Raw genomic sequence first — 247500 nt, 5'->3', positions numbered from 1 at the left:
CTTGTTGATTGGGTAATCCTGCTGAGAGCTCAGTTCATGTCCAAAAACTGGAAAAAGATGTTGCCGAAGACATACAGCTGTCCCCATAATGGCTTTATATTCCATCTGTTTGATTTAACGGCATTCTCCTGCCAGGTTGACAGGGTTGTGGCTTTCAGTGTAAACGTTAACAGGTTATGGAGTTAGTGCACTTTGGGGAGCAGAATTGAATAATTTGACATAAAAATGTGAATTGGCTTGGCCACACAGTTTAGGCCACGATGTTCTCTGCACCAGCTGGTCGTTTCTAAGCCTTGGCAATGCTGCTGAGAAGTGGCTACTGACTTGTACTGGCATGTGGTGTGAAGCTGCACAATTTGATTTACTCAGTCAGAAAAATGTAATCAGCCCTGTCAGTAAGTACCATTATAGAAAATCAGATCAAATCAGAGTTAGAGAGTTTTTAAGGAAAGAGGAGATGAAGTTTGATATTTTAGTCTTTGAAATATGATCATTTTGGTGTCTCATAAATCATGTTACCCATTGTCTTTTGATACGTTTGATGAGTTTAAATTTAATTCTAAGTTTAGGCCTAGTCATTATTCATTTTAACATGAATTAAGTCTTTATATCATCTTATGGCATGCACAAAAACCCAAATAATAAAAACTTTTCTTTACTGATCCATCTAGCATTTTTTCTTCTTCTTTGCTTCCAACTGCTTTATCCCAATCATGTCAAAGTATACTTTGCACAAAGCAGTACATTCTGTCTGCAAATAAATAAGTGTTGTTTCCGACTGCCGTGCCCCGCGGTGCAAAGTTGGTCATTAGGATTACAGGTCACAGGAAACAAAAGCATTTTTGTCAGACCTATGAATGTAAGCCACCAGGAGTGCATGCTGGATGCTTTCCTAATGCATATTTAGTATTTAGTTTGAAATTTACTGCTAACAAATGACACTTATGTAAGTGAGGGCAGGTTTATGTAATCACTGTCACAGACAGCAGGAAGAACAAAGAACAGATTTCCGGGGATTGTGTGTTTTGGTCCTAATCTGGCTTCTGACAGTTACAAATAGGAGAGCAATGTCATAAAGCTGCTATGTATAGGACTAATGACAAAGAATACATAGCCACTCAGTCTTAGAATAAAAAGAAATCATGCAAAATGACTGTAGACTTTCTAGTAATAGGATGATTCGGATGATCAGGATGAAGTTCATATGATTCCATGTTACAATCGGTGCTAAATACACTCCTGTATGTTTCATTATACACTGAGCACACACATATAAGGCATGGGCATGGCAGTGGCTGAATCGAATATTTACTACATCATTCTAATTTGAATTTGTTAATTTCCCACTACACCATTTGTGTTTACTGTCAGCATCATCATCAACATGTATCTTCTTTATGTGGTCATACACCAATGACCTTTAGGGGATTGGAAGGTGGCGAGACCCCTCCTCCGAGCTGCGCACCAATGAATAATCAATTCCCAGACCTGTCCTCTTCGTGACCCCGGCATGTACGCATTTTAAAGCACACAACTGGGAACGCCTGCTGTTTTTGAGAACTAAGCTTTTCAGCCTGAATAGTTAGGTTGGCAGAAGTTATTGGTATGGAATGCAATAATCTGACTCTTGGCCTTATTTTGAATTAGACGGCTGATTTATAAAACTATACCATTCAAATGTATAACACAGTGCAGAGCTTGGTTAACAAGTAATGACACCCCCCATCACAGTGCATTACACTTTACCTTCAGTGGGGATGCCACAGTGAGCATATTTTCCCACCGGTTAATAAACTCGTGACACGGCTGTTAGCGATAATTGGACATTTTACAAGAAAAGATTTTCATCTATGACGCTGACAGAGCTCTTACTTTGATCTCTGGCCTGTCCCGGAGCGGAGCCGGGTGCAGCTGCACTGCGTTCCGGCTGCGAGGTGGCCCCTGGAGTTTACAATTTACAGATTGCCTCATTAACGTTATCAGGTTCCCCATAAAATATTTGCCAAACTGTCGCTTTTGCTTTTCGCTTTGACACCAAATCCGCCGCCATGGTCTTGTGGGTAAACTCTCCTTACGTTGTGAATCCTGCTACTCTGTGCTGTTGCTGCTGCTGTACGGAGCAGACATTTTCTTATCTTATTTATTATAAAAGCTTAACGACGGTGGGGGTGGTGGGCGAGTTATGTAATTGGTGTATGCCACTGTGTAACACCGGAAACGCATATTACCACGGTAAACCTAACCTCCAGTATTGTTGTTGCTTCTGTACTTTATCCTTGTTCTGGGAAACAAGTATTTTTTATTTTTTTTAAATATGTATTAGAGTAGATTGAGGTGGTAGAGTTTGTGTAAAGATGGTTCCCCTGGAAACCACACTCCACTTGGACACATGGAAACAGTAAATTAGTTTGTACTGAAAAGTCTGTGAATGACAAAAACGTGAGCAAGTGTGTGTGTGGCATGCTTTATCAAGCTGTAGGATTTTGATATGTCTTAAACTAAACGAGCAGTTGGACATTTTGGGGAATTTGCTTATTTGCTTAATTGCTGAGAGTTAGTTGAGAAGATCAATGCCACACCTGTGTCTGTATGGTAAATATAAAGCTAATGCTTAGCTTAGCACAAAGACTGGAAGCAGGGGGGGGATGCTAGCCTGGCTCTGTCTAAAGCACCAGCACAAATTAACATGTTACAGTATATCCCATTTGCTTATTCATTGTCTCACACACAAACACACACACACACACACTAACTCACAGCTTCCATTAAAGAGATTTAAGTAATCTAGGGAGTGACGTGTCGACGTAAAGTGAGGGGTTTCTGTGAGATTTTACAGTCCCATTGGGCTGAATGTTTTACACAAATGCACACAATAAACCTCTTGCTTTAATTACCCAGAGCCTTTAACACAAACACACATACACTTGCAATCACACATTCAGTGTATTCCCCTCCCTGTTGTGCACTTAACTGTATGTAATCTATTTACACGTCAACACACACCATTAGGTACACTTCGTTCATCATTGACAGCTGAGTGACCACATCTTTCCAGCTCTACTGTAACCAGAGGCCTGAGGGTTCAATGACAGGTCGCCTAGAAACCCTAACCACATCACCCACCTCTGGTTCTTTGGTGTGTGTGTGTGTTTGCAGTCATGCCAGTAGGTGTCTAGAGAGAGCGGGAGGAGGAAGAGAGTGAGTGATTCATATTATTTGACACTGTGTAAGAGACATAAATAAATAAGAAGACTGCAGGCGGGGAGGCCTGTCAGCGAGAGCAGGGATAGCTGTCAGAACTCTGGTGACTTCCCCGCTGCGCTTAAAATCCCTTAAATCCTGACTCACAATGCACAACTTTTAAGCTTCAATTTACTGCAGAGTCTCTCGGTGGTGTCATGGTGCTGATTTAATGAAAAGTCCATGATGGATGCACCCATTTTGGAACATACCAGCACCAACGCTTGTTTTTTAAAGGACCCATATTGTAAAAATGTTTATTTCAATGTCTTTTTTTAAATTTTAAGGCAGGTCCAGGTGCTACACAAATACTGTAAAAGTATCAAAACGCTCAATTTACAGAGAAATGCACACAGCCTGTATTCAGAAACTGTGCCTTTTAAACAAGCCGTTAGAACTTCCATACGGTTGTGATGTCACAACTACTATATATATATATATATATAGATAGATAGATAGATAGATAGATAGATAGATAGATAGATAGATAGGAATTGCTGCTACAGTGCCGTTAGTCATTCTCCCAGGTAAAATGGCGGTGCAGAGACTCTGAGAGCATGGATGCGGAAAACCCGGAAACTCTGACCTTTCAGAGCAGACTGGGCTTTTTTGGGATGGGGGCTTAAAGAGACAGTCACTAAAACGGAGCAATTCAGACATATACAGGTATACATTCAGACAGACAGTATGACAATACAATGTGGTTTTTGAACATCGAAGCATGTAAACATGTTCTAGTAGAAACCCAAAATACAAGTATGAATCTGGAAATGAGCATAGTATGGTACCTTTAATATCCAAACCAGGTTTCTGTGGGTGTAATGGCACAATGTATTGTTAGATCAGATTTGGTGTATGGAATTTTTTGTGTTTGCATTAAAAATGTTCAAGTAACCATGACTGACCAACTGCCACTTTGCTGGTTTGAAAGCCATGATGTCTTTCTCTCATGGGCGGGCCAACTTCTCTGGGCGGGCAAAGCAGAGAAAGGGGAGGTAACCTTGCTCCTTATGACCTCATAAGGAGAAGATTCCAGATCGGCCCATCTGAGCTTTCATTTTCTCAAAGGCAGAGCAGGATACCCAGGGCTCGGTTTACACCTATCACCATTTCTAGCCACTGGGGGACCATAGGCAGGCTGGGGGAACGCATATTAATGTTAAAAAACCTCATAAAGTGAAATTTTCATGCCATTGGACCTTATACTAAGAAAGATAAATGAGAAAGACAGCTTCTGTGTTGCTTTTGAACCTGTTGAGTTTACGAGAACACAATAAACTGGTCTGGTCTGTTTCATAACCCTGTCAGTTGTAACTGGAGAGATACTGTGGTTGAATGGTCCATTTCAAAGTGATATTTTATTTATATAACATTATTGGAGTCTTTCCCAAACTAGGGAAGTGGGCCCCTTTAATGGTCCGTAGAGCTGTTGCAGGGGGAGCATCCATTTGCAGGGAAAAACATGGAGCAGAGCAAAAGCTTAATGAATCTGATTAATTAGGGAGATCTAAACAAACAAGTGTGCTCTGATGCTGGCAAGGCTATCAAGATTCAGATCAGCAAGATTTGTCAGCGAACAATATAACATGCAGAAGAAAATCAAGAAAACTGATAGTTATTGATCAAACACAACAGTCCGTCCTTAGAGTGGCACGTAGGTTGAAGACGTGCCACCTTATCACAACATCCTCCAGTTTAAATCCAGTTGCCGATGCAGCTGTGACTCTATATAGTTAAAATCAAAAATGCCCCTCACAAAATATTTAGCGTTAAAATCTCGCATTTCTTCAAATTAGGATGAGATATATGCAGTACTTTATTGTCCCCAAGGGTAAATTTAGCTTGGGCTACACAGTTAATGTAATCAACCTGAAACAATAAGTAGCCACAGAACAGAACAGTGGTAAAAGGCACAGTAAATAAGTTACATACAACAAGGATATGTAAGATATTGCACATGATATGTAAAATAGTGTGCATGCCCTGTGAGATAAAAGACATAAATGCATTATAAAATGAGAAAGAGAAATCCCAAATGTCAATGTAGCAGGAGAGTCTTTTGTGTGTCAAATCCACGCATTTGGACAGCAGAAACTCATGAGGCTGTTTGTGAACAGTTTATGTTTTTGATAATATTTCAATAAAATCAACTTCCCTCCTTTTGATACTAGTTCCCCCAATGTCATTACCAGTTGATAAGAATCAATGAAGTTCTGCATCAGAAAGCAGCATTGTTAATGTCATAGCTGGACAGGGTGGAAATAATTGTAACTACTTTAATGTAAATACTGATGGGTGGAATAATCTTTTAGCAATTAATCATATTTTATAAGCAGATCAAAGTACAAAATCTCCCTCTCAGATGCAGTAGATTAAGGTTAAAAAGTAGCATACAATTAAATACTGAAAATTCAAGTACCTGAAATTATATTATAGAATATTTTCTTAAGTGTCTTTCTATCACTGGAGACGCATTAGGTTAGAATGTCAGAACAAAATTGAGATTTTGCGGGATGATAAAAGAAAGGACGTTGTGTAAATCCGGTCCCCTTATATCAAAGATTCCTAGATGTGTGATGATGCAAGTCCAAAATCGATCAGGTGTAACAGTGACGTGCTAAAATCAGCCCAGATGTTCAATCTGTTCAATGTTTTCTACATCTCCAGACACAGTGTTACAGTGGAGTCCACAGTAGCTCCACAGTACAAGCAGCAGCCACGCATCACTTTTCTGAATTCTGCTCAACAGAGCCTATCACGTCAAAAGGGCCGATAGTGTCACAGGAGTGGTACATTTGAATGGCAGAGATTTGTTTTCCATTGTGGCCCTGTGCCACCAATCTGTCTCCTCCATTGTGACAGGATGGGCACTCACTCAGTAAATACGTTTTGAACGTACAATAACTCACAAACGCACTGAGGATAAAAGGAAAACACTCAGGGGATTTACGTGATTATTTGTGTGGACATGTGTTGTGTTTACACAAGTGTGCATTTATTATGTGTGTGTGTGCGCGCGTGCGTGTGTGCATGCGTGCATGTGTGATTCAAGGAGCATTGTGTCAGGGGAGAATGAAGGCTACTCTATGCTGAGAAAGATGCACTTTGATGATACTTAAGCTGCTGTTAATACTGCCACTCTTTGTCTGGCACAGCTTGGAGCTTGACTCACCTTCTCACTCACTTTTGTTATTATTAATAATAATGTATACTTTATTAATCCCACAAGGGGAAATTACAAGGTTTTCACTCTGTTGTTATTAAACACAGGACTGAATTACACACTGGCAAGGCACATAATCAGTACCTATACATGCACTAATGGAGAGATGTCAGAGTGAGGGAGCTGCCCATGGAAAGGCGCCCCGAGCAGTTAGGGGTTCGGTGCCTTGGCAGTGCCCAGGAGGTGAACTGGCACCTCTCCAGGTACCAGTCTGCCACCATACTTTGGTGCATATGGGGACTTGAACCAACAACCCTCCGGTTCCCATCCCAACTCCCTACTGACTGAGCTACTGCCACAGGTGCTTTTATAGGCTTGCTGTAGCTTGACAAGCCAGACTCACATCAAATTCCCTATGCACGCAATAGGATAGTGCTACAACCAGGCAGAGCAACGCTAGTTGACAGATTAAACTTTTGGCATATCTGTTCGGCAAAACTCCAAACACGTTGTTCTTTGTTCTTTTTTCAAAGATATGCTTAACTCCCAAGTCTTCCAGAGTCGCAGATGCCGATTCGAAAGACCGCTGTTCGCTAGCAGCAGCAGCCATAATTCACGCGGAACGGTTGCAACTCTGCCGTCATTATCTTAAGCCCGCCCACCGACTCTATACACGATGCGATTGACCCGGCTAGAGTTTGGCTTTTCCAGCTCGCAAGCCAACGGAGAGTTGCTAGACGACCCTGGCTGCAATTTACATTTGCTGCCGCTAGGGTGCGTCTAGATTTCTAGGCTAGGCTTTCCGTAGAATAACTTGTTATTTTGCTTGATTTTATTTGCCTTATTTGCGTGTCATTGAGCTCTTGATTTGAATATATAGCTATGAAGGCTCATGGAGCAGTCAGGAAACAAGATTCAACACCCAGCAGCAGTGCCTCAGGCTTGGATGGAGATCCACCGAACTCAGCTGGCAGTATGCAGTAGATGGTGTGAAGGAGGCACGCAATCATTTCCCTGTTGCTGCAACAGTGACTTGAACTGGTTGGTCAGCATGTCTATCCACTAATGGGGTAGGGTGGGATAGAGAGCCTCAGGGAGATAGTGTCAACTTCCTGTCCTGGTGAGCATCCTTGTTGTCCTAAGAAAATATATAATAGAGTTATTATATCTACGCTTATAATATAAATGTCTGCACACCAGAATCTCATCAGGGCTGTAAGTACTGTAGAGGACACTTATGTCTTTGTCAACCAACCTCATTTTTCAAGTGTCGACATAATTCATTTAGGAGGGAAATTAATTGAATTCATTAAATATGGGACCGTTATTGTAGCAAAACTATTTTCAAATGTGTGTGGAGAGTTGTGCGACTGTATCTCAATCAGTGTGTGCAGAATCAGATTTGTAAATGTGTAGAAAAATCTCCAAATCTGTATTCAGCATAATTAAACATATACACTTTTTGCAACCTAATTGAAAAAAAAAAAATACAGTAGTCTTTTGGGGAAATACATCTATTTGCTTTCTTGTTGTGAGTCAAATGAGACGATTGATACCACTCTCTCAGACATGAGTGGTATAGCATCTTCCCATGTAAGTCACTTGACAAGAAAAATGTCAGACTACGCTTTAAAATACCAAACTAATGGTAAAAATAATCCTAAAAACCTCACAGCTCCACCCACTATAAGTTCCTGGTTTTCAAGAAGCTTGAGACATTTGACAATTTGACAAAGCAGCTGGTTTTCTTCATACCGCTTTGTTGATGCCACAGCAAGGAACATAATAATATATAAAATACACAAATTATAAATATGTATGTACACAAGCCTGTTTGGCTGTACAAATTGCAATTATAAAACAATTATTCATTTAGTAAAGGTGCCAAGCCTTGCGATTAACCAAACAATACTAGCAATGAGTCAAATTATGTTCATAGTAAATGGTTTTGCAGAGCAAAATACTCTTTTTGGGAAAACACACCACCACCCAGATTACATTTTAACGTTGAGCACTACATGTACAAGGCAATGAGATACTCGATATTTCACCTGAGCAAAAAGCGAACAAATATAAAGACTAGGTTAGATCCTTTTGTTTTCAGCGGCGCTATGTTCCTCTCTCTGTTGAAGAAATACAATCCTGCACTGTGCTCTGAATCACAATCACTTGATTTAACAGAGAACATTTATATTTTGGAGGAAATTGTGCTTAGAGTTTGGTGCCAGACAGAAAGAACATGAGCAATACATTTAGAATTGCAAAGATAAGAAACCACAGTTTCTGCTCTCTTGATGGCCACACACACACACACACACACACACACACACACACACACACACACACACACACACACACACACACACACACAGTCTCACACACACGGTCTCCTCTCCACACACACACACACACACACACACACACACACACACACACACACACACACACACACACACACACACACACACACACACACACAGTCTCAACACACCGGTCTCTCTCTCACACACACACACACACACACACACACACACACACACACACACACACACACACACACACACACAGTCTCACACACACGGTCTCTCTCTCACACACACACACCCACACACACACACACACACACACACACACACACACACACACACACACACACACACACACACACACACACACCTGTCGAAGAGCAGTGTTTACCCACAGCGTGATCTCCCTGAAGGAGTGTTTTTTTCCTGGTAATTGGACCTGACCGTCAGCTGTCTGTGTAGCAGCTCATTTTTTTTTCTGCGTTCCGTTTGGTTGCTGTCTTGCACATTATATGACTCACGCTCATTTGATGAGTTCATCTTATTCGTTCATCTAAATTCATCCTGTTTGCTAAGTGGTGTCTTTGATAGCTTGTTTTTACTACTGCCACACTTCTGTTTTCTTATTGAGGTAATTCAAACATGTTTCATTATTGAAAGTCTGAAGGACCATGACCCATTTAAATTCACATCCCTTATTCATTTTTCCTGAAACCAGACATGGGTCAATGGCATTTGTTGTAATCTTCTTAAAATGCCAAGTGGGGGGAATTAAATGCAAAGAATATCAGACCGTCAGGCAATCAAAGTGAAATATTTTAGAAGGAACAGTCCCAAACTTTACACACTTCATACTTTGAGATCATTAGCCTAAACTGCATAATCTGATACAGTAAACCCCACCCCTTTCTCTCCAAGTCATTAAACGTGAGTGCCAATAACTACTTCCTGTCAGCGTCTAACTCTGGCTTCTCTGGAAACTCTTCCATAACACCCCCTACTCTTCACTCCCCTCCTCCTATGACTCATCCTCTATTCGCTGACCACAAGTTACGCCACAGCACCACTTCTGTCTCGACAGTTGTGCTGACGCTTGGCACCCTCCTGTCCCTCCTTTGTCTCCATCGTTTCCTCCCCCTTTTCTTCTCTATCCCTCTTTCCTGGATCATCACTCAAGTGCTGCACTGGCATATTTGTTTTTTTTCAAGATTCTTTTGGGGGCTTTTCCCTTTATTTCAAAGTGAATAGATATGAAAGGGGAGAGAGAGGGGGGATGACACACAGCAAAGGGCAGCAGGTCGGACTCAAACCCTGCGCCGCTGCAGGACGGCAGGACGGCAGGACTGCCGCTCTTACTGGGTGAGCCAGAGGCCACCCCAGCAGTGGCATATTCTTATCTGCTCAAATGTATGTTGCTCGGTCTAGCCTATCTTGTTTTCCACAAACTGGCAAATATTAGGCTTTTGATTAAAATTAATAATTTAAAAAATTAACTCAGGAATCGGGGAATTGAGGACAGTGGAACTCAGGGACTGGGGAACTGAGGAAAAAGGACTAGGGAACCTTAGGGCTGCGGGCAGTGGCAAAGACGTAACCCCTCTGGAGGCCGAGGAGAACGGCCAAGGTGGAGCCTCTCTGGAAGCCAGGCAGGACGTCGAGGACTCTCAGGAGGCCAGTGACGAAGGCGAAACCTCTCTGTAAGCCGAGCACCATGGCGAAGCCCCTCTGGAGGCCAGGCAGGACGGCGAAGACTCTCTGGAGGCCAGCCAGGACGGCGAAGACTCTCTGGAGGCCAGTGCCGAAGGCGAAACCCCTCTGGCGGCAAAGATGGAATCCCTCTGGAGGCCGAGCAGGCGAAGGGGCAGCTGAGCTGGAACCAGGCGACGGGTCAGCTGGGCCCGGATCCGCCAACAAGGCAACTGGAACAGAGTCTCTGGTACGCCGGGCACCGGCAAAGTCTCTGGGACACCGGGGAACGGCACAGTCTCTGAGGCGCCGGACAGTCTCTGGGAAACTGGTCAGCTGAGGCTCTGCAAGACTGGTTATCAGCTGAGGCTCAGGGCCGCTGCACAGCACGGGCTTGGGGCCGCTGGACAGCACGGGCTCGGGGTCGCTGCACAGCACGGGCTCGGGGTCGCTGCACAGCACGGGCTCTGGCTCGCTGCACAGCACAGGCTCGGGGTCGCTGTACAGCACGGGCTCGGGGTCGCTGCACAGCACGGGCTCGGGGACGTTGGACAGCACGGGGTCTGGCTTGCTGCACAGCACAGGCTCGGGGTCACTGCACAGCACAGGCTCGGGGTCGCTGCACAGCACGAGGTCGGTGCCGGTGCACAGCATGGGCTCAGGGACGCTGGACAGCACGGGCTTGGGACCGCTGAACAGCAAGGACTCTGGGCTGAAGAGAGGTTGAAGCGGGGCATGGCGACAGGAGGCATGCCGTCCTTTTCCCCGTCTACGGCCTCCACGGGTCCCAGGGAATATGGCCAGGCGGGTACCCTCAAAATGACTGCTTGTAGTCGGGGGTGCCCGCTGAACAGGTAGCAGTAGAGCCGACAGACAGTGGTTCAGGGGAGCTGCTAGTAAATGTACTGGACTTTCTTTTCCAGCTTGAAGGCTGGCTGCTTTGGCCTCCTCAGTCTGTCTAGCACACAGCAAACTATTGGAATAATGTCATAAAAGTCTCTGGTTCTCCTCCAGGTTGAAAAACGCCATGACTTGGAGAAGCATGCAAAGGGGCAGGCCGGGTCAAGAACAAAGAACCTGTAGCCAAGATGCTAGCAGGCCGAACAACAGGCAGGCTGGCGGGTGATTCATTATGGCTAGTTTTAAGGAAACAATCAAGTCTCTCCTTGATAACATCGAGGTTGGGAACAAAGTGTCTCACCCAAGGTCTCTCCTCAAACCACTGCTGCTGCGTTGAAATCCTTTTAAGGATAGGGGCATACTGATTAGGTTTGGAGTTTAAGAGTCTCCACAGTCTGGTCGAACAGTGACACCCTCTCCTTGAAGAGATGCCTCTCTGCTGGGTCTATGATTGGTCAGGTCATTGTGTTACGGAACGGCACTGGAGGTTGGACCCAAAAGCAGACGTGACACAGGAAATAAGTTTAAGTGATTTAATAAAGATAAATATATACAGTGAATAGTGTAAGGGGCAAGGGGGTGTCGTGTCCAGGGGATCCAGTGGTGAGTGGTGGGTGCAGTGCGCTCTCCAGAGCGTGCCCAGCGAATCAGTGTCTCTTGTTTGTGGCATCGACCATGTGGTAATGGCGTCCTCCAGAGTCCAACAAACAATTCCAACACGTGGCAAAACTTCCTTGAATCCAGAGAGAAACAGGCAGGCAAGCAAGCAAGCAGGATTTCAAAACAGGAATTACAGGGAACAGGAATACCAAGGCACACACGGGTAGACTAACACACATAATGTCCAAAAACAGAAACAATGACCTGACAACAGAGAAAGGGAACACAGAGGGTGTTTCTCAATCTCAAGAACGCAAAGTACGGACTTGTGTTCTTGGGGAGAACGCTCTTGCTGGTTGTTCTTGGAAGAATGAACTCGCAAGTTGAGAAGCACAGAACAGTTTGAGTTGATGCGTTCTTCCTGTTATTGCTCAACACTCCCAGCACAGAGGCTACCTGCAAGGCTCCAAAATACCACCTAGAAATAAAAACCACAACAATATAACCACTTTGTATTAAAACAATCTCCGGACAAGAAAACCTCATAATGCTACAAATATTGCAATGATATTGAAAACTAAAACTAATTGAGCTTTAATTTTATTGTTTATGGTTTAGCTCAAACACCCCTTACTTATTCAAAAGAGTGGAACGCGATCCCTACTATTATAAGTGTATAAGTTTAAGTCAGTTTAAATTAAAAAATAAATAGGCATATGCACTGGTGTGTCCTATGTGTTCATATTAGTGTTATGTGGAATTATCATTTCTATATTATTGTAGTGCAATGTATATGCCCAGGGAGATGGAAATTAGAAATTCAAATTATAAAGGTTGGTGTCTCCCCTTTAGTCTACATAACATGTCATAGCATGTTACCACTTTATGTACAACTGTTCATTTATCATACAGACTGAAACTCAACTTCTAATAAATCAGAAAACAAATTCACCAAAAATATGAACTAAATACAAAATATAATGTAGGCTATAGCCTATGGCATAATTCAAACAAGTCTCCCGAAAAGAAACGTATGTGTGTGTGTGTGTGTGTGTGTGTGTGTGTGTGTGGGTGTGGGTGTGGGTGTGTGGGTAGTTTAACTCCAAAAAGACAGTTAACCAGGTTCCCATTAAGCTTATGATGGATATGTGTTGTGATATTTAAACAAACGATCCGTCAACCACGAAATAAAAGCCTCTTATTTACGAGACTGGTCTAAAAGACCTTCGTCTTACAGCGGGGTCTCCGAGTGTAACTGTCCGAGCGCTGAGCTAGCGGCCCCGGCAGGCGCAAGCTGGCGGCCGGGTCACTTTATGGAGCTCCGCAAACTTTGGAGAAAATTGTCAATTCGGCAAAGATTTACGCAAGACTGATCAATATTCGAAATCTAAACCGTTCATTTCTCGCCTAAAATGTTCTCAGAAGTGAATTTAGTGATGAATAAGATGGCGAAAATCGTTTTTGGGCTGTCTATGTACTGGAAATCCGACCATCATTGAATGCCGAAATGAATGTTGGGATACAGGTGCTGCGAAGTTCATACAAGTTACCAACCAATGCATCCTCGGTAAAATGGGCATGTCAAGAACATTTCCGTGAATCTTAACTGTTCTTGGTGAAATGCAAACTTGTGTATTGGGACAGTACTTTGGCAACACGAGATGACATCTCACAGGGACACAAGAACACAAGTCACACAGATTGAGAAACGCCCAGAGACTAAATACAGAAGTAAACGAGGGTTAACAAGGGGCAGGTGACACAAGGGCTGGGAAACAGGTGAAAGACATCAGACAATCACTTCTCAGGCCTGGGGGGTTGCTGCTTGGTTAGCCTTGAACTCCTTAACCTACCTTAAAATATGAATTGCTACTGTAAAAGGTAAAGGTACTTTATTGTCACATACACATACATGTAGCAAGAGTCATTCTCTGCATTTAACCCATCCCTCAAGGGAGCAGTGGGCAGCCAATCACAGCGCCCGGGGACCAACTCCAGATCTGAGCCAGTGCCTTGATCAAGGGCACTGACTGGAGAACCTAGTACATGGTTTTTGATGGTGGGGGAAACCCGAGCACCCAGAGGAAACCCACGCAAACATGGGGAGAGCATACAAACTCCACACAGAAAGGCCCGGAATGACCTGGATTCGAACCCAGAACCTTCTTGCTGTGAGGCCACAGTGCTAACCATGGTGGCCCAACCATGCTGCATTAAGACAAGTAAATTCTATTAACTGACTGTAGAAATGGAGTGCTTTGGAGCAGCTTTATTTTTTAGTAGGAGTCATACTGTTGTATCTCATAAGCAATGGATACACAGTGACATGAATCTTCAGCTGGGTTCGATCGCTGGAGTAGTTTTTCAGTTTTTTGGCCAAAAACAGTTTATGCAGCAGTTCACTGATTGATGTTTGCTGAGGCCACTATTTGGTGTGTGTGTGTGTGTGACAGCTCAAACAGACTGATTCCCAAAATTCTCCTTTTCTTCCAGACTGCCTCCTATTTTAACCACTCAAGTCGAAACCGTTTCATCTCAAAGTCATGTTTCTTCATTTCCATTCACAACACATTGGGCAAATCTGCTTCAGTTTGACTGTTTGTATCGACCATTGCCTTTAACGGCATTTATGCCACATCTATACTTTGCATTTTAAAATGCAACTGAACTGCAGCTTTCGCCACATTTACTCTGAAAACTGGTATTTGTGGTCAACTATGTTGTTTAAACACCTTAAGTTCATAACATTTGTTCTTTATATATTAATAATGACATTCTTATCATTTTATATTCTTCAGTTTTCATGGAGATAAGGATGTGCTTGTAAACCAACTGTTGATTGTTTTTTTAAGATATTATTGGCATTTTGCTCCAAAAGCTTAGAAAAACATTTTTTGTATGGAGTATTTGTATATTTTAGGGAAACATGAATACAAATTTTCTTTGGTATTTTATTCTTTGTGTGTTTAATACGGAAGAGGATTAGGGCATGTGAAAAAATGTATTTCAGTTTTGCGATTAAAGACAGGAATTCTGAGAATTCTTATTTTTTAATCTAAAATTATTTTTTTTTGTTTTTGAAAAAAAAAAAGTCAGATTTCTGAGATTATTTAAAGTCAGAATTCTGACTTTAAACTTTAAACTCAGAACTCAATAAATGTTTTCACATGTGGCCGTAATCCTCTTTCGTAGTTAAAGTATCATGCGTGGATCTAAGTGAATTCTGAGCTGATTGTATTGTTACACCTTTAAAGGCTTGTTAATGGTTTTAAGTAAATTCTAATCCATAACTATTAGCATGACTGTGAAATAAAGCACATTTTGATGCTCAGACTCAAGACACTGTTTTCTTTAGAATTACCAAAAGTGGTTTGGTTGTTTTGTATGTTCCTGTCAAAGAAAATGTAGCAGTCTAGAGAAATAATTTCTATTCTAGTAAATGTCCTATCTGAAATTATTTACTGTGTATGGGTCAACATGGGTTCTGGGGTGATTTTTGACTGCCATCTGGATTCACGTCTGCTGTTTAGCAGAATTAGCAACTGACGCACCAATTGGATTACAAGGGGTACATAACCAGCAGCAGCGTAGAGCAGCATCATTATGTGGATTAGATTAGATGATTAACGATTATCATGAAAATATGGGCTGCTGCAGCAAATATAATACAAAGAAGAAAAATAACAATTGAATATACATAGACACACATATTGAATATACGGTCAATTGTAGGTTTATTAGGTAGATTTGGCAAATAGGAATACAGTCCACTAGAACAACACTATTGTTAACTCAATGTCATGTAGAATTTCTTTGAAAAAGAGTTCTGCTACATTGTGTGCATAACAATTGTAAAAAATATCAACTTTGTCTGACAATACCGACGCAGTCCAGAAGTGGTTGCTGGCCACAGTGCCATTTACTAAACCATAGTCAACTGTGTTGCTGCTTTCAAACCAGCTGACATCAGTGCAGCGAGCTTCACTAAATTCTTCTCACTGCATCAACCTCTCCCCTCCTTCTCCATCCAACATGTCCCCGCCCCCCCTCCATCCAGCCTGTCTAGGAATCCCCTTTGATCTGTGGTATGACAGCAGCTGCACTGTGCAGCTTCCCAGAAGCCCATATATCAACTGACAAGTGTTCTTTCTCTCTCACCACACACACACACACACACACACACACACACACACACACACACACACACACACACACACACACACACACACTGGTTACAGATCTCAAAGGAATGCTCCAAGTTTCAGGGAGACCAGACTGTTGGTCAGTTTACAGCATAAACGATGAGAACATAAATAACGGTGTAAGTGCATACAAAGTCAGTGGAAATCTTTGGACGGACGTGGATTGACATAAAGTTGAAGAACAGTGATGTCAGGGAGATTTATTACCGGTTTATCTTTGTCCATGTCTAGCTTACATTTGGCTCAGGTGGTAGGTTTGTCAATTACTCGTTGCGTTGGTGGTTTAAAGTGTCCTTGAGTAAAATGCTGAACCCCAGAAGTGCCACCCCAGCCCCCCCCCCTCTCCATTCTCCCTAAAATTGCCTACTGAGGAGACATCCTGGTTTTGAACTGCCCGTAGTCTGTCCATTGTTGATGAAAAGCTCTGTTTTTAGAACATGGCATGTGTGTGTGTGTGTGTGTGTCTGCACAGAATGCTCGGATTCGATTGGCTGAGTAGCATCACGTGAGATGATTTAAAATGCATGCAATTGGTCTGTGAGTTGCCTGGGCTACTAAACCAGTGCCATGAAGGCTAAAATAGAAAAGTTCTGTCAAAATTTAATAATTCGCAATAAATATCGGTTATAGGTCCGGACCGCCGTCCGCCTATTAGTGACCTCAGAGGGGATGGAGAGAGAAGGCAGGTTAACAAGGGATGATCATTTGGGTCATTTTGCCAACAAAGGGGATGGCGTCCCCCCTCATATCGCCTACTCGATATAGGGCTAACTAGTTCTACTCTGTAGTGCAAAATACAATGCTACTCCTTTATCTTCATGTCTTCCACATGGATTTTCATCTTGTGAGACAATTGACTTTTTTGCCTGGGACTTTAGCTTTGGCCTCAGTTTTTTAGCAAGTTGATAATTTCAACCAATTCGTAAAGCTAACGATACCAACTGCAGTAAAATGCTTGCAACGGTTGTTATTTCAGCCAACAAGATTGATGGCTGGCGGCTAGAAATGAGAACCCTGCTTTTGTGTACTCCCGTGTGAAAACAAGGACCCATGGATTCAAAACTCATGAAGAATATCAAATGATAAATGTGTCCGGCATGTGAGAATGGAAAGCTTCACAGGCGTAGCAACACTAAGTAAGGGAGGCAGGACTTCCGCGTACGTCACCGAAGTCAGTTGACTCAAGGAGTCAAGTTTACTGTGTTAGATTGTCCACGTTCAGCAAGTATTCACTAGTTGTTGTTTTTTTTATAGTGTTTAAAAATGAATGGCAGTAAATTCCTAAAGACAGCATCCAGAGTCCTGACATGTCCATGCATCAGCTACATTTTCTGCAAACACCACACAACAACGTAGATGATTGCCACGGATATTCTTCAAGAAAGGCAACATATCAAAGCCCAAGATAAAATCATATCCCCAGATTACAGAGTCCATGCCATCTGCCCATCAGCGTTCTGATTGGTTAGCTGTATGGGAAGGTGATTATCATTGGGTGATGCGTAGGTCCAGTGACCCAGGACAGCCAACCTCACAACCTCTGTAGGTCAAGACTGTGTGTGTGTGTGTGTGCGATCAGTATCAGAATGTCATGCTCCTGCAAGGGCTGTATTTAGATTAGAAAACCACTGGACAGTAATCCTTCTTTGATGAACATATGTTTCAGTCCCACAGACACCCATGCGCTGTATGCTGTGTCTGCCAAGACATACTACTTGGACAAAAAAAGAACAATGGCAAAGTGAAAAAGAATCAAATGATCAAGGCTTTCTCTCTAAGAGACGGAGAAAGAGGGAAGTATTAAGAGCGAGAAAGAGAGAAATGGATAACGAGTGTGAGGTGCCACAGGGAGAGCGAGAGATGGGGGGGAGGGGATTAACTATGAGAAGCTGACAGGACAAGGACCTTTTGGCCTCACACACACACACACACACACACACACACACGCAGTCTTATAGTCCAGAAAATGGTTTAGTGAGTGGGGTTGTTTGGAGGCAGATCAGATGAAATGGTGATTCACCGTGTCTGTTCAGAGCCACTCTTGTGTGTGTGGTGTGTGTGGTGTGTGTGTGCCCGTATGCGCGCCCATGTGCGCGTGTCACTGTCTCATTAGTGAGAGCAGTCAAGCCGGCGTCATGGAGGCGATGCCACAGACCTCGTTGTGAATCCTCTCCTCTAACCTCACGATCCTCGGAGTACACAAACTCGCGCACAAACACACGCACATGTACTCCCTCGCATACACACAACAACACACACAAATGCTGTACGTTGTAACAGAGGGTTATATTTGACACTCCAATCTAATAAGCCATATTTACTGGATTTAAGGTCCTCCACACGTGTGTTTGTGCCTTTGGCGGATGATGAAACTAAGCTGAAAGTCCAGTGAAGACGGAACAACCGAAGCAGAAAGATGATAGCAAATGAGAGGGAGCATTTCCTGTTTCCACAGTGGCTTCCAACTTGTAGCTCGGTATTGACTTTTTAATTGTGATCCATTATGTGGTTGATAATATACTTACTCTACTGTCACATTTCTACATGCATACTAACTCACTTAAAAAGGAAGTGGTATTGCATGCATTGCATTTCAGCTTTGTTTGTCATTTGTTATTATTGACCCTTTGCACGTGACATCACACTCTACTCCCGCGAATTATGAACGCCATGACGGACGGCGGAAGAGCTGTTCTGTAGACGGACGGCAAGTCAAACGAGTACGTGTTCGCTGTTCATGTTCTCACATACACAATATGCAGAGTAATCCTCACCAACACAAGCATGTGTATGTATTGCCTTTCTGTTTTAAATAACTGATAAATAATAATAATAAAACTTCCTCAGCCAGCTAGCTGCTGTGCTAACCAGCTCTTCCTGCTAACAGGTCCCACATAACTATCATCGGTTATTCACTGACCTACATATCCCAAAAAGAAAGCCGTTCCCTTGATCATTTAACTTAACACACATACAAAAAATATTGGTTAAATTAAAGATGACATGGCACGGAAACTAGCTTCAAAAAGGCCAAACAACCGAATTAAATGCGGGTCTGCGTAGCTCCTACCCCGGTTAGCCGACCAGCTAGCTGCAGCCAGAGCCATATCACACCGCTTTGGACTGCTCGCTAGCTGCTGCCCATCGCGTCGAAATATCCACTGGTCAACAGCGAATATAATCACAGATAAGAAGATGGCTAGATGTTACATTATGTGTGGTTACTACTGATTATATACACTCTGGGCTAGATTTATCAAGCCGTTTGCGCCTGTTTCCAGGCGCTAATTGGTCGCAAAGACGGACGTAACCGATGCGGCATATTTACAAACAGGGCGCACTTGGGTAGAATCGCAGATTGTCTGCCACATGAGCGAGAAGAGACAAGTTGCGCTTTCAATATGCGTTCGTGGGAGTCGGTGAGGAAAGTGGGAGTTCCACCCAAAAGGTGGGAGGATAAGCGAAAGTGCGCCCTAATTATATATTCCGTGGTATTTACAAAGACTGTCAGTAAGAGCGCCTCTATTCTGCGGGGAAATTCTCCACCTCTTACTCTTAAAGCCAGGTCTAAACCAGCCGCAATCGAGGTTTCCTCGTAGAGTTTTATGCCGCTGGTGAAATGGCAACAGTAATTTGAGCAAGACGAAGACAGGCGAGGCTGAAAATAATTTTAACACAAAAATCACACTTTGTCAGTTTTAAAAAGAAAACAATATCAAATTTCGTTACAGATCAAGCAGCCATGCAATATTAGAGTTACTGGAAGAAATCAAAGATGAAATTGAATCTCCCACACAGCGTTCACATCCCATTCCAGCAGTTGTTAAACTCCTCGCTACATTACAAATATTGGCATCAGGATCATTTCAAACAGTCATAGCATCAGCTGTGGGAATATCGCAGTCTGCACTCAGCCATATCATAGCACAAGTACCGCTTTGCTACAGCGCAATTTACGGTGTAGTGGGCGGAGAAAGACACTGATTGCCTGATGGGTGTCAGGGTTGATAAATACTACGCAAAATGTGTAAGCATAGCGTGCGCTATTACCGAACTCGCATAAACAGACGCAGCGCAAACTGCGCTAGTGTTAGTAAATCAGGCCCTTTGTGATTTACTGCATGGTTTAACATGTGATGAATGTGAATGACTGCACTTCCCAGAGCTGGGATGCGTTCAGGCATCCATTAGAAAGTTGCATTGGCTCAAACAGTGAACAACGGTACTACGTGGGTAGCCACGACCGACCATGTCCTCTAAAAACATAGACTGTGACGTGTTATATAAATCTTTACTTAAGTAAAGAATAGATGTTAATACAAAATAAACCCTAGATTGATGTCTTATCTTTCCCATTATGAGGTACCTCCCCCCCGTCGTTAGCGTAGCATCGCGTCCCTGTAACCCAGCCAGCTACAAAGAACTGGTAAGCATCCAGACTTTTGAAAGGTTTGAGATCAGCAACAGTGTCTGGGGATACCCCGTTTACCACATAGTGGTACAGATCGTGTGGACTGAAGTCGGCCAGACTCGGCGATTTAATGAGGTCCGTGAAAACGGAGGGAGGAAGAAGGTAAGGGTCGGTAAGGGTACTTCTCCAAATACCGCTATTTGTGAGCACCTATATGCCCTACCTCGACCGATAACGACACGACAACTTGTTCAATAGAAGAAGCCATAAAGAAGAAGATGGTATTATTATTATTACACTTTATTTAGTGTTATTTATTTGAAACTAATGAAACTTTCTGCTCGTCTACTACACTGTTTAGCTTGTGCTTCCGGTGATTCTGCCGTCCATCATGGCGTCGTCACGTGGTCGTGGTCACGTGTTTGCAAAGGGTCAATAACTGTATATGTATGCAGGTCAGAATTGATGGATGTGAGGACTTCAAACCGACGATTCAATTCGATCGATTTAGGCCTGCTTAGGGCCAAAAGTTTAATTTTGCCTTTAGTTGTCATCGTTAAGCCTTCAGCAAGTGCTTTTTATCACGGTGTGGTGCAGAGAATCATAACTCTTCGAAAAGGTAGTAATTAAACTATTCACCTGCTATTATCATCTATGTCTGCAGTCTTACTAGAAAAGGTTAATGCTGCTTTATGCTTATTTTGCTACACACTCCTGCACTGTGCAAGATAACCATGTATAGCACACTTATGGACACATAACATTACATGTCATTTAGCTGACTATTTTGTAGCGGAGGAGCGGTGTAGTGTGAGAGAACTTGGGACACTTAACGTCTTAATCTGGTGCTATAAATGTTTGTCAATGCATTTTGACATTCTGCTTGTTTTGAATGCTGTTGTCCAAACTTATATTTGTCCATCTCAGTAAAATGTAGTTAAAAAACGTTTTGTTTTTAAGTGAATCATCAGGTCAAGCGGTAAATCGTTTTCAATCCAAAATATGAATATTTAGATTTGAATATATAAGGAACTGAATGATATAAAAACCTAAAAATTTAAATAAAAACATGGACTCGCCCTACATTTTGACTCTTCTACCAATTATATTGTGAATCGGTGTGTCAGTCTGAAGCTCAGAACCTGTTTAAGTTTAAGGTGTGAAAGGTGGCCAAAACAGACACGAAAGTAGCTTATGTCGGCTAAATGATAGCTACGGCTGCCAGGAGTAGATCTAGCCAGTAAACATTGTTAGTGGATGCTTAGTGCTTGGTGAGAAAAACCTGTAAACTGACATCTGTAAATCATAAAAAAACAATGTTCACTGCTTTCTCATAAAGTGCTATCCTCTTTATTAATTATCAGCTGCGGGTGTGCCGTCTGTTCTGAAACACGTTATGGTAGCCGTCGGTCGTGTGAACCAGCTGAGCATTTAAGTACGTTGATTTTAATTTTTTTTTTAAAGCCTGTTGTGTTCTCTGCTATTCAGGTTTATGTTAGGATATCATGGGGTGACATATAGCAGATAATTCTTCTTTCTGGGAATCTGAGACATGAGGCTGGAGACAGACAAATACTACACAGTATATATGCTGACTGGTCCAGATGGTAGGGAAGCAGAGGGTCTTAGTGGATAATGTGAGGGAGCTGGTGGGGGGGTGGGGCCGTCAACGAGGGCATGTGGGTTATATCTCTCTGATTGGAATGCACAGCTGCACCAGCGCACACACAAATGCACACGCATACCGTTACACAGCTGAGTATGCGAGGACTGAACAGAAGTTTCTGGAAATGTAGGGAGACTTCACAGATATATGTGACTCAGCAGCGGAAGTTTGCTTCCTCCTCTGTCTTTTGCTCATCTTTTTATTTATCGCGGTGTCATTTCCATCTCATTTTCTCCTGCCCTCTCCTTCTCCCGTTTCACCGTCTCACCTTTATTAGAGCGTCTCTGTTCAGCTCTCAATACACAGACTTATTTACTGTCTTTGTCTCACTTTATGTCTATCTCTCTGCAGGGAGCTCATAATGTGACAGACTGTGCAGACTCCTCTCGCAACAGTTTCAGACACAACTCAATGGAATGTAAAGTCGAGCAGAAACGCACAGTGATGGGTTTAAAAGACAGATGGTAGTAAGTAAGTAAGTTCAAGGAAAACCCACCTACCTGCACATCTTTACCTTGTTGTTTGATCACCACTTTTACCTGACGTGTACATTTATGGTAGCCTCGTGAGACCGTCCTGATCTCTTGATCTTGAGATAGAGAAAATTTGGAGCCGTTCGCCAAACGACCGACCAATCAGCGCTTTTGAGGCGGGTTTAGGTGTGACGTAACGAGAAGCGACTGTTCAGTCTAAACAACATGGCAGCTTCCACGGATGAGATGAGCGTAGCTATCGCACAAGTTTTATCCGAATTAGAAAGTATTCCTTCATTGAAAGAAGAGCAGAAAACGGCACTGGAGGCTTTTCTCGGAGGAAAAGATGTTTTTGCTCTTCTCCCGACTGGTTTCGGCAAGATCCGATTGGTTGATTTGGCCCGTCTATCACCAACATAGGTGGTGATAGACAGATGGTTTATCCAATCAGCTAACCAGTATTTTCGCCCCTTCTCAAAAGTTCTCCAACGGAAGGTTGCCAGATGGATATGCCGAGCAAATGCGAAGCAATCCATCCGGCGGAGTCAGGTTACATTTATGGTGTCAAATTAAGAAAAAGGTCCTGCTACTATTTTGTTTGCCTCATAAAAAATCACCGACAGGAGTACATACTTTGCCCTCATCAATGTTTACGACTACGTCACTGGTTGGAGACATACAGTACATGCACAAGAGGTAAACACAATAACTAAACAAACTTGTATTTACTAATCTAATCAAATACACTAGCCCTGCAATAGTATACTACCCTGTGAAGCATGTTATGTTGAATCTTTGTTGATATAAGAAATATGGAATTAGTCCTGTGTTAATGTATGAGCACGTACTGTGCTTTGCGGTGTTGTGGACGGCATTACATTGCTGTTTGTCACTGATCTGAATGTTACCCTGGCACTAGTCTCGCATTGCCTGACCTATCGCCTCGACGCTGTGGAGTAAGGTCTGGCTACACCACAGAAACGTAATGGGATAGGAGAAAAAAATGCTCTGCGTTGTTTGCATTTCAACAACCGAGAGGATTTCTCATAAAATATTGAATCAACTTAACTGTTCACACAATACAATAACATGAGCTATTTAAATTAGCTGGATACATGGTTAAACATAATTTGCTCTCACCATTGTATCGCCGTGTGTATTTTGTCCAAAGCAATCCCCACCAATCGGTCCCAAAACGTCCCAGTTAGGATGTAAATGCCGTAAGCATATTCTTTGTAAATCTTTACATCATTCCCCGAAAGAACCAAGCAGGCCTGCTTTGTTGCACCAACCAAATGTTCTTAAAAACTTGCCATTTTCAGCCTGTAGCTTCCTAGCTCAAAGTTTGTTATTGTTTGAGGACGCGAAGGGATTTCAAGAGCAACAACACGCGCCAGATGTTAGGCAGTTATCCTGACCTTATAACCTGAAGTCTGAAGATTACTTGCAACAAGTAATTATCTGGATCTCCTCACACAGTAGTTATATTTCAGGCAATGCAATGAAAACTTTTACGTAACCATCCCATTATATATTCTTCTCAGTTGTTTGTGCCCCCTCATTTAACTTTATTAAAGAATTGATTTAAAAAAATACTTATAATATATACTTATAAATCACTAAACGGTTTAGGGCCAAAATACATTTCTGATCTGCTACTGCACTATGAACCCCCCAGACCTCTCAGGTCGTCTGGGACAGGTCTACTTGTTGTCCCCAGAGTCAGAACTAAACAGGGGGAAGCAGCGTTTAGTTTTTATGCTCCACATATCTGGAACAAACTCCCAGAAATCTGCTGCAACTCTCAGTTATTTTAAATCAAGGCTGAAGACCTATCTTTTTGATGTTGCCTTTTTTTAAATAATTGTTCATGTCTTCTACTGAAGTTGCATTGTTGAAACTGTATGACAATCTATATAAGCTCATGAAGAGAATGAAAAACTAAGACCGGTGGGAACGGCAAGGATTGTGCTTGGATTACGTGTATAGAGCAACGGCTTATACTGTACATTGTCCCATACTCTCAGCCTAAAATCTCAGATTTTATCTGCTTTTATATGTTTAACTGTTTCTTTAATGTTTAATTTCTTATACTGCACTGTAACCTTTATTCTCCTATTCTATCTGTCTTTAATGTTTTTAATCATTTTTGTATTTATTTATGTAAAGCACTTTGAATTGCCCTGTTGCTGAAATGTGCTATACAAATAAAGCTGCCTTGTTTTTATATGGTGAAAATGACACACCTTTTTGTTGTTGTTCTTTTGTAATTTCCCATTTATATAATCCCAATATTAAAGTTAGACAGGGAGTTCAAATTTTGTAATTGAAGTTGCGACCGAATTTTAATGAATGCGGATGATCTGATTTGCTCGCTGTTCTCCTATGACATTTTACACACTGTAGCTACAAGTGTCACACTTTTGGTTTTTCCCCTCACAGATGAGAGGGGGTTTTCAATCTGGAACCCGACTTTATGGATCATTGGTTCAAAATGGGTCATAATAAGGCAGGGAACCTACATGTGATTTTGTTTAATAATACACATTGCGTTGTCATGAAAAGTTCATCACTGACATGATATAGCTGCTATGAAACTGACACTATTGTAAGCTCGGCTATGACGCTATTAGCACTGCCAGACAAAACAATGGGAAGGAAGCAAAGGTCCTCACAGGTCAACTGGGTTCCTAGAAACCAAGACTCAACTTGGGACACCAGTCAAGCTCAAAGTCAAAATTATTTATTGCACCTATTGCAGAGGGCCTTGGGTCTGTGGGCCCTATCTTGCACCCGGCGCTAGTTTAAGACTGACGAAGTTGTCAGTTTCCTGTCCAGCGCCCACGTCGTTTAAATAGCAAATGCACCTGCGCCCATCTTTGCGCCCATGGGCGTGCTAGTCTTAAGGGAGGTGTGTTCAAGTGAATTATTGGTCTATTGCTATCTTGAGGCAGTGGGAAGTGATCGTGCCATTGACCAACAAAAACCTGGTCTAAAGTCAATACAGTGAATTAGTAAAATGTGCCTAGACTCGTGCACAGCGCGCACACACAATGCTTGTTACACACACACACACACACACACACACACACATACACACACACACACACACACACACACAGGGAAGCGCAGCAGCACACAAACATGCAAAAGATTACAAATAAAAACATTACGGTGCGCCATCATCCGCCATCATAATAGCAATGTGCCAAGGTCCAAACGTGCCTGGTTTTTAAAAGGAATGGGAGATGACCCTCTGATTGGTTTATTGCATGTTACGCCCAAAACACACCTATGAATTAATGAAGACACTAAGTACAACCCTTTTGAACCATGCGCCCGGCGCACGGACCCTTTTTTTCTGCCGTGAAACTACCAAAAGTGGATTTGGACACGCCCTAAACGCACCTGTGCCAGGCGCTTCACGTTAAAATAGGGCCCCGTGTGTGTGAGTGGATCCGTGCGCGCTGTCTTGTCAGCTCCAATCATGTGGTGCATCATATAGCGTCAAGCCTCTTTCAGAAGGGGTCTAATTAAGGTTTGGATTTGGGTGGGTTTTCCACAGGTCTTTTATAGAGCAGGTCCAAATGTCTGGGCACATGTCACACAGTCCAATAAAAATAGTTCACTTGACCGAGATTTCGGGATACTCTTCAGTTGAGCCACAAATTGTCAGTTATTTTGTTAAAACAAGTACCATAATTGAAGTATGTTGGGTTATGTTATGTTGTGATTGTAGGATGCACATGCATGTCAGTTTGATAACACTGTTATGAATAGCTGCATGCATCTGTTTTCCTTCTAAATGAGATTTCACTGTGTTTTGTTGACATTGTTTTCTATGCAGGTATTAGGAGTGTTGTTGCTTTGGATGTGATTGTCCATGTGTGTGTGTGAATATGATGTCACGCATATGATGTTGCATTACTATGACACATCATCAGCTCGCTCTCCCTGTGTCTGTGCGTTCTCTCTCCCTCGACCTCCATCCCACTTTCTCTTTGTATACCTCTCTATTCACTCTCTCCCCTTTTTTGGTCTCAGCCTCTCAGTCTCTCTCATAACCGGTTTGAAGTCTACCAGTAGGGGTGTGTGTGTGGGAGAGGACGCCCTGCATCCTGCAGCTCTTTGTATTGAAAATGAGTATTATATTTTTCAAAAGGCCAGCAGGCAGTCAGCGCCTACGTGTGTATATTCTTTTATTTTTATTTTTCAACAGAGGAAAGCAGACAGGGTGCAGACACAACAGAATAACACCACAGATGATAAAGCAGCCAGGAATCGGATCCACATGTACATAAAGACAGTGAGGCATGAGATTCCTCAGATTCTTAGCTGTTCAAATGCCCAGACAATTTGGAAAGAAAAAAAAACCTGCATTATTTATTTATGAGAAAGTTACTCCCAAGCTGGCAGGATTGCATAAGAGAGATTGTTTTATTTATTTACTTATGTATTCATTTGATAAGGACAATACAGAAGACTTTAACATATTTTGTTGTTGTTTACGCCATTGTTTCAGTTGTGTATTATGACTGATAATACCTAATGATAACATGTATAATGGTCCCAAGATAAATCTGAGATCATCTTGATATTGCTCATGGGGTAGAAAAGAAGAAAACAAAAACCAAGTTCTGTTACACAAATTAGTATTTTTCTTTTTGGGATGTTTCACCCCAAGCACACATTTTATCATTCTGGGCAGAAATCTGTGAGATCACAGAAATACCTTTGAAGATGCAACTCTATGCCCTGTAAAACATAATGTTTGGATTTTTTTCCTTTGAGGTTATTGGAGGCTGCGCAGACCTCTTTATATTGAGTTGCCTCTGCTGCTAGTCTAAATTTCATTTCAAATATCAAATGCTTCTATAAACCTACAAAATAAAACAGACCCTGTATGTCTTCACCAGCATTAAAAAGAGCAAAGATTTTAGAGTGAAATAAATCAATTTCAATGGAATGGACCTGGTTACCAGGGCAGAGTAAACTGGGTTAAATAGCCAAATAGAGGAAGTTATCGTATTAGCTGTGTTGAACTTGTATCATCGTCTTGTCTAGTTAGCAACCAAAGGAGCTTAAAGCTATGTTGGAGCGGTGTTATGGCTGGCATGGTACCGTTTAGCTGCGCAGCTACAGTAGGTCACAACAGAAGTATCCCTTCAGGTAGTCATTACATCACCAAGCGTCCAGCACCACGTATAAGCAGTTAGAACAAAGTGTCCACAATCATCCAGAGAAATAAAGATAACACATTAACATGCAAGTGGATGTATATGAGCCAACAGATGATGCGTGTACACAGGCTGTATGCAGATGGAGGCGGATCTAATGCTCTTTTATGCCTCACAAAAACATAAACACACACACGCAGGTGTATCTCACATGACAACATGTATGACTGAGCCGCATGGTTGAGCGCACTGTATGGTTCCTGGACCTATATACTAAGTCTAGTATGGATGTGTTATTATTTGATTTACTATAGATAGACGGAAATGAAGAAGATAGGTGGAAAAGAAAGAAGAAGAAAAAAAAGTGTAAATGTGTGTGTATGCATGTGTGTATGCATCTGTGCCTGTGTATGCATGGGTATATGTGAGCTGTAGGTCGGTAGATATACGGTGTATGTCTATGTAAGGAAGAATTGTGTTGAATTGTTTTGTATTTAACTAAAGGATAAAAATAGAGAAAGGGGGTAGGACTAGAAAAGTTTGTTTATGAACTTCTTCCTATGGGAATTTCTTATTTGAATTACTTACAATTTTGGTAGATTGTGCTCAGAAGTTCATGTCCTTATTTATCTGTCATTTTAATTTATGTTTAATATATGTATGTATGTGTATATATATATATATATATATTTTTTTTTTACATGTTCAAAATAAACTAGTACTACTACTACTACCACTCTAGCATTAAATCAAATACAAATAGCAAATGTAGCATTTCCTCCTAAAGCCGTTGGTGTGCTGGTGTTTGTGTGATTACGTAACTGCTGCCTCTGTCCCTGTTGTGTTTATGAATGCATGGATATTTTTCCCTCTATTACCCTAATTAGAGTGGTTACTTTGGCATGCAGCTCGAAGGGGGGATGAAAAAACACACACACACCTTGAAGTCTCTCTCGTCCTTTTCTCTTTCCTTTTAACCACGCCACTCACTCTTTCACTGTTTATCAGTGTACTTTTCTTAGCTTGATTTCAATAATACATCAAGGTTATGCATATTTCAGTGGCTTCGTGTAATACACTCGTGACACGCACTCCTCACTACACGTGTACAGTATACAAGTTCCCGTGCTGCTGCAGGGGGAAGCCCTCCGAAGAAAGACTTGCAGGGTCTCCCCCTCCTCATATACGTCAGCAGCGGGGCCTCATGATAAGACTCCAGTCCTTAGAGACAGTGGGGAGGGAGAAATACGCGGGGATGGATGGATAGATACATCAAGGTATCTTAGATCAGAGGACAAGGTGCGATAGAGCCGGAGAAAAACAGAGGTATTGCGTAAATCTTTGCGAATCGTTTCTCGACTTTGTTGTTTTTTTCTTCTTCATTACTTTTGAAGACGTCTTCGATGTCTGTTGTGTTTCTGCCCTGCACTTCTCGAGAGATCACTTGTCCATCGAAGAGTGCGGGCAGGACGTAGACATGATTTTCCTTTCAGTTTCTTTCAGTTATTTTTGTTGTTGTAGGTGCTGTAGTTGTTCTTTGTGTGTTCAGCCATTTTTGCTCTTGCTGCTCACACTACCTTTTACCATAATGTACATTCACCGATATTAATGAAACTGAAACCAAACATGACACACCTAAATGATTGTTAACATGAGGATATACTTCTCTAAACTACATAAAGTGTGCTATATTTAAAAATAAGGATTAAGAAAAGGCTAATTCAAGTTACTTCTTCTCCTGTAAAATTTAATGTGTCTAATTGGATGTCTGGTTTTCCAAAAAATATTTAGTATTTCAAATGAAAACCCATCCCTTTTGTGTGTTCCCAACGAATATCCTCTTTCCTCTTCTGTTCTTCAAAAATCCCATCTAGTAGGATCTTGTAATAATCGCTGATGAGACAAGCAGGAAGAAAAGGCTGGATGATGAAAGCGTAGGAGTTAGTGTGGAGGGGGGTAGGGGGATGATGGGATTGGGGGATGGGGAAGTGGCTGGGACAGCCACGGAATGTAAGGCATGGAGTTTAGGATGACATATGACTATTGATTATCTGTGGGAAGCACACACATTCCTGTTGATTTAGACTGGTGGCAATACGTATTGTATAAATTAATTAAATACAGTGCCAAGAGAGATGCTTTCTTCCCTAGATATAACACCGTCTAAAGTTGCAAGCTCGGAAGTGACTTGTGTTGTGTAATAAAACCAGAGCGAGCACACACAGTCAAATACTTTGCTTCTCTGAGCCCAAATGGGCTTCTGAGGGTTGGTATAGAGGAAATTGAGCAACCAGGCTTTCAGGCTTTTGTCCAAGCAGCTGAGAGTGGTCTGAAACCGGAGCCAATATAGCAAAAGCCTCATGGGAGCCATTTTGGGGCCAAGGCTAGGGTAAAGAGGATATGAGCTCCAACTCTGTACATGACGGAAAGGCATGAGGGGGAGAGACAGACAGGTGGGAGAGACAGACGGGGTTCGGAGGCCTGTGTGCTGCGGAGCTTGATCTGTCTGCTCGCTTTTGCTCACAGCTGAGAATGAATGGACGCACACACACACACACACACACACACACACACGCACACACACAGAAAGCATTTAACTCCTGTAATGAGTTCAGCGGGTCCTCAGGATGGACATTACTTTCGATAATGTAATGTCCTATTCCACAGACAGATAACGGGAAAGTGTGATTTAGCGCGGCTGGGGCCTCATGTAAACCCTGTCTGTATTAATCGCCCCTTTAGGAAGCCCTCGCTTTAGTATTGCTACATGACAATCAAGATGCAAACTATCCTCTGAATAAACTTAGTTCACCACTTTTGAACGGAGCCCACGACTGTCTCCATTGTCCCTTCTGTTTCAAGACTTCAATGACTCCTTAATTGGCTTTCGGGGACACGGCTCGGCTGCCAAGGGTCTTGAAGGAGAACATCAACCTTTTGGCAAATTATTATTTTGATCGGCTTAGCCTTGTGTGACGAGAAAGTTGGCAGCAGCCTCACATTTGTGTGCCCAGCATTTATTCGGCTTGTTCCAGCGTAGCTGATGCTTTGGAGTGATCTGTGAACTGCACACGATAGCTCTAGGGCAATGCTGTTCAATAAAAGGCTGCATTGCTGGCAGTGTGTTTACAACAAATTGTATTGTATCTTGTGACATTAATCAAAGAGAACAGTTGCCAAAAGATTGGTTGACTGAACTTTAAACATTTTCTAACCCAGCTGAGAGTCTGTCATCCTTAAGATCATTGTGAAAACGATTGCAGCTTTTGTTATTTTAGTAGATTGAGCCATGTGGTGTCTTGACAAAGTGCTTAAGAAACAGAGTACTGGCAATTCAAGTTAGGGAAGATGGATTTGTGTCTGGGGGAGGCCTGATGTTTCATATCTGATCTGATTTTGCTAACATTGCTACTTTGCCCTTGTTTTTAGTTGTGACAGCAGTAATATTGGGTTTATGGATTGCTCGTGCGATGGCAGCAACAACAACTATAACACCTGCATGGGCCTGACTGCTGCATCAATCTGTGTTTCCTTTAGCTGGTAAAGCAGAGGTCTCTGATCTCCAGGTAAATGAGTTTAGTTGGAAACTTGTTGAATTGAATCATCATTTACTGCATGTAAACATGCATTAACTTTTTTTAAAGGTGCAATATGTAATGCTGACAGCTAGTGTTTAAAATCGTTACTGCAGTACAAATTCAAAATAGTGGAGAGAGTCGTCTCCCCCAGCCCCCTCCTCCCCAGACTCAAAGTTCACGGAGGTTGCCAGGCTGAGACCGCAGCATGCATAGTCTCGCTTTGCCAGACCCTCCTCCAAAGCACGCTGAAGGAGCGGTCCACAGCAGTGTTGCTAGACGCTTGTCTCACATAGCCAGACATTACTTCACAGCACAGCGGAGTAGATCTAACGTTAGATGCTGGCTATATTGACAGCCATAGAAGCCTGTCCTCCGGTAACATTAGCAGGGTTAGCATGGCGGCGTTAGCCAGGACCAGTCGGGATCACTTTATTGGCTGTGTCTCAATTTTTGTATTTTTTTTTGCGAGTAACCAACTTGGATACTCTAGCTATACTGTATAATTCAATGTTAGTACACGAATGTTGAAATTACATAAAATGCCCGTCCCTTGTAGCCGTGATAAATTAGCCTGAAGCTAATGCTTACATGCTAAGGAGGAAATTAGCCAACTCTGCGTCCTTTTGGGCTCTGAGCTGTCTCCATCTTTCAAATACATCTCCAATATTTACCCGGGGTTTGTTAAGTCTCTGGTTAGAAACATGCCGTTTTTTTTTTTTTTTTTAGGTCTGGTAGAATCTATCTCCGTTGATCCTGTTTGTTTGTTTGCTGCTTTCATGGCTGTCCTAACGTTACAGCTGTAGCACGCTGGGTTTATGCTTTTACAGGTGTATCTGGCAACCCGGCCTGGCTGTCAAACTGGGCCGTTGATAACAACACACAGGCCAACACACAAACAGAAATTCCGTCACGGAAGGGAAATTTCAAATGGAGAAAATACTGGCATTAGCATTGTTGTCAGAAAAGATAATATTTCAACTTAGCATGTTGCCTTAATATCTGATGACGCGTTGGGGTCATTTTTGGATTCATTACAGTCAATATATTACATATTGGCCCTTTTAATTTCGTACATTAAAATGAATCATAATTATTGACCCAGTTACCGGGTAATACAAACAACCAAACTAGAGAATACAGTAAGTGGGCCACAGTTAGGACAACTGGATCAGGAAGAGTGTTTAGATTATAACTTTCATATGTATGCACACAAAGATGAAGGGATTAGGTCAGATTGTTGGGAGATTGGGTTGCCTAACCCTCCCGAAGCATCGTTTATGCTAACTACGTCACATAATGTACACAGGGATGGGTGAGTAGCATTATCCAAAGTGGAAGCATTAACCTTGTAATTAAATATGTAAGCTGTTTTTAACATACATTACGTCATAAAAACTTTGTTTTTTTTCATTTTTTATTATTTATTAATAAACCTTTTAAATATAAAACAACCTGACTAACCAGTGTATTTTAGTTTTACCACTGGCTTACATTTGTTCTGTGCAGTGACTTCTGCTCCCTCTCCTTAGTTTCCAGTAGTAATAAAAGCAGCACTGGTCGTTCAAAAGCGTTTTATTGGTTTCCCTGTGGCCGTATGGAGGGCAGGAGTGAGCGATCCACCAGGAACACATGGATATCTTTCCTGACTGTGTTGCCCTGCCCAAACTCGGTGTGTCTGAATGTCATGCCACGTTTTCTGTGACCACGTTTAACTGATGACATTCTCGTCCCATCAGCTGTCTCATCTAAATGAAACCCGGGGGACTTGACTCGAGATGGGAGCTTTTGAATCTCTTTTTTTTTTTTTTTTTCTCTCCATCCAGATATCAATTACTGTCAAGTTTCTGGCAGGTTCCTCTGATGGTGTAAATGTCAGCAGGGTCTACCGGCATGGACCGACAGCGAAGCTGCTCAGGATCCAAATGCACAGCACCAAACTCTACCCCAGCATTAACCTCCGTCCTTTACTTCTTCTCTCTGTGATTTTCTACCTCTTTCTCCGTCCAGCTCTCTGTTTCCCCTTCTCTCACTAAAACACTCTTCATTAAATATAGTGTATGTATTTATGATCAATCATCCAGGCAGCACGGGAGTTTAAATTGATTGTCAATTTAAATTGCCTATAAAGACGTTGACGTGGCACAGAAGCAGCAGCAGTTGAACCGTGACAAATACGATGAACAAAATATGAAGGATAATGTTGATTATGAGTAAATGCATAAACAAACAATTTTAAAAAAAGACAACTTTTCAGTTTTCCTTCACTTAAGCTTTATTATTATGTTATAACATGAAGGAAAAAGAATCCATCGTCTTGGCAAATATTGGGTGCATTTTGCCAGTGTTGGATGTTGTGTGTATGTGTATACAGGAAGATGGTGTGATGTATGTGTGGTGTAGCCAAACCTTACTCCGCAAAGCTGTGGAGATAGGTCTGGCAATGCACTGGCACAGCAGGCTGGCTCCTGAACAGACAAAGATTACAGCTCCAGACCAGAGTCTACTATCCCCAAATCTTGTAAAATCTAATAAAATGATCTGGATCTGATTTCAAAATGGCTCATCTGGTCCCAATAAGAAATTGCATGGCCTAAATCCGGTCTGTCACAAAAACACAACTAATCTAAACTTTTGTTTTTATTGAATTGATAATTTAAGGAGCCATTTTGAGTGTATTCATTATATCTATTCAGCCCAACAGATATCATATTAAAAAAAAGAAAAGAAAAAAAAATAGGGCTATATATATATTTTTATATTTTTTTACTGAAAACAAAAGCATGTTAGTATACTACATAGTGTATTAGAGGAATTTCATGGAATAACTAATACATAAACCAAAATAATACATACTACTGATGATCGATCCTTGTGTTTCTGTCGCTTACACTCACGGAAGGTATGGGCTAATACATTTTTCATTCTATTTTCATTATCTACTGCTGCTGACTGCATGGTGATGCATGAAACATCGCGGTGCGTGCGCGCCCGGCTTGGATCTTCATGGCTTTTTCGCGCGCATGTGTGCGTCTCCTACTGTGCGCTACATCCCTATAGCCGGCATCAAGTCACGTGTCAGGACTCCCGGGTCCTGGGCCAAGTTTGTCGGTTTCAGATCAGCCACGGAGCATCAGCACACAGAGAGCCACACGGCCCGACCCTCCCGCGCGCATCTCCGCTCCACGCTGCGTAACCAACACCTCAGCGAGGATGGACGGATGGATGCAATGGATTGTGGATAGATGTTAACCGAACGCGCCAATGAAGACCACTTCAAGTGATTCTTTGATTACTTCCAGTGATTTATGCTCTCGGATTACCTTTTGATCTGTTAAAAAAAAAAAAAAAGAAAAAAAGAAGAAAGAAGATTTGAAGAGAGGAAAGACAGGAAGGAAAGCTCCGGGCTGCTGGGAAAGGCTGGGTGCGCTGGAAACACGGAAAGTCACGGATCATGCTTATGGGAACTTCCGATTCCGTCTCGATAAGGTAGGCTATTTGAAAAGTATAAAGTTGTTCTGTCTGCCTGTACTGTTTAAATAAACATCGAGGATCCACTTTTTAATGGCGAAAAAAAACCCAAAACACAGGTGATGGGCGCTCCATTCCATCAGGCGTGTTTTATTTCACCGTTTGAAATGCGTAAGTACTTTTTTTTTTTTTTTTTAGCAGCTATCCTAATCAGAGCATGTTTAAAATGTTTCCTTCTTTGTCGTACAGCCCCTTCAGGAGAGCATGCAACTGCCTCAGATGCGCTTTTTTCACACGTAACGGCAAACGATGGACAACAAAGCCCATTAAAAAGCCCTTAAAAGAGAAAAGTCTGTTAGCTGGATTATATTGACTAATGTTTGCTATTATGCTATAATACTTATAATAATCAGGATTAGTGTGGCATTTCATGTGTGTGTGTGCGTTTTTTTCTTCCTTTTTGCGCATTCCCTGCCCACCATTGCGTGGTGTGTGCTAAAAACCTCCAGTAGACCGGAGACAGAGCAGTCCATCTGTTCAATCACATAGCAACAGGAAGAGGAGGGAGACAGAGTAAAAAAAAAACACACACTATTTTCACAATATCACAATATGATTCTATGGCAGGGATGTATAACTTATTTGTAATTGGATCCATATGTTTGTGTTTCTAATTCAATTGTGTCATTGAAACAGCAGATCAATCTGTGGTGCTCAATCATCAGTATCCATGGTTGCTGTATGTTAACACACATTGGTCATTCGTGTCTGGCTTGATTGGAAGCAAGTACTTTTGATGTTGACGGATTGGAGGAGGAAACAGTCAGAGTCAGAGTGTTTATTTGGCTCATTATGTGATCCGTCTCCAAAATGCTCTCTGCTAAGTTGATCCCTCTCTCTCTCTCTCTCTCTCTCTCTTCCACCCTCTTCTTTTTCTGTCACTGTTTCTCTGCTAGGGCTGCACGATACGAGGAACCTATGCGATAACGTTGTTGAATATCGAGATAACGATATCACTTGCAATAAACAAACAGATATTAAAGTGAACTCAGTTCTGCCTTTCTGCTGCTTTCAGTTGTTCGAACAAACTGCTTTTTTAATTTAAAACAAATGAAAGGAAATCATTTCCAACATTTCGTTTTTTTTGAACAAATTGAACATTGAATCATAAAAGGCACCACTAAAAAAAGAAGTGGACTACTCATCTTTTCTTTCGACTAACAAAAAACAGCTCTGTGTGTCTTTCGCGATATGTCGCAGCCTTTGGCGATGTCTATATTGCGACAGTTGATATTGCGACTATGATAAAAAAAACGATACATTGTGCAGCCCTTTTCTCTGCAGTCTTTGCAAGTGTTCTTTCCTCTTCTACGTCTCTGCCTCTTACACCACAAGGTTGTCCATTTTGTCCCCATCCCCCACTCTCCACCCCTCTCTAACCCCTGTTCCTCTGACCTTCCTTCAGAGTGGCTCTGCCTGATGCTCTATCATGACTGATGGCGAGGGGAGAGCGCGCTTTCAGTACGCAGAGTGCCCGGAGGCCCAGGTGCGGGAGGAGGTGCGGGAGGAGGTGAGGCTTGCTATACCGACGCCCTACAGGAATGACGCCCCGGGTCAGGATGTTGACCCTGGAGGAGGCCATGATGAGGAGGAAGAGGAGGAGGTGGAGAAGAGGAGCGGGGGGAGGAGGAGGAGGAGAAGCGCTACTGGTCGGGGCGATGGAGCAGAATGGAGTCCCGAGGTTCAGGAGCATGAAGACCAGGAACCGGAAGTGGAAGTTGGACCAACATTGGGAGTTCGCATCAGGGCTCCTATTCGGGATCCAGACTGCGTTTCGGAGGAGGATCAGCAGCAGCAGCAGCCGTACCCGGTCCTGGCCCCCATGGCCTTCTTCTGCTTAAAGCAAACAACAAGGCCTCGCAACTGGTGTCTTCGCGTCGTCTGTAACCCATATCCTTTCATATGCTGGAAACCTAACTCTAAGTCTGACACCTGGTAAGACCCAATATGTCCTCACTCCTGTATGTGTGAGCGTTGCGAAGCTTGCACACATCCCTTGAATAGAAAGGTATGTGATTTATATGCTTTTAAGTCTAAAACATAGTGCTGTAGTCAGCTGTTGTGAATCAGTGCAGCTTTGCTCGTAAAGCTTTGTTCTAACCATGTAAATGTAACAACTTGCCTGGTCCTATGAGACTAAACAAGCACCAGTAGCAGGCTCCACACTTGTGAAATTTGACAGGCCATTTGTCCAAACCACTAAGGGTTGATTCTCCTTAGGATGCCGTTGTTTGGGCATATGAGATGAGTGTGGCTGTACATGTAGGAATGACCGGTCTTGCTGCAGCTGTCTTGAGCTCATCTTCATTGGGGAATAAAGTTGATGTTAATTTGACTTTTGGCAGTTTCTGTCCTGCGCTGGCTTGAGATTTGGTTGGTTTATATTTGAATCTTGTGTACTGATGTGTGGTATAAGGCAGTGGTTCTCGACCTTTTTTCAATAATGCACCCCCATGAAATATTTTTTCATCCAAGTACCCCCTGATCGGGGCGCCCAGATAGCTCAGTTGCTAAAGCCGGTGCCCATATATAGAGGTTTACTCCTCGACGCAGTAGCCCGGGTTCAACTCCGACCTGCGGCCCTTTGCTGCATATCATTCCCCGTCTCCCTACCCTTTAATGTCTTCAGCTGTCCTGTCAATTAAAGGCCTAAAATAGCCAAAACATAATCTTAAAAAAAAAATAAAAATAAAATGTTTAGAATCACTAAAACTTTTCATTATTAAAGTGTATAATTATTTTAGGAATTATGCATCACTAATATTTTTTAAATAAACATTTAAAAAAAAAAATCTCCCGTACCCCCTGCAGTACTCCACTGGTATAAGGCACCCAATCCACAGTGAGTTGATCATCCCATTGACCAAACCACATTGATGTTGCAGGGTTAAAGAGGCAGGGTGGCCTTAATAGGACCACTAACAGAGCTTTTAGGCTGTCAAAAGTACATTCACATTCACATTAAAGTAAATTTGGCTTTATTTGTGCAAATTTGACCAGTGTTAATCAGTGTGTTTAGACTGTTTTGGACACCTTTCTCAGGTGTCCATTATATTCTGTAGGAAATCCCAACACAGGAAATCATGCTCTTTTCTGGCCACATTTAGTAACATCTTTCCAATGGTCATGTATGTATATATTTTTACTAAGCATTGCTTGTTTTTGGTATACTTTACCTGGGTTCACTTCAGTGTAGACAGAAGTGCTGGGTTATATCACTCGAGTTGTTTTGCGATCAAATTCAAGTATAACTCTTACGTTTTAAGTTACCCATTATTAAGCACGCTGTACAGATTAAATACTATCTTTGAGGTGACAGTATCTGTTTCCTGGCAACCATTTTGAGCTAAAAATCATTCATTTTAGCATGGGGATGCCAAATAGTCCACGTGAAATCAGCTTCTAGCTACTCAATGTTTTTTAGTATCTATTATTTACCCCTGAGCCTAACATCCCACCTGGATCATTTTCATCTGTGGGATGTTTTAGCACACTGGAGCCAAAAAAGGACAGAATGTGCATCCAAATTCAAGCACTTTATAAAAATAATTTGTAGATGAACCACTGCAATATTTTTGCATGCCTGATGCGGGGAAGTGGGTGGTGTAAAAACAACATCAGGCCCTGGGTTACATTTATCGGCTAAGTACAATCCTGTGTACCTGGAATCTATTGTACAGGCTACTGAGTGTCTAAAAATACAAAATTATAAAATGCAAATTGGACTTATTTTTATTCTCTTCATATCTTCCCTTTGTCTTCTGGTGTTGTGGGTAGATTATAGCGGCAGTAGACTTTGACTTGCTGCATCCAGATGATTTTGTAACAGTACTGCATGATGCTTTGGTATGTGTGTGTGTGTGTGTGTGTGTGTGTGTGTGTGTGTGTGTGTGTGTGTGTGTGTACACAAGTCTATGGCAGGGGCAGCTCAGAGATGGAAGTGAACAGTTTCTTTTGGAGGGGAATCGTGTGAAGTTGTCGATAAATGCTGTAGACAGGTAGATACACAGTTATGCAGTCATGTAACTATTTCTTTACTACTGCTGTAGGAGGGGGAATTGAGGATTCATACCCCCATCCTCAGACCTCAGCCCGATCAGTGGATCAAAGCCACATGGATGCTCTGTCTAAATGGGTCAATGCGTTGCCAACTTTCCTTCACGACCCTTGAATATGAATATGGATCTGATGCTAGCTGGCTTTGGTTAACTGCTGTTTGTTTTTGTTTTTACCAGGGATGGAAATTGATTTAATGATATGTGCATCTCCAATAAGAAAAGAGTATCTGAGTGATCAGGCTGTGCTTAATCCCCTCTGTGATCCCCGATCGAGTTATAATAATAGAATATAGAGAATGAGTGATAGTGTGTCTTTCATTAGACCTTTCCTGTCTGTCAATTGCCCTGGTCTTTCAAACTCCATGACCTACAGTTAATAACTAAATTTTTTTGACAAACATTTCAAGCTAACGGACTTAATTAACTGAAAGTAACCCCGATGGCATAATCAGAAAAAGAGCCAGAGAAGACATTAAGCATCCGTTCTCTCCAGGATGAGTAAACTGATCTTAATGTGTAAAATGGTTTTGGGCTTTTTAAGGTTTAATTGGTGTCCTTGAGGAAAGGCCTAGTAGTTACACAGACCTTCTTAAAACTGGTGGACCTGGATCTACTCCATCAAATGTCCCAGAGCAAAACAAAGCATCTCTACCAGCTCACTTTGGGGATTAATACCACAGTGTTATATCCGTACTGTAGATACTAAAGAACCCAGGCATGGAAATAAAAAAGTCTTCTCTTGCAGAACAGAGGTACTCGCTGAAATTAAAACATTACACAATTCACGGAGGCTGCCCCTGCAGTATGAGCAGTATGGCCTAATCCACACATACACAGGTATTTTTTTAAACGTAGATTTATTCTATACATTTTGGCCTTTGTCCACACAAACTGCGGTTTAGGTCACTGAATGTAGATCTTTTGAAAAGTTCCTGCCACTTTGTTGTCGTGTAGACAGGGAAAACAGAGGTTTTGGCTTGTAACTAAAGGGTGTGCACTGTTATCTCTTTTGTCAGGTGTCATAAATGAAACGAAATTTCATACAATGGTGGACAACTTGTAGATGTTTACACATGAATTTAGAGTTACTCTTCCACTATATTGAGGCACAGAGGCATCCACATAATGCATTGCAGCCAGGTAGCTTTCCTGTAATAGCTTTTTGTCAGGCTTCTGATTGACCAGCAGCTTCTTCTTCTTATTTGCGTGATTGGCCTACATTGCTTTTTAAAACTGTACTTTGGACAGGATTTCTTTTTTGAGAATGAAGGCAGACCTGCACAGGCATTTTGTAAATGAAACAAATGAACATATTGTTGGCTGTTTTTTTAATGAATACAGCATAAAGTGGAAGGGATTCTGGCCAAGTCTGTTTCCTCTTATGTAGGTGCTTACATGCAAAAACTGATATTTCAAGGCTAGGACGAAGAATACTGGCATTGCTGTTTTTGAACTTGTTTTCATATGTTTTATTTCCAGGACAGAGAAGATGAAAATGAAGGTACAGGTTGTTTGACAGATGTTAGTGTTGCATTACATTAAGTCTTTTTTGTTCACAGCGCTGTAGCAGGGATAATACTGCAGTGACTGCTGAGGTACAGTAGATTATTACCATGAAGCAGATGCTCCTATAGGTCTGCACGTGTGCTTTTTTTCCTGCTTGTTTTTCATCAGATTTCAGATTTCCAGCTGATGGTATAAGGTCAGTCATTGTTTGGCGACAGCGTGGACTGTTTGTACCAAGATAGTGTGGCTAATTAATGAGACACACCGTCACATGCTTGGCATTGCATTACAACTGCTTGTTTAAATCTGGAACCAGGTTAGGTCATAAAAGAGCTGATCTCACTGGACAGCTCTCTGTGTTTTATTCCTCAGTGACTGTGTGTGTGTGTGGGGGGGGGGTTGCAGGACCCACTGTGTAAGCATTGCAGAGTTGGTGGTCCTCAGTGGGCTATATAAATATTATCCGCAGCATAAATGCTCTGCCACTCAACTACACAAAGGCATGCACACTTTGGGGAGAGAAGAGACAAAAAAAAATAAAGGACGTCTTTTTTTTTAATAAAGCCTTACCTAACCTAAAATGCTGGAGATTTGACAAACCAGTGATCAAACTGTTTTGAACACAATTTTATTATATAAATTCCACATTCCTGACAGGAATCTAATCTGTATTTGGGAAGCTTCTAATCACATGTGACAATAAAAACAGATCAACAGTTGCTCACAATTACCGGAATGGCATTTCAGCCAACAGCATTTCTCATTAATCATTAATCATGTTTATGAGGCTCATCATCATCAATCAACTGACCTGCTTTATTGTCTGTACATTAACATCTTAGGATGTCCAGAAAAATGCATATTTGCTCAAGCTGCAGTTACAGCAGCGAGCTAATTGATTTATATTATTTACTACTTTGCTCTTTACTCGTTCGCCATACAATACAAAAGATTAAAAAAAAAGGCTTTGATTTTTTTTTGTGGCTTTCATTTTAATCAAGACACAAAAAACACTTTAAGATGAAAGCCTCCTGAAAATATGTGTTAATAAATAAGTTTTATAATTGTGGAATTAATCGTTTTGTTAAATTCTGGTTCCATTCTCTTGGGGTTTTGAACTGTTTAGACGAAACAAGCAAAATGAAGACAACACCAAAGGCTCTGTGATCGTGTGATGGGGATCTTTCATTATTTCCAAATATTTTATAAGCAAAACAATCAATTCATGAATAGACAGTAACGCAGCAGATTAATCAATACTGAAATATTTAATAATAATACCATTGTTGGTTAGTTGACTTCTGAAGTCTACTGGAATAACCAATGTAAATGGACTGTTTTCATATAGCACTTTTCTAGTCTTAACGACTACTCAAAGTGCTTTAACATAGTACAGGAACCATTCACCATTCACACACATTCATACACTGTGGCCGAGGCTGCCGTACAAGGTGCCACCTGCTCATCAGATAAACACTCACACACATTTACACTCCGATGGCGCAGCATCGGGGGCAACTCGGGGTTCAGTGCCCAAGGACACTTCGGCATGGAACTGCAAGGCCAAGGATCGAAACACCAACCTTCCGATTGGCAGGCGACCTCTCTACCACTTAGCCACAGCCGCCCTGCTGCTTGTTTGGCAGTAATGTAAAGCAACTTGTAGCTCACAGGCTGAATCTAGCCGTGTGTGGTCCCAACAAGGAACCTATCCAGTAGATAATGAGGTGCAGTCAATTACACCTGACTCAACTCTTTCAGTGCTAACACGTCCTGTGACACACTGTCACTGGACTGAATGTTTAGGCATGGTTAGATGGTGAGAAAGGATAACAAGCTAACTCAGGCTGATTAGATCAGATTCTGGGGGCCAGACAAGGTTAATCCATTACAGATGAGTGGATTCATCATGCTTTCTGTCTCCATTAGTCATCCTATACTCTAAACATGTGGAGAGGGCCTCTTGCACTTCCTTCATAAATGAATACAGAGGAGGGCATACGTGAAGACGCACGCACACACACACGCACGCACGCACACACACACACACACACACACACAGAGAGAGATCAACCTGTTTTATTTAACCCTTATTTAAGCAGGAAAACATTGTGAGGACCATTGGTTAAAAATAAATAAAACACAGGTGATTTCTGTCTGAGTTTAAATCTCAAGCATGAAGGGTCTCGTCAAACTGCAGCCTGGAGAATAAATGTTTAGGATGATAAGAGGCCTCACTGTTTGCTTACAGGGAAGTCTCACAACCTACAGCACAGCAGTGATAAAATTAACCCTAATAAGCGCCGTTTTCAGGGCAAGAAGTTTCAATTGTCCACTTCCTCTAACTACCACATTAATGTCATTTTAAAATTAGTAGTTTGCGTTTATGTCTTAAACACCGCTACAGTGTGAGGGATAAAAAGAGCTCCCAGGTTGTCCTCCCACAGACAGGCTTCGGTGCATCACTCTCTCCGCCAGTCTCGCTGTATTTATATTGAGCAGTGTGTCTCTGTTTGTGTGTGTGTGTGTGTGTGTGTGTGTGTGTCTGGTGACTCATTATATTTGGCCTGTGCTCATGGTACAAGCAGATTGGGGGTCATAGGGCGTGTATTACAGCAGAGACAGAGGGATCCTGTCTCTCTGACGTATAAAGTCCTGGCACACCTTGTACAGTCCTCACAATGTGTGTGTATCTGTGTACACGTATGTGTGCAGTATATGTGTAGTGAGTCTAAGGCCACGTCCACACATACCAAAACAATCTTTTTTTTTCCCTCGTCTTCCCTGGCATCGTTCCAAGAAAATTAGCGTCCAAACGGATCCATTTGTAAATGGCTTAACACGCTACTTCATGTTCCAGGCCTATAGGTGGCGCTGTTTCTGCTACAGAAATTCACCAAAAATGGAGAAGAAGAGACGGAGCATGCTTGCGCACTGTATACAAACAGACAGCAGAAGAAGAAACCAAACACAAGCTAGCTAGCTATATGCTACCTTCGATGCTACAGTGCCGTGTGGTTGTGGGCATTAGGAGCCGTTCTCTTAATACATCCATGATTGGGACGGATGCGTGTTTATGTAGGTGTTGTTGTTGTTAAGAGACGTCATCGCGGGGTAAGAGGTCGAAGGCTAGAGGTAGAGGGGTGTGGCGATGACATCATCGATACGCAAGTGTGCGGCTTCGCTGTCCAAACGAAGCCGCGAGGGCGGCGTTTTCCATTTTTGTTCACCCTGGGACCAGGTTTCAACAAAGTAACGTCCAACCAAGTGGACGATCGGCCAAAACGATGCAAAACATGTGCGTTTGCACCAAAAAGCGTTTACTACACTACACTTTTTTAAAGATTATTTTTTGGGGGCTTTTCCCTTTATTTGAAAGTGGATAGATATGAAAGGGGGAGAGAGATGGGGGTTGACACGCAGCACAGGGCAGCAGGTCGGATTCGAACCCGCGCCGCTGCAGGACTCAGCCAACATGGGGCAAAAGCTCTTACTGGGTGAGCTAGAAGCTGACCTCTCTTAGGTGCTTTTTGGAACCAAAATGCTGCCAGCTTCTTCTTTTTTCACTACAAAAACGCCCTAGTCAACCTTTTCTTGTCAAAAAAGACGGCAAGTGTGAACATAGCCTTAAGTGTTATGTGTACCTTTCAAAAGAAAATCTGCAAATTAATCCACACTTTGAAGGACTTTATAATGGCCTCTTTATCATTTTGTGCAACCGTAGCACAGATGAATGAAAACTGTCAAGTAGTGAAAGCTGGCATTGAATGATTTTTCACATTCATACTTTTTATTTAATTACTACGCAATACTTACTATATGTTTTTGAATTAAAATGATTGATTTGCCAATTTTAGACTTTCATGTCGGAAAAATGATTGTACAGATGTTTGTGTGTGTTAAATGAAACTAAGGGTTTGTAAAAAAAAAAAAGCAATCAAATTTGAAGATACACAGCCCTTCGTGGATCATTATTGTTGTTGTTCAGAAATGCATTATGTAGCCAAACATAATAAGTGTTTGCCAGCCCTCCAGGTGTTTATTAATGTTTAAATCTGTGTGTGTGTGTGCTAGCCAGTGTGTGTGTGTGTGTGTGTGTGTGTGGCCCTGTAGGTGTGTGCACAGGATATTATGGTGTGTGTGTGTGTGTGTGTGTGTGTGGTGTGTGTGTGTGTGTGTCTGTCGTGGGATTACTTCCAGTACAGTAGGATCTTTGTTTATCCCCAGGCTCATTGTTTACAGACTGCTTCGCAAAATGATCTGGAACTAATGGCGCTGACTTTCATGAGTGTAAATGCAGGGGTTACACGTGGAGTCTGTATACACTCAACGGCAGTGACCCTCTCCTGCCTCAGGCTCTGAGTGTCTGACTCCACAAAGCACTCCAGAGTGCGTGTGTGTGTGTGTCTCAATTTTAGTGTGCTCGTGCTGTCGACCAGGCGATGGCTGTCTGTGAAGCTATCGTCAACATACGCTATAGTTCGACATTTTGGGAAATATGCTTATTCGCTTTCTTGCTGAGAGTTAGATGAGAAAATTGATACCACTCTCACATCTGCACATATTAAAGGTCCCATGACATGGTGCTTTTTGGATGCTTTTATATAGGCCTTAGTGGTCCCCTAATACTGTATCTGAAGTCTCTTTCCCGAAATTCAGCCTTGGTGCAGAATTACAGCCACTAGAGCCAGTCCCACAATGAGCTTTCCTTAGGATGTGCCATTTCTGTGTCTGTAGCTATTGAGGAGGAGAGAGGGGGGGGGTGGGGCAAGGTGGAGGGGGGGGGTGTGGCCTTGACCAACTGCCATGCTTCGCTCATTTGCAAGCCATGATGTCTCTCTCTTTCTCATGGGTGGGCCAAATTTTCTGGGCGGGCAAAGCAGAGAAAGGGGAGGTAACCTTTCCCATTATGACGTCATACAGGGAAGATTCCAGATCGGCCCATCTGAGCTTTCATTTTCTCACAGAGCAGCAGCCTACCTAGGGCTCGGGTTTACAATTCTATCTTTTTACTATTTCTAAGACAAAATAAAAAATTAAAACAGTGAAACAGGCTGCCTGTCTCTGTCTGTGGGTAACACACTCTGCCTACCAGCACCTGTAAACATCACTCATTAACACATCATACCTTGTTTGTTTAACCATACAAAAACTGAAGTGTAAAAACAACAACAGCTCTTTTTCTTTACACCAAACTAACCAGCTGCTGTGCTGTATTGACCATACAGATGTAAGACTGCTATTTGTTCTCTTAAGGGTAAAAATGTGGTGTCTGCCCATAACTACAGTGGGATGCACAAGAAGACATTGTGTAGACATGAATGTGTTTTTATAGCGTTATCTGCCAGCAGCCAACCTGGTTGCGGTTCATCAGAGAATACTGATGAGTCTGTTGTGTCAAAGGTCAATCTGAGTGAAGCTGGTGTTCAGGGTCAGAGGGTTAATCCGTTAAGGAATCGACTACTGAGTTCTTGAACATCCCTCTGCTGTCTAACAACAGTAAAACAGGTCATTGGGTTTTTATTAGTGTTTAAATATGTATACATATTTGACAATTAGGGCTGCACAATTAATCACAATTTGATCGGAATCGCAATATGGACTAGTGCAATATCCAAATGGCAGGAGGGCGCAATATTTGTTAATGGCAAAATATGTGTCAAACCATTCTGAATTAAGTATTGTGGTGCTGCAGAGACGTCCCGGCCTACAAACCATATCCTACAGACTAAAGAAAAAAATCTTTGTTTGGTACAGATCTTCGCAAAAATCACACTATAATCATTTGAATTTCTTTCAATGTTAATAATTTTCAATGCAAATCGAAAAAACGATCATTCCCTCCAATATCGTGAATCATGTCGCAATCGCAATGTCAGTCAAAATAATCGCAATTAGATATTTTCCTCATATGCAGCCCTAATGACAATACTAAATACTACTAAATACTAAATATTAACCTATAAATCTACTCTAGTTTTGTCTCAGTTTAATTCCCTACTCGCTTTAGTCCTTTAGTCAGTGCTAACTGCACAGTTGTCCCGGTGAGAGCTGCAGACAGACATGTACCACCTCTGTGACACATGGTGCTGCCAGACACTTCTTTTCACCTGCCAGTGTCCTAATACTATCAGACAACCCAAGAATAGCCGCTTAGCCTTTCCATGGTTTATTACTGCTTTTGTCTAGCATTTATAACATTTGACTGTGTGTAATATTAGATTGCAAAAAGAAAAAAATGTATGCAGGAAAGCAGTAAAAAAAAAACAAGTGAAGCCAGGTGGGAACTGATTTTTTTAGTCTTTAGTTTGTCTTTTCACTCCGAGAGCTGTCCGTCATCCTCCCTGTAGTGGCAGTGCCGCACTGATTGGCGCTCCTTTACTGTGGGAGGGCTCTTCGGGAGCTGTTGCCATGGCTACGCATCGTGTTGATAATGGTCTAGAAGTGTAGTCTGTGTTTCCTCAGATCAACCCACCATCCAAAACCTGCTCTGTCACTCACAAGGAAATCCGTACAAGTAATACAATGCTGTTTCTCTTATAGTAGTCTACATAAAGGAAATGAGTGTGTGTGTGTGTGCGTGTGTGTGTGTGTGTGTGTGTGTGTGTGTGTGTGTGTGTGTGTGTGTGTGTGTGACACTAAAGAAAGAACAAATGGAGGAAAAGAGGAAGCAAATTAAGTCTGGGGATGGAAAACAGACAGGTGAGGTCAAAGAGAGAGGAAAGGAAGTAGAAGTAGGATGATGTTGGGAAAAAGGTGGGAGTTAAAAGTCACGACAAGAGCAAGGAGAGAAGGAAAGGATGAAAGGGATCAAGAGGAGATTTAGGTCAGAGAGAAAGGGGATGATGAAAGAGCAGAGCTGCACAAGACGGACAAGAACACGGCGAGAAGTGAAAATGGGCAGAAATTGGTCATTTAAATCCAATCTATTCATCACGCCGGGTGTATTTCACGACAGCGCTCTTCTCTGAAAATTGGACACAGCGTTCAGCCAATCACAGGTGTGAGGGATGAGCCTGTACCTCTCTGCTCTCTATTGTGCTTTTTATGATCTTTCTCTGCTAGTTGATGGTTGCTGCAGTGAAGATGCAGCGGCTTTCTTGTCCTCAAGACACAACTACTCTCTCAACCGACCCCTCCCTCACCCTGTCTCTCTCCGAAAAAGCTGCTGCTTGAATAATGTGTGCTCTTTCTTTGTTTCTCTTTTCTTTTTCTCTTTCTTTCTCATCCCTTTGTCTTTTCCTGCTGCAAAAATGTGTGTGAGTCATAAGTACAAATGCACCAAAGCACTTGTTGATTCTCCTACCCCCCCCCCTCTATTTGAGTGTTTTTTTTGTATGTTGCTATATTAGAGCCAGGGATCAGTTATGCAAGTTTTCTTTTCCAGTGTACTGCAGTATGAAATATGCATTTGCATGCACACACACACACACACACTCATGTGAGGCAAAGGCTTCTCTTTTGAAATCACTGACTGAAATAAATTGTCAGGGTGTTTCTTTCTCTCTCATCATTCCCCTCAGTGTCTCAGCATTTAACATCGACTGACTCCCAGGCTGTATTGATGTGTGTGTGTGTGTGTGTGTGTGTGTGTGTGTGTGTGTGTGTGTGTGTGTGTGTGTGTGTGTGTGTGTGTGTATGTGTGTGTTTGTGTTGGTGCGTGGTGTTCTGGCCAAAGGGGTTTATCTGAAGGGGGAATAAAGTTCAGTAAAAGTGGATTTATCCAGGCTGACAGTTATAAAAAAGGGTGGAAAGACTGAGAGTCAGCAGGTACAGTTGAAATACTGAGCTGCCACAGATTCAGAGGGACCACTGTACCTCATAGTGCATCTCCCAACAACACACTGGCACACACACACACACACACACACACACACACAACACACACACAATATCGAGAAACAACCTGAAAAGGCGATAATGTATTTCTTCTTCTGGAGGAGGAGCTGGGAGGGGGAGGTCAGCAAAGGGCTCCCCAGGGACCCTGCATCGTGCCGGGGTTGGGTTCGTCAGTGGACCCTCGCGGTCGGCTGGAGCTCCTTCTCTTCATCCATCTTCAACGTGGTGCTTAGTATTCAGTTATGTTTTTAGGTCATATTGCCTTGTTGCGTTTGCTGTTTAGTAGCTGCACTGCTGTGTCTAATGAGCTTTTTTGTTGTTGTTGGCGTGCATGCGTGTGTATGTGTATGTGTGTGTGTGTGTGTGTGTGTTTGTACTGTATGTGTGTCTGTGTTCCCGCTGTTCTGAGCCGTTTCCCCACAGTCAAGCTCCACATGAATAACACAGCAGCCCTCGTCTTGCTGCTGATCAAATTACTGTTTGAAATATGGTTAGAATGACAGAAAGTCTCACACACACACACACACACACAGAAAGGAGAGAGAGAGAGAGAGACACACACCATTTGTAATGGCCTACTTTGTATGGACAGCTTTTCATTTCACACGTTTTAAAGCCAACAAAAATTGCTCACCCCAATTCGCATAAGCACAGGCACACATTCTTTTCTGCAGACGGACACTTACAGATACAGATTTCTTCTGTGATAGAAACTCTGATGATCAAACCAGCTCGTAAATGAGGGCGTATGTTAGGAAGCGGGTGGGAGTGCATGCATTAATGCACTCATGTATAAGGTTGCACATCTGTGTGTGTGTGTGTGTGTGTGTGTGTCATAGTATGAAAGAGTAATGCAGAGATGGATGAATAAATAATAGATCTGGGAAACCCATCAGCATCTAGCACTAAGTTGTCATGGCAATGCGGACAGCACTATGTGTGTGTGAGCGAGAAAGAGAGATAGAGATCATATCACTGCAATGTTTTAGCATGTATAACTTTGTTTCTGCCCAGGCCTCCTTTATACTAACAAAGAACAGCTATATTTCACTCAGTTTCCGTCTCTGCTGCACATGTCGTCCAAATACGCTGCAAAGCAAAGAAAGAGTGCAAAAAAATGCACTGTGTGGAGTGATTTGGTCGCCATTAACATTTGCATATTTAAGGCCCATTTTATACACTTTTCATTTACGAAGTATAGCTTTTGTTTTGCAATTACTGTTAATGTAAAGAGTAAAAGTCACCTTGTCTGTTTTAAGGCTGCCTCTTGTGGCAAATGTGTGGCTCCATGCTTTTTGGGTGCCCATCTTTGTGTGATGTGTTTGTGTGTGTAAGATAAAATATAAGAAATGCTTTTACAGCAGTAGTGTATAATGCATATAGCCTGATTCTTAAGTGTATCTCCCTAGAGACCTGAAAACTGCAGCCTCTTCTCTCTGGTTCTCTTCCACTCTCTCTCTCTCTCTCTCTCTCTCTCTCTCTCTCTCTTCTCTCTCTCTCTCTCTCTCTCATGTCTCTGCTTTGTCTACAAAATGGGCCACTATGCAGCAGTAAGTGTGTGTATATGTGTGTGTGTGTGTGTGTGTGTGAGAGAGAGAGAGAGAGAGAGAGAGAGAGAATAGAAAGCTAGACAATGTGCATAGGTGTGTAGATTAGTGTAGTGTGAAGAATAGGAGTCACAGCAACCTAGTTTACAGCAGAGTGGTGATTGAAGGTTGATGGTGAAGAAAAAAGCTGAGTAAATTCAAAGTGCATGTGCAGAGTTTAATGAAAGCACCTTCAAAAACCACAAATGTATGTTGCAATTTGTGTGTGTGTGTGTGTGTGAGAGAGAGAGGGAGAGAGAGCACGAGGGTGGGCGAGAGAGGTAGAGGGAGAAGTCTAGGACAGTGGGATTCTCTCTGCGAAGAGGCTCTCACTAGAAACTACCTGGTTACTAGGCAACAGAATGGCACTGCTGCCCTTTAAAGCATTGGGGAGGGGTGTGTCGATCTAAAATGTGTGAGTTAGTGTCCCTGTTTGAGTGCTGAGTCAATAGTGAGTATATTATTTATGAGTATTTTATAGAAAGGGTGTGTGTGTGTGTGTGGTGTGAGATAGAAAAGGGGGGAGGCGGAATAAAGGGTAAATTAAGGCTCCACATGTATTACAGTGTGTGTCTCCATTAGGGACTGTATGTGCGAGTGTGTTTTACCATAATACAGTGACGGTACCATTTAAAAGTCTATTAGCTTAAAAAGGCAATACCATGATTATTAAATGACTGAGGGGCTCCTTTCTAAACATCGACATAGTCGCTGTTGTGGACAGGAGTAATACATCACCCACATAAAACAAAGAAAAGACGAGAGGGCTAAGCTTACCTAGCAGTTATGCTCAATGCTGAATTGCTGCTCATATCTAAATTTTTTTGGGTGACTTCATTTCCGTTGGAGGATGTAATCCACACCAAATTGAACTGACAGTGAACTCCCAAAGAGACGGGCAGAGTCAGAGGAGATGTCACATTGTTTGTTGAATTCGGGCATCTGAGCAAAGACATGTCAAGTCTTTGTGACTTGTGCTTTTCTTATTCTAGTCCTCATACTCTTATGTTGAATTATCCAAGAATGATGTAAGTCACGTCTTAAAATCCAAGGTGCACGTGCGTAGAATTTCGCGCAATAGATGTCCTGACTTAAGAAACATTCTACACTGCACATTAGTGCACATTAGTCACACAAGAAGAACGTTTGTGAGAGTATGATATTAAAATTTGTCAATTTTATAATATTTCCTTCAATCACAGCTTCAGTTAGGTAATTACAGCTCACTACCTTCAGTGTCCAAGTACTACACACTGGCTCGAATATTAATCAGACTGTCAAAATGGGGAATCATAGTGCTGTTGTCAGTGCAGGCCTAAAGATTGTATTGTTTTCAGCAGGGAACACAAGTCAGACATGAGTTCTTTTTTAATTGTCATTGCTGGATATTTGAAAAACGCAGGTCATAATTATCAGTTTTAACAGTCACGTACAAACAAGTATTAACATAGATAAATATATAGATATGGATATTCATATTTAAGTGTCTGATGTCACAAATGGTCATGTTTAGTGGTCCTCATCTCAAACTTTGTTTAAATGATGTATGCACTTGATTTTAGTGTCAATGCAGTTGGTTGTCAGTTCCAGTTTTTAATGTGTATTGAAAAAAGGGTTGCATGTACACATCCGCTCGAAGGCTAATCCATGCAGCCAGTCTGTCACTGACGCATTGAGTCAGTCAGTATGATTAAAAAAAAACAATGAACTGTCCTCCCTGTAAATGATCTATTGTTCTCTGGATCGAACTTGGCATTGTTTGTCTCACCTCATAAAGGTTACACACACACGCACGCACACACACACACACACACACACACACACACACACACACACACACACAGGCAGTGGATCATTGCAGATGGATTAATCTTTGTTAAACAGCTCAGATGATCATTAATTGTCTCTTGGAGGAAAGGCCGCCTTATCAAAAGTCTTTCTTATTTGCTGCCGTGTGTGTGTGTGTGTGTGTGCGTGTGTGTCTTTGTGTGCGTGTGTGTGAGACTGCTGCTTAATGTCCATTAGGCTGTAATAAAGGAACGCTGCTCTCACTGGCTCCCTTTCTGCTTTCTAATGGACCTCTATTATCACAGTTCAAAACACCCATGAAAACTGCACAACACACACTGCATTTTCCTCGACATGCACGCACGCACGCATGCACGCGCGTGTGCGCACACACACACACACACACACACACACACACACACACACACACACTGCCTCTGTATGAGATGAAAGGGCATCATGAAGCAGCTGACCCAGCTGAAGTGCAGGAGGTCTGGTGTGTGTTAAACAGCCTGATTTGAGCTGAAGTGTCTATATAATGGTGCAGTTATATACTTGTCTGGAGAGAAAAGAGCCATACGTCACAGAACAAAACACTGCTAGACTGAATATAGAGCCAACAATTAACCGAGACCTCATAATGCTGCAATTATGATGACAAGTGTTGAAGTCTAATTAACAGTTTAATGCAAAAGTACTGACATTCTTACCAAACATATGTATGTATGTTTAATGATGCATTGTGGCAAATATAAATGTGGTTAAACTAAGACATTTAACTTTTCATGAAGCAAGCAGAAACGCTGACTGTGGTGGCCTTGCCGTCTTCTTCATCTCTGTGCAGGAACTTACACTAACAACATAACGATTCGCGATTACGCAGTTTGACTGCAGAATACCTATGAATATAGTTGTCACACTTGGGGACACTTAAAGTAAAAGTGGTTTCTAAACCCAATTCTATGCAAAAATATCAAAGGTAGGCAAGAGAGTCAGGGAGGATTCTTGGCAACACATCACTGAAAACACAATGCTCAAAATCTGCTCAGATTTAGTTTAACAATGATGAAAAAATACCTGTGTGGATGAGAATTTGTCTGTCTGCACTCTGTACGTCTATAGATTATGAATTTCTGTAGCAGTGTAATCACTTTTGTATTCAATGTGGAGCCTCCTCTCTGTTCTGTGATAAATGTGCAGGTTACAGGTCGCTGACATTTACAACTAGGGAACAGCATCAGCTATAATAACACAGCTGGAAGCCTGTGGGAAATTAAGAACACAGAACCTGACATGCTCTGTAATATGTTTTGCTACCCTTTTCTCTTTGTTTACACATACTGCTCGTTCTATGCTGCTGTAATGACCTAATTTCTGGCTAGGGATCAATAAGGTTAGGGTTGCAGTAATCATAATATAACTTTAAAATCAATCTCTGGTTAATATCTAGATTTTACTGTGAAACCTTTTTATGTTTGGTGCTCTCTGGTGTGCGGTAAAAGTGAGAGAAATCCCCCGCTGATTGGATTCAGAGCTGGAGACAAGGATAAAAACAGGCAGACAAAGTCACTCTGACATTGTAGTTGCACAACACCCCTTGTATCGAGAAAGTGCCTCACTCAACACTGTAGAGCTGTGGGTGCTAAGGGAATGAGTCAATAATGTGGCGCGAGTTGCTTCCCGAAGTTCTTTGCATTTTCCAAGTAAAAACTCTGTGTGAAGCGAAACGTAGGAACGCTAGACCTCCAGTGGTAAATGTCTACAGCTTGAAGACTGCTAATTGGGGAACAGCATCATCTGTTTCCCACCAGCCATTTAGAGGCACGTTGGACAGACTGAAATGCCAAACTTTCTGGAAAAACATCGTTCAGACAGTTTAACCTGCAATTAACCCAGCAAAGAGAGTGAGCCGGTGTCTCACCTTAAAAAAACAAACAAATAAAGATGCAATTAAGAGGCATCAGGTGTGCTTGCGTGTGTGCATGCACGCGTGCGTACATAATACAGCAGGAGGACAGTTGTCATGAGCCTGTGCGGTAGTTGGCATGTGTGACCGTGTGTCTGTGGATGTCAATGTGTTTGTCTAATATAGCACTCTGCTAGGAGTTCCAATGGGGTGTGTGTGTGTGTGTGTGTGTGTGTGTGTGTGTGTGTGTGTGTGTGTGTGTGTGTGTGTGTGTGTGTGTGTGTGCCATAGCGCACTGCAGGCAGAAGACTGCTAACATGAGTGTGTGTGACAGACCTCCCACGCATCGAGCTCTGATCTGGTTTGTTCCGGTTGGCGGCCTTGTGTCGGCATGGCGATGGACGCTGGACAGGCCCTTCTTTTGGCTAGCTGAACGCCAGAGACTTAACGAGATGCTGTGCTAACGAACAGATCAGAGAGCAGCCGACTTAGCGGCAGGGTGTGTGTGTGTGTGTGGGCATGTGTGAGAGAGAGGGAGGATGTGTGCCATGATAGGAGCGTCATCTGTCAGCCCGGCTCAGGACAGCGAAACTGAAGTCCATATTTGCCTGTTATCCTCCACTCCAGCAGCCATCGATGCAGAGAAAAATTAAATTGAAAAATAAACATTATGTAAACCCGACATAATAATTTCATCCTCCTTTGTCCTGAAAAACACACCCATCTCTATGAAACAAACTTGATGGCACACCCTTCAGTAACGTTAGGGACAGTGAAATCGATTGGAGAAAATCAGTGTTGCTGCCTAGGAGATGATTAGAGGGAACACCGTGTCAAAAATATAAAAAGTCACAATTTTTCATGCTGTATTGATTTCTCAGAGAGTTTTGTCTTTTTGCAATCAGCTACAAATCAGCACCCTTGCAGCTGATGGAGATCAAAGTCTCTAGTTGTATGGTGTAAACCGGCCAGTAACAGCCCAGAGCAGTGTTTTCACTCATGGGTAATGCAATCTCCTGTTAGTGCCGTACTTTATTGTCAATTGTCAATACAGGGAATACAAATATGGATGTGAAAGGCTTGGGATTTGATACTTTATTTTTATTTGATAAAATGCTATTGAACCATCTCTTCAGTACTTAACGCTGAACACCTGCTGTAAATACCACAATGAAACTTGGGACAGCATCTAATGTAAATAAAAATCATTTCTTCACTTTTCCTAGATTTAATCTCAGTTACACTTGGGGACCCCTAGTATTAGTAGTTTAAGCTGTTAAGTTTGGAAACCGTTCTGTCTGAGCCTATAATTGATGCATTAGGTTTAGTGCTACCCTTCCTACGCTGTAGAGAGATGTTCTATAAAACTAGAATGCAGACTGCAGTTGACAGATGAAACAGTTAACTAAATATGTGTGGTATTCTGGAAGCAGCAACCACCTGTGTGTGTGTGTGTGTATCTGTGTGTGTTTCCCGACAGAGCAGAACATGATGTCCGTGCGACCTTGCATATTATTTCCTAATTTGGTAACTGACATGGTGAACTATGCTGTGTGTGTGTGTGTGTGTGTGTGTGTGTGTGTGTGTGTGTGTGTGTGTGTGTGTGTGTGTGTGTGTGTGTGTGTGTGTGTGTGTGTGTGTGTGTGTGTGTGTGTGTGTGTGTGTGTGTGAGAGAGAGAGAGCGAGAGAGAGAGAGAGAGAAAGTGTGTACGTGTGTTTATATGCTTACAAGCATCTACTGGTTTCCTCAGTGTTAACTATCAGAGTAGATCCTGCGAATGTGTGTGTGTGCGCTAACACAATTGAGAGTGTTATTGTTTGGAAGCAACACTGCTTCCTGTGTGATAGCAGAGAGAAAGAGAGGTGAAGCAACAAAAAAAAGCATAAAGCCATTTGAGAGTGGGAGAAAAATCCGGCCATAAAGATATCACCAGGGAGGAGAGAAAAAAAACCAGTCGCACGATATGAATTTGACTTTTTTAAACAACTGTACAGTGGTTAGTGATGGAACTTTGTGCTGGGATTTTGTGCTAGTAGAAAATGACCTCCAACTGCAAATGTGTCTGCCTTTGTTCAAGCGTTTGATACTAACCCATTGAGATGGATAAAACAATGTTATCCGTGGGAGGAGGGATGTGGCATTAACAGCCCAGCGTGGATAGCTGCTAATTTTACACTCATCCTAGCCCACCTAGCTTCGTGTCTGTACTTATTTGAAGTGCACACTTATCTAAAGAGGACACTGTCATCCAAGGCTTGGACAGGAAGAAGAGATGGTTGGACAGACAGATGAATGCAGGGACAGATAGTACTTCAATCATCTAGCAAATGTGCTAAGTGACTATGGAAACATGCTTTTTTTTGTAGCACTTGATATCACGTCCACTGATGCATTGCTCATACAGGAAACAGCATATCGTTCCAATTTCTCCAATGCTTTGCTTTATTTACCAAATACCTGCAGAACTAATGACATTCAAATCAGCCTCCGCTGCACTTTGTTCTATTCAGCAAATGTTAGCATGCTAACCTCGCTAAACTTAGATGGTGAAAATGGTATACATTATAACTGCTTAATATCAGCATGTTAGCATTCTTACATTAACATTTAGGTCAAGCACAGCCTCACAGAGCTGCTAGTGTGGTAGAATCTCGTTCTGAGAGAGACCCATCAAATGGAGACCTATTTGAAATTTTAATTAGAATACCTTTGACAAGTCTCCACTAGGAGGACTTTTGAAAAGACCACAAGTGGCAAAGTGTGCTTTTAAGTGATGCAACAGCAGAAAAGAGTTATATGCCCTCCCAAGGAAGCCTCTTTGACTTACTAAAGTGACCAACCATGTTCAGAAAGATGTTCTGAAAACAGGGAGCGGGATGACGAGTTACGATTCAAAATGTCAAATTGAAATAACTCAATCTCCCAATGGACATTTGTTCTAATCTAGACACATTTCTTCGTATATTTGGGCTGTAATTCTGATCGTTAATGAAACTCCAGGCTCCATGTAAACACACCTAAAAAGAGTACAAGAGAAGGTGATGCACAGTAGAGGGGAGACCGAGATGTGTTGAGAAAACAAGAAAGGGAAAGTGAGAAGAGGAAATAACTTCAAACGTTGCAGGACTTCAGAGTAAACAGCCCATACACGGAGGGAGACAAAGGACAGAGAAGAAAGAGAATAAAGGAATAAGGAAGTGACTTAGAGAAGATGGAAGAAAAGAAGTGTTAAGGAAGCAGTAACAACAGAGAGGAGAAGACAGGCAGAATATGGAGGCAGAGAAAGAGAAAAGCAATGAAAGTCAAGTGGATGAAAAGAAGAGTCCAAACAGAAACAATGAGACGAGTAAAGAGGAGGAGGAGGAGGAGGAGGAGAGGAATGGAGGATGGATAAGAGTTTCCTGCAATAGACAAAGCCAAGAGATCTTTCTCTCTGTGGATTTAACTGCATACAGCTGTAGATATACTAGATTTTGAAAAATAATGTACGTGTCTCTGCTGTGACGCACCGACCGACATTGAAACTCCTACTTTTTTGCATCAGGTGTGTGAACACCAGGGGGGATTCTGCCTGTGTTTTTTTTGTTTCTGTCAGTGTATTACAGTGACTATGGTTTCTTGTTTGTGTGTGTGTGTGTGTGTGTGTGTGTGTGTGTGTGTGTGTGTGTGTGTGTGTGTGTGTGCATGTGTTCGGTCGCTTAGGTGATTTACAAAGCCTCTAGAAGTGAACAGCTTCTTCCGCTTGGTTTGATCAGCTGTTAATTGAATCTGAGAGAATAATGAGAGGGTCGGAGTGATTGTTCATTGTTTTAAGGCCATCTGGAGCCTTGCCTTGGAGGGACACACACACACACACACACACACACACACACACACACACACACACACACACACACACACATACATAACACACTCACATTTCTGTGTGCTCACAGATATACAGAAGCACCCAGGCATGCTGAAACATAAAAAATGCCAGCAGCTAATGCAACACAGGCACAGAAAACACACACACACACGCACACACACACACACACACACACACACACACACACACACACACACACACACACACACACACACACACACACATACACACACAAGCAAATGCGAAATCAGGGGACAGATAGAGATAGCGAGGGATAGAAAGGGCAGGGCCAGGCCAGGAATGAAAGCATGGATAACTCCAGAGAAATGGCTAATAGCTCCTTGAAGCTCTTCTAGATAAATAATTAGATTGCAAAGCAGAATATAAAAACAGTTCGGGCCCTGGAGCGGGTCACACAGGAGAAGACGACGTACAATAAAAGTCAAAATAGGTCCTCGATTTTTATCCCTGTGTTGCCAGAGCACAACCCCGCAGGACTGAAGCCATCTGTTTTTATGTTTAGTTATGTTTATATTTTATTCAGAAAAGGTGCAGCTTGTGTAGCAGCAGATGCCCAGCAGGTTGACACATTTGCATCCTTTAACATCTACTCCTGTGAGAGCTTTGAGTTAGGGATGGCTAATTAAGGACACGGGCTGTTGTCGAATTCATCTAGTGGCTGGTTTAGGGTTCGGATCCAGTTAAGAACTTGTTGCATTCATCTGTGGGTTATACATAAAAGTGGAGGAAGAGTGAGTAATGCATGTCACTCTAAACATGACACGCCATGTGGCTGCATTGCATTCTGGTCTCTTTAGGCGGCTGCCAGTTCTTATCTGCTTCTTTTGCAGCGGATTTCTGTATGTTGAGTCATCAAGTGTCATCCAAGCTGGGAGTCAAGAAAGAGACATTTTTGGCTATTTTTGAAGAGGGTCTTAACCCCTGATTATCCGCAGGTGGATCAGTCATTGCAGACTCATGTTGTGCAGCCAAAGAGTGTTCAAACCCACATACAGTTTTTTTTAAATTCTAGATAAGAGCCCAACGTTTCCAAAGACACCAATATGTCACACAGACTCTTTTGGAAAATGTGTATAAAATGGTGCATGAGGCATTTATTTAGTGTGTGTGTGTGTGTGTGTGTGTGTGTGTGTGAGTGAGTGTGTCTGTGTTTTACAGAGAGGGAACACTGCTAATGAGGTTAATGGAATGACAGGCCTCTTGGAGCTACTCTTATTAGGAGTAATGGAGGGCCTCTGTAAGGGACTCCTGACACACACAGACACACACACACACGCCACACACACACACACACACACACACACACACACACACACACACACATGCACACACAACAACAGAGAGGAAGTAGGCAGAGTTGGATTTGATGACATTTGATTCGAGGGAGAGAGTATAAGCACAAAAAATAGACAGATATCAGAGTGAGATATACTGCTGGAAAGAAGATGTACTAAGCCAATATTTGTAGACTCATTTAAGAGTCCTCCAGCTGGCCTTTAAATCTGTCAGTTTGAACTGAAATAGTTTCAGTATAGCTTGTAAATCTGGCTCTCTGTGCCGCTATCTCTTTACACCTACTGGTATATTATCTTAGCTGATTATTGGCCTTTTAATAAAAAATGAATTCTTCCCAGTCATTGTCTACGATATATATGTCGTATGATTGCATCTTCACTGTAACGCTGATCAATTTATGTGTTTGTTTATGGAGAGTCCTTAATCAGAAATGCACTTCTTTAATTGGACTCGATAGGAATGCATTAGTGTGTTTGTCTTCACCCTCTTAGGTTCAGTCTGCAGTATCAGGTCCTTTTATGGTGTAATGGCTTTTCACAGACTTTTACAAGGGGGAATTCTAACAAATCCAAGCTAGCATGTATTGGAAGCTGAAATCTTTTTTTGTCTTTAGGAGGTTGAGTGTTCAGAAGCGTCCCTGAACAGGTCAATGACTCGCAACCAGCTACCTGGAGAGAGTGCAGAGAAAATTGTTTCCCTCCTGGGGTCACAAAACTTAAATGAATCCAACAGAAGTATAAAGGGACTGTTTCAGTGTTGCATGTTTCATCCCATGTAGAAAGTGTACTTTGTATCACCATTTCCAAAGCATGTTTCAGTATTTAAGATGTTTAAGTGTAGTTCTAAATGCAGATTACATACAGGATTCTGCATTGTGTTGCCATAGAAAATTAACAATGACTGCAGAGATGATGTTCACTGGTACAGAAGTATCATGCTGTAAGTGGATTTTTCGATGCCGTACAGAAATGAATGGAAACCAGTGGCAGCTTTGGTGGTAGGAGTATGTATACTTGTTATATTTAAGATGTTTTCAATTGATGCACTTCCAGTTTGTTGCTGTAATTCCAATTGATTGCCAGAGTAATGTAGAGCATCTTAAAATCATTGCATAGCAAGCTGATTCTATCTCTTTTTCCCCTATATTTAGTGCCAAATTACATACTCCTTTCTAAGAAGTGTCCAAGGACATTTTTAAGAAATGAATGAACCCGTAAAATGAAGTATTAACACTGAAAACATCAGCTTTGGAAAATTGTTCTGGGTAGCGATTAATAGCAGTTAGGGTATATCGTTAAAAGGCAGTTGCCCTTTTGGTAATAACTTTTCATTTGAATCTACTTTAGTGTAATTATTATTTGTCACATTAAGAGAGCAAATGAAGGACAAAGTAAGGTGGAAATACAGGATAAGAGAGCAGCAAGGAGGAGAATAAAAAGAGAGAGAAGGGGGGGAGATGGGAAGTAATGAAGAGGGAGAGTCCAGATTTGAAGGAGGAAACTGAAGCTATAAAAGAGGACAGAATGGTAGGAAAAGAAAGAGGAGGAGAGATAAGCAGTGTAGTCAGGGTAAACACAGAAGAGGGAGTGAAGTCAGATAAATTACATTCAAAACCAGTTGAGGTTAGGTGAGGAGGGTGAGGGAGAGACACTGAAGAGAGAAATGGAGAGAAGCAGACCTTCCTCCACAGCGCTGCTGAGGAAGGTCTGGCTAGTCCATATAACATTCTGGGATAGGAGAACAACGTGCTCTGGTTTATTGGCATTTCTCTAAACCAATCACGGTCGTCTTGGGCGTCACTAAGCGCCAGACGCAGGTACGCCGCCTCTGCAAAATAGCCTCGGGAAGGAAATTGTTTTGGTGGAACTAGCGCACGTAGGGAGGCAAGCTCTGGAATTAAAATGGCTGTCGAGCGTGTGATGAGAATTTTAGTCAAAAAAAAGAGTAGAGAACTGATGTGTTTTGAAGGTTGAAGGAGCACCGTCAGGAGAGAGCATTAATCTGTGCTTCATCTTTTTCTGACCATAAACTATATGCATTAACACATATGTTAATGTAGTGTGGAAACAGCAGGCCATATCTGGTTCTAAACTGCTCAGTGACTCAGATAGGAGAATATGCTGCCTTGCATTATTCTGTCAAAACCACATTAAACCTCTCCATGCTCACATTTCTCTCTGTTTGTCTTCTTCCCCTTCATCTCCTTAACCCTTTTTTAGCGTATTCACTCTTTACAGGTGAGGGTTTATTCTGCCCTGCAAAGGCAAAACGCCGTAACATCATGTTTGGGCAAAAATGAGTTAATGTCAGTTTTGGGGTATTTGAGACCTCCTTTATCATGTGAATAAATATCGTGAGTCAATTTGATTGTTTTAACGAGAAAATAAAGGGCTATGACAACCGTAACATCCAAAACCATACGAGAAACCACAGCAGAACGCCGTAACAGCTGTTACGGCTCTTTGCCTTTGTTCCGGGCACGCTGAAGTTGAGTTCAGGTGTTCTGACTTTGTTTAGCCAGGCATCAAGAGAGATGTTACTGTACTCTGGCCTTGTCATACTGTCAAAGTTTGCCGCTTTTAATTGTCACCAAACCAAACATACACACGACATATCTTTCAAATAAAGTGGTGATGATTCCTATTCTGTCAGTGTCAGTGACAGCCCGGAGCTAGCTAAATTTAATCTGTGTCACGTAGCGCTAACGGTGATGCTGACACACCTCCTCACTTTGCGGAGCCTCACATCAGACGCCGAAAACGAATCATTAAATACACAAGCATCCTACCTTTCCATGCAATCCGATATAATCCATGGAAGATATAATCCATAGCAAAGCACGTCATCTGCTGTATCCACAACAATCCATACGTGTTTGAGCCATATTTCCTTCTTGCAGGTGTTCATGTCAAATCTTACACAAATCCATAAAAGCACTAAGCTAGTTATTGCTAACGTCCGTACAAAGTATGCTAACCTAAATGTTATCTCAGAATTAAAAAGTAGTAATCCAAGTTGAGTTTCTTGAGCAGTTTGGTGGCCCTTAACCCTTAACCAGGGGCTGTTCTAGGATCAGACCTTTAGGGGGGCTCAGCCCCTAATGAGAATATGACACAGATACAGTGCCTTGCAAAAATGTTAAACATTATATATTTATTGTTAAACAATAAATATACCTTTGTATTCAATTATAATTAAATTATCTTTATTGAGAAAATATTTCTTGTATTTATTCATACTGTATACTGTACTGCAAAGTTACTTATCTGTCATACTGTTAAACTGTGTTAGTGTTGCAACATTATCCTGATCATTATAGCAGTAAATAGGAACAACCAAATGTCTTCTATATAATTTAAAACAAATACCATGATGACTAGACCTTGGTTAGGTGTTCTTATAATGGATGTAAGTATGGTGAACAGCAAGCAAATATTGATTATATGTCAGTTACTGCCTTTTGCCTTTGCATGACTCCTTGTTTTTGGCACATGATACAAAGGCAGAGTACAGTAACTGCCAAACAAGGGTCAAAGGTCAATTTTGAACTCAAGATGTTTTGCATACAAACATTTCTTCATTGTAACAACTAGTTGTCAAATTTTGGGAGTTCTACCAATAATACTTTTGTCTGGACAAAACAAAAACTTTAAAGTCATTTTTCTCAGTTTCACACTCTAGCGAGTTAAGGTCTTTTGCCTTTGCAGGGCAGTATTGCCGTGACACTTCCGGCCCAGTCAGTGCCAAGTGTGTTACGTTCAAACCATTCCCCAGCACTAATTGCAACACTCATTCTAACTTTTAAACTAATGGGTACAGCGATAATCTTTGGCACCATTAAACGCTGTGTGTCCTTTATTCACTCTGCAGGGAGAGAGTAATCAGAGAGAGAGAGAGAGAGAGAGAGATCCAGTTTATTCAGCAATAAGTGCCTGGGACAGAGAAGATAAATGTGACATTAAAACTCCTGTACTGTTACAGCTTTAAACAACCAGTTATGTTCTGTGTGTGTGTTTGTTTGTGTGTGTGTGTGTTTGTGTGTGTGTGTGTGTGTGTGTGTGTGAGAGCCAGGAGGGTTATAGCGAATGCCTCCCTTAATCATGTTCAGTGAAATGTTTCTTGTTTTTATACAACTCTACAGTGAATGCCACTCCGGTCAGGGGGGCTCAGTGTGTGTGTGTGTGTGTGTGTGTGTGTGTGTGTGTGTGTGTGTGTGTGTGTGTGTGTGTGTGTGTGTGTGTGTGTGTGTGTGTGTGTGTGTGTGTGTGTGTGTGTGTGTGTGTGTGTGTGTGTGTGTGTGTGTGTGTGTGTGTTTGTTCTGGTTTAGCAAAAAAGATGTACAGTGATGTGATGGGAGCTGATTTATCTCCAAGGCAGAGACAAGTCTGACCTTTAACTGCACTGGGAGGAGAGAATGAGGGGAGGAAATCGTGGTGAAAGAAAAGGAGGGAGGAGACCAGGAAGGACGGAGGAGAGAAGGAGCTGATAGTGGGAGGAAAAAAGAGGCACTGATTTTGTTCTCTTCATGACATCTCCTCTGTTCTCTGTCTTTTTTACATTCAAACTAGGTATTGTTGCTGTAAAACACATCCCTTACTGTGAAAGAATGAGAAAGCTACTGAAGAACAGCTTACATGAGCTTGATGTATGACGATATATTGATAATAGAAAGTAGAAAAATAGAGATTTATTCACATGAAAATGCACGTTCATATCACCCCGAAGGAAATGTGGTTTGCAGACAAGTCACAGAAATACACCGGTGACAAAGAAAAGCAATAATAAATACTCAAGGACATAAAAGCGATATGAATATATGGATAACGAACACTTATTTGGTGAATGAAGTCACAGGCAAGTGTTTTTACACAGTGCAACAGCCTTGTTCTGGTGGAGCACGATGTAGGCAGGTAACCATAGTGGATGTGGCTCGATTCATCGCACTTTGACAATGCATGCCACTCAACTTGGAGACTACGGATGGAGCACGATACCTGCCTCCTTCACACGACTGTAAATTGAGTTGATCAGCTGAAAGAGAAGGCCTTAATACACGCAAGCTGTTGTAGATGACAGAAGGTGGCAAGAATCAGACACTAATCTCTGCAACCTGCCTTCCTGGCATCACAGCCATAATCTGAATAAAACTTTGTTTGAAAAATACATGATGAAAGTGGAATGTACAATGCAAACATAAATATGATTTCTTTCTTAACGGAAATTGCATTTTGAGAAGTAGGGGGTGGATTTTTATTCGAAGACTAGATAATTATGTATTCACAACTGCAGGCAACGTTTTTGGCAGACAGTGTTGCATTGTGGGTTTGTATTGTTGATGTTGCTAGGCTAGCGAGTCCATTTATATTGTGTCTTTATTAACCTACTGGTGTTTATGAGGGCTTGTGTAATGTGTTCTGCCACTAATCAAAACAAATCCCTGAACACGAATTGAAAGCGTCTCCAGACATCTTTTGTATGGAAAATCAGCTACACGATTGACTTTTTATTGGAAGTTTTTCATGTTTTACCAGACCAAAAATCTTCAAGGATGAGGATGATCTCATCCTTGGTCTAACAGTATCTCGTGGCTAAAACAGGAGTAGTCTTAAAGTGATTTGTATCATCTTATAATCAGGGTCTTTTTTATATTTGGGCCAGTAGAGTAAAAGGGGTTTGGAGAGGTCTAATAGGTTGCTCTTCAGGAGAAATGCTACTCTGCATAAAAACCCAGAGAACTCACTGTTCACTGATCTGACTCCTTCAGCATAGGTTAAATAAAAGAGAGTAATTATGTGGATGATGAGCGTTTCAGTTTTTCGGCTATGTGCGTGAGCGAGAGCCAGCGCGAACGAGTGAAAGTGTGAGTAACAGAGTGAGCGTCTGTGTGTATAAAGGCTTTAGGCTAATCCTGTTGTATTCAACTGGATCAAAGTTGCTTTTTAAGCTCTAAAAAGTGTGATCCAGTTAATGGACTAATGTCTCCATACACTCTGCAACTTAGGCACGCACACGCACACACACACACACACACACACACACACACACACAGAGTACCAGTCTAAATGTTTGTGTTTACATCTGAACACATTGTATTTATGTGTGTATTTGTATATGTGTGTTTTTTGTCTGTTTATGTATTTCCATATGACCAAAAATTACATTCAGGAATCATCCAGCCTGTGGTTGGAGGGGGGGTAGTTGTATTCTGACATGCTCCACTGCACACACTGCCAATAATCTCTCTCTATATACACACACAGCACACACGTATGCGCATATACGCATGTATAGCAGGAAGCTGTCAAGTAGGGCCGTAGCGTTGTGTTCGGTTTCCTCAAGCATGTGACATGTCCTTGACAGGAGGAGGGAGATAAGGAGGGATGGAAGAAGGGAGACAGCGGAGAGCTAGTGGATGACGAGGAAGGCTGCCTGGGAGCAGAATAAAAGAGAGGAGAATACCAAAAAAGGCAGAAAAGTAGTTAAAGAAATGGGAGAAGAGGAGGAAAAAAGAGTGAGAGGATGGCAGAAGTGCAGAGATACAGTTTGTGTTGTGTTGGCTCCGGCACAATGGACTGGTAATGAAATCTTAACTGTGAGGTTTAAGTGCTGACTTTCAGCCATAAGGGAGAGAGTGTTCACATCCCTATTGGATGAACAGAGCAGGATTCCTCTTACAGTCCCTCAATTGTAGGGCTTTGCAGCATTGGAATGATTCTAAACATACAGAGAAAGCAAATAATATTCTTTTTAGATTTGACACCTCAGTCCAACTGAGCATGGATTTTAGTCACTGAAGACCAGAGTGAAAGCAGAAAGACCCATGAAAGAAGCAGAAAGTGATGATGGCCTGGCAGAGCATCATCAGGGTAAATACAGTGTCAGCGGGTCAGCTCATGTTTGTTGGTATAGGCTGGGTATAAAACCTCAATATTTACCACAAAATGTGTCCATTGCATTGAAATTGAAAATTGATTTTGCAAAGTAGGATAATACAAAAGTATTGTTGTGATGTACTGATTGATTTGCAATGAAATATTAAATACAATGATTTAATTTAAATCTGCTAGTTTGTCTAAAAGCGTTGGTTCCCTAAAATTGGGGGACTATAAAGAAAAAGCAGCTCCAATTCCTACATACAGTGGTGGTTCTGATATGGATGTGAACACTAAAATTAAAGCTGAAAGTTGTTACTTTAACCTTATAGTCATGGTAAAACTAAGAAAATGTAAACCAAAGATATGTGAGAGAGGAGAGAAAGTTTGTGTGTGTGTGTGTGTGTGTGTGTGTGTGTGTGTGTGTGTGTGTGTGTGTGTGTGTGTGTGTGTGTGTGTGTGTGTGTGTGTGTGTGTGTGTGTGTGTGTGTGTCTGTGTGTGTGGAAGCTTACCATATTCATACCTTTGCTTGCGAGACAACCAAGAGGAACATTTGAGTGAGGAAAGTGAAGCAAAGCAGGGTCATTTGCATTGACATTCATTTTCTAGTTGGATTTGAGTTTAAGGATGAGATCTGAGACTATATCAGGATAGGCTTAATGTTAATAGGGTTAATGGTAAAGACCGGTTTTAAATGTTGAAATTAAACATGAGGAGGATCAATGTCTGGGAAGAGTTTTGGGGTCAGGGTTGAGGACTGATGGGCTGCAGGTAAAGAGTCATCACAAGTACGATAAGATAAACAGAGGGTGTGTGTTTGACTGTAAACATCAGGATGACAAGACAGTGAATCAGTGGTTGAAAAATCAGGTCGGCCCACACGTTCCCTGCTGAGCAGCACATCGCAGCGCACAGGTCAAAGACTAATTCAAGTCCTCCGGTCAACGCAACCTTAGTCGAGGAAAGCTTTTATGGTCAATTAGCTTCCCCGAGGGCTGAAATATCCTGCAGTACATAACTCTCTATGTTGACACCAATGTAATAGCACTGTATAGAAGAGCAGGAAGGTTTGAATCTGTGCTGTATGGTGTCTGGAAGGATTCAGTGTGTTTTCTTTGGCCAAAGCTGGAGCAGAAAAGTTTACTTTATTGCATTTTGCTCCTGGTTTATTTAGGTTCAAGCTGCCAAGCTACAAGCAAACCAGGTCTCTTAAACAGAAGTTGCATGGAATCACAAGTATTCTGGAAAACTTGTCATCACAACCTGAGAGAGCATGGATTGGGTTTGGGGATTTGAATTCAGATAGATTTATAGATAAACATGATGCTACCAATCAAGAATACATGAAGAAATGAATAACTTTATCAGCTTCACAGCGGTTTTCCCTCGGGTTTTTTTTTTGGTGTGATTCCAAACTTGAGAGTAATTGCTGGCTGTCTGCAGAGTTTCTTGGGATCAAGACTTGATTTAGGGATTAAAATGTTGGCGTTCTATCTGTTCTGCGCCACCATTGTCTATTGAAGTGACTCTTTCTGTTAAAAGAGTCAGTGGAGATGCACATTAACTTTCTACAGGCAGCAAGAGGTGTGCCTTTCACTTGAGTGCATTTATACATTTGTTCCATTTGTACAGTAAGTGAATCTCTTCATGTTTGTAAATAATAAATAACCACTTAAAGAAGCATTTTAAGCCAAGGGACATATTTAACATAGTTAATGTTATTTAAGCATTGCGGATTGATTTTCAGTGATTGATTACACTTCTTTATCTCACTAACAAATGTCTCTGGAATCCTAGTCTCGCATTGCCAGACCTTCCTCCACAGCGCTGCAGAGGAGGGTCTGGCTAGTCCACACATCATTCCGGGATTAGAGAAAAACGTGCTCTGGTTTATTGGCATTTCTTTAAATAAATCACAATAGTCTTGGGTGGCGCTAAGGGAAGGACACTAAGACAGTGCCTCTGCAAAATAGCCTCCGGGAGGAACTTGTTTAGGTGGAACGTGCTGTCTGGATTTACCCTGCAGAGATCTGAGGAGCAGTTAACCATAGTCCTTATAAATCCACCGAAGTTTAGAATGCCAACACAAAGAAAGCGGACGGTACCGGACATCCGGCTGAAATGAGGGACATTCGGCGGAATTTCCGGCAGCACCGGAACGTCGTCGATATAGACTACTGTAATCATGCATTCTTGGCTTACCACCCAATACAGGTACTCCAGGTGACGTCTTTTTGTTGCTGTTTAACACCTTCATGAGAACATAGTACAGTAACAATAACACCTTCAGTTAATGGCTGCATTGGATCCTTCTGTGGAAAGTTAGAGTGTTGTATTGATAGTCAAAACTACGTTTCAGTATCTTCTCCCCCATGGAAAAGTACAATTTTGTCAGAAAAAAATTATTCTATTTCTAATCGTGAAATAGAAAAGCATACTGAGGGTAGACAGTAAAGCTTGAGTACAATGATGTTTCTTTGGGAAGAAGCTGTTCCTGTCGTCTGAAAGCAGCAATATGCAGACAGATCTCTGTGCTACACTGTGAAAAGACTCCTGTAGTGGGTGCCTGTCCACCCACACCAGTTTAGAGTATTATGCTATGGCTCATTCACACAGATAGAGAGGCTACTGTACATACTTTATCTGTTTCTATGGAAACCGCAACTTGAGACGTAGTCAGCTACGAAACCAATGACATTTACCTGCGTCTTAGTCAATCCTTCTCTGTCAACCAAACAGCATGTAAGTGTGTGTGCATGTACCCCCAACACAGATAGAACAGACACATGTATGCATGCAGTAAGACTCTTACTGAGTACTAGACAGATTTGGTGCAGCAGTGCAGTCTGGTGTTTTCTCATCTCAGAGACAGAGCAGTCAACAATATTTAACAGGGTTCCTGTAGGGCCTTAAAAAGTCTTAAAATGTCTTAAATTTAATTTACGTGAAATTAAGGTCATAAAATAAATTTAATATAAATTTGCTGTTGGTATTCAATTTGCTGACAGTGTTTCTAAGATGATTGGGTAACTTGTTGCCTATGGTCTACCGTAAATCACCTAATGTGTCTTTGGTAACCTCACCTTCGTAGCCATTTGTAGTCTATTAGAGATGAGGTCATCTCACTTTGCCAGACCCTCCCCCAAAGTGCGTGGAAGGAGGGTCTGGCTACTCCACATAGCATTCGGGGATGGGAGGACAACGTGCTATGTTTTAATGGCATTTTTTTTAAACCAATCAGAATCGTCAATGGGGGTGCTAAGCTCCGCAAAGAGCTGCTGCAAAATAGTTCTGCGAGAGAAAACTCCAATTGGACAGATAGTCTAGCTAGCTGTCTCAATTTACCCTGAAGAGATCTGAGGAGCAGTTAACCATTATCCTAGCCTGGATGCCAGCCAAACTTAGCCCCACCCACAACATTTGAGGTCTGGACTTGAGCCGTTGTGGAGCAACTATGCTCGAACCAGAGCTGTTCGGACCAATCAAATTGTCAGGGCGGGCTTTATACGATGATGGACAGATGATCAACAGTAACCACGTCACCAAAGAGCGAATGGGTTGAATTTGTTTACAAAAAGATGGGTGCCGCTGGAGAATTGAGATCAAGCCTCCAGGAACAGGGCCATGTCTTAAAGCAACATTAGCGGCCAACGATGGAATTGCACCCCTCTAACCCAGAAAGACTTTTCCCATAGACTTTGCATGGCAAAATAAACTTCTATATTTCAGCGGATAATTTCTTTTTGTGGGTACATCAACTTACCAATCCGAACACTTAAAGGGTTCTTGTTAAAACCGTCATGTTTTTAACATTTTTAACATTCACTAGTAACCGAATCCAGAGTTATTAAACTAGGCATAGACCCGGGGGACTGCGCGGGACTGCGCCCGCCCACGTCGCCCTGCACTGCGCATGCTCATATGACTGTTCTCCCGAGGTCCTGTAACTGTAATAATGGCTATATTTAATGGTTGTAATTCACAATGTGTTCTGTTAATACATTCATGGTATTATCTTATGATACATCCGAGGGATCTATGGATCTATGGATGTATGCTGTAAAGCCTGTAACGTGGATGTAACGTCATTAGCGTTTTCCAAACTGCAGAGGCTATTGGCTAGTAGCTAACATCAACGGTAGCTAGCAGTTGAGTTCTGTTGACAATTATGCGTCGCTAATATGTCACATACTCCGTAGCTCCGATTGGTTGTAGGTCTATCCAATTGAGTGCAGAGGAATTTTATTCTTTCTTTCTTTTCTTCTTTCCTGGTTCGGTTGAAACACACCCCATAATCTAAGCCCAGTGGAGCAGTATCAGACTCAGATTCTGACTAGAATCTGAGTATGACAACGTCAGGCTACCATAGTCCTCATTAATCTACCAAATTTAAAATTCCAACACAAAGAAAGCGGAAGGAAACGGAAAGTACATGCATGTCAGAATTTCCCATCAAGGATATAGACTAGAGATTAGGCCTTGCAGCATTTTCAGGAGTTTTATGTTACGTTAGTTAGCTAGTGACGGTGATGCATGTTTCACTTTATTTTATATAGTCGTATTTTATATATCGTAGTGTGTGCTACGATTAGGATGGGACGGTGCAAGTTTAATGAAAAATGGTTTGACGAGAATAGGTTTCGGGGGTGGTTGAAGTCAGCAGAAAACAACAAGGTGCAATTTAGGCCGTAAAATGTAGGGACCATGGGATTGAAAACACTTGAATGAAATTAGCTTGCTAAAACAAGCGGTACACAGTGGTGGCTAGTGGGGCTATTATGCTAAAATTTCAGACTCCCTCTCTGCTTCTCAACTGGTGGCTTTGAGTGGTTTTGTGTGTGCCAGAAACTCAAAAGGCAGAGGGGTTGTGGGTTCTTCACACGGTAAGCCGACACAATTATACAACATTTAACGTTATACCAACAAAATAAAAGTAAGCTTTGTAGAGATCGTGGAACCGAACCAAATACATTGCGCACATATTTACACAAAACTGCTTTGCTAACCTGTATGGTATAACTAAGATATCTGCTGATCTTTTATTTTTCATTGATGGATTTAACTCTGTACGTCTTCGAAATTCACATGTAGAAGCTATTTTTAACATAGCGCCCTGTCAGCGGCCCAGCTGATGTGATTCAACGATTTCCAGTAACTTCAGAGCGTGAGTCATTTAAAATGAATCACTTTATATAAATATGTTGAAGAGTTTCGGTGTGTTCCACTGTGGTTCCTGATTTATTTTCATGAATACAAATGTTTCAAAAATAGTTTTTGATTCAATTATGTGATTTTGACATGGAAATGGCGGAGTAATATTTTAAGTGATGAGCCTGGTGTGCTGTCATCACGGATGTATGTGCTGTCATGCTGTTTTGAGCAAGTTGTACATGTCTAGTTGACCAATCAGATTGCCTTTTCGAATCTACTTATATACTTTTTGTTTTTGAGGATGCACAAGGACTATAAGAACATTGTTAAGCTATTAAGTTAATTAACAATCTCATTAATTACATTTTTACGTCTTAAACTATATTTGTGGTGGTCCTAAAAAGGTCTTAAAAAGCATTACATTTGACTTCCAAAATTAAAATGAGACTCTCTATGATTATATCGTAGAACAAAACAAGCATAGTGAAAAAAAAGAAAATGTATTTCTTTAATTTGGTCACCATTTCGTTTACAACTGGCAGCTGTACTGAGAAGAAAAGCCATTTCTTCTGCTTTTAAATTTTAAAATGTTATGCAAATAGCTCCGTCACTTCAGCAGTGCAAGAATCCATGGTTGCATAACACAGGACTCGATAAAGAGTCCTTTTAAGACTGCAAAGGAAACACTCATCTGGGCAGTTAAGTATAAATTAAAGTCAGGCGTATATTGGGCTGGTTTAAGGTCCACTTGGGTCTTTTTAGGTTAAAAAGTGACATCAAGAAAAAAGATTTATGAATATGTAAATTGTATGACATGTTTGCTAATGTCCATTTTTTACGACATAGTAGGTGTCAAGACAGTACCACGTGGGAAAATACAGGCAGACAAAGGTTTAGCTCTGCAGTCACAGTAACCAGTGCAACAAAACACACTTTGGTGAAATTCACCAATCTGTGCCTTTGTTGGATTGTCCAGTTGTTGCAATGTAGAAGGCTGTCTGTTTTTCTGTGTTTGTGATTGTAATGCAGGCACTTGTATTTGGTCTAGGATTGGTCTTAAGTGATTTGAAAACCTGGTTAAATGGTCCACATTTCTCTGTTGCCGTTGATAAGAGAGGTAGTTTCTACAAGAGGTGTGTATGTGTAGGAGCCGTACTGAGAGGAAGGAAGAGTGTGGGCATAAGTAATGAATGTATTGTCACTTTCTATTTGCTATACTAAAGCTTCACTGCACTCCTCTCCCGCGGGAGGAACCACAACCTACCTTGTTTAGCTCTGTTGTTGGAGTGGAAGAACGAGGGAGCGAAGGGTGAAGTGGAAAATGAAAGGAAGGAGGCACAGGGTTGAGAGATGAACAGAGAAATGGGAGGAGAGAAAGAAAAAACAATTATGTGTTGTCATTGCCGTTAATATCTTTGTATTTATTCAATTTAGGTTTTAACAATCACCAATGCTGTTTTTAGAGCTTTTTTTTAACAATCAAATGCTGTTATTGTAGCAATGTGTGTGTGTGTGTGTGTGTGTGTTTGTGTGTGTGTGTGTGTGTGTCCACCAGTTAGGCCGATGATCAGTTTTACTATACTGTAGACAAATCATGTTTACACTGCTAATCCTTCAGCTGTGGGGCTATTAAACACACACACACACACACACACACACACACACACACACACACACACACACACACACACACACACACACACACACACACACACACACACACACACACACACACACACACACACACACACACAGGTTTATGGCACTATCTTGGGACCTGTCATTGACATAATGCATTCCCTAGCCCCTTACCCTAACCTTAACCATCACAACTAAATGCCTAACCTTAACCCGTACCCTCACCCTAACCATAACCTAATTCTATCCCTAATCCTAAAACCAAGTCTTAACCCTCAAACAGCCCTTTAAAGTTGTGGGGTCCAACATTTTGGCCTCACAAAGCTGTCGGGACGCCACAAGTATACTGGACTCCCTGTTTTTGGACCCCACAAATATATTTAAACAAGAAAACACACACACACACACACATTCGTGCAATTTATGGTTTTTCTTATACACACGTATAACTGGGAAACAAAACAAATAGACATTTACAACTAAATGTTTGTAAAGTTTGAATTAAAAAGGACATACATGACATGACATAAAAAAATTCTGCTCAGGGGATGAAAGGAAAAAGTAGATATTTATTCAATAAACCATATTAGAACAATAAGGTTGTTGGCTGAATAGTAATTGCAGTAACTAATTCTGTAAATATCAGGATTCACATACACAATATTTACATACACAGCTGTACTATGGCTTTGTCTGAGATACTCAGTTTTAGTTACTGAGTTACTGACTATAAACAGCAGCATATGTCCCGTTTCTATATGAAATTATATTCATGTATCTCAATTTGGAATAAGCAAAAGAAGAACAAATTTTAGGTTCTGATACAGAAATAAATTTTCCTCCTTTCTGTTTATTCTTACAGTCGATGCAAGCTCTGTTTCCATGGTAATTGTCAGTAGGCTTATAGTCGGTTGTTAACATATTGGGATGTTTGTAATGTGGATGTGAAATGCATTTAATCTGCTCACTCTGAATATGAACTCAAACCGCGCACGAGGCAACTCACTGAATGTTGCCTGTGTAGCTTATTTACACTAAGTTAATATTAACCCATATACTTCCTGCGAGAACATGTGCATCCATTGTTGCCACGGCTACAGTAAATACAGTTTTACTATTGTTTACTGAATCACTGTGGGCCAGTGAGCAACAAGAGATGGCGAGATATGTAATGATTTATATCCCTGACCCTGGAAAATGTCGATTCACAGCTCAGAGTAAACTCTTTCTAAAGCTGAGGTAGTAGGGGTCAGTGTGTGTGATACATTTATATTTTGGAGTAGCAGATTCAGAGGCAGATTAAGATGTTCTTTCCCTTCTTTGATTGTATTTACGGTTGTTTTCATGCTGCAAGGAGAGTTTGGATGTGCGTATAAAGACTCTGACACACCAACCCGATGGCCGACCGTCGGGACGGACGATAATCGGGTTGGTGTGTCAGCGCCTTAAAGCTCCCCCTTTTTCCCCCCCCACCAAAGCCAGTCTCCAGTGTCTCACACTGTGTCAGCTAATAATAAAACCCAGTGACATATCCTGCCCACTCTCCTGTGGCTGTGCTGTAAAAAGGTTGAGGACCTCCAGCCGACTGTGTAGTCAGCCATGCATGGTTCTGCATCTCCTTCTCTGTTAAACTGGGCTGAATGTTAGAGGTTACCCAGACAGGTTAGAGAGGAGGGCACACACAGGTTCACTATCAATAATAAATGAAATATATATCAGAATATTCCCAACTTTTCTTTTCCGTCTTGAGCTACTTTGTCTTCAAAGTCCAGGGAGTATATGAATAGATAAAATATCTACTCAGAGTGCTAATTTGTATTAGAATTGGGTATTAAATCAGAATATTATATATGATATATATCAGAATATAATATACTCTCACACTATGAAAAGTAGAAACCCTAATAATCTACTGGTTGGCTATTTTTAAGTGGAAAAATTTGCATTTTGTTCTTGCAATGACAGTGACTTATGCACAATTGAACGTGGAGCAACGCTGCTCTCATTTGCAGTGCTGCTCTTTCTTTTGCTAAAAAGATAACATTTGAATTTGATGAAGGCGAATACATGGTAAAGTAAGTAAAGCAAAGTTTATTACTAGAGCACATTTAAACACAGCTTAAGCTGACCAAAGTGCCGTACAAAGAAGAACAAGGTGCTGTATAAAAACAATGAAATGTAAAAATAAAAAGTAGAGAAACAATAGATATATCTTTCTTCCTGCTCAAGAAAAAAAGAAAGTATGGTATAAGCTTTATAATAAAGTTTATGTTTTGTACAGTGAATAAATGAAGGCACAGGAACCATACAGCGCTACATGTTGCACTTTAGCTTGTAGACCAGTGTTCTCAGAGGACAGGTCATTGTAAATCAGCGAGTAGTGGAGCCCAGGGGGAAACTGAAGCACACTTTAATTTTTAATTGCATTAATTGCACCTAATAAATTACAATTACAGGAGGAGCTGTGTGCTCCAGTTTCCTCCTCCACCATCCTCTGAATGTGATCAACATGTTTTTCTGTAATCTAACACCCCCTGGATTAGGGGAGCAAAACCTTGGACTCTGCAGAAAAAAAAGTGTGTGCGTGTGAGGATGTGCTACGAGGAAATGTGGTTTCTATGGTAATGCGAACTGAAAATATGGAAACAAATTATATTACTCCTCTCGATTTTTTGCCCTTCGCCGTTTCTGATCTCCATTTTGTGCGTGTCTCTCTCTCTGTCTCTCTGTCTCTCCATCGCAGTCTGCCGCTCTTCCTCCCGCTCTCTGTCTGGCACTCAGTAATAGAGGTGATTTGGAGCAGACTCTTAGGTAGGAAGTTGCGTCTAAGTGCTGCAGATTTGGGCTTTAAATGAAAGAAAGCGCGGTAACAACACATTCACCAATCTGTCAGAAGTCAGATTTTGGCAGTCTATAGTGTGTGTGTAGGTGTGTGTGTTTGTTTGTTTATGTTTGGGTATGGTTGGCCGTGCTAGAGATGAGTGCAGTGAAGAGGAGTTATTTTACAGCTCTGAGGCAAAGTGTGTGAGACGAGGCATTAAAGTGTTAGCATTGGAAATCAGAGTGTGTGTGTGTGTGTGTGTGTGTGTGTGTGTGTGTGTGTGTGTGTGTGTGTGTGTGTGTGTGTTAGATGATGCATTACATTGTTAGCATTGGAAATGTTGAAAGCCTTACGCTGGGTTTCCATAGGCAGCGTTTTTCAACTGCAACTTCCAAGCGGAGTTGTGTCACCACAACATGATGCCGACGGTGGACCAGTTTTGCAGACAATTAGTTGCTGGTGTTGATATACTTTTAATTTCAGTTTAAATCTGGCCTAACACAACTGTTTGGTACGTTTTTGACTCTAGTCGCACACTTTGCTGTTAAGTTTGATTAACGTTATATTACTAGCAACACAGCAGTTGCTACAATGCTAACGTTACTACAATGCCACTACTACTAAAACTCATAAATAAATACAAAACTCACCAGGTATACCAACTGCCTCGACAACCCTCCAAGCTAGCTGTTAGCATCCCTGTAGTCACACAAAGACGCATCATTAGGCTATAGAGAAATCCCGATCTTTTACTTTGCACGTATAGCAGAATATATTGGAGGCACGTTCGCGACTCTGCCCTCTCGTTGGCTACCGCTCTGCAAAAGTTGACTCAGAGTCAACTTTGGGAGAGCAGGGAGAGCGGGGAACATCCGGGCACTTTCGCCGCCGTCAGCACACTCATACCGCTGTTCTCATGTGGGTTGAATCGCTCCACTCTGTTATTTCAGCTGCCTGTGGAAATCCAGCGTTACACACAGTCTTGGGTGGCACAGTTCCTTTTACATTATTATCTTTCTCAGTCTCTCCTGTTTTACTGTCAGTCTTTCTATTAATCCACCTTTTATTCTCTGTCTCTCTGTCTTTCTCCCAATTTGGGTCATCCAGCTCAACTGCGGGAGCAATCCTCTCTGCTGCCAAATGAAAAAAACAAGGAGCCTGACAGAAAAGTTTTATGGGGGAAAGACAAATGTCATCTTTTAATGGCTGAAATAAGCCTTTCCATGTGCTTGTGATGAAACGGACCTCATTAAGCCTGAGAAGGATCTCCAGTTGTTAAAGGAGAGGTGAAGGTGAAGGTGCACACATATGGGGCGTAAACACACACACACACACACACATACACGCACACACACACACACACACACACACACACACACACACACACACACACACACACACACAAACACACACACACACACACACACACACACACACACACACACACACAGACACTGATCTGGCACACAGTCGCGTCCAATTGAGCACCCAGAACAAAATGAGAATGACTATCTGAACTAAATAAACTGTTTGTGACTGGCATTGTGCTTTTAATGGCCAGAGCAGAGTCCTGTTCTTTGTTTATTGTCCTACTCAGTGTCTTCGTCCTAATGTCTATGAAGCGATTGCCAGAACTCGATACTGCACTCAGACTCTGGCACTTTTTAATAGCTTCTTGTTATTTGGTATTTACTTTCTTTGACTAAATTTGCGTTGCTAATCGATTTCAGCCAAATGTCTGCTCAGAATTGGATTTGTGTTTTTTTTTTAACACCATCAGCTTATTGAAAATCGATCAGTTTGTTAATGATTGTGCAGTAGTCAGTAGGGGATGCTTTATTTCAGTGATATACCTTTTTTTTTAATGCATAAGTGAGTTTAAATTACAGGTGTTGCAGAAGCCCTACGTTATATCTGCTAAACTACTGTGCAAATATACACTGTTTTTATTCATTGAGAACTGGTAACTTGCTTTTCGAGAGGCATTACAACCAGCGCTTTAACTGGAATAAAGAAGATGCTTAAACTTGAATCCAGCATCATTTGGGTGCACACATGGCCCACAATAAGTAATAATACTTTGAGGATACAAATAGATAGATAGATCCTTTATTATTATATAATACAATAAATAAATACTACTACCATAAGTGCATAGTTATTTCTGTGCATTATAAAACCTTAAGTAAGAAGGACTTCCTGTATCTCTCAGACATGCACATTGGTGCAATCAGTCTCTGACTGAAGGTGCTGCTGTTAATCACCTTCAGGTCGTGGAGTGGGTGTGCATGGATGGATTATTGTTCCCAGTTTGTTAAATGTTCTGACCTTTTCCACCTGCTGGACCGTCTGTAGTTCAGCCCCGACCTACCGAGCCGGTCCTCCTGCCGTGCGTAATAATATAAAACACTAATAGTTCATGTGAAGAAATTAATCAACCACTACATGTCAGGGTCTGAACAGGCCGTTGTATGCAGCAGCTTTTTGACTGGAGTCGACCACATATTGTATTGTATGTATATTGCTCACACAGCTGCCTTTTTGCCTCCTTGGTTGAGAAGTACTTGGCGTTATCATCGTCATGCGTACATGTATCTACATTCATTAGAAAGTGGCAGTACGCAGTAATGTAGCACTCATTTCAGACAACTGAAAACTTTACTAACAGACAGCTGTATACTTTATTACTAGCATTAGGTACCAGGGTGTCCTGGTCCAAGAAGAAGTCCTCGTGGAATTTCTTTTTTTTTAAAGATTTTTTTTTGGCCATTTTAGGCCTTTATTTGTATAGGACAGCTGAAGACATGAAGGGGGAGAGAGATAGAGATAGAGGGGGAATGACATGAAGCAAAGGGCCGCAGGTCGGAGTCAAACCCGCGGCCGCTGCGTCGAGGAGTAAACCTCTATACACGGGGGTGCCCTCTACAAGGTGAGCTATCCAGGCGCCCGTCCTGGTGGAATTCTGTCCAGAAGTATGCATGGTTGATTCCCACACTGGCTGAAAGGAAAAGTGAGTCTCTTGCCGTTAATGCCGTTAGTTCAGGCAGTCAACTCGAGCTGCACTGCTGTATACACACACGTGACGTGCCTCACTCTTTTATTATTATAATTAATCTGCAGATAACGATTTTCAAATATAAGATAATTGTTTACTCTATGAAACGATGATATATGCCAAAGAAAGGCACGACATCCGCTTGAATCAGAGAATACTGGAATTGTTTCACTATTTCTGCTTGAAAAATGACTAAAAGATTAATTGATTATCTAAATAGTTGCCATTATTTTTCTGATGATCGAAACTTGATTCATTGACTTATTATTTCCAGCTCTATTTCACCGTACAATATTTCCCTTGATTTTCTATCAGACTTCTGTTAACTTCTTTTCACTTAATTAGCTGAAAATAGACACAAAATATTATCAAACCTTCTTTCTTTCTTCCTTCTATCTTGAAGGCTGTAGCGCAGTCATTGTCAGTCATTGTCCGTATGCTTAAATACTAATGCTTTTATTGCTTTTAATTTCCATTAAACCACTAGGGTTTAAGTATATTCGCGGCTCTGCAGTCAAACAAGTGAGCAGATTTTGTGATACATGATTATTGTGTGAAAAAGAAAAGAGAAATGGCTGGAGACAAAGTAAGGCTCGGCATTAGCTTGAGCAACACACTGGACTTTCTGCCCCCTTTTTTTGAAAAGTAATTTTACATAAAAGCATTGGCTGCTAGCCAAACATGTAGCTAATACTAATTTGCTGTATAATGTCCCACAGTGATTATCTCCAGCAGTAACACAGCACAGAAGGGAGCTAGAAATAAACCTGGAAGGGGGGGCTTATATAATAGTTAGCCGTGAAGGTAATGTGCCCGGCCATTAGAGGCTGTAGGCTGCTAGTGGATCAGGTGAGCTCATACAGAAAGCTGCCAAGACTCACCGCTCACACATGGCTACACACTCACATGCATGGTCACCCACACACACTGGTAGACGCAGACGTAGGCTCATATGGAGAGCTTGCATAGATAAAGACAAGACGTGCACACACAGAGGTGTACACACATTCTCAACAACATACAGATTTTTCACGCAGAATGTCCGACTAATTTGGATGTTGTAGAGGTGTGTGTTTTGTGTGGCTTCGATACCTGGAATGTTTGTTTGTTTTTACTCATGGGTCCATATGTTGTGCATTTTAAGATGTTTAGGTATGAATGTTAAAATGTTTGGCTTTACATGCATGTTAATTTGCATATACATGTGTAAGCATATGTAAGTGTGTGTGTGGGCATGTGTTTGCGCGCAGCTCATGCCTTGGTTTGGGTCCAGATGTCCATATGCTGCCAGGCAGGGCAGGGCATATGGCCATCTGGTGGAAGATAGAAATACAACCAATAGGCTTTGACCTTTCTGTTATGGGAACTGTATTTTTTTGTTACCTGCATGTTGTCCCATTGCTCTATCTTGAGAAATAAACTAAAGAAATTTAGATAAATAGCAACGACTGAATTTAAAAGTAGTCATCCAGGACAGATGCATCATGGGAGACGTGTAATACAGTGAAGTATAGCACTGTAATCTTTGAGACAGAGCAACGTAATACAAGTCATGAGGCACTTCTGACATTACTGTCATGCCAGTCTCTTAAAGCCAGTTTGGCGTCCTGGTGTTTGTCATAGCGTTTTCACTGAATGCAGAATGTCCTGCAGAACTATAGAAAACCCTGCCGCCATGCACTTGCAATGACCTTTGCATTCGCTGCCATTGATTCCTTTTATGTACAGTAGGTACTGTATGACTACAGTAGTTCACTGTTCCATTTTTTTGCAGTTAATTCAAAAATAAACATTGTGCTGCCCCTGCATACATTTCCTAGAAAAGACCACATATTTCAAATATTCTGCTTTACACATATTTCTTCGTTCACGATTTGATATTTCTCTTTTCTGTCCGTCACAAAATTAATTCAATTCAGTCTCTTTCTTGCATTAATCCCTCAAGTGTTGATATTTATAAAAAAAATAAAATAATCATACTTCCCCAAGTAATAGTAATATAATTGAATTGTGTAGTAACAGTTTCTCCATGCTAATTAACATTTCTTATGTTCCCAATGCAGTAACTCCTTTGGCCACCCAGTGCTTAAATGTGTGGTCACACATGGCCGATTTAAAATGTGTATCTTTCCATTTTGCTGCTACAGTATATCGTTTAGATATGCAGTTGATTGGGCTACATAAAGTTATGTCTTTAGTTTTGGATAGCTTTATCTTCACTGTCATTGGGTTGTCTTAGAGTTTAATATCTAATCCTAAATTCTTCCTAAATCTGCTAATACAGTCAAACTCTTTGTCTAGTCCTCTCCTTCCCTCCCAGCCACCGGCTCTGTCTCTACTACATATTTGCCCGTGCAAACCGGCAAGCAGTGAAGCAGTCAGCACGACTGATCTATAAAACACACTGAAGCCCTAAAAATGATACTGTGGGGTCAGCACTCCGGTCCTCTGAGGAGACATGAACATCCGAAACAAACACTTGACCAGAGCTCTGAAACAGTGCCGCACATTAACTGGACAAATGAAGGAGCTCGTTTTTCAGTATATTAAGAATTGGCCGGCCTTTGTGCAATTTGTTAGGAGGATAACTGATCCTCAGGAAGTTGAACATAACAGTTTAACAGGATTAATAGATTAATACATTTGGAGAGGGGCTTACAGTGTTTGTATGTATTTGAGGAGATAACTCATATGTAATGGATTATACTTGAATTATATGGCATGTATTGGTGATGTGTATTTGGCATGCAGAGGCGGAAAAGCGGAGAGAAAATAAGGGTAAAAAGCTGGGAAACGAGAGGGAGGTGATCTTTTTTATCCCGCTCTCCCTTGACAATATGGAGCGTGAGACTAGCTGAGGGAGAGGAGGAGGAGGAGGAGGAGAGAGACGGTGGGAAGGGAGGGAGGGATAGACTGTGAAAATAAAGAGGAAACAATTAAAGAAAAATGTAAACACGGTCGCCAAAATGCAGACAAAAGACACTAAAACACTCTACCTTCCTGTCCTCAACTCTCCTCTCTTTCTCTCGGTGGACACTTCTCTGGAATCCTTGGACTGCGGGCGGTTACTAAGCAACCAGAATCCTGTCGAAACTGTGTCAGAGAGACCGTTAGAGAATACCATGCATGATAAAAGTGGCCCTCCTAATCGCTGTAATCAGGACGTTCATGTCTGACAGTCTTCTACGGTACGCATGTTGTCAGAATTAAGATACATCAACAATATAATGTACACAGGTCGACAACAATCCATTTACACACATCGTTTGTGCAACAATTTTCTTGCTGTCAAATAGTTCCATCAAAAGACTTTTTCTCACCCCAAACCCATTAGTTCCTACTGAAGACGTAAATCTTAACTCTGATTATTTCATACAGTAGTGTATCGCTTTAAGTACTACAGTGCCCATGTTTATTGCAATTGCAGCCACTCATTAATGTGTTTTTAATAGTTTTGGGGCAAAAGTTGAGCTCTATGGCACAGATCAGTCAGGCCTTGGCTACACAGACAGATTTACTTAGTCAAATGTAGTTAGTTTTGGTCTTTTTTTTATGATAAGAAAAATATAGAATATCACCAGCGTTATCTTTAAGCGAGAGGTGATATAAACTTGCCAATGTTTGTGTGAGTGTCTGTGCGGTACGGCTCTAATGTTTGTGTGTCATTGTCTGTGTGGTAGGGCTCTAATGTTTGTGTGTGAGTGTCTGAGTGGTACTGCGCTAATGTTTGTGTGTGAGTGTCTGAGTGGTACGGCTCTAATGTTTGTGTGTGAGTGTCTGAGTGGTACGGCTCTAATGTTTGTGTGTGAGTGTCTGAGTGGTACGGCTCTAATGTTTGTGTGTGAGTGTCTGTGTGGTACTGCGCTAATGTTTGTGTGTGAGTGTCTGTGTGGTACGGCGCTAATGTTTGTGTGTGAGTGTCTGTGTGGTACGGCGCTAATGTTTGTGTGTGAGTGTCTGTGTGGTACGGCGCTAATGTTTGTGTGTGAGTGTCTGTGTGGTACGGTGCTAATGTTTGTGTGTGAGTGTCTGTGTGGTACTGCGCTAATGTTTGTGTGTGAGTGTCTGTGTGGTACGGCGCTAATGTTTGTGTGTGAGTGTCTGTGTGGTACGGCTCTAATGTTTGTGTGTGAGTGTCTGTGTGGTACTGCGCTAATGTTTGTGTGTGAGTTTCTGTGTGGTACGGCTCTAATGTTTGTGTGTGAGTGTCTGTGCGGTACTGCGCTAATGTTTGTGTCTGAGTGTCTGTGTGGTACAACTCTAATGTTTGTGTGTGAGTGTCTGTGCGGTACGGCTCTAATGTTTGTGTGTGAGTGTCTGTGGTACGACGCTAACAAAGGTAGAGAAGCCAATACCTCAAGGTCGTGCTGAATGGTTAAAACATGTCAGGCATGTAAGTTAACCCGCGTGTGTGTGTGTGTGTGTGTGTGTGTAAACAGATTTAAGGCCAGGCTCCACCAGATGCAGCTGCTCTATTTAGGTCTCTCTGTATCTTTCTCCCTCCTCCCCGCTGCACATGATGGGACAGATGCCAGAGGAAAGAGAATCTCACCTTGGGGATGCCTTGTGTTCAGGTGTGTTGTATGTCAGGAATATTTCAGTCCAGTACATCATCTGCACGTTGCAACGCTGCAGAAATAGCTGAAATAGACCTCAGAGAGGAATAGAATAGCATTTAATATGATCGACTACTGGTAGTTGATGTAAAGTTGCTCAGAAAAAACATTTTACCGTGGCAAAATGTGGCATCGACGTAGAAGATTAAAAAGGCAGTGGAATTAAGTGGGAGATGAAAGAGCATGCAGCAGAGAGACTATAACGAAAAGACGAAAGAGGGAATCCTGGTGTAACTGCGTCACTGCTGCCTCAGCCTCCTCTCCAGGGTGTTGGAGGAGGGATGGAGAGATGCAGGGATGGAGAGATGAAAGAGGGAATGAGGAGGAGCGAGTTTAGGGACAGGCTGATTTATGAGTTTCTGTTTCTGAATCGTGCCGTCTTCAGGGACCTCATTGAGATGAGCCGATCTGGAGTTTACACACGCGCACACACACACACACACGCAGTGTGACATACGCCAACTAGTCATTCTGTTGGCAAAGTCCTTAAAGTAGTGATCACAGCAGGGGGGAGTTGTTTTTGAGTTTGAGGTAATGGTAGAGAGAGCGTGTGTGCGCATCAGTTTTCTGTGGCAGATGGTGAAATAAATGAACAATCATCCCAATCAAACATGGCTTGGAATCTGGATTGGAAGGACTTCACTGCCACATCGACAGATCACTAGCATGCGAAGAGGAGGAGAAACAGAGATGGAGAAAACGGATGAGTTAGGAGAGAGATGAGAGAGAGAGAGAAAAAGGGAGCAGGAGACAAACTTGACGGGGAAGAAGAGCAGATTTTGCTCGGAGCAGAGATTCACGACAAAGTTTTGAGATGAGCGGCAGAGGGTAAAAAAGGACAGCAGAGGGGGAACAGAGCTCATTAACAGTGAACAGAGTGATGAAGGAAGGAGGACAAACGGCCTCGGGTGGTCTGTAGGGCGATGCCAGCAGTTGGAGAAGCTCTAAACCCAGCAGTGCTCTTGATGGCTGCTACATGGTTGAAACACAAATGAGTACCTCTGAGATTTGCTCACCAGCAAATCATTCAAAGGTGTTTGAACAGTGCCTACAAGTGAGACATGATACTACAAATACAGACATTTTATTTACTGGCAAATACGGATATGTTATATATGAAATCAAGATATTACAAATTGTTTGAAGATTCTTCTGAAATTAAATATTAATAAAGACACTAAGCCAAAATTTTAGCAACATATCTACAAAGTTATGTAAGACTGGGAAAATTCTAATGTAGTCATTTGACGTATCATAATATGACAGAGTGATCCACTCCATGTATGTTTACGTTTTATCTATGTACCTAATATTGTCATTTTATGTCTCATATTATCTAAGGAGGGTCTAAGGATATATAGTTGTGTAATAAAATTGACTTGAATACTGCTTTACAAGTAGTATGGTGCATTCTCCAAAATGTGATTATATACATTGATAGTGTAATAAGTCGTTTATCCAGGTGGTTCCGGGTTTGCAATAGCCATTTCAAATTGCCTAATGTGCTTTAGCAATTATGTTTTTCAGGACACATAATCCCTAAATAGTTTTGATTAACATATTGAGAAAACATTTATATTGAACGCATTTGCACACTGTTCACTGCAAGCACAAAATGCTATTACTGAACTTATCCGCGTAGACAAGTGTATTTTCCCTTGTAACAAAAAATAAATAAATAAAAACGTAAAGTATGATTCATGTTTGCATGGTTTAGGCAGCTAAAAGCACTCGGTTAAGGTTAGGGAAAGAGTGTGGATCGTTGATGAATATTAAAGAGGTCAGTGCTGATTTGTAGCAGGAGACAGGGTTATTTTAGCCCAAACCTAACAAGCAGGCTAAGAAACTCTGTTTCTGTTGGGTCTTTGTGCTTCTTTCACCAACCCCCACCCCCCCCATGAGTTGTCAGGCAGGTTTTATAATGCCACCTGGCACATCATAATAATATAGAAAGCATATATAGAAAGGACAAAGGACACTGCAACTGAAATGGGTTTGCAAATCATAACAGGCAGCACAAATGTATACACGTGCGCGCGCACACACACACACACACACACAGGTTTTCATATTGACTCTATGCCACACACACACACACACACACACACACACACAGACACACACACACCCAGTGCTGCCCTGCTGATGAGTAGTGAGTGTGATTAGGTTATTACATCTGATGGAATTGAGTTTGCTCTCCTCTAATGAAAGAGGGATGGACTGGAGCATGAAAACCAAGGAGGGGGGGGGGCGGTTCAGAGAAATGGATTGCAAAAGAGGATGGAAGAATATTTACCTAGAGGTGGATGCTAAGATAAAGAGAGGGAGGTGAAAGGCTAAGAAATGAAGGTGGCAGTGCAGGGAAAAGAGAGTGAAAAGGGGTGAAGGTGAGGGTCAAGGAACTGAGGAAGGAGGGAGGAATGAGAAAAAAGGATGTTGAGGAGGGGGATAGAGGGAGGAAAAAAGGAAGAGTTAACCTTGTTTTCAGTGGGGTTGAGGTTAATATTCCTGCACTGCACATTACCTCTCCTTTAGCTTCAAATTCAGTGGGATGAGGCAAACAAAGCTAAACAGACAGGTTGAAATTCATCCGCTTGACTGAGGAATTTCACCTGACACAGGAGAGTGACAACCAATAGGCTTCATGCAGCCACATGGATCTGTTAATTGTGACTACTAACTGTGACCATTGACATCTGCACAGAACATGTTCAAGCTTGATTCCCCCAGAGAAATTGTACTCGCTGCCTGGCTTACTGTCGTACAAAATAATGAAATGAAGGACGTGCCAACAGTTTCTTTGAGCGCTTACTCTTCGAAATCAAACTTGTATTGTTGCGTAAAAATGTAGTCAGACAATAAACTTTTCCTAATGCTGAAGCAAAAGATAGTTTAAGGGCTGCTAACCAGATGGGCACAGGCTAAATTTGTAGTTTTATCACAGAACAAAGAGCACTAAGCCATGGAGCAGATAGAGATAAGTTCTGCTTGTGTGCTGAGACTTAACACTGTAGCTCCTCTGTAACGCATATAGACAGATAGAGAACACTGTGAGGAGGGAAGGAGCGAGAAACAGGGTAGGGGAGGTGAATACAAAGGAGGGAGGAAGTTGTAACAGGGGAAGAAAGAGATGGAAACAGGTAAAGAAACACTGATAATGTGCTCTAAATGTAATGAAACCAACGTGTGTTTTTTATCATTTTGTGCACTGACTGCTGAGACAACAGGGCAATTCTTTGCCTATACAGTAGTGCTTGAGTGCTCCTTTGTTGTTTACTGCGCCCTTCTTCCCCACCTGCGCTCTCTCTCTCTCTCTGTGCAACGCCACCGACCTGACAGCTCAACTGGAGTGGGCTTGACACTGTGTATGCAGTGTGTGGAGTGGGCTTGACTTTGGTGTGTGCTGTGAGACCTCTCCAGTGGATTCATGCTTGTTCGTGTATGCCTAAGAGGTCATGTTGAGTTGTTGTTGTCTTGCATCAGCAGCCGCTTGTGTCCAAATATGCGTGTGTGCGCATGCCTGTGCACGCACAATGCTAAACTGTGATTTTCACATCCAATTGGAGAAAAAAGGGAAAACACAACCTGCAAACCATGCTTCACCCTGAGTGTACTCATGTATACAAGCACTATGCATTTGTGTGTGTGTGTGTGTGTGTGTGTGTGTGTGTGTGTGTGTGTGTGTGTGTGTGTGTGTGTGTGTGTGTGTGTGTGTGTGTATGCACGCGTGTGCGTGTGTGTGTGTGTGTGTTTTCACTTGGTGAACGTGTGTACGTGTTATCACAGTCCCTGTAGGTGTGAGACTTTGCTATGACAGAGTGTGGTACAAATTTAACAGCCTCTTACAAATCCCTAATATTGCATTGTGATATTTGTGTCTTGTTTACCTCTGGAGGCTTGTATTGTTACATATTTGCACAGCAGATGCTGAAGATAAACACTGAGTCATTCAGTGCCCAATATACAGTCACGAATGAATGTAATTAATGCTCCATATATGTCTTTTTGCAAGCGTTCCATCATCCTCTACACAGATTGTGTGCCCATAGATAGAACATTATAATGGAGGATGAGATATTGATAGAACCATAAAATAAGTCAGTACAACGTTGTTTTGGCACTCACTAAAATCTGTGACAAATAAAGGAGGCTGAACTTCTTGTATCTTCTTCACAAATAAAAGTCACATTCCTTTAGATGAATACATAAGTAAGTACCACAAGTTACTCTGGTTCATTAACATCTTGTTTCCAAGAAGACAATGCAAAGGTTTATTTTTATTTGTGTTAACAAAGACAATGGGTTGTTTTGATCCTGTATAGTGTTTTTTTATATTACTGTTGGATTATTTAGCCATACTTAAAGATGTCACTGTTACTGATTTGTCCTTATGCACATTGTTTTGTACAACTAACAAAACACTGTTTACACTGGGTCAAAATAACCATAGTAAAGAAAATAGCACTAACACTGCTAATATTGCATCTGAGCTATATTAGACTCGTATGGCCTGATCTTTCTCCACAGCACTGCGGAGGAGGGTCTGGCTAGTCCACACAGCATTCTGGGATATATGAAAATGTGCTCTGGTTTATTGGCATTTCTTTAAACCAATCACAATTGTCTTGGGAGGTGCTAAGCACCAGACGCAGGTACAGTGCCTCTGCAAAATACAGTAGCCTCGGGAAGGAACTTGTTTTGGTGGAACATGTGCACGTAGGGAGGCAAGCTCTGGAATTAAAATGGCTGTCGAGTGTGTGATGAGAATTTTACTCAACAAAAAAGATAAATACAATTTGATTGTGGGTTCTAGCTTGGAAGATGTTTGCTGAATCGACTGGAGTTTAGAATGTCAACACAAAGAAATCGGAAGGTGTGGGACATCCGGCCGAAAATGAGGGACATCGGGTGGAACCTCCGGCCGCGCCGCAACAATTCCGTAAACCAAACGTCGTCGATATAGACTAGAGCTAGTATATTGACCCAAACTGGGTCAGAAGTGATTTTTAGTGCGGATGGGGCTGTGTTATATGGACAGGTGATAGACGGTAACATTAAACTCGCCCAGTGCTATACTTATACCCTGAAAACCCACAATCCCTCACCTTTAGTGTGATACAACACAGACCTCATTTGATTTGCGCAGGGTGCTTAGGCATAAATCGACCTCAACGAGACCAGCAGCGTTGTGTGCCAGGCCTGGCTGTCTCACTGCCAGAGGAGGAAATCCAACAAATGTACAGTATATTTGATCTAGCTCACAGCAACATAGGAAAAACATAACTATTCTTCTGAATTTGAGCTTGTGTTTGAAAGGCAGAAGCCAAACAAAATTTGAAAAACACCAGGATCTCTGTTGTTTTCCGTTAACTGACAATCAGTGTGTGTTCTAAGCTCGCTTTGCAGCGAAAGCCTGGTAGACTTTGAGGACTTACACATTAATGCTTGTGTGTTTCTGTGCACGCATTCATGTGCGTGCGTGTGTGTGTTTGTGTGTGTGTGTGTGTGTGTGTGTGTGTGGGAGAGCTGAAGACAGAAGGGGGCTCAGGAGGTGTTGACTGTGGAGATTAAAGAGGACTTAGAGAAAGCAGAGCACAGGGGGGGCACAGAGCAACACGAGGGAGAAAGAGAGAGATTCTCTGAATATTCAAAGCTCTCATTTTAATTCTGCCACAGATTACTGAATCTTTCATCTCTGAAGGAGGGATCGACCTTACGTCGCTTGACTTAGTGCATGTGTGTGTTTGTATAGTGAGAGACTGGCCCATGGCCTTGTCAATGTGATTTTTTTCCTCTTTATATTAATACTTACAACAACACAATTGCAACTCAACTCAATGTTATCGACATTGTAATATTGCCACTCCCCCCAGGGCACAACAACACATGTTTTACATGCTGTGATGGCTACATACACGTCAACCTCATTTGTAGACTGGGTAAATACATGTATACTGTCCAACACTAGCAACAGTTGTAATCAAAAAACCTGAGAGCTGTTGTTGCCTCCGCTGAATTACTGAATAAAATGCAACGCTCCCTGTGTGACTGAACACGGCCACTGAACTGGACTGCCTTTAACTTACCACTCATATCTGCCTGCCACAAATCAGTTCAGTTTTTCATACTGTACCATCTATAGCGTTAACTACTCAGATGCCCCCTTGTTTATTTCTCCCTCTCATTCCTTTTTTGAATGTGTCTCCAGAGGATAAGCTGCATTCTTTCTGCCTCCCACAGTAGCACTGCTTCTGTTAACTTGAATATTCAGCTGCCGCATATCATAGCAGTGGGAGCTTTGCACATTGGCAAAGACAGTTCGTTCCAGAAATATAGCAGACCCGGCTTCCCTCAGTATCACAATATTAGAAACTGGAGATATGCATATACTGTAAGTATAGTGTGAGTACATTTCATTACATTACATGTCATTTAGCTGACGTTTTTATCCAAAGCGACTTACAATTGCTATATACAGTATCAGAGGTTGCACGCCTCTGGAGCAACTAGGGGTTAAGTGTCTTGCTTAGGGACACATTGGTTGATATATTGCAGTGGGAATCGAATCCAGGTCTCCCACACCAAAGGCATGTGTTATATCCACTGCGCCATCACCACCACCAGTGAGTATGTGGGACTATGAGAGTTTCATACTCAGATGGGCATTGCAGCCCTGGTTAGACAAGGTTCAGTTAGGTTTTAATTGATCTACATGTCTGATATTTAAGGATATCCATATCTTCAACTGCCCTGACAGTGGGCAGAGGGAAGCCTTTGTCAGCAGGGAGAATAAAGACATGGCATTTTGGCAGAGCACATTGCACACTTGTCAGGTTTGGTTAATTAAGCGGTGTGACACAGGTGAGTGGTGGCAGCCAGGGCTCAGGAAATCCTCTGTCAGACTTGCAAATGGGCCATCATACAAATGGTTTGTTGTAGGGAGCAGAGCAAAGAGAATAGGCTATTTTAAAATGTTTTATAAAATGTAAAATGCATACTTAGGAAATTGCTTGTGGGCTGCCACTTCAGACTGATTCAACTATTTAACCAATTGCTATTTAAAGGGCTCTTTTCTGTTATTATTCCCTGTCCAGAGATTATGTTAAAATGAACAAGGACATAAACATTTGATTTCAGTCTCTACAGTTGATATAATCCATACGCTCAAACCCACTCCAGCATATCCCGATGGTTGTATCAACATCTTCTCTTAAACCCATAGGGTGTAGAAAGCCTTATGTATGTGTTCAGATGAGAGTCCTCTTTGACACAGTCTTTGTTCTATATTCCCCCTTAGAATTGCACATAAACCCCAATTACCCTGAAAGTGGTGTGTACAAAACTTTCTTCCCTTATACAGTATTTTATATGTATTTAGTCTTCTTGATTATTTATTTATTTATTTGTATACATTTTTAATTTTTCTTAGGATGAGCTAACGCTAAATTTACTGACAAAGAGGATTATTTTCTTCTACTTTATACAGTATGTATGAAATACATGTATGTAAGTGTCAAATTGAAAAATTGTAAACAAGACATTGTTTGTGTAACATGTTAAATTGCATTTTCAATGTGTGGTTGCATGACATTGTACAGTACATGACATAATATACTCTCTTTTTTTATGTCCATTACTGATCACAAAGTCTCATGGATTTCTTGTGGTTTCCTTGGTATAGACTAGCCTCGTGAGACCGTCCTGATGTCGCGAGCTCCAGTTTTCCACTCGCAGATCAGTCTGGCATCTTGAGATAGAGAAAATTTGGAGCCGTTAGCCAAACGACCGGGCCAATCAGCGTTGGTTTTGAGGTGGGTTAGGTGGTGATAGACAGATGGTTTATCCAATCAGCTAACCAGTATTTTCAGACAGCGGTAGCCCCAATTCTGTTAGCCACTCGCTAATGCTTTTTTTCTCTTGGATCCTTCTTTTGGAATATGGTCCAGGAACCTGAAAGGGTGCCTTTTATTCCTAAATTCTCGTTACACAAACGGCAAATATCCTTTACCGACATGTTGCTTGCTTGCAGGAGCTAACGATCTATGCTTTGCCTGCAGCAGCAGGGGCGGGCTTGTGGTTGTATTTTCATACGCTTCGTGGATCTGATTGGTTGATTTGGCCCGTCTATCACCAACAAAGGTGATAGACAGATGGTTCATCCAATCAGCTAACAAGTATTTTCGCCCCTTCCCAAAAGTTCTCCAACGGAAAGTTCCCAGATGGATATGCCGAGCAAATGCGAAGCAATCCATCTGGCGGAGTCAGGTTAGGTATAGACATGTTTAGTCTCAAAAGTTCAATATTAAGATTGTGTGCTGTGCACTTTCATCGCCTTGTGACATCTACAGTAAGCTTAGTATTCTGTACATGAGACTGGAAAAGCATAAATTAAAGGGTACAGCCGTGACTATAGGAGACCACAATTACCTCTTCCTCTTAACAGTCACTGGAAGAAAAAAAAAGTTTTTTGCTGATACAAACTTCTGTCTTGGCCCCTGAACACAGCAGTGAGACCCGATAGTCCTTGTGTGTTAATTTGCCTACAATGTATACTGTGTGTGCGTGTGTGTGTGTGAATAATGTAGAAGACAGTGGTCACCATTTGTTTTCTGCTTCAACTCCCTTTCTAATTAGAACAGTACTGTACTTCACCCTGGGAATGCTTCTATACTGCAACTCGGAGCACACACCAGATCACTGTGTGTATGTGTCTGTGTGTGTGTGTGTATGTGTGTGTGTGTGTGTATGTGTGTGTGTTTTTCTGGGACATACGCCAAACTTAAGTAGAAAAACAGCAGCATCAGTGCCTTTTCTTTTAGTTGAGGAGACATGATTTAAAGCTATTTCCTGCTATTGTTCCCATCGTTTTTACCTTCTCCGATCTCTCTGCCTCTCACTCGTGCTCTCTTCGTACTCCTTGATTACTTGGTGTGTATTTTTTATTATCATTATGATAAAGGGACATCTGCTGATTGTATTGTAGCTGGAGATGCACAGTGATATTCTGCCCATATATTTTATTGGTTAACTTTTATAGACTGGTTTGATTTATGGTATTGCATTATGCTACAATGGATTTATGAATTTGTTGACAGTGTGAGTGTAACTACACTGATCCATTCTATGTGTTTGTCTGGCTGTACAGGGCATCTGTACTAGATTTATTTTGGTTGGTTTTGAAGAGAAGAAAAAAAAATAGGTTAAGATGAAAGTTAGGATTTTGGAGCTAAAAAGGTTTTTTTCAGATTTGTCATCTTTCATTTAGTCGATAGAAACAAGGGTGCAATTTTTGTTGCCAATCGATGTTGTGGCACTCAAAGCACAGACCCAAGACAAACCCAGACATATCAAAGCTCTCTCCATCAAATTTCTATGCTGTGAGACACCAATATGGCCAAACTGTTTAGACTCCATTCCTTATAGATGGATATTACTCAAAGCTCTTATAATGTGGACAGAAAATAAATTGAAATATTAGAAAGAAAACCCACTGTCGCCTGTGGCCTGTGTAACTTACTACTCTGTCCTACATAAATAATCTCATAGAGAGTCCAGAAAGGATAACACAAGCAAAAGGAAATCAACAAAAGATTACTCACAAGTGCTGTTTTAGTGAGGTCAGGACATTTTCATACCCCTTGAAATTGGGCCTCGTCCTTCTGGCAAGAAAGTAGCATGCATGCATACTTACTCTCATACTTTTCAGATCTTGCAATGGATTGCCGCACATGTGTAGGCTCATAGAATCCCCCATCCCTATATGTGATAGACATCTTTTCTCAGGGATTTACTTCCTGTCATTGATCAATACGATACAACAGGATGTACAGTAGACATGGAGCCATTAAAGTGTTTATTTGTGAAATTGTGAAAAAGCCTGTAAACAGATTAACAGCCAGTCCCACTGGGTCATTATTAGACCCATTATGTGCATTAGACTCGCCCAAAACTTCTTATTGGCATCCGGCTCCAGTGTGTTGGCGGGGTGTTTGTTTACTCACATGCTCTTATGCTGGATCATGGTTGATCTTTTTCTTCTGGGATTTTAGCACTTCCTACAGTATGTATGCTTATACTGTATCTCTTATACTGTATATCTCATTTTGTCATTGCTTTTTTTAAGGTCTATAGCTCTCAGCATCATTGCTTGTCTCACTCTGCAACAGGTCAACAGGCCTGTTTGGACCGTGTTGCTTGTGTTTGTGTGTGTGGCTTGCACCTGCCTGCCCTGAATGCACCTGTGCTGAGCATTGGAGGCGGTGTTACAGCAGAAAAAGCCGTCCCCAGCCATGATGATGCATTACTAACATCATTTAAACGCAGACTGAGAACATTTTGCGCATTTTCAACTCCATCTGATTGTTTAAGTTGTTGCTTTTCTGTGAAGTCCATTGCATCTCCCCTGGAATGAACAGTGCTATATATAGAACAAGTCTCATCCTATGTGTTTTTTTGCCTTAACCCTCTTCCTGCACGTGGTTCGAGCATGTATCCATGCTGGTGATCCTGCTCAACTGCGTGACTCTGGGGATGTTCCAGCCCTGCGAAGACGTCACCTGTCAGTCAGAGTGGTGCCGCATCCTACAGGTCAGTGGAACACCTTCGCCCTTATAACTGGGCCCATGAGCACGTTATCTTACACTTTCTGTGCGCTTTCTCTTGATGACACGACATTTACCTCAGTGCTACCTATAACGGCAGATTTTATAGAAGGCTGTGCAATGTGGACACTCCAAGTGTATCCATACGGCAATAATGGCGTGGGACAAGGTGCTGCTACCTTGGTGACATGTTTGAGGTTCTTTTACATAAAAGCTTCACACTGTAAAGTCATATGCCATGTTTTGGTATTTACTTAACCAGCTTTAAAAGTCAGCATTAGTCAGTAATGTGGAAAATCCAAAGGTAACATCACTCATGGGGGAAAATGCAAAGCACGTATAAGACTAATGTATTGCAAATAAGCCTGATTCTTTTTCACCAGAGATTGCATTTTTTTTGCTTTAAGTTGCTGTTATGTGACAGGAAGTGCAATAACAAAAAAAAGGGAAACAAATAGTAATGAAAAATTCTTTCATTCTTTTTCTTGTCTCATTTGGTTCAACATGCTCATACTGTGGTGCAATGTTGATTCCTGGCACACTGAGATGGGCTCATTATATTCAAATGCAGACGTTCTTTTTTTGCTGTAGTAGATGTCTACTATAATTAATTGAGACACAGCCATAACCATGCTAAGCCAGAGCTATTCCCTGCTGGAATGAATCTAATTAATGGAGACAAGAATTTATTTTCAGACCACCTCCACTGGCTCTTCCAACACTTCTTTGGAAATGCGACTTCAAATTGATGAGGAAACTTAAAAAGGACCTGACCTTTTTCTGTTGGCAAGAACGTAATTTCCTCTTGTTATTATTGTCGTAATTCTATTTGTGTTTGTTTTCCTCGCCATCTTTCTTCAGGTATTGGACGACTGTATCTTTGCTTTCTTTGCTGTGGAAATGGTCATCAAGATGGTGGCCCTGGGAATCTTTGGCTCCAACTGTTACCTGGGTGACAAGTGGAACCAGCTTGACTTCGTCATCGTCATGGCAGGGTTAGTATCCCGTAATGTATTTTGCCCATCGCCACAAATTGCCCGATTTTCTCTGTCATCTGCAGCTAGGCAACAGCAGTCTGCTTTGAATGAAATAACATTTTGCAGAACACAAAGTAAACAATCAGACAAATGTGATTTCACAGAGAAAGAAGCATGCACAGATACGCACAGTTTTTGTGACAGAGGAGTAAATATGGCTACCCGTAGCTCACACACATGATACAGATGCAAGTGTTAATGCCTGTGGGTGTGTTTATATATCTGGTTGTCCTCACAATATCCTGTCATTGGCAAAATGACTTACATACAGTAGTTGTGCTGTGTCTTCTTTCTCTGTTTCATCCCATCTAGCGGAATAAGAGTGCAATGATGTGGATGTATGACGTATATCCACATCAGGCGTCACCACACTAGAACGCTGCATTCGTCCCATATATTGTAAATTGCGTCTTTAATGGCTCCATGCCATCAGTGTGAAAACAGTCAGCCAGTTAAGATCTACTTCCTCAGAGATAAGAGATATTCAGTACAATATTTACCAATATGAGCAGCCTTAACAAGCACCTATCAGTAACCTAGACTAATAATTTGGAGTCTGGAGGAGTACTGTATGCTGTTCTTAGGGTCAGCTGCACACTCCGGGGCCACTATATAGGTTGAGGAGAGGGGAGGACCCAATCGGCAGCAGACATTCCTTTAGATACTCCCACGCTCTGAGGGCTGAGCCAGTATGACCACACATACTCCTCACGCAGCCAGCACAATCACAGGGCAAGGACCAGAACACAATTGAGACCATAACTGTCTCTCTCTGCCTACATGTCACATTTACCATGTTTGGGTGCTGCAATATAGACTATACAGAGGCAAAAGCGCATTTGATTCTATGTAATTAAATACCATATGCACAGTAGTTATGTGGGTAGCTATCATTATCCATAAGCATTCTTATATTTTTGGTGTTTTTAGTTTTCTTGTTTTTAGATATATCTGCATGTATGTGAGTATAGAACATAAAGTAAAAACTCCTGCTTTTCTTTGAATGTGTCCAGGGTGCTGGAGTACTCTCTGGATGGCCATAATGCCAGTCTGTCAGCCATTCGTACCGTCCGAGTGCTCAGGCCACTGCGGGCCATCAACAGAGTACCAAGTAAGTCCATGTTTGAACCTTTGCAGGGATGCTTTTTTCATCCGGTCTGCACCTGATGGTTTATCTTATCTCGATTAGCGATGAACACATTTGCTCTTTTGTTCAATGCTAACAGTTTAGCGCACCACAGTGATCCACTTAACTAGCTAGCCAAAAGCCCTGACTGTTTTCTTTTCTAACCATCTGAGTATAATAATACATTTAGCTGGTAGGACAGAAAACATTCATTACAAGGTTTCAAAAGGAAGATAAAAGCATTTGCATACTTTGTCTATACTATGTAGCATACATACTTAAATGTGAAAATGCTTTTGAGATTTTTTTTTTTTTAAATATTATTTGTCATGATCAACTTTGCATAATTATCCGCTGCAAAATGCTTCCTTCCCCAATACTGACAACAATATCTTATTGTAATATACAAACAGCACAGGTAGTTTAACTTCTGTGAATTTTACATCATATTACATTTATATTTTTCGACTATCCTACACAAAACGCCCTGAGGTATGAGGATTTAACCTACGCTCACTGTGCTGTGTAATGTTAGCCACCTGTTATCATTCAATTAGTTTGCACTAAGTGCTACTGAAGCAAAACCACATAGAATATATATATTCATATATATACATATATAAAAATATTGGTGTGTGTATTCTCACTACTTAACGGTGAGTTGACCAATGATCCAGGACTTGGATGTTTGCTTTAATCTCACTTCCAGAGCTTGTACCGTGCCAGTGCTGAGTGAGAACTTGCACATAGTTTGTCATTTTCCTAAAAGCTCTGTGACAGAAGGGGCCATGAATCTACAGCTAAAGCAGATCACTAGACAATGGTGTCATAACAATGTACAAGATTATTAACCAGCATACATTAGGCAGGCAGCCAAGCTGGTTTTTTTTTCAGGTTCAGGCTGCCAGTACCGGTAGCCATTTTGTTAAATACACTTTTCCTAAACGGGTGTTTACACTGTTTTTCTTTCTTATTTTCTTGTTGTACACAGCTGTTTCAGTCTGTCAACTAGTTTAGTCTTGTTACTTTAACTGATTTTATTGTTAATAAAACACAATTCATAAAAAAAAAAAAATTGAATACAACATTGGATAACCCATGAGAATATTGTGTGTGTGTCTTTGTGTGAGTGTGTCTGTGTCTGCATTAATAATGAGCCCGCTTCCCCAGAATAAGCCAGTTGTTAGCATGCGACAAAATGAACCGAGATTCTTTCACATAAAAAAATGACGTTATATGTTTGTACAGGTGTGTGTGTTTGAGTGTGTGTGGGGGTGCTTTGGGCACTGCAGATTACCCAAACACAATCATAGAGCATGGCAGGTTGTCTGTTCCTCTCAAGCTATCATCACAAACAGTCTCACACACACACACACACACACACACACACACACACACACAAACACCACAAACACACACACACACACACACACACACACACACACACACACACACACACACACACACACAGTATTGTTCTACCTCTGTGAGGACTGACAAATTAACATTAACATTTGCCTTATTAATAAGCTAACAGCAGCCCCGAGAAACAACCTTTACAGCCATGGACAAGGTCAAGTGAAACTTACATTATTGTAACAAGTTTTCAGTTGCTCCCTGAAGGGTCTGACACCGGGCGGTAGATGGAGAGAAAAAAGAGATAGAGAATTACAATGAGAGGTATTACTTGGGGCTGGAAACTCAAGGTTAGTGTAAATACAAACAGACACAAACAAAGCCCTCAGACTCATATAGTCACAGGTACACTCAAAGACACCCTGAGGATGTTTAACAGCAGCTTACTTCCTTCATTTGTCCTCTCTCTTTTCGGCTCCATCTCATCTTTTGTTTTCTTTTTCATCTGAAATGTGATCAGAGATGGAGTGTTTGCGGATGCGAGCCAGCCAGGCTAACAGCCAGGCTAAAGTCTTTCTTTCCCTACTTACCGTCTCTGTCTCTAACCATTCTGCGATCACTCTGTCTTTGTTTGTCTTTCTGCCTAAGTGGATTGGAAGTATCCATTGTCAGACAGATGTTAAATTTGTTTTTGTGCTGTAGCCTAGAAACATTGAGCAGCACTCTCCAGGCCCCGAAAACAATTACTCTGTAAACCACGGAAAAAACTACAGCTCCCATTAAAGAAAAAAAAAAAAAACTACAAGAGCGGTAGCACAGGGACTTTGGTAATTTTAAATTAGTTTGATCCAAGATTCTACAGCATTCATCCCTCTTTGTTCTGCTGTCATTGCAGACATGTCTGAGCTAGCCGTGACCATTTTAGCCTGCAAACATCTAGGGCTTATGGGAAATGTTTTTTTGTTAAAGGCAGTCAGTGCTGTGCCATGTGGGTAAGCCAGCAAACAGTTAAAGTACTGGATCTATTTGTGTTATAAATATTAAATAATTGTTGTTCATATTTAAAGGGGTGATAGAATGATTATGTAGGGTATTTCACGCTGTTCCTTAAGGTCTCCTAATAGGGCATGTAACATTGGTTGGGCTGAAAATGGCCCAGGTGCTGTTCTATGCTCCTTAATACAACCCTCTGGAATTGCACTAGAAAGAAACAAGAGGTTTTCTCCCTTATATGGTATGCTCATGAATATTTAGATGAGCTGTGCGCTGATTGGTTGGTTTACAGCGACGCATTCTGCTGCAACATGTGAAGAGAGGGGAGGGGCTGCTCCTCTCAGCATACGGCGCTGCCGGCTCCTCTGCACCTCACAGAACAGAAGAGACCGTGACTGTTTTGGCAGCCACAGCAAAGAATTACCTCGCGTGCTCGACAATACTGGCGTCTTTTCTACAGAAAGTCGCCAGATTTGTCGCTAGTCGCTTTTGTGAAAAAAGTCGACCAACTAATGTTACTAGACAAAGCACAAGAGACACAGTTTAGTTACAGTTTAGTCATCCTCCAGTGTGTCACACACACACACACACACACACACCAATGCAAAGTTTCAACACTTTCATTACAACTAGTGTTGTAACGTTATCCTTGGGACATAAAAAAGCTCCACTTGTTCAGTGTATCAGCGCGGGGACATTTAGCGGAGAGTGAAGCCCACAGGCACACAGACCGAGAACAGCACAACAGCAGCAGCAGCAGCTCCAGGAGCGCACCGCCCATCGCAAGTCCTCTGCGCAGCCGCGTTAGATCCACAACTCCCGCTCCATTGCCCGCGTTGTAAATTAATTTATTAATATCAAGGAACATGCCTGCCACACTCGCAGTTACCCGGTAACTAGACCACCAACGAACAACTGACCTGACGGAGCTTCACGACCGGCAGCATGGTGCTCTGTACCCAGCGCACAGTCATCTTTTCTGGGGTAACTTAACCACTAACTACCGCTTACCTGGAGCACCACGACCGGCGGCAGCTCGCGATGAAATGTGAAAAGTGTCAGCATTCCCTGTACAGCCTGGAACACTGTATTTACGGCCGTGGTTCATTTTCAATATCCTTGAAAAACTTATAAACTTTCTTCTTTGTAATTCCCCTGGAAGTGCAAAGCTCGCAGCTAAACTAGTGTCTGACATCTACTTGACCTACATTCAGAAGACCAGCTGGTTTCAGACCAGTGGTCTGTAGCTATGTCAATTTTGGGGCGTGACAAAGGTACAGACCAGAGCCAATTAAGGTACAGCCAATGAGTTGACGTCAACTATTAGCTTCGTTGGGATTTGCCCGTTTTCAGAGGCAGTTTCAAATTGTGAGATTTGCATAGGAAAGAAGTGTCAATGGGACTTTGAGGTTCTATCTATGTCCTATTTACCCACCGAACTGTCGTTATTCAACTATGACAAGGTAAACTCGGTTTTGCATTCTATCACCCCTTTAAGTTATTATTTATTGAAGAATGTTGTTTCCGTTTGCACAGAATTCTAATTATCATTTTAGTTACCACTTCACTTGGAAAAGATTTTGTTCATCATAGTCATTTTCCTGACTATTATGAATTCACATTAACATATTTAATTACTTCCAGATCTAATCTAAGAAGCAATTTCATAACTTTATTACAATATCTTCTCATAGATTAAGGCCAAAATCCACAGTCTTGCTTCTCTCCACAACACATCAAAGAAAAAAGAAAAGAAAAACATTTTGACTTAATTGAGGATTTTCTAAATATTCCAATATTTTTCTCTTTGTCTCTTCTTGACAACATTACCCCCCATCACATCTTACTGGCTAAAATAATTTTTTATTGCATAGCAATATGAATGTAGTTTTTTTTTTTTTTTTTTATTCATACCTTAGGAAACTTAACTTATCCCTGTAACATGACCTTCTGGATAGGTTTTCCCTTCTCTGTTTCAAATGCTCTCATTGACTCTGCCTCTTGTGCGTCATTAGATTGCATTAGTTTAATTAAACCTACCAGAGTGCATTGTAACTCTGGGAGCGAACATAATGTCACTCGTTTTAAATCTCTTTGCATTTTCTAATCCTGTCTGTGTCGTTCTAAGCAATGAAATTCAATGTACTGCTAAATAACAACTCTCTACCTAAAATAGTGTGTATGGAGAAACCATTCATATTCAATGTTAAGATGTTTGTGTTTGAGCAGACTTCACTGCACAGATGCCTCTATATGAGGCATCTTGTGTACTGTTTACTCAGTGTGTGCATGTGTACATTTCTATGTGCTGTATTCACACAAGTAGACAGCAAAACTCTAGTGTCTCTGAGTATTGCTGTCTACCTTAAACATACACACAGACATATTCTTTTTTTTTTTTTTCAGTTTTTAAGGGTTTTTCATTTTGCCCATCTGTATAACCTCTATTTTGTGAGAATTGGGAAACAGCAAAAGAGGAAAGCCTGTTGACAGATATAAAAAGGCACATATGTTAAAAGTGGTAGATCTCAGTCAGAACACAGGATAATATCAGACAGATTGGGGATGAGACAATGATTTAAACTCGGCATTTCATTGATTTTTCTTGTTTTTTGTTCCACCCCAAAGCCATGACCATATCTCATTAGAGCTCTGGTGTGATGGATTGACCCTAACCTGCCTGGCTGTCACATATCTCACAAAAACACATTATCTCACATGCAACTCTAAGATCTGTAGCTGGTCTGTGATCAGTAAATCTTTAAGGCCTTAATCCCACATATATTGTGACATTTGTGAAAAATCCATTTTAGGAGATTTCACGCTTTGCCACTATGTAGAAAATATGTTCTGGACAGTAACTTTGTGGCTAATGATTGTACACAGATGCACTCATACGGATAAACACAAATAAGACGATGCGCCCTTACGCTGATGAGCCATTCCCTCTTACCGGGGACAGTTAGTACTTCACAAAGTAACACAAAAAATCCACTGTCAGGATACTTTCTAAACTTGTAAACAAGAGGGGATGAAATAATATCCACATTTTGCTCCTTGCTGCATTCAGACATGCATAAATAATGAATGATAATCTTATCCATTAGTGTCTGAGTTTGATTTCCCTCTGACTTAGTGGAAGTGCATTTATTAAGGATAATAGCTTAGATAATATTTAGCTGCTGTCACAACATGCATAATGAACCTTTGTTGAGTTTAGTGCAGTTAAGGCCCATCCTGATAACTGTAAAACTCCCAAACCAACCAGAGCATTCTTTTTTTTTTTTTCATCCTGTCACTAAATGATAATAGGTTCAGGGAAACCTTTCTCCTGCAGTGGCACAGCACAAACAGTCTGGAGATGAGATTTTGGAGACTCAAAAAGATTTCAGTTTGAATATCATTGCCACGGTCAAAATTAGCAGTGACACTACGGAATTGCCGTACTATAAGTGTGGTCATTGTGACAAGGCTGAGTCATATGTGAAAGGGGACAGCTCACGTTGTGAGGGACCTCAGGGACTAGATCCCTGACTCTCGTGACGCTAAACACATCTGACAAGTAGAGATGGATGCTGAACGCGTGTGGTTAGATAATACTAGCCACAAGGAAGAGTAGAGTTCAAACCCCAGAGGATGAAATACTGTCAAACTGTCACTTTCAGTATTTTCATCACTTGTAATTATATTGGCTGTAGGGATGAAGCTTACAAGATCAATAGAGGTTGTCAGGGTGTGTAGTAACCAGTGGGTTAGTAGCTTGATTTAAAGCTCAACTATCTATCATGTATGTGAACACATAGTTACACATAGTGAATATTTCTGATGGTATCTTTTCCCTTTTTTGTCCCACCTTGTAGGTATGAGGATCTTGGTGACACTGCTGTTGGACACCCTACCCATGCTGGGAAATGTCCTTCTCCTCTGCTTCTTTGTCTTTTTCATCTTCGGTATTGTGGGAGTCCAGCTGTGGGCGGGGCTACTGCGCAACCGCTGCTTCCTGGGAGAGAACCATAGGATCATAACGTAAGGATTTTGGCCTTGTGAAACAGTATTTGCATTTCCTCATTTCATTCTGGACCAGAAGTAGCACAAATGGCCCCTAGGAAAACGTCTCTCTTGGTCCATATTCCACTCTAGGTTAGATTTGACGGAAGAAACACTTTGATGAGAATAGGATTTCGGTTCTTTTCCTTGAGTATACACATATGAATCCCATAAAAATAAAACCTCCCTCAGAAGTTGCAATACATTTTTAATTTCCCCCAAACAGAAAAAAAAGTCCATCTGCCCAGCTTTGCAAGTGCTGTTCTCCACACCCATATGGTGACCAGCACTGCCTCCAGCATGCACACATGGGATCTTCAAACATGCTCAGATCACTTAACTCAAACATGTTTCTTTCTTTCTTTCTGCCCTTTTCCCTCTTTCCTTCTGTTTACATCCTTCTTCCTTTTCCTCCCTCTGCTTCCCTCTTTTGCTCCCTCTTGTTAAGAGTTTTTTTTGAGTTGTCATATGGTGTATCAGTCAGATGTTGCCTGCAGCCAAATGAACAGACATTGTAACTTACAAGGATGTAAACCACTGTATGGCCACACACACTCACATGCAGAGAGAGCAAGGAGAGAAAGAAAAAGACCATAAAGAGAAATGTAGATGTGGAGTGAGATAAGGCTGTAGTCTTAGCCCCATGTTATTCAATATATGTGCAACAACCTTGTCTATTATTTAAAACAGTCCAAAGCACTAGTTCTAAAACTCCTACAAAAATAAATAAAACTCCTCTTTGCAGATGATGTGGTTCTCACGTTTTAAGAATGTTTAAAGTAAAGCCTGAATATATTACAAAAAACTCAGATGTGGGTTTGAAAATGATAATATTCCAAAACAAAATAAATAAATAAAAATGTACAAAGAGGAAAACCAGGCCAAGACCAAACAATATAACTGCCTTGGACGTAAAATCAGCATACTGTAACAGGACATTATTAAACAGAAAGAAACATTTCAAACTCCTGGAATTCACCATCTATCTGGGTTTAACCAGATTGACGAAATAGAAGTGAATGACCCATTTCCTTCTACACTGTGCACATTATGAAACTATTTGATAAACCTGAGCTTCCAGATTCATCTTATCTTGTAATACATAAGATGCATCTTATAAAAGAAGAGCAACAGACAAACAAGCACTCCCAAACAAGAGAAACAGGCATTCATGCACTTTCACAGACAGAAAGAAAGAGCCGAGTCACCAATTTAGCTGTGGGGATTGAAATTATGCAGAAGAGAAGAAGAAAAACTGCTTCAGTGTCCACAACCGCAGGAAGCCACAAATGTCACTTAGACATCCTTGAACTAATTCTGTTTTGATGTAATGGTACAAATTGTACCAGAGTTAATGTTGCTGAATCCTTCCTGTGTGTTAGAGAGAAAGACAGAACAAAGAGAGAACAGCGGCTTAATATTTCATAGCCAAGGCTGCTGTGTTTTCTCTCACTGAACAAATGTCTGTCTGACCTCCAGTACAATACGAATCTTGACTATCAGTGGTGAAGTACATTTACTAAAGTACTGTATTTGAGTACAATTCTGAGGTACTTGTACTTTAGAAGTATTTCGATTTCATGCTACTTTATACTTCTGCTCCATCACATTTCAGAAAGACATATTGTACTTTTTACTTCCCTACATTTATTATACTTAACTTAAGTTACTAGTTCTGTACAGATTAGGTTTAATAATAGGAGATATATTCAACAAATAAATTATGATGTATCATTATAGGTTTGTAACAACGCATTATGTAATGTAATATGTAATGAAACGTCAAAATGTAATAAATGTATACTGAATGCAGTATGTAATAAATTTAGTGATGAAAGGTAATACTAATCTACTGAACAAATAGTATATTTTTAAAACTTATTTTGAGTCACCATGATTCACGCTAGAATTCATAAAATGAACATGACAATGTTATAAAAAAATGAATGAAGACATCCATTTTGGTTGGTTATTACATAATGTACCATATTACATTTTTGTGAAAAAGAAATTGCGGAGAAATGTATTATATATATATTGGGCTCAGGCTTTTATTACAGAATGCGGCAGATTATTACATAATGCGGTTGTTATTAAATAATGACGTGAATAGTTATTACATTTTGACATTTTATTACATAATGCGTTGTTATTACATAATAGGTTGTTACAAGGTTAAGATAAGATCTGATCCCCGGGGGGAATTCACAATCATACCACAACATTAAATTGATGTACACAATAATGCATCCAGTAATTATAATACAATGGAGGGGTTTCAGGAAAACATAAATAGTAGGCTACAGCAACAAGCAAACGGTTTACAGGGGGGAAAGGACAGGAATGGCTGGAACAAAATTGGAGTTGATGAATAGACAGTCTGGTAAAGAGTAAGATCCTTTCTCCAACTGGTTCCTCCCTACTAGCACTTCAAGAGGGGATATTACTCTGCACAAAGGCACACTCACTGTTTTGGAGGGCTCTCCATTTTGAAGGGGAAGGTAAAAATAAGCAGGTAAACTGTGGGATGCAAACCACTTTTTACTATGAGTAAGAAACAGATAGATGCCTTGCTCACTGCAGCTTTTGAGTTTTTACGTGCTCTTTCACTTTTAAATATATAAAATAACCTCAACATTTTTTTGCCTGTTTTATTAAATACAGTGCCTTGCGAAAGTATTCGGCCCCCTTGAACGTTTCGACCTTTTGCCACATTTCAGGCCTCAAACATAAAGATATAAAACTGTAATTTTTTGTGAAGAATCAACAACAAGTGGGTCCCAATTATGAAGTGGAACGAAATTCATTGGCTATTTCAAACTTTTTTAACAAATAAAAACTGGAAAAAGTGGGCGTGCAAAATTATTCGCCCCTGCCTTTCAGTGCAGCAAACTCTCTCCAGAAGTTCAGTGAGGATCTCTGAATGATCCAATGTTGACCTAAATGACTAATGATGATAAATAGAATCCAGCTGTGTGTAATCAAGTCTCCGTATAAATGCACCTGCTCTGTGATAGTCTCAGAGGTCCGTGTAAAGCGCAGAGAGCATCATGAAGAACAAGGAACACACCAGGCAGGTCCGAGATACTGTTGTGGAGAAGTTTAAAGCCGGATTTGGATACAAAAAGATTTCCCAAGCTTTAAACATCCCAAGGAGCACTGTGCAAGCGATAATATTGAAATGGAAGGAGTATCAGACCACTGCAAATCTACGAAGACCCGTCGTCCCTCTAAACTTTCAGCTCATACAAGGAAAAGACTCATCAGAGATGCAGCCAAGAGGCCCATGATCACTCTGGATGAACTGCAGAGATCTACAGCTGAGGTGGGAGACTCTGTCCATAGGACAACAATCAGTCGTATACTGCACAAATCTGGCCTTTATGGAAGAGTGGCAAGAAGAAAGCCATTTCTTAAAGATATCCATAAAAAGTGTCGTTTAAAGTTTGCCAAAAGCCACCTGGGAGACACACCAAACATGTGGAAGAAGGTGCTGTGGTCAGATGAAACCAAAATCGAACTTTTTGGCAACAATGCAAAACGTTATGTTTGGCGTAAAAGCAACACAGCTCATCACCCTGAACACACCATCCCCACTGTCAAACATGGTGGTGGCAGCATCATGGTTTGGGCCTGCTTTTCTTCAGCAGGGACAGGGAAGATGGTTAAAATTGATGGGAAGATGGATGGAGCCAAATACAGGACCATTCTGGAAGAAAACCTGATGGAGTCTGCCAAAGACCTGAGACTGGGACGGAGATTTGTCTTCCAACAAGACAATGATCCAAAACATAAAGCAAAATCTACAATGGAATGGTTCACAAATAAACATATCCAGGTGTTAGAATGGCCAAGTCAAAGTCCAGACCTGAATCCAATCGAGAATCTGTGGAAAGAATGGAAAACTGCTGTTCACAAACGCTCTCCATCCAACCTCACTGAGCTCGAGCTGTTTTGCAAGGAGGAATGGGCAAAAATGTCAGTCTCTCGATGTGCAAAACTGATAGACATACCCCAAGCGAATTTTACAGCTGTAATCGCAGCAAAAGGTGGCGCTACAAAGTATTAACTTAAGGGGGCTGAATAATTTTGCACGCCCAATATTTCAGTTTTTTATTTGTTTAAAAGGTTTGAAATATCCAATAAATTTCGTTCCACTTCATGATTGTGTCCCACTTGTTGTTGATTCTTCACAAAAAATTACAGTTTTATATCTTTATGTTTGAGGCCTGAAATGTGGCAAAAGGTCAAAAAGTTCAAGGGGGCCGAATACTTTCGCAAGGCACTGTAGTTCGTATTTTCTCTTTCTAAATTGAAGGATGCAGACTGTGGGCCCTGTCTTGCACCCGGCGCAGCGCAAAGCCCGACGCAAGTGTCTTTGCTAGTTTAAGACCGACGCAGTTATCAATTTCCCATCCAGCGCCCGCGTCATTTAAATAGCAAATTCACCTGCACCCATCTTTGCGCCCATGCGTGCTGGTCTTACAGGGAGGTGTGTTCAGGTGAATTCTTGGCGTATTGCTATCTTGAGCGGGACGTGATCGTGCCAATTGACCAACAAAAACCTGATCTAAAGTCAATAGAGCAGCATTCCATTGTTATTTTAACAGCAAATTAGTAAAATGTGCCTAAAATATTACGCCGCAAATCTGCCATCATAATAGCAATGCGCCGAGTCCAAACGCGCCTGTCTTTTAAAGGGAATGGGAGATGACACTCTGATTGGTTTATTGCATGTTACGCCAAAAAACATACCTATGAATTAATGAAGACACTAAGTACAACCCTTTTGAACCATGTCCCTGGCACACGGACCCTTTTTTCCACCGTTAAACTAGCAGAAGTGGATTTGGACACGCCCTTGCGCTTCACGACGTGCGCTTAGATTGTTAAAATGGGGCCCTGTATGTACAACTCAAATGAATTTAGGGACAAAGTAATGGTTTTCCTTTTGTTTTTATTATTGGAAATCCTACAAATTCAATGACATATTGTTCTAACCCAACAAGAGAGAATTTGAACAAAATTATATTTGACAAAGTAGCAAGAAAGATTGACTTTTCCTCCATTTTTGGCTCAAGCAATAAACATCAGTGTCAGTCATTGAATGAGAGCCTGGTAGTCCACTTCCGCTCCCCACTTTGGGATGGCTTTGATTTGGCAAACCCTACATGTGAATGCGCAAACAGAGGTGGAGTAAATCGGACAAGGATGTAGTGGAGTAACACTGGACTCCCATCTATACAGTAAAACTGATGAAGAGATTCAACTGGGTGGGGACAGTTTATAACAAATACTATAAATAAGACACAAGGTTCATCTACCCCATTACTTTTAGATCATTTATGATAAGAGTGTAAATCACTGATAGAGATTCTGTGGAAGAAGAGAACAAACAGTCTTAATATAGACTCAGTATGAAAATAGTGTGGGAGTAGTAGTTGGTCTCTGTTGTTTGCTAAAAGTGGTTTGTGGAAAATTCAAAGTTATCTGTGATTGGATTGGATGTGTGCATATTTAACAAGCTCAATGATGTATCCACTCTCATTAATTACACTTTTTGCTAACATCTACTTCAGGTTTCTATGCAGGAGCTTACCTTAAATAGCACCATGGATAATCTGATCCTGTTTATTGGTTAAATTAAAGAGCAGTTAAAAACAATAAAACATATAAAAACAGATAATACAAGATTTTATGACGCTAGTGTGGGAAAATGTATAAACCATTGCCATATACACGTAATCCACCCGCAATCCTTGCCGTTCCCAAAACGGCCGGTCTCACTGGACTTACTTTTTAATTGTCATTATATATGCTTACATAGATTGTCATACAGTTCTAATTTTCAACAATGTAACTTCAGTAACAGTTAAAAATATAAAAACAGCTAATATACGAGAATAAAAGTTACAGTGCAGTATAAGAAGGGAACAATTATACCTTGACTGCACTGCAATTATACCTTGGAAGGCACAATAGGAACGATAAAGAAAATTTGTCTCGATGCAAGAAGTGCAAGCAATATTTTGTAATTTTCTGAGAAAGCAAAAGGATTATAATCTGTCGCAGTCAAGGTCCTGGGGAGGATTTGTATATTTCACTTTTGAACCTTAAAACAATGACTTAACCATTCCTGAATGATGACAAATCAGTATTAGACTAGTATTAGACTATTTGATTGGAATAAATCAATGTCCTGCTTCTAATCACAAATCAAATATTCGGTATATTCTATTTTCCTGCAATAGGAAACTGATTAGTTCCTGACAGTGGACATAAATCAGTTCTCAGTGTATCTACAGTGTATTAATAATTTAACCTACTATAGAACTTGCAACAAAAACCAAACACAATATGCTAATACATTATTGTAATGCTATAATAATATGTATCCTTAATTAAGGTATTGTAACAACATGGCCATTTGTTTTTGTCTTTCCATCCAGAATGTACAACTTGTCCATAAGTGAGTACTACATGTCCGAGGAAGGTGAAGACAGCCCATTTATCTGCTCGGCTCCCCGCGAGAACGGGATGCTGCGCTGCAGCAGTGTGCCGCCCTACACGGAGGGCGGGGTTGAGTGCACATTGCCCGCTCCCCACCTAAGTTCAGCTCTGATCGGAATGGGTGGGGCCAGTGTTAACGGCTGTGTTAACTGGAACCAGTACTATAATGTGTGTAAGCGCGGGAACTACAACCCTCACAAGGGAGCGGTCAACTTTGACAATATCGGCTACGCCTGGATAGCCATATTCCAGGTAAGAAGGGGTAAATGTGCAGATTTGGATGTAGAAGCAAAAATGTGGAGATAAGGGTGTTTATTATTGTTTACGAAATTTTGTTGGATAATTTATTTTGAAGAGTGACAACAGTGACACCAGGCTGAAAAGCAGTGTTTTGGTTTCCTCTCTGGTTGAAAGTTTCAAGCCGATTTCACACAAACACACAACACTGATGTCATGGGGTCCTGGAGTACAGTACATCTGTACATCACTTCAATATGAAGTGTATAGTACAAATAATGACGTACTATAGAGCTCTGGGTGCTCACAGCTACAATATAATTCCTCCACGTTTGGAAACAGGAAAATCTAAACACTGATCGGCTTTTGCGACACAGCGTCACGCAAATATGTCACTCAAGTTTAAATATTTCATGACTTTTCCTTCCCACAGTCTTTGTGGTTGTACTGTCGGTGATATGAATTCCCTTCTAATGGATCTGCGCAGCACCCACTGATAGACCTGCCTCTGTGTCTAATAGACTTTGACTTGCACTGCATGACTTTCTCAAAGACACACAAGCATGCAGGCTCCCACGCACACACACACACACACACACACACGCCTGCATGCTTGTGTGTCTTTGAGAAAGTCATGCAGTGCCGTGTTCTTAGCTTGCAGTTAGAAAAGAAATAATTTGTGATGGTTGTGCAAGCATTATTTTGAGCCTCAGGTGAGATTAGTTTTTTTAGCCACGTGTTTGATGTGTATTTTACGATCTGTAGTATATGTTAAAGTTGTAGATGCAAATCATGATTGGAAAAAAGTACACATTAGCTGTGGGTTTGGTCAGGAGGTGCTGCTACCTGCACACTCGGATGTAGCGGTGTAACATGACCATCCATTTCTTATAGTCTGTGTGTCTAAAATTTGTAAAATTTCTATATTGCATGTAAATTATAATGCATGCAACATTAAGTTGGAAATTCCTCTACAATTTAAGAAACATCTGCAAAAAGTATTTGTGGTAGCCTAGATGTTATTGTTTGTTTATAAAAGAACCATTTAAATTATGAATACATAATACACTATATATAAACTTTATAAATTATAGAGTGTGGTCTAGACCTACTCTACTTGTAAAGTGTCTCGAGATAACTCTTGTTATGATTTGATACTATAAATAAAAATGTATAATTGAAGTTGATAAGTGAATGGAAACAAGAACAGAAACAGTAAAAGATTTGATGATTAAATTAAATTAAAGTGTCTGAGATACAGACACAGAGGGAGAAAGATAGAAAGTTAGTTTAAATAAAGAGAAGGCTCTCCTGAATGTAAAATGAGTTGCTTGGCTTGTTATCCCAGTCTACAGACGTGTATTCCCTCAGTATCTGCAAATATAAAAAAAAAAAACATAAATTAAACATTGCAGCGCAGGGTTTTGAAAACAGCCAGTGGTTCCAAATTGAGTTAATTCAGGGTTACCCTTGGACTCCTGTAGCTAACAACTAGCTGTTAACAAGTCAAGTTGAGAACCCACCACAACCGCGGCTGCGGCTGGATTGGGTCCTCACCTGGTGTATGATAACACTTGATTTTATGGGAGATTGCCAATTAAACCTAGTTCTAACCCACGGTTTAAATGGAGTGACCTCTGTCAACGCTAAGAAGAGAGCACACGAGAAAGGAGCAGAAGTGACAGTGAAGGAATAATAAAAATAAGAGTGGGGAAAGGGAGAAAGAAAATATGACATATGAAGAGGTGGAGGAGGGTTGGGTGGAGAGATAAAGGATCACTAGGGGAGCATCTCATGGCTATCAGGCCAATGCTTCTGTCAACCTACAGGTTAATGACTATCGACCACACACACACACACACACACACACACACACACACACACACACACACACACACACACACACACACACACACACACACACATTCTGCCAGACTGTCCATTAGGGCTCAAGAACAGTGTTTTTTTTTAAGTCATTCACCAGTGACAGCTAAGAACGTACTCTCTGATCCGCTTGTATGTCATTAGTTTGTAACAGGACTCAGTGTTTTGCGCGCTACATCTGATCTTAAAGCTGCACAAAGTAAGATTGTGAAGATCCAGGACTTTGCCAACAAATTTGAACATCGACAACTTCTCAGTCCCTCCCCCCTTTCTGCTGAAGTCCAAACCGTCTCCTAAGCCCCTCCCACACAATGGAGTTTGACAAAACTGCATGTCAGACAACATTTTCAATAACTAAAACACCAACACAATGTTAACTTTACTCACCAACATAACTCACCAACAGTAAAACGATGCTAACTAGCAGGCTACTGTTAGCCATTTCAGCATCATATAAGACCGACCACTGTGCTAACGTTACTATTATCCTCACCAACGTAGCTTTGTGGACTTTTGACTGCTAATAACCAAGTGGAAGATAAACCATTTATGGTAATTATGTTACCTGTCGAGAAGAAATGTGGCTACATCTGCATCGTTCTTCAGACCTTTAAAATCCCGGAGCTCACGCCACCTCTGAAAAGCCACTTCACCACCGGAGTTTTGGGAAACATTTCTGCAGCTCGTGCGCAGGGAGGGGGGAGGGGAGAACGCTCTTATATGCGTGTGCCTGAGCAGTGATTGACAGGCAGATAGACCCCCCCTGTGGCCCTGATTGGAGAAAATCAACCGGGAGCGGTGGAATTTTGCCAATCGCACTACAGGCTGTAGGTGGTGCCAGAGGAGCTGGATTTTTTTTATATTACATAATTCATGTAGTACTACTGGATCATAGGGTCAGTTTCAGCAAATATGACAGAAAGTTACTTTTATAAGACTTACCTACTGCATCTTTAAAGGAGCAGAAGATAGGGATGGCCTGGGGGTCACTGAGTGATTTGTTCAGGTTATCGTGTTTGTCTCCTCTCTTAAATTAAACCAACGTCAGCTGAGAATGTTCTCTTTCCTGCAAAGCATATCGTTGACTTTTACAACATGCCTTGACACAAGATGAAGATTTGTAGTACGTGCTGCTCAAGAGATGATGGTCCTTTATGAATTGTCCTTCCATTTTGAGAAAGAAGATATGGGCTTTTAATGCCACCAAAATTCGAATTCTTGATACATTGTATGTGTAAGGGTCAAATGGTCTTACAGTACATGGCTTGGCTAAACCCGCAATGGTTGTTTGGTTTTCTTGTTTTTCAGTTGATATGTTAACTACCAGACTATTAGTTTCGTTGACTAAATATATGTATGTCAGGTCGGATTGCTGTTTGTGTAATCTGTTTGTTTGCACAATGATTACATTTTATAGCTTATTTTTGCTCACTCTTTTGTTAATCTGGTGCAAGATGAGCACTCCAGCAGAGAGCGGATTAGTCACCTCGGTCTTTTTTTTGTGTCTGTGTGTATGTGTGTACACAATATGCATTTGTGGTGTATGTTTATAATAGCTTTGTGTATGATTCTTACAAAAGTATGCATGCATGCACACGCCTGTTGGCACGTGTGTTGTTGTGAACATGTGTTTAGTGTATGTTTGCTCTTACCGTTGTTGCTCTGGCAGTTCATGTTTTAATGTGCTGTGCTAGCTGAGGTGTAAACGTTGAGGTGTGAGTGTATTGTCGGATTGGTTGAGCTGAGCCACTGCTTTTATGTCTCAGCATTTTGACTGCTCATTAGCATAGTGGCTACATGAAAGAGCTGCGTCAGTCCCCTGGTACAAACATGCATGCATGCATGCATGCACACACACACACACACACACACACACACACACACACACACACACACACACACACACACACACACACACAAGGTTGGAGAGACACCACAGGCTTTCTTCAGAGGAATAGCCATTAAAAACTGAATTGAAAATGTGCAGCATCTGACTGCTGTGTACTTTGAATGTCTGTCATGTTTGTCATATGTTTTCAAAGAAAAAGCAAAAAGCGATGGGCAGAGCCACTAAAGAATGTTTTTTTTTTTTTTACTTTCCCGTTCACTATAATACAATGTCTGTCTCTCTGTCTTTTTGTCCCCAACACCAGGTCATCACTCTGGAAGGATGGGTAGATATCATGTACTATGTCATGGATGCTCACTCCTTCTACAATTTTATATATTTTATACTGCTCATTATTGTAAGTACCCCCTTGTATTTATTTGTTGTTGTTTTTTTCAGTTTTTTTTAAATTATTTTTTTATATTTGAATTAAAATAGCAAGTTCAAAATGTGCAGCACAATTAATTAAAAGCTAAACTTTTGATTGGGTCCCAAATTTCTGGCCCAGATCTACATAGACCAACATGGGTCTTGTTTGAAACTGAACCAAGAAATAAAAACACTCCAGCATTTAATGAGTCCAAACCAAGTACATTTTTCATTGTAATCCTGACTTGCTATAGTTTTCTAAAATAAGCAGCAGCCCCTTAGTGACTGGTTCCTTAAGATGGCTGCCAGAGACGGCAACAATGAAGCCTTTAATAAGCTCAAACTCTTTGCTCAAGTGTGCCGTTATGATCTAGGTAACATCTTTACTCATTCAGCTTAAAAACCCCAAATGAGGAAGCTCAGATGGTTTGTAAAAATGATAGCTGATTTTCTTTTTACCTTGTCACCTCTTTTAGCGCAGTCAGAGTTTTTTTGTGATTGTTGCGGGCAAAAATCCTTGATTATGCGGCACGTTTTCTTAAAAAATGCGATGAAATTGCGGGAACTTGTTTGATGAAAAAGAAAAAAAAAAGTGATTCCCCCAACACCCTGCTTTTCGATGATGTTCACGTCACGTAATTACGTCACTTCATAACGTTCCCATGGCAACAGGGGAAAATGGCTGCTCTTGTGTGAAGTAAACGCAACTTTCTGCTAAGATATATGTGACTTTTTTATCGCAATGAAAATGCGGGGATTATGAAATCATGCAAGCCCCGCATATTTTGCGCGAAAATCGGCAATTTATGCGGCGAAAGTGTGGCGTATTTGAAAAAATGCGGCCCCCGCATAAATAGGCGGACTTTGGCTAATTATGCATTGAATTATGCGATCGCATAATCGCGTTTTTCTTCGAGTATCAGCCATCTGTAGATTCTGGTTTTGCACATGAATTACAAGTGGGTTCATAATATGAAGTTATGTATGCCATTATGTTTACATCTACTATTGAACTTAGCACTGAAATATACTTTTCTTTAATCCTGCTCCTCTTTACACAGCTCTACACAATCTGCAGCTCAACAAAGATGCATATGTAACATGTTGCTCCTGAAAGATATTTTTGTGTACTTGCATTCCAGTGCTGCTTTGAAATACCCAGAATAACCTTTCGAAAGCAAGCCACTAGACTCTGCTTGGAGCAAAACTCCCCTCTGTAGAACCTCGCAGAATTCTGTATAATTTCACTCTTATCACGCTGTTGTTGGCGTTTTCAAAGATCCCAGCTTAAGCTATATTTCACAAGGCTGTATGAGCTCCCTACCTGCCTGTTGTTAAATATAAAAGTGCTTAATATGCGTTCAGAGGGGGAGAAGGGAGGAAAAAGTGTTTGGGAGAGAGAAGAAGGGAGTGGAGGAAGAGCTGGAAGAAAAACAAAGTGATTAATATAGAAAGTGGGTGAGACAGAAAGATAAATGGAAAAGAAATAAAAAAAAGATGAAGAAAGTGCTCCTTTAATTTCCTAGCGCTCTTTCAGTAACATCCAGTTATGGCCTGTTAAATAGACAGAGATGTCCAACTTCCTGTCAAGGCCGTCTCATCAGAGCATGATTAAATTTCAAGATTTCTAAGCAATGATAAAAACAAAGTCAGTTTTATCATCCCAGAGCTGGCCAAATTTCTGGATCTTATCTGGCTTCTTGTTGACACAGTGTTTTATTTCACTTTTAATAACACCTTGAGGAGGGTTGACGTGATGCAGTGAGTTATTCCTGAAATAAAATATTGACGCAGTAGTTTAACAGCTAGGGGAAAGGTTTCACTCATACTGTATGTAACAGCACTTAAAGGTGCCCTGCCACATGTATTTCATTACTTTGTGGTAATGTCTGAAGTTCTACCATGGACTCTGTAAAATTTTTTACTTTGTTTCAAGCCATTCTAGCGTGGTATAGAAAGCCTGCAGGAAGACTCAGCTCGATTTGTGCCAGTTCTCATTAATATTCAACGAGCTAAGCTGCTTGACTCTGATTGTCTAACAGCTAGCCAATGAGAGCCTGGCTATCAGCATTCTTTACCCAGCACAACTGGGCGAGCTCATTAATAGTAATGAGCTCAGGCAACACAAACACTTTTGTAATTGGCCTGATTTCTCCGCTTATTTCTTTTCAGTGGCTAGAGCTGACAGAGGAGGCAGCAGTTCATTTCCACATTCACGACATAACACAAACACATATGGACCTAACACATTTCAAAAACTACAAGTAAAAACGGTTTTGTGTGGCAGGGCACCTTTAATAGAGTGTGTTTGTGGGATGACAGTTTACACAACTGCTCCTATATCATTTTCATCTCTATTCTTTACCACCCCCCGACCAGGTGGGCTCTTTCTTCATGATCAACTTGTGCCTCGTGGTCATCGCCACCCAGTTCTCCGAGACAAAGCAAAGGGAGAATGCTCTGATGAGGGAGCAGCGTGCTCGCTACATGTCCAACGACTCCACGCTCGCCAGCTACAGCGAACCAGGCTCATGCTACGAGGAGATGCTACGCTACATTAGCCACCTTTATCGCAAGTTCACCCGCAGACTGCAGAGGATATACTCTGGATGGCACAGGTTAGTTATGGGCTGCTTTTGTGTGAGTAATGTGTCGTGACAGGGTTTCCACGGGGTCTTAAAAAAGTCTTACATTTGCTGAAGTATTGTGTTCTTGAATAATTTTAAACAGGTCTTAATTTTCCTACGTCCATGCAACGCTACCTCTAATGCTAATTGTTTTTTTATTCCATTGTGTTGTAGTTCTTTCTTTCGCTAGTTCAAATATAATTTCGCTGTATTACGACAGCAAATGAGACCAACACGCAACTTATATTGCAGCCAATCAGGTTTTGTGTTATCGGCACGAGTCTGTTTTGTGATTTGCACCACAGACATGAAAATGATTTTATTCTTCGGCTATGGGGAAGTACTTGGCTTGAAAAAACTGAAATTAGGGCTTAATTGATGTTGAGATAAAGGTCTTGAATTTCATTCATAATGGTCTTAAAAAGTCTTAAATTTGACTCTGTGAAACCTGCAGAAACTCTGCATAAAAGGAGCAGTAATTAAACAGGAAAAACACCCAAACTGGTCGGTGGTCAAAGTTTGGGACCAGTGCTGGACTCATTTCACGCATGCATGTACTGTAGATTTTCATGTGATATTACAATATACAATTATAATCACACTTCCCACAGGTTAAATGAATCACGCCTTGCTGGTCCTCCTGTGTCTATTTGCAGCATTGTACGAGTCATGAGGGGAAACTTAAATGTATTTTTTTTTTTTGTTATGAGCCTTTAACAGTGTATTTGGCAATTTTGTAAGCTCACAGTATGACATTATGCATAGTGCCCAAAATTGTTGAGAGCGACACACACACACACACACACACACACACACACACACACACACACACACACACACACACACACACACACACACACACACACACACACACACACACACAGTGCTTAAAGTGGAAAAAAAGGTGCCGGTACTCTCTTGCATTGAAAAATCATTATGACATTTGAGATTTCTACGTTGAAAAACTAAACTTGGAGTTATTGCTGGTACAGCAACAATCCTCCATTCTCTTGACAGCTTCAGTCCCCTCTCTGTCTGGCCAGCAAGTGACGGGATGCCGCTACATGTTTTGCAGCCCAGTTTTTTATCTTTAAAAACGAGCCAACGTTGGTTTGAAGCTCATTAATCACACCTGATGTTTCTGGTTGGACTTGGACCTCTGTCGACGTGTCTGGCTCCGGCACACGCATTCTTTTAGTACCTTTCTGAAGCCAGGCTAACATAACGACTTACAAACTCGACACACTTCTTTTTAGTTTCTAGGATTTCAGCAGTGAAAAATCGGTTACGGTCAGGCTTTAGGCAACAGACAGCTTTTTCGAACTAGTGCCCGTGGAGAAGCGAACTTCTGATAGGGTGGGCCGACTGCTTGCCTTTACGTGATTCGTCAAGATCTGAGGTAAGTCACGTAGTGCCCTCTGGGTAGTGTAGTTTATGTAACGTTAGGGTCATTACCAGTCTCTCTTACACTGACGCTTTCTCTGTCAGTGGTAGACTACCGGCTACATGCGAGAAATAGCGGTACGCAAGAAAAAGTGCAGGTACACTTAAGAGTAAAATGTAGAAGTGTGAGGTGAGTACCAGCCCACTTCGAGCACTGCACACACACACACACACACACACACACATTTTCTATAAACCTGGTTATAATACTTTCTCCATCCATGTTCTGTTATTTTTTTATTATCAATGTCTCCTGTTCACCTTTGACCAGTAAAAGGCGTAAAAAGGTGAATCCTAATGGCGGAGGCAGTAACGGCGGGGGTAACGGGCACGGCCACGGCTCCAGCAGAGGCTGCGGAGGCTTAGGCCCCGGTAGCGCATTGTGGTTGAGACCGATCCATAACCTTCTGCAGCACCATCAGCACCAGCACTGCCGCCTCAGCAACGGGGGCCAGCACACCATCAGCGTAACACCCGCCGAACACACTGACGGTGAAGGAGGGGAGGAGCTGGAGATGAAGTCCCTTCCTGTCCGGAGAGAAAGTACAAATGGAAATGGCGGCAGCGGCGGCCCGTCCACTGTTACCCAGGGCATGGGGGCATTGCTCGGGCGTCTGAATGGCGGGATGAACTACCCAACGATTCTGCCGTCGTTTGTGTGCAGCTACAGCAGTAAGACGCCGCCCCCCCACTCTCAGCAGCGTGGGCACAGTCCAGAGCAGCACCCACCAAACCACCCAGCATCTGAACACACAGAGACACTGAACAAGCTCTACCAGCTCATGGGACAGCACAGTAAGAGGGCACACACAAAAATACAATACTGTACACACTCCGTAGACTGTAGAAAAAACATGAATGTAGAATCTGTTCCATCCCCTGTAGGTTTATTGAGGGACCTTTTCTAAGTTTGGAGTTTTTGAGTTTAGTGGTTTGCATCATCTATTTCCTAGATCGAAAATTGCAACTAGGTTAGGGAGTGGAGCCTGAGTAAGCTTCTGGCAGCAGCAGCCATTTTGACTGAGTGTAACAACCTGAGTCACATCACAACGTCACACCAATCAGACAAATATGCCATCAAACATACCCCCTTTTTAAAGCTTTATAAGCCTGTTATTTATTTCATAATGGAACAATACTTTCATATTTCTTTTATTTTTCCTGTTTTTTTTTGTTCTTCTTAAAGGTATTTCATTACTTTGTGGTAATGTCTGAAGTTCTACCATGGACTCTGTAACATTTTCTGTGGAAAAAATGCCTTGGTTACCTTGTTTCAAGCCATTCTAGCGTGGTATAGAAAGCCTACAGGAAGACTCAGCTCGATTTCTGCCAGTTCTCATTAATATTCAACAAGCTAAGCTGCTTGAATCTGATTGGCTAATTAGCAATTAGCAACAATTAGCCAATGAGACCCTGGCTGTCAGAATCCTTTACCCACCCCAACTGGCGAGCTAATGAATAGTAATGAGCTCAGGCAATATGACGTCAGACTGACCAGCTTTTGTAATTGGCCTGATTTCTCTGCTTATTTCTTTTCAGTGGCTAGAGCTGACAGAGGGGGTAGCAGTTCATTTTCACATTCACAACACAACACAAACACATATGGACCTAACACATTTCAAAAAATGCAAGTAAAAATGGTTTTATATGGCAGGGCACCTTTAAACTTCTATTTTTAATGATTCACTGTCCTTCAACTCCCCTTCTCAATCTGTAGTTGATGCAAATACCCAGGTTTGACCTGAGGTAGCCTCTGGCTACATCTACGGTGTGTGTGCATGTGTCTCAAGCAGCACTTAGAGAGTCCTGACAGGTAATCCATGTCTCAAGTGCTGCAGTCATCAGTGCAGAGAGGTGGATAAAGGGGAGGATTGAGGGAATCAGCATGGTATTTGGAGAGCGGGGGAACGTAAGCAGTGCGTATTAACACAGACAAAAACACAGGTATACAATGTTATTTGAAAAATGTGGCAGTTGAAAGAAGTAGAGGCATACAGTATGACATATTCACATTTAGAAGGAAAGGCAAGGAGGGGAAGACAGAGGAAAATAAATTAGATCAGTTGAGATAAAAGAGGGGAGGGAGAAGGAGAGAAAACGGAGGGTTAGCTGGGGAGCGGCATGGGGCGGATAGAGAACAGGACAGAGCAGAGTGGAGACAGCATCAAACTGTGTTGGTTGCACAGGAAACTGAAAAAGCAGCAGAAGTATGATAGATTGTCTGTTCTGTCCTAATGAAGTGAGACTGCTAACAAGCTCACATTTACACACTGCTGGCTGCCGACACTCCAGACATAATTAAGCGCACATGAATTAGTTCCTTACTGTAGCGAAGAGTTACTGTGTGACACATGATTAAAAAAAACACACACCACGAGTGTGTTCAAAGTGTTAAATGTTGAATACACCTCGGATCTGCACACAGTCAATAGGATTCCATTGGAGAGTGAAAGTATCACTACTAATGTGGGATTTAATGGTTTGCAGTTGACTGAAAGCTAAAATCTAAATAAGTCAATATTTTCCAGTGACTGCTTTCAGCGTTGTCACATGTCTCAATCTTTGCTAAACCTTGCATTTTAATGGGATAAGAGTTTAAATGCTTTTTGTGGGGGGGGGTGAATAGTCCCTTTTTACTGTTCTCAGGAATATTATTTTTTAAGCCTGGGGCTCTCAAATGTAATTATAGATTTAACGTAATCTAATCCAACCTAATGTAATATAAGGTAATGTGAGGTTGGGGGGGTGAATTTAAACAAGCTTTTTGCCAGACAAATATGTAGTCCCTTGAAGGCATTTGCTAAAAGAATTTGTAAGAATACAAACAATATGTCAAGAGTTGGAGTCAAAACATGTCGCTTAATAGACATGGCAAAAAAAAATTGTAGCAGGGGTACTCAAGAGACTATAAAATACAATGAAACATGATGACAACTCTCACAGCCTTTTTTTTTTTTTATAGCTTGAGGTATTAGATAGTGTTGTAAACAATAAAGTGTCCTGCTGTTGAAGCCGTATTTGAAGAGCTGATGTTTCCAGAAGTCATGTTTAGCTGCGTTGCAGTTCCTTCAAACTGGCTTTAACAGGATGTAGTCAGAGAACAGAGGCCGAGGAGAGTCAGCCAGGGTCTCGTACAGTACTGTGGGCGAGCTTGCAGGACTCGCTGGAAACCAGCTTGTTTTTGCTCCGGACTAAAATAGGACATCCCTTCAGCACTGCATGCAAAATGGCATGTATATTATATTCTTATGGTTTTATCATTAATCCATAAGTTTTACTGTCTTTGTCTCTCTCTTGTCCTAATGTTCTCTTTTTTAAAAGCATACAGTTCTGTCTCTCTTTGATACAAAACACAAGCCTTTTTAACGAAGGGAGAAATTTGTTAAAGAGCCCCTATCATGCTCTTTTTCAGCATCATATTTGTACTCTTTGGGTCTCCTAGAATAGGTTTACATGCTTTGATGTTCAAAAAACATATTATGTTTCTCATACTGCCCATTGCTGCAGCGCCTCCGTCTGAAATGCTCTGTCTGAGCTCTTGGCCCGCCTTCCTGAAAAGCCAGTCAGAGTCTTCTGTGATTGGTCAGTTGGCCAACTCTGTTGTGATTGGTCTACTTAATTCAAACAATCCACTGGCGGGCTGTGTTTGCTCAGGCAACACCTATGGGCAGCATATATGAGAAACTGGGCCTGCTTTCTCAATCAATGACATCAGGAATTTCAAACAAGAATGTGGGTGCGCCGTTTTCAGGCAGTGAACAATTTGGAGTGAAATGTGTTTTTTTGTACTTACATAATACATCTATTGCATACACAAAAAGCTATGTAACACGCTTAAAGAAAAAAAGCATAATAGGGGCTCTTTAATTGATTTAAATCTAAACTAAATACACACACCTAAGGGTATCATTTTGTTAAGTTTCTCTTAATATTGTGTTCTGACTGTCAAGCCACCATTATTGAAAGGAGAGAAGGGAGAAGTTGATAAGAATGTTGATAGACTCATCTGAGTCACCTTCAGTTACCCAGCAGTCACAGCAATGAGCTTAATGAGCAGCAGCGAATGCTTTGCAAAAAATGTTTTCCCTGCGTTTCACCTCTCAGGCTACTTTCTTACTGCAGCTTGTCGGATGAGGTTGTTGACTTCAGGCTTAGCTCTTTTTCTGTAAAGCTTAAGCGACCACAGCAGCACACAAGGACAGCCAGGGAAAACCCCCTTTGCAGCGTCTGACCGTCTCCACCCGTTCTCCCCCCCCCCCCACAGGTCGCCAGAGGCTGCTGTACCAGCTGGCAGGCGTGGTGCCCAGCCCTCTGCTCTTGGAGCTGCTAAGCTGCCCTATGTGTGCCCGCAGCCTGGAGACCCTAGAGCTGGAACTGGGAGACCTGGAGGGAGGCAGGGGAGAGGCTGATGGACTGCAGAACTTCCCCCAGGTCAGGCCGTGCGTGGGTGCACTAATGAACAGTGAGGATGAAGGTTGTGAAAGTGATTATTTGGCATTAATGACGGTGGTGATGACGGCCAAATAAAAGTTCCCAATGGGTGAAAGTGTTAAAAGAAATCAGGCAATATATTATTTTTGAATTTTTAATTGCATTTCAAAAAATAAAACAACAATAATTACTATATAAAAGAGTTATTGTATCCAAAACCCTCCAGTGAGCATTTTTAAATGACTCCCCTATCTTCGCTCTAGGGGGGAGATCTGAGAGGCGGGCGAGGTCGGAGCAGACGGCGAGGGGTCGTGGAGTACAAAAATGGAGTGGTTCGGGCCTGGGTAGGCTTCAGGGAAAAACTGAAGAGGATTGTGGAAAGTAAATACTTCAACCGAGGGATCATGATCGCTATCCTCGTCAATACTCTCAGCATGGGGATAGAGTACCACGAGCAGGTAAGAATTCATGCGATGTAGGGAGAATGAAAGCCGTGGACAGTTCACATCATTGACTATGTTTACATGCACGTAATATTCCGTTTTTTGCCCTTAATCCAAAAAAGACGATATTCCGACTAAGCTGTTTACATGGCTAATGAAAGTGAATATTCCACTACTGCTCCCGTTTTCATGTAGCCATGCTAAATACGATTTTTTCAAAGTTTACCAGCGGTGGCGGACTTGTTGGACCGTGCGAACACACCGTCCCTCTTTCATTCCTTCAACCAGCTTCTTGGAAAGGTCGGCGTAGCGATGTGCACGCATGTCCTAAAACCTTGATATCCAAGTCTTTGATAGTGTTCAAAAGTAGCTGTGTTTCTCCTTCTTATCGGGTATATATTGTCATATTCGGAATAATAGTGGAATATTGGTGTGCATGTAAACATACTCATTAGTTCAAAACTACTGACCTTTATAGAGAAACAAGTAGTTTGGTGAGAACTGTTGGCTGTCAGACACAGCATTTGTGTGTGTGAAACTGGCATTTGGCTGTCTGAGAGTATAACGAGAGGAAATGAGAGTATGGTGGGGGAGGAGACGGGGGGCGACAGGGGTGGACAGGGGTGATGGAATGAAGGAAGAAGGGAGGAGTGGAGGAGCAGTACCCACTCTCTCTCTTTCTCACACGCAAATACACACTCTTTCACACACACTCCAGGATTATGTCTCTAGTTTACCCTGTGTGGCCAACATCTGGGAAGTATCGGCTTAGTGGTACAGCTCCCCCTTCCCTCGCTCCACTGTCGCACACTCGGACACTCTCATTCATCTACAGAGTTTTTACACCGTCTATTATATATGCACACATACATACACAGCTTTTAAGTTTCCCAGAAGTACAGCAAATGGATAAAAAACCCAAAGAGAAGATTGTGGTGCATGCACACGGTCTATTCCATCCTTTCCCCTCTCTGTCTCTCCTTTTCTCCCTCTCCTCTAATTCCCTCTCCGGGGGATGTGTGTGTGTTTCTATCTTTGTGGTATAAACATAAGAAGCGACTGGGAGAGTCATGGCCTTATTGGGCCAATAACATACACACACACACACACACACACACACACACACACACACACACACACACACAGAGACTGAAGTGTTATGTAAGAGTTCCTACTCCCCTCAGTACTCCTCATCCCCCTGATGTGACACCTAGCCAGACTTTATAAACTATTAGTGTATGTGTGTGTGGATGTGTGTGTGTGTGTGTGTGTGTGTGTGTGTGTGTGTGTGTGTGTGTGTGTGTGTGTGTGCGCTGATTTGTGAAAATGGATTTCAAATACATTGTCTGGCATCTCAAATCAGACAAATTCGGGTGCATATCTCTGTTGTGCTTTTGTTCCTCCTATTCTTAAGAGCAAGGTCATATGCAGAGTTGTATGCAAACACAAAATTGACACAGTATTTCATTCATTGATCACTGGTCTGTCAAACATAATGATGGTAGTGAAGAGCAATGTCTAAAGCAAATAGTTCAGAATGCTCATTTTGGATGATAGTAACATACTGTAATATGGTTAAGCACTTCTAATTATTTATCGAAACCACTCAGTTACAAAGGATCATGACAATCTAGAACTGCTACTATAAACCAAAGTGCATTATGGTGTAACGCTGACAACTCAAGGGCACTTTGATTAGATTTACTAATGGAGGGAGAAGAGTGTTTCTTTTCATTTTCCCCACCCACATTTTTCTCGCTGGCCGCAGAACTTGGAAAAAACCTGCTTCTCTAACCCTTAAAGGAACACGCCGACTTATTGGGACTTTAGCTTATTCACCGTAACCCCCAGAGTTAGACAAGTCGATACATACCCTTCTCATCTCCGTGCTATTGTAACTCTGTCTGACGCCCCCAGCGCTAGCTAAGCCTAGCACAGATCCTGGAGGTAACTGGTTCCAACTACCCTACTGCTCCGAATAAGTGACAAAATAACGCCAACATGTTCCTGTTTACATGTTGTGATTTGTATAGTCACAGCGTGTACAAATAACAAGGTCACTATGCTTTTACTATCAAGTAATTGTTGACTCTATTACTCCAACTCTGAGCGAACTCCAGGCGAACTCTCTGCTCCTCACCACGTGGCTTCTCAGGTGCTGCGAGCAAATCACTCCGCCCAAGTAGCAGAAGTAGCAGTGCTTCGCCTTTCTGAGAATATAGTTCCTAGTTTGTATACGGTCAGTGTAACGCTTATCAGTTCAATTTTCTAAGCACAAACGGACGTTTTGAAAAACAGAAAAATGGGTTAAAATATCCAATTTTTAATTTTTTTCCACCTTGACAAATAAAAAAATTTGATCTTTAACCTGTTTTTCCAATTTTCTGTTTTTTATTCAGAGGATCAGAAATTGAGAAAATTACAAAATTTAATCTGAGCTCCAATTATTCAATACTGCAATGGTATTCTCTTTCTCTACTTTGCGGAATATGCAGGTCATTAACTGCATGTGGACCAAAATGAAAAACTGATAGACTTTGGGGTCAGAGGTGCTTGCAACTGATGATTTCGAGTGTGTGTGGGGGGGACGTAGCTAGGCGGAACGAGGGAGAGAATACCATTGCAGTATTGAATAATTGGAGCCCAGACACAATTTTTTAATTTTCTAAATTCCTGATCCTCTGAATAAAAACAGAAAATGAAAAACAGGTTAAAGATCCAATTTATAATTTTTTTTTTTATTTTTTACTTATCAGTAGTTTTCTCGGTTTCTGATCTGTAATAAGCTAAGAATCAATAATCGGTGTGAATAAGACATTAATGGCGCTCCTGAAAGTTCCCTTCCTTCCACATGGCTGTCCATAATGTTGCCATCAGAGAGAACAGGAACCAGAATTCAGTGTGCTGAGTAAATAACATCAAAGCACAAAACGAGAGAAGACATCGATGTATGATTATTGAACTGAGTCCGTGCAAGCCTTCAGCTCTCAGTGTTGAGCCCTTCAGCTATTGCTGTATTTTATTTTGTATTGTTTTAATCTACAATGTCAGCCATAATGTACTCTCCACTCTCGACACACTGTTAACAAGTAAAGATACATTTGTACTCTTAGCAGGCATAAAAACTGCTGTGTAGCATATGCCAATTATTGTCCTGCGAGGCAGCAGTATGCTCTTTAATTTCTCTGGTGTGACGGCCACAAAGGTAATGAAAATGCCTCTTTTCCACTGTTAAGTAATAATGCAAAGTATAGGAATCTAGTATTTTGACTGCTTGACAAAGCTCTTTTAAAGCTTTGTTTGAATTGCTAATAAAGTTTGTATGTGCTGGCTGGTCAGTGAAAGTCAAACAGCAAACAGCTTGTCTCTCTGTCGTCTGCATAGCTCTGTTGAAAAACTAAATATGGCATTGTTTTCCTCACCATGCAGGACACTATTGACATTATTTGGTGCCCTTTTTGTTTTTTTGCACAGGCTTTTCTGCTTTGGTTTTCAGTTATTCATTACTTCATTACTGTCCCAATTAACTCAATAGCTCATCAGCCCAAAACAGTAACGATATAAAAAGAAATGCTGTGTGCTTTAAATTACATAACCCTGTACTGCACCCAAACTTCCCTGGCCCAGGCTACACCCTTCCACTAAGTTTTAATCAAAATTGGGCCAGTAGTTTTTCCGTAATTCTGCTGACAGACAGACAGACAGAGACGCAGGCATCAGGCAGACAGACAGACAGACAGACAGACAGACAGACAGACAGACAGACAAACCTCACAGGAGGTTTGTATGTGTGTGTTTAAGTTGGAGTGAGGTCATGGGAGATGCGCTGTGTAGTATGGCGCCCTCTGTCTGTGATCATGATCTTCAGTTGTACTTCAGCAGAAACAGTGGTTTGAATTGGTTGTAAAAAACATTTTTTTATCAGAATGTACATATATATATATATATATATATATATATATATATTAGTATTTAGTATTGTATATTTAGTATTGGAAGTTTTTCATTATGCTACCTGAAGGAATCATTATACATATCATATTAAAGGTATACTGTGCAGTGCTTTCCTCAAAAACAATGTATAGAATAATACAAAAGTAATCCCTCTCAGTCAACACTAATGACCAACTGGAAGTGTCTGGTGGTGTCAGTAACTGCAGAGCCCCCGACCTCTGTTGCATTTTCTCTCTTCTTTTTTATTTTGGTGAGTGCGGGACGTTTGCGGGCGTCAGTAAATAGCCTTTGGGGCCCACGTGGGTGTGTAACCCCCAGCCAGTCTCATTTCCAACCGCTGCTTTGCGCCTCACATTACTCACTACATATTCTACCTTTAAATAATAAATATGGATAATCTTATTCTTATCTTCATTTTATTTTAGAATATAGTAATTGAATGATCAGAATTTTCACATAATTGACTTGTATGTTTGTGAAAGGGAAATCGTCATTTAACTCCTTGACTCCAGCTTATTTATATAAGCTGGAATCAACGTATTCATATGCATAATGTGTTTTATAATTTCCATAATAACAATAGACACAAAGCCAACACTGGATGTTTCTGCAGGGCACTGATAGCGCAGAATAACCCAGGCTGAAGGTTAACCCCTATCTGCCGTATTAGCAGGACTTCTGGGGTTTTATATATTCATCTTGTAACTGTGTTTATTAGTCCAGAATATGGTATGCCTGATTTTATACACCCTGGGTCGGGACTCAAAATGGGCTTGTTGTTCCCTGCATAAAAAGAATCACAATTAGTTTTAATGAGCCTGCCGTGCGTGACATGAAAATAAAATATATGGATCACAAGCTAGGGGCTTCAGAAACTGTGAGGTATGGTTTAGAGTGATTTAATTGTCTGGGGATCATAATTAGTAATTGTTTGTCAATGTCAGGACTGCACAAAGCTTGTCAGCATTAAATCCTAAAACAAGCTCAGGAATGTTAAAGTGTTTATCACACGAGATCATCACAATGGTAACTTATTGTAACTTTAGTTTTGGATTTCTGTTCAACCAAACTGAATTTGTTACCATTTAAAGGTCCAATGTGTGGGAATTTCTTCCATCTAGCGTTGAGATCATATATCGCAATCAACTCTTTCGCGCCACGCAGTTGAAAATACGTATTCCAGCTACGGTAGCCTTCACGCTTCAAAAAGCCGGTCTCTTGCTCTTTTCAATATCCTTTTTTCTTTTTCTGGACGAAGAAGAAGAAGACTCCTGTTCCTGAAATTTGGATTTTGAATACGTGTGGTCCTCCATGTTTCCTTCTTCAAACTTGCCGGGGCCAAGAAGCTACAATACCCATTAGCTGCATTAGCAGCACCTGTGAGTTTATCATGTGACAGCGAAAAACGCGAAAGGTGGAGCAGTATGTCTTGTACGTCCCTTACCGGCTAACGTATTTCAAGATGGCGCATGAATATGGAGCGTCTATCCCAGTTCGTGTGAATGCAAATATAAAAATTTCAAGCCAAAAGGAATACTTGGAATTGATGGTGGTGGTAAATATTCATGAAAAAGGACAAGTTGGTGAACGGGCAACACCGATTTTGAGAATGAACACCTGAACTCGTTACACACTGGACCTTTAAGGCTTCGATTTATTTGGCCAGGTGAGAAACACACTATAGGAACTTAGGTGTGCCACGGTGAAATGTCTAAAATAAAAATACTCAGTATAGGAAGGAAGGATGTTTAAATGTGAAAGAAATACAGCCCAAGTCACAACTTTTAATCCAAACAGGCTCATTCAGGACACTGATGCAGCTCGAGTAAAACGTTTCCATAAAGAAAAGTTGAGCGTGTGGCCCCATGATGCGTTTACCAGAGCACAACATTGCTGTTTTCCATAAAAGACGTGACTACATGGTTTATGAGAGGGCCTCAGTTATATCTTGCTGGATCACTGACCGTACTGTGAGGTAAGTGGAGTACGGCAGTGATGGATTGGTGCTGTTGGTCCCATTGGATTGATTGGGTTTGACTGCAGCACTGAACTTGATTTATAATGTCTCAGCTCAGGGCACTAAGACCAAACGGGTTTTACAGCCCAGGGATAGTAGAGTGAAGATATGACCTAACTCTTTCTTGCTTGCTTTCTCGTTCTTTCTTTTTTTTTCTTTTTCTTTCTTGCTTTCTTTCTTTCCCCCATCTCTCTTGTCCCCATCCCACTTTTCTTTTCTCTTGCTTTGTCTCCCTCTTCTCTCCCTGCAGCCGGAGGAATTGACTGACGTGTTAGAGATCAGTAACATCGTTTTCACCAGCATGTTCGTTCTGGAGATGGGCTTCATGCTGCTGGCTTTTGGCTTGTTAGGATACATCAGGAACCCATACAACATATTCGACAGCATCATTGTGATCATCAGGTAATAATTTATCTTAATCAGAATAATTTATAATACATGCCATCATCAAAATTCAATGCGAAACCAAAATGCAAAGACACTAAAACCAATCAGTGTAGATTTCACAAACTAGACAACTGAGCTCAGATTTAGAGCCACCCCCTATTCTCCAGCTTGTCAGTCATTGGGTTTCAAGTGTCAGGTTTACTGCCGCGGCATCCATCTTTACAATAGCTACGATTGACACACTCGTGATGGATCACACAGGAGCAGCTTTGTTTACTGCTACAGCGGATTCTTGATCCTGTCTGTGTCTAACATTTAGTTTGATAGAGTTCATTTTGGATCAGGGGACCTTTTGATATATGTTGTTAGCAGGGTTGGGAGGGTTACTTTAATGCATTCTGATACGATTACTAATTACCTGTTAAAAAATGTAGTCAGTAACCTAATCCAAGTATCACAATATTAAAGTAACTTGTTTACTTTCCGTTACTTTTGGATTACCTCAATACCAAATATGCAAATATAGACAAGAGAAAAGAAAACTTAATAAGATGACTCTTATTTAATCTTAATCCACACCAGTGTATTCTGTAAAACAACACAACAATGTTACCTTAGAAAGGTAAATGGGTAAACCAAGATTCTTAGCATCAAAAACGTGTCCTCTTATCAGTATATTTTGAAAGAAAAAAATACTTTGCATTAGGCCTGCATGATTCTGGAAAAAATATGAATCACGATTTTTTAGCTTAGAATTGATATCACGATTCTCTGCCACGATTTTTTTCTCACAAACTGTAATGTTTTATGTTTTTTTTTTTTTTGGCAACTATAGCACATTGCGCATCACCACAAGCCTGTAAACATAGAGGCTTCAATGAATAAAGAAAATAAAGTACATACTGGCCATTTAAGTACAGTAGGCTACCAAAACTATTGACATATAACACATTGAACTAAATATGGCCCTGATACAGGCTCTATCTGAACTCTTTGAACATGTCTTAACATAATTAAAACATGTCAATGTCAAATGCTTTCAATAAATTAATTGAAGAAAAAAAAAAAAAATCAAAGTCATTTAAAAATTTAATCGGGAACAGGGGTGAATCGAGATCACGATTTTATAACGATTTATCGTGCAGGCCTACTTTGCATTAAGCAAATTCAGACAGTGGCCTTTAGACCTACAACGACTCAAGACCAGAGTGGTGTTGTGTGAGACTTGTGACGTGTTGTGATGTGTGCGCATGGCAGTGAAGCTACTCTGTTGAGTTGCCTCTGAGCGAAGGGCTTTTATTGTGAAAGGTAAGAACGGAAGGGCTGAAGCTGTAATATGCTGCTGTAGCCTCTGTATTATTATTTTATCAACTTCATAAGTATAGGCACAACTTGTAATCCTCGACTACAGTAGTATGTTGTTCTTCATTTTGAAATGTATTTTTAAAAAAATCTGCTAATAATGTATTGGTAATGTGATTACGTCTTTTCTTTCTGTTTCTTCAACGGAATACAGTAACCTTGTTTTTATTATATTTACGTTACATTTAGTCCGTTGGGTTGGGTTGCTTCCGCTAAAGAAGGGGAATTACCTTCATAATTAGGATATTGTAACATTGTAATTTTCCTAGATTTATGCTTACATACATGGTTCATTTAGACAGCAGTGACCAAATAGGATCTCCAACTTTAAAGTTTTCCATTTGTGTTTTAATACAAATTTGGTTTGTGGTTCTCAGTGTGTGGGAGATAATTGGTCAAGCAGACGGTGGGCTGTCAGTCCTGCGAACATTTCGTCTGCTGCGGGTTCTGAAGTTGGTTCGCTTCCTTCCTGCCCTGAGGAGACAACTGGTAGTGCTGATGAAGACCATGGACAACGTCGCCACGTTCTGCATGTTGCTGATGCTTTTCATCTTCACTTTTAGGTAGGCACACATGCAACACACGCACACAATCCCATCTTCCGAATCTGTTATACACACAAAATGATCATCGCATTTTTTTAAATCTTCTACAGTATTCTGGGTATGCATCTGTTTGGCTGTAAATTCAGTCTTGAGACGGAGAACGGAGACACCATCCCCGACCGAAAGAACTTTGACTCTCTGCTCTGGGCTATTGTCACTGTATTCCAGGTTAGTTTTCAATTTACACTTGGCTTCTGTTCTTTAATGTTATAGCTGGCTCTAATCCACAGATTGACTCTTGCTTGCTCAGTTTTTTTTCTAAGTCCTATTTGATTTGCCAAAACTGCACTGATACTAAGTGTAAGATTTACTCAGCTATTCGCATCTATTATTATTACAAATTGCTTGATTCACTTCTGGTCTGCAGTTCAACTACTTTATGTCTTCATAATTATTACTATTACACATAAAATGGGCCATTACAGCTAAATTAGGCTGCCAGTCATGTAGGCATCGTCTGTATCATCATCGTTTTTTGTTTTTTTTTAAGATTATTTTTTGGGGGTTTTCTGACTTTAATCGATAGGACAACTAGGTGAGAAAGGGGAGAGAGAGGGGGAAGACATGCAGGAAATCGTCACAGGTCGGACTCGAAGCCTGGACCTCTGCGTCGAGGCATAAGCCTCTCCTCTCAGTATATGTGCGCCTGCTCTACCCACTGAGCCGACCCGGCCACGTCGCCTGTAAAATGTCTCTGCAACTAGACAGATATGTAACTGGTTTCCCTTCAGAAAGAGAGCTCAGATGTGTTCCTTACTGGCTCAGAGTGAACCCACTGATGTAAGTGGAAATGTATGACAGTAGATAAAAATGTCAGCTGTAGCACCACATCCTTCGTACAGTGTAGTTGTAAGAGATAAACTGGGCAGTGTTTTTGTGTTTGTATATATTTTTATCCCAACACAGGTCATGTGTACTCCTTGGCCATCCCAAATCAAAATGTCATACTAAGCCTAGAGTGTTTTTTGTGTGTGTGTGTGTGTGTGTGTGTGTGTGCCTGCCAAATTCAACTGCCAAGATCTGCTCATTAGTCAAATGCTGTGAAATGAAAAAATTCTGCTTATGCACACCCTCTTTCACTCTCATTTCTTGCTCTCCCTGTGTGGAGATATTGTTCAATTGCTCCAGATAGATGTTGTCCTCTTTTCTATACTGGATGCGTCAGCAGAAAGGTGGAACACAAAATGCAGTGGACTGTCTTACTTTGGTCTGTGTGTGTTTGTGTGTGTGTGTGTGTGTGGTTGTGTGTGTGTGTGTGTGTGTGTTGTGTGTGTGTGTGTGTGTGTGTGTGTGTGTGTGAGAGAGTACAATGCTGAAAAAGCATTTTATCCAACTGGCATATGAAGGCGTTCCCTATATACTTACTATAGTTTTCTTGGAAAGTAGCTACAGTACGCAAACACATACACAAACAAACACACACACACATACGTGCATATGTACATGCACACATTTGCACAGACAGTGCAGTGAATTGCTTTCCTGCCATAGCGTTTAAGGAGTGGGCAGAAACGGAGCGAGCTTTCATGCTGCATCATGAACAGCGCCCTAGTTTTAAATGCTTTCATCACTCACATTGATTTAAACACGGGCTCGAGCAAACACGCCCACGTACACTCTGTGGCAATCCCATGTGCATGACGTTGAAGCATTGTGGCATGATGGTAATAAAAGTAGCTCAGTACTGAATTTTATAAAGCATATAAAACCCACGAGGGCTGTATAGGCTAATATTGCTCTATATATGTCCCTTTCTATCGCTTTCTTTTCCATGTCCTTTGTTTGTGTTTACTGTTTTTCTCATATTTTTATTTGAAAATCTCTAAACCTGACTTCATTCGTTCTATAGATTCTTACCCAGGAGGACTGGAATGTGGTGTTATATAACGGCATGGCCTCCACCTCTCCATGGGCGGCTCTCTACTTTGTTGCTCTCATGACATTCGGCAACTATGTGCTCTTCAACTTACTTGTGGCCATCTTGGTTGAGGGCTTCCAGGCTGAGGTGAGAATAGTACAATATTTAATTCTGTGTCATTTAACCCTTGTGTTGTCCTCGGGTCAAATTTGACCCGTTTTTAAAGTTTTTTATATCAGTAATATGAGTTTCTTACAACCAAATTGCTCCCAAAATAACTTGGATGCATGGATGTATGTTGTATGGGTTCCATACAACGATCTCCACAGGTAAAATTAATCATTACTTCCATTGAATTTTGGTTGTTTAATTAAATTTTATAGCATTTGAAAAAAAAATGTTTAAATGGTTTAAACCAGTCTGTGAAATAAAGAGTATAAAATTATTATTAAAATGATTTAAAATGATTCAGTCAACATTCTCTGGTCTTAACTATTAGTCAAAACAATTGATATCTGCTTTTATCAAACAAAAAAATTGGTAAAAAGTCATTTAAATTAGGTTAATTGACCATGATTAAAATTACGTCCGAAAAGCGCCCAAAAAAGTAAATTTTTCAATTTTGTCCCCAGAAGGAAAACACGTTTCAAGGGTTAATTTAATGAAACACTTTTTTTTTTCAATGTGCAAACATAAAGTTCTGAATGCAAAGAACATCAAGAAGACTTCTTACAATTATGGCGCTAATGTCAGGGGAACAGAGTAAAGATGAATGTCTGATTCTTAACAAGCATCTCTCGTCCACAACTGTGTGACTGCTGTATGAGGGCCTTCTCTTTGCTGTTAATTAACTCCCGATGGAGCTATCTGAGGGCCGCAGGTCCGGACTCTCAATTACCACACTGTGGGTTAACCCTAACCCTAACACACTCGCTGATCGTTTCAGCTAATTTAGTCTTCCTCATCCAACGCTGTCATCATGTTGTGCCCCAGGGGCACAGTAAACATTCTGCTATGTGCTTATTTGCATGGATGTGTGTGCGTGTGTGTGTGTGTGTATGTGCGTGTGTGTGTGCGTGTGCGTGTGTTGTAGGGCGATGCTAATCGGTCGGAGTCAGATGATGAGAAGAAATCTGACAACTTTGAAGAGGACGAGAAGGTAGAACAGCTCAGAGACACTGGTAGGTTTAAGTGACGGAGAATGACGGAAAAGGCTCAAATTGGGCTATTTTTTCTTGTTTCATGACTGACTGATTACTAACTGATGAATAAGTGATGGTGATTATAAGGACTTTATTTCTCCACAGAGCTAAAAATGTACTCTCTGATGATGACAGCCAACGGCCATGTTGACCCTCGCGGCTCGATGGCTCCTCCGATAATCATGCGCACGGCAGCCACACCCATGCCCACTCCTAAAAGCTCTCTGGGACCTGAGTCGGTCCTTGGAGAGGAGCTCATGTTCAGAGAGGGGGTGCCTCAGTATGGCGAGGTTGGACTGGGGTTTTCCGAGGCAGGAAGTGGTCACGCAGAGTCTCGCCGTGGAAGCTCCACCTCCATGGACCCTTTAGCCTATGACCAGCATTCTCTGGTGAGTTATATCAAACACTCAGCATTCGGTCATTTATAAATGGAGGTGCCATAAGCAATACATATGTTAGGGGAATGTTAAAATAATTAGAGTATGATAAGTGCAACATCCCAAAATTAACTTGTATTCCCTAGAGGAGAGGATCAAGGCACATTACATATTAGATACCACGCTCCTGCATAGCCTGACTGAAAAAAAGGTTCAAAGAAATGGCAACAAGAACGATGCAAGTACAAAGCCTGGATATAACCCACTTACTTTGCAGAAGCCAAGGCAAGGAGCAGACAGGCATATGAGACAAAGATAATTCAATCAGACCCAATGGTCCTAAATGGAGGACCACAAAGGGCCTTAAGGACCAATTACTCAAGTCCCATGAGGTAACACTGGAGTTAAACACAAGCTCTTAATGTTTCAATCTACGGGTAACCCAGGATTCAATCACATCCACTACCATGGGGGACATCTTAATTACCTAAATTCGCCTCAGGGGACTGAAAAGGAGCACATCTCACATAGTCCTCTTTTTATACGAAGAATGTATTACATTTTATTCATTGATATTATATTATCTGACATAATTTTAAATCTTGACATTGCTGCACAGAGAAGGCGGACTGTGCAGGTACCACATATGCTGCCAATGGCTCCAAAGGTTGCAGGTTCACCAAACTGCATTTTTCATACCTCCAGTCTGTATAAATGCCCATAGCAGGGCACTCTAACACAGGTAGAGAGTTATTTATTCCGCAAGGATATCATGGACGCCTTAAATTAAATCTGGAAATATAGGGAGCCAATAATCACTCGTTGTTAGCTCATGGGGATAGAAAAATCCTAATAAACATATTCAATAACGCTTAGCACATGGGCATACAATTTGATCAAACTAAATGGTAAGAGACAAAATAAAGAAAAATGCAGCAATCCATCACAGAAATTCTTGCCTGTACCTTGTCTACTTTTAATTTCTCACTGGACGGCATGGAACCCCTTTGTCTCGGATTCTAAGAGACTGACAAAACATTTGACTGCAGAATAGACTGAGAATCTTCACACAAATTCAAACTGAAGCTGCACTTGAAATATCTTTACATAACTTTCTTTACTACATTTCAGTTTGTTAATGCTAAGTTTGGCGTGTATCTCCTTTTTTGTTGTGGTCTGCAAGCCGGTCATTTCCCCCTAATGGCCAGGTAGCACTTTTGAAACTACTGTAGCTCTTGCTCAGACAGACACACTTTCATAGCCACACACACTACGCTTACCCCTATTTCCTGTCTCTCCAGAGCCTCTCAAGTCCCGGCCGGCGCTCCCCTCTTCCTCCTCGCTCATGGGGAAGCCGTCGCTCCAGCTGGAACAGTCTGGGAAGAGCGCCGAGCCTCAAAAGGCGAGACACCAGCGGAGAGAGGGAGAGCCTGTTGTCTGGAGAGGGAGGAGAGGAGGAAGATGGTGGACAGGACAAGGGGGAGGCCGGGGGAAACACCAGACTACGGCCAGAATCCTTGGAGCTGCTGCCGGCGTCCACTCTTTGCCCTTCCATAATAGCGGAGTACAGCGACTGTAACGGGAGGACCGTGACCTATGACCCCAGTGTGCACTCCGAACCCAAGGATGACTCCTCGCCTGAAGATGACACGGATGATGACGTAAGTTATCATGAATCATGGCTTTCAAAATAACATTTCGATCTACAGCGAGGTCTTGGAGCAGATTTTAAAGGTCTCCAGCACGATATTGTCCTGGTGGATTGTTTTACAATCACACACACAGGCCTGAGCAATCATTTTTAAATTGTTATAGGCCTTCTGACAAGTTTGCTCAGCATTCGCATCTCTGTGGTTTTGCTCTCTTATGTAAATTGTTAATCTCTTAATCTGCCCTCTCCGATTCCGTTTACATATTTTATTTCTGTCTTTCCCCACTCAGTTCTTCTTTGTCTTCTTTGCCCTTTGTCTCTCTCTTACTTTGAGATGCTATAATGTGTGTTTTTGTGTTAACACTGCAAGCCCTGGAGGAATGCTAATTGTCATGCTGTAATTGATTTGCTTGGCCAGTAATTGTTTTCTCAGTGGGTATAAAATAACAGTGTCAGTGTGTTTGTACGTGTGTGTGTGTGTGTGTGTGTGTGTGTGTGTGTGTGTGTGTGTGTGTGTGTGTGTCTGTCGTTTTTTTTGTGTTTTTGTGTGTGTGTTGTCGGTGTGTGTGTGTTGTGTGTGTGTGTGTGTGTGTGTGTGTGTGTGTGTGTGTGTGTGTGTGTGTGTGTGTGTGTGTGTGAGAAGGGTGTACTGCCCAATGGTGTTGGATGACCTCTGTCGCGACATTGTTGATGGTTTTGTTGGCTCCAAATTGAGTTTATAAAGCCATGAAATCCACTGAAACAAAAGGCCTCTCTCTGGGCACACTGAAAATGGGATGCTAAAAACAGATCCTCCACCATGTGTGTTTGCATGTGTGTCAGTGTGTGCACGTGACGTGCCAGCTGACGTGTGTATGCATGTGGAGCTCTCCGTGTGTCTATGTCAGGGATTATGGATTTCAGCTCCAAGGATATCAGAGCAGCAGGTTCTTTTCATCCAGTTTAACATACACACACACACACACACACACACACACACACACACACACACACACAGACGGACACACCCAGATGCACACACGAGCAGCAGTCTGCCAAATAAGCTGAGAGGTTTGACTCTGGGCTGTTTTTAATTAGAATCCTAAAGTACAGAAGCTGTGCACTCAAGCTTTCCTCTATTTGTTTTATTAGAAAGTTTAATGAGTTTCTATTGTGCTTGTGGACTAGCTAAGTTGTGAGTTATGGTCCAGTTATCTACATATCTACTTATGCAAGAAAACACTTGTTTATTGTGCACCCATAAATTTAAACGTGGAAGGGCCAACATCAGCAACTCTGTGGAAACTCAAATTAACCTATGCAGTTTTGAATGCTTTTTTTATGGTGCAGTTGTTTATTGGGCAAGTAACTAATTCCTTTAGTGCAGCTATCGATGCTGTCAAACAAACTCTGTTCTTTAAGTTATGCAACATGCATTTAAATCATATTCAAGAACTTGTATTTTTCTTTTGTTTTGTTCATCATATCTATGGGATCAGTAGAGGTTCTTCTATAGGTAAACACACTTACCTCACAGCCAAGTGTTTTCACACTGTGTGCGTAATATCCTAGCAGTACTTCACCAAGTTTTTAGGGGTACATACAAAATACTATAATTTTTCTCATTTGGAACACTGTTGAGGCTGGAGGTGCATGAAAAGAGAATACTGGAAATTTGAATACTGAAATTAAATTATAACTTCTAATTCAGCTCAGGCAGCCATCCATCTGTGGAGAGGATTAAAGGTGCATTTCCCCTTTAGCAATGCTGCTACCACTCCCATAGCATCTCACCATTCTACATTATCGATATAAATGGGCATTAAGTACAATTGCCTGAAAACTGAAAACATTTTGTAAACAATTTTGAGTATTGTACATTTTTTTGAATCAGAATTCCCGTCCTGTGTTTGGCCATGACTGGTCAGCATGAATATGATGATAATGATTGTGGCTTTGGTATTGATGGTGTAATAGAAGTAATCATTTCACAATTGTCAATGTCATGAATTGCAAAGAAAGTGTTAATTGTTGCTATTGGTGATAATGTTGACTTCTGACCTCATACCTCTGCAGAGTTCTTTCTGGCACTGGCTGAAAAAAGAGCTCCGTAACATGAAGCCGCGCTGGTGCATAGAGCATGAAGACTGGACGTTGTATTTGTTCTCTCCAGAGAGCATGTGAGTCTCTCTCTCACACACACACACACACACACACACACACACACACACACACACACACACACACACACACACACACACACACACACACACACACACACACACAATGCAAATCATCAATCTGTATGCTTCTAGTTTCTCTTGTACTGCTTTCTCACTGCTAATTGTTTGGTCAATAGCTTTAACCGACCGTAGACTTTGTGTAGATGAATCTGTGCATGTGTCTGTGTGTTTAGATTACGTGGGTGGTGCCAAAGTGTGATCTCTCACAAATTGTTCGACCATGTAGTTCTGGTTTTCATCTTCCTCAACTGCATCACCATTGCTCTGGAAAGACCTGAGATACAGCTTCATAGCAAGGTAGGACATACACACACGCGCACACACACACACACACACACACACACACACACACACACACACACACACACACACACAATATACACATTTCCTGTAGCGTCTAAGTGCTTTTCAGTTATCCAACTGTGAGAGTTATGTACAGGTAAATATGATTCAGCAAACATATGTTCTGTCTATTTTGCAGAGATATGTATAGAAACTCTTCACTGATTTCTGCTGGTTACTGTACAACGTGCTGAAATGTGCAACATGATCCAATAGAAACTTCCTGTGCATTAACCTGACTGGAGGCTTTTGGGGCTGATTAACTACAGGAGACAAACAGTAGACACGCGCAACATCAAGGGCTAAAAACTACCCACAATACATTACTCTCTTAAAGAAACAGGCTTGATAAAAAACAGCTGTTGTGAAAACAAAATGTTGAGACGTCAACATTGTCTTTATTCTCGTTACGTCTTCATATTAATGTCGCTCTCTTCTTTAGGAGCGAGTGTTTCTGAGTGTGTCGAACTACGTTTTCACTGTGATTTTCCTGGCAGAGATGGCCATTAAGGTAAGATTTCTTTCCGTTATTTGTGGTATGTGCACTAAGTACACGTTTTAACATTTTGACAATTCTGCATCAATGACTTTCTAATTTAAATCTTAAAGAGATAATAATTCCAAAATGGTTTCTCCAGGTTGTAGCTCTTGGTTTCTGCTTTGGGAAGCAGACTTACCTCCAGTCCAGCTGGAACGTTCTGGATGGTTTTTTGGTGTTTGTGTCTCTGGTCGACATTCTGGTCTCTCTGGCCTACACTAGCGGAAACAGGATCCTGGGCATCCTCAGAGTCCTACGTCTCCTACGAACACTACGCCCACTGAGGTACCCAGTGTATTTGTGTGTGTGTGCGCTTGAGTGTGTATATGAAGGTGTTGGTATGTGTGGAAATGTCTGTATGTAAGCCCCATGCAAACAGGAAACATCCCACCCTATTTCATATCTCTATCACTTAGATTTATGTCTGTAGGTTCTGGACTATATGTGCTGGTACTAACGAACATCTTTATGTCCCTCTTCTTGTGTTCCAGGGTGATCAGCCGAGCCCCGGGATTGAAGCTGGTTGTGGAGACGCTCATCACCTCTCTCAGACCCATCGGGAACATTGTCCTTATCTGTTGCGCCTTCTTCATTGTCTTTGGCATCTTGGGCGTGCAGGTAGTATGCAGTCACACACACAAACTGGTGCTTGCCTCAAACAAGTCACAATTTCCCAAAGCTAGGGAGAGGTCCAATGCAGAGGCTGCACTTATGATACTGCTTTGTCATTTGCTTTTTCTAAGCTCGAGGAAAAAACCTTTTACCGCTTGTATCGTAAATGTCAGTCTCGTTGAGCAGCTGCAAATGTGAGTGTGGCTTGAGGGGGGGTAGTAAGTGTCTTTGAATATCCAATGGATAATTTTTTCCCTTAAGAGTGTGAGTTTTTGAAAGAATGACAATTAGATTAAGTGTGAAAAGGGACAACATGACCCCCCCAGGCCAGCTTTTAGCCAAGTCCTCTGATAAGAATTTGCTCTATAAAACGTCCTTTTATTGCTGGCATTAATAGTTGGATGTTTAAAAAGCTGTGAACTCCAGTGCAATTGAGATAATGTGGAAATGGCAGCCAAATAGCCCTGTAGACCTCTCTCTCTCTCTCTCTCTCTCTCTATCTCACTCGCTAGCTGTTCAAAGGGAAGTTCTACCACTGTGAAGGTCCGGACACGAAAAACATCACCAACAAGTCTGACTGTCTGCAGGCCAACTACCGCTGGATACGAAGGAAGTACAACTTTGACAACCTGGTTCAGGTACGGATTAATGGACTGAGGGTGAGAAAGGGAGAGGGATGGGGAAGGGAGGGAGGTTGGGAAGAAGAAAATGTTTAGTGTTCAGGCCAATGTAATCTACAAAAACCAATGAACTAACTAAAAACTACTAATAAAATATTGCATTTATTATTGCAAACTGCAGTGCAACAGGACACATAGTAGTGACTGTGGTAAATACATTAGTAGCTTAGGTTTTCCTTAGGGATCAGAGTACGGTGATACATTTTCAATTAAATTTGACGGAGTTGGGTTGTCTTACATTCTAGCACTTGCAGATGGAGGTTGAAATAACTCACTTTGAGAATGTAAATATTTTAATTGATTTATTTCACATAAACTCAGTCATCAAGACTGAATATGCATCTTCTGCTGACAGCCACTAATTATCATTGGGAGGAAAAATCACATGCTGACATTGCACAAGATGCAGTGTTCATACTGTAACAAGTGTGTGATGATATTAGAACCAGAAAAAAAAATCCCTGTGTTTTAACTTATTTCTCTGTGTTTCCTTTCCAGGCTCTGATGTCTTTGTTTGTGCTGTCCTGTAAGGATGGCTGGGTCAACATCATGTATGACGGGCTGGATGCAGTGGGAGTGGACCAACAGGTAAAGTGGGAGGAATGTACCGAAAAAAAAAAACTGGTATCAAACATGTTGATGCCTCGATTTCAGCTACATGACACCAGATCCGTTTCCAATCCTGTGTGTATAGAAACCCGTTTCACACCTCATCGAGGAACCACGCTGACACTCCTCTCTCCTCAGACATTATACAACACATTATATGTCACTTTACAAAATAATATAGGGAAGCATTTTAAAATATCTGTGATTCATGCTGCTTATATTATTGTAAGCCTACTCTCGGTGAAGTGCACACTGTGCAGTTGCATATAAAATATCATAAAATTAAATATCACCATCTGATCCAACATCATCAGTAGTAATAAAACTGCGCTGTAAATAGGCTTGATATAATTGAACTGTAATGCATGTTAGAGAACAGTGGCACTATAATCTCCATTGGAAGCTTTGACAGCAAGATGTGCAAATACCTGCCCTGAAGACAGCCTAAATACACTTGGAGTATGAAGTTAAAAAATCGTGGGATTAATTTGAAACATTAAGCAAATTTAAACGCCGGTGGTGTTGTTGTAACAGATTCTAAGCAAAAGCCAGGCTCAGGTGACTTTATAGCAGGCACTTCAAAGCATCATTTGATGAGGCTGTCCTCAGATCTAAGACCGCCTGTGGTGTAATGTGCTGAAATAGTGGAGTCATATTAATACTCATACTTGCAACAACATAAGAAATCGAGTGACTGGAAACCAAAGGATCAAAGCCTTTATTTGTGATATCATTAGGATAAATCTTGAAACTGCTACACTGACAGTGAAATTATCCTAGAATACTGGAAAGTTTACCCAAGGATTTTCAAATAATTTACATTGTTCTACTTGCTGTATGTGATAAGATACTGTGAGGCTTTGCTCTGGCTTTGTGGCATTTGGGAATTCTGTTGCTTGCCCGCTCAAAAGCACAAGAAGTAAAACTAGTTCTGTGTCTCTACTAAGTGATACACACAAACTATTGAAAAAAAAGAAGCTCAATCCTCTTTGCTCTGCTCTCCATTTCTCTTCTCAGCCTATAAGGAACCACAACCCCTGGATGCTGCTCTACTTCATCTCTTTCCTGCTCATCGTCAGCTTCTTCGTCCTCAACATGTTTGTCGGTGTCGTGGTGGAGAACTTCCACAAGTGCCGGCAGGACCAGGAAGAGGAGGAGGCCCGCTTACGGGAAGAGAAGAGGCTCAAAATGATTGAGAAAAAGCGCAGGAGTAAGGAGAATGGAGGGGCTGGTCGGTAGTCTATTTTTCTGAGCACTGCCTGCTTTCAGAGCCTGAAAAAAAAAAAAAGAAAGAGAATGACAGAGAGAGAAAACAGGGGAATTTATTCAGACTTGAATATAAAAAAATGAGGGAGAGTTTGAAAGACTGGCTAGCTCACGCAAACAGTGATTGATCACTGACAGAAGTTGTAGGCTATGCCAGTCTGATGCATGTAACTGCATGACTGCAGCCCTCCCCTAACACTGCATGCAAAACCGGGCCAATCTAACCGACCTCTCAACTGTACATTTATATTAATCTATCTAAACATTTGTATGCTCACTCTTCAAACAATCAAACTGCCACAACTGTAGTGTAATTACAATAGCAATACTTCAGGATTTACTAGTCCCTTATTTAATTTCTAAAATGCTTACATTAAATCCTCTAGCACCAAAACCTGCTTTAATACCATTCTTAATGCATAATGAGACTGATTAATACTTGTAATAAGTAGACATTTTTTTATAGACTGGTGAAGAAAACCTTTGCAGCGCCTTTTGCATGTGAAGCCGATCGAGGTTCCTCCATGTGTCTCAGGAAATTTTGCTAGCAAAATTTTGATCAGTGAAACCCCAACGCCCCTTCCTCCGGGTGCATGTACAACCCCGACCCTGCGGCGTCTCTCTCGACACGGGTAGAGGTAAAGCAGGACATTTCCGGTCAACCTGCTTTGACTGGCAGACTCAGAAACATAGCAGACGTTTTTGGCTGCTATACTTGCAAACACCTTGGGCAATAGAGCTGTTGGAAGATGTTAAGTTTGTTAGATACAGATGGTTGTTAGTTACAGCTTTTGGAAAATACAAGCAAATGTTCGCAGAAACATCAGAAACACACCACCTATTGCAAAGAAATGTGTTGAAATGCTCACACCACAAAGCAGTATGTTGTGAGGACTTGTTCTTTTATTGTGGTAATATGTTGAGCTGAAGAAAAGAGGAAAAGAAATTGGGTAGAAGCACATGTTTTTTATTGGCTGAAACATCAAAGAACACAACAATTTGGTTACAACACTAAATTATAACCAACACATCAATCACAGAATTACACTAGGAGGCAGTATATGGTGTGAGCAGAGCGCCGCTCTTTTCATCTTGTATTGTCTCACTGGTCTAAAACTGCTAAAGGTCCAGACAAATGTAATCTAATCAGCTGTCCCAGAGGAAAAACTCCTAACTCCAGTGTTTGGCCATGCGATTAGTGTACTCATCAATCAAAAGAAGAAGAAAAAAAAGATTTAAAAATAGAAGTTTTAGACTATTGAGATTTTCCTAAGGGCTTTCAAATGACTGTAGTGATGTCATTAAGGAGAAGAGTGGCTCCAGTGTAGTGTAGTGTATGTTCAACATCACAGTCATGTTCTACAAGCTTTCAAAAAGAGTTAGGAACTCCAACAGTGAAACAATATGGAGAGACTGATTTTAACACAATAAACAGATTGGTATTTATTCAAAGAGTACTTACTGATTGTGTTGTTGAACGTACCCTGCGCAGTCCCTCTCAACCATAGACATTACCCTGTACATCAAAGGAATGTAAGCATGCAGTAGGGAGTCTAGGGACAGGGTATGGTGTACTTGGGAGGGTGACATAAACATGCACGTACCACAAATACAATCATCAATCGTCATAAATGGACATGCGAGTTTACAGTCAGTTACATACTGTATCTTTCATAACGATTTTGGGTGCTAAGCTTAATAAACGTCACATATTGCTCAGTTTTGTCCACCTCTGAGCTTTCTTTAGGATTACAGTAACAACTAAAGTCTATTTATTATTCAAAGGCTGTAATGCAGCGGCCTTCTAAGAAGGAGCAACACGCCCATTAGAAAGTATAGTCTGTAGTTTGGGTTTTAATGGAGGCTTTTCATTTAGGTCAGAATACATAACGAGACCTCTCTGCCCTGACAAGAATATAATTATTCAAGAGGCAATTCATCTTGCAATAATGTTCTCTAAAGGAGCTCTCTGAATTTCGTCAGGGATAGAGTGCTGCAAGGATGATGTATTTTCGTAGGCCAACCCGAAAGTTAGCATCACCTTTTTACTGACATATTTTATGTCGTAGAACCGTAGATTAACAGTTTAAAATGAAAATCTCTTAAGCTTTTGTAAACCACGGACCTTATTTCAGGCATCTAGCCAAAAACCCATTCAAAAACTCATTGACTTTGAGACAAAGGAACAGGAAGTGCAAAAATGCTAACTTATTTCTGGGTTTTAGGACACATTTTTGCAGCACTCTATACTCCTGTTTCCTACTTCCTTTAGTTCAATACAGGGTAGGTCAGGGATTTGTTTACTAAAGACTGGTAGAAGGGAGAATCACTTAAATGCCTTGCAACAGGTGAGGAGAAGTTTTAATACTGTATGTAACCAAGAGAACGATTTACGTTTGAACATTTGAGCCATTCCAATCCTGGTTGCAAATTATGAAATTAATAATATAGCCTATCTGTGACTCTCATGTCCTCTCTTATTTCAACATACCATACAGGCAGTGGTGTGCACAGACTGTGTGAGGGCGAGGGCGATAATGGAAACCACAGTGAGAAGGGGAACAGTGAGGACACAGAAGGGAAGTACTTGAGATGCCAGTCGGACACCCAGGCTGCTCAAGGGCTCCTCTGATGTGGTGTGAGAGAGAAAAAAATTAATATTATTAAGGAAAGAGCTATCTTGGTTAAAAAAACAAAGTAGAAAAAAGGGAACTTTTGCAGCCTGAGCAAAAAGAGCAGTGGTGGTTCCCCTTCCTTGGCCCCTGCACCTTCCTGTGCACACTACTGGTCACATTGTAATATTTGAATTTCATAGCATGGTTAATCACAGTTTCACTCTTTCTGTCTGTCTGCTCTTTGATATGTGTCTCTCCTTGTGTCGTCTTTGCATATATTTGTTTGTATGTGTGTTTGTGTGCTCCAGAGGCCAAGCAGAGGCCTTACTATGCGGACTATTCTCCCATGCGTCTGTCCATCCACACACTGTGTACCAGCCACTACCTGGACCTGTTTATCACCTTCATCATCTGCATCAACGTCTTCACCATGAGCATCGAGCACTACAATCAGCCGCAGGTAATGTTTCGGCACATAGACACACAAATATTGTAAGTTACCTGGATGGATAGGTACCAACAAATTGAATTAAAATGAAATGAAATTGGTTTTCTGGCTAGAACGACAATACCCAGATGTCCCTGTGCATCCTTTCCCTTTAGTTAATTTTAACACAGCGAGAGGGCATTTTTACTTTGCCCACTGTAAAATAAATGTCAAGCTGTCCTCTTAATGATGACTGAAGTGTTGGCTAGCTTTAGCTAAGTAACAATGTGCTATAAAACTGCAGTGTTTGGGATTTTCTGTGCAGACGGCCAGTGCAAGTATATTGACAAGTGACTCTGATTCCAAAAATAAAAATGACCATACTTTGTTGATCAGATTAAACTGAGGTTCACCGCCAGCACTGATATTCATTTCTTAATAAAAGAAAAAGCCAGGGTGTTCATTTTCTTAAACAAAAGTTGTTGATGTATTTTTGGAGAGATGCCACAATCTTCCAGCACTGATACATTTTAGGGCTTCCGAGAAGCTGCTGTTCCTCTTCAGTCTCATTTACAATTTACTTTGTTCTGCAAATTAACTCGGAACTTGAATTTTAGTTGCCGTCAAGCAGCAATAAAACTTCCAAACATTTATTTGTATTATTTCCACTAAAAGTAAAAACTGCTTTCAGAACATGTTCAAATATACATTATAAAGAATTATTAAGTATTGGCACAGAAACTGAATAAGCATCTAGTCTGTGAGAGATGTTTTGAAGTAATTTCCTGCCTGTGTACATGTATGTTTTTGTGTTCAGTATTTAGAGGAGGTTCTGAAGTACTGTAACTACGTGTTTACCTGCATCTTCGTCGTCGAGGCCCTGCTCAAACTCGCAGCATTCGGCATCCAAAGGTTCTTCAAAGACAGGTAACACAGTGGGATGTGATTATGCACACCCAATGCTGTAAAATGAATATGTGGCATTATTTCCAAATTACAACATGTTTCAAGTTTTATTGTCATATGCACAGTAAGGAAACATGTTTCCCCTGTACAATGACATTCTTCCTTTGCTGTCCACAGAATGCCAAACGATGTAAAATCTACAATATATACTACACTTATACAAAATAAAACTATTTTAAAAGGCAGCATGTGAAAAATAAAGCAACAATAATAATAATAAACAAATGTAAATGTGCAAATGTAAATAGTGCAAGTTATGAATGTGCAAACTGGAGAAATGTAAACAGTCGAGTACAGTTATAAGGTAGACCATGAGAATAAACTCCTATCCGCTGTTTAGGAGTCTGATGGCAGTAGGAAAGAAAGAGTTCTTTAGTTTGGTGGTCCCACATTTAACACTTCTGTACCTCTGGGCCTGAGGGTAGAAATGTTAACCCTGCGGTGATAGATGCTCCGCAGAGAGGGCAGTGGAGTCCTGGTCCTGTGGTGTGAAATAATAACTCCTGCTCCATGTAGTACATTGATATTTTATACTTAGGTGGCCCCTTGTTCTTAGTATGAAGGGATTGGGTGGTGAGTGTATTCATCTGTCTGTGGAGACTTATCAGGCATAAACTCAGTGTTCCCCCGACCATAGAGATTAGTAGGTGGGGCTACCCATTAGAGCTGGGCAATATATCGTTAACATATCGATATAGTGATATGAGACTAGATATCGTCTTAGATTTTGGATGTCGTTATATCGTAATATGACATAAGTGTTGTCTTTTCCTGGTTTTAAAGGCTGCATTACAGTAAAGTGATGTCATTTTCTCAACTTACCAGACTGTTGTAACCGTTCAATTATTTTCCTTTACCCACTTAATTATTAGATCCACATTACTGATGATTATTTATCAAAAATCTCATTGTGTAAACATTTTGTGAAGGCACCAATAGTCAACACAACAATATCGTTGCGGTATCGATATCGAGGTATTTGGTCCAAAATATCGTGAGGTTTGATTTTCTCCATAGCACTACTACCCATTCAACTAAACTAACTAATCACCATCAACAGCAGCAGCATTATTTCTTCCCCTTATTATTTCTTCCTGTTCCAACATTTCAGCTACAGTAACTCACAGTAGCACTTATTGTGCAGAATAAAAAACATACATACATACTAGATCATCAACTAATACTATCCAGTAGTATAACAAATGATAGGGGAAACTTTGAGTTACCCAACAGGGAAGTCGGTCAGAGTGAGACACATGTTCTTTGTAATACTGAACTGGAGTAACAACAGGTTATGACTCTTTTTCTTTCTTCTACGAGCCTAAAATGTTGAAGGATGCTTATATGTGTGTGTTTAGGTGGAATCAGCTGGATATAGCTATAGTGGCGCTGTCCATCATGGGCATCACCCTGGAGGAGCTGAAGATGAACGCAGCACTGCCCATAAATCCTACCATCATCAGAATCATGAGAGTACTCAGAATAGCACGAGGTAGAAACACACACACACACACACACACACACACACACAAGTCATCCCTACAGACAGACACTCATCATAAACATTTTTGATGTTGTGAAGCCCTTTTATCAACACATGTTTTTATTGTATGTTCTTGTAAATTCAGCATTAAATGTAGTATGTCACAGATGCCTCCTGGCTTCTACAGATGAATGCAGTTCAAATCTGAGTGCCTTCCTGCTGTACTAGTATCGTGCCATGACATTTAAAATTCTGCAGCAAATGCTCCAGCAGCAACAACCAGCTGTTAAAGTATGCTGTGTCTCTCTGCAGTGCTAAAACTTCTGAAGATGGCCACAGGGATGCGATCTCTGCTGGATACGGTCATGCAAGCGCTGCCACAGGTAAACACTGACTCTGTGGGGGTTTCTAACACAAAAAAGTGCTTTGGTTGTTTTTTTTTTATGAGTATAGGGTAAATATGAAGGTGTCGTTTGGAATAGAGAGCTCTCTGAAAGATTTATGCTTGCCGATGAATATTTAACTAACTCAGTCATATCTGTCCACCTTAGAAAATGTCTATTCTGACCCTAACATGTGCATTCCCTCTCCTACCTCACTACAGCTGAACTGTGCACTCCATTAGGTTTTATTATTAAATATACATGATAATGAATGCCAAACACATCGCATGGATCACATAGCTTTTCTTTCCATGATACAAACTCGGAATGAAGTACCATTGAGCAGTGTCTGATTGGCTCCAATTTGTTAAGTCACTATAAAAGTAGATGGTTCAGCAGACTACATGAGGGGTTCAGAGAAACCAGTTTAATGAATGATTCAAAGAGATGGTCACTTCATACAGCATTTTTGCATGCATTAGACCTTGATCGTTGAGCTGTGCTGTCATTTTTGGAAAAAAAAACAACTTTTGGAGTCCAACTGTACAGCCAACTTCCTCCCTGATGTAACTCGGTGTGCTTTTTTCTGTCAACACACTCTTTTTTAAGGATGTCCCCAGATGTCGTGGGAGTATCTCAGGTCTTTCTCTTCTGCTGCTTGGCACAGTTCTTAGAGGCAAAGAGAGCTGCACCACAGATTATGATGTGTATGCAGTGACGGGCTCCATTGTTTGGCTATTTTCTTAATGTCAAGTGTGCAGATATGACCATCAGGGCACAGAGTGCACAAGAACAGATTTTTAAGCTAGTGGATAAAAGACAACAAGCTGGAAACTTTGTGAAACTATGATGCAGATATAGTCAAATGAAGTGCGTAAAGTTCTGATCAATGATGACTTGTTTTTTATAGCACTCCAAGTTCACCACCAGATTTCTTAGTGTATTGAATAGAAGGCTGCTGTCAATAACTCAGCTCAGAGATTTGATAGAAAAAGCTTTCCATGATTTCTTACTGGCAAAAACACAGAACACATGTCTGTATGTTAATTTTAAGATTTTTAGAGTATGTTTACGATGTTGTACTTGTACGGGCAGTTTATCAGTGTAGTCATCCTGTGTGGACAATATAACTGAATTCAGGTAGCATATAAATGCAGGTTTTCAGTAAAAAATAAATAAATAAAAGGAAAAGGGTTGGTAGCCCTGTTTTCTCCACCTTACTGTTGTGAAGCACAAAGGCTTTGAATGCACCTGCCAGCCAGCACATAATTGCCTCACAGCCCTCAGTGTGAGAAATGTACCATCACAAGTTTGAATAGGAGCAATGTCAATGAGTCGGTGAAATGTCAGTGTGCAATCTAACGTGTGCCAGCCTGGTATTTATAGTATATCTCAAACAGCAAGAAGTGGACTTTGGTCCAAGACATTATCTGCAACTGTTATTTCCATTCATAATGCATGGTTAGATTACAGTCAAATGGAATACAATGAAATAAATCCTAACGTCTTATATTATTTGCAGCTTTGAACAAGCAGTATTACACTAGCGTTTGGTGTGTAGAGGGGGATCTAACATGCATATTGCTTCCAGGTGGGAAATCTCGGTCTCCTCTTCATGCTGCTCTTCTTCATCTACGCTGCGCTGGGAGTGGAGCTCTTTGGCAGACTGGGTCAGTCACACTACTGGCAAATAACACATACACACATACACCACAGTCTCCAAGCTTCAGCAGAAAAGATTTTTGAATCCACTCATTACTACCACAGTCACGACTTAGAGCAAATTTCCCCGCCTGAAGTGTCTCTGTTGAATCCTCCCTCTCTACCCCCATCTGTCTCTCCGTCTCTCTTTCTCTCCCCCACTCTCACATGAAAGACCCGTTCCTAACAAATGAAGTTCACATTTGCATGATCATGTTTATTTGCATATTGCTTCCTCAATAGGCCAGCTCCATCCAGTTCATTTTCTCTGAGAGCACAACAATGTGTAAGGGAAGTGGAATAGCAGAAAAGGCCTTTTGGGAGGACAAAATAAAAAACAACCACTTGGTAATGAGAGGTTGCTCTCTGTGAAATTGTATTTTGCTTCCGCTCGACACTGGCAAAACGAAAAGTATGTCTGTTTTTTGTAAAGTAAAAACCCCTCTCCATTTTTTGCTATGATTTTCACTTTTGTCAAGCTGCTGACAAAAGCTTTTGGATGTGCCGAATGCCTTTTCTGTCTGTGCCTCACTTTAAATCCTGTTTAAGGGCTTACAAAGCTGAGGGAGTGAATTATATTTTGGTACTGTACAGGATTGTACAGCAGTTTGGTGGAGAATATTCAAGCTTGGTCAGGATCGGGAAACTATTACTTTACATCGTACCTACAACACCATGTTGTGTTTTTGCCAACTCACCACATATTGAGCATTTCTTCTCTGGCTCCTCAGAGGATTCTGGGAATTCACACCGATGAATTCTTGAATTTTACAATAAAAAACATTGAAAACACAGTTCTTTTCTCCTTTAATGCAGTACGTCCGTCCTTCCGTCCGTCCTATTCTCGCAAATGCGATATCTCAGGAACACCTTAAGGGAATCTCTTCAAATTTTGCACAAATGTCCAAATAGAGTCAAGAATTAACTGATTAGAATTTGGTACATTTTTGTCCATAACTCAAGAGGTCCTATGCTAATTATGACACCATTTCTCGCGAATTTAGTATGATGAAGTGACGATATTTTATATCCAAAAGGTCAACGCTTAACTTCAATGTGACATCATAGTGCTCTCCAAAAACATCTTTTCTGGTATTTATTCAATGTCATCAATAAAAAGAAATTGGTGCGAATAATCTTGGGTGCCTTGAAACTGTGTGGATTGTATAGATCTTCTGTGCTGCCAGGTTGAAGATGTGTGTGAACCATTCACTTTTCGCCAAAAAAGACCCAGCTTAATACCCTTTAAAGTCTTCACTACATATATTTTATGAGTCTGGACAGACATGGGTATAAATTGCAACCTGACTGGTTGGCGGAGGCATACAACCGAAAGGTGGTCATTTTAGTTATATTTTCCAGCGTTTCTCAATAACACTTTTTTCATCAGAGGGCTGTGATTACATGTAAGCTGACAGTGAATACAAAGCAAGAAAATATAAAGTAGTAAAGCCCTCCACCCAAGGGTTAGTATGCATACACGCGTCAGTATTATGGTAACATTTTATCCTGCTTCTGCTCCACACAGTGTTGTGAATTAACTGGCCACCAATAACTGGCATAATTGGCTCATGAAATCTTTCTCCCCTCAGACAGGAGCAAAGACATTGTAAGATCTACAATTTCTTTGGGAGTCCTAAGACATGGGTGATACTGTATGTCGGCACTGAGGGAGTGTAAACTCTGTGACTGTGGTGTCTGCAGAAGGCTGGACAGATAAGAGAAGGTCATAGGCAAGGGAAATATGAAAGGGGATGGAATGAGGGTTTGAATGTTAATGCTCACAGCTTTGGATTGAAGCTTCGGTGCCGATAGTTATTTTGAGCATAGCTGGTATTGAATAGATTTGAATCAGAATCTAAATCAAATTACTGATCTCTTGAAAGAGAATGTCCTCTTGCCACTGGGCCGTGACTCAGACTTAGGGAGAATAATATAATAATAATAACTTTTATTTGTATAGCACCTTTAAAAATAACAGCTGTCAATGTGCTTTAAAGGTCCCATGGCATTAAAATTTCACTTTATCAGGTTTTTTAACATTAATATGAGTTCCCCCAGCCTGCCTATGGTCCCCCAGTGGCTAGAAATGGTGATAGGTGTAAACCGAGCCCTGGGTATCCTGCTCTGCCTTTGAGAAAATGAAAGCTCAGATGGGCCAATCTGGAATCTTCTCCTTATGAGGTCATAAGGTCATAAGGAGCAAGATTACCTCCCCTTTCTCTGCTTTGCCCGCCCAGAAAATTTGGCCCACCCATGAGAGAGAGAGAGACATCATGGCTTGCAAACAAGCAAAGTGGCAGTTGGTCAAGGCCACACACCGACCCTCGACCTTGCCCCCCCTCTCTCCTCCTCAATAGCATTTAAAGCTACAGACACAGAAATGGCCCATACTAAGGAAAGCTCATTGTGGGACTGGCTCTAGTGGCTGTAATTCTGCACCAAGGCTGAATTTCGGGAAAGAGACTTCAGATACAGTATTAGGGGACCACTAAGGTCTATATAAAAGAGACTTCAGATACAGTATTAGGGGAACACTGAGGCCTATATAAAAGCATCCAAAAAGCAGCATGCCATAGGACCTTTAACAGAAAGAACAAAACACTAATATACACAGCACATCAGTACACATAGCTATACATACACAACAAAAAGAAGTTATTACTGCCTACTGGGGGGGACAGTTGATAACACAGAGCTAAGTTTTCAGCTTTACATTCAAATACTTATTGATACTTGTTTTATTTTGTGTCATCTAGTTTATCAAAAATCTGTCCCCTGTGGCCTTTTTAAATGATAGTATTATTGTTTTGTCTCTTTGTGTATTTCAGTGTTGCATGAAAAGAGCCTCATAAGTAAAGTTTTATTCCATTTATTACAATGAAAAGTTGTCGTATTTAGTTCCTCTGAGCTACAAACCTCTCACTTTTCTCATGGTGGTTGATCCTTAGAATAAGACACAAGGTACACAATACTCTAAGGACTGTCTCGTGTCTCTCCAACCTCCTGCTAATGTGACCTGGCGATGGAAGATATCTTCCAGTGGCTGTTTTGATTCCGTAAACAGGCTCCTGAGGGCCTTTCTGGCAAATTGACCCTGAGACTGACGGAGACTGTTCTCCTCTCGTTTGTCATGTCCACAGGGACACACTGCTTAGCAGCTGTTTGTGTGTTCAGTGTACACTGCTGACTTACAGTACACTGGTACACTGGCACTTATGTGATCATTTATGCTCACTTTTATTCCAGTTAGTTTTGCTTTTTTTTAACCACCATGTCAAAGGTGTGGCGTAATTACAGTCTGTCGATGTTTGTGTGTTGAATAGTGTGCAATGACAACAACCCATGTGAGGGTCTGAGTCGTCATGCAACGTTCGAGAACTTTGGGATGGCCTTCCTCACACTGTTTCGAGTGTCCACTGGAGACAACTGGAATGGGATAATGAAAGTATGAACACACATACACACACACACACACACAAATAATGACTAGATTATCCCATAACCACAGAGAGAGCAATGACCTCCAAAACCAATTATGAATAATAAAGTGGCTTAGAGCCGAGCAAAGTCAACACTTTCACATCTTGAGTTAAATATCTCAAAAAATATCTTTCATATGCAGCCCACTGATATCAGCAAAATTAATATTGAGAAAAAGCTTTTTCTTGTATAGCCATTTGTGTGAAATATCAAAAATCTAAATCTAATCTAAAATAATTTTGTATGACCTAATGTTGACTTTCTGTACATGTATATCTTTGAGGGATTGAATGTTTTTCAGAGTAGGTGTCAAACCGTAATGTAAAGTGGAAATTGATACAATACAATTGCAAATTGAGATTGTTCAAGTTTAAATTACAAATTTCTACATTCATATTTAATTCATAATTAAATTTTTAGATACAAGCACCTCATGGAACTGCTTTGTCATCACTCACTTTCATTTAGCAAGCTGCAGATTCCCCGAAAGGGAGAGCTGTTCAGGTTTCCACCTGCAGATGTAGATACTGTATGTGGGTAAAGAAAGCAACAGCAGCTAGAATTTCATCACCAATCTGCTGACGTACATTCTTTACCAATGTCCTTGTTTCTCCTTAAAGTCTTCAATATTTCTAATTTTCTGAAGTTCTAAATGAGGCTCCATATATAATCCACAGTTAGGATTTCAAAGCTTTGTGATATAGCCTCTGGTGTATTGGACAGACAGTTGTTCAATTGTGTGTATTCAAATCTCTTTCACTTTTCACTTTCCCTCTTTCTTTCGGGAATCTTTCTCTGTCTTTTAAGGACACATTAAGGGAGTGTCATCCAGAGGACCGCCACTGTCTCTCCTACCTGCCTTTGGTCTCTCCAATTTACTTTGTCACCTTTGTGCTAATGGCCCAGTTTGTGCTGGTCAATGTGGTGGTGGCTGTTTTGATGAAACATCTCGAGGAAAGCAATAAGGTACAGTAACTAGACAGGCTAAGGTCAAGAAATTCAGACATATATAGACCCGGCTAGTATACTGTATGTGTGAACAGAGACGAGAGACGAGTACATTTGATGACAGTCATGTTGATGGATATCAACATTTAACCCTTGTGTTGTCTTCCCGTTTCCACATTTTTTTCAACGTTTTTGATGCCTTTTTTTCAAAGTTTGTTTTTGCTTTTTCCAACGTTTTAAATTGTTACATTTTTCTTCTACACATTTTCAGCGCTTATTTCTACGTCCCATATTTTCTGATATAAAACTAAAATTGAAAACGGGTCAATGTGACCCGAAGTCAACACAAAGGTTAAAATGTAGTGATCAAGTAAAACACCACCTACTTTTGCAGGAAGCTAAAGAGGACGCAGAGATGGATGCAGAGATTGCCTTGGAAATGGCTATGGAGAACCAACGCAAATTAAGCACAACCTCCGACAGCAGTTCAGTGGGAGGAACCTATGTCGGGCCATGTCCACATTCACCTGGACAGGTGGTAAGGACTTTACTTTTCTCTTTAGTCAAACAGGGAAACTTAACTAACCCTGAAACAGCAAGGTTAATTACGGGCATAACGGAAGACAGAAGCATTGGCCGCATGTAATGCTTGTTTCTGGATATGACCTTTCATTCATTTCCTTCACTGTAAAGCAGAATGTGTTGCAATAGGCAGTATTACTGCGCAAAGACACAGTCAGTGCTAGACTCTGTGATCTCTGTCTCCCCCCGTAGGAGGAAGAGGTGCAGTGCGGTGACCAGGATCTGCTGTCGTCAAGGAAGATGTCTGTTTCCAGGATGCACTCTCTGCCTAACGACAGCTACATGTTCCGACCTGTGCGGCCCGCGAGCGCCCCCAACCCTCTGGAGGAGGTAGAGCTTAGTCCCCAGCACCAGCTTTCAGGTAACTTATCCGTTCAGGATTTCAAAATTAGACATGAAATCAGCATGGAGGTTTGGTGCTCTATTTTTTCTTTGTATTAGACAGCCACTGGTATTGTTCTAACAGACACAGATGCTAATCCCATTCACTAAACGTGGACTAAGATTGTTCCATGATGCATGCATGTTTCGTGCACCAAACGGAAATCAGTGCTTACAAATATGTTATTTTAAATAATACAGAAGTACTTTATAATGTGGTAATATTTCTTCTTTTTTCTTGCTCTTTTTTTTTTGCTCTCTTTTTTTCCATAAGTGTTTCCAGAAGATGTATGTTTTGCAAAATAGTGGTGTGTTGTTTGGCATGACACGCAAATGAAAGAAACTACAGCCCCAACTGTCTAATGCTATGATTTAATTTGAATGAAGGACTGAAGTTTCAAGTTAGTATGGTTTGTATAGAGTCCTCAAGTCATGTGAGACAAATGTGTAGCGGTTTCCAGTGCTTTTAAAGCCCCACTCCAGAATGTTTTGAGCAATTTTTGAGCACTGCCAAAACAGATTTCCCAGGGGATATGGAAAACAGCTGGCAGTTAACACACAATAACCAAGACATGATGCACAGATTGACAGATATGAAAATGGTTTTGCAAGTTGTCGGTCCACCGCAGCAAACCACAACTAATCATTCCCATGCAAGTCCACAAATTCCTCTTTAGGCTGCTAATTAGGATGCTAATTATTTGAATCAAGGGTTCAAAGCACACTTAGGTACAGTATACCATGCATAGTTTGACAATGACTACTTAGGGTCAAGCATCATGTAGTTGTTGAATGCTAACAACCTATATATTGTTCACCTTTGTTAAATATGACAAGGTTGTCAAATTTGTCTATCCAGTACAACAGATAAATGTACCCTTGTAGCTCAGATTTGGACAGAAACCTGAAAAGCTACAATGGGGTAGTTTGTCAACAAGAAAGTATGAGATTGGAATCTTTCTTGTATCCTTTAACACAATGGTAAATAACCTTGTCGCCGATTTAATTTGTTTAGATGTAGTTTTCACCTAAAATTACTTGGCTGCAACAGTGATGAGGAGTGGATACTTACACAATCAATCATGTTATGTCTGTAAACACAAGGCAAAACAAGGCACAAGACAAATTAGAAGTAGTATAACCTTGCTGAGGACACTACTTTAAGCACTGACAGGCACTGTTTTATCTACAGTCCGATTCTAATGGCATGTTGTGGCCAGGCTGTGGACAGGCCCAGCTCTGTCCCAAGGTACTGACTGTAGTGGATGAGCTGATACAATGTGAATCCCTGCAACCTTCACACAGGCTCATCTGCTCAGCTGTGGAATGGCTGAATACTCAACGAGAATGACGGTTAACTTGATGGCCAAGCTGCAAAGTCACAAAACTATATACATTAAAAAAAAAAAATAAATAAACGTAAAAATGTAATCATCACAACTATTGTTTGCTTTTTAAGATGATCTATTAGTATCTGGTAGATTTGTAATGAAGTGGATTTACAGCTTGGCCTGAAAGAACCAAGTGAAGATCTAACTCTGACATTGCTGTAATGTTTGTAACCTGTTTTACTGTGATTACATCTGAACTCACAGGTGTACTGGACCTGTGTGTTCAGAATGCCTAAGACCCTGGTTACACTGTCTCACAGCAGTTGGTGATCACAGATTGAATTTATGATCTCTTTGCAATCACACTTGTATTTAGAGACTACCATAACTACTAGTCACATGGAGCTGTTAATGTAACCAGGTTCTAATGCAGAACATCACATCCGACTTATAAGACTCTATCCCTAACGATCAGCTCAGCGCTGCTACTTCAGCCTACTGTATGCGCTGATGAATTTTCATTCAGAAAACACTTTATTTTGACAGCAGATTTGAAGCAATTGCAAAGTGATCAAAAAAATAAAATATGTATTGTTCTTCTCATTGCTCAAATCATAGACTGTATAAAGATGGACAGCTTGACAGCTCCCCAAATGTGAAGCCAAAACATCTCGTTGCTGAAGTATAGGTCATAAATCAGAAAATTGAACACTTGAACATACATTAGCATGATAAGAACTACTTTAAATGACAGAAACCATCTTTGACAAAAATGTATTTGACATGTACTGTTATTGGCCCATGACCCATGTTATCGATGGGACATGGGCCAAACTTAAAAAATAACAGTGCACGTCAAATACATTTTAACCAGAGATAAGGTAGTTCTTATCATGCTAATGCATGTTCAAGTATTCCATTTTCTTATTGGTTTTGGGTTTGGTTTTAATTAGTTAAAGCTATAAATACGGGGTGAAACGTCATTATTGACAGCTGTGATTAACTTGGGATTGGTAGGTCGGTGTGTGGGTATCACTTCCATACCGTGGCTCCACCGCCCAATCATTACTGCATATATTTTGGCGTCTGGCTCCGAAATTACTAGATGGCAGCATATGAACTGTGGATATTTTGGCTTAACTTTTGTAAAGTGGGAGAAAGTAGAGACGCGCCATCCATCTTTATAGTCTATGCCTCTATTTCAAATATTCTATCAAAATAAAGTGTTAGTGATATACTTTTATGATCATGGATCTATCTAATGTTAATTTTAAGCTGTCGCAGAGTAATGGGAAATGGTATGCGTGTATGCGTTTGTATATGCCCAAATATGCATGTGTTTTCTGCAACAATGCATGTGTTTGCATTGAAAGTGCGTACATGTGGTTGTATCGTGTGTATGATTCAAAGACTTTACATTTGTACCTTCAGGCTCAGTGACGTCGGTCCACTCCCAGCCATGTGAGAGCCTTGCACTGCTGCAAGTACCAGACGTTTCCCACGTTCACCCTCGGTCACCTCCCACCCTCGCCATGCCCCGCATCGCCCCGCCCACGCCCAGCTCCTCCCCACGGGCCCTGTGCAGACAGGTGAGAGACCCCATTTCAGCTGCCTACATACTTTGACAAACACGTTTACATATTACCCAGTCCCTCCAGAAAAACGCGATTATGCGATCGCATAATCAGCCGCATATTTATGCGGGGGCCGCATTTTTTCAAATACGGCGCACTTTCGGCACATTAATTGCCGATTTCCGCGCAAAATATTTTCGTTGCAAAAAAGTCACATATATCTTAGCAGAAAGTTGAAAAACGTTGTGTTTACTTCACACAAGAGCAGCCATTTTCCCCTGTTGCCATGGGAACGTAATGAGGTGACGTAATTACGCGACGTGAACATCATCGAAAAGCAGGGTGTTGGGGGAATCACTTTTTTTTCTCTTTTCATCAAACCGCAGTTTTTGCAAGTTCCCGCAATTTTTAAAAAAGCATAAAATTGCATAAATATCCCGCATATTCAATAAAAAAACAATAAAAAAAAAGTCCATTCAAATTAATTGATTCAAACGGCCGCGGTGTGTGTTTTTATGTTGCAGGTGGCCGTTAAAGTGGATTCTGTGGAGTCCCAGGGTTGTGAGCAACAGGAGAGGCCCAACCCTATCCATCTGCCTCCCCTCTCCCCTTCTCCCCTCTCTCCTCATACCTCCTCCCCATCTCCCCTGCCTCCTCCTCCTCCCTCCTCCCCCTTATCCCTCTATCTCCCACTCTGCTCCCCTTCAGCCTTCCCGCTCCCTCCTCCCTCTCCTTTGCATCCTCTGCTGTCCTCCCCCTCTCCACTACCTCCTCCGCCATCTTCCCCCTCACTTCTTCTCCCTCCACCTCGCTCCCCGCGCCTCCCCCTGCGCCCTCCCGGCCTACAGAGACCTAGACCGCCCTCTGCTGTCTCCCTCTGCGACCCGGCAGACGAGGAAGTGTATCACATCACCAGCTCAGCCGGCCGCAGGTGGGGGGATGAGGAGGGAGGAGGGCAGGAGAGCAGGGGGAAGGTCGGCCGCAGCCACTCCCTCTCCCCTTACACCATCCCGTATTCTCTCTACTCCTACTCCGCCGCCTCCCCTCCTCCTCCCCCGCTACCAACTTCCTCCTCGAGGAGCAAGCTCAGTCTGCTCGGGGCGGCGTTGATGGACTGCGACTCTAGAAAGGCTTTAAGTGTCGACAACCAGCCCGTCCTGGACAGGCCGTCATCACTGTCCGCCGGTTACCCCGACGACCAGCGGCGCCACTCTATCGAGGTCTGCCTCCCACAGGCTGTCCTCACCAGTGACGACCAACACTTTGCACGTGAGGCCCACAGGTCGGAAAAAGGTGGTCAGGCATTTCCTGTGAGGGTGCAGTCAGTCGGGGGCGGCCACAGAAAGAAGAAGATGAGTCCTCCTTGCATATCCATCCACCCGCCTTCAGAGAGGGAACTCCCGCAAATTGCCTCACCCCCAAAACTGGCCGACTGCAGCACGATGCTGAGACGCAGGACACCGTCCTACGACTTGACCCCGCACGCCCAGTCAAACACACAAGACGTCTCTGCGGATTCACAGACGCGCACGCAGATGCACTCCCCGAGGCACACGCCGCTCACACCTATCCACGTACTGCCGCAAGCACACTCGCCAACGCACACGCCGATACGCTCGCGGGCGTCTACTCCGACACACACTCATGCGTACACTCCGCCGCATGTATCCGCACCGACGCTCCCGCACATCCCGATCAGCCCGAACATCTTCATCCAGCCACATGCACCTCTTGTCCCGATGCCTTTCTCACAAGCGCACTCCCTCTCCCCTGCTGCGAGGCACTCCTCTCTCACAGGGGACTACATCCCCCTCCCCCAGTTCACCTTCGAAGAACCACAGTCCAGATACATGAGCGGCCTGTCGGCTGGTCTGTCAGACACCGATGCGGCCAGCTGTTCTTCCCCCTTCGACAACAGACTGGGAAGCGGTGCAGGATTCAGCGCAAAGAATCGGAGGACTGCCCAATGAACATCGGCCTTCAGGAAGTTAATTAATTGGTCCTAAATGTCTGAAATTGGAGTAGAGGGGCCTCGGCTGACCGCAGCAGAGATCGGTGCTGGGGAGAAAACGAGAGAAAGAAGTTTACTGGGAGAGAGGGATTGTTTTGTTTTGTTTTGTTTAGATGAATACTGAAAAGACATGAATTATTCTTTCCAGAGAGACGCTGGTACAGTTCCCGTCGTAGAATAATAGACAGTGGATCCCCTTTTCCCTAAACCCAGCTTAAAGGACAGCAGATCCACAGAGGCTGTACCAGTCAAACAGTACCCACTGTACATGGTGTGTTCAGGACTAATACTAATAACGCGCCAGGACTAAAGCCACCTAACTCCGTAGCCAAAGTTTTTTTTTTGACACACTGTCCCCACCCACGCGAGCCAATCAGGAAGCAGCGTCTGGCTGACAACCTCTGACCTTTACAGGAAGTGGTTTGTGAAATGCGAGCGTGGGGGGAATTGTGGGATATGCAACTTCAGGTTTTCTACAGAAGTTCTGCTTGCCCCTCCTCTGCTCCTGGATCACATTGATCAGAGCAGATGTGTGTGTGTGTGGTGGGGTGTGTGGTGTGTGTGTGTGTGTGTGTGTGTGTGTGTGTGTGTGTGTGTGTGTGTGTGTGTGTGTGAGAGAGAACGCGTGAGCGTGTCTGTGTTTTCTTGTGTGCGAGTATTGTCAAATCTGTTGTCATGGAAGTTTGCCATGTTATTCTTCCGTCTGCAACGACAGAGAGGGGAAGCAGGGCAGAGCTGTAGTGTATGTTTATTTGTGTATCTGTGCAGTGTAAATAAAGGAAAATACTGTATTTGGTGAGATTAAAAATAGCTCTATCCATATGCACATATTTTTATAGAGATCTGAAATGTTTTTTGCACACAAATTTAAATTTCAAGTTGCTTGTTTTTCCTCTGTTGTCCTCTTGTGAATGTATGTTTCTTTTCGAACCGGAGAGAGCAGCGAGGGAGATCGACCCTCCTCTCGACAGGCTAGCTGAGGTTCAGGAGTGGGATTTTATTTTTCTATTTTGAAAAAGAGAACAGGGGTGTGATGTGTTTCCGTAGCTTTGTCTCAGACTTCTATTGTATGTATTTGGCGTCTAAATAACGGTCTTCAGAAGCGGGCTCAGTGATGCAGGCCAAATTAATTTGAACATGTTAATCTACATTGACACCCCTGCACAGAGAACAGTTTACGATCTTGTGTAAATGTGTTGAGGCTAGTGGCTAAAATTGTGCGCTGTCCTTCACAAATTCAATTTTAATGTGGCTGTTATTCCAAAAAAGAATTCCTATAGTGAGTTAAAATATAAAACTACTGTGTTTCTTTTGTCCGGATAAATTATAAAAATGAACTTGCATGCAGCTAAATATCTCTGTGGGCTGCTGACTATGGGAACATATAAAATATGAAAGAAATCCAGTATTATCCTTGTGGGAAAACAATGCCATCTCTGAGCCCCCCTTCTATAGCTGGATCAGTTCTGACACCACTTAGTGTTTCTGTACATCTAAAGACAACCAAACTAACTAACTTACTAAATATGTGTAGCCAGAGTGCAATAATAATATATACTTGTGGAAAATATAGTAAAATCCACACATAAAACAACCACACTCTTGTGTTCGTACATACTGTAGAACTACTATATATGATATAAATCCATTTTTATATGATGATCGAGAGGATTTTTATCTCTAGTGTTCATGTTCCTATAGATACCCGCCCCCTGCCTGTGGCTGCGGTGGCGTGGGTGTGGCTGGATGCAGTGTTAGGTACTGTAGATTTCTCTAAAAGCTCCGGCCCACCCGCTGATAGTGTAATAACCCATTTGTCACCCCTCAATTTTATTTCCCCTACTAACCCACCACATTAGATTTGTTACCTACATATCAGTTATGTTAAAATTAACTTATTCACTGATGGACTCATGCAACTCCCAAGGTGTGAATGAGAAAAAATGACAAGCATTTTCCTGTCAGTGACTGAACGTTTCTTACCACGGCATACCTTTATTCCGACACAGCACAATATGTATTTATTCTATTTTGTTGCACAGTCTGGTTTGGCACAGGTACACAAGAAGCATGCTTGTTAGCTACTTAGGTACTACTGATTCTGCTTTTAAAGGCAGCTGGCTGGGACGGCGTCTTTATTTTTTTCTGATCAGCATGTAACATGCACAGTTTCTCAGTAATCTGAGTAAAAAAAGTGCATTCATGCTGCACCATGATCACCACAGGCCCAGTATTAATTTACTAAGATTGTATCCGTCCTGATAGCTGTTTCCAATCAAATTCAAATTGTTTGTCAATGATTAACTGGGTGACAAAGGGTCTCTGGAGGTCGGATTTTTTTTTTTTTAAAGTGTTAAACCAGTGCGGCAACAAGTAAAGATTTGAATTTTATTGGGTCATACTGTATATTTGTATGGGCATTACATTTAAAAAAAAGTGGACGGATCATTTTTATGTAATTTTTTTTCAGATACAAAATTTGCCTTATATACATCAAACTTAAACTAGCATGGAAAGTCTGTAAGAGTTTGCCGATACCTGCAGAAACCCTTCAGGGTGATTGAAGAAAAGAAGAAGGTCTAGATTATCACCAGTCAACACTCTCATCTTTAAATCTCCCAAGCAGTACGCATGTAGATGGGAAAATTTGTGAAATAAGCTTCAGTTTGCCACCTTTGACCTTTGTGTTCTACAGCGAACCCCCGTGATTGGTTGTCATCCTTGGATAGAGCCACGTTCAACAGTACAGTGCTGCTGATGTGAGTTCAGAAATAAATTGGATTAAGATTGCCATGTTGCAAGAAAAGATTTCAGAATGAAAAGCTGTTGGACAATGAAATCCCAATTTGAAAATGTTTCTACTGATGAATGCAGCTTGTTCATCTTTTGATAGCACTCTTCTTCCAGATTCTGAGATGTCCTCCCTCCTGTACATGGCGCAGTTGGTTGTCCCCTGTTTTAAAATCATTTGAATACAGTATGTGCTCGAACACACTGTTATTGTGCACCTGCTTTGTCGTGTTTTATGTCCTCTTTCTGCACATATTGTCAGCAATGGGAGGGTTTAAGTATTCTGAAGACAGCCTCTTTCTGTCTCACTCTTATTTGACTTAGTGCAGACGACCCCGATCTACAGCATATTGCCATATTAATCAATACACTTTGGTAGAGTGACTGCATAATTGTTCTTACGATTTACAGATCTTTGGATCTCAGTATTTAAATCCTGTTTTTGAGGAAACAGTTTTGACTATTGCATGTTCTGATTTAAGAAAAAAAAAATCTTTTGAATCATCTGGATGTTTTAGAGATTTTGATATTTGCATTTTCAGATGTTTCCATTTGTAGATTGACTACCTAATTGCACTGGGCTCTGATTAATTGGTATCTGATAAAATACTGATTAAATGACCCTATTCTTTATTGTCCAATGCAATAGTGGGTGGTTATTTACTGTATGAGGACAGAGCTCCTCTTTATACAGTTTTATAGAGAGACATGGGAACCTAGTTGGTTCTATTTTGTTGAGAACCAACGTTATTTAATGTTGAGGTGAACCTTTTTTCACTTTTCCTCCTGATACTCTAAACATGCTAGAACTCTGGTGATGGTGAAACTAATTATCTGATGTATATTTTATGTAGGAGTAGCCTAAGCCCTGATGGTCCGTATTGGACCGATTAGGATAGTGATAAGTTGTGTTTTCTGGGTTGGCACTGAGCTGGGCCGGCCTCGCACTGAAGCTGATCACGCTCATGACACGTGTGACGCCACGATACCAGACTCCACAAAGTTCAAACTGTGATAGAACTTGACTTTGGTGAATCAGAAGCCTTGTGTTTTCTTTCTTTCTTTTTTATAACCCTTCAGTGATTGCCCCAGGCACCCCGACCCCCGAACCCCCCCAAGCCTTACAAGGAGGGGAGGAGGTATGTTCTATCTGTCAGAGGAGAGCAAAGGTGTCTGCAATAACAAGCCCCCCCCCCATTATTTCCTGTGACAGAGGGAGAAGGGAGGTGACAGGGGAGGTGTTTAAAGGCTCGACACATACTCCGACTCCCTACATTGTATCATTGCTGATTATTGTGTGATGACCAACCGTTGTCCTGAAGGATGTTTCCCTGTCAATTAAAAAATACAAGATTTTTTAATTCCTGATACATGTCTGTTTTGATTTCTTGTGATGATGGTGTTCATTTCCCCATTAATAATTAATAACTACTGCGTGTACTAGAACCTGACCAATAAATACATAAAAATAAATCGTCCAGGGACGTATATCTGCCAATTTTAGCTTATTGCAGATATATTAGTATTGGTGTATAGTAGGCAATTCATTTTTGGCGTCGTCAGGCAAAAAAGTCCATAATAAAGATGAATGAGCATATTGTAATTCAAAGGGTCTGATAGAAAACTAGACTTTTGCACCTCCTCTTGGCTCTGTTTTAAGGCTTTAAATCAGGGATCTTCAACATTGGGTCTGGTCAATGCAGGGGGACCTCCATATTATTGTTATTATTTTTATTTTTTTCAAAAATTAAAAAGTCCTAAAATGAATCCAACATATTATTAGCAAATATAAATTCCCGCTCGGCCATTGTAGAATATTTCACTTCTTTACCTTGAAAAATTCCTGGGTTCCTTTTGCAGTATGTTTTGGGTCATTGTCCATCTGTACTGTGAAGTGCCGTCCAATCAGCTTTGTTGAATTTGGCTGAATATGAACAGACATAATGTTCCTATAGACTTCAGAATTCATGCGGCTGCTTCCATCTTCTGTCATATCATCAATAAATACTAGTGACCCAGTGCGACTGGAAGCCGTGCAAGCCCATGCCATTTAACTGCCTCCACCATGTTTTATAGATGATGTGTTGTGCTTTGAATCAAGCCTTCTCCATACTTTTCTCTTCCCATCATTCTGGTACAGGTTTATCTTAGTTTCATAAGTCCAAAGAATGCTGTTCCAGAACTGGGCTGGCTTTTTTAGATGTCTTCTGGTAAACTCTAATCTGGCTTTTCTATTCTTGAGGCATATGAATGTTTTTTACTTTGTGGTGAACCCTCTGTATTTGCTCTTGTGAAGTGTTCTCTTTATGGTAGACCTGGATAATGATACGCCTACTTCCTGGAGAGTCTACTTCACTTCACTAGATGTTGTGAAGGGGTTCTTCTTTACCATGGAAAGGATCCTGTGATCATCAACCACTGTTGTCTTCCATGGACGTCCGGGCCTTTTTGTATTGCTGAGCTCAGCGGTGCGTTCCTTTTTTCTCAGAATGTACCAAACTGTTGATTTTGCCACTCCTAATGTTTCTGCCATCTCTCTGATATATTTTTTTATTTTTCCGCAGCCTAAGGATGACCTGCTTTACTTGCATTGAGAGCTCCTTTGACCGCATGTTGTGGATTCACAGCAACAGCTTCCAAATGAAAATGTCACACCTGAAATCAACTCCAGACCTTTTATCTGCCTAATTGATGTTGAAATAATGAGGGAATAACCCATACCTGCTCATGAAACAGCTTTTAACTCAATTGTCCAATTACTTTAGGTCCCTTGAAATAAGGGGACTATGTATGAAAATGTCTGCAATTCCTAAACCCTTCCTCCAATTTTGATGTAAATCCCCTCAAAATAAAGCTGAAAGTCTGCACTACAGTTTAATCTCAATGATTTCATTTCGAGGGGTTGGCTTCTGAATGTTTGCTCAAAAGCTCCGAATCTTTAAGGTTTTTAAAATACCTTCAACTTTGTGTTATTTCCCATCGGTCTCTCTGACTGGACCAGTAATGGAAAAGGGGGGACCTTCCTCCACAGCGCTGCGGAGGAGGGTCTGGCTAGTCCACACAGCATTCCGGGATGGGAGAAAAACATGCTTTGGTTACCATAGTCCTCATAAATCGACCGGAGTTTAAAGGTGCAGTAAAAGTGCTAACTTTCTGTCATATTTGCCATCCCTATGTTCGAGTAGAACTACCAGAAGCTGGAAATTAAAAAACAATCTGGTTCCTCTGGCACCACCTACAGCCTGTAGTGCGATTTGCAAAAATCCACAGCTCCCTGTTCAGATGCACCAATCAGGGCCGGGGGGGGGGTCTAACTGTGTGTCAGTCACTGCTATTGCACATGCATTCATTCTCCCTTGTGGAGGGAGGGGCTGAGGAGACCGTTTTGGGCTTTAGCAGAAAGGGTGGAAGGGAATGAGAAGATGTCGATGTTAAAATTTTTGGCTAAGTCCTGGATCCTCGCAATCCTACCTACAGCACCTTTAAAATGCCAACACAAAGAAAGCGGAAGGTAACGGACATCTGGCCGAAATGAAAGACCTCCGACGGAATTTCCAGCGGCACCTGAACAATCCTGGAAGTGGAAGGTCGTGGATATAGACTACAATCTATAAGACCACAAATCTGGGGCTCAGGGGGTATGAGTGGTCATCTACCAATTGGATGGTTGGTGGTTTGATCCCTGGCCCTGCTGCCCCATGTCTGTGTCCTTGGGTAAGACACTTAACCCTGAATTGCTCCACTTGTTTGGATAAAGTGTCAGCTAAATTAAATGTAATGTAATGTAATACTACTATCTTAAGTATACACCAAGAATTAAAGTACAGATGTCTCAGCAGGATTTAGAACTTAGTAGGCTCGACTACTCTAAAGCTGTCTTTACAAGCCTTTCTAGACGCGGGACAATGCTGATAGAGTCCTGAAGACCAGGAAAGTGAATCTCATTACTCCAGTTCTCAGAATGCTACACTGACTTACTGTGTCAAAGAAATGATTTTAAAATACTACTGTTGGTTTATAAAGTACCCATCTACTGATCCAATCTGTTAGGAACCTTCCAGACCTCTCATATGTTCTGGGACAGGTCTGCTCACAGTCCCTAGAGTCAAAACTAAACATATATATGTAAATATTTCTTGAAGCTGCACTTTCATATGGCTCTTTGTAGTTTTGCTTATTTAAAGCTAATGTACTTGCACTTACTACTTGCCAGGGTTGAAAGCACTTAATTGGAAGTCGCTTTGGATAAAAGCATCAGCTAAATGACTGTATGTAAATGTAATGTAATACTGAACAAGACTTTTGACTTCTAAAAATTGCTCTCCCAAGTCTTGGCTTTCAGGGGAAGTAAGACTAAACACTGTAACTAACACAAATAAAAAACTATTTACATTTTGTCTGAAGTCCATTATGCTTTTATCAAAAAAGTTGTTTCTACAATACGACAAAACTAGTAAATGAGCAATGCAAAATCTAGTAAATGAGCAATACATATATATATATATATATATATATATATATATATATATATATATATATATATATTATAAATATATTACGGTATGATTTCTTTTTAGTCAACTTTGTGTGGGTGTCCTAATTTTTCCACATGACTGTATGTGCCAAAATTAGGACACCCATGCTAAAGTTGACTAAAATCATCATCTATTGAATCTTAATGCCTTAATTAAAAATAAATGAGGAAAAATCCAATCTTTAAGGGCACCAATTTTCTTTGTGAATGAATAATGTAACGTAAATAAATAAATAAATGTTCTTTCTTAAAATACAGGGGGCATAAGTAAGTACACCCCCTCATCTCTCAATGCAAATTAAACTAGCTATTAGGCTAACTGAAATAAAACCATGCCAATCTCTTTTTAGTCAACTTTAGCATGGGTGTCCTAATTTTTTCACATGACTGTATATCAATATTTTGGCTTGTTTGTTCCACTTTTAGTACATGAAGTAACACAGTCAGGTAGGTGGCAGCATCTACTAGAATACGGATGTCCTATGCTGTAAAACACCAAGAAGAAGAAGAAGAAAAAGGAAAGTCAAGAAGACTCCTCTGACACCTCCTCAGAAATCTCTGATTGGTCGACACACTCACACCACTGCACTCTGGGAAACAAGATGGCCATGGTTTACAGTAAATCAATACTTTTTTTAAACGAAAAGTTGAATAAATAACCGTTTTGGGGATTTATCGTTTTGCAATTATTGTGAAAAGACTGCAAAGACAATGCATTTCCAGTCTGGATTACAAAGCTTCTGGAAGGCCAGCAATCACACAGAATACTTCTTCTTCTCATGATAAACAAACTTCTCATCAAAGAAAAGTAAGTCTCTAGACCAGGGATCTTCAACAGGTGGTCCCATGGTCCCTAGGGGGTCCTCAGAGTCAGTGCAGGGGGGCCTCCAAATTATTTGTAATTTTTGAAAGTTTTTTCAAAAATTCAAGTCTTAACATGAATCCAACATATTATTAGCAAACATAAATCCCCACTGCTAACTGGCCTATAGGTAAGGTAGTCACTAAGGCCATCCACATACACAGCTCATCCTAAGGATTCACTGTGCTACATGTATGTTTTTTTTATAAAATCATACCAACAATTATTAGGCTATTTTAAAAGCTTAGTATTCTATGCAAAAAAAAGGTATGTATAATGGCTTTAGGCCACCCTACACCTAATTGTAGGCCCAGTTTAATATGCAACTTCATTTTATACTGTATATGTAGGGGGTCCCTGCTCCGTCTCTCTTTCAGTTAAGGGGTCCTTGGCTTAACTTTGACGAGTTCTGCTCTAGTCTATATGGATCTGGAGAAATTGAATATGACATAAAATGTGTAGTTTGCTGTCGTATATACGACATTGTTGCACTCCATTCATTTGTCTATTTTAGCTATTTTATTTTATCTTCCATTTAGTTTGCTTTACTCTTTAAATCCTATTTATGTGTCTTTTAAGTTGTATTTTTATTGCCTTGTGTTTCTTTTATATCTTTGCTTGATGCCTTTTTGTCTTATGTCTTGTTGTTAAAAGGTGTTACACAAATAAATTGCCTTGCCCATGTAGGGAAGTATTTCAACCACTAGGTGGCAATGTCTGATTGTTAAATAAGGAGTCTGAGAGTTTGTTGGAGAGTTGGTGAAAGCCCCATGAAGAATATACACTACATCATTTTACACCAATGAAGATTACAGTTTCACAGGTTTTTGTGTCTGTCTTTAATAATGTGAGAATATTTGCTAAAATCGGGTTTCTCTTTTTCTCCCTGTAGATTCTAGTATTATCGGATTACATGATCTTTCACCAAACCATCCAAATCAGTTTGGTATTTTTTTCATAAGGCCAATGAGATAATACATCCGAATAAAACAAAATTGGTTGGCCAGAGAGGATGTTCATCCCATCAGCTCACATGGTTATGCCTCACAACTTTGAATCCACTCCTACGTTAGCTTTATCCATTCAATGCACCACTGGATGGTGTTGCTGAACATGCTATGCACAGTAGGGAAATGTGGCTGTGCTGAATTGCTTTGTGTGCATGCCAGAGTGTACATGTCATTGAATGCATGTGTGTTTGTGGGTGAAGCAATGTCAGTTGTAACATGTTCATGTGAGAAGTAAAGGTCAAGATAACAGATTCTCAGTAAAATAAAAAGCCTCCTGCCCTTCCTCCTCTGACACAAGCCACACTGCCTGCTAATTGGTTTTCTTTTAAAATGCCAGTATTTATTTAAGCCTTTGTCAAGTTAATGGATTTACCGTTGCAAATTTAATTTTAATGTACCACCCATTTGTAATAAAAACAGATTTTTTATTCATTTCAGACAGTACTGCCTTTTGACGTGATAACAGGCATTCTGGGTTTGAATGCAGCTCTGCGTCCCCGTGATTGAAAATAGCCGCTCAAAGCTTCATTCAAAGACTGACTTTGGCTTCAATCATTAAATAACATCCCTCTTTTTTGGCTTATACTCTCTCTGAAGCGCTGTTTAAAAGGACAGCCTTGCAGATAGACTCAAACCCATCTCCATATGCCGCTGCACTTATCTGCTCTTCAAACAAGTCAGTCACCTGGTAACAGTCTGCTGTCAGCAAGCCAGGTTTTCCATCTTTATGGTGCCATGAAACATCCGCCATCAGCTTTTAATTGGATATCCACGTTTGGCTGTTCAGCAAAACACCCCACAGGATTGGTCATATCACTCTTCAAAAAGTTTTCTCCTTCAGCACCTGCTAAGAATCTGCTTGAAGCAGCTTTTGTCAGGTGGTGATATGACAGCTTTGTCAGTTGGGCAGCAGTTATAAAGTCACAAAAGAAACTTGGCATCCAGAAAGCAGCAGGGCACTGAAAAAAGCCTGGGTGTGAATCCCTGTTACAGTGAGCAACTGCACTGCTGTGTCCTTGAGCAAGACATTGAATGGCCAACAGCCCCAGGGGTGGTGCTGTGTAGCTGATGCTAACCTCTGACATCCCCTTAAAGGGGGGAAGGAAATAAGGATCAGTGAAAAATAACAAAATTCTATTGTGGGTTAAGGAGAAAGGGACATCTTATTTTCTGTCTTTTTTTTTGGCCAATAAGAGGCACCCAACATTTAAAAAATAGGACATTTCCCAACATTATGTTGTATGGAAGGTACTGCAGATGACATGCTATGTTTCATTTTTGATACTGAGGAACATTTAGAGTCATATCTACCTAGTACCACAAGTGCTTATTTGAAACTGAGTTTGGATATGAGTACCACAGAAATACATTTTCTGGACTTCTGGCATCTTGAATTACTGATCACAACTGTATCCCACACCCAAACAATCCTCACCCATCTTAGCTGAACAACAATAGGCCACTGAGGCCATTTTGTAAGACTCAGGCGGGAAGGTGCTTTAATTGAAGACTCAGAATCAGCTGAAGTGATGAATCGTTTAGGACGACAAGGTTACGGACACCAAACTGTTATGCAGGATCTGAAGCTTGAGAAAACAAGTACACTTTTCCTGAACAATCCTCTGAGACAAAACTAACCACCTACATCCAGGAGTCAAATTCAGTGAAACGACAAGTTAAAATACGCCACTGGGACAGTATTCATCAGTGATCCCTTATTGCTGAACATCTTCACTCAGCCCCAAGTGATCGGTTTCAGAAAGTCTAGCACATAAAAGGAGAAACCATTGAATAGCCACTTACCTGCTCAGAAAGACATTTTGCTCCCTCAGGAAATGAGAGTTGTAATCATTCATCACAGTCATCACAATTTTTTTTGTCCTTATGATTATGTTTCTACAGTCCATGTTTCACATCAACACAAATGAGACAGTGTTGCTGCACCACATGGACTATAAATATTGTTTATCCCATTGGTTAGCATGATCTGGTCCTTGTTTCATCTTTATGTGGGATACGTTTTAGTAGTCTCGCATTGCCAGACCTTCCTCCACAGCGCTGCGGAAGAGGGTCTGGCTAGTCCACACAGCATTCCAGGATGGGAAAAAACCGTGCTCTGGTTTTTGGCATTTCTTTAAACCAATCACCAATTGTCATGGGCGGTGCTAAGCGCAGCACGGAGACACGGTGCCGCAGCAAAACAGCCTCGGGAAGGAACTTGTTTTGGTGGAACGTGTACGTTCAAAAGTTGTTTTAGTCGTGCAACAGAAAACTCAGATTGGACAGATAGTCTAGCAAACTGTCTCTCCTGCAGAGATCTGAGGAGAAGTTAACCATAGTCCTCATAAATCGAGTTTCCCAACACAAAGAAAGCGTAAGGTAACGGACATCCGGCCGAATGAAGGACATCCGGCGGAATTTCCGGAGGCAACGGAGCAATACCCAAAGTGGAACATCTTGGATATAGACTAACGTTTTAGTATTTCATCATTTATTAGTATACCATTATGTAGGTTGTGTGTTTAGTTTAGAAGGTGGTGTTGTAAAATGCTAAAAACTGTCTACAGGAAGAGCATGGAGGGAAGCAGGACATGAGGAAGCTGTTCTCTGGGGATCCAGCGGTGTTGTGTACACTTTGGTTTGTGCTTTTGGTTGTTGTTATCAGTCCATGGGTTTGACCAGAAGTAGTCTAAGGAGTCTGATCGATTTAGGCTGGTCATGACACTCAGTACACGCAGTGTTGTATAAAGTACTAGAAAGCAATACTTGAGTAAAAGTACAAGTATCGTACTAGAAAAAGACTTTGGTAGAAGTGAAAGTTACCTTTTAGAATATTACTTAAGTAAAAGTCTTAAAGTATCTGATATATACTGTACTTAAGTATCAAAAGTAATTTTCTGATATTTAATGTACTTAAGTATTTGAAGTAAAAGTAAAAGTTTTTTTGTTTTTTTTAAAGCAAGCGGTTAGAACTTTTATTGTGAACTTTATTGTGGCTTTCTTATAGTAAAGCATAAAGCATATTCAGGGTTCCCATATCTTCTTAATCTCACTCAACAAACAGCAGATTTTTAGAGCTGACATCAATGTAGAGAAACATTTCTTGCAAATACGGCCACGGGTGTATGACATTATCTTCACCGCTACCCTGTTCACCGAGTTCACCGCTATCGTCGGGGTGGTCGTCTACAATAACGGGAGGTCCTCCAGTAGGTGCTCGTGCTTCCATGGCGGTTTCAGTTGTGCGTCCTCCAGCTCCTTTAGCGACAAACAAGCGCTGAAATAGAGCGCGGAGCATGCGTAATGCAATCTAGGAGCAGTGATTCGCCAAACCTCCCTTATTGCAGTCACACACATTTCTTCTAATTTTATTTTTTAGTAACGAGTAACGAAGATGCTTAGTGGAAATATAACGGAGTAAAAGTATAAATTTTATCTAGGAAATGTAGTGGAGTAAAAGTGAAAGTTGACATAAATTTAAATAGCGAAGTAAAGTACAGATACGTGAAATTTCTACTTAAGTACAGTAACAAAGTATTTGTACTCCGTTACATTACAACACTGAGTACACGTAACTGTCTGTGTCCTCTGGGGTAGAGAATAACTCATATATGTTGTGGCTGCTGTATCAGAGGGTAAAGTGTCATCTTCTTTTTGTACCAGTGAGATGACTAAGTTTTACTCGAAGACTTTGCCGAAGGCTACCTCCTCAACTTTTACTTCAAACTTTTGCTGGCATTCTAAATCAGCACCCACACCTTCCTCACCTTGGGTGATGGGGAATTTCCTATAACTCCATTGCTTCTCTTCTCTCTTCTAGTATAGCTGCTTGGTTACGGAACAGCGCCAACGCAGTGGAGGTGGCCACAGATGACACCTGCGAGACCAGTTGCGTTAAGTGGCCTTTATTGGTGGAAGACAAAGTCCCTGGTTTACCACCAGTGTGGCTATGGGATTGAGGCGGAGAGGTGAGTGGATGATCCTTGTGACGGCCATATACAACTAGGTAAGGTGGAACAAAAATAGATGTTTTCTGATGGTACATGGCACATGGCAGGTTTTTGTCACATAATGCTTAAACCACCGAAAACCACACTTTTTGCAGCAAGTAAATCCATTTTGAAAAAATAAAAAATAAATTAGGGCTTGGCTGCATGGAGAGACTCTATATTCAGAGTTCACCGAATAAACTATGCTGTGATGCAGGCAAAAGGTCAAGATTGGTGGTATTTTGTGATGCAACCAGTGGTGCAGTAACAATCAAGGATGAAGTCATGCTGCTTTAGGGAAGTGGCATAATTTCTGATCTTATCATATTATTCCATTGGTAGTTAATGAGGCATATAGGTGCTTAGTCTGGAAATGTTCAAAGAAAAGTGTGGGTGGATGCTGAATACCTGACATGTTGTCCTACTGAATTCAACACAAAATTAGAATAAGAACGGCTGTTTCACTCCAATGATTGCATTGCAATGAGATTCCAAATGAGCTGTGTGTTAGTGAAACAGAAGATGTTATTAGAACAAGAAAAGCTTTAGCATCTTGATCTATTCACTACACTACACGTTTTTTGCTGTCCTTCTCTCTTTTAACACTGACAATGGAAACACACATTCACACATATGTGTTTTTCCTAACTCCCCCACTCCCCAACTTTATTTATCTGCCTTCCTATGGAGTATTATTAAATATGTAATTTCTGTCACTCTCCTCTCTCTTTCCTCCCCTCTTGACCTTTCAACATAAAAGTGTCCGCTGATGTGCAGGGTGTGTGTGTGTGTGTGTGTGTGTGTGTGTGTGTGTGTGTGTGTGTGTGTGTGTGTGTGTGTGTGTGTGTGTGTGTGTGTGTGTGTGTTTGGGCGCGCTAGATACTGTAGCATCTGTTTCCCTGTCTGTCTGTTTCATGTATGTGGTTGAGTTACCCTCTCTCTTTTTTTTCTCTTTGTGTGTGTGTGTGTGTGTGTGTGTGTGTGTGTGTGTGTATGTGTGTTGCACCCCTTGCGGCCATTCTGTCTCCCAGACAGCTGTTTGGTGACCTGGTAACACCCCTCATCTCCCTCCCACAGCATTTCACACACACACACACACACACACACACACACACACACACACACACACACACACACACACACACACACACACACACACGGCTGCCCAGCATGTCTGCCACCACTGGTATCCCCAAGCTATCTCACACACACACACACACACACACACACACACACACACACACACACACACACACGATCACATGCAGACACCTTCAGTCACACCCACGTCTAGCTTTGTCCATTCATAGTTGGACTCAGAACAGTTTTTTTTACACAAACCTTCTGAATTGTTGATTTTTGATGATTAGGAATAGAACAGATTTTTCTTGATGATTATAAAGGAACGTTGCATGAGGACACGAGGGCCAACTGCCGTTCTGAGGCCCTGGGATTTGCAGGTCAACCCCGATAACTCTGGGTACAGCCCAAAGAAAACACACTGAAATGCAGACAGCTCAGGGAGTTTATATGTGCTTTCGGCAAAGGACATGGCTTGTATTTGACCGTTCAGCAACATCCAGTACTAGAAACTCCACCCTAAAGGCTGGGTTATAATAGAAAAGAACTGATTTGTGCGACAACATGTTGTCCAACCAGGGCAAAAGGCAAAAGTGTTCATAGCTGTCAGCTAATTTTTCCGACAGTCTCTCCTGGAAGTCCTTCATAGTGTTGCACTCTGTTGGTCACGTGCAAAGTGGCAGAAATAGTTGTGTAAAGAATGAAAAAGGCTAGAGAGCGATGTTCAAACCCTGGCTCTTTTCTCACCTCCGCACAGCTGGCCAATCACGACATGAAGTTGGCGTGAATGTCATTTTCATAAACTTAGCTACAGGGACTTTTTGAGGAACCAAAGGAATATGTCTTGGCTTTTCCAATTCCACTTTGACAAAAGAGGAACGATACAAAACCCTCATGCAGTATTGTCACACTTTAATCATGCTCAGAGCATGGTACACAAAACAAAGGTTAGTTTGAAATGTGCACACCCAAGACAAGCTGTTCACCTCCTTTACAGTATACCTTGGAGCTGTCCCATCTCTTGTATCCTGTTTTGGTTGACTTCCCTAACCTGACCGCTTCAGATGGACTAATCCATTACACAACACAGATGTTTAGGACATCTGTAATAAGGATTACGTGTGATAAAATTATGTGTGTATAATTTCCCTTACAAATAAAACTTGAGCGAGGCTCCTGAAATAGTTAATAATTAAGATAAATAGTTTATCCTTTTGCAGATAATTAGGGTTTCATGGGGTTTTGACAATCCATGTATGTTGGTTTTGTGGATTTCGGCAAAGCTTGTGACAATGTTACATCTGTAATCCTGAGGGACTTGCTGCAGGAATTATGAGAGCTGAATTAGCCTTATTAGCATTTAGTCGAATGCTTTCACGGAAGGATGTGCCAAGCCCCTATTGCTGTCTGTGATATTCATGATATACAAGAAGGTGCAGCCAAACTGTCTGGAAAGTGTGTGTCTGAAATTGTCATTCTGGCTTCAGTGGACCATGATCGCTGATTTGCAGAGGAGCAGTTTGCAGCAAAGTGTGACGCAGTCAGAGCAAGAAAGCCCCTTCACGTCAGGTACAAACAACAGACATGCACAAGGGTTTTATGGGTTGTTCTTCTTGACCTGCTGTCTATTAGCCTCGTGAGACCGTCCTGATCTCGCGAGCTCCAGTTTTCCACTCGCAGATAAGTCTGGCATCTTGAAATAGAGAAAATTTGGAGCCGTTCGCCAAACAACCGACCAAACAGCGTTGGTTTTGAGGCGGGTTTAGGTGTGACGCGGCGAGAAGCAACTGTTCAGTCTAAACAACATGGCAGCTTCCACGGATGAGATGAGCGTAGCTATCGCGCATGTTTTATCCGAATTAGAAAGTAGTCCTTCATTGAAAGAAGAGCAAAAAAACGGCACTGGAGGCTTTTCTCGGAGGAAAAGATGTTTTTGCTCTTCTCCCGACTGATTTCGACAAGAGTTTGATCTGATTGGTTGATTTGGCCCGTCTATCACCAACATAGGTGGTGATAGACAGATGGTTTATCCAGCTAACCAGTATTTTCGCCCCTTCCCAAAAGTTCTCCAACAGAAAGTTCCCAGATGGATATGCCGAGCAAATGCGAAGCAATCCATCTGGTGGAGTCAGGTTAGCTGTCTATGCAACCCTGACCTGGATTAGCAACTTTAACATAGATGCAAAAATGAGCATGTGGTACACTGATTGTATCAAACCATCTGTGGTTTAAATATTGTATTTCTGACAAATAAACTGTCAGGATCCGTCTGTGACTGACACTCCTGTGGCCTTTTTGTGTATTTTGTTGTGATTTTTGCTTGTTGCTGTGTTCCCTGTGTTCTGTGGTTACCTGTCTGTCATCTGTCTTTGTCTCCGCCCATCCCCTTATATGGTCTGCACTTCCTCTCTTGTTAGTTTCCCTCCAGTTCTGTTCTCACCTGTTCCCAATTGTCTCGTTAGTTTCCCTCCGTTTCTACTCTCACCTGTTGCTCGTTACTGTCTTGTCCAATCCCCTGTCTTTCTGTTTATTGGTCTGTGTATTTCTACACCCCTGTGTTCCTTTGTCTCTTGTCGGTTCGTCTCTCTGTTTGTCCTGTGAGAGTCCTGTTCGTTTGTAGTTGTGAGTTTGTGGTTGTTGAGTCAAAATAAAGTGTGTTTGTTCTGCACTTCTACCTGGAAGAGTGTTGCATTTGGGTCCACCTGCTGAAATCGTGACATAAACAACCTTTTGTTCTCTGTAATACTGTTACACTTGCTTGGGTCGCTTACTACTGTACCTATCACTCTACCTGTTACCTCGCAATAGAAAGGCCATTAACATTATCTTTAAAGCTACATTGTGTAAGAATTTCTCCCATCTAGCGGTGAAATTGTATATGACAACCAACAGAATATTACTTTCTAGCCCTTCCTCCTACGGTGGCCGAACCCGAAATTAGCTCTCTCCATCGTTTACACGCAGCTGTTCTAGCCACTCCAATATTAACTTTGGTCTTGTTGCGTTGCCTGTTGTGTTGTCATTTTACTTTAATTTATCTTTTTCGCTTCCCTGGCGAGTAATCTCCCCCTGGCATTCGTCACGGTGCCAATAGGTGTAAGAGGGCGAAATGCGGAGGTATGTCCCTCTTTGGCTAATGGATTTTAAAGATGAGGGGGACCAACAGAGTCTACATTCTGTATACCCTCCAGCTTACTGACTAATAAGTCAAAATTACAAACAGGTCACTGGTCAAATGTAGGCTATTGCATCTCTAGATATGTGTCAAATCAATACTGAAAGATTTTCTGAGCAGGCGGACTGCAATGGACTGTGGGAAGGTTGCACAATAGGCTACAAAGACGCTGTACAGTAGAAAATGTAAAGCCAAGAGACTATTATTATATTCCTATGAGGAGAGGGAATATATCTGTTATGTGAATATATGATGCGATGCTTTGTTGTTCTTGATTTTAGCTCACTGCAGCATTTCTAATCCCCCATTTTTATATGCCAAGTCAACACTACTGTATGACACTTCACTGGTATCACAGTAACATTCCCGTAGGCATATACTATAATGTGTTTGTGATACCCCAATAATGAGCTCATAGTAACCTGGCTAAGCCTTATGGCATTTCTAATGTCACAATGGCATTCTGTGACATTTGTATCACGTCCTTGCTACTTTCAGGTTTGCTGTGGACTTTGTTGGCCTGTCACTGTAGGATTACTTCAGTTCTTTTTTTGTACAGTAATAGCATAGATATATAGTACATACATACACACACACACACACACACACACTGAAAAAGAGCCAGTGACCAGTACCCAAACACATGCACACACACTCGCATGCACCCACACGCTGCCTTCTTTTCTCTAATCGTTTGATAGGCGTTTGCTCAGTCAGGTGTGAATTGTGACTATATACCCATTTGTGAAGCCTGTATTACTGCATGTCACACCCCCTCCCTCTGTCTCTCATCTCCTGTCTCTGGCTTTTTCTGGTGCTCTGTGCTCCTCTCTTGAGAGAGAGAGAGAGAGAGAGAGAGAGAGAGAGAGAGAGAGATTGTGCAGGGATAGATGTGGAAATTTACATGACTGCTTTCAAGACATGGAGAGATAGAAATCCACTTCTGCTGAGCCTGCCAAGATGCTAAATGCAGTATAGATAGGTGGATAGATAGATAGATAGATAGATAGATAGATAGATAGATAGATAGATAGATAGATAGATAGATGTGTCATATATTTTCTGATGAGGAAGTTGAGTGGAAGCGGCATCTGACATTTGGCCTGACATTTCATGAAACCCTTACCATCTTACATACAGTATAGGCTATAGGTGGGGCCCTAAGCTCATCTTTCTAATTAACTTGTGTGATTTAATGCTATCAATGTCCATGCATTCCCACTTACTGTACCTTAAAGAGGAACTCCAATTTTACATATAAGGACAGTTCACTCTATGGGGGTGGAAAGTTTGACATGTAACCTAGCTGTTGCCCACAGTAGCCTACATTTGGAGGGTCCAACTAAAAATGCCTATTGGTTGCAAAGGATCCAGCATTTTTACAGGGACTAAGGCTCCGGATTTGTCGTCCTTTGCCTACTAAATCGCCGGAGAAAACCATAAAGCAGAATTATTCCGAGTTCTGTGATTTGACCATGATGGTAGCATTATGGCGGATTGTAGTGAGTATTCGGAGCAGGAATCAAAACTTTGTATCCTCTGTTTCCAGGTCGGAAGCAGTACAAGTTAACCCGTTACGCAACCTGCTCAACAGTAAGGTTACTTTGCTAACTAAACATGTGACTAATGAACGAAACGTTCTGTAGGCAACAACGCAGAAAACTGTGGCGGAGGGTCGCACGTAGCCCACATGTCCTCTTACATTTTACATTTTAACAATGAAGATTTCACGGCATAGTGAAACATGAAATCCATTTGTTTCCAACAATTCCTGTTTATTTATTTTTTAATTAGGCCTAGCTCAACATAACACTGTTGCACTGGTTCTATGTATATTGGTCTTCATGCATTCACATGCAGAAGTTGTTTCTCTCTCTCTCTCTCTCTCTCTCTCCCTCTCCCTCTCCCTCTCCCTCTGTGTGTGTGTGTGTGTGTGTGTGTGTGTGTGTGTGGCTAGGCTACATTTAAACTCATCAGGCTGACGAAGTTCGGAGCAGTTGACTTTCATCAGCCATTTATTAATAGTGTATCTTTCTTTTTTTTTTTTTGCACCACTGGTTATGGCCTACTTTTATATCCACATACTGTATGTGCTCCGAAGTTTTCCGGATGGATTGACTGTGTAGGTAATCGCAAAAGGCGTGAACGGAGGGAGACAGTTGTTGGCAAAGAGAGGGGTGTAGGCTGTTCTTGACCAAAATGAGATGTCTGATAGAGGAGGATAAAAACTGCTGTCTGAATCATTATCATTTGCGATTCATCCCAACTCTGCCTGTATCAGTCTCTCTCTGACTGAGCTACTCCCCGAAGGAGCTTTAGCGCAGAGGAAAGAGAGAGAGAGAGAGAGAGAGAGAGAGAGCGAGTGCGACAGACCGACGTCCGTCTATCTATCCAGCTGCCCCTGCCTCTGCAGAAGCACGCAGGCATACACATAGACAAAACGCGAAATCACACGCACGCGTGCGCATTCGGCACACGCGTACAAGCTCCCTCTCTCACACACACATAGGCTACACGTGCACGACGAGAGAGAGAGAGAGAGAGAGAGACTTTGGGAGCGGGTCCCATGCACGGTTTGCATGCTCCCGGATCTTCTACTGTAGTAGTCAACGTGCATGTGCGTCTATGTGTGCGTCCGGCGGCTGCTCACCTGCCTCTTCCTCTCCTCGCCCGGGACAGGAATAACGGGATACCGGGAGCTCTAAACACACGGAGGCAGGTTGAGCCCCCACAATGCGCGGGGCGAGCAGAGATTGCAGTGGAGAATCAGCGGTATAGGCGCACACACAATGAAGATTGGATTACAACAACAGTGATTTTATTCGCAGCTGCGTGCCCGCGAAGTACTAAAACAAGGGGATTTCATTCAGTTTTTTTTTTTGGACACGGTGGAAATAATTAATTGCCAGAGATTCCGTGATTTTTATTTATTTTTTCTTCTTGTGCAGTGTTTGTGAGTGTGATCCCATATCGCAGGCTGCATGGTTTCTCAGAGGAGAGAGGGGACTGTTGCAATGTCATCTCACATCACTATTTTGGAGCTCTGTGGAAGGGAGATGCTGTAAGTACTTGGTCGTGTCTGTTATTTCCCCCTGAATTCGGCTTGTGATGATCATGCACCGTCTCTGTCTCTCCAACACCCCCCCCCCCTTTCCTTGATCAGCGGGCGCCGTGCGGCTTTTGCCCACAGGCGTCCCTTATCCAAAGTGCGGCACCCACACCACGGAGAGCACAGCTTTCCTTAAAACACGACCAACTGGGATTTAAACGATGCGAGGCACGCAGTATGAGATGCCACCTGAGACAATTTAATGATCTTCTCTCAGCTCGTACGTCAAATGTTATAATTTCCTCATAATTCATAACGCTGGCGCAGTGATCGGAGCGCAGGCTGCTTCAAAGAGCATATCTTTATACATCATATCTCAGCCGGTCAAAATAAGCTGAACACATGTATCCGTTTACCATGAATTCCTGGACACCCATATAAACTGACAGTGAAATTCAAAGAAACGTTCATGCCTTTGGTACTTGGGCACATGCACCCAACACCCCCATGCAGTATAGCCAACAACCCGGTTTAGCTGCGAACCCGGTTTTACCTAAATAAGTGGAGTTTAACGCAGAGCCCACGTCACACAAAAACCGAAGGATGGCTGTGCTTTCTGGTGATTTTATCCAGAGGTTGGTTCACACAGTGCGGGGTTTTTTGGTCGCGCAGCCGGTTGGCACAACTTCCAGCTCTTCTCCATCCCATACCAGGACGAACAGTCCGCGTTAGATTAGGGAGATCGCTAACAACGCACCGCATGTTTTCTAAGTTATAATGGCATTATAGGATCAAACTCTTGCACAGGCCTCTGTGCCCTCCCGAAACGTGACAGAAAGGGATCACGGGCTTTGGTCTTTAAGATCAAATAAAAAAATCTTTCTATATGAGGAGCGTCTTGGCCAAGAGTGAAGGAGGCAGGCCAACGTTGTACCAGTAGGGGTCGCACTTGTATTGTGTTGGTCCCCATTGACCATAACGGGGAGATCCAAATGAATGTACATCTCTCCTACCCCTGTCCCCCTCTCCTGTTCTGTGGATCCAGTCACGTTGTTGAAGCGCAGTTTCAGAAAATCTCTCTCTCTCTCTCTCTCTCTCTCTCTCTCTCTGCAGCCCATGGAAGGACAATCCATATTTCTATGATAGCAAAACGAAATAATTAATTAACCCAATACCTCCCCACATGTAGATTGGGAGCTCTACTGCAACTGTAGACTTTATCCATTCTACCTTATAGTTTGCCTGCTTTTACTATTCAACAAGAGTGTTTGTGTGTGTGTGTGCTTGTATGCATTTAAGAAGTATTGTTGCATTCCTTCAGAGGGGTGGGAGAGGAGATGTAAATTGCCTTTTTCAGCTTTGCTGTCCTAGTTTTAGCTGGTGTATGTACTGTGAGAGCAAAGAGTCAAATTCCTTGTATGTGCCCAAACTTAGCCTACCTAGCCATCAAAGCTGATTCTGATATCTGCCCATTATACAACAGAAGAACAGGAAAAAAGGTGTAGAAAGAAGCAATGAGGAGATCAAATTGGAAGAGTGAGATTGTGTGTGTATGTGTGTGTGTGTGTGTGTGTGTGTGTGTGTGTGTGTGTGTGTGAGAGAGAGAGAGTGGTAGATGTGATTGCTTTTGAATACACCTTTATTTGCTTATAGATGAATACACTATGAACTTAGTTTTGAAGTTAGTCAGTCAGAGGATACTTCCTTTAAAAAGAAATGTAAAGGGTTAAAATCAGGTCACCATCAAGAACCGAACACATCGCGCTGGCGTGGTTCAAAGTCATCAGCATTGTAGCTCTGACTCTGGCCTTCAGAGACGATACTCCTTTCCTGTTGGGCAACACTGCAGTACTTTAGAAGCTCACTTTGTTGCCTGCTGCCACACAGCCAACAAATAACGTGTCAACCTACATCTAACCACCCTGGATGACGATATCTAATTTGTTTATTATTATAATCGTTCCTTTTTTCTTTGTCCACCATTTTCCTTTAAATATTTTGGGAAACATACACATACTTACGTGTCATGCCAGTCAAGCAAATTGAAATTCTGAAAGAGAGACAATGTTCAAACGTTGGCCTCCTGCATGCTAATGAAGCAGAAACTGACTGATGCAATTAGCACCCAAATAACTGAAAATAAACGAGCGATGAGACATACTGTAGCATCGAGTGTAATATTCCATTCGAGCAGGGAGGCATATGTGTGTGTAGTGGGCATCAGGTGCAGAGAGAGAGAGAGAGAGAGAGAGAGAGAGAGAGAGAGAGAGAGAGAGAGAGAGAGAGAGAGAGAGAGAGAGAGAGAGAGAGAGAGAGAGAGAGAGAGAGAGAGAGAGAGAGAGAGAGAGAGAGAGAGAGAGAGAGAGAGAGAGAGACTGTTCACACCCATTATATAAGAGAACTCTAGTGTTCTCATTTCTTACTTTGTCGATCTCACTATCTTTGTTTCTCTCTCTCTCTCTCTCACACACACACACACACACACACACACACAATAGGGAGCTAAAGAGGTATGTGCAGTGGGCAACATGTTGAAGCCTGAGTGGTAGCAGACGATTACTTCCACTGGGCTTCTCGTGGGTGCTCATGCACACGTCAGGGCACACAGAGCAGATGGCTGGGGCCCGGGAGAGAGGGAGAGAAATTGAATGAGGGAATGGCTGGGAGAAAAATGGATAGAGGAATGAGCTCACAAAGGAGAAGAATGTCAGAGGAGATGGGTCATAGTTCAGGTTACTTCAAGGGACACTCCAGCAAAGTTTGGGGAAGTCAGGATTAAATAGAAGCTGCAGAGGTTGAGATATCCTGACATTTAGTTCCTAGTATTGTTCAAGCTCCAAAAACACTGGGTCCATTACTTCCCATAATGAGTCTTGATAGCGTTTTCCGTTAGAAGTTCCTTGCCTGATATTTTTCAAATGCCACAATTCTGTGAAAAGTCTCTCAGCCCAAGCCAAATTGATGACGTCACTTGGTTTATTTTGGCAGACTTTGGAAAGCTCCATACACCTTTTTTTTTTGCTTTAAGTATGGAAAAATAATTGGAGCGACATCCTCTTTGCTTCAAAACTACATATCCCATAGGTCAACTGTCAGTCAGACACTGTGGCACTGTGATGTCATACCTGGGACATTAAGATGCCGATATTCTGTCGATGTCCCTTAGTTTCTGTTCCTCGTCTATCTGTGCTCAGGCTAAATATCAAATTCTGTGTTTATTTGGAACAAACCAAGATAAGTTGCTAGTGCTAGAAATAAAAAAATAAAAATTTGTGCAGCAGAGGATGTTCCCTGAAAAGATCAGTGTGACGCAGGTGTTGAGAATGGCCTGCCAAAGTGTAAAGTGAGTAATAACAAAAAAGAAAATAAGATATATTATTTAATAAAAGTATTTCTCAGTTTTAAATAGTATGTAACCACAAGAACAACTCAAAACTGTCTTCTATTCCTTACAAATAACATTTATAATCCTGCTGAACATTGTTGTCACTTTGTATGCAAAGGCCTGTAGACAGTTCCTAACTTCAACAGCACATTTGCATTCAGTTTCTGTTCCTTGGTGTCCGTTTTTTCAAATGGCAGAATCTCATTTGAGAGTTAAAATCTTGAAAGAGAAAGGATGGAAGGATACAGAACCTGGGGGATGAAATTAGCCGAGATAAATAGGAATAATAGAAGGAGAATGATGGCAGAGAGGGGACAGAAAAATAAATGAAGACCCAAAGTTGAATTATTTAGAATCTGAATTATTTCTGTTAATTAGTCTTTGTGTAACTTTGCAGACATGCAGTACAGCAATGAGACAGTGGAGAAGGGGCAGGAAAAGACTGATTAACATCCCGGGTTCCCCAGACACAGCTGGTTAAAGTTTACAAAGGTCAAAAGTCAGTAAACAAGGCTTATAATGAGCAGTAGTCAAATAAGCAATCATATCCAAAACTAAGTGAACACATTACATAACTATCAAAGTGGTTGACTAAATAGTTTGTCTACTGAATAATTATAATAAAAATAATAATAATAATAATAATAACGACTTGTATTTATATAGCACCTATCACGAAATCCCAGGACAGTTGTATGGCTAGATGACGGATGGGACTTTTTAACAAGTGATTCAAACAGCATGGGAAATAATGTGCTGCTACAGCAGCCTCCACTGTTCTGGAATGGGGTTGGCCCCCAAAAGGCCTACCACACTAAACCTAAATAAAAACAATTCCGTAATGGCATGCAACATGACAATGCACAGGGGCATTGCACACTGTTGCATAATATAATTGTACTCCGGAGCATTAAGATTTACCTTCACTTAAACTAAGGAGCCAAGTCCACAAACGTTTGCAGGCTGTTCTCATTCACCCTCCGTAGTTCGTTACCTAGGTAAATTAATGCACTATTTAATACATATACAGTCTATATCCACGACGTTCCACTTCCGGGATTGCTCCGTTGCCGCCAGAAATTCCGCCGGATTTCACTCTTTCTGCTTTCTTTGTGATGGAATTTTAAAGATTATTCTTTGGGCTTTTCCGCCTTTATTTTGACGGGACAGCTGGGTAAGAAAGGGGAGAGAGAGAGAAGGGGAAGACATGCAGGAAATCGTCACAGGTGAGATTCGCACCCTGGACCTCTATGTCTAGGCAGAAACCTCTAAGTATATGTGCGCCTGCTCTACCCACTGAGCCAACCCGGCCAAGTGATGGCATTCTAAACTCCGGTCGATTTGTGAGGACTATGGTTAACTGCTCCTCAGATCTCTGCAGGGTAAATCCAGACTGCTAGTTAGACTATCTGTCCAATAGGAGTTTTCTGTTGCACGACTAAAACAACTTTTGAACACACGTTCCACCAAAACAAGTTCCTTCCCGAGGCTATTTTGCAGCAGCACCCTGAATCCCAGAATGCTGACTGTCCTCCGCAGGGATAGCCTAAAAAAACAATGTGGCTTATATCAGAAGAAAAGGACAAAATACAGGATGCATTGTTAGATTATATTCTTCTTTTACGAGATCAAAATGATTTGCAGTTTGTGCATGACCAGTGGATGACTGTGAACTGCTTGCAGAGATCTGCCTCTAGTGAGGAGGTTCCATTTACTCATTTGATGATGTAATCTCGTTTAATCCTCTTCGGTATATTCACAGAAAAGTAGTGAATTGAAATGTTTTTTTGCTCAAGTTTTGAACATTCAGTTACAATTTCTTGCTTAAGTCAATGCAGTGAGGGAAAACGTGATTGAAGTTGGAGGAACTATAAAAGGATGAAAGCGGTATGACAGATCAGTGAATAGATGAATAGGCGATGAATGAATGTAGAGTAATCGAGGAGCCAATGTGGAATGGGGAAAAGAAATACAATATTAAGTGTTGTCTTCTACAAACCAGAAAGTATGTACACATACACATGCGTCCTCTGGGCCGTGGCATCTTAAAACATTTATCATCCTCTGTATCAACCATTCCAGCCCTGACTATGTAAATAAATCATATCCATAGAGTGTGTATAGTTTGCTAATCTAATTTTAATGCCATTTAGGAAAATAGAAGGAAGAACCAATGTGACCGCAGCACTAAATGCAATCATATTATTCATCATGTAAAGCTAATGCGGCTGAATTATTGATGCGTGTGAAACCTAGTTGTGTGTGGACCAGAAACGTGGGCTTTGTGGCGATGAAGCCATGTGGGCATTGTGGTAAGAGACATTTCAGTGCTAGTGTTTGTGTTTGTGTGTGTGTGTGTGTGTGTGTGTGTGTGTGTGTGGAATGTGTTTCAGATTTCCTGAAAAGGAACACACATGATAGAGAAGAAAAAAACCCACCTTTATCATATTTCACTTTGTTATTCACTGATCACTGAGAAAGCGATTATATTTTAGATTGTGTGTTTGTGTGTGTGTGTGTGTGTGTGTGTGTATGTGTGTTTGTACATGATAGCCAGTAATATGGATGTGCCTGCCAAACATCATTTACTGTTGAGATGCCAAGAAACGCCAGCCTTTGTGTGACGACAAACTGCCCCAATCCGATTTGGCTGGGGATTCTCTCTCTTTCTCTCTCTCTCTCTCTCTCTCTCTCTTCACTGTTTCTTCCTATTTTATCTTTCTCACTATATTTTTTTGTCTGCATTGCCTTTACTTTCTCTGCCTGTTTTTCTCCTCTTCTGACAATTTTCCTGCTATCCTTCTTGGCCTTAAATCCTCCAATGATGATGCAGTTAGGACAAGGAAAGATTTCCATACCACCCATTGGAACTGAAAGATAATCTTTGAACAATGAACTTGCATATTACTATAAATACCATAATACGCCAAATTGGTACCAGTGTGACCTTTTTTTATATTGCTGGTTTTGCCATGTACCAGTACTGAAGCTACCTATAGTGAAATATGTGGGTGTGTGTTTTCTCTAAATACGTTTTGAGGAGGATGCATGTCCTGAAATGGCCTAGTTGCATTGTATTATCCTCAGTTCATACATAGTATTCGTGAAAATAGAGGCAACACATAGATTTCCAATCCTGTATGTACAGTATGTGTACAGTACATATGGAAGCATTGATGTAACAGTATTGATGCAGTCTGGAGCTTATTCAGCTCCTTTGCTCAGACTGTGACTCTCCTGTGAGCTCCAGAAACTGCTGATGAAAAGCATTTTAATAGTTTGATGGTCCGACTGATACTGTGATATTAATAGTGAAATGTAATATTTCATATGATAATAGCAGCAGCAGGAGGACAGTCTAGTAATTATGAAGACGGCCCTTCAACTGGAAGGCTTGAGTTGAATGCCTCTTGACAGCAAGAGTCCTCCCCACTCAGGTGCTCTTGAGCAAGACCGGAAAGGGCAGCCCGCAACAGAAAATGTTAAAGATTGGAAATGTTTGGTGAAGCTGTTCATTGACCAATCGTACAAGTGGCTGTGGATATTTTGTGTCTCTCTGTGAACGCGAATGAATGTATGAAGCAAGATTTAAAGATCCATCGTTCCACTGAGAAATGCATATTCAATTCAATTCAATTTTATTTATATTATCAAATCATAAGAGAGTTATCTCGAGACACTTTACAGATAGAGTAGGTCTAGACCACACTCTATAATTCAGTCCTATAGAATAAAAGCTTTAGTTTATAACTTTTTTTATATTAATGACTGTCCGTTACATTCAAGCCATTGCCAAATGAGTTGAAACAAAGCTAATTAAGCCTATCAGTTCCACACAGCTCTCTCTGTATTTGTCAGTGTGGCTGTGTTCAGAAAATGGTGTCGTCCGGCAACTTTCGCACGGCAGAAACTCAAGCTACGATAATTACCTCTTCTGAAGAGTCCATGTTTTTTTTAATGCTCTGTGTCCTCCTTGGTTACAAGCAACTGTGGGGAGGTTGGGTGGGTGGTGGTGCATGATCACAAAAGGCTTGTATCATGTGGATGCGCCGACAGTTTGGCTGTCATAACTTAGAATTCCAAGCCTAGAAATCTAGACGCATCCTAGCGGCAGGGTCAGGCTAGCAACTCTCTGTTGGCTTGCGAGCTGGAAAAACCAAACTCTGTGTGGGCTTAAAAAAAAAAAGTTAAGATGAAGTCGGCACTGAAGTCATTCTTAAAAAAGGAAGAGTTTTGCCGACCGGATACGGCAAAAGTTTTAACCGTTTATCCCGCCCCTCGGAATGAGCCCTGCCAATGGTGAGTTCCCAGACCCAACATCTTGATGTGGGTCTGGCTTGTCAGACTATAGAATTCCTCATGGGGTCAGAAACTACGTACTATAGCTTTAAGTGATTTCACAAACTGTCAGGGCAAGCATTCATATAGTCCTACAGCTGTTGGCTGACGGAAGATGACTGCTTTTTGACGGAGACACTGAGAATCTATGAAGCCACTGGTGCTCAATCTAAAGTGAATGGACCTAGATTTGGATGATTCATCCTCAGGTATGCTCTAACAGTGTTCATGTTCAGTTGGGTAGGGAGGGACAAGAAGTCCTCTGGCTTGTTTAAAAAAACACAGGATGACACAGTGAGCCAACATGCATTATTCAGCTCAAAACAGGGCCTTCCGCTGGAGTCTCAATTTCATTACAGAATCACAAGGTATGACAAATCCTAGTCCACAGAAAATAATCTAAAGCCATCATCATACTTACAAATAGACAATGCAGCTGCGGTTTTTGGGGCAAGCAGGGTTGGACAGTAATGGGAAACTTTACTTTATCACATAACCAAAAAGGTATTCTGATAAGGATTCTTTAAAAAAACGTTGATGACAATTGAGAAACTCAGAAGCCACGTTAGACAGCAACTGTGTCTAACTACAGTATACAGAGTGCAAATCACCATCGTCTCACCAAAATGTACTATTTTAAAGTGTACATTTAAAGTAGATCCAGATCTGCATCATCACACATACCGGTATAGCAGTAATATATAGTGACTGGATACATATGATATAATAATGTCATTCAAGTGCACAAGTTCATGGGATAATAGCAGCAAGAAAAGCTAAAAAATTTCCTATCATGCAATAAAACAACGTTATAAAGAAGAAATGTCTTCACCTGAATCCAGATCTGCAATTACTTGTTCTATTGCCCTTGGCCAAACTGAGCCCTTTTTTGAGGTATCCTGTTAACTGAGAGACTAGTAGACAAAGAAGCAGGATTGAAAACATCGTGTCCTTAGTAACTATTGAATCTGTATGAGTCACTCTATTTTACTGGTTGCTTATGAGAAGACATTTCTGCAGTGTTGTTTTGTTGCTTATTTTAAAGTGATGGTTCGGAGTAATTTCACCCTAGGGTCCTTTGCACCACGACTTCGAGCCAAACACCCCCCCAGAAGCTTTTTTCACCTGGGTCGAACATATCAGCTGAATAGTGCAGGCGCTAATGGATCCAAGAGTGTATCTTGTACATTACCCCACTAATAATGCCCGGAATGATACCAAACTTCTACACTAGTACAAATAGGTTATGTACTCATAAATCGATGGATTGGAAAGTTTGTAAGTACACCAGGAGTTTATTTTAAATAACACTTGCCTGCTGGCTTCTGCTCTCTGCACTACTGCTACCGGCAGTAAGACCAGTGCTTAGGGACGTCTACAAATTACACCGAAAAGACATACAACAAAAATATTTATTAATTTAACTTATTTTTTAAAAGTGCTGTAGTACAACTAGCAGGAGACAAGTTATAATTCAGGTAAGTTTGGAGACACTACCTTATTTAATCATTAAATGAATACATATTTTTGTTGTATCTCTTTTCGTTGGTGAAATTACTCCGAACCATCACTTTAATGGGACGGAACAATTCAGATGAGACTAGTTTCTTATGATCTTTTGATCTCAGTGCCTAAATCCGTGCTAGTTTTATTAAATGACGGGTCCTGTGAATCCATCATGCACCAACAGGCTCTGTACGGATGCAAAAAACTCGTGGTCCTGTCAGTGAATCCATAAATCGTCAGCAGTGCATGGACACATAATGTGACCATATGTTTCATGCCCTTCTGATTTTGCTCACGCTCTACTGTTCAGCACACCTGCTCATATGTCTTACAGATGATGATAGACACACACACACACACACACACACACACACACACACACACACACACACACACACACACACACACACACACACACACACACACACACCCACACACACACACACACACACACACACACACACACACACACACACACACACACACACACACACACACACACACACACTTGCTAAGTGTTTTATGCTCTCTGAGCATTGGACACCCAAGGAGGTCCAGGATTAATTTGTATCTCTGTGGGGAGAGGAGTTGTGGTATAGATTGTAATTTGTGTGTGATGATGATGTTGGTTGGTGCAGAGTAATACATGAACACTCTCAAAGACACATACACAAACATTTATTTCAACTGAGGAAACCCCCATCCAACCCTCTGCCCCCCTGTCCGAGGCCTGGAGTGGCATCCCAAGCTATCAGTCTGTTTGTTTATTTTTAGCTGTGTACGTTGAATCTTCTATATAAGAGTCTAATAGATAGTAGTAGTACGTGGAAATGCTTAAACCAGCATCAGCATCATGGGGCAGGTGTAACTCACTTTATTAAACACAGTATGTGTATTTTTTCTTTTGCTATTTTCACTATTCACATCAGAGTTTCTTGATATGTATATGTCAATTATTACCACTCAGCTCCAGTAGTGTTGTGCTTGCACTGTGATGTCCTTTCTATTCATCCGCTTCAAATGTGATCAGCCAATTAAATGGCCATTATCAGTTGCTATCACTACCATAGATATGTGGTGGTATGGCCCTACTCTACCTCCTAGTTGGTTCAGTAGGCTGTTATCATCCATAGGTAAGCCTGATCACCCATCCATGTCAATATTTGATGCTCAGAGCAGCTGCTCGACCGCTGCACTGTAAGATGACATGGTAAGAGTGGAGTCCAGAATGGAGTGATAACATTCAAAATGGGTGTGGACCCATTTTTCATGAGCCACATATCTCCCAAACATTTTGACACTAAAATGGTACATTTCAGACAGCCAAATCAGGAGAAAATGAATTTTGTTTCGAGACCTGTTGTGGTCTCGGAAACAAACTCGCGAGTTCTGGCAACACAATAAGCTAACATTTACTAATGATTGCAAACTTCAATCTTAAGAAATGTAATTTTCGTAATGTTAAATATGACGTTTAGCTGTGTAAATATCTCATGTTAGCAAAATAAAGTAATAATAAATGATGTAAGTATAACCTTTCATCCATCCACACGACGTTCGCTATTAGTACTATAGTACTTTGAGTTATACTGTATTGCAAGAACCCTATTCCCCATATTATAATATATATATAATATAGACTTCAACTTTATAATATGAAACCCAAATTACCCACCGTTATATTACTCTCTTACACAAGCATACATGCACATAATATTATTGTCCTGCACAACATTGGAATTGTAATAGAACCAAATATATATGAATGTTCAATACAGTTTGAGGAGGATACATGTCACTGTCACTTATAGCGCCCCCCTTATTACTTGCTTGTCAATCTCTGAAGGTTGAGATATTACACTTGTAAACTATATAACTGTCTGCCTGCCTCTTCCGAACAGCACAGCTTGCTCCTGAATCATCTGATCCTAGCGTCGTGACCATAAAGTATATACTTGTTAGTCATCTTCTCTTTCTCTCACCCCTCCGCAACTTCCTCTCAAGGCCATCTCCCTCTCCACAAGGTTTATGTGTTTAATAACATTACTGAGAAGAAATGGAATAAAAAAGAAAGATGCAACCTAAATGTGTGGGCTCGAAGGGCTGTGCATTGACAATATATCTTCCCTGTCTCTCTATCATCATCTTTCCACACTTCTCTCTGCCACCTCCTTCCCTCTTTTTGATCTGTCTTCATCTCTTCTGTTTTCCCTCATTCATTTCCCATGCAGGGGATGAAGTGGTTTGGCATTATGTCCCTCAGCAGCAAAAGGAGTAAGAGGAGTAGAAGGAGCGGCAGTTGCAGCAGTAGCAGCGGTAGTAATAGTGTGCTGCTGTCCTTGACTCTCCTGGTGGCGGTGACCCTGATTGCGGACCCTGTGGCGGCTCAAAAGCAGCGAACTGGCAGTGCCTCGGAAAAAGTGCCGGTCCTGAACATTGCGGTGATCCTGGGACGCACACGCTACATCTCAGAGCGGGACATCCGGGCACTGTGGAGCAAGGAGGACCCCATCGACGTCAACGTGGTCACACTGCTGGTCAATGAGACCGACCCGAAAAGCATCATCACCCACATGTGCGACCTGATGTCCGGGACAAAGATCCACGGTGTGGTGTTTGGGGATGGCACCGACCAGGAGGCCATCGCCCAGATTTTGGATTTTATTTCCTCGCAGACGCTCATACCCATCCTGGGCATCCACGGAGGCTCGTCCATGATCATGGCTGATAAGGTATGGAGGATCATGGGTGGACGGATGATTGCTGGATGAGTGTTTGACTTCATGGTTGTTGTTGATGAATGGATGAAGTTGTGAAACACCTGACACTGCATGAAAAGTGGGATTTCCGTCCCCGTAAATGCCTGTAAACGCCCGGAAATCCCCCTAATTTTCGGCAGTTATCGACAATTTACAGGCTGCGAACGTCACGTTCGTCTGTGCCACATATTGTCGGAAACGAACCATGACGTATGTGGAGACCCCCCGCGGAGGTGTTAATGGATCTAATTAGAATATGAATAGGCGCCTGGCCAGAGAACGTCTGGCCTGGCTGGAATTTCCTCACTCAGGATTGGATGAAACCACTACTTTTAAACAAGAAAAATCTCTCGTGATTGGTTGACAGGTCTGTCACGGGTTAGGCTATTGGTCAACCTGGGCCATTATTATTATAATAATAAAATTATATATATATATATATATTTATTTATTTATTTATTTAATATATGCTATGTAGTATATTCATGTCATGATTATCATAGTTAAAATGATTTGCCAGGAACGTGCTGTTTATTCAAAGATAGAGCTTTATTGACACAAAACACAAACGCAATCAGAAAAAAAAAAACTATGTACAAAGCATAGGAGACACACAGCACACACAACAAATATCCCAAGCTCACGTGAAGCAGCACCGTCCACATCTAACCCGCGGCTGCCTCGGAGCTGGAGGTAACCGGCAGAATTCGGTCCATTTAGCAGACCTCTGTGGTGCGTTGTCCTGTATGTCTATGGTGGCGCACTTCCAAATGCCCACCTCACCCGCAGCCAGCACTGTCTCGCATCCAGCAGCTGTAAAATCAATCAATAAAGACAATCAGTACTGCGTGATATTTATTTATGGACACAACACACCTATGAATGCACCTAAAAAATATTCACATTGACCAAACGGATCTAATCTTACCATCTTTTCTTCTCGACCGACTCCAAGCTGAACTCTTCACAGCTTCTACCCGCGATGCCACATCTGGTTGTTTCTAGCTGAAGCTCCTGCTTGCTGTCTCGTAATGTGTCTTACAATGAAATGAGAGTGGTATGAATAAAAAACATAAGTCACAGTAAAATTAAACATGGAAAGATGAAAAAGTAAAAATTACTTACACACAATGGCGTCATTATCAGCGTCATGTAAATCTGGACTTGCAGACAGCTCCGAGCAAATATAGGTCACAGCCTCGTTATGAGTCGAGGTTAGTCTGTAAAAAAAAAAAAAAACTATGGTTAAGATCGGTATCTATTAACGTATCTATGTCCTTATACAGAAGAGTTAATGAAATTCATTAAATGAAAGCATATTCTTTAAATCTTACCCTTGCTCCGGTTCGTAGCGTCTGCTACAGTTTGTCTCAGAGTTGTGAAGACGGCGGACTGCTTTCTGAAAATTACGAGACAAGAAAAATACACTTTTATAAAACAACTCACCCACTCAGCTCTGCCTCAATAATGAATGGCGCTGAAAGCAGCCACAGCTCTGTGCTGCTCGCGTTTAAACTTGGTGGGGTTTAAAACATTACTGCCAAGTCTAAGTAGCCTGTTTAACATCCAAAGACAGTCATTGTACGATCAAGAGTTAATAAACAGTACAGACTAGCTCGCCATTTCATTAATAATCATATACTTACGTTGTCTTCTTTTCTGTGAGCGCATCTTTGGAGCCCCGGAGGAGACATGGAGGAGAGAAAAAACGCTCCAAACGTCTTGAACAACTCCTGTGTGTTTCCAAGTGAAGTTTGACAGAGTGTACCGACAACTCTTTTACCATTTGGCCTGAAATATTCCCATGTTTCGGAAGTTTTTGCTCCAACTCTCAGACTCATCTCCCATGTCCCGCCGATTTTTTTCAAATGGAAGCAGTGAGGGCGGGGGTAGGGGGCGGGGCAGTATGATAGAGAGACCGTGGAGCAGATTAACCAGCAGGGCGCGAACAGCGCACCCACTGGTGTGGAGGTGAATTACAGTGAGTTATAATGGATTACTGGGAAAGTTTAATAACAATAGGACTATTGAAGTCTGGATTATGAGGCCATTTCAGCAGAGCCAGCAGCTTCATATGCCATGGACATGTGAATATGGTGCTGAATTTGCCAGTATTTTAAGAAGAGAAATGGTTGGGACCTTGTCATGCAATGACAAAGCTGATATGCTTTATGTGAAGCCCAGTGTTTTGGTGTCAGCAGAAAGACTTCTCTTAGAAAATTGTACAGTGGAGCCTCTGTCTCCATTCCACCAGACAGTGTTGGATGAGCAAGACCAAAGAAAGGCCACTGTAGTCATGACACTATGCACAGTGGTTGAGCTCGAGGAGACTGCGACTGAATCATGGAATGCACATTTTACCTTTTGTGGCAAAGCCTGTAAAACTAATTGTTGAAATAAATTGTTTTGTGTATCTTTTTTACATAACATTGGTCATTGCTAATGATATACAAAGTAATTAATCTAGCATACTTTCATTAAATAAATCAATTCAAGCTAAAATTGAAGAGTCTACAATTAGGCTATACTGAGTCTGATCTATTTTAAGAGATTTTCTTAAAATTAAGTTAATACCTTTTAGAAAAATGTCACCTGGGGTAAAACTCCCCCTGCTGCTACCATGATTTGCATTTGTATAGCTCACAGCATTTTCATTTACATGTGAAAGCCTCCCCTAGAATTAGAGGGAGGGGGGGTCATGGGGGGACAACTGCCAAGCAAGGCCCACGTCAATTTCTGACAATTTACGGCAGTTTTCGGTGTTGCCTGTAAATTGCCGTGTACAGCCGTAAACCTGAAGTTCCACGACAATATACAGTGCCGAATACTGACGAAAATCCCACTTTTCATGCAGTGTGATGTAGTATGGATCAGACTGAATGGGTGATTGGGTAAATTAAAATCTTTACATTAACCGACGATTGAATGATTTGGTTTGGAGTGATTTGCCAAAAGTTCTGGCTTTGAGTCTTTGCTGAACCGAGAAAATCAAGCACACACTCACCTGTCACCTTTTACACATTTGGCGGTTGGGGCTGTCGAGAGCCAGTAAAATAGTAATAATATCTTAATAATATCATGCTAACAGACTGGGGGAAAGCCTTGCCAATCACCTTTCAAATATCAGTGTAGCTGGTGTCAAGAGAAGGAAACAGAGATAGGAACCAGGCTAGCATTGGTGAAAAGAGATGGCGTGGAGGACATAAAGGGGGTAGGAGAATGAGGTAAGTACCTGCAGAGAGGTGTTGGAGGAAACAGTAGAAGAAGAGAGTACTTCAAAAGCAGCTAGAGAACAGAAGAAAGGGAAGACGAAATGATGACTGAAGAGGAAAGGGTGAGGAAATATGGAAGGAGTGGGTGTTTGCAAGTTTGGCTTACGGCAACTGCGTGGTACAATGAGCTGTAATCTTGGAAGTCTCCATTCATGGTGCAGGATTCCTTCAGACAAAGTGCAGGAGACCCCATTGGTTCTTACGTTTGAATAGGCAATGCCTCTCGCCTGCCAATCACTTTGAACTGTGAATAGAAAGAGATGAACATCACGTGATACTGTGGTTTCACGAGGCAGTGCTTAGCACTTGGGATTCATCAGATTCACAATGAGGATATTCTTATCTGTGTTATTAGCCCAGAAGATCAAAGACGGCTTACCAGACAGTGTGTTAGCCAGACTTAAAGATGCTACATATAGCATTTTGTCCATTGTCAAATTATTGACATATATCTTTGTGTAATTATTGTTATATTATTAACAAATGAAACCGGGGCCTTATCCGGTGGTATTGTCAGTGCCAACAGTTTTTGATAAATCCTAGCTTCTTTTTTCACAACCTAGTGCCACTAGTGTTTGTCTTTTCTTGCACTGCCCTAAAGAGGAGATTTAGAGAATTTTTAACAGTTAAAGTTACATAGAAATGCACTGATGTATAACAATTTTTATTTTCATTGTCACAGTTATCTTTTTTTTTAATGGCAATGTAACCAAATCAACACCACTCAGGCATGAACAAATCTAATTATTATTTTTACATCTGTAGTCAGATAACCGAACATACTGTTTGGAATACCTTAAATCTGAAGTTGATAAAAAAAAAAATCTTAACCTCATGTTCATTTTAAACATGACTTATAATGCGTAATGCATAGTTTGTTAACATTTAAGCTTACAACACATGCCTCTTGCTCTTGTCTTTGACAAATGGAGGTTGCGGGCCGTATGAAAAACTGGCCGACATTGGATATGCCTGCTGTGGAGCCACTCAGCGACTACCTTGTTTGTTTACAGCAAATATACAAATGTCTTAAAGTTACTGCGGTAATGGTTTATTGATCCTGTAATGCTACATGTGGCTCCTTTTTAAGAGGAGAGAAGGGGATAAGTGTTGGAGGATAGGGCAGAAGTGGAGGGAGGTGAGTGTTGAAATAGAGGTGGAGAGGGGAAATGAAGGAGGGATAATCTCTCAGTCTGACCAGAGGCGAGGCTGAGTGGAGGGGAATTACAGAATGTCCTGATTGGCACCTGCCACACTCCACCTACTTCAGCAGCACACATACACACAGCACATGTCCCCTGTCAGCGAGTGTCATTGAAACAGCAGCAATTCAGCTCCCTGACAGCAGTGTTTCCTCTGCAGGAGCAGATGAGGCGAAAATAATCCACTTTCAAGTGCTCGACCCACCACTTTGTCTTCACTTTGTTTTCTTTCTCACATTTTCCATCTTTTCTCCCAACGTATCTATCTGTCTATCTGCGTTAGCTTCAAATTCACGTCACAGTTCGTGAAGTTTGTCGTCGTTGTTGCTACTTCGACGTTTCTTCTGAACATTTTGGGGATGGGAATGTTTTCCCCTGAGAACAGTTAATGTAGTGTGTAGCTGAGGACACATTACAGGATAATCATGGTTGGTTCACACCAGATTTTTAAAAAGATAAAATCCAAGCTGGAGGTTTGGTCGAGGCCAAAGATGTGAGCGTAGAGGTCAAAAAAATCGAAACGTTAAAACATTAAACCATAAATTGAAATTTGCACGAGGAGTTTTGATGTGTTGGGGAAATAATCACAGCTGTCCCACAATACTTCCTAGTTATTGGGCCTGCAACTGATTATTGTAATTATAAATCAATCAATCCCTCAATTATGTTTTCCTTTTAAACCTTCATACTATAACATGTCGTACAAAATGCTGATCGTAATTTCATTAAGACCAAGATTAATTCTTAAAATGTCCTTACCGACGCACAAGCCACAATCAAAGTATGTTCCATTCATAAAGATATGAGAAATGAGAAATTTGAGAAGGTAGATTCAGCGAACATTTGTCTGATAAATGATTTCATCTATTTACCAAAAACTAATCTTTCAGCACAAGTTGCCACCAAATAGTTATATTTGTTATTCCTATTTAGCTAAAATAACTTTCTTTTGTAAATAAATGGTCCTTAAATGTATCTCTTCTGTCTCACATGTTAGACTGAACAATTTATTGTCATCCTGTCCATCACTTAAATTCAAAGTCAGCAGGATGATGCACACAAAAATAAAGTTAAATCTGTTTAGTGAGTGCTGCAGTGTGCTTCCCTCCCAAACAAGGATTAAGATTCTCCCAGTGGGTCCTCTGCTGTATCCTCTCCTTAAGGTTTACATTTTCCTTTTAAAGTTTATATAACTCCTCACCCTCTGTAGGTTAAGGTTTTATACGTCTACCCTCAGAAGTGTAAGTAGAGTCTTTCTGCCGCCTAGTTCCATGCAGATTTTCGCTAATCCTCATGTGAAATATGAGGAGAAACTCGCCTCCAATGATTACGCCTTGTAAGACCCTCAGTGTGTTTGTCTATTTGCGATTATGCCATCATACTTGTGTGTGCATAGACGTGCATGACATTTTCATGCGTATACTGTATATGCCTTAATGCCTCAACGTGCACTGGATATATTCTGTGTGTGTGTGTGATTCCTTTGCCCTGTCACTTGGAGGCTAAATCTCTTGGGCTGAGGACTCCATGTAAACCTGTAGAGAATACTATCGGAGAGCATCCCTATTAAAAAAAAAAAAAAAAGATTATTTACGCCTCATCTCCTCTGTCTTTGCTTTCTTTCCTTTTTCTTCTTCTTGTGTTGTCCCTCAACCCATCTCTCTATCCTCCTCTCTGTCTTTCATTCGTGCTTGTTAATTAGATAAATCTCCCTGCGTTAGTCCCTTCCATGCCTCTTTCAGCCTTTGTTGAATAATGCGCCACTCGCCTGTATTGAAAAGAATACATTATTGATTGAAGGAAAAAAAATGTCCTCCATTGCTGCATTCTCAGCACTTCACCGCAAAGGTACAACCCATGTACAACCCTGGCAGCTCCTTTTTAAAACTGGGTGGGTAGAAAAAGAAAAAAAATCTCAATTTGTCTTATTTTGCTCATTGCTGACATTCCGTACCTTCTCTCTTTCATTCTTTTGTCTCTTGTAATTCTGTCGCTCTTGTTCTTTCTTGCATCAACTTTTTAAAGCTTGCCCTTTCTCATTACTTTATCCCCCTGTAATTGTGCGGCCTGTGAGTATGGCCTGGCTTGTTGATTGGCTTCTTGTAATTCTCTCGTTAAATGGTTATCGACTGGCTTAGAGGTCAATAATGGCAACTGGATCATGTTGGGCACGAACAGTCTCTGCATTTCCTAAGTCTTTGTTAGTGCCTACCCTAACTCGGAACCACATATTGAAACTTCTAGTTCCATGTGTCTGTCTTCTGCTGCTGCAGCTGTTTTCTTTTTCTCTTCATTTATTTTTTTTAGAGCGCGCCTTGTGAATTTAATCAAGGTCTGAATGCACCAGATGTGTTAACAGCAGCGATGGGAGATGTCCCTCTTTGTTTAGCTTCTTGAAGAATAACAAACACTTGGCTTCTGAATAAAACTAAAAGTGTTCAGTTGAAGAATATATATATATATATATATATATATATATATATATATATATATATATATATATATATATATATATATATATATATATCTCTGCTTCCTTAGCAGTGTAGCAGATATGAACATGTATGTTTGTGCGTGTGTGTGTGTGTGTGCGTATGTGTTCTGCATACTGCCACATCAGTCTTGCCTTTGCTCCTGCACAGTAATCACCTTCCGTACCACATTGACATACATGCAAACACGTGTTTGTCTATACTTGTGAGGACCCTCATTGGCATAATGCATTCCCTGGCCCCTAGCAAATTACACATATAGCTTCGCTAGGGGACGCAACTATGTCATGGCATGAATTGTGTGTGTGTGTGTGTGTGTGTGTGTGTGTGGAGGTCCTGTGGTGGTCCTTTTTACCAGTAACACAACAGATGCTTAAGGTTTGTTTAACAATAGAAAACCAATAAAAAGGTGTTCATCACTCATTGTATATGTTCAAATGCCTAGTGTAGTGTGGAAGCCTTTGTTTCTTCATATAATCGGCCAATTCTGCCCGGAATAGGAGGGTTAAGAGTTATTATGTTTGTACAGTAAGTCGACATACAGCTTTCATTTGGGACTAACTGGACTCCGTGATGGTAAAAAGTAAAACCCTGTAGCCGCCACTGTTACTCAATGTTTCTATTTTCCTAATTAAACAATGACGCACAAGCACACATTCGGTATCCACACATGCCAACTTGCTGCAAGTGTATTTGTGTAATGTATTGATCCATAATGGCGAAATTTGTCGATAGATCCCAGGATGAACAAGATGTTCTAATTATGCATATTGATCAGCTCTAGTGCTCTTGTACACCTTTTATCTGTGCCTAAATGTATGTATGTGTTTCATGGCAGCTGTCATGGCATATCATATACACACTTGAAGTAACTACCAGCTTTAATGTAGTAGATGCAGGCGTTTGTGTCAGTGTGGGGCGATATTGTGATCAAAGGACATTATTCATCCATCCCTGTTGTTGTCTCCCCACAGGCGGTAAAATTACACACACACACACACACACACACACACACACATACACACACGTAGAAGGACTCTCATGTTTGTTGCTTCGTGGTCGTGTCAAATAGCAAATCAGAACGGAAGGGAGGGAAGAAGAGAGGGAGAGACTAAGAGAGTGTATGGAAATAACATTTTATAATATTACTCATGAGTTTGTCCAATTATCGTGTCGAGATGTTAGTTTTTGTTTGGCTTAAATCACACTGTCCTTTAACTAGAGCATCTCCAGCCTGCTCAACCACTGCAGCACTGTCACACACCTCTGGGCAGGAAATATTGTGCTTGTGTGCCTCTGTACCAATATATATTTATGCATTTGTGTCTATGTGCATGTACTTTATCAATATCTTTCCAACAAAGGCAATTTGTTTTTGTGTGTCCGTAATTGGCTCTGTGTGTCTGTGTGTGCGATAATGGCATCGTTGGGGGTGTTGTCAGATAGCCTATTACCTCGGTAAGACTGTCCTCAGTGAGAGTCCCATGGCACCACTTCACTTGTTAGCTCTCTTTGTTTTGTATTCCTGGTTTGTTTAGCATTTGTGTGAGTGTGTGTGTTAAAGTAAATATGAAAACACGTACGTGTGCATGTGTGTGCGCAGCCGCTGTATGTTTGAGTGTGTGTGTAAATCCAATAGCTAGATGCAGCCATCTTGCAGATGAGAAATGGCCTCTTGCTTCTCAAAGGGAATCGATTAGAATGAATATCTGGGACTAGAGGAAATGGAGCTGTTAGCTTTTTCTATGAGTACATTTCCCTCTTTTTTTCTTCTTCATCTCCCTCTTCTTTCTGGCTTTCCCTAATGGCATCTGTTCCAAAGTATAGAAGGTTTCTATTTGAGCTGCATAGTTTGAGCTTTACTTGGCCTGTGAGCTCCTCTCTCACGTTGTCTCTTGTGCTACCCATATTCCCCTCGTCTCTCTTCCCCCTTCCTCTTCTCTTTTCCTTTTTTTTCCTTTTATCCTCCTCTCTCTGTATTTTCCTCAGCCCTCTCTCTCTCTCTCTCTCTCTCTCTCTCTTACTTCTTTTTCTCCCTTATGTTGCTCCTTCCCTAAGTCTCTCAGGAGAGCCTCGGCTTCAGCCTCAGGAACCAGAAGCCGTGTATACATAGATTACAGCAACATGCGCGCTCACAGAGCAGCGCGCGCACACACATACAAAGTTCCATATTACACAAGCGCACAGATGCTCGCAAAAGAAGAGTGCATTTTAACAGTGACAAGCTGTAGCCAGGTAGATGAGTCGGGTCAGGAGTTGCAAAAAAAAATCTTTTCTGTAATAAAATTGCGTGAATGGGTACCCCTGGCCCTGTTCAAATTAAAAGTTATGACCCCTACTACCCAAAGCATCTTTTCCACTCTTAAATTAATCGAAAAAAGCTTGTGATGGAAGGAATAACACTTCTTTATGTGATAGCTAAACGGGAATATAAATTGATTTTGATGTTGCACTTGCAGTGTAGGCATTTACTGTAGTCTTTAATCTCCTTACATACTTCATCTTCTCCATTTTGCCCTTCTGCTGCTGCTTGGGTTCATTTTTTCGCCGTTATCTTTTTCCACCGAACAAATCGCACTATTTTTGAAGAAGCCGCTCATGCTCTGAGAGATGCCTAAGTCTGCATGTCACACTGCTACATTAAATAAACATAAAAAATCTCTTTCAAACTATTTGTTTTCGCCATTATCACTACAAGTGATTTGGTGTGTGCCAGATAGAGCGTATTGTCACTCCGCGGTGTCGTTACAAGGATAAACAAACAACTGCCTGGCTAACATCAGACTAATCCTCTTGTCTGTTTGTCTTGTGTGCATTTGTGTTTTTTTGTGTTTAAATGACTGTCAGAATAATGTGTGCGTGTGTGTGTATTTTTTCGGTGGGTTTGTCTATCCATCTTTTTGTGTTTCTCGTTGATTAACCCAAGTGTCTCAGCAGTAAATTGAATTTCTGATCTGCTTGACTCGACGCTTGTCAGCCACCATAAGCCGACAGAAATACCCTACAACAAATATAACATAAGCTCGGCGACTGGGAGACTGAAGAGAATAACGCAGCTATCGCAGCTTTGGAGGAGCAAATTTTGTCATCTCCGCTTAAGCCTGACTAATGTACAGATAACACATGCATGCAGTCGCTGGCTGTGAAAGTCTTTTCATTCCTCATTGTTGTGTCACGAGGCCATTGCATCAACGTGAGTATAATATTTTTAAAAAAATCTCCCTGTGGCTCAAGCCTTCAAAAAGAACCATTTCCTCATTTTCTTAATGTTGAAATTGTTTGATTAAATTAGACTACACTCGGTCTTTAAGCTGCAGAACCTCAGTGGGTCTTAATTCTTGGTACATACTGGAAACTGCTACATTATGAGCGACAGCTTCTTATTAACTAGAAGCATCTTTTCGGAGGACTTGTCAATCACAGTTATAGTGGAGGGAGGGAGACTGAGATAGGAGGCAGAGGTTGGTTTTTCAGACTGTATTATAACCACTTACAGTCACTCATGCTCCTGAGATACACACAGATGCATATCAACTAACATTGCCCTCAGGGAGGTTGACCTGATGGCTTATTTATGTTGACATGAATATGTATTTGTAACACTAAACGCATGAGAAGGGGAGTCTAAATTGACAGCTTGTTCAGGATGTATAGCTAGGGCTAGGGGTATCGTTCAAACACTTTCGATACCTTTACCGATACCAATAACGTGACTTCTGAAAAAATCTTTCAGCTCCTACTATGTAAGCCGTCTCTGTGTAACGTTTTTTTTATTTTTTTTATTGACAAAAAGCAGTATACGGAGAATCAGGTAAACAATAATAGCACGTGAGCATCAAGTGTACAAACTTATGAAACAAAAAAATAAAAAAACATACAAAGCAATACGAATGCAGAAATAAAATCATTACATAGACAAAAAACAGGGTACAAGAAGACATACATTTACAATTAGTCAGAGGTTTCGGGGGAAAAAAAGCTCTACAGCTTCCACCATTTTAATGCTTTTTTTTTGTTATCCAACATTCTAAGTGACTTCAGTAGAGATTTAAATTCTAGGAGCCGTCTCTGCGTAGAGTTTTTCTTGCGTGTCCCTACAACGTGTAACGTTAGACAGCCAATCACAGATGTGATTAGGTCTTGGTAGAAGCATGCTGCGTGCTGTTTGGTGCTCACTGACGCTGATGAGATTTACTCCTTAGGTATTGAATTTTGGTATTGAATGACGAGGCATTTTTCGATACTCAATACTTCAGAGGTAATTTCGGCAGTGCCTAAAAAGTATTAAATTCGCTACCCAGCCCTATGTATAGCTGAAAAACATTTTCTGGTAGTTATTATAAGGTAAAAACCCTCATAGCCACCTCGATATATATGACTCCATATACTGGCTGATCCCCAACAAGTCCTGTGGGTGGTGTGTTACAATGACAGAAGGCAATAAAGAAACCAGGGACAAAGAAAAGAAAAGAGCACATGGCAACATACTGCATCAGGAATAGATGTGTACATTTAAGGCGTACAGTACTTTGCCTTTTTATTAAATGTGAACGTATTCACAGCCGTGACACCAAATAATCTTTGAAGTTCGTCAGCTGATTTAATAGCTTATATACAAATTATATTGTAAAAATATTCAACAAAAAATTGCATGATCAGCTCCGGTGAGGGGCATCAAAACTAGAATGGATGGCAGAGAGAACATCTTAAAATGGCTGCCTGTGTAGCTATGTTTTGCAGCCGCCAATCGACTGTTACACACACACAGCGAAAAAGTAAAGTGATGCTAACTTTGTTAAAAGGGACTAATGACAAGTCAGTCAGCGCTTAACTGCTTCAGAGGACAGCGAGGCTTGATCATGCTGAGTGGTGCAACACACGCACACGCGCACACACACACACACATGCGCACGCATGCACGCACACGCATGCACGCACACAGTTATCTTCATCTCACATTTCAGTGCATATCTCTTTCTCTGGTGCAGTGTAGTGTCTTTGTTCTGTGATTATCGGTGCAGTCCATTCTCTAGGCTTGTTTCTGCAGACAAATACTATGACGTCTTGCCTTTAGGCTGCTTTGGGATTTGAATAAAAATACACCGTGCTGGGAGGTCAGACAACAGTCACGTGCTTTAAGTTTGATGTAATTAGATGAGCTGCTGAATAACGGACCTCCCACTCCTCGAACTTCATTTTGGAAAAAGAGGGTCGGAGGATGGGGGAGAGACCGATAATAGACGGGGCAGGAAACATTTTGCTGACTTATTTTTTAAATAGGTCATTGAAAAAAAAGTTTGAAAAAAAGTGAAAAAGGCATCTCAGCTTTTGAGTTAGGGGCTACAATTGCACAGTTATTTCTTTTTTTTTGACAGAGCAGAGGCTATCGTTTAAACCTTTTACTCCCGAATCTTTGCGGCGTTTCTGTGTTTTATTCCATCAAACCAGAAATCCCTGCATTCCTGCAGTCCTTCTTTCTCTGTCATCATCTCCTCTCATCTGCATTTCTCATCTAATCTTGAAAGTCTATCTGTCCTCCCTTCTATCTTTCTTTTTTCCATCGCGGTTCTGTTAAGTGTTTGAAGATTGTAGTAAGAGATTTCTCCTTGTATCTATCAAAGCCATGTCGAAAGGAGTTGGCAACCGCTGCACCCCGCACTCCTTCTACGTGCGCACCCATCCACACTTACACGCACACACACACACACACACACACACACACACACACACACACACACACACACACACACACACACACACACACACACACACACACACACACACACACAGCACTTAACAAAGCTATGTCCATTGCCTTTCATAGGTTTCAGGAACATTGTTTGATTCAGCTCTTTCTTCCTTAATGGCACCACTTTTTCCTCTTTTTTTCTTCCATTTCCTTCCCATCAACTCTGTCTATTTCTGACTTAAAAGAGCACACGTACACACAAGTATACATGCAGCATACACACAGTCATGCATAAATGCTGTTGCCACATTACTCCGCAGTGACTGCAGTGAAGGAGCACAATCACATTAGAATAGGGCTGGCTTGCTTCTCTCGTCTGCTCAGTGCATCCTCTGTAGAGCTTCGCTAGCGTAGCAGCACAATTCCATTAAAATGGACCATAGTCTATCCCTCAGCGTTAGCGTAGTGTAGCCTAGCCCAGCACTGCACCATGTTGGGGGCAGTGAGCTGTGCTAAAAGACAGGGAACGGAGAGATGCAGGCAGCGAGAGAGTGACATGAATTAAATATCCCTCCGACGAGCCTCCTTCCTTGTTTCACTCGTCTCTCCATTATGATGGAAAGCCCCGTGGAGCATGAAGTCAACCTTAATTGTTCTGAAGTAGCTTGCTAGATGGGCGCAAGGATGGATGGATGGGTGGAAAAAAAAGGGATGACTTGTAAGAACGTCCCTGTGTGACAAGCGGCGAACAAGCTGTGGGCACCGTGGGGGGGCTCTTAGGAAAATGGCATGTTTTATTGGCTCACTCAGTTTATTTGTCTCTCTCCCTCACTTTCCCCATCTACGTAATGTACAGCCAGCACTTTGGCTCTTAAAACTTCAGCTTTGAAAAAAATAAAAATAAAAGGATGCTGTATCTCAGCCATTACCATGAAAGACAACTTAAAATGTCTTGTCGAGCCTGACGAGAAACTGGAGTGTCCTAATGTCTGACTGTCTACTAGAAGCTACACATGCTTCACAAACTTTTATTTAACACTCTAGAACTGGAAGTAACAGAATATTTAATAGCCTCAGCTCATGCTTGTATCTATCCTTTTGCTAGTTATGTGTGGTCGCACCTAATGTTTGAAAGATTTACATTATTTTTATGTGTTAAGTTAAGCTATGAAGCATGTACTGTATGTAGCCTACATGAAAATGTGGCAGACATACTGTAGTTTGCAATCAGTCAGTGTGACAGCTACATGATTTGGAAATATTCAGCAAGACACTGCTATGCGGTAGCTTATAATGTAGGCTTCAGTGGGTGCGAACGTGTCCCTCTAAATTTTTGTCTTCCTGGTTTTAAATGCTGCAGCGAAGGACTTTTTGGATGGAACTATTTTTAGTTTTCAGGTCATTTGCAACTTGTCTCAGCCCTCTCTGTTCTTTTAACTCCCACAGTCCTTAATATGTAGCCCTTAAAGTGTCATGTCACATCACGTAACTGACGTAATGCCCTTAGCCCTTCGGTTTTTAGATTGTAGTGTTTGGGAATTCAGCTGACTTCGAAAGATAGAAGGAAGAGAATGGGGACAAGGAAAAAGTGACTCAACAGCTTTCTCCTTGAAAAAAAAGCGCCAGAGAGAAAGAAAGGAAGATGGAATGAGCCCAAATGAGGGAGTTAAAGATAGAATAAGAAGCATGGAGAAAACCGGAGAGAGGCTGAGGGGCTTTTAAAGACGAATTCTTTAATTAAGTTGATAGTGTGTGGTTATGGGCGATAAGGTTTTTGCTGAGAAAAGTCAGTGCACATCCTATTAACCCAACCCCCAACCCTTCCCGCCACCCCCACCTCCCATACCCCCACTCCGCATCCTCCCCCGGTATACTGTAATTACTGTATGCCAACACTGTGTGACCCTCTAATCCGTCCTCCTCTGGTACTTAAGGTGAAAGGGCTACAGCTTTGTGGTTTCTGTGGTTCAATCTTTTCACCATAGACTTTCCATCCTTCTGCAGGGTTACTTTGGAGAATCTAAGGCTGGCTACACACTGGCTGCGTGGCGTGAGCGTGTCAGCTGTGTGGCGTGTGCGTTCATATTTCGGCTCCCATGTTAACAGGTTAGAGCTTACACACTGCCTGCGTGACACGCACGTCTCAGACGCGGCTCGAGCTGCGCCGAAAACGCATGCATGCTAGAAATAAAACCGACGCCTATTTTTCAAGCAAGCGTGTTGGAAGCGTTTCCAGGCAAAATAGAATAGGAAAAGATGTGTATATGTGTGTAGCCGGCCTAAGTGTCAAACAGAGGAAACTAACAGTTACTAGCAGATGGATGCACTCACTGAAGACGATTTAAAGCAATATTCATATATATTTTGGCTACTGTTGGCAGCGGAACAAGCTGTAAATACAACTTTCACACATAATCACTTTGTCATGGCTAAGGAGTTGTCAAACAGTTGCCTATCTCCACCAACTCCTTAGGGAAATATTTTTTTAGCAGCCAAATGCTCCGCTAGTCGTCGGTACATTAGCGCAGAATACATCTGAATACGAGGTTTTTAAATATGAGGTTGATGAGAGTGGTGAGACTGAACCAAAACCGTAACGTTTTGGGCCGTAAACCCCAAATAATGAGCGGAAATAAACTAAAATGCTATATAGAGCTGAGGTGAACTGCAGAGACAGGAGATCATTTTCACTGGATTCTTCACCACTAGCGACACCTTTCACATTACATGTTATTTGAGCCATTGTTCATTTACAAATATTGACTAATGCAGCTTTAAGATTTTCTGATAACATAATGTATGCAGTGCTCAATATGGCCATATGTGGGCTTGTGGACCCTTCAAAAATGTTGGAATGTACCCATACAGTACATTATTTCAGCACCAGTTTCTGTATGTTCTAGTTCGGTGTTCCACTTCCTTGCAGCTTCAACATCGCTCTTCTTTGTCTATCTCTTCCTCTCCCTCCTCTCCCTCTCTGTCTTCATCCCTTATCCTCCCTCTTTCTGTCCATGTTTTCCAGCCTTTGGTGCTTTTATAGTCTATTTGGGAGGACAGGTGTACAGAGAGACATATGGGGAGGATTTAAAAATAGCAAGGTGGGGGGTGGGTGAGGGTTTCAGGGTCAACATTGACAAATGAGTCTGCAGAGTTAGCCGGGGCTCCAGGGAGCACCGACAGTTAGGTCAGCACTCCCCAAAGGGGAACAGGGAAATGGGGGTTTTTACCTGCTGAAACACCTGGGAGAGAAAGAGAGGGAGCGAAACAAAGACGGGGATGTAGATAGAGAGAGAGGGGCCCCGTAGTATTTGTGGCAAGAGAGAGGTATTGTAGCTTACATTCACTTCCCTCTTATTTAAAGGTACAGGGCAGGGTTTGCAGCTAGCAGCAGTGTAACCTTTAAAAAGGTCTGTGTGATTTACCCAAGTATTCTGGGGAAACTTTAAAGAAATACATAACATTTCTTTGAAACTACAATCAATCAATCAATCAATCAATTCTTATTTGTCACATGAAATCGTACAAGGTGCAATTCCAGTTAAATTCCATCAGCTTCTTCAACTTGCCACACAGCTCACTGTCCAACGCCTGCACACTGGCTAGCAGGATGCCCAGCAGTCGCAGTGGGTTTAATTCCTCTACACTTGCCTCGGTGTCCCCTATGATGTTGTAGTATCTGATGCTGAATTCTTTGATGTAATAAACTTTTATAATCAAGAACAGTGTCAAGCTGATTTCCTCTTCAACACAGTATCACGTCATCGCTACTAAAGATACCACAATGTAAAGATGGATGCAGAGAATGCTTGCCGGTCCACGTATATATTACATTAAATGTCATTTAGCTGACGCTTTTATCCAAAGCGACTTACAATTGCTATATATGTCAGAGGTCGCACACCTCTGGAGCAACTAGCGGTTAAGTGTCTTGCTCTGGAACCGAGGTCTCCCACACCAAAAGCATGTGTCCCATCCACTGCGCCATCACCACCCCGGGATCGTAGCCCTAGGTCGTAGCTGATAGCCATTTTCTCCTTTTCCTCTGTGTTTACTCTGATGTTTACATTTGAATTGTTGGAGCTGAATGTGAAAGTGGAGAGTTTAATTTTGAGTTAGGATCAACAAATGCAGTTTCAGAGCAACTGAATTCAACTTCGTAATATAACGTTCAGTATTCAAGTTTATTTGAATTCAATTCCAAACTTTCAATTTCAAATTTAATTTAAATTCAGTTTTCCAATGCAATTTAATTGAAATTGAGAATTCAAATTCGAATATTAATGATTCAAATTCAGTATAGGGACACAAATTTCTTATAAAGTACTTATGGGCACAAATTTGTGTCCCTATACTGAATTTGAATCATTAATATTCGAATTTGAATTCTCAATTTCAATTAAATTGCATTGGAAAACTGAATTTAAATTAAATTTGAAATTGAAAGTTTGGAACTGAATTTGTATAGCACTTCTCACAGATAAAAATCACAAAGAGTCTTCAGCTGCTTTTTAAAAGATTCGACTGACTCCACACAACGTAGCGAGAGAGGCAAGTCTTTCCATATACGGTATAACCAACTTCCTGCCAACACCATCTCCAGGTTAACCACCACTTTGTCATAGCTTAGGTAAGCAGTCCTTGAGAGAAGTGAGCCTTTATTCTCTTCTCTTCTCTGCAGTAAACCCACGCTCTGCCTGGCCGACCTTGGCTTTCGGAGCTTGAATACTGAAGCTCCTGAATGAATAGAGACTGAGGTTTGTTATTAAGGGCTTTGAAAAATCACTGATTTCCAATAGCTCATTCAGGATGGGATGAGGAGTCATGATGAGCTGAGTTTTTTTGCGTGTTTGCATGCGCAGCATTTGTGCGTTGCCTTGAGAGTGTGTGTGCGCAACATGATCAAGCTTTTTTGTATGTCCGGATGTGTGTGTTTGAGATGTTAGTTCATTGTTAGTGCAGACCCACTAAGAAGTATACCTTGACAGAGATAATAATAATAAATAATAATAATAATAATAATAATAATAATAATACATTGAATTTATATAGCGCTTTTCACGAACTCAAAGTCGCTTTGAGACTTGCTCACTCACACACATAGGCCACACAGCACGTGCGACCATCGTCCATAAAACACACACACACACACACACACACACACACACACACACACACACACACACACACACACACACACACACACACACACACACACACACACACACAATGTTAAGCACAGTTAGCTATTGATAAAGACTAAAAGCTCCATCATTTAACTACAGTCTCACTGCAGTATAGTTGCTGTAATTTATCAGGGTCCACACAAACACACACACACACACACACACACACACACACACACACACACACACACACACACACACACACACACACACACACACACACACACACACACACACACACACACACACACACACACACACACACACACACACACACACACACACACACACACACACACACACACACACACACTGTACATAAATAATGGCTTTCCAGTGCTGTCACTGCAGACCAAGGCCAGCTGAAGCTATTTATTTAGCATTCTATTTATTGTGTGTGTGTGTGTGTGTGTTATGTGTTTTAAGTTTAAGAGTATCCTATAGCCAACAGTAAAATCAGCTACTTTATTTGATACAGTGATTTACCTGTGTGTGTGCTTGGCTACACTCACTCAGTACATTTCTCCAACCGCTAAAATTTGCTTCCAATAATCAATACACCTTTACTGGTGTAAAGAACTAAGGTAACTAAAGTAGATAAGAGAGAACACTGACAACTTTACTATTGCATTTTAAACTCATAAACATCCCTATTGAAGTGACACGGTATTACAGTCTGAAAAACGTATCTTAACAACAAGTAACAACAGTTTTGATTGTGCATGTGTGAGTTAGTGAGTGCCGGGGTATTATATTTGAAATTGTGACAGCTGTAATAAAGCAAAAAGACAAATTATCCAAATATTCTTAAATACTTTATTATGTTCTCTATTTGTTTAAGAGCTGAGTATAGTGCTGTATAGTCTTGTTTCCACTCTTGACTGCCACTGCCATTAAAAGTCTGTTTTACGCAGGAAATGAAGACAAATGAGACAGGACCCCAACCTGTAGACAACACAGGCATCCCACTGAAGAAATTGGTCATTTATTCACAAAATGATTCCATGCATGGCTTTTGAAAATACAAACACACACCCATTCCAGCTGGAGACTTTCTCAACATTTAATTAGCAAATTTGTACCTGTCACTAACTGACAAATCATCAGAGTAAGCTCTCCAGCGCGATCACAACAGCAGAAATTGTTTTCTCTGTTTCCACTTTATCTCATTAACAAGGACATGTTGCAAATGAGAATTTAATGATTTAACAGTTAGCGTAATAGTTCTTTCACCCACGATACTGGTGACACTGGTGTCTTCAGAGTGCATTTTAAAGAGTTGGGGTAACTTTTTTTCTGAGTTCAGCACTCAAACCAAACTACACTTTGGAACCCTAAACGTAGAGAGAACCCTATAGAACCCTACCCCCCCCACCTGTCACAATGTCTGAAAATTGTGATACTGTAGCTGCAGTTTGTCTGAACATGATTGATTAGCATGAATATCTCCATACTGACAGTGTGAGCCCAGTGTGACACTGACCGACGGACATGACAAACAAGAAAAGAGGGAATTCTGAACTCCTGTGCGCAAGGTGAACATGCAAACACACACAGAGTGCAGGGTTACTCAGACAGTTCTGTGGGGTGTGGTGATAAAGTGGCTAAATGGGGTTCACAGTCCCTTCTCACTATCTTCCTTTGTCTCTTCTCTCCTCCTACTTTCTTCTCCTCAACAGGCCCCTTAACAACTGAACACATTCAAAAAAGGGGCAGTACATTGATGATGGGATGACATCTCTGTCCTCATTCTTCCCCCGTGCTTTGTGCTTTCTTTCCCCATTTCTGCCGGCTAAAGCGTTTTTCACTTTCTCTGCATGTGTCTTTAAAAAGACACCCAGAGAGTAAAGGTTTTGGTGTGTGCGTGTGTGTGTGTTTGTGTGTGTGCGTGCGTGCGTGCGTGCGTGCGTGTGTGTGTGTGTGTGTGTGTTGAAGGGGGTAAATTGTTCTCAAGGTTCCTACTCAGCTTGAAGTCACATATTCTTTTGGATGCAGTGTGTGTGTGTGTGTGCGTGTGTCTCTGTGTGTGTGTGTGTGTGTGTGTGTGTGTGTGTGTGTGTGAGAGCTGTCAGGTGTTCCTGTCCCTGTGGCGAATCATCTGTCTGCTCCTTAGGGGTCGATGGCAGGTGCTTTCTCTACAGGCCTCCCCCCGGACACCTCTGTCCTTGTCTCTGTCTGAAAGTACCCATATCGTTTGCCTCTAACTCTCCCTTACACCTATTGCACATTGTGTGTGTGCGTGCATACCTGAGTTGTTTTTTAAAATCTCCAGATTTTCCATTGAAAAGCCACGCTACAGTTGGAAGCCTGCATGTGCCTGCAACAATGAACCACTTCTTTTTTTTCTTTTAAAGATTATTTTTTGGGCATTTTCAGCCTTTATTTCTGACAGGACAGCTGAAGACATGAAAGGGGAGAGAGAGAGAGAGAGAGAGAGAGAGAGGGGGGAACGACATGCGGCAAAGGGCCACAGGTCGGAGTCAAACCCGGGCCCGCTGCGTCGAGGAGCAAACCCCCATATATGGGCGCCCGCTCTACCAACTGAGCTACCCGGGCGCCCAACCACTTCTTCCCTGTTGTTCCAACACATATAAAGCACTTTCATTTAAAACTTAACACATTATACTCTTCTATTTAACTTTCGCAAGCCTAATTTTAATGATTTACTTAATATGTATTACGTTATATTTTTGATTTGTCTGATAACGCCTATATTTTGACACTTTCAGGGATCCATACCCTGTGGCATGTTTTTAAACTTTACAAAAACTTTAGATCCCAAATACTAAACTAAATAGTTACAGCAATTGGACAGATATTTGCAGATCAAATATTAAGAATATTGAGATGTAAGGAGAATTTTATATTTCTTTATAATAAAGAAAGGATCTGACAGCCTCATGGCCAACACGGGAAATGGGTTCCACGGACAGATACGTGATGACACCGTGCAAATCCATAGATCTCCGTCTTCCAGGATGAAATTGTCTGTTACAGGAAACCGGTGTATTTTTACATTGTACCAAGAATATCTCACTTGTTGAAGCTTCAAAACGCAGAGTGTTATGTGTCAGCAGTTTGACATTTCATTTGCAATTACTTTTCTTTCTCTGCAAAGACCTTGACTGGCTTGTACTGTACATGCCATCTGATCAGTCTGTGTTTGATATCCTGTATCCTGCTAACACCGGTTCTTCTGACCAAAGCTTTTAAGTTCTGCATTGTATCACCGTACCGCGGGGACAGAGATCAATTCCACAGCATTGCCTGCAGCGGGGATAATGAGGCTTTTCCATTGATTAGAATTTAATTGAGAGGCCAGCAACGGGCTGGGGGGAGGGAGGAAAGGCCATTGAAGTCACTCAGCACTGGAAGGCTCCCCCTAGCACTCCTCTGTTTTTTCATCACAGGGTTCCTTTCATTCCTTCACACTTTTTCACTGCATCTCCTCCTGCTCCCTCTGTCCCTCGGCAAACCTCTGTCGCCCCATTCCTCCTCTCCCTCTTCCTCTCTCTCTGGTATCGATGGCATATAGGCACAATAGAATTAGGCCCGTCATTGTTCCTCGCTGTATCTCTGACCGAGCGCCGAGGCGGCTCGAGATGATGCAGCTGAAAGATAACGGAGTCTCACAGCGCAATCACACCCTTCCAATTTACAACTTAATTCAACTCAGTTCGTTCTCAGACACTCAAAATCTCCTGTGTGACACATGCACACGCACACGCACACACACACACACACACACACACACACACACACACACACACACACACACACACACACACACACACACACACACACACACACACACACACAGCTAGACAGACAAAGCAATAGACTCGTCTTACAGACATCTACTGAGGCAAATTGGCAAACTACCCTCAAACTTCATCCGTCTTACTCTTACTTCTCCAATCTTTCTCTCTCTCTTTTTACTCCACTCTCTCCATTCATCTTTCGCTCCCTCTGTTTTGCTCCCTCCCTCCCACTCCTCCCTGCCTGTATTGCAGTACTTTGAGCAACACTTTATCATTCTAATATTGAAACATCTCTCCAGTCTTGTACACCAAGTAATTGATCCTCTTCTCTGGGGTTTTTATTTTCTTCAATTACTGTCAGAGTGCTGACAATAGTAGAGATGCACAGAACTCAGTTTGCTGTGTGTGTGTGTGTGTGTGTGTGTGTGTGTCATTTACTGCTGGATCTCTTGTTACATGTCTCTTGCAAATATTTATGTCTGTTCCTGTAATGTTTGTGTGATACTTTTAAGTGAAAGTTCTGCATTTATGTGTATTAGCAGTAGAATTAGTAAATTCTATGTTTTACACCTTTGTGTACATTATAATGTTCAGATTAAATTGTTGTTGCACTTGCACATATATGTGTGATGCTGAATAGGTTATTTGCCTGAAGCTGACATGGAGTGATTGAAATGTTCCCAAGGACAGATGTAATTGCATTTCATGTCCTGTGTGTGTGTGTGTGTGTGTGTGTGTGTGTGTGTGTGTGTGTGTGTGTGTGCGGTGTGTGTGTATGTGTGTGTGTGTGTGTGTGTAAATACTCGAATGCTTGACAACACTTTGCACAAAAGGTCACTTTCACTTTAAATTAGGTGGAGGTCAAGTGAGGAGATGGAGGTGTGGAGCAAGGGAAGGTGGAGAGAGGGAAGAGGAGCAGTGAGTGGTAGAAGAGGAGATTTAGGGGGAGCAAGAGGAGTAATTGTGGTGGGGTAAAATAAGAGGAGAAAAGATGGACAGATTGAGAGAAAATAGATTATTCAGGCAGAATAACAATAAGAGATCCAAGTGACTAAACAAAATTGTAGTTTTCGCGTAATACCGAAACAAACAAATAAAATAATGAGTGAGGTTGAAAGAGGAGAGGTGAGAGAAAGGTAAATGGAGAGAGAGAGAGAGAGAGAGAGAGAGAGAGGCGGATAACATGAGCGAGTTAAAACTATGGTAATAAAAGACAGATTACACAGTGTCGTAGCCTGTCCTTCAGCTTTTGGCAGTGCTAATCATACCATGATGTATGACCCTGACCTTTTGGGGTCACAAACCCTTAGGTAATGGCTCCATTAGGAAGACAAAGAGCTGCCCTCCTGGTTTTAACATTATCACTCTTTTTATTTCTATCTCCCTCTCTCACACATCTCTTTTTTCCACTCTCACCACAGTCTACTTTCTTTTCTCCGTCTGCTGCTTCCTCTCTCAATCTCTCTCACTCTCTCTCTACAACAGGCAGCGTATGTCATAAAAAGACAGAGCAAGACGCCAATATGTGTAGCGTCAGTTGGTTTAACAATTTATCATGTGCTATTTTATCAGGCTGACCTGTTTGTGTGTGTGTGTGTCTGTGTGTGTGTGTGTGTGTGTGTGTGTGTGTTATTGCGTTTGTGCATGCACAAACAAGAGCAATCTTGATGGCCTTGTGTCGGAGACAGTCATTAACCCTCTTACCCTCTTCTCGTTATTTCTCCCACCTCTCATCTCTTCTCTGACTCATAGTACTCGTGAGCTGGTGTGTGTCTGTGTGCGTGCACGTGTGTGTCCATTTGTGGCTGGCATTCATCTTAATAAATCAACAGTCTGTCTCAATTTGAAAGAGATTGGTTTGGGATTTGAACCCACATCAAGTGGTGATTAGTCCAGGCCTTTAACCAGCTCCAGTGGCATATCTCTTTGCACTGTGCTGTTCAAAGAGAGACCCAGAGAGGGCCTGTGGGAAGATAAAAAAAAAGAAAAGAAAGTTATCTACGTGGTTGGAGCCATTGGTTGTTAATTTCCCTTGAAATACCTACTTCGCCAACTGTGTTGTTTATTACACTGTGGTTCAGGCTAAAGAATGCTTCTTTATTTAGTAATAGAAGGGCATACGATTGAATAATCTTAAATTAATCTTGAAGCTCACAACACAACAAATGCTGTTTCTAGGGGACACTAAAAAGTGATGCAATTTGCACTTGTGATTGTGGTGCCTTCTTTTTAAGCAGATTTTCATTCAAAGTAAGAGACATCCTGTTGCTGCTTGTCCTTTTGTCACTGTACGTCTGAAAGCATCGCAAAAAGCAGAGCAGTTGAATCAAATGTATCTGGAGTTTAGTTAGCCATGCTCTGTTTGTATGTAATAATACAGCAACATCAATCATCAACACCTCTGTGTAAAGCGTTAACCAAGTTTACTTGCAGAGTTTTCACTGGTCAGATTGTTTGCCTCGTGCCATGTGGCTCCCTTTTGTTGTTAAGGATGGCCCATTTCTGCTACACATTCAGCGCAGGCAGACTGAGATCGTGCTTTCAGGGAGTCACGCTGTAATACAAGCACAATCTCCACCCAGCTAGTACAATACCACCCATAAACTGGTGATACCGTTTTGTGCTTGTGTGTGCTTGAATAATACATCTTGGGATAAATGGGACAGGACCTAAAGGTAGTGAGGAAGAAACGGCGAGAGGGAGAGGAAAAAAAGTGCCAACCATGTCATCTGTAAACAGGCAAATCCACTCACATGATACAGAGCACTGCTACGAAGATAAAAAGACTCCACTTTCTCCTCTTTGATTAGAACTGGGTCATCCTCCCTCCACCACCATAATCTCACCATTAAAAGCAACTTACAGCCTTACAATTAGACAGCTCTTTGTTCTTTCCTCAAGGTACGAGAGAGAGAGAGAGAGAGAGAGAGAGAGAGAGAGAGAGAGAGAGAGAGAGAGAGAGAGAGCGAGAGAGAGAGAGAGAGAGAGAGAGAGAGAGAGAGATGGCTGCACCTCTCTGTCTGAGGGCTACAGTTAGAGAGTTAGTCAGAGAAAGTGAGTAAGATGGCAAAAGAAGCCGCAGTGCTGGCCTGTGAGTGTGTATGTGCGTCAGCCTCCACATAACCCTGCATGCCAGCTTAGACTACTCTGCTGACTCGTCGTTCTAAATACAATTACTTGAAGGCGCGCAAAGTGTGTGTCAGTGACTGTGTGAATGGGTGAATGAAAGGAAAAAAAAAACTTCTTTTGAATACTTGGGGTTCCTAATCTCTCTCACTCTTCTCCACTGTGTGTGTGTGTGTGTGTGTGTGTGTGTGTGTGTGTGTGTGAGGATTTAGGTTGTTGCTTTCTCTGACTAAGCCTTTGTGAGGGTGTGTATGACGTCACGCAGCGTTTCCCCTGGTTACTGGGCGGCCCAATTTGTCACTCTTGGAGAGAGAGGGACAGAGATGAATCTAGTTAGAGTAGTTTGGGGGGGAAAAAAAGGAGAGTAACTGCGAGTAATTTTACAGAAAAAAAATGTCTACTGCAGCCTGAATAAGTGGTGCTGCAGCAGAAAACAGCATCACATCCGCTCCGGCTGTCGAGGATGTACCCTGTTTGCCCTACTGAAATTCTGACTGCAGTCATAGTCACAGACAGGAAATAACTAATTAAAGTACAAAATGTGTGAAAAACAGCAAATAAACACTCACTTAATTTGATTACTTATATATCTATCTAAAAACGATGACAAAGATCTATCTATCTATCTATGTATGTATGTATGTATGTATGTATGTATGTATGTATGTATGTATGTATGTATGTATGTATGTATGTATGTATGTATGTATGTATGTATTCTGTCTGTCTGTCTGTCTGTCTGTCTGTCTGTCTGTCTGTCTGTCTGTCTGTCTGTCTGTCTGTCTATCTAATCTAATCTAATCTAATCTAATCTAATCTAGTCTATTCATTTTACACATCAACCGGAAACCATGAGCCTCACATTGGAATTAACCCCTGGCAAATGTAAAACAAAAAGCTTCAGATATTGGTGTTTATTCTTAGTAATATATAAAAAATTTAATAATGGAGAATTATTGTGAATGCAAAGTGAAAGATAAAAAAAGCAAATAACCGTGTGTGAGAGAGAACATGTAAGTAATGTGTCGTTTATTGTATAGAACTTGTGTAAGCAGGTCCTGAGATGCGGTAATTTAGTCAGCTAACAGAGCAGGTCAGTGCCAGCCTGTGGACTCACCTCAGGACACACACACACACACCCTGTACACAAGTACAGTACATCCGTTTGAGTCATCGTGATGACACATTGAATAGTATATCTTGGAGGCTGTAAAAGACACACATATACACCAATGTAGACTCACAGGGAGGAAGCAAATGTAGGTTGTGTTACATCATCATCACCGTCATTATCATCATCATTATCATCATCATCATCATACATATGGAGGCACACAGTGCTGCGTAGAGAATGGATTTACCATAAATCAGACAGAAGAGCAGATGTGGTTTGTCATTACATGCTCACACATAAACACACACAGTTTTCAACGGTTTCCTTCTTTTTCCTCAAAACAGGCTATCATAACGACTGCATTATTATTTTTTCCACCATCACATTAGCAAATCAAAGGGTTTGATTCTCCAGCGCTTCAACACAGTGTGTGTTTGCGTCTGTACACAGATGCGTAATTCATGCAAACAGCACAGCATGAAGTCGGAGCATAGAGCTCACACTGTCACTGGCTGACACAGATGAGGTAGAGGAAAGCTGAACTGAGCTCAAGAAAACCCGAAAAATACAAGGGAGGGAGATAAAGGGATCTTGTGGAGACTTACAGAGAACGATAAAGTGTGTGTTACGCTTAAGATAGACACATGCATGGTTCATCACACGTGGTTTATCTTAAATCTCCTTTTTCTGGAGCCAGGTTCTCAGTTCACACCATTCCTTCTATCTAATTCACGCGATTGTCTCTTTTTCTTTTCCCCTGAAAACTCAGACAGTTTTGGTGCCATTTTGGAGGTGGTTTCTATTTTTAGGGCTGCATTTAGGCTCATTGTGCTGAGTTGAAAAGTGAGCTAAATGCACTGAATAGGATGATTCACACAACTGCAATCTTCGTCGTTGCAAAACACAGCAAAGAAGTGGAGCTGCCCTTTTTAGGTGCTGGACCGCTGCATTTTCAGGCCAGCAACTCACCACTCTGTCAGAAAACCCCAGGGGAGTTGAGGTGACAGATGACATTTTCAAATGTGTTCTCTCCAAAGCTCCCCTTTCACATTCAGTTCACAGGTCAACGCTTTAACATCTGCCAGACAGTTTTGCAGGAGTTCACAAGCATTAAGAGCTGCTGAGGTGAATCCAAGAGATGTGGTCACATGTGCTGGATGAAATCCTGACTCAGTTTCAAAGCTCCTTCTCCTGTTCTCACCCATGTTGATGTGTCAATCATGTATGATATTGAAAACAAATAATATTTCTTCTTGGGGCCAAGAAAAGGATAAGCGTTGTGAATGTGGCCACTAAAGTAAAATTTTGAAATTTGTTTTGCATAGCCTAAAACCACTCTCCAACATTAGGGCTTCAAATAAAAACAAAAGTGGGGGGAAACAACATATTTCCAAGACACACACACACATATATATATATATATATATATATATATATATATATATATATATATATAATATATAATAATATATTAGGGAGCTGTCCATGGTGCTCACTTCTGCCACCCTGGCTGCAGTGGTTACTGCCAATAGGACGTTTCAGCCAATGACTACCCTGTCTGACCACTGATTGCATTTGTTCGTTTTTGATGCTAATTTCTCCCTGTTGCCTCATCATGCATACACCTCTGAAGTCTGACATCACCAGTTGAATTCTGTTATTAAAACAGATTTCTAAATCATTATTTCCTTCTCTAGTTCTGGTTATTTCCTTGGACGTAGAGTCACCAGATCTTGTTAAGTAACCTTGTTGGCTTTAGTGTTTTTCATTTGGTCAAGGCAGGTAAACCTGAATGCATCTAGTCTCCGAGCTCTGTCTCCACCTGAGTTTGTATGTGAATACTACGGCCATTTTTGGCCATGTTTTGTTCTTCAAGATAAGAAAAATGCTTTGGATAATGACTTAAAGGGCAATTTGTAAAGAAGCCCTCTGCTGATTTTACACATCAAGATCAGTTTATATAGTTTATTTGTCATGGTGTGTACTTCTCAGCCTGTGGAATCAGTTGTACAATGTCTTCTGTGGCTCTGGAGATAGCTTTTCAAGTTTCAAAAAAGTAACCCTGATGATGTCATTAGGATTATTTCATCTTGAGCTTGTAAACTACACATTTATAATGGAAAACCTGCATTACAAACTAGGGCTGTGAAGTTTGAAAGACATGATAATTTACCAGACAGGGGTGGGGGGTCTAACAAAATGTGCTATTAAGTTGTATTATGGGAGGTGTGGGATCCAGAATTTTTGGAGCTTGACCCATTACTAGGGAAGAAAAGTTAGGATATCTCTGCCTCTACTGCATCGAATTTGACCATTTCATCTATGATTTGACATGTTTTGTCATGTGAGTCCCCAGCATTATACTGCAATAATAAAAAGCTGGAATACTCCTTCAAATGAATTCTGGGCCAATGTTGTCATTACTTACTAACAAGTCACATTTGGAGATATTTCCATAATGCAAATGTTGCAAATTTGGAGGAGTAATTATCCTGTATTTTTTTAAACATATGCAGACATCAATCAGAAGCTGGTTGGAAAAAGGATGTGTGTGTGTGTGTGTTTGTGTGTGTATAGGTGTGTGTATGCATACTGTATGTCCCCTTGTGCCCAAGGCTAATTGCCTTAAAGATGCTATCACAGCTGCCATACCTCTATTGAACTCTTCTAACCTGTCAATGTGGCCCGTACAGAAAGGACGCAAACATATGCACATGCACGTACTCACACACCTGAATAACTCACCATTCCCAATACAAAAATACCCAGCCCACATATACAGCCAGTCCTTGCCCGCACTTCACTGCCCTCCACTACACACATTAGTACACACACACACACACACACACACACACACACACACACACACACACACACACACACACACACACACACACACACACACACACACACAGGATCACATGCAGAACGCACTGCAGGTTCATTTTCGTTCGATGTAGAGATGAGGGCTGCTAAATGTATTCATCAGAGCATCCCAGCTAGAGGTCCAGGTGTCATCCTATTTATTGGCATGTGGTGGATTTAACAGCAATCCTCCCCTCCTGGCCTCCTGCATTAACACACATAATGCTAAATCAACAGCTCTCTGAAAGCTCCCTAAGTCCTCTAAACCCGTAGAGACAGAGGGAGGGAGAGGCAGAAAAGAGAAAGTGAAAGAAACCGGCATGGGCTCTGTACACACACACACACACACACACACACACTGAGAGGGCATGAACGTTTTGATGTGTAAGATATTAAGGAAGGGCACAGTGGAGGATAACATGCTTTACGTTTGGGACCTGAGACAGAGAGAAGGAGGGAAAAGTGCTTCCTCTCTTCGCTAATCCCTCTTCACATCTTTCTCTTCTTTTTCCTCCGCTAAAATTAGAGCAGGGGAAGAAAGCAGGGTCCTCAACGGCACGTCACAGCGTAAGAGCCTAATGGCTAATCATCACAGGCTGGAACAATGATGGCCAAAGACTCAGGACCTGACTCAGCTCTGAGCTTGAAAGGCAATGAAGCAATGGGAATCTTTTCAGGCAATGAGGACAAGCAACAGGCACAGCAATATCTATTCTCATAATTTAGGTATGCTTTGCCTTGGTGGTTAAACCATATAGACTACATGTCTTGGCAAAGTTTAGCTTTTCATTTATTTAAACCAGTCTGGGTGAGTGTGAAGTATGAACCTATTTAATACTAGGTTATCTACATTTCTTCTTTTATAGTTGCAAGTAAACATAATGACAAAACAGACGGACTGCATTCAGACAGAATATATGAATAACCTAACAATTTATGCAAGGAAAAAGTCACTTCTTTAGCTGTGAATAAGCTTTTATTGAAGTATGACCTCCACATTTCCATTTAGAAGTTGTGTATTTATTTTTATTCATCTAGAGGCAGACAACATAAAGGGTTTCAATAGTGGCTTTATGTACTTCCCCATCACATACAATTACACATGTGCATAAACTCAGCATGTTAGGATAACAAATTGGATACCAAATTGGCATGCAGTAAGAGCAGGCAAAAACAAAGTTGTCGAGCTTGTTTGAATGGCTGGTGGGCCAACAGAATCCCATTTCCCACCGTGAATTTAAAATGTAGCTCTTAATTCTGCTGACCATTTGGAGGAAATCCACCTGGAAAAAGAAAATTGTACATTATCGGAACTGTAGAAGCTTTAAACATACGCTTGCAAATTGTGTACACAGGACACACTAAGGACAAAGATAGAAATGTGCATAGGGTTAATGTTGGACAAAGAAAAGGTACTGCATTATCAATAAACACTTCTTGTTGTACATAAAGTACACATAAAGATCTTTCACTTTGTAGAACGTGTCTTAATGACGCTGGGCTTTCTTTAGCCTTTGTTTCTTCTAATAAATATAAAATAGATAAACAATTGTTAGCCTGCGGTTAGCCTTGTGCTAGCTCAGTGCTGCTTGCTTAACTAGCACTGTGTTGCGTGCTATGCTAATTTAGTTTAAGCTTTAACGATACTGGAAGGTTAGTCACTAGCCAGAGGCGCTGTTTGGACGCTGGCTGTGAAAAGTTGTTGTTGTCTGTACTGGAGTGTTTGTTTCTGTGTGTTTGAACATCTGGTTGTGCGGTCTATGTGTATTGTTTATGTGTGCGACGTGCGTGCGTGCGTGTGGTGTGTGTGTGTGTGTGTGTGTGTGTGTGTGTGTGATGGTAGTGCTGCTAATGTATTCACTGAGAGAAACACTGCTGGCCATGATGTCAGCAGGGGTGTGAAGGCAACTTTAGGAGGTCTTTGTCTGTGTCTGAGTGTGTGTGTGTGTGTGTGTGTGTGTGTGTGTGTGTGTGTGTGTGGGGGGGGGGGTGTGTGTGTGTGTGTCTGTGTGTGTTGGGGTGTGAATGTTGTTGAGTCCAGGGAATAACAATGTGAACACTTTCATCAATTTAGACCAGCAGGAGTGAGATAGGGACAAGGGAACGATTAAAAGGAGAGAAGAAGGGGTGGGGGGTACGCCGACTAAAAAGCAAAGAAAGATGAGAAGGAGAATGAAATGGATGGCGGGCAAGACAATGGATGGCACTGACTTCCCTGTCAGAGTGATAGAGACAGAGATGCAGGGGGATTAAATGTAAAAAATAAAAGTGTCAGACAGAATGAAATGAGAGCAGCAGAAAGAAAAGAGAAACACAGCACATGGGTGGAAAAGTAATGGTTAGAACAATAGATATAGAACTGTACAGGGCCGTTAGGGTGGCTTGCTAAGCCCAAAACAGACAGCAGGGATGGAGAAATGAAGGAAGAGAAGGATTATATAAGATATATTGAAGACTGAGATAAAGGGGGCAGTAAAATGAAGGTTAGGAATGATGATTAAATGAAGCACACTGATATTCTGTTCCTTAACCTGTTTAACAGTATGGGTGAAGAGAAAGGGGAGACGTGATGTCAGTTCATAGTGAGAGGAAGAAGTTAAGCAGGGAAAAGTGCAATAGGGGCTTAGATTAGATCACATTATATAGGAGGTTCATTCATTTCTAAATTAAAATCCACAGGGCAACTTGACCTGTCAAAAATAGCATATAACATAGTCCGTATACTTTCTCATGATTTTTTCCCCTGCTTTATGTTATCGCGTATTGTATATACAGACATCTTAGTAAACCTGCACACATGTGCACATGCAGTTTAAAGCAAGATAGTGACAGAAACAGAGACCGAGAGAAGTAAAGAGAAGAAGAGAGAGATACTGAGAAAAATACAGAGCTGTAGGAGAGATAGTGTTAAATGTAAATGGACTGTTTTTATATAGCGCTTTTCTATTCTTAACGACTACTCAAAGCGCTTTAACATAGTACAGGAACCACTCACCATTCACACACTGTGGCCAAGGCTGCCATACAAGGTGCCACCTGCTCATCAGGTAAACATTCACACTCCGATGGCGCAGCATCGGCAACTCTGGGTTCAGTGTCTTGCCCAAGGACACTTCGGCATGGAACTGCAGGGCCAGGGATCGAACCACCAACCTTCCGATTGGCAGGCGACCTCTCTACCACTTAGCCACAGCTGCCCCATTGCACTCGTTGCTGTGAGCATGAAAAAAATCTAGTCTTTTCAACACCAAACGTGTTAATGCAACTATATCCAAGAGACTACTGTCTTTTCTCTGCTTGTGTGTGTGCTTTCTTGCATTGCATGTCGGTGTTAACACGCATTTGCCATCTCGGTGTTCTTTTGTGTTTGTGTGTGTGTGCGACACATAATGTACATTGTGTAATAATTAAGTTATCTGTTGAAAACCGCATAGATATTTAATAAGTTCTCCTTTGATATAACACTGAATAAATCATATCAGAGAGATATACTGCACTCTGTGCATATGGAGGAAAAGAAATTGCCAGATTACCAGCTTATGATACATGACCAGCTGGTGACTTTATTACAGTACAACACTATGGTAATTCACTGTAAGCTATTTATTTAACATTGTTGCCACAGTAAGAGCTTTAACACTCAATGCTTCCGCTTTCAAGTGAACAAATAAACTAGAATTGAGATGTTCTTATAATTAGCTTTTTCTCACAAAATTCGCTTGCCTACAGTAATTTTTTTATTATTTGGTTATGAGATACGCTGATGACGTGCCATTCTTTTCACTCTGAATGTAATCAGTCTTATCGACAATCCCCATACAATTTATATGTGTGCTGAATCAAATTTTGGGATTCGGTGTCCAGTGTAATACCCACAGTAAGCAGTTGGAAAGAACAACTCTAGTCTATATCCACGACATTGCACTTCCGGGATTGCTCCGGTGCTGCACGAAATTATGCCGACGTCCGTTTCCTTTTGCTTTCTTTGTGTTGGAATTTTAAACTCCGGTCGATTTCTGAGGACTATGGTTAACTGCTCCTCAGATCTCTGCAGGGTAAATCCAGACAGCCATCTAAACTATCTCTCCAATCTGAGTTTTCTGTTGCATGACTTAAACAACTTTTGAACATACACACGTTCCACCAAAACAAGTTCCTTCCCGAGGCTATTTTGCAGTGGCTCCGTGCGGAGCTAAGCGCTTGTGATTGTGATCGGTTTAAAGAAATGCGAATAAACCAGAGCACGTTTTTCTCCCATCCCGGAATGCTGTGTGGACTAGCCAGACCTTCCTCCTCAGCGCCTTGTAGGATGGTATGGCAAAGCGAGACTAGAACAGCAAGACTAGAACAGCTCTAACAAGTGCAATACACTGAATGGGACCCTCCATAACATACAGGCAAAGTAGTAAAATACGGGCTTGGCTTGATTGCAGGCTTTCTGCTGTGCTTTTACTAAAGTAACAATTTTATTTGAATACACTCTAACCAAAGTTGTTGAACAGAAAGTGTTTGTCTTCCTCTAGTACTACAAGTACTGAGTGTCAGTGATGTTACTTGATGGGTTGACAGTAGTCCTTCGCTACAGTGACCTAGGAATCAGCCATATGGTCTTAAACGGCCTGCAGGCTCTTTTTAAATTTCAGGATATCAAAATATTGGATCAAATGGTGAAACAAAGTTTGTAGTGATTTTTCAAGCAAAGGTCAAACCTCATCCCCCACCACTCCACCCCTTCTCTTCTTCCTCCTGTCTCCCTTCTCTATTTATCACGTTTACAGCGTTGACATGTCCGCCCTCACCACAATCAATTAAATGTACTGTCAACCACCAGATCCCCTCTTTCAGTCTCGCTTTCTTCCTTGTTACTCTCCATTTTCTCCTCCTCTCCTCCTCCTCTGTGTGTATCTTTCCAACACAGTTGGCCCATATTTAAAAGATGTATTTATAATGTTTGAAATTGGTCATGTAGCACACACTTTTTTGTTTCAGCTGTGTTATTTTTTTTTCCGAATGTGTGTTTTCCAACTACATGGAGGGTCTGAACATATTCAATGCATGGTATACCTCTCTGCTGCTCACTCTGTGACGCACAAGCCTTCATCCCGATGAGTTAGATATGTTCAGTCGTCATTGTGTCGTGCAAAATGGGAGCAGCCTGAGCTGAACTGGATAAAACTGGGACATTTACAGCCTACAGATGCACAGAGCTGTTTTTGAGAGGTAGAATATGGGTTTACTGCAATGAGAAGTGCCAAACCAGGCCATGCTGTGCTGTGCTGAAATGATAAAGAAAGCATGCCACAGTGGTAATACCCAAGGGGACGTCCATGATGATGCTATGCGCATAAAGAAAGAAACATCTGCAAAACATCCTTGTGGCTTTTAGAAAATCATGCCAAAGCCTCAAAATAATTAGCATACATAAAAATGGCAATCAAGAGATAACAAAAAAAGGTCATGAACTAGCTACATTTACCAGGATAGTTGTCATGGCAACCAGTGAAAAGAAATACAGCTATTATGGGAGTCGTCAGCGCACTTTGAATGTCTCTCTGACTAGGGATCGACCGATACTGGTTTTTCAAGGCCGATACCGAAAATTTAAATCTTAAAGTAAAAATAAAGATTTTGGAATGTTACAAACTCCAACAATTTTGTTTAAATGCTTTGAGCAATTATTTAATGAATTAGAAACTTTCAACATAATATCCAGCAAAAGATTCTTCAAAGTCTTGTGGGCGGGACATTAAGTCAGGTTCAGTGGTGAGTGAAATCGAAGCAGAGGGACGGACACAGAGCTGTAGCGGAGCCAAAGTAGCGCACTTTTTAATTAACTAACTTTATTGGTTATCAGGCAAGTAAAATTGCCGATACAGATAATCTGCAAAACTGTGAAAAATTATCTATCCCTATCTCTGACCAGTAGGATTGCACGGCTGAAACTACCTGTTGTATAATTGACTAGCATATATATTTCACTCCGTGCAGCTGTGCCAGTGTCTGGTTTACTTGGCGGAGGCTGAGTTGAGATTAGATGGTGTGCTACATTACAGTACAACTGCAGCCAAATCGAAGGAGAGGAGGGGATGAGTCCTCCTCTTTATTTATTCAGCTTTTAATGTTGAGCAGGAGTTGGCTGCACCCATTTTGTCTGCGTGAGAGAGTTTGCCTGCCAGCCAGTCAGCAGAAAAATGACATCTTTTGCTGTGAAGGAAAATTGTAGTTTTACGCTAGAGAAGCTGCACTTATGAAATAGATGTAGAAGAAAACAAATGTGTAGAAAGGAGATAATGGAAAGAGCGTATCTGTTCAGGCAGTTTTCCCTTTTGCCATGTTGCACCATCTATCAGCATACTGATAGTTTGAGCCTCAGGGAAATGTTTTAACCAGTAGCAGTCATTGCAGAAGTCTACGCATGCTGTGCCACACTGCGTCGTGTTGTTGATCTATTTAGTGCAATGCTGCGCTGGCCTTTTCTAACATGTGCTGTGCTTTGCTACGCTGCTCTGGTGTGATGTGTGCAGTGTGTGGCTGTGAGTCTATAATTCATAAACATATGCACTCTTCCCTTTGAAATCTATCCATAATTGATTCTGCCAGTCCCACTGTAGAGATGGTTATGGGCTATCCATCTCTATGACTAACTATGGAGTGTGAGCATCTGGGTGTGTATTCTCGTGTGAAAAAGAGACTTGAAAGAGGTTGGAGAAAGACTCCTAATGTGAGGAAGGAGCATGGCGCAGTGCAGTGTAAAGTGCAGTCTCTCTCTCTCCGTCTCCCTCTCTCTTTGTCAAATACCTCCCTCATGGGTTTCTGAGGGAAACAAAGGAGCTTTACTCACCTCTCTCCCTCGCACTCCTCGCTCTCCTCCCCTCCTGTCCCGTCCCTCCCTCTTTTATTTCTCTGGCTGCATTTCTGTCATTTTATATTCTTTTACTCTCCCTCCCTGCCTTCCTCTTTTCTCCCTGCCTCCTGGCTGTTTTGCTCTATAGCTAAAATGGGCCCTCAGTCAGTGGCTTTGGAGCCATTAAACTGCTCTGAATGGCCTCGCCAATATGCTCATTGGATTTATCTTTTTTTTTTTTTGTCATACTAGACAATGAACTAAGCGGTGCTACTGTAATGTGGTGGCATTTGGTGACTACCTCTACCGCAGGCCCATGTCACTAATGCCACCCAGGCTATGATGCAACTTTTGGTAACTCACTGGAGGTTGGTCATCCGACGATTGTAGTGTGGGAATGCAAGTGAGTAATAGTAGTTTGGGGAATATGATTTTCAGACTTTGGGTCACTGACCTGTTTTTTGGTGGATTCCCACAGGAGCCTTAGCATATTTGTGGAAGGAAACATTGATATAAAGTAGAGGAGGAGTTTAAAGGGTTGTTAGGGTGGTGTTTGTTGCTGCCTAAGCTGATGTTTAGTCTGTGGAAAGAAAATTGCTAAATATTAAACTGTTTAGGCTATATATAGCTGCCAATGATGTATAGAAGTCCCAAGAGGTACTGTCCTGCTCCTTGGTAAATTACTGTGGCACTCCAAACTAAGGACACCACAAAATAAGATATGCATTACAAGGAAAAATAGACAAAGTTTGTATTCATAGGATAACTTCTTTATATGGGCAATTGAAGTTAACAATTTTTAAACAATTGTCCTTTACTTTCTCTAAAGGCACCTTTACACTGTGGGATTTTGAGGCTGTCTTTGGCTGTGAGACACATCCACTGACGACCACTTAGGCCAGCCTAAACAAAAGTGTGCTTAAGTACAAGTTTGAGGTACTTGCTTCTACAGTTGTTCCACTTTATGCTTCTTTATACTTCTGCTACATTTCATGGGCCCAAATCGGTCATCAGCGATGACGGCTACATAAAATGATGGCTATGTAAATTTGGACACATCAGCACCTAGAGCAGGCATTAACATTGACATTACAATAAGTTAAAGTTACATGTTTTGGTGAGGTTAAGGTTAAGCGAGGTAATGCTGAGGTGAGTTTGGGCGTGTCGGTGATGATGTATGGTTGAGAGAGAGACTGAGCTGATGTCCCAGGGAGCTAACGACTCCATCTGCTCCGCTCACACACACACACACACACACACACACACACACACACACACACACACACACACACACACACACACACACACACACACACACACACACACACACACACACACAAACACACACACACCATTAAAACCACAGCTGGAGACACACCTCTGCCTATCTGTTGGTCTCTGTCAGTCTTGCTGTCGGCTTTTTATTGCAAAGCAAACATGCTTTATTGGCATGAAACACAAAAGTATGGCCGCACAACAAACCAGCAATAATAATGAGAAAACAAATAGTTCAGTTAATAATAATATCTAATTGATTACCAAATATGATTACACAGTACGTGTTATGCATCTCTTGTTTTTAATTGTTAATGTCCCTTCTGTCTGATGTTGGAACAGCTTGATACATATTTTCAGCTTAATTTGTCTCTCACTATCTCTCTCCCACCGTCTCTGTATCTGTTTCCTCTCCTCCAATTGCATTATCAGCCCTGTTCTTGTCAGTATGTTTATGTCTCACTCTAGCTTTCTACTTTTTCTACTTTTCTTTTCATATATCCCTCTTCTCTCTCTCTCTCTGCCCTAATTTCTCCTTTTTCTTCTCTGAACTTCCACACACATACAGCCGTTGCAGAATTTCCATATTGCCCTACCTGCTTGGAAGAGCTGCTGCTGCAGTGTTTCTCCACCCCCCCCCCCACTCCACACACACACACACACACACACACACACACACACACACACACACACACACACACACACACACACACACTGTCGTATTGTTGGTATCATTTTGTGTAACGATATGTCTATTGAGCAGGTGTCTTGTACTGATTATAGGAATTAGATGTGGGAATTAAGGAAATATAACCCAAATGGCAGATCAAATGCATCTTACAACTCACTCGTTTTGCACATTTAGTGCATTACATCTGTTCCTCACACATAATTTTGTAAGTTAACGGATCTACCGAGCAGCACAACAATTCAATTCAAGATAAAAATTCAAAAAAAGATATGCACATATATCCGAGGATTCCCAGTTGTTTTTCTCCCCATTAAGCCTAAATATTATAGTAACCAGTACTTGCCGGAACACAACTTTAACAGTTAGTTATGGGAGGTCAAAGAAGTGGGCTGCCCCTGTACCTTTACCTGTGGCCTGTGCATCTGATTCTACACATGCACACACACACACACACACACACACACACACACACACACACACACACACACACACACACACACACACACACACACACAATGACTCTTGGCAGACAAAAGCCCTGTGTTTTTTCTGCTGACTCTGCCATTATTGCAATATCTCTACTGTTGAATAATTCACTGCAGACGTTGCTATCTGAACACACACACATAACCACACACACACACACACACACACACACACACACACACACACACACACACACACACACACATACACAGCACATTTCCATTCATTGGCACATGCGTTACACATGCCCACACAGTCTCGCTGTCAGACAACAACACACACACACACACACACACACACACACACACACACACACACACACACACACACACACACACACACACACACACACACACACACACACACACACACACACAGGCAGGCATGCAGACGCCCCCACACACCCAAAGAGAAGACACATACGCTTTAATATATGTACAGACACACACACATGGATGGAACTGCACTGCTTACCATTTGACTTCGCAAAATAGGACAATGGGGAGATTCCATTATCCTGTGTGAAACGCATGACAGTTTAACAGTCTCTCAGTACATCAATCCGTTCATCCCCCCCCCCCCCACCACCTCCTGCTTCCCTCGTTTATCTTCATTGTAAGTCAATTACCCCACGGAGTCGCTCGTTTCCGTGTGTGGAAATCTGTGTGTTTGCTGTGGGCTTCTGTGGGTTTGTATAAGTCATAGCATGTGTAAAATCCAAGTCTGAGACCCAGTATATAGATTATTTAAATATATATAGTACTTTGGTTCCATGGATATCCCGATTTTGGTTGGTATATTAATACGCTTATTCGCTTTCTTGCAGGATTAAGAAGATTGATATTACTCTCATGTCTGTATGATATGAATATACAGCAAGTACCTAGATAGCTTAGCTTGGAATAAAAAAACAACAACCTAAAGCTCACCAATTAACATGCTTTATCTGGTGTGTTTAAATGTAAATACATCAATTTGTGGTTTTCCGGGGGGGGAATATAGGCCTATGCCAGAGTGCTTCTTGGCCAATCGCAGTGACTTCCTGGAGTCTTGTCCTCATGGAGTCTCTAATCACTTATTCATGAATAGATAACAAGTACAACCGTTTGTGACTACCTGCTGCAGATTGTAGGGCTTATTTAACTGCTACAGTAGACACTAGGGAGCCAATATCTCATGAATAGTCTTTGGGTTTTACAGATTCTGCATACTGACTACTTTCTTAAAGGATCATTCCTGTTTAACTTCACAGCTATGAAATGGCGAAACAAATCACTGCTTCCATAGTACAAACGTGGTTTATTAGACTGAGCTGTCACAAGGAATGTTCAGTCCTTCCAGAGTTTTTTTGTGATTGTTGCGGGCAAAAATCCTTGATTATGCGGCACGTTTTCTTAAAAAATGCGATGGAATATGCGGGATATTTATGCAATTTTATGCGATGAACGGGAACTTGCAAAAACTGCAGTTTGGTGAAAAAGAGAAAAAAAGTGATTCCCACAACACCCTGCTTTTCGTTTTTGACGTTGTTCACGTCGCGTAATTACTTCACTTCATAACGTTCCCATGGCAACAGGGGAAAATAAAAATGTGAAGTAAACGCAAAATTTTTCAACTTTCTGCTAAGATATATGTGACTTTTTTGCAAACGAAAATGCATGGATTATGAAATCATGCAAGCCCCGCATATTTTGCGCGGAAATCGGCAATTTATGCGGCGAAAGTGCGCCGTATTTGAAAAAATGCGGCCCCGCGCATAAATATGCAGACTTTGGCTGATTATGCATTGAATTATGCAATCGCATAATCGCTGGAGGGACTGAACGTTTCATTACATTATCGTTACCTTAGTCACATTTTTGTCTTCCTATATGAAGTAGAGCGTCCAACTTACAGTTTGAACATTGATTGATCCCATGACATCCATATATCATATTATTAACTAACACAGCCCCCATGTTCACAGTTTTCCTGTGTTCTTGAGACTGTCTGTCCACCTTTCATTTTACCTAACAGTATAGCTGCCTGTCACTCTCTCTTCCTCGCTCTCTCTGTCATTCCTGAGTGTCTCTCTAATCTCACTCTCCCTCACACCCTCCCGCTGTAACTGTTGTTAAAGCCTCTGCAAGACTGAATGTGTTCCAAATGAAATTGCAGAGGCAGCAGCATAAGATATCTATCAAGGTTCACCGGCATCGCAGGAGTAAAGAGAGCTTCTTATTAAATCACATTAGCTCCATCGATTTCTGCATTGGCTCCACGACTTTTTGTCTCTTTCACCAAAATGAGCTTTTAACTCCTGGCTGGCCACAGCATTACTTAATGTATTACTGTAGACACACAGTAATGGTACCGCGCTGTAAAGCAGGAACATATTGCAGCCTGGGTTCTTCATCTTTGTGTTTTTTTAATTGATTTGGTTTTAAAAAAAGATTATAGTGTTGTTGTTTTTACTCTCTTTGGAGTTGCAGGTGTGTAACTGCGTTTCATTTTTTACTGGAATTGAAGTTTGAGACTTTGAGGGACTGCTGTGACTTTACAAGAGGACCCATCACATAACAGCCTGTTTATAGCCACTGCTTCTTAATAGCAGCAAACACACAGAGACACACACACACAGAAGCTGCCTCTAGGGGTCAGAGCTTTACTCACTGTGTGATGGTTGAGTGGATTATAGATGGTGTAATGTTGATATTTGGGTGAAATGAGGCTTTGAGGATTTGGTACAATTTATGTGCTGAGTAGGGTGGTTACACTGGGGGCTGTCTTTATCCCTTTTTGTCTCTTACCTCGCATCATCTCCCTGTGTGAGTCATTTTCTACTTATACTAATACATTTGTCTGCACATGTGGCTCCATGCATTTGCATGTATCCATGCGGTGATGATTTCACTGATGGGAGATTCCAGCACTTCAGGCGGGAAGAGTTGTGTTACAGATTAGATAATGACAGATGTTCAAGTCTTGCTGTAGTCAGCCACAGCTCTGAGCAACCTCGCTGCGCTATTCCCAATGGTGTAGAAATCAATGGGAGTGTAAACGATAGGTGTTCTGTATTGACAAACCAGCCAGGCCGGCAGTCCCCAGCTGATCCTGTGAACCAATTATCCCATGTACATCACAAATAATTATCACTGAGGTGAGACGTTTTGTTTTCAGCTGAAACATCACAAAAGTAAACAATAAAAGTTCAGGATCTCTTCGTTCATGTGTTCAGCTCTGAGTGTACCTTGCTCTTTAGGCACACATCCATTTATTCTTAAGACCACAGTTCAAAATCCCTTAATACAATTATATAAAATGTAATGCCTTTCAAAAAACAGATTTAATTAGCCATCAGAAACATAGGTGTGCTGTTTGATTTGTTCAACAATAGAAAAAAAGAAATCTGATCATTTATGTGAAGTAGCATGTTCTTCCGCCATTCATTTGTGTCAGTTTAGTGAGTTTCTGATATTCTTAGAGCTTGTCTCAACCTTAGTGTAATCAGCCGGAAGTGACTGCCATCTTCTTAGGTGAATAATACAGTATGTGACAGTTGGAAAGGACCTGTGCTTCATCATGTCTTAATAATTAGTATGTGATTTTTCCTCATAATTGTAGCTTCTCTGAATTCTATTTTTACTTGAAGTTCAACTAGTAATAGTTTAAAGAGCAAAATGGAGGAAAGAGTGGTTGTTGGCTGGCAAGCAAAGCAGCGACATTGTATTCAAACAGAAGAAGTAACAATGATATAAGGTAACATTTCCATCGATACCAAAAACCTCATCAAAACACGATAAATCAAAATCATAAAAACTGAAAAGTGATCTTATTAAAGATTACCCATACAGAAGAAATAAACACAAAAACACACAGTGAAAACTGCACATGTGCGTGCAGATGCACTCAGGCCATACATTGTCATGTTAAATCATGTCTGAAAATCACTTGGGTTGATGTAAGTGTTGAGAGTGTGTGTGCGGCACTGACATGTGTGTTTGAGCATTTGCACGTGAAGGCATGACGTTAACATGCCAATGAATGCGTAAGTAGGCTGACGGTCATGTGCACATGCATGAGTAGGTCCAGCCCATGTCTTGACAGTGTTGTGTGTCCATGTGTGTGTGCAGATAGTTAGATAGAAAAAGAGGGAGAGGTGTATGTCCATATTCAGTTATATGTAACCACTACAATGTCTGCTCTGCGATTATGTGCCTCACACAGAGCATATGTATGTAATTCCCATAATGAAACATATCAAACAGTTGATCTACACGCCCCAGTTCTTAATTCATAGCTCCATGCGTAGCCCCTCTCTTGCACTGACATCCCCTCCCCCTTTCCTGCTGCTTCTACTTCCAGCTCCTTGCCATCATCTTTCCCCCATCATTTGATCATCTTCTCCCGGCTCAACCCCTTTCTAGCTCCCCTCTCCCCTCCATTACCCTTCTCCATTAATGAGTCCCCACTGACATTTGTGCCCCCCTTTCCTCACCCGGTTCCCTATCCTCACACCCCCCTCCCCTCTCCTCACCTTATTTTACGTGACCCGCCATCTGCCTCCCTCTCTTGGGGGCTGGAGGATTGGGGGATGATAGCAGGATAAAATCAAAGTGAGAGGTAATGGAGGAAGGGACAGTTGGGATTGGGTGTAGAATCACTAAGTAGGAGGAAGATGTAGGAGGAAGATGTAGGTCTCAGCGTACGTCTTCATTAACTATGCTCTCGTTGTACAACATGGCAGGGGAGGGAACCAGAATCATTTTGCTGATTTTTTTTTTTTTTTTTGTCCATGCAGGTTCTTTTTTTTCTTTCTTGAAGAGAAACACGCCCAACAAAATGGTCTGCTTTGAATCAGGCCAATATGCAGACATTCATTCATATTGTTTGTATTGAAACACACACTGAAATAATGAATCAAGTGTCTGGCAGAATGGGGTCAAATAGTCCTGCAAAAAATAGCTGCGCTACCTTTAAGAATGGGGTTTAAAGCTTCGGCACAATGCAGATATATTATGTTATACTATATGGACTCCAGAAAAATTCTAAAATTCACATGAGAAAAGACACAAAATAATGAAAACGTAAAAAGAGCCATAGCTCATGCCATAAAATCTTTCATTCATCTCTCAGGTTTAAAAACAACATGAGGAAATGTGTCAAGCTCTCTAATCCAAACAGATGAGACTATTAGAAATATTCTGGGTCACAGTCATCGAACATGCTCGCCTGTCATCGAGGTGATACTGCTGACTTAGTTTTCAAGTCGAGTGATCAAGCTCGTGCAACATTTTCAAATCATCTCCTTTCAGAAGGTAGGGTGAGAGCCCCACATCGTGTACTAATTCTGCAACAGCTTCTGTAGACAAGTCATACATTCAAAACATTTTTTGCAGATATTACATATCAAAGTTTCTGCGAAGTTTCTCCTGATACTTTTCCTAACTAAACTTACTTATGTTACATACTTAACTAACCTTGCGTTGGTTCTGTAACAAACTTATTTTAACCCAAACCACAATCTTTTCCTAAACCTGACCAGGTAGTTTTGTTGCCTAAACCTAACCCTACCCTGTGCGTTAAAAAAATTACACTAAATGGATTTACCGAGATCGTTAACAACGTCCGTTTGTAACAAGTTGGGAGTGAAAATGTGTTGGCCGGCTGTCAGAAACACACACTCGCACAACACAGGCAAACAGACATACAGTATACAGTACATCCAGTAGATGCCATGGTATGGTTTTGTTACGTAAAGGCCAAGTCAATTTCAAGCATTCTTGTAACTAACATGGTGCTGGCATGTGTCGACAACCGGATGAAGCTTTCTTCTTTGATCTGGACTCATGTTCCCTGGCAGTCGGTTTGACAAGTCTGTCTTATTGCTGTGTTGCTCCTTTTAAGTCTCAGGTGTTTTACCAGAAGACTGTTCCATGTGCATGCTACATATGTAATGCATTTGCATACATACATAGATAGTCTCAGGGTTAATACTTTCCATATATCTCCTGTATTTTCAGATGAGGGAGAGAGAAAGTGTGTGTTATTGTTAATAAAGTCTAAATTGAGGCAGAAGTGCTGTGGGTGTTACAGTTCTAAAGAGACTGAGAACACAACTAACTAGGTCATTTTCTCTCTCTACACACACATATACACACACACACACACACACACACACACACACACACACACACACACACACACACACACACACACACACACACACACACACACACACACATAGTGTACCTTTAATACTGCAGGATGAAGTAGATTTAGACTCTCTCAGCCTTCTCCTTTATACAGCCATCTCTAGAGCTACTAGAATGAAGCCTCTACATCTCCTCCAAGCTTATTATTATTGAAAGAACCCTCTTTCCATGGGTGGCAGTGGCACCAAAGTGGACAAAATGGCCTCATGCCGGGAAGGTCGCCAGTTGGACACCATCGACTGACTGGGAAAATCGGCACAACGTTAGCGTCTGTCAGTGTCCCATTACCTCTGCGGTGATCTGTTGAGTTTCTGCTGAGAGACTGGTTGGGCAGCTGCCCCGTGCGATTGTGTGAAACTGTACGTGGAGTGTGCCATTTGTGGGATGAAATCATGCATGCTCACGAAAACCTTTCCCTGAAATTTGGTAATGAGGTTCTGGAGAAATTGGTAAGATGTGGTGCCAGTTAGAAATGGAGACAGAGAGCTGGAGGATTCCAGCCTCGTATGTGGACCAGTGCCCGAGCTCTTGTAAGTTTCTCCTCAGTGACCATGGCCAGAACAGAGAGTGCTCAATGTTACTAATGCTGTCCTTACAAGCGTCTCATTTCTAGGCCATAGTCATAGATTCATTTATTTGTCCAACAACCACTCTGAACACTAACATGACTCGATCCGGAGCGGTTACCAGTACGAATAATGTGAATATGAATTAATCTATTTTTAAGGGAAGAGTTTATCCCCTTGATTTGGTTCATAGGGGAACACATTACTAGGCACCTAAGCGCTCAATTTACACTATTGAGATATGTCTTATATGCTTCAGACTGCCTACATATATTGTTTTCTCCTCAAAGTTTGCTCCATTTTCCTCACCCTTATTATGATTGTACCCCCTTATCTTATGTGGTAAAAACCCAGTTTAAAGGTTTATGATAAAAAATGCATAGGTTGAATTGTTATTGCATGACGTATATGTTTAGGTTATTGTCCCTCCATAGAGAGGTCAGAGGTCATAGCGTCAGGTACAGTGCAGCAGTTCTGCAGGTGGTACAGTATGCATAGATACTGCTTTCACGAGTGTGTGCACATATTTGCAGGACGAAGAGGGGCTCGTGGTTAAAGGGAGTTTTACATTAAAGGATATAACTGTGTTGACTAGTGTAGAGCCAGCAAACATTAAAAAAATCTGATCAAACTTACTGTGTTAGTATAAGGGTCTATGCTGAGGGTGTAGTTACCTCTGTTGACCGCTAGAGGCTCTCTATTACTCACATATACAGCACAGTCCACTCCACTGTGGTACATGCAGCACAGTGCTGATGCATGAGTTTAAAAGTAGTTCATTATCATATTTAAACTTCAGGCCTCTCAGCACCCTGCTTTAATGTTAGTGTTAATTTAGTATGCCTTAGATCTACGCTGATTCATGAAGGCAGGGCACTACAGACAGTGCAAATGGAACACACACACACACACACACACACACACACACACACATACGCGCGTGCACACACACACACACACACACACACGTTCACAGGCACACGCACATGTGTGGGTAAGAAATATGACATGATATTTAATATAGTATCTGGTGCACAGAAACAGATGGGTATGCCATTAACTTTAGCAGCTCAGGGAAATAGATTAGGTCATAAGTTATATCTTTATGAAAAGCAGGGCAGCCAACTATCCAAAAAATACCAGACACATTATTTTCAGATTAGAACACCTTTCACACCTCACAAATCTGCACCCTTTTCCTTGATCGTTTTTACTGATTTTATTACTCTAATGTGAGCTTTTGCCAAAAGATAGAACACCCCTTTCAACCTCTGGAGTTACTTCTTTTGTAGTACTGCAGTTTCAGACCTTATTGTGAGTTTGATTAGCTACCAAGGCAGGGATGAAATTAACTTAAGTTAAATCATATTGTAATAGAAATGAAAAATGAAACTCATTTGCTAATGATAGAAAATGCGTTCCCAATTATTTAGTAATATGTACATGAAAAACCTCTCTGATGCCAAAAGTTGGTAGTCAATATTTGAGGTTTAGATTCTCTCCCTTAAGTGATTGTAAGTGAATTACAGGCAGACTCTGCCGTCTGCCAGACATTTTTCCTTAAGTACTAAAGTGCAGCACAGACACAAGCTCTCACTGATCCTTCAGTATTTGGAGTCAAATCATAGGCAGCCCTCCTCTTTGATTCCCCACATCGTTTAACTTAATCCATGTCTTTGAAACTTGGCTCTTTCTTAGCGGGTTTCAGAGTTTGTCAGTAAATGGAGCTCTGAAGTGAATGTGTATTGACCTTTACCCCACCTGTCTGGCTCTTAGATGTGGTTGCTACATGCATTGACCTGGATCCACTCACCTTAAATACAAGTTTCATTGTTGCTTGTTGAACCATTATACCTCTGGCCCTTCATGGACGTTGTTAAGATTTTCTCACATGGGGGTATTCAGTTTTGCGCTCGTTTGGATGTTTAGTCTGGATATCTGTGTGCCTTTGTAAAGAAGCCTGCATTTGTAGAATTGTATGTGTCTTTAAGACATTTCGGGCTTATGTGATGCTTTCATATTTATCTCAGTGGGTCAGATCCAGGAAGGTGAGGGGAGTACTGGTGTGCATTGCTTTCTGCCACAGTGTTTTTTTTTTTCACATTACAACTTGGACACAGCAAAAGTAAAAACTTTTTTTTTTAAATCATACACTTACCACAATCTAGTCAGAGTACCTCTATTGATTCCTGTCTGTCTTCAACATGCCATACATAATCTGAATATTATTTAATATTGTATATATAAGAGTCGCGTTATTCATAGGCGGCTTGTCAAAAAAAAATCCCATTCGAGTTGTGACTTTAGCCAAGCATGATAGACTTGTTTGTGCTTTTTTGCTATAATTGACCATCTCTGTAGTTCATACCAGTTTTCTTCCCAGTGATTCAATCTTAATCTTAACTCTTTTGAGGGTTACAACCACTGTGCGGATGTAAATTCTTATTTTTTTATTCAAAAGACAAAATGCTCTGCATGAGCAATTTGATTCCAGTCAATCAAACTCTGATTCAGTTAGCCAGCCAATCAATTTCAATCGAGCACGCACATAATGGATTCTGAACAGCACATTTTGTAGAGTGGAATAAGCTTCCCAGAGCAACAAGAGGCTGCTATAGTCACACCAACATCCCCACGGGGTAGTAGATTTCGGGAAACACCCAGGATCCGTAGCTCTGCAGTGCTCCTGCTAAGGCAGTTCCAAAATGGGTATCAGTTGTCATCTATGTATTGTCGATGTTTATAGCTGTGTTTGTCTGTCTGCGTGTGTGTTAGAGCAGATTATGCGACCCAGCGATTTGTACTTTTTTCGGAACACTTGAAGCTTGTGTCTGTGTGTGTTTTATGAGATAACGTGTTTGATGCACGCTCTCCCTGGCAGTGCTGTACATCTTTGAAGCTTGTGTGTGTGTGTATTTTATGCATGTCTGTGTCTCGTGTGTTTGTGAGAGAGAGAGAGAGAGAGAGAGAGAGAGAGAGAGAGAGAGAGAGAGAAAGAGAGAGAGAGAGAGATTGTGGATGCAACTGCGTTCGTTGCGCTGCTCTCTGCCGCTGTGCTTAGAATGCTGATGTGTCACGCTGCAGCACTGCCCCACTTATCCAGCTAACCTCTTTTCCCTCCCTCCTTCCCTTCCTTCTTCCCCTTGCGCTCTCTTGTATTCCCTTCCTTTTCCCATCATCCCGTCTTTCCTCCTCTGCATCCCTCACCATCCATTCCTCCTTATCCTCCACTCTATTTCCTCTCTCTTCCTCTTTTATTCTTCTGTTCTTTCCCTTGAGCCGCACAGTCACACCACCTCCTTTAATTTTACTTTCATTCGCCTTTCCACTTCCTTCTTTTTCTAACATTTTCTATGGCTGCTTTGAGTCTGTGTTAATGTGTGTGTGTTTACATGTTCTTACATGTGTGAGTGAGCCGGAGTGAGTGTGTGTGTGTGGCTGTGTGTGTGTGGGTTATGTTGGGTGCCACCGTCTGTTTACAGATGTTGACGATGCAGCAAAAAAGCACACCGGCCCTGGACCAACCGCTGTGCCTGTCTTACTCTCTCTCCTCACACACATGCACGCGCATTCGCACCCCTCCCGACACACACACACACACACAAACAGCTCTGTTCTTATCAACCAATCACATCGACCCCATCCACTCGCATTAGCTAGCTCTGAGAAGAGCTACAGCCTGTGACAGCCGCAGCCCCCAGCAACCCACATATGTCCATGCCAGAAAGCGGAGGCTAGCGCTGCATAGCTGTCACTGTGTTGGCAGCATCTGTCCCTCTGCCAAGCAGAGCCGGGTCGCTGATAATGAAATCTGACCATTGTATCTTATGATGTAAATACAGAAAATAACGTGCTAATGAAGATTTTGCCCTACAATGGCTGTGATTTGTGCTGAAATATTGTCAGTGAACAGCTGCCTCTGGTCACATGGAGTCATGGCTACGTGATAATGAATTTATTAGATAGGATAATGAGCCCCGATCGACTAGAAGATATTCAGTTTGATAGCTTCAGTATTGCAGAGAGTCTGCAGTGTGACTGGTGAGGATATTAAAGGATCAACCAAGAGATGAATAAGACTGTTACAACACAATCCACGAGTAACCCACGCAGCCAAGATTAAGATCTGAGACTACTTTAGTAGGCATTTTACACAAGGTTACTAGAACTTCGATTTCCGCATGGATTTTCATTCATCAGCGCTTCCAATCCTGCACCAGAGAGCTTTCCATGCCAGATAGGTGAATGAAAAAGGTTTAAATCACATCTAAAATATGTAGCATATAGAAGACCAAAGCCAAAACTATAATATTATAAACAAAATAATCAGTGAAATCTGTTGGTTTTGATTAAATAAGAACCTCTCAACTTGAGACACACTCATCTTCCAACGCATTTGCATTTCTTAATGAGGTTGCGCTGTGGCCTTGGAGCACTTTGGGTTCAGTGTCTTGCTCAAGGGCTCCTCAGCTGGCTGATACAGCGACAGTCACTCTCCAGTCAGCAGTGCATGGCTAAAGCCACAGTGACAGAGGGATCAGACAAGCAACCTATACTGGACAGCAATAAAGGACTAATTCTTCTGTATGGAGCTTCTATGTTAGATAAGAAAAACCATAAAGAATAGCACATAATAGCCTGCTCCATTAATTAGTTTTCTGCTAGTTATACAAGTCTTGGTTGAGATTGTGGTGTTTCCAGGCCAGATGGGATACATGTATGTATTCCCTCCGATGTGTTCTGGGGTCTCCTACCAGTTGGATGTCTCCTTAACACCTCCACAAGGAGGCATCTTAAGCGGATGCTGCTCCTGTTCTTTGTGAAAGTCACACACAAATTCACTATCTTCGTGGCAGCAGATTTCCCTTTTTTGTCATCTTCATCCATTCAGACTTAAGAGGACCTCAGCAGTGAGATCAAGCTGGAAGGATGCATGCGTTCCAGACGAAAATTTCCCAATGATTCCTTTAAGTTTTTCGGATACATCTGACTGGTCCCTGTCTTTCTAAAATACTTGAACTCCTTTACTCTGGACAGGAAATAGCTCCCATCTTGAAGAGAGAAGACATTGTTGATGTCCAGGCAATTCAATTCTGATTTTTAAACACTGCACACCTATGAGACCTACCTGCTCACATAGACACATTGTAGCTTTTTTTAGTCTGCCTGACAAAATAGCCAAACAGGATATGTGTGCACAAGATACTTATCACAGAACAAAAGGAAATTGTGTTTTATTTCGGGCGGCAACATTCCACCAATAGAGACGGAATGGCCTTCCTGCTGCAAGGCTGCATAACTGGGGATCATAGCCTCCTATATAAGTGTGTTAGATATGCCTGTGAGTGTGTGTGTGTGTGTGTGTACGCTGCATGTGTGTCAAAGCTGTACTTGAACATGGGGTGAATGTAGGAACATCATAAGTTAAAAGCATGGGACTAAAAATCCTACACACACACACACACACACACACACACACACACAAACACGCAGAGATTTTTGCTCCTCCATCAGGTTGTTTCCTGGTGGCAAAAGCAGCATGACGGAGTTTGGTATTGTTCCGGGAGAGATGTGTAATCCGCTCTACGGGTGTGTGTTTAGTTAGTTCAAGAGTGTATTGTGTTTTCCTGTGTGTGTTGTGGTTGCTTCCAGAGTGAGTGTGGCATGTAAAGTAATTATTCAAACAATAAAGCCTGCCTCTTTTGTCTTTCACACTCAGCAGAGGATTGTATGTGTGTGTATGTGTGTTTGTGGGCCAGTGTTTGTGTGTCTGTTTGTACACTCACTCAAGTCTTTTCCATTTGACTGAAACTTGAGCACTAATGATGGGTGCCTTGAAAATATATGTATTGATACTGCGATACCTCTGTCTTTTTTGCAAAGGGTTACGATATTAAATAAAAAAAAACAATGTCTCCCTCCTTTGTGTTTTACACAAACAATCCAAAATGTTCCTCCATTTAATGCTATCACACCATTGCATTATTGCCACTTGATGTCATCAAAGAGATTAGCTGTCCCAGTGCATTTCATGCCTTCCACTTCTCCGCTTAGCCTACACAACACTCAATAACTTCTGCAAGAATATGGAATTTTGAGGATGAATGCGACAAAGTGCGAGTACTTGGACGTGTTAACACAGCCCCTTATTGCCAAAATGAGATGCACTGTAATTAAATGTATTATCTCATAACCAGATTTTAGCAGTCAACTGTGTTTTTTTTACTGCAGATGTTTTGACATGTCAGAGCAGGAAAATAACAGGTGTAACTAAACACATCAATTACCTATATATCATGTAGATGTGCCTGTTCCAGGGCCATGATGTTGCTGATTCTCTGTTATGACTTACAGATACACATGAATGGAACAGAATCAATATTGTCTGCATTAAAAAAAGGCCTATTTGTACTGCCACATGACTGAAGGTGTAGGCGCTCCAAATTGTAAGAAAATCTTTGACAATACATGCAAAGTTCCTGTTTATGAAAAGTGTTGCATAGTTATAATTTCATTATTTCTCATTAAGACAGAAATATTTAGCTACGACCACAAGGAAATTGATTGTTTGTATGTCTGCTTTTATTCCCTCTATGGTGTTTTAAGCCCCCAACGTCGACTTCAAGGCAGCGCTGCAACCGTTGACTTCAAGGCACCTAACCCTAACCTTAACCCTAATCAATGACTACGTTTACATGCAGCCAATAACCCATTCAAAACTGGAATATTAGCAATAACCCGGTCATGCACGGCCATGTAAACACCGGCAAAAACCCGAATATGCTCATATTCCGGTTTTTAAAAACCCGAATATGCTACCTGGGTTACCCCTTTTCTAACCCGAAATTTTGGTCATGTAAACACGTATCGGCATATCCCCATCAAAAGGAACATTGATTTGTGTTCTGCGCATGTTCTATTCGCAAGGAATCTTGGTCTTTTGAGTAGAGGAACTTCTTGTATGCGCCAGAAAACATAGTTATAATAATAATTATATACTATAATAATATAGTTATATATATGTCAATGCAGAAAACCTGCGCGCAGTATACCGGAAGTAAACAAGAAGTAGAGGTAAACATGGCGAGACGCAGCACAGCACCACACTTTTGGAGCGAGGAGGAAACCAATTTCTTTATTAGTGTGGTGAAAACCATGAATATAATGTCTTTTGTTGACGGCAGAAAGTACCGAGATAGTGAGATTTATAAGAAGGGGACCGAAAAGTTATTGCGTCTTAAGGTTGTCCGTAGGCTACGTCCAGACGCTAACCGTGCGTCGCCGTTTACCTCGGGATATTGCCAATTGATTACAAATTCCATAAAGGAGTAACTCTTTCTGCTCACGCATGTAAACGGGTTATTCCGAATGTTTCAGAAACCCGAATAGTGACCTTAACCCGACCATAACCCGAAAATTGACAGCTTGTAAACGTAGTCATTGCCTAATCCTAGTGCCTTCTAGGCAGCGCTGCCTGGAGATTACTGTTTTTTTTTCTGCAGTGAAAAAGAGACAACACTGAAAGAGAAGAGGGAGGGTGTGAGGAGGGACAAATAAAGAAAGGGACTTCAACGAAACAAAATGAGATCTGTGGGAGAAAGTGGGGAGGAAACAAAAAGGAGGAAAGGGCAGAAGAAGAAGAACAGTGAAAGCAGTGACGGAGGGAGGGAGAGAAAGCTGAGTTCCTGTGCAACTGTGTTCAGTAGGGCCAACTGGGATGAACTGCCTACGGGCAACCTGACCTTGGTCATGAGACACTGACACACACATTTAACCCATGGAACACACTTACATACGCACAAATATACTACACACCCATTGTCTGGCATCATCTCTCCTCCTCTTGCTTAGTGTTTTCTCTCTCTTGCTCCGCTTTTCTTTCATCGCTTGCCATCCATCTTTCTTTCGTTCTTCCCTCTTGATCTCTGTATCACTACCATCTCTGTCTCTTTCATCAGGCAGGCAAGGATCTAGCAGGGCATCAGGATTCAATAACACTAACCTTTATCTCCTCCATCCACAGTGTTCATAATGACAGCCACTTCTTTCTCCTCACCTCCTCACCCTCTCCCTTCTCTCCTTCTCCTGCCCCAGGCTTCCCTCTGCCCAAGCCCAATTAGGCTGTTGCAAATAACAAAAGGATGACTCTGTGTGTGTGTGTCTGTGTGTGAGTAACAAGCATGAAATAAGATTTGGCCATCCAGCCGATCAGCTCCAGTTGAGTCTTTGCCTCCTTCAAACAGGGAAAAGGGGACAGAGATGCACAAAGAAGGCTGACATGATCATCAGTCTATTGTGACTGTTAGGGCCAGTGTGACGATGGGTAACCCTTGATAAAATTGAATTGAAATTAAATATTGATTAAAAGTAAAAAGCAAACAATACTAGGTCTCTAAGATAATACAATAATTCTCAGATGGGTTAATATGGCTCCACTGTCGGTAGAAAACTCCCAATTCTTAAAACGTGAAATGCCAAGTAGTAAGTTTGCTTATCATGGAGTGAAGTCTGTGAGCCGGTTCAGGCAAAACATAACATGTCCAACATGCATCCAATCACTGTGTCATTTGCTAGGCACCCTGTGCAATAGGGTGAAGAAGGTAGCAAAATTGCAAAAGATGCAGTAAGGCAAAGAGTGTGATACTGTATATTGACATTTTAACTGATTTCTGAACGTTATATATTCCCCAAACTGCTCATGCTTGTTAGTTTGTCATATTAAATAAGACTAAATTCATGTTATTTTTCACGTTAAATAACACAAAACAAACCCTGTTTTTTTCACGTTAAATTAGACAAAAGAAACCCTGTTATTTATTATGTGAAATAAGACAAAACCAATGTCCTAAATAAGACTAAATTCCTGTTATTTTGTTAAAAAGAATATGGATTTTTTTTTTGCCACCAAATTTCTGGCTTATGGGGAATCTCAAAACAACAAACTTGAGCCTAAATCACTCCATAGCCGACCTGTATTACTCAGTTCCCCAATCCTGCATATATACTGGATTGACGTAATCTTGTGACAGCTAATATATATTTATTTCTCAGTAGTATACCGTACAATGCAGTGAAGAAGACTTGAGTGGGAAAGATAAAGGCATAGAAGTGCAATAAAGTTTATACCGTCTCCCATCACTGTACATGTACTTTGCGTGGCAGTGCTATGAGCATGCTCTCTGTTGGCCAAGTGTCAGAGAGGGAGTTTGTTGTATAGCCATTACCCTTGACACACACACACACACACACACACACACACACACACACACACACACACACACACACACACACACACACACACACACACACACACACACACACACACACACACACACACACACACACATATATACACAAACAGAAACACACACACAGACTTCTCCAGGGCCATCAGCTGTAGTGGCCGAGTGATGGAAAGAGAAATGGAGAGAACGATGTAGAAAAAGTAAGAGGAGAGGAATGGAAGGAAGTGATGTACTCCATTGCTTTCAATATGACTCCAACACTAACCTGCTCCTTTCTGTCCCAGGTCTGTTCACATGGATGTAAAACTCATCTACTTTCATTACTTCACTTCATATCCTTCTACAGTTTTCTACTATCTAATCACAACATTTGTATACAAATCTATGACATGAATTTGGAGACTTTCATGACTTCATGTAGATGTGCAGTTCGCCAGAGGATCAAATATACAAGACGGTTATGGTGACAGAAAGAGCACATGTGAGATGTTGGACTTTAAAATCATTTACATTTGTGAACTCTGGCACTCAAGTTAGAAACAACAGGCTTTCTATTCTAGAGTTTTTGGTCAAAAAGTTTTTTTTTTTTTTTATAATTGCAACTTGCATTTTCGGATGATTAGATGCAGCGCTCCAGCAATCTTTCCTTTGCTTTCCACACCACCCTGACTGTCATGTTTTTATCCCAAAGCAGGAGCATCGATTTAAGTTGTGAAAGCTGGAAAAACCCAGATATTTTACAAATATGTTTGTACCACAAATTCCATGACGGCAGCACCTACTTTAGATCACCGTGGGAACTTGTCTTAAATCTCAGGGTAATTAGTCCCATTAGAATACTATTATTGCATTTTTTTAATAGTCAGTAAATACAGTATGTAAAGAAGCTTGACAACACTCACTATTTCGTAATAAAACAGTCCCAATATATCTGCAGCCCAGACCACTTTACACTCCCACACACGTTAACCATGACACACACTCAATATATCATCATCATCATTTTCCCTCAAATAAAAAAAATGGATCCACACCAGCTGAGCTCCCTATCAGTCCCTGAGTCATCAATACAATCAATCAAATTGTCTTTCTCTGATTACTAACATCTAACTAACAGGCCTGCATGCACCAATCGTTTGTTTCAATGTGTACATATTTGTGCGTGTGTGTTGCTGTATATTTGGCTAATAACCGGCTCATAGTTTCGGTCAACATTGCTGGTGGCTGGTCCAATTATCTGAAATACTTAACTGTCGATTTTGCATCTCCTTTTCTCTGTATTTTAGTCCAATCTTTAGCCTATAGTTTCAGTTTTGCTAGCAATATGTTTTTGAATTTATTTTGATTCATGGCAATTCTTGTGCCATTTCTGCTTTGTCTGTGTGTAATCTCTTGCAATAAGAGGCAGTGTTTGACACATTTCTTTTCTTTTGCATTGCTGTAGCTCTAATTCTGCGTTCCTACATGTGTGTTCAAGTGTATATCAGACTGCACGTAAGACAGAGT

At 41.4% G+C, this 247500-nt stretch overlaps 2 protein-coding genes across 5 annotated transcripts in view; both read left to right on the top strand.

The window, feature by feature from the left end:
• The first annotated feature begins 34366 nt into the window (after positions 1–34366).
• Positions 34367–163670, top strand: LOC120574112 (voltage-dependent T-type calcium channel subunit alpha-1H-like). 4 transcript variants are annotated; one of them, XM_039824206.1, is made up of 38 exons: positions 34367–34888; positions 36336–36820; positions 93429–93540; positions 94416–94549; positions 95605–95702; positions 101927–102092; positions 108563–108875; positions 112898–112990; positions 115381–115619; positions 117343–117866; positions 121336–121502; positions 121766–121960; positions 128167–128318; positions 130043–130228; positions 130321–130438; positions 132120–132275; positions 133222–133309; positions 133436–133719; positions 135009–135368; positions 137414–137517; positions 137754–137877; positions 138365–138433; positions 138561–138745; positions 138952–139078; positions 139585–139710; positions 140251–140340; positions 141379–141592; positions 144551–144702; positions 145487–145596; positions 146994–147127; positions 147431–147501; positions 149093–149171; positions 152529–152650; positions 153493–153651; positions 154028–154171; positions 154408–154576; positions 154871–154904; positions 157359–157475. In XM_039824206.1, the coding sequence occupies exons 2-37, from the start codon at positions 36360–36362 to the stop codon at positions 154900–154902; spliced, it is 6057 nt and encodes a 2018-aa protein (XP_039680140.1). In that variant the 5' UTR covers positions 34367–34888; positions 36336–36359; the 3' UTR covers positions 154903–154904; positions 157359–157475. The 4 variants fall into 4 exon arrangements, with proteins under 4 accessions (XP_039680140.1, XP_039680142.1, XP_039680138.1 ...); XM_039824208.1 differs by having other exon boundaries at positions 34368–34888; positions 154871–154884; positions 157359–157498; XM_039824204.1 differs by lacking the exon at positions 154871–154904 and adding an exon at positions 158026–163670 and having other exon boundaries at positions 34372–34888; positions 157359–157516.
• A 15664-nt stretch (positions 163671–179334) lies between these two features.
• grin2aa (glutamate receptor, ionotropic, N-methyl D-aspartate 2A, a) overlaps positions 179335–247500 on the top strand; it is a 154089-nt gene continuing 85923 nt past the window's right edge. The window contains exons 1-2 of the mRNA XM_039824234.1: positions 179335–180013; positions 191462–191962. Of these exons, the coding sequence (XP_039680168.1) occupies positions 191465–191962 (498 nt within the window). The 5' untranslated portion in view covers positions 179335–180013; positions 191462–191464. The remainder of the gene's footprint in view (positions 180014–191461; positions 191963–247500) is intronic.

This window comes from Perca fluviatilis, chromosome 15 (assembly GCF_010015445.1).
Source record: "Perca fluviatilis chromosome 15, GENO_Pfluv_1.0, whole genome shotgun sequence".
Taxonomy (NCBI): Eukaryota; Metazoa; Chordata; class Actinopteri; order Perciformes; family Percidae; genus Perca; species Perca fluviatilis.
Note: the sequence above shows the minus strand (reverse complement) of the source record. Positions and strands in the feature narration are given on the sequence as shown.

What these genes read in the sequence shown, in the direction of transcription:
- LOC120574112 (XM_039824204.1), top strand. Translation starts at nt 36,360, where the DNA reads ATGACTGATGGCGAGGGGAGAGCGCGCTTTCAGTACGCAGAGTGCCCG. An exon ending in CCAGCTCATGGGACAGCACA is followed by an intron (nt 117,867 to 121,335) that starts GTAAGAGGGCAC and finishes CCCCCCCCACAG; the next exon opens with GTCGCCAGAGGCTGCTGTAC. An exon ending in CCTATGACCAGCATTCTCTG is followed by an intron (nt 133,720 to 135,008) that starts GTGAGTTATATC and finishes CTGTCTCTCCAG; the next exon opens with AGCCTCTCAAGTCCCGGCCG.